The sequence below is a fragment of the Schistocerca gregaria genome, chromosome 3 (assembly GCF_023897955.1).
Source record: "Schistocerca gregaria isolate iqSchGreg1 chromosome 3, iqSchGreg1.2, whole genome shotgun sequence".
Classification (NCBI taxonomy): Eukaryota; Metazoa; Arthropoda; class Insecta; order Orthoptera; family Acrididae; genus Schistocerca; species Schistocerca gregaria.
In genome coordinates this window covers 949,431,761-949,720,118 of record NC_064922.1, presented here as the reverse complement: position 1 = coordinate 949,720,118, position 288,358 = coordinate 949,431,761, and the positions used below count along the sequence as shown (strand labels likewise).

Genomic DNA, 288,358 nt, shown 5'->3' with positions numbered 1-288,358 from the left:
AGGGAGCGAAAGACTATTTACAATTTGTCCAGAAACCAGATGGCATTTATAAGAGTCGAGGGACATGAAAGGGAAGCAGTGGTTGGGAAGGGAGTGAGACAGGGTTGTAGCCTCTCCCCGATGTTATTCAATCTGTATATTGAGCAAGCAGTGAAAGAAACAAAAGAAAAGTTCGGAGTAGGTATTAAAATCCATGGAGAAGAAATAAAAACTTTGAGGTTCGCCGATGACATTGTAATTCTGTCAGAGACAGCAAAGGACTTGGAAGAGCAGTTGAATGGAATGGATAGTGTCTTGAAAGGAGGATATAAGATGAACATCAACAAAAGCAAAACGAGGGTAATCGAATGTAGTCGAATTAAGTCGGGTGATGCTGAGGGAATTAGATTAGGAAATGAGACACTTAAAGTAGTAAAGGAGTTTTGCTATTTGGGGAGCAAAATAACTGATGATGCTCGAAGTAGAGAGGATACAAAATGTAGAATGGCAATGGCAAGGAAAGAGTTTCTGAAGAAGAAAAATTTGTTAACATCGAGTATAGATTTAAGTGCCAGGAAGTCATTTCTGAAAGTATTTGTATGGAGTGTAGCCATGTATGGAAGTGAAACATGGACGATAAATAGTTTTGACAAGAAGAGAATAGAAGCTTTCGAAATGGGGTGTTACAGAAAAATGCTGAAGATTAGATGGGTAGATCACATAACTAATGAGGAAGTATTGAATAGGATTGGGGAGAACAGAAGTTTGTGGCACAACTTGACCAGAAGAAGGGATCGGTTAGTAGGACATGTTCTGAGGCATCAAGGGATCACCAATTTAGTATTGGAGGGGAGCGTGGAGGGTAAAAATCGTAGAGGGAGACCAAGAGATGAATACACTAAGCAGATTCAGAAGGATGTAGGTTGCAGCAGGTACTGGGAGATGAAGAAGCTTGCACAGGATAGGGTAGCATGGAGAGCTGCATCAAACCAGTCTCAGGACAGAAGGCCACAACAGCAACAGGTTCGAGTAGGCTGCGACGCTTAATCTTCACAATTGACAGTATCTGCTGCCTCACGCAACGACAAAATTTTTGACCTGTCTCTACGGCTGTGCACCAGCGAAATTTCTACTAGCAACGACACTCACCGACAACTTACATTTTTTTAGGACATTAGTGTTTAACGTGCCGTCGGACAACTTACAACTAGCATCAAGTAAAACCTTAGTTTCGATACGTGAGCTAAAATTTACTCGGAGTTTCTATATTCATCGACGTAAAAGGTAGTTGTGATATCAGGTGAATTTTTTTGAGACATCTTTTACTAGGTGGGCGAGATAAAACTGGCTCTGAAAATATTTCATGCACCTTAAGACAGATAACCTTACATGCGTCACCTGGAACTGGGTCAGTTGGCTTGTCTGTGTTAAGGTGCAAGAAATGTTTTCCAGGAAAGTTTTTTTTTTTTTTGCCCACCAAGTGCTTTTAAATTCATTTGTATAAATATCTGTAAAAATAAACTGTCAAAACCTGTGTGAAGGACTTTCTTCACTAGCGATCAATCTGAAAGTAAGAAAATAATAATAATAATGGCGTGTGACTAGGGCCTCCCGTCGGGTAGACCGTTCGCCTGGTGCAAGTCTTTCGATTTGACGCCACTTCGGCGACTTGCGCGTCGATGGGGATGAAACGATGATTAGGACAAGACAACACCCAGTCCCTGACCGGAGAAAATCTCCGACCCGGGAATCGAACCCGGGCCCTTAGGATTGACAGTCTGACGCGCTGACCACTCAGCTACCGGGGGCGGAGAAAATAATTAAAAAAAAAAAGAACCCTACACCAGTGAAGTGCCTGTAGTTGCACTACCTCATATATTTGTTGCTGTCAACTGATGTAAGGTGCTGATAATTAGTACATGTGCTTCATCAAAAGCTATATCGGGTGACCATGAAATTGTCTAAGGCCGTTTGCAACGCGAAGGTCCGAAGATAATAGATTCATACAGGTTCTTGCCGCTTTTATTTGTTAGTAGAAGATTGAGGTAGCACCTTTCACCTTGGCGTTAAAGATTTAATATATAATGGTTAAGTTTTCTCCTTCTTTTAGCGTTCTTGTTTATTCTGGTTGCTATGCCTACCGTACATCAACTTTGCCTCTGCGTAGCGTTTAGAATTGACTCATTCAGAATTCGCAGCCAAAATCATGGTTGTAATATTTTATATGCACTTCGCAGAGTGACTGGACGAATTGTATTCAAATATACAGTCAATTCAGAAGCTACGTCTCACCAACGATCTGGCAAATAGCTGCGTATTTTTCCACAACCACAGATAATCAATAAGCCCGAGCACTTGACTTTACGTTCTTTGAACAGAAATTTTCTTTCCGCTGTACCCGTTCAGCTCTTGAACATCTGAGAAAGGAACTGTAACAACAGTGCACGACAGATTACATTCACCCTGTTCTTTCGATCAAGTCTGTTTCACGTTTACTATCTAGTAACAGTTTGCACTCTCTTACCTCACACGCAGTTTCAACAACCAGAGATTACTTTTAGTTTAGATAGTCGTTATGAAATTTATCCCGAAACCGATTACTTTCACTCGACTCACACTTCAACTACTTAAAGCAACTCTTGGACAACGTTACGTTCTTTAAATTATTACGAAAAACCGTCAACAGTAACCACTATGTTAAATTCAACACATTTCAAAAGTTTTTATTTTTCACAGACTATACATCCTCCAGCACTTCATAAAACATTTTCAGAAATCTGATCATACGTAAATTTCGTCAACAATGACTGAAGCAACGCAATACATCAATTTTTATACAGCTAGATCTCAACATGCACTCAGCTTTTTTATTCCTTACAAGGTACAATACAACATATTTTGCTATTATATTTACTCTCTGGTTTTGCTTTTAAAATTCATTGACTCAAGAAGTGAAGTACAATTTTTGGTGTCGTCTTCCTTCATCGGCCTTCGGCTGGTGGGCGACTGTTGCAGGCGACGCCAGCTACTTGCGTCACTGCCGCGACGGGCGAAGACTACCGACCACTGTGCGTCACTTGCCGCGCCGTACGTGAAACATAAGAATCACAACACAAACTTTTTTTATTTGTCTCACCAAAACGCTATTTATGAAATCATCGTTAACTAGCATTCACAACCTTAACACTTCTCTGCATGAATCGTTGTTGCGCGAAATAAGTCGTGTGGTTTCCATATCTTCACATTTCACCGGTGTTGGAACCAATCCATTATGTGACACTTGGTGAAAAAATATCGCGCTTCAAAGATGTTGTTGTTGTTGTTATGGTCTTCAGTCCAGAGACTGATTTGATGCAGCTCTCCATGCTACTCTATCCTGTGCAAGCCTCTTCATCTCCGAGTAACTACTGCACCCTATATCCTCCTAAATCTGCTTAGTGTATTCATCTCTTGGTCTCGCTCTACATCTTTCCCTTCACGCTTGCCTCCAATATTAAACTGGTGATCCCCTGATGGCTCAGAATATATCCTAGCAACCGATCCCTTCTTCTAATCAATTGTACCAAAAATTCCTCTTCTCCCCAATTCTGTTCAGCAAGTCATCATTAGTTACGTGTTATACCAATCTAATATTCAGCATTCTTCTGTAGCATCATATTTTAAAAGCTTCTATTCTCTTCTTGTCTAAACTATTTATCGTACATGTTTCATTTCCATACATGGCTACATTCCAGACAAACACTTTGAGAAAAGACTTCCTGACACATAAATCTATACTCGATGTTAATAAATTTCTTTTCTTCAGAAACGCTTTCCTTGCTATCGCCAGTCACATCCTCTCTACTTCGACCATCATCAGTTTTTTTGCTGCCCAAATAGCAAAACTCATGTACCACTTCAAGTATCTTATTTCGTAATCTAATTCCGTCAGCATCACCTGATTTAATTCGAGTACATTCCATTATCTTCGGTTTCTTTTTGTTGATGTTCATCTTACATCCTCCTTTCAAGACACTGTCCATTACATCCAATTGTTGTGCCATGTCCTCTGCTGACTCTGACGGAATTACAATGTCATGCTGGATATTAATTCCTACTCGAAATTTTTCTCTTGTTTCCTTCACTGCTTGCTCAATATACAGAGTGAACAACATCAGGGATAGGCTACAAGCCCGTCTCACTCGTATGCCAACCACTGCTTCCCTTTCACCCCCCCCCCCCCCCAATTATTATAACATCGACACCTACATTTATACTCCGCAAGGCACACAACGGTGTGTGGCGGAGAGCACTTTACGTGCCACTGTCATTAGTACCCTTTTCTGTTACAGTCGCGTATGGTTCGCGGGAAGAACGACTGTCTGAAAGTCTCCGTGCGCGCTCGAATCTCTCTAATTTTACATTCGTGATCTCCTCGGGAAGTATAAGTAGGGGAAAGCAATATGTTCGATACCTCATCCAGAAACGCACCCTCTCGATACCTGGCGAGCAAGCTACACGGCGATGCACAGCGCCTCTCTTGAAGAGTCTGCCATTTGAGTTTGCTAAACATATCCGTATCGCTATCACGGTTACTAAATAACCCTGTGACGAAACGCGCCGCTCTTCTTTGGATGTTCTCTATCTCCTCCGTCAACCCGACCTGGTAAATATCCCACACTGATGAGCAATACTCGAGTATAGGTCGAACAAGTGTTTTGTAAGCCATCTCCTTTGTTGGTGGCCTACATTTTCTAAGGACTCTCCCAATGAATCTCAACCTGGTACCCGCCTTACCAACAATTAATTTTATATTATTATTTTATGTAACTGCCATCTGGTTTCTGTACAAATTCTAAATAGCCTTTCGCTACAAAGGTAGCTGCTGCCAGTTGTGTGCTGTGGATGCCTGAGAGGAGTACAGCCAGGTAAAATGAGTTAGGCCTCATAAGACTCGTGCAGTGTGTAATGGAGAAACAATTTTGGTTCAGATCAACACTGACAATTAAAGGGATAATTCGCAGAGCCGCAATGTTCTGTGTGCTGTGGCTGGTCAGCTGGAAAGCAAACATTCGCAGTAAGCTGCAAGTGAGGTTAGATCTCGAATCAACACAGTTTAATGTGTCGTAAAGAACCTAGAAGCGTTTTATTGCATCAGTGTAAAGGTCCGAGATAAACCAAATGCCCCGTGCCGTGCCTCCAGAATGTTGGAAAGCGCACGCAGGTACCTGATCGTGTCCGACCGCGGGACCAGACAGTCGGCAGCGACCACCGACCAGCCGGCTGTGGTCAGCTGTGTGGTGACCCGGCTGAGCTGTCGCAGCCAGAGTTCCTAACAAGCAAAGAGCCGCGCTCCCGTCAGACGCGCTGGTGCGAGAAGTGCCTTCCCCGCGCGGGCCGTGGCCGATGGCGGATATGCTAATGGCGGCCGAAATAAAGGACACGCGTCAGGAGATAGCCGGCGCTGGCCAGCGGCAGCCGCTCTGCCAGTCTGGTCCACTAACGAGCGCGCTGAGGGCTGACCGCGGCGCTCCGGGGCCGCCGCTTTCGGCCGGACCGCCGGCGGAATGACGCGACACACGACTAACGAAACGGGCAGGGCGCGTTACGAAACGCGAGAAACTCTGATGTCGCGGCCGGTGACTCGTCGATGGCTCCCACGTCCAGTTAGGAAAATAAACATAACTCACATCGCATGCGAGACAGCGACCGCTAAAGTCAATTTGTGTGAAGTGGCTGCGTACACCACTCAGTTCACCATCCGGCCGTTGTAGCCGAGCGATTCTAGGCGCTTCAGGCCGGAACCTGTAACCCCCGTGACACAGCACTCGTTAAAGGCTGTGCTATGGTAAGTGAGCGGGATTCACCATATGACATAGGATTTTCGCATAGATATCGACCGAGTGTACCTGAATGGTGGCAAATCAGACTTACATCCACTCTCTAATAACAATGACCCGTCAAGTAAGTTCGAAATGCAATCACACGTCAGGATGGATCAAAAACAATCCAGAAGGAGCTATTAATGTGATAATAATACTGTCGCCAGTCTAATTAGGCATTAACTGAGTTTCTTCCCTGTACAAGTTGGTATATATCCATGCAAAACAAGAAGTTGTATCACTGCATAATACAGTAGAATTTTAGAACCAGAAAATCTATTGAACTGACAGTTTCACATTCTGTACTGATATGGAATATCACGAACACATAACACTACACTATAGTGTTCAAAAGTTTATAGTGTCTATTAATCTGATTAAAATCGGGCATAGGTTGCCCTAGAAAGTGTACTTTCATGTCACACACAAAATGTCAATTTTGATAAAGACAAAACACTGATAAATTTTGACTTTTATATTGACTATAACTGTTACTGGTCAATCCAATTTAGAACACTTCAGAATTCGAATGAATGAGGGGGGACCCTGAAACTGTTATGATCGCTATATTTAAAAAATTGATTACTGAGTTTATTATGCGTTCAAGATTTCCAGTATATAAGTTACTCCTCTTTTTATCTTATTTACTGCTCATTTAAATGCCTTTAAATCTGTCTCGAAATAATAAAAATATATCAATACTAAAGTTATCTTTCAACTTCGTTACACCTTCGTTATTCATTTACTGGTCATTAACAAAACATTTCTTTAAACACCATTCTAACATAGCTAGTTCTGCAAATAATTATTATTAACACAATTTTTTAATTTTGATTTCGGGACACTCGGATTGCACAACGTTTGGAAAGGACCCTGTCTAGGTTAGTTGTGAGCATAATTAAATGATGGAAAACTTCTGGTAAAATTTAGGTTATTATTGCACCAAACAAACACAGTTCTCTCTCTGATCCATACGAATACAGTACTAAAAGTTTCAACCTGTTAGTATCGATGCGGCGGTTGGTGGGCGGCGAGGTGGCGAGGCACAGAGCACACATACAACCACAGCTATGGCTCTTGATGTATCGGCGCTTTAATTCTTCTTGGCGTCGCAATACTTCTCCATTTAGTGCCTATGGAATTTTGCCATGCTGTGTGGGCGTTGGAACAGCATACCCGAGGCTGAGTGAAGCTATGTCTTCCAGGAGAGCCTCCTCGCTCCAGAAAGTGTTGCTGAAACCAGTGCCAAACTCCAACTACTACTGAGGCCGTTGTGCCGTGCAGTGTCCGGGTGCATTTTCCTACGCCCGCCTGCCATCCACCTTTTACCGCTGCTTACAGACCGGGTATTCACCCGAGGTTTTGCATTCTACATATCCTAATACATTGCCTACGTATGGACCAGACGCACAATTACAATTTTAAACATCTTACTACAGTTTCAACATCTGTTACACTTCAGTTATATTACAATATTACTAGACATTTGACGTAAACATTAATATTCACATTGCAACTTGTTTACAGTTTTCTTAACACAATGGCATGAAACAAAAAGAAATGAAATCAGAACATCAATTACACAAGTTGATCGTAAATCAGAAGAAAGGAAGTGCTTCTGCGTACAATAGTACAGAGTCGTTGTTGTTACAAACCGCGCTGCTGGTGCGGTCTAAGTTCGAGTCCTGCATCGGTCATGGATGTGTGTGATGTTCTTACGTTAGTTAGGTTTGAGTAGTTCTAAGTCTAGGGGACTGATGACTTCAGATGTTAAGTCCCATAGTGCTTAGAGCCATTTGAACCATCGTTGTTAAAATCAGCCATTTGCCATCCAATGCTGGATGTAGGCTTTTCCAGACCTTTCTATAAATTTACAGTCTTCAACTTCCGGATCCAAATTTTTTCTCCTCTTTCCTTTATGTCGCCTACGCACACTACACTGTACGCTGAAGGGCCAAAGAAACTGCTAGACATCGTGTAGGGTCCCTGCGCGCACGTAGAAGTGCCGCAACACGGCGTGGCGTGGACTCGACAAATGTCTGAAGCAGTGCTGGAAGGAACTGTCACCATGAATTCTGCAGGGCTCTCCATAAATACATAAAGTACGATGTGGTGGAGATCTCTTCTGAATAGCATGTTGCAAGGCGTTCCAGATACGTGGGGAGGGGGGGGGGGGGGGCAAAAGAAACCGGACTCCGAGAGCGCTGCAACTCGTAGACGTAGTGCAGGGTTGTCACGCTAGATGGTGTTAGTAGAGACCTTCATGAAACAGCTGTGCACACGGCGTCAGTGTAGAGCTGAACGTGCGAGTGTAGTATTGTGTTTCTCCGACCGTTGGCGGGTTACCTCTGCGAAGTCGTTACGACAACTTTAAAAGAGCAAAGAGTGTGTGTGAATTTTTGTTTCCTGCTTAAAAAAAAACTGCAACCGAGACACACCAAATGCTTCAGGAAGCTTTACAGGAGGACGCTATCGGCCGCACACAGGTTTTCGAGAGGTTTGGGCGCTTTAAACGTGGTGAGATGTGTGTTGAAGACCAACATCGCCCTGGACGCCCTTCAGCACTGAGAAATGAGCAGAACATTGAAAAGGTCCACAAAAAGATCAGCGTGGATCGTCGCCAAACAATCGACCAAATTTCAGCAGAGACACGAAGTTGGAGCTCGTGCCAGCGGATTTTGGATGAGGATTTGCTCATGAGACGTGTTGCTGCTAAATCTGTTGCGCACCTTCTCACACAGGAGCAAAAAACCATCTGCATGAATGTGTGTCAGGACTTGAAAACAGAGACTGCACGTGATGCAAACTTCTTGAACAAAGTCATTACAGTGGATGAGAGTAGGTGTTATGAGTATGACCCAGAAATCAAGCATACGTTGAGCCAGTGGAGGACTCCCAACTCTCCCAAAAAAAGCAAGGCAAGTGAGGTCAAATGTGAAGACGATGATCATTGTCTTTTTTTTATGTTCGTGGAATTGTGCATTGGGTATTCGTACCCCCTGGCCAGACTGTTAACCAGCACTTTTACTTGGGTGTTTTAAGGCGTCTGCGAGAGGATGTGAGGAGGAAACGCCCGGAACTTTGGCGATCAGGTGACTGGTTTCTGCATCACGACAACGCTCCAGCACACACGGCCTTACGAGTGACTCACTATTTGGCATCTCAGAGGTGGTCTGTCGTTTCCCACGCCCCATATTCGCCGGACCTAGCCCCGTGCGACTTTTTCCTATATCCACGAACGAATAAAACGCTGAAAGGGGAGCGTTATGACGACATGGAGGCGGTAAAAACAGCTTTGCAGAGGGCACTGGGCAACATCAAACTTGGAGAGTTCCAAGCATGCTTCCAACAGTGGGAAAAGAGACTTGACAAGTGCATCGCATGTAATGGAGAGTATTTTGAAGGTGACTGAAGTAATTTTGTAAAAAGGTTCATCAATAAATTTTTTATGACAACAATCCGGTTTGTTTTGGGTCCTCCCTCGTATGCTCAATAATGTTCATGTCTGGGCAGTTTGGTGGCCTGTGGGAGTGTTTAAATACAGAAGAGTGTTCCTGGAGTGTTCCTGTAGGAATTCTGGACGTGTGGGGTGTCGCATTGTTCTGTTGGAATTGTCCAAGTCTGTCTGAATGCACAATGGACATCTACGGATACAGGTGATCAGACAGGATGCTTAAGTACGTGTCAGCTGTCAGAGTCGTATCTAGACGTATCACAGGTCCCATATCACTCCAACTGCATACACCCCAGCCGGCCGCGGTGGTCTCGCGTTCTATGCGCTCAGTCCGGAACCGTGCGACTGCTACGGTCGCAGGTTCGAATCGTGCCTCAGGCATGGATGTGTGTGATGTCCTTAGGTTAGTTAGGTTTAAATAGTTTTAAGTTCTAGGGGACTAATGACCACAGCAGTTGAGTCCCATTGTGCTCAGAGCCATGTGAACCATTTTTTTTGCATACACCCCACACCATTACAGATCGTCCACCAGCTTGAACAGTCACCTGCTGCTATGCAAGGTCCATGAATTTATGAGGTTGTCTCCATACCTGTACACACCCATGCGTTCGATACAATTTGAAACGAGACTCGTCCGAGCAGGTAACATGTTTCCAGTTATCGACAGCGCAATGTCATTGTTGACGGGCCCAGGCGAGGCGTAAAGCTTTGTGCAGTGCAGCCAACAAGGTTACACCAGTGGGCCTCTCCGAAAGCCCATGTAGATCATCATTCAATGAATGGTTCGCACGGTGACACCTGCTCATGGTCCAGCAATGAAATCTGCAGCTATTTGCGAAAGGGTTGCACTTCTGTCAAGTTGAACGGTTCTGTTCAGTCGTCGTTGGTTCCGTTCTTGCAGGATCATTTTCCAGCCGCAGCGATGTCGGAGATTTGATGTTTTACCGGATTCCTGATATTCAAGGTACACTCGTTAAATGGGCACACTAGAAAATCCCCACTTTACCGCTACGTCGGACATGCTGTGTCCCATCGCTCGTGCGCTGACTATAACACGACATTCAAACTCACTTAAATCTTGATAACATGCCATTGTAGCAGCAGTAACCTATCTAACAACTGTGTCAGGCACTTGTTGTCCTATATAGGCGTTGCCGACTGCAGTGCAGTTTTCTGCCTGTTTACATACGAGGGTCGGTCAAAAAGTAATGCCTCCCATTTTTTTTCTACTTAAAAAATTAAGTTAAGTGAAAACCTCAATTTGGCGCCATTCCTCAAACCTTCTTCTGCAATCCACTGCAGTAGTAACTTTCTGTGTCAACAGGTGGCAGCACAGCAGAAGTTTGTAAGATGGCCGACATCGATGTTCGTTTGAGACAGCGTTGTGTGATTGAATTCTTGAACGCAGAAGGTGAAACGCCCATACGCATTCATGAAAGACTGAAGAAGGTGTATGGTGTTGTGACAGTGGATGTCAGCACTGTTAGACGATGGGTTCGTCGTTGTAAGGAAGCTGAAGGGCAAACACCGTTGAGTGACGAAAAGCGGAGCGGCAGGCCGGTGAGTGCAGTGCCTCCACACAACATTCAGCAAGTTGATGACATCATTCGTGGTGACCGTCGGGTGATTGCAGATGAAGTGTGTCGCATTATTTCTCTTAGTAAAGGCAGTGTGATCACGATTATTAAACAATTGGGGTACTCAAAAGTTTGTGCACGGTGGGTTCCAAGAATGTTAACCAATCAGAATAAAGAGGCAAGGAAAACAATAGCCTCCCAACACTTGCAGCGCTTCCGTTTGGAGGGAGATGAGTTTCTGAAAAAAATTGTGACCGGGGTCGAAACATGGGTGCATTTTTTTGAACTCGAATCAAAGAGGCAGTCAATGGAGTGGCGTCACACAAGCTCGCCGAGGAAGAAAAAATTCAAAACTGTGCGATCGGCAGGGAAAGTTATGGCAACAGTTTTCTGGGATACAGAGGGTGTGATTCTGGTTGATTTTTTGGAGCAGGGATGCACAATAAATTCTGTTCAATACGTCACAACCCTCAAAAAACTTAAAGCACGTCTTCAGCGAGTTCGCCCAACAAAATCAATGGCAGATGTTCTCCTTTTGCATGACAATGCAAGACCACACACCAGTCGTCACACCTCTGACGAGATTGTCAAAATTGGATGGGAAGTTTTGCCTCATCCCCCATACAGCCCTGACCTGGCACCATCAGACTTCCATTTGTTCGGGCCACTAAAAGAAGCTCATCGTGGGATTCATTTTGAAGATGAGGAGGCCGTCAAAACATCCGTGCGTCAATGGCTTAGGAAGCAGAGCTGTGATTTTTACCGTGCTGGGATACATGCCCTTGTTCAAAGATGGACCAAAACTGTAGAGATGGGCGGAGATTACATTGAAAAATGACAAAATGATCCTCAATGTTGTGGTTTTCAACCTATGTAATTGCATTTAAATTTCCTGACAATTAAACGTAGAAAAAAAAATAGGAGGCATTACTTTTTGACTGACCCTCGTATCTCTGTATTCGAATACGCATGCCCATACCAATTTCTTTGGCGCTTCAGCGTAGGTCGGCCTCTAGATCTATTCATATCACGAGGAACCCAACACAGAAGCTCGTTCATTCCACCTTTTATAAATTCTTCTCATTTTATGCCCAGCCCATTTTCATGTGTGTTTCGTAAAGTCAGTATCTCTTCTTCAACAACCGCCTTGTCTTTTAAGCGTTTCCTTGCTTTTTTGTTGTTGCGCCTCACGCACATCCATCAATCACTCGATGGACAACCTCCAATTTTTGAACAGTTTCTGCATGTAACGTCCACGTTCGACTTTGATACAAGAAAAAACCAGGCTGTGCCAACCGGCCAGCGCTTCTGACTATTGTGAAAGGTAGCACCGGTTCTCCGGTTTTCGCAGCGCGAGGACTGTTCTCCTGCCTGGAGAGGAGCCCGTTTTCCTTTCGTCTGGCTAAATGGGGGCGAACTGCACCGACCAGGCTGCTTTCAAAGGCGACTGATTTCGACAGGGTGGCTGATGTTTGCTAACACGTTTTGGGAACGAACTTTCGAAAGTGTTAGCCGCCAACAACACCCTGCAGCAGAACAGCAGCGCGAACGTCTGCACGAGATGGCCACTCAAAGTGTCTACACTCAGCTCTGTAGCGCAACTGGACCAAAATCGAGGATATTAAAATAACTTCCTAGAACGACTATTGATCTTTAGTTATCATGATAGTGTACCTGTAGCACCGGATAAAAATAATACAGATCTGGGAGGAAAGGTTTTGGAGGAAGGCTTCTGAGCGATACGCTGTGTGATCTTTCTGGTGCAGTGCACGTTCCTAAGAGTCCGTTGACTCTGACCACGTTCGCGTTTGAAGCCCCACCAAATGCTACAGAAGCTTCGCAGGCAGAACGAGGAGGAAGGTTTCAACTTCTGTGATCTAGTACTGGCAATACACACTCGCTACAGACTTTCAGGTCAAAGCATGTTGCATATTTACTTTTGAATGTAGTATTCAGTTCCTTGTTACAGACTTTCCTTGTTACAGACTTTCAGGTTAAAGCATCTTGGGTATTTACTCTTTAATATAGCATTCAGTTCCCCAATTGAGTTCCAAGTCATTTTTACCAATATCTTTATGCCCTTGAGTTTTCATTCGCTTGTTGCTTTCTCTTGTCTAAAGTATACCAGCTCGTTAACTATTTCTACACCTTTATCGTTAATCTTCACTATTTTTTTGTATCGGCATTCAGATTGTACATTACTTTGGTCTCACTGTTGTTAATCTACAAGCCTATTGTCGTACTTGCTCTGTTTGCTCCACAGTCCATCCTCTAAGCAGTATTTTTAAGTTTGAATTTGATAATACTGTTTAGGTGAGCTTATTCCAACAATTTATTGAAACGTGAGCTAGGGTTTCAGTTCATCTTTGGGTGTATTGTGTAATAAGTCAGCGGCAGCATGTCCACGCCGCGGACCTTTACGGGCCACACTGCCCAGCTACACGATATAACTGTGCCAGTGGCGGTGAAGGAACTCTTTACGAAGCGCACCCGGATCAAGACTACGTACTAATGCATTACGAAAATAGTTTTTAGTTAGTCACCGGCCACACGTAGATCCAAGAGATTACTCAAAGACAACTCATGACTCTCTTGCGGCTGTCATCTAGCACATGTTCCGTCCACTGTAAGCCGGCCGTTGTGACCGAGCGGTTCTAGGCGCATCAGTCCGGAACCGCGCTGCTGCTACGGTCGCAGGATCGAATCCTGCCTCGGGCATGAATGTGTGTGATGTCCTTGGGTTAGTTAGGTTTAAGTAATTCTAGGGGACTGATGACCTCAGACGTTAAGTCCCATTGTCCTTAGAGCCATTTGAACCATTTGATAATGGAAGACAGGAAGTGGTTCAAAATGGTTCAAATGGCTGCGAGCAGTATGGGACTTAACTTCTGAGGTCATCAGTCCCCTAGAACTTAGAACTACTTAAACCTAACTAACCTAAGGACATCACACACATCCATGCCCCAGGCAGGAATCGAACCTACGACCGTAGCGGTCGCGCACTTCTAGACTGTAGCGCCTAGAACCGCTCGGCCACCTCGGCCGGCAAGACAGGAAGTACCTCTAAGGTTTCAGCAGCACTCTCTGGAGATGAAACACGACCGTAGCCGCGGAACATTATTCAAGTCGTCAGATATGATGACGTCAGTCTGTTAAAACCTGTTATTATGAGAAATAAAGTTCACCTACGCAGAAAACAATTTTGCATATAAAACGCGATGACTTATAGTGGGTGATGTCGGAGCTATATTCAGGGTTTCAGAAGATGATTGCGAAAACTACAAGAGGTATAGGAAACCGGCAGACAGCACTGGACCAAGCATATCTGTCAGAGTCTTTACCTCGCATTACATGTGCTCAATACGGCCACCGTTTGTAACGTGGCAAACGAAAATACGTCTATGGAATCCGTTGAAGTCGTTGTCGTGAATTGCTCTGGAAGGCGCAGCTGCAGCTCGTTTTGCAGACTCTTCATTTCCTTTCCGATCTCCAGTTGCGAATTAATCCGGTTCAAAGTATATAGTGGATGATTTGTCTGTATGTTCTGATACACCTGCTCCCTAGTGCAACGACGACAGAGCGAATGTTGCGAATCGGAACATGGAGAGGTAGTCTACCCAATGACGTGTCCTTTTTTTTGGTATGTATCGTAGTTTTCGCAGTATCTCCTTCCAAAACCCTGGAAATATAGTGAGTAACCGCATATTTAGTGATCGCTGGTGTGAAATATTTGCCAATTCTTGTGTTAGTTTACCTGAGAAAAATGTGTCAATTTCACTCCCAGCAGACAGTACACTATAGTAACTTTTCTGTTATATGAGTTAAATCGTAATGTCGTGCCTAATAAGATGCAGGAAATCCGTCAACATTAAAAAGGGTAACTCCTGATCCTGTATGGTTATCAAGGATATCTTACACCAATCTTCCTGAAAAATAGTGGCACGTTAAGGAAAGAATAATGGTGGTGGACATCGATCACGCTCCCTTCTCTCCAAAGCAGACCTAGACAACAAAGCCCCAACAATACTGAGATCTGGTGACTGTGGAGGCAGGCGGCAGTTTGTCCCCGTGCTCACAAAATCTCTCCTGTTTTCTGAATAAAGCGCCCTGTTTTCTTGGAAGGCAGCATTGCCACTAGTGTACAAACATTGCACCCGATGAGCCAAAATGGTGACATAATCTTTGGCAGTAATGCGACACTACATAGAAACCATGGGCTACTTGGCCTAACACGGTACGCCTGCCAAAATTCTGACCCGAACTGCTGCCACGTTTGACGCTTCGGACGTAAACTCGGCGTCAATTTGGAAACACGGCTCGTCCGTCGAAACGACATTCCTCCAGTGCTTCACAGTCCAAGTTTGACGGCCTTAGCATCATGTTTTTCTGTTACTGAGATTTGCGTCACTGCTTATTGGTTTTGGAATTCCCGTTAGCCCTGCAGTTGCCAGCTTACAGAGTTTCCTCCAAGGTATTTTGGTGGCGGCAGGTTTCGTGAGTGCCACATTCTGTTCTGCAGTGATTTTTGCAGCTGTCGACATATTTTTCGTTACAATCATTCAACTTTCGTCCACATTGTGATTTATCGGATAACGTCTTTCTGCTTTCTCCGACAGGGAGTATAAATATTCGGTATGGGGCTCTTAAAACACCATGCACTTCAGCTATCTTGGTTACCCAAGCACCCACCAATTCAGCGCCAACAGTTTGCTCTCCTTCGAATTTTCCTGGCTCAGGCATTATCCACTCCCAACTACATAGAACGATTTTCTAACCACGACTGACGCTTGCAACGTATTGAGGGCAATGCACAGGTGGTATTCGTGTTCAGATACAGCACCACACCTGTAGGCTTGTCTAGCGTCTACATTAATGTTCAAGCAAGCACTTCCCGTGGTGCTTCCGTAGTTTTGTCCAATCACTGTACCTGGCGCACTAAATAGCCCTAATTTGATTTGAGGGGTAGTTTGAGGCCAATCCCAGATTGTTCTCAGATCTCCGCCTCGGACGTACAACGTATAAAGTATTGTATCAAGAAATCACACGGACCATTAATATTCATACTCCAACAGGCGGAACAAAACGCATTCTACTCACACGTTATGATGTCAGGAAGGCTTATTGGTAAATAGAAGCAAACACCGATTTCGTGATATGCAGTAACTCATTAAGTGGCTATGCTAGAAATGGGGATAACACCGAGGGAGATACAAGTCATACAGGTGCAATTTGATAGTGCGTAGTAAGCGTCTTTTGTTCGTGCTTGCCTGTGCTGCTTGATTGCTTGTTTGATGCTCATTCACTAGTACGGCACTGCATCCTTATTTACATTTCTCCTCTGCTGGATGCTGTGGTTGAGTGTATGTGAGAATTTCGTTGTGTCATTACCAACAACGACCCTCATTTTTAATTATTGAGGACACAGTAGTACTCGCAATGGATAACGCGACACACATAGAACATACACAAACACACACACACACACACACACACACACAAACAAAGCACTCAGTAACGGGGTGGCAACTGCTAGTATTATGGAGGGCTACGCTCATCATCCAAGTGGGTTATCATGGGGGGGGAGAAGCCTTGTTGATTTGCCACTATCTAACAAAACAATAATGGGGTTCTTACTCTTTTACATTATGAATCTGAGCTTAACAATAATCAAGTGGGATACGAGAGGTAACTGTCTGAAAACTCCATTTCACCTGACTGGAAATTTATTCCAAATTAAGCTGGCATTATTGAAAATAATCTGTAATTACTGGTGCACACTATTATCTAAGCTGACAAGTAGTGAAATATCTAGTAGGTCTGGTACCATCAACCTACCAATTGTCACAACATAGGAAAGCCAAAGGGAATTCGTTATCACACGCTAGGGCACAACCATTCCATGCGCCGACACGTTGAGGCACACCGCAAAGCACTACGCCAAATGCCGCTGGTATATAAATTAACACAAAAGCGTGGTCGCACAGAGCTGGGAAGCTACTCAGGGATGCCTGAGCACCTAATTTTCAACTGCGCTCGTTGGGCTCGCCAAGCAGGGGTCGTTGGTTCGGGGACTGTACCTACTATGACATACTGCATTTCACTTCCTACCTTCCACCTTCCAGACGGAGCGTCACCAACCTGCGTTCCCTCCTCAGCACGTTCCGGCTACCTGTCCACGAGCCACGCTACCGACCGGCCACCCCGGTCCTCATTCGATCTGCCATGTTCCTACTGGCTGAAGGCCAACCTGCGCCCTGTGAACTCCTCAGAACCGATCCTTCGCAACTCTCTCACGCAATCCTTGTGTTTAGTTTCCCTAGTTTCTCTTTTGAGATGGATACTGCATCCACTGACAACTTTTGAAATAGCCCTTCACCTTTCTAGTCCCACAACATGGCTCTGAGCACCATGGGACTCGACATCTGAGGTCATCAGTTCCCTAGAACTTAGAAATACTTAAACCTAACTAATCTAAGGACGTCACACACATCCATGCCCGAGGCAGGATTCGAACCTGGGACCGTAGCGGTCGAGCGGTTCCAGACTGAAGCGCCTAGAACCGCTCGGCCACGCCGGCCGGCTATTTGCTTTACTAGCGATATATACACTATGTGATCAAAAGTATCCGGGCAACTGGCTGAAAATGACTTTCAAGTTCACACTCAAAAAGCAGTTGCCTCTCTGCATGTCCATCAATTGGGTTATTGACTTGACAAGTGAGAATCATATGTCAGTGCTGCAATGAGCCGATCAAGTTCTGACGTCCCTCAAATGAGATTTATTCAACTGACAAGGGAACCTCCGCATCGCGACCCCCTCAGATTTAGTTGTAAGTTGGCACAGTGGATAGGCCTTGAATAACTGAACACAGATCAATCGAGAAAACAGGAAGAAGTTGTGTGGAAGAATGAAAAAAAAAATCTACAAACTGAGTAGTCCATGCGCAAGGTAAACAACATCAAGGACAGTATGTGTTCAGGAGCGCCGAGGTCCCGTGGTTAGCGTGAGCAGGTGCGGAACGAAAGGTCCTTGGTTGAAGTCTTCCCTCGAGTGAAAAGTTTAATTTTTATTTTCAGACAGTTATTATCTGTCCGTTCGTTCCCTGACGTCTCTGTTCACTGTAATAAATTTAGTGTCTGTGTTTTGCGACCGCACCGCTAAACCGTGCGATTAGTAGACGAAAGGACGTGCCTATCCAATGGTAACCGAAAGAGTTTGATCGCAAGGTCATAGCTCAACCGATTCCTCCACAGGAAAATAGTCTGATATATTCTGTACGACACTCGTGACGGCATGTGCGTCACATGACAGGAATATGTTGTCGACCCACCTAACTTGTAGACTTACCGAATGGGTAAAAAGATTCTTCTACCTTACCCGATTTAGATTTTCTTGTGGATGTGATAATCACTCCCAAAAAAGTGATCGCATCGGACGGACAGATAATAAGTGTCTGAAAATAGAAAATTAAACTTTTCACTCGAGGGAAGACTTGAACCAAGGACCTCTCGTACTGCAGCTGCTCACGCTAACCACGGGACCACGGCGCTTTTTTTTAATCATATTTTGTTCGCCTTTGTTCTTTGCATCTGCTCGGGGCGGACGTCGTAAGATATCCGTTTAAGTTCGTTATAGATCCATTAACTCAGTTTTTTTATTACAGAGGACAACTAACCCTCTGACCGAACAGACTGAGCTACCGTACCGACAAACGCTCGTGAGGTCACACATTCCTTGATGTTGCCTATCTTGCACATGGTCTACTCAGTTGGTATACGATTTGCGTTCATGAAACTTACTCAGAGTACCGCTTCGATATTAATCGCAAATACTCTTGACTTGACCCTACGTCCCTGCGTGAGTGATTACGTAACTCTTTCCAAATGCGACCGTTATTCTCTTGCCGGATGCATTGCGCTATTGCTGCTTCTGTAGCGCTATTGCTGTCGGTGCGGTCCAGATTGCTGTTCTGGGAACTGCTGCCTGCAGGTGGCAGCAGGCGCGGGATCCTCGCCATTGCGCGCCGCCGCCATAAGCGGGTGCGGCCGTCAGCCGGGCGGCGCACGCAATATTTCACAGCCCGCGGTGTATGCAAAGCGCTGCAGAAACCTGTCCGTCCGGCGGCGCCGCTGACGCTCCACTGCTCCCGTGCGCTGCCGCCGATGTTCAAACACCCCTCGGCAGCTGCAAATGATTTCTCTGACAGCAGGCGGGCCGCTTCCGCTAATGCAGTAGCGCCGCCCCACTGCCGTTAGCGGCTTACTGTCGGCTAAGCGGAACTGACGCTCGACGTTTCATTTCTCAGCCCAACTGGTTTCCGTCGTGCTAGTTGCTTACTCTTAATACACTACTGGCCATTAAAATTGCTACACCAAGAAGAAATGAGGATGATAAACGTATGTTCATTGAATAAATATAGTATAATGGAACTTACACGTCATTACAATTTCCAGCAATTTGGGTGCATAGATCCTGAGAAACCAGTACCCAGAACAACCACCTGTGGCCGTAATAACGGCCTTGATACGGCTGGGCATTGAGTCGAACAGAGGCTGGATGGCGTGTACAGGTACAGCAGCCCATGCAGCTTCAATACGATACGAAAGTTCACGAAGAGTAGTGACTGGCGTATTGTGACGAGCCAGTTACTCTGCCACCATTGACCAGACGTTTTCAGTTGGCGAGAGATCTGGAGAATGTGCTGGCCAGGGCAGCAGTCGAACATTTTCTGTATCCAGAAAGACGCGCACAGGACCTGCAACATGCGGTCGTGCATTATCCTGCTGAAATATATGGTTCCGCACGGATCGAATGAAAGGTAGTGTCATGGGTCGTAACACATCTCAAATGTAACGTCCACTGTTGAAAGCGCCGTCAATGCGAGCAAGAGGTGACCGAGACGTGTAACCAATGGCACCCTATACCATCATGCCGGGTGATACGCCAGAACGGCGATAACGAATACACGCTTCCAATGCGAGTTCACCGCCATGTCGCCAAACACGGATGCGACCATCATGATGCTGTAAACAGAAGCTGGATTCATCCGAAAAAATGACGTTTTGCCATTCGTGCACCCAGCTTCGTCGTTGAGTACACCATCGCAGGCGCTCCTGTCTGTGATGCAGCGTCAAGGGTAACCGCAGCCATGGTCTCCGAGCTGATAGTCCATGCTGCTGCAAATGCCTCGAACTGTCCGTGCAGATGGTTGTCGTCTTGCATACGTCCCCATGTGTTGACTGAGGGATCGAGACGTGGCTACACGATCCGTTACAGCCATGCGGATAAGATGCCTGTCATCTCGACTGCTAGTGATACGAGGCCGTCGGGATCCAGCGCGGCGTTTCGTATTGTTCTCCTGAACCAATCGATTCCATATTCTGCTAACAGTCATTGGATCTCGACAACGCTAGCAGAAATGTCGCGATACGATAAACCGCAATCGCGATAGGCTACAATCCGACCTTTATCAAAGACGGAAACGTGATGGTACGCATTTCTCCTCCCTACACGAGGCATCACAACAACGTTTCACCAAGCAACGCCGGTCAACTGCTGTTTGTGTATGAGAAATCGGTTGCAAACTTTCCTCATGTCAGCACGTTGTAGGTATCGCTACCGGCGCCAATATTGTGCGAATGCTCTGAAAAGCTAGTCATTTGCATATCGCAGCATCTTCTTCCTGTCGGCTAAATTTCGCGTCTGTAGCACGTCATCTTCGTGATGTAGCAATTTTAATGGTCAGTATTGTAGATTAGACTCTCTCTAACATCAGACCACGTTGTATAAATTATAGAGCTCATCGATCAGTCGTCCTTCTTTTGTAGGTTGAAACGTCCCCTTAGAAAAATTATACATGACTCTGCATAAACTGACACACAATATTTTTAGCGCAACGCAATCTGACTTTCAACAATCCCTACAAGAGGATGGCCCTGACTAACAATAACCTATACCTTTCATGAATCTCTTACCTCACAAAAATCTCCCTTACTCGAACTACTGCAATACAGCGAGCGCCAATACTGCCAGCTAAATAAAAGATTCAAACTACTGAAGGCACTAACTACTGGTAGGCATAGTTAGCAAATGAAAGATTTTAATAGAGAACAAACAATGTATTTACCTTAATAGTGGTCAAACGTCATAATATATACAGCAGTTCATGACATCCAATAATACAAATTTACTCTTTCTGATGGACACACGTCCAGATCGTCCGCTCTCAGAATTCTGCCATCTCCCTCCCCACATCCACCACTGCTGGCGGCTCACCTCCAACTGCGCAACGCTACGCTCTGTTAACAGCCAACTGCCCAACGCTACAATAGCAAATTCCAACAATGCAAACCAGCCACAGACTGCACACAGCACTGCCAGTGATTTTCATACAGAGCGCTACGTGGCTGTGACGTTACCAATATAAGAACCTAAACAGACTACTTACAAGGTTTCATTACGCAAATCCAGATTTCGGCTAGTGCCAAGCCATTATCAACGCAACATTTTCTAATCTCGATGGGTGTTAGTTCCCTGCTGATCTGGCGCCAGTCGCAGTTCTTTGAATACTACTCAGTAGTGCGTGCATGGAGATTAGAAAATTTTGCATTGATAATAGCTAGGCACTAGCCGGCATCTGGATTTGCGTAATAAAACCTACAAAATAAAGGACGAGTGATTGCTCCGGTGTATAATTTATAAATCACGTAACAGTCGCTCAGTGCACGCACGTTCCTAATGGAAGGCAACCTGATCAGACCACATGCTAGCGTACACCTTCGCCAGCACACCGGTCGGCACTACGAAACACTGTATAGCAGGTGCTGAACTGGGCGCGCCTATGACAAGCGGAGATCGAGACGCGCCCTCTGGGCAGTGTGCACTACACGCCCCCGCCGCCGACCGAGCTGCTTCAATCCCTCAGTCTCTGTCAGTACCTCACTGTCCGCAGCTCGTGGCCTTGCGGTAGCGTTCTCGCACCCCGCTCACGGGGTCCAGGTTTCGATTTCCGGCGGGGTCAGGGATTTTCTCTGCCTCGAGAAGACTGGGTGTTGTGTATCTTTCATCATCGTTGACTCGCAAGTGGCGTCAGCTAAAAAGGACTTGCAATTTCGGCGGCCGAACACCCCGCATGGGGTCTACCGGCCAACAATGCCGTACGATGGTTTCATTTCATTTCGGTACGTCACTACGTCGCATCGGGACCCAGTTGGCACCGCGGCTCAGTACGTAACACTGTGCCTAGTCGTCCACAGTGATACTCGTAGCCTTGCACCTTAGCAAGCTGTGAGGGAACGTTAGTCATTGTATATACTTGTGATATCGACACGGACAAGATTCAAGATGCACATGTTAGTAGATTGCTGTTAACCACAGAACTTCACACTGGACATCACTGTACTCAACTGGTTCCTCTAATGAAGTGTATTTTAACCACGTGTGCATTTCGTGCAGTAGTGAAAGGAAACCGCACACCCACATTTCATACAACCCTCTCCTCATCCAGCCAGGAAACACGAAGTATTGCAAGAGTGAACAGCCACAGGAAGTGGAGACGAGTCTGATGAAAAAGTTTTGTTTGCTTTTCATGTATTCTAGGTTGCTGCAAAGGAGCCGTCGTTACAGTGATTCTACTTGCTCATTTGTTCTGGTTGTTGCATGTATTACAGCAAGCGAGCTGCAGAACTAATCTATTTCTCTTTTCAGAAGTTTTCCATAATGCTTTTCTATTTGTATTTTCGTTTTTTGCAGTAATTTGTTAGCGTTTGAATGGCTACCCCGCCGTCTGTACCCCCTGCCCCTGCTCTGGACCTATATGAGATACTTCAGTTTCAGACCGAGCAAATCGCCACATAGCTGCCTACTGTACAGCAATTGCTTGCTGTACAAGCCGCGTCGGCTGCCAAACAGACCAACCAACCGATCCAACAAGTGCCACCAAACAAGATTCCACCGTTTGGGCACTTGGATGAAAAAGAGATGGGAATGGCTCGAATATCTCAGCCAGTTGTCGAGTCCATCGACTTCAAGGTACTGTGAAGTCTCGTTGCTTCCTGTCCGTCGGCTGAGCCCCTGTGGTAAATCATGAACTCTTCGCCACGTCGTCCCCCAACGCGCTATCCTATGATGGAGTTGTAGGGGCGCTAAGTCAGTATTACGAACTGCAGACTCAGGTCGCGGCAGTCCTATTTCATTTCTTTCGCCTTAAGGAGAAAACGGAACAGACGTAGCATCAGTGATATACCGATTTACAGGTTCTCACCAGCAAGTGTAAATTCAAGTTGTAAGCTCCCCCTTACTAAACGGCGTATCCTGCTTACAATATAAAATATGAAGGTGGACCACCTGTATGCCTAATGGATTTTTACTTATTGATTAAGACTATCTTTCCCGAAGAAATAATACCGATAAGTAGGAGGAGAGTGTACAACCGACCATACTAAAAATAAAAAATAATTAAACCGAACAGGGTTATAATTTGGAAAAATGAAAGTTATTTTGTGCATTCACTCACTAACAACACTGGACAGAAAGGGGTACCACTGATAATTAATCCAAAAGTTACACTAATGAGCGAAAAGGAAGTAATTCACTGTCGCCAGCCCACTAGGGCAACTTACAGCCAAAATCCTTTACAACTTGATGGGAAAGAAAAGCATGTATTATTAAACAGTGACGTGGCAACTGAAGGTTGTCACTTTTTTGACACTAATTTTAAGTGAGTATGTAATTATAAAGAAAACTGAGATGTCACTTTTAAATTATGTTTGTCGTTAAATTTTGAAAAGGGCAATCGAGTAATGATTTGAAAATATGCTATTAAAGTATATGTTAGTATTGAACTTCGTTACGTGAACAATGACTTTCAGTGATCTCAACATAACGTCACCAAAGAAATTTAGAAAAAAAGCAGCCACTTTTACTTTTCAGTTACTTATTTTGCAAGTTGGATTTCAAATTATTGTCTGAACAACTGAGCCTTTTTTACTGACTTGGACACAAATAAACAAAGGAATACATACCAAACCATACAGCCATGTGCTCCAAGCTATATGTAAAATAAATAAAACTTCCGTACTCTTAATTTGTGCATTTCTTTAGATTTGGAATTGGATTTTTCTCAGGGACTGAGTCTCAAATTTGAAAAATGAAATTGCTGTACTTTACTCATTTGCTCAAGCCTCTGTTGCACAACAGTTAATTGAAAGTAGACCGAGGCTAAAATTCTTAAAAGTGAAATTATTCATTAATAAATTGGCTGTAACTAATCAATTTGTTTCTTATGACACTCGGTTAGAATATAAGGGAAGAAAAGGAACAAGGACCCAGCTTGGTAACAACGTTTGAGGACAATGAGAACACAATCGTCCTGAGTGTAGCTGGTTATTATTTAAATAAATTATATCAATCAAATCACTTTCAGCTGTGCTGCTGGGTTAGCCGTTAATACTTTCTACCAATGCACAGTATTGCTTCACTGCTATGCGTGCGACGAAACTCGAAGCCGACGACGAAACTGTGTTGCTGGAACTGCTGCTGTTGTTGAAGACGGTAGCATCTTGTGGAGCCACGGCTAATTACAATTAATGCAGCCTCTTCCGCCCGTCCACTGTCTTTCCTCCTGCTACCAGTCATCTGGCCGGCGTGCGTACATGATGGCGCCGCGCCGAAATGGTACTCTGTACTGTGAGGGCGTTAACACCACTCACCGCGCACCACAAGCGCTGGAACCCATCTCCCGCTCTCTCCCGCTCTGCGCCACAACCCCCTACCCAAAGATTTTACAACGCACAACCACTGTTATTATCGTTGCTAGTCGATGCAAATAACAATTCCATTCGATTTTTCCCAGCGCTTAAAAGTTTCGCACTAAAACAGAGATTAATACAATGAAATGTCAACAGACTTTACCTAAATTCACACACAGAGTGAAGCAATGTCCTTACTTATTAAAAGAAAGCATTTAAATTACAAATATTTACATACAATTCAACAAAAAAAAGTTATCCATCGGTAGCAGGTGCCATGCATCCTGCGTTTTCGGTGTTACAAAGTATAGTTGTGGTAAGTTTTACAGTGACATGATGATGCGTGGTGTGGTCACATACAGTGTTCGTGATAGCAAAAGTAGACAACGGATTGTCAAGTACTCAGATGATAATATTCTTCTCGGGTGTGCAGCCGGACCATAACATCATCTTGACACAATATTTCCGCGGTCCAGCTGGCCACCATCTTCAGGTGAGAGTGCTGGTACCCGATCTCGCCGGAACTGACTTCTCAGCGCAAGCGGCGGCCCCTATATAGGCCGCAGAAGCCCCACAACGCGTGCGCGAGAAGGTGCCGTAACTGCCCTCTAGCGCAAGCAAACATACCGCACCGCCAGTGGTGGAAGCAGGCGAAATCGAGATATCGCTATCAAAAATTAAAAATTTATTCCGACGATCAAAACACAGACCGTTGTTTTTTAAAGTCTGATAACAGACTTCCAAGTCTTACTTAAAAAATAACCCTTGTCTCTATTAATAAGATTGTCAGATAACCGAATCTATATGGATTCTTTTAAAACACAGTCCCAATAGTGAGATGCAGGAGCAACCATTTCTGTCTCATCATGCAGCATTCTGTGTCCCTCGGTGAGACAGTGTTCCGCCCCTACAGACTTCTCAGGATGGAGCAGCCGTGTGTGCCGCTGGTGCTCAACACATCCGTCCTGTATGGCCGATATAAGCCTTCCCACAGTGGCAAGGGATCTTGTACACACCGGGCTTCCTGAAACACAAGTCATTCTTAACCGAGCCAAGCAGCGCTCTAATCTTGGCTTGCGGACGAAAAATGCTTTTGATATGGTATGTTTTTAGAATTCTTCCTATCTTCGAGGAAATCCTTCCAGCAAAAGTACTCAGATCCTTCACTCCATCAAGTATTGCAAATATTGGAAACAATTCGATTCCGGCGCCATGGCCGCCGATGCAACTGATCAGGCCCCGATTTGACGTGTCCGTGTAGAGTCGCCCCACTCAGCAACCAAGACGAGCGAGCACAGAGACGGGAAGACGGCCTAGTAAACACGTGGCCAGTCCTGTAAATCTAGTGTACTCTCGGCCTCGCTGTTTTGTTCGCCGTAAGCGGTAAGATTGCCCGTCGCGACGTGCTACTCATGTGGAAAGAAAGACCTTGTTAAGGCAGTTTGCTTGCAACGGCCAAAGAACGTCAATTCTGCCCGCTCTCGCAACAACACATCCCGTGTACATTCTGTGAATGCAGTGTTTTCAAAACCGACTACAGGTTCTGCCAGTAACTCAAGTAACTTTGTGCGCTCGTCTCGCCGCAGCGCAGTGCGACGCCATTCCAACAAACTATTTGTAACGCTACAAATTGCTGGCCGTCGCGTTGACTTTAAATTGAACGCAGGTGCCTCTGTAACTTTGCTTAGTCGTGCTACTTATGAACAGTTACACTCACGACGCCTGTCAAAATCTAGCACGCGCCTCGCTGCATGCAACGGACAGGAAATCTTACTACTTTACTTGGACAGTGTAGTTTGCCAGCTGCTCACAAATCTCTCACTAGGCCAGTGAAATTGACTGCGTTTCAATCAAGAGACAGTGAAAATAGTTTTGACTTAGATCCGTTTGACTTGTTTAGCCTTAGAATCTGAGACAATGTAGTTTCAGTGAATGCTTTTGTAAGCAGGCTGCTTCGGTTTTCATGTTGTTAACGCCACGTAGTCCTCTGCATGAAAATCGCTGACTGTGCAGCGTGCAGTCTGTGGCTGGTTGGACTCATTGTTGAAATATTCGCTAGTGTAGTGTTGGGAAGTTGGATGTGAACAGCGTGTAGCGTTTGCAGTTGGAGGTGGGGGATGTGGAGGGAGAGGTGCCAGAGTTTTGAGAGGTTACTGTAAGCGGACGATGTGGACGTCTGTCCGCCAGAAAAAGGAAATTTGTAAAGATGGATGTGATGAATTGATAGACATATATATGATGACTTTTGAACACTATGAAGGTGAATACATTGTTTGTTCTCTATCAAAAACTTTCATTTGCTAACTATGCCTATCAGTAGTTAGTGCTTTCAGTAGTTAGAACCTTTTATTCAGCTGGCAGTATTGGCGCTCGCTTTATTGCAGTAGTTCGAGTAACGAAGATTTTTGTAAGTGATTCATGAAAGGTATAGGTTATTGTTAGTCAAGGACATTCTTTTGTAGGGACTATTGAAGGTCAGATTGCGTTGCGCTAAAAAAAGTATTGTGTTAGTTTAGTGTTGATCAGAATAAGTAAAGAGAGAAATGTCTGAGTACGTTCAGTTCTGCTCAGCTGTTTAAAAAATCAAATAACGTAGTTGACCAGCGCAGTAATTCTTAATTTTTCAAAGGGGACGTTCACTTTTAATCCAAAAGACAGTGTAACTAGTTTGCTTAAGGGATTTCATGACCTGTTATCTGATGTACTTGGAAAAGCTAATAATTTTGTAGCGCACATTACCGTGAAACACAGTGCACAGCCTACGTTTTTCCGGGCTCGGACGCTCCCATCGCTTTACGAGACAAAGTAACCAGTGACTTAAAAGAACTGTAAGACAATGGTGTGATGGCTCCAGTACAAGCTAGTCAGCGGGCAAGTTCATCGGTTGTGACGCCCAAGCCTTCTGGTCGCATTCGCATTTGTGTTCACTTCAAAGCTGCAGTCAGTTCACAGACAATAACTGACACTTACCCATAGCCTCGCCCTGAGGAACTTACGGACAGGCTTGGCGCAGGGTGTTATTTTTGTAAGGCTGATGTGCGTGATGCTCATTCGCAAATACCAGTAGATGAAGGAAGTGTGCCGGCCGCGGTGGTCTCGCAGTTCTAGGCGCGCAGTCCGGAACCGTGCGACTGCCACGGTCGCAGGTTCGAATCCTGCCTCGGGCTTGGATATGTGTGATGTCCTTAGATTAGTTAGGTTTAAGTAGTTCTAAGTTCTAGGGGACTGATGACCACAGCAGTTGAGTCCCATAGTGCTCAGAGCCATTTGAACCATTTTTGAAGAAAGTGTTTGTTGTTAACACACACACAGGCCTGTTCAAGTATTTGAGGCTGGTCCCGGGGGAGGTTCGAGTCCTCCCTCTGGCATGGGTGTGTGTGGTTGTCCTTAGGATAATTTAGGTTAAGTAGTGTGTAAGCTTAGGGACTGATGACCTTAGCAGTTAAGTCCCATAAGATTTCACACACATTCCAACAAGTATTTGTGTTTGCCCTTTGGCAGCGCCTCCGCACGCGGCAGCTTTCAGTGATACTTGGAACAGCTGACTGCTGAAGTGCCATTCTGTTCGGACTTCCTAGACGGTATTGTCATCTCAGTTCGCACGCCAGAGGGACACACTGCCAATATGCGTACTCTTTTTTCGAGTGTTGTCAACCAACACCTTAGGCACGTCATTCTGGCCGTTACGCCGGTTATTATTAATGTACTAGCATTTCATATTTGCAGTGGCTTATCTCGCACTTAAATCATTTAAATATGTTACCTAGACGAAGATATTCCCGAAATTTCATTACTCTACATTAATTATTTTCTGATGTTGCCATTCGTTTCCGTCAGCGATTTAATAAATGCAGTACATCCTCTTCATTCTTCTCCCATTGGCACTGTCTCCTTCACTCTCTTCCTAGCACTGTTCTCTCTCACTGTCTACTATGTTCCGCTGCCACGTGTCCTCATACTGCCATTGTTTCCGTCACGCTTTCTGCAAAACACAACCGCTGTTCACTATCATCCGGTGTTTAGTGCTTCTCCGCCTCTTTCCCACTGTCACTGAGTCCATCTGTCGGCATAAAAAAGCGCAAATATATTTTATGTCAGTATTTTACATGCACAAGTAGTGCAGCTTTGAACTTGTGTACCTGGGAAAGGATGAAGATACCTAGGAAATTTTCAGGGTTGTTCAGGACCAAAATCTTAGGAACATATCGCAAAAATTATAATTACTTGCCGTTAATAGCCGTCTTGGAATCCGAAACTGGTATTTGTTCATTGCTGACGGCGGAAAAATGGTGAGAAACTCTTTTTTGGGGGCTTGCTCAGTAACCATCCACGAATTTGTGGAAATGCGTCATCCATTCATTATTGATTCATTCATTTACGGGTATAGCCGTCAGTTAAATTAAATCAGGAGTTTAACACAGGTAAACCCTTTATTAATCAGTTTATTTAATTCTGACATAGACATTTTACGTTTGCTGGTTGGGTGACTTTGAACCTATACATCTGGAAAGGCGATGTGGATATCAAGAAAGGTTTCAAGACTCCTCGAGATCGGTATCTTATGAATATTTCGTGAGACGTTAAGCCATTTGCTATTCATCACCGCCTTGGAATCCGACGCTGGGATTTGGTACCAAAAAAATCATGTTTTCTACAATTTTTTAAGCCTAGAGTTAATACTGTTTTGGCGAATTGTACCCGCAGAATTTACGCAAATGTATCATTCATTCATTCATTCAATCGTCATAGGGATGATTGTCAACTTAAAACCGGGGATATCACGGATTTATCGTCAATAACCAATCAATTTAAATGATAATTTTTACGTGCGTATTTTACTTATAAAAGTAGTATAACTCAGAACTTCTGTGTCTTGGAAACAGAGAAGGACATCAAGAAAATTTCCAAGGTGGTTCGAAATCGGGATTTTAGGTATAGATCGTAAAAATTTTAGTCGTTTGCTCTGCGTAGCCGTATTGAAATCCGCAGGTTTTTGGCCCGCTGCTGACGGAGAAAAAAACTGAAAAACGCTTTTTCTGGGTTTTTGCAGGAACAGTCCATGAATTTATGCAGATGCTTCATTCATTCATTCATTCGTGTTTATCACGGGTACGCCAGTCATCAATCAGACTAATATTTACGTGTACGAGCACGGTAACTTTGAACCTCTGTAGCTAGGAAAGGGATAAAGATACCAAGAAAATTTTGCAGTTTGTTCGAGATCGTGATTTTAGGAATATACTGTGAAAACTTTAGCCACTTGTTGTGCATAGCCACCTTGGAATTTTTGGCTGGGTTTTGGTCCGCTGGTGACACCGAAAATATAGTAAAAAAACCTTTTTTTGGGGTTTTCCGAGGAACCGCTCATGCGACAATTATGTCTCCATAGGTCCTATCAAATGCAAAAAGAATCAACCGATTTGCTCCATTTACCTAAGCAGGAGGGCTTCTGTAATATTCATATTTTGAGGCTGGACTGAAGGGCTGTGACGCTAAAACGATCTTTTTGTTGGGTATACAAATGCTGCCTAGCCCATGAGCTATCAGAAGCACTGGAGTCTGTTTTTTGTCACTAATGTAAACCGTGGTTGAGCACCGGAAAATCCCCTTTTTCTGCGCAGCCTTTTCGAACATATTGTTAACCATGTTGTCGCATGCGTACCTCACGTTCGTTTATTGAAAATCTTAAACCTCCAAAAGTTCTTCACCATTTTTTTTTTTTGACACAACGTTGCATTCGAATATGCGTATAGTTTTGTATGCCTACTGCAGCGACATATGATTGTATATATAGTCACGTAGAAGTCGGTGTAATTAGGTGAATGACGAACACTAACGTCACTTAGCGAAGGTTTATTCAGCACTTGCACATACAATAGTGCGGAGCGAACTGCCTCCGGCTAGAACACACACAGTATATATACAGCTACAGAACATTCCAGTACAATGATTCTTGACATTTTTGCATACTTTAAGAATGTACTCGAACCGAATATAGAAATTAAAATTTTTGCTAACAACGTGTCCCCTATGAGTGGTGCTGAACAGGGAGGGGCAGGGGAGATGCAGAGAGAGATAGGGGAAGTGAAGATGGGCAGAGAGAGGGGAGGAGGAGATGACCAGAGATAAGGAAGAAGGAGATTAGGACGCGTATCCAATTCCCATACATATTAGAAACAATCCTGCTTAGCTTGTGCTCTTCTGTCTGCCTTGACGAGGCAGCGTGAGTGCTGTGCGGTGACCTTGGCCCCACGACGTGACAGAACGGGGGTTGTGTGTTGTCAGCCGCGCGACCTGGCCTGTGGTCTCTACTCCTGTGCTGTCGTTCTGGGCAGAGCTTCACAAGTAGGCCGATACTGGAACGACCTCACTGCAAGAATAGTCGGCTCTACCTGGCCAACAATTTCTTGGTTCACTCTCGTCATTCCGCTTGTGTGGACTTGAAGTCCTGTAGAAGTTTTCCTTTCAAGTGCTAAGTGCTGCTCGCCCGTTCTGTCTCATTCCGCCCACGTTATGTACTGACAATGAGCGGTGATACTCTATGGTTTATTATTATTATTATTATTATTATTATTATTATTATTATTATTCTATAGTGGATCCAAGATAGCAGAAGTAGTGCCATCTAGTGTGATATTCGGCTTTGTGTTAGCACCCTGAACCATAATTACGGTCTTACTGCTGTTTACACTCATAGAGAATAGAATCAAACGTGTCTGTTGACAAGAAAATTGAATCTCGCATTGTAAGAGCTGCGACAACTTTTGGCAAACTCTCTACATGTGTTTGGAAAAACAACGAACTCTCTTTGGCCACTAAAATTCTTGTATATCAAACTTGCGTCCTCAGCATCCTATTCTCTGCATCGGACACATGGACTACCTGTGCCAAACAAGAACGTTGCCTTAATGCTTTCCACATACTAAGATCCATCCTCGGAGTAACGTGGAAGGACCGAGTGACCAACGAAGCAGTGCTATCTAAAACAAACAGCAACAGTATTTCAGCTATCTTGAAGCAGAGACGACTCCGCTAGCTAGGACACATCCACCGTATTGATCCTGACAGATTTCCGCGTGAGGTGATGCTCGGAGAGACCTGTAGGACGTCCTGTATTGAGGTTCAAGGACTCCTCTAAACGAGATATGGAGAGATTGGGAATCGACACAAACAGATGGGAGGCACGGGGTAGCATGAGACCAGAGTGGCGTGATGATATATCATCTGGAATGTCGAAGCATGATGAAGGTTCGTTAGACAGATTAAGGCAGAAAAAGCTTCGCAATGCTACCACTGCTCCTGCCTCAGCAACCAGATACACTTGTGACAATTGCGGCAGGAGATGCCGTGCTCCCATTGGCTTGATAAGTCATATGAAAAAATGCAACCCATAAACACACAGACACTGCATATATATATATATATATATATATATATATATATATATATATATATATATATATTGTTATTGGTGGAATACCTTCAAGCATAATCCTTCTCGGTGTATTCAGCTGCAGCTTTGCAAGAGAGATTAGCTTATTTAAATTTTCGTTTGCCTCTCTCCGTTATTTTTTGAAGGAATGATTTTCTTTTTAATTTTTCATGTGTGATAAAAGTTACTGTAAATTTCTGTGATTCAGACCCACTTGTTTTGTAACTGTGTTTTATAATGATTAGTGGAACCTACTGAGTCGTTGCTGGTAAATTAGCCTGTTGTACTGAGCTCAGCAAATACAACTCGTACCAGCATGTAATTCGTCCATCCTCAGAAGGTATACTAAAACTGCAAGATAATTTTTCCTATGTCTTCTCACTGCTGTCGTATGTCAGTCTTAAGCAAATTTAATGATCTTACATTAGTGTATAAGAAAAAAAGGAATAATGTTTGTGGCCCGCTAATTAAACTGTCATGTCACTTGAACCGTTTTCTGTATTAAAAATTCTGACCAGGTTATAAATTTCAAGTTCCATTCGTTAAATATTTTCAGAACTGCTTTAAGTCTCGCCTCGGCCTAATGGTCACATAATTACATTATCAGGTGTGTCAGTAAGGCTGCCTTAGAAATCGAGACTGCATCTTTCGCAACCATGAGTATGCACTGTATTTAATGTCACGTGTGGTTGTCTACTAACTTGGCCGGTGGGTCGTTATTGGAAATTATTCTGTGCAAAAGACGGTTAAACGAAAGATAATGAATATTTAAACAGTTGTTGAAATAATAATTTACGAATTGCAGTTTACAGTCAAACTGAAACTGTTGCTTTCTTTCAATGAAAGTTAGTAATTGCGTATTAATTTCAATTACTCGAATAATGTTTTAAAATTTGTTTTCTTTTTATGACCTACTCTATTCTCTATTCTTATCGATCTGGTACATACATTCTATGTTTATTGTCTTGATAAAAGTTATCAGTACTGTTTATTTGATGTATATGCACAGGGACTTCATTCAAAATATAAAGGATCTTTCTTATTATGAAATTTCGAGGCTGTCTACCGTTAGTAAACTTTTGCAGAATACTTCTGAAGAATACGAGTAACATAAATTTGAAGGTGTTGTGGCACCAGCCTCAGGCATACAAATATTAGTTGTTCATTGTAGTTTTAAAGTAAATATGTTTCTGGTACGAGTTTATTACAGATGTAATGATCTTATCTTTTTAATTGAGTGAAAATTGCATTTACTAAAGGTTGTGTGTCTCTCTTTTCAGTTGTATATTTTCTAATTGTGTCCGTGGTACACACTGTATATATAATTTCTGAATAAACGTTACGATTTTTGTGTAATTTTCAGTACGTTCATCTCAAAACCCGCTTCCTGCTGTTTCAGTAACTTTGCAATGACATGTAAGTATATGTTGATCTAAGTATTTTACACAGTAATCTCCCACCATTTTTAATCGACATTTCGATAATAAAATAGAATGTGACTCTTTGATCTTCCACTGATGAATAACCTTTACGGAAGCAGATCTAAAACATGCATGAGTAAATTAACCAGTTGAAAGGTTTGAAAGCGAAAAGAGTTTTGATGGAACACTGCGTAGACATTGCGCAGTTCTCCATTACGCTGTAAGAACACAGTGTGATGGCTGTGAATAAAAGTAGTGATTAGCACTGGTACGCAAGATAAGACGATGCCCCGTCAACAAACCTTTTATACCCTGTACCCTGTGATAGAAGATTGTTCGTACCTCCCGAAACAGAATGCGACATTAAGTTGGCAGTAGGCCACACAGAGGCATCGGAAACTCACACTTAAGTGTAGACTGACAATGGAGTTTTCAAAATACGAATATCGTCGTAAAATAAGGATGCTTACTACAGTTTCGTGGAATTTTTGTCGTTCAGTTCAGTTAATGGAACTATTGTAGCTATCGAGCAGTTATTAAGGGCCAACATTTGTCAGAGAAGGGTATATGGACAGGATTTAGATTGTCATGGTACAGCTGATAAAATTCAGGACGTCTGTAACAATAGTATAAGAGTAAAAAGATCCTGAAGTAAACTGCAGGTGAAGGAGAAGAAATAACGTCCTGAGAGATACACCACCAAGTGTCGCGCCCTTTCTGAACGGCGGTGGGCGAAATTTTAGCAGGCGCGAGGGCTATTTACGATGTGTGCTGGCCATTTTTGGAGACCGGGTCCATACACGTAAATCTTACTCTCGTTTCCATCAGGAGGTATGTAACAGCATGTTAATGTGCGTGTCGGTGTTCGCTCTTCGTTTCACTCTGTATGATTATCATCTATTAATGTCAAGGATGTCACCCGTTTTGGGAGCAGGACCGTCCGACTCTTTTTGTGGTAATTTTATCAGTACAGAGTGATTAATTAAGCTGGCAGCTGGCCTCTCGTTACCGGGCGCAGCGCATTAAATGCTAATGCCACCCGCGAAACTCATTAAGTCAGCGGTCAGATGAATTATATCAAGATGCGCATAAATCGTCTCTCGACGCAGTTGGTAGCAATTGTAAAGATATGCGCCCTGAATGAATACCGGCGATAAGAAAACATTCGTGCTGCATTCCACTGCGAACTTGAAGTACTCTGTGGCCTCGCCTGAGATGTGGGCTGTCCTTTGCCGCAAAAGGATCAATTAGTGGATGAGCGTTTATCCAGTAATCAACGAAGGTGTGCTTCGCTTTCGTTAACCTCTCGAATTTCAATTAGCAAAAAGGTCTGGACATCATTAGCAGTACAATTGGTACAACTCTTCTGCTCTCGTTTCTCGAACTTTCTTTTATTATCAAGATCGGAAGCTTTTGCGAAAGGTTGCAAATGCAACATAGTGAAAATTAATATTTTTTTTGTGCTTTCTCTAACTCATATACATACGTTCTTACAACTAATGAGCGAAGACGACAATCAGTACGAAAGCGTGAAGAGTCGAGATTAGCGGATACGACAGCATAGGTTGCGTCTTTTGTAGCTGTTTTGTCGCACCTAATTGTCCTACAACAACACACATACGAAAAATTTTGCCCAGTAGTTGGAAGAAAGCACGGGTCACAACGGTCTACAAGAAAGGTGGCAGAAATGATGCACAAAATTACCATCCAGTATGCCTGACATCCCTTTGTTGTAAAGTGTTAGAACGTGTTCTGAACTCAAACATAATGAGATATGTAGAAGAGTGATCTCCATGCGAACCAGCATATCGAAAACATTGATTATATAAAACCCAACTTCCACTTTCGTCACACCATCCTCAAATCCATAGATCAAAGCAGCCAGGTAGATGGAGTATTTCTCGATTTATAGAAAGCATTTGACTCAGTTTCACGCCTACGTTTATTACCGAAAGTGTGATCATGTAGTATACCAAACGAAATATGTGACTAGATTGATGATTTTTTGTAGGGAGGTTGTAACAAGTTTATCTTGGATCGAGAGTCACCGACAAACGTAGAAGTAACTTTGGGGTGTACCCCGAGAAGTGTGTAGGGACCCTTGCTATTCATTTCGCATATTAATTACTTCGCGGAGAATATTAAAAGCAACCCCAGACTTTTCGCAAATGATGCAGTTATTTAAAATGAAGAACAGTCCGAAAGAAGCTGCTCAAATATTCAGTCGGACCTCGATAAGATTTCAAAATGTTGCAAAGATTGGCAGCTTGCCTTAAATGTTCAAAAGATTAAAGATTGTGTTCTTCACAGAACGAAAAATCGTAGTATCTTAGAACTGTAATATCACTGAGTCACAGATGGAATAGCATGAAACAGAATGATCGCATAGGCCGATTTGTGGGTAAAGCACGTAGCAGCATTGGCTTTATTGGTAGAAAACTAGAGAAATGAAGCCAGTCTACAAAGGAGATTGCTTACAAATCACTCGTGTGACCCATCCTAGATATTTGCTCAAGTCTCTAGGACGTATTTCAAATAGGACTAACAGGGAATATTCAACACATACAGAGAAGGGCAACACGAATACACGAGGCTTACGACACTGCACTGCCTGTCTTGTTAAGAAGAACGCTGTAATGTTCCTTCAAACGTGCATGCATGTGTGAAGGAATAGGCACTGCGGCTACAGCCGTTATGAAATACGTGAAATATATTTGTAGTTGCGAATGCGAACAACCTTCAAATGTATAGCGGAATGGAGACAGTGAAATTTTTTTTTCATTATCGTCAGTCCCTTATACAGCTGATGGTCATTCGGATTCGCAACTGAAAATAAATTTCGTGTCGGTCACAGGTTTGTTTAGCGCGCGGGAGAGTGTCACGAAGATAGATGTAAACTATCCAGAGAAGATATCCGGAGAAAGCCCACTTACAGAGTTACAAGAACCGGCTATAAATGATGACACTAGAAATATACTACAACCCCTGCACATCGGTCCAACAGGGACCCTGAGGATAAGATTAGGTTAACTTCAGCACGCACATAGTCATTTAAACAGTTATTCTGCCTGCACTTCATATGTGAATTCCACGTACCATCTGCCGTGCACTTCACAGTGGCTTGTGGTCTATAGATATAGATGCACACACATATTAATTAATTTGCTGAAGCCGCACGGGATTAGTCGAGCGGTCTAGGGCGCTGTGGTCATGGACTGTGCGGCTGCTCCCGGCGGAGGTTCGAGTCCTCCCTCTTGCATGGGTGTGTGTGTTTGCCCTTAGGATAATTCAGGTGAAGTAGTGTGTAAGCTTAGGGACTGATGACATTAGCAGTTAAGTCCCATAAGATTTCACGCACATTTGAACGTTTTGAATTTCCTGAATGCCTAGAAATGCTGAATATAATGCTCATTCACAAAATTCATGTAGACGTCATGTAGGCATGATATTTTGATTACTGTTACTTCCCGAAAACGAAGTTTCGATAATTTAACCAGTACTTAAAATTCTAGAATATTAACTGACGTGAAATAAGGAGTATCGATTTTCTTGAAACTACTTACGCTATCAACAGTGCTTTTTCTCTACCAATAAAGGTATAACTGAGTCACTCCCTGTCAGAGTAACACAAAACTGTCGATGTAAATACAAATTTCCCGCCTGCACTTCTTCTCGTGACGGTCCACCACGTCTCTGTGTTTTGTTCTGTCTTCGTCGAGCTACCAATATGAATACCATTTGCACGTAATGCGATGGGCCGGCCCGTGTGGCCGAGCGGTTCTAGGCGCTTCAGTCTGGAACCGCGCGACTGCTACGGTCGCAGGTTCGAATGCTGCCTCTGGCATGGATGTGTGTGGTGTCCTTAGGTTCATTAGGTTTAGGTAGCTCTAAGTTCTAGGGCACTGATGACCTCAGACGTTAAGTCCCATAGTGCTCAGAGCCATTTGAGCCATTTTTAATGTGATAGTTTTTACGATGCTCTTGTGTACTGCGCATTTTACGACAATCCAAGTTTAGGCAGTCAGTCCGTAGCGGCCAACACTGCTTTATTTACTCTTTGTGTTTACTTTGCGACGGGGACATTTGACCTGCTTTATCATCAGCTGGAGGACGTGGCGTATACTGTTCTCAGCTATAGAAGGTGGTAGAGGTACAGGTGCAGATATTATTGTTAGTGACTGAGAACAGTGTTCTGAACAACATTACATCACTATTTACTTCATCTGAAAACTAGTAATCGTAGCTATTAGGAGTAGAAGGTTTCCATGTTGGTGAGTACCTCGAAGACACAAAACTGTTACTTTATACAGGTAGGCGTAGTCAACTTACTTGTGCAGTTACGACTTAGGCCGTCGGGAAGCCTTACCCATCCGACAAGTTAGTCTGCCTGTTTAGATAAAAATAAATGACGCACAAACCTTTTTCTTTTTTACTGGGATGGCAATGAATTTATCCGTTAGTAGGTCAAATAACACGGAACGTCTTTTAGGCGCAGTGTACCCAAAGACAGATTCGAGAGAGAACGAATAAGCGTCTTGCTGACTCGTTACTAAGGGCTGCTCACAGTCACAGAAGTAAACGTAGAGTAAACATGAACATATAAATTGTTATAACTAAGAGTAAACGGCGCGGAGTTTATAGGCAAAAGACAGCGTTCCTGACGGCAGGCACGGAACTAATTTGACAGCGCGAAATCGAACACTCTTGCTACGCCACACGCGCTGAACACTGCACTGTACAGAACTGCTGGCTGCAGTCGCTACATGACCGTGTAGAAAACATCAGGTAGTAAATTAAAATTGTGTGACGTGTCAGTGGCAGATTGTTAGATACAGAGAAAAAGACAACTATCACACTAAAGTGGCTACATATTAAAGTAACAATGGTCGCAATATCAACACTTATACCCTAAAACGCTATATAGTTAGCCGTAAGTGTTTGGATTACCTAAAACTTAAAATGACAACCTGTACCAGAAATTCACCGTTTGCACACCGCATTCATTCTAAAACTCTCTTTTAATTTAGCATAGGGATTCTAGTTCATTTAATACTGAAGCTAGTCATTTGTGTCAAAGTAATTAAAAAGTTAAAGTCAACGACATTTCAAAACATACCGCTAGAGGTGTAGCGGCTACGTAAGATGACAAATGTCCATGTCGCCAAAGCTTTTAAGCGGAGCAGTTATCATAGTTGCGTTAATGCACACCAGACACAGAACAAATACTAACAATGTTCTCTGATGATGAAACTTCCTGACAGATTAAAACTGTGTGGCGGGCCGAGACTCGAACTCGAGACCTTTGCCTTTCGCGGGCAAGTGCTTTACCATCTGAGCTACCCAAGCACGACTCACGCCCCGTCCTCACAGCTTTACTTCTGCCAGTACCTCGTCTCCCACCTCCAAAATTTTTACAGAAGCTCTCCTGCGAACGTTGCAGAACTAGCGCTCTTGAAAGAAAGGATATTGCGGAGACATGGCTTAGCCACAGCCTGGGGGAGTCCCGAGTTCGAGTCTCGGTCCAGCACACAGTTTTAATCTGCCAGGAAGTTTCGTATCAGCGCACACTCCTCTGCAGAGCGAAAATCTCATTCGGTTCTCTGATGATGTCGAATAAAAGTCTAAATGAAAAAGAAAAATTAAGGAGAAAAATTAATTTAGGGTGACGTAACATACGGGTCACAGTATGACAACCAACAAATTGCAGAATTATGACTTTTTTAATAGTTTGGGTTACCTCATTTTGGTAATTTCAATAGGAGCAACCACCAGAGGCGAGTCTACAAGTCGGTGAAGGGCGGTGCTAATGGGGGGGGTGAGGGGGTTTGGGAGAATGGAATATCGCGAGAGTCCTCCACCTACGAACTGGTGAAATTTGGTGTTACTTAAAGTAGTTTTTGGTAGCTGTTTTGGACTTCAGGGTAAAAAAAACTCATTTTAACATGGGCGACTTTATAAATTACATAAACCATGAAAAAGGTCAACTTAGTTTTCATTAATTTTCTGGATACAGGAGATAAGATGAACGTAAAAACTTGAATTTGACATGAAAATTAAAAATGTCTGTAACAAAATTCACTGGTTATTTCCGCCTTCTGCCCAGTTTGTCATTCCCATTCGTCTGTTTCATTTTACTGAATAAGTCACTGATATTTTCAATGTCCATATCTCTTTCTTCATGGACATTTGCAAGAGCCAATCCAGTTAGCCTCACCTGCCCCATTGTGTTAGGCAAATAAGCCTTTATTCGTCTCACAATAGAGAAGCTTCGTTGAGCAGTACTTGTGGTGACGAGTATAGTCCCAAGTATTTGAAGTGAAACATATCCACTTGAGAAAAACTGCTTGCCAGAGTTTTTAAATCTTCAGTTGCTGTTTCAGGTCTTTTACTTTCACCAACCCACTTTTTCTTCCGTAGTTTCAGCTCTCCTTCTGGATCTGTTGAAGTAATATATTCGCTGATTTCTGGTCATTTTATCCATTGTAATATGATACTCCATTGGGATGGGATGGGGGGGGGGGGGGCTATAGCAACCATAGCCCCCCCCCCTCTTACCCCCAACCCTGGCTACCACTATCTTACTTTTCTGTTTGTTTCTATTTGTTGTGTGCGCAGAGCAATCCGGTTCCACATTTTAACCATAATCGTCATAAAGCACATTAATAGATTGTAAAAGAATCCTTAACGTTTGTAGCTGTCCATCCGCTCAGTGGAATTCGTCCCGCATTTAACAGCTGCCGAAAAGCAAGCAATACAATTTCAAAGCTACAGTCGTGACTGAAAATGCAAATCAATGCATTTCGTGAAGAGACAGCATCTGACACTGCGTGTTGGCACTGTTGTTTCGGTAATTATGTAACTTACTCCACTTCCTTACGGGAACTTGAACCCAAGTAAGACATCATGGCGTAATCGAAACGACAAAGACAATACATCAGGTGCAAAGACGACAGAGTGAAAAGAATTCTAGAGGCTCGCATTTTATTTGTGTTTTACCAGAGTCGAAGATAGGATTTCAAAATCCAGAGTGCCAATACATTAAAAAAATAGTTATTTTGGTTTGCAAACATTAGTCATGTCAAGCTTCTGTTTCTTTCCTTCAAACGAAACGAAACAACTTTCAGTTCATGATTTAGAAAACTAACAATTTTTGAGGAAAAAGCTAGGGAAGTCTCAGTTGAGCGATTGTTACAGCCATGCTGAAGAAGGCATAATGATGAGAGTACGTTTGGTCTGCAGGAGAGGTAGAAGGCGCAGATTGTGACAAAAGGAGTGAATAAGGAGAAGGAAAAGAAAAGGTAGCCTAATGATTAAGGCGAGTATCGTAAAGGTCACACAAAATCTCCGTTCATTTCCCGTTTAATGCACATATTTCCGGTTCCCACTATACCAGGCATCTCTTGCTAAGAGCCATTAGGTGCATTTTCTCTGGTGTTGCAGCAGATATTTGCCAATTTGTATTTGCACTGTGCAGCTGGAATCAGCACAAAAACTACTTTTCACCAGTTGTCACGTCCTTCATACGACCCTCAGTGTCAACGAAAAGCGTTAGTTTGTTTCCCATTACAAACCAAATTATTTTGAAAGTGGAATTTTACATGACCAATCGAAAGGGCTATCCCAAATTAGTCTACTGCGATAATCGTTGTATCGATAGGTCTTGACGTAGAAAATAAAAAACGAAGGATGACCAGTACCTCAGCAGCGGCTCGTCTGACAATCGCTCGCTTAATCGCTGTTAGAGCACTCATTATTCTTCGTGTATTACTTGTCTCCATAAACACACATCAACGAAACAAATACACCATTAGACTCATCTGAAACTGCTCTATCGAAAGGGCATGTAAAATGCCGCTTTAAAAACAATTTTGTTCGTAACATGAAAGAAGCCGACTCTTCTCGTTGATACCAGGCCTCACATGGAACGTGCTGAGCAGTATCTGTTTGGACCGACTGCACCTACATACTGAAAAAAAACGAAACTGCAAATATCTGAAGAAACGGAATGCGGCCTGATGACTTAGGACTGACACCCTTCATATATATACACTCCTGGAAATGGAAAAAAGAACACATTGACACCGGCGTGTCAGACCCACCATAATTGCTCCGGACACTGCGAGAGGGCTGTACAAGCAATGATCACACGCACGGCACAGCGGACACACCACGAACCGGGTTGTTGGCCGACGAATGGCGCTAGCTGTGCAGCATTTCTGCACCGCCGCCGTCAGTGTCAGCCAGTTTGCCGTGGCATACGGAGCTCCATCGCAGTCTGTAACACTGGTAGCCTGCCGCGACAGCGTGGACGTGAACCGTATGTGCAGTTGACGAACTTTGAGCGAGGGCGTATAGTGGGCATGCGGGAGGCCGGGTGGACGTACCGCCGAATTGCTCAACACGTGGGGCGTGAGGTCTCCACAGTGCATCGATGTTGTCGCCAGTGGTCGGCGGAAGGTGCACGTGCCCATCGACCTGGGACCGGACCGCAGCGAATCACGGATGCACGCCAAGACCGTAGGATCCTACGCAGTGCCGTAGGGGACCGCACCGCCACTTCCCAGCAATTTAGGGACACTGTTGCTCCTGGGGTATCGGCGAGGACCATTCGCAACCGTCTCCATGAAGCTGGGCTACGGTCCCGCACACCGTTAGGCCGTCTTCCGCTCACGCCCCAACATCGTGCAGCCCGCCTCCAGTGGTGTCGCGACAGGCGTGAATGGAGGGACGAATGGAGACGTGTCGTCTTCAGCGATGAGAGTCGCTTCTGCCTTGGTGCCAATGATGGTCGTATGCGTGTTTGGCGCCGTGCAGGTGAGCGCCACAATCAGGACTGCATAAGACTGAGGCACACAGGGCCAACACCCGGCATCAAGGTGTGGGGAGCGATCTCCTACACTGGCCGTACACCTCTGGTGATCGTCGCGGGGACACTGAATAGTGCACGGTACATCCAAACCGTCATCGAACCCATCGTTCCACCATTCCTAGACCGGCAAGGGAACTTGCTGTTCCAACAGGACAATGCACGTCCGCATGTATCCCGTGCCACCCAACGTGCTCTATAAGGTGTAAGTCAACTACCCTGGCCAGCAAGATCTCCGGATCTGTCCCCCATTGAGCATGTTTGGGACTGGATGAAGCGTCGTCTCACGCGGTCTGCACGTCCAGCACGAACGCTGGTCCAACTGAGGCGCCAGGTGGAAATGGCATGGCAAGCCGTTCCACAGGACTACATCCAGCATCTCTACTATCGTCTCCATCGGAAAATAGCAGCCTGCATTGCTGCGAAACGTGGATATACACTGTACTAGTGCCGACATTGTGCATGCTCTGTTGCCTGTGTCTATGTGCCTGTGGTTCTGTCAGTGTGAACATGTGATGTATCTGACCACAGGAATGTGTCAATAAAGTTTCCCCTTCCTGGGACAATGAATTCACGGTGTTCTTATTTCAATTTCCAGGAGTGTATATATCGTGATACAGCTGCTCCTACACATGGATTTTATGCAACCCGCGATGCCTTCAAACACCACATGCAAAGTTTTCATATTGTCTCACTCATTATGTACAAACTATTTGTCATATATAAAAAATGGACAGGACCTTGTAAGTAGGCTGTTTAGGTTCTTATATGGGTAATGCCACGTAGCGCTCTGTAAGAAAATCACTGGGTGTCATGTGTGCAGTCTGTGGCTGGTTTGCATTGTTGGAATAATATTCGCTATTGTAGTGTTGGGCAGTTGGCTGTTAACAGCGCGTAGCGTTGCGCAGTTGGAGGTGAGCCGCCAGCAGTGGTGTATGTGGGGAGAGAGATGGCGGAGTTTTGAGAGCGGACGATCTGGACGTGTGTCCATCAGAAAGAGAAAATTAGTAATATATATATATATATATATATATATATATATATATATATATATATATATATATATATATATATATGATTACTTTTGAACATTATTAAGGTAAATACATTGTTTGTTCTCTATCAAAATCTTTCATTTGCTGACTATGCCTATCAGTAGTTAGTGCCTTCAGTATTTTGAATCTTTTATTTAGCTGGCAGTAGTGGCGCTCGCTGTATTGCAGTAGTTCGAGTAACGAAGATTTTTGGTGAGGTAAGTGATTCATGAAAGGTATAGGTTATTGTTAGTCAGGGGCACTCTTTTGTAGGGATTATGGAAAGTCAGATTGCGTTGAGCTAAAAATATTGTTTGTCAGAAGTAAAGAGAGAAGTGTCTGAGTACGTTCAGTTCTGTTCAGCTGTTTGAAAATCAAATAACGTAAGAGGTTTACCAGCTCAGTAATTAATAAATTTTTCTAATGAGGCGTTTCAACCGTCATTTAAAAATGTAATGCACTTAAATTTTGTAGCTGTATATTTTTTTTCTCTAGAGGCCACCGTTTTCGAGTGACTCATAAAAAAATTGCAAAAGTGATCTTCAGACGCCTCTTTCCTGATAGTAGCCTCCAGCGAAAATGGATCCCAGTAAAAAATTTAACTACGTTCTATTTCCTAAAAAAAGGTCCTGTTCACTTTTGCCTGTAGCATTGACAGTTTGCGTAGATGAAGCAGGAAAATGTGAAAACCTCACGTGAGGTTTTTTAAGCCATTGCGGGCTGGAAAAAACCTAATGGTAGGGGCAGCTGAATTATCCTGCATTCCATGTAACTTCTGAAATTTTCCCGGCATATTTCTTCTTCAAATAATTTTCGGGTGTGCAGCCGCATCCCGTCGATATTCAGCTACATTGTTTCCGCCCAGAGACGTCCGGCCATCTTCAGGTGAGTGGACTGCAGAGCGAAGGTGCGTTCACGGTATTATGCCGAATCTCGCGCATGCGAAATGTGTATCCTGCATTTACATGTCACGGCCACACACAACTTATTATTTTAAATTGACTACGCTTAGATTTTGCTGACCTACTAACTAAATTGCACACGGAGGATGTGGGCTGTATTCCCAGTACTGCCAGCTATTCTTCCTTGGGGAGAGCACTGGAACGGGTTCATGGATGAAGCTGCTTGAGTGACAATTAGCTGCTCCAAGGTCTGGGAAGCCGACACCGGTCGGAAGAGCGGTGTGCTGACCACACGCCCCTTCATACCGCGTTGAATGATCCCGAAAGCAGAGGATGACACGGCGGCCGGTCGGCTCTGGATTGGCCCGACAGGGTCACTAGACGGAGCTTTTATTTTTTATCTAAATGTACCATTATTATTATTTAGTCTATGGCATTTAAGTACATTTTAGTATTGGATCACGTTATTTTACATTACAACACTACATACATTCACACACAAACATTTAGTCCATGTATATCATCAGTGAATTTTTGGGATGCCATGAGCAATTCTTCAAAGTCACCACTGAACGCTGTGGCACTGTATTCTTCTCTGATGTGCTGGATGATCTGCTTAGGCGCGGCGGCCGTTGTGGCCGAGCGGTTCTAGGCGCTTCAGTCTGGAACCGCGCGACCGGTACGGTCGCAGGTTCGAATCCTGCCTCGGGCATGGATGTGTGTGATGTCCTTAGGTTAGTTCTAGGGGATTGATGACCTCAGATGTTAAGTCCCATAGTGCTCAGAGCCATTTGAACCATTTCTTGCTTAGGCGCGCCGCAGTCACATGCTGGCGAAGCCAGGCGTCCCCATTAGAAGAGTGAGTCAGCACATCTTCCATGCCCAGTTCTTACTCGGTTGAGAGTTGACCAGATCTTGCGAAGCTGATCAAACCCAGAAACTGCCTCAGTAATAGAAGGCATTAGGTGGCAAGTTGTTGGGGCATTTTGGAGCCATTCTCTTCTCCAAGAGTTGATGTCAGCCCCAGAGAGGCTGTCGAGAGCAAGAGGAGGATGTCTTGAACGAAGCCTCTTGGTACTCAGATAGGTGTATCGATGTGTACCGGTAGCTCAGGGTTTGCTTCGATCTCGTTGTATTCCCTGACCGATGCTGCTTCTCGTCCTATTTTTGGCTGTGGTGTATGACTCACGACAGGTAGCCATACGTTAGGTGTAGACCTAACGCTTCCTGAAATAATGCGCATGGTGTTGTTACGTTCAACACCGGTTTTGTTCACGTTGCTACTGTTTAGTCGTCCTGCTGCACTGTACTTCGCCGCAGAGTACACCAGGCTCAGCGGAGACGTCCTCAGAGCTGTTGCTGTTGATCCCCAGGTGGTTCCGCAGAGTTTATGGATGAGGTTGGTTCCTGTTCACACCTTGGCAGCTGCTTTTGTAAGGTGTCATTTATAATCAACCATTAAAAATCGTGACAAAGATAATATCAACTTCTCTCCCTAAGCAAGGAGTCTAGAAGTAACAATAGATGAAAATCTAAACTGGACTGAGCATGTAACTGCAGTGTGCATAAGGCAACAGCATCTCTCCATGCTCTACAAAGTTATGAAAAGCTCTTCGCTCTTGAGCTGAAAAAGAAGCTTGTACAGACACTTACACTTCCAATTATTGATTACAGGGATGTTATCCTACAAAGTCTTTCGCCATAAAACTGGTTACTAGCTCCGGTGTACGACATATCTACTACGTTCGACTCTTCGATCATACATTACCATCATCTGAGCAGCTGTTCCGGTTGCATGCAGACAAGCACAGACACTTCCATAAAATCTGTCTCCTCTACTGCCTTATCAACGTACACCGTCCCCCAATCCTCTGCTCGGCCTTAACGCTATCGTTTGAAAAGAACGGCAGATCACCCGTTCCCCTCAGAGCAAAACCCTTCCTGTCCCACTCCATCACTCAGCCCTTTTCTCAGAGCCCTCCTCAGTAGCAGGGACTCCAGTTACATTAGAGAACTGAATGACGCCACCAGCTTCAGAAGACAGTTAGTAACATACCTACTGAAGCAACAATAATGACTGCCATTGTCCCCGTACTCACTAGTTCCCACTTCGCATCCTTCTTTCCAGCCAGATCGTCTTCATATTCGAGTATTCTTAGCTGGTGCAGTCTTCTTACGCTTCCCTTCCCCAGAACTCGATATATCACAAAATACCTGTTTGGTACACCTAAAAATTATTTTTAAATTTGCCACTAACATTATTATCATTAAATTGTCATTATTATTTTTGTTTCTGGTTTGTTTTCCGTTTAAAGCGAAATCTTACGTGCCCATGCGATAGAACAGTCTCTAATTAGTCCACAGCAGCAGCAGTAGAAGTACTGTTGATATTGACTTTATTAGTTCTTAGTCAGTATTATTTACTCACATTGGCTCTATGGACACTCAAATCATTTTAATACTAACTGTTATATTAAAATAAAATAAATCAGCAACCAATCCCAAATATGAACCATCCAACAACGAGGAACTAAAGACAGACGAAACATCTTTAAAAAATGTGGATAAGCGAAAGAATCTAATAAATGCGCGAAACAGTTGTCTTATATAGGTGTTGAAGACCGCAACACAGTATTGTGCATGTTTACATATCTCTGTATTTGAGTACGCATGCCTATACCAATTTCTTTGGCGCTTCCGTGTAGATTGATTTCTGTTTCTAAATAGATATTCAAACTGTTGCATGTGGTAATCCATAACGATAAACAGTGGTGTGGGAAAAGTAACTGTTCCTATGAAATGATATTTATAGACGAGGATTCCAGAGTGAAGTATGTATTCAAAAAAAGCGAGTAAAACTTCGCGTGATCTCCACACATAATTTTGGTCTGAACAGTACTATGCTTAACAAATTGAACAATGATTAAAACGGTGCAATGTTAACGGGAGAATTTCCTCAAAAATCAAACAGTTTAATCAGTTAATATGGTAATGCAAGACTCAGGGAAGTGGGGCGGTGTTTCTCTCAGCTCTGAGCAAGTTAACTAACTGACAATAGTCATTGCTAGCTGCGCAGTGCTGCAGTCTTTCATCACAATTTCTTTTCTTCAAAAATAATACGTTATTCAAAATATGTATTCTCTTCGTTTTCTCATGTATTCGTCTTACTCATCCTTGCTGACCTTTATGCATCTAACAGATGCCATCACAAGTCAACACAGCGGTACCGAATACGTGCGTCACCTACGAGTCTCAAACTAGGAATGATTCTGACTGTGCAGACGCAAAGACTGTTCCACGGCAAGACCAAAGGTTGTTTAACAGTAACGTACCTTGCGCTCTCTCTGACGTGCACGTCGATGACGTACAAAAATCAAAATGACAAGACCACGCTATAGCGTTGCAACATTCTGAAAGAAGCATACAGCCAGCATTTCATGCAGTGAAGCGTCGAAAACAGTTGAAGGGCTTCCCTTTATGTAGAAGGAGTTAGCGATGTAAGAGCAGATATTGTCACTATTAGTACGTTAATATGTACTTACTTCGGTGTGTTAATAGTCTGACAGTCTTGCCGCAAACACGTTACATTATTTACTGCCTGATGTTTTCTGCGTGGACTAAGCCCGTCAGTACAGAGCAAACATTTTGAGCACACAAATCCACACTTCAGTAACTGGCCTTGCGGCCCAGGAGAAAATAAACAAGTAAAGGCTTGTTTTTGCCACTTGTACTTGGAGGTACTAACCACCCTAAAACATACACCTCATAATACCTACAATTATAATTATTAACCGACAAATGAACTAACTACTGATGTAATGTTGTTCAGTACACTATCCTCAGCAACTAATAAAAATATCTGCAACTATACCGCATCAAAAAAGTTGAATTTCTCTTTTTGTTGCTAATTTGTTTGTTTGTGCAGTGCAAAAGCAGGTCACATTAGCTCGCTTTCGTACATTTTACGGCAAAAGTGCGTCCCGTCTGAACGTTTCAAGCCCAGAAAGATACTGCCGCAAACATTACCAGGCAACAGTTGCCGGCAATGTTGTCGAAGATTTGGCAGCTATTTCTGTGGCCGCAAATGTGCTGGGCAACCCTGCTGGGAAAATGCATTTTTATGGCACCTGTAAACGTACCTTTAGTTCTAAACAATTGATACCACTAAAAGCTAATAATTTATTTCCACCCCTTTTATTAGAGCGTTTCGGTTTTCCTTACCGTCTGTATCTTCTTTGATCCCAGACGTACGGTGTTTCCAGGCCTCGAATTACATCCCTGTGAACAGCTGTTGAAACTTACATATTACCTTTCGTGCAAGCATGCATACAGTGCACATCTTGAAAGTACTACAATGCGCGAAATATAAGTTAATGGTCCTCCTCTAGCGTAATAGTATTTAACAGAATTTTGCTACGGAGAAATAATTTCTGGGACTTTCATCTCACAAAAAACATTGTATTTGGCCATATGGTCGTTCTTATGTATCGATCTTCAGCTGCTTCGGTTAGTCCTACGAACACATACAGCTTGAACAGAAGCACCTTTCATTCTGTACTGCAAGATAGATTTAACCAATTCGTGAAACCAACGGAATCTCCACGAAATATCGCTCTTGTGCAACGCAGCTAGCTCTTTATTCGCACGAAGTAATGGCCGCTATCGACAGGGGATCTCAAGTTGATTCCGTATTTCTAGATTTCCGGCAAGCTTTTGACACCGTTCCTCACAAGCGACTTCTAATCAAGCTGCGGACCTATGGGGTATCGTCTCAGTTGTGCGACTGGATTCGTGATTTCCTGTCAGGAAGGTCGCAGTTCGTAGTAATAGACGGCAAATCATCGAGTAAAACTGAAGTGATATCAGGTGTTCCCCAGGGAAGCGTCCTGGGACCTCTGCTGTTCCTGATCTATATAAATGACCTGGGTGACAATCTCAGCAGTTCTCTTAGATTGTTCGCAGATGATGCTGTAATTTACCGTCTGGTAAGGTCATCCGAAGACCAGTATCAGTTGCAAAGTGATGTAGAAAAGATCGCTGTATGGTGTGTCAGGTGGCAGTTGACGCTAAATAACGAAAAGTGTGAGATGATCCACATGAGTTCCAAAAGAAATCCGTTGGAATTCGATTACTCGATAAATAGTACAATTCTCAAGGCTGTCAATTCAACTAAGTACCTGGGTGTTAAAATTACGAACAACTTCAGTTGGAAGGACCAGATAGATAATATTGTGGGGAAGGCGAGCCAAAGGTTGCGTTTCATTGGCAGGACACTTAGAAGATGCAACAAGTCATTACAGCAAAGACGTTTTTTGTCGCGGCGAGACCTTTTTACGAAATTTCAGTCGCCAACTTTCTCTTCCGAATGCGAAAATATTTTGTTGAGCCCAACCTACATAGGTAGGAATGATCATCAAAATAAAATAAGAGAAATCAGAGCTCGAACAGAAAGGTTTAGGTGTTCGTTTTTCCCGCTCGCTGTTCGGGAGTGGAATAGTAGAGAGATAGTATGATTGTGGTTCGATGAACCCTCTGCCAAGCACTTAAATGTGAATTGCAGAGTAATGTAGATGTAGATGTAGAAAGTAGAAGGCAAGTGAATGTACTACATACATAATAATCGTATATTGTCATCAATTTGCGTGTTACACGGTTGTAAGTTCTTTATTTCGTACTGTTTTCCTGTTCGGTGATACGCCTTTTTTGCTCGAAAAGTTCTGAGGGAGGGGTTCACTGACGACATAGCGAGTATTATTATTATAACAACTGTTCCCCTTTAGGAGAGTGATTGAATTTGAATTCACAATTTCATCACCGGACGATTTTCTTCTTTGCTTTCCAAAAACTCTTTATCCTCTCAGAATGCTCCTTCCGTTCTCCTGTCCATATTTTACCAAGCTGGCGCGATGTTCTTTCCTCAAACTTCACACTTGTGATTTTCTTACGGCAATCAGTGCGGTCCTCGAGACTTTTTATGTTGATCTGCTGCAGACCCCTCTGGAATTTTTTCAGCCATTCTGTCCCGCGCTTCCTCTTTGTTATTTTCTTCTTCTTCTTCTTCGCGGATGGATCACTTAGCACCACGCGAATCAACATTTGTTGGCCTTCCTTTTCGCCCAGTCTTCCTTCATAAACAACGAATGGGCTAGCCTTCGTTGCGTAGACCACCTGTCTCGGTTAGTTTTTATCTCTTCTTCCTCAAAACCCCGTGTGTTTGTGATTTTTCTGATTTCATTTCTATCGTGTAGATTTGGAGACCCTAATTCTCTCAGGTCTTTTTCTGTCTGTATGTGCCAGTTCGGTCTTGTAGTTTTGTTCTTTAAAAACGTATGGATTTTGTGCGATAACCTGTTTGAGTCCATTCTTTCTAAATGCCCCATGAATTGGATTCTTCTCATGCGCATTGTGTCTGATATTTTTATATATTTCTGCATTGGGCTTTGGATAATGCACACCATCTTCAGTTCTTGGTCCTAGGATTTTCCTCATTATTTTACGTTCTTTCACTTGTAATTCCTCTTTTAGTGTTCTGTGTTGAAGGTTTAGTGTCTCAGATGCGTAGAGAGCTTCGGGTTTAATTACTGTTGTGTAGTGTCGTATTTTGCAGTTCCACGAGAGACTCTTTTTGTTGTAAAAGTTTTTTGTTAATTGAAACGCCGTCTCCATTTTCTGCTCTCTTGATCTGACAGGTTTCTTTTCATTACAATTTTCTGCAATCCATTCACCTAAATATTTAAATTTTTTTAATCGATAGATGTAATTATTACCAGTTTTGAGATCAGAAGGTGCATCTTTGACGTCAGTCATAAATTTTGTTTTTTCAAATGAAATTTGTAATCCTAATTTTGCCTCCTGCTCTTGTAATAATTCTATCTCTTTCTGTGCATCGGTAATGTCTTGTGCGATCAGTGCCATGCCATCGGCAAATGCTAAATAGTTTAATTCTGTGCCCTCACTCTTTGTTATACTATCGAAAAGTTTCTATTTCCCTAGTATTTGAATGACCATCAATCGCCATCGATTCAGCTGCGTAAATTGCTTCTGGGAGAATCGCTGTTCTATAGTGCTGTCGAAATGCACTTCTTGTTGTTCTGCGTCCATGTTAGCTTGTAGGCCTTCTGGAGCTTGGTGATTCTTTGTTCATTGGCGATTCCGTTTAAGCCAGAGGACTGTATGGTTTCTCCGAGACTTGTGCAATTTTACCATGTTTTACGATTAAAGGGGATTTATTTTCTGGCTACCTTTCTATATATATTTGCTTTTTTCATAACATATCTGTAGTCCGGTTTTTCGTGAAATTTCATTTAGTTTCTCCACTACGTGAATCGCTTCTATTATTGGTGATAATTGCAATATCGTCAGCGAAAGCAAGGCACTTGATTTTAATTCTCTTTTTTGACACTAATTTGGATGCCCTTTACGTGAGATTCCCATTCCCTGATGATCTTTTCTAGAACAATATTGGATAGGACTGGGGATATTCCGTCCCCCTGTCGGACTCCAGTTTTGATTTCGAATGGTGCTGATATTCCACCCATGAATTTCAATTTGGGTGTTGTTCCTGTAAGTGTCTGTTCTGTAATTGTTCGTGTCTTTTGGTCGATCCCAAATTCTTTCATGATTTTAAACAGGGTTTCGCGGTCCACTGAATCGTTTGCTTCCCTGAAATCGATGAATGTAATTCCTGTGTTTCTTTATTTCCTCATTTGTAATATCGTCTTTAAGCACCAGATCTGTTAGTCACATGATCGTCCTTTTCTGAATCCGGCCCGGTATTCACCAATTAGTGGATCTGCTTGGGATTCTACCCTGTTTAAAAGTGTTTTGGAAAGGATTTTTTAAGCGACTAGGAGCAGGGAAATTCCGCTGTAATTGCTGATGTCTGTCTTGTCGCCCGTTTTGTGTAGCTGGTGAACTAGAGCGCATTTCCAGTCCTCTGGTATATGCTCCGTCATCCATATGTCTGATTTTATATGACGTAGTTTCTGTAAAAGTACAGGATCGTTTAGATTCCAGAATTCAGCAATGATCCAGTCTTCTCATGGTGCTTTGTTATTTTTCAACTGTTTCACTATCTCCATTATTTCTTCGAGATCCGGGGCATGTGAGTCTAGGTGTGTGAATACTGAAGAAGAGAAAACAAGTTTTTCTTGGGGTGGTTCACAGTTGAGAAGGGAAGTGAAATATTGGGCTAAGATTCTGCAGTTATTTTTCGTGTTAGTTTCCAAAGAATAGTGAATAGTCAAATTATTACTCTCCTAAAACGCGGACAGGAAGAGAGACTGAAATTTCTGTGGTGTTTGGTAATGTAAGCTTAGACGTTTTTTGATGGTCTGAATGTTTCAAAATGACTCACTTCCGAAACTTGATGCCCGTGTGTGTACGTAGGGGTACTGCTAAAATTTCAGCAGCACGTCTTCAGACTTGTTTCTGGAAATATACTACAGCTACGTGTTGCGCTTTTTGGTCATAACACACGAAATATTAAAGAAAAATGCGCAACCAGCCGCTAGTTATTGCTTGTGATTAAGTATTCACTTCTATTTTTTTCTTTAAATAATTAAAGTTATTACCGGTTTCGGATAGCTCGTTTGTCTTGATACGGCTTCATTTATAAATCAGGTTGAAACACTGCAGGCATTCAATTTATCGCTGCGTCAAAGATCGATTAATGCCCGTAGCCAGCAAGCCGGTAGACCAAGAAAAACTCGAAACAGCGTGAGAAGGGAAACAAAACTATTGCGAAATGAGAAGAATCTTACCGGTTTCCCAGACAGTATAGCAGTAGCGCAAAAGGCCATGAAACCTCTTACACAGTCATAGATGGAAGAAGGGCAATGAAGAAATATTACGATGTTGAGGATAGCTCATTGTAACACCTTGAACCTGCGTCTGCACCATGTTTATGACGCATGATACATCATTGCAAGATATCAACATAAAACGTATTGTACCGTTGAAAATTGTCAATCTCAGTAAGTTTTTTTAAGGTACCACTTCTTCGTCTAGTTTATTGACAGTGCATTTTTCATATCTTAAGTGATTCTATTATTTCACAAGATGTTACTTTGCAGGTAGAAGATTATTGAATCTTTTGCGCTTCTTCTGTAATTTTTACTTGTCCGTTCTATGCATGTGTCTTTACTTTGTTGCAGTCGGATCGGTTTCTAACCCAATATAGCTTATATATACTCTGTTAAATAAAATATGCTTCACGTTTCTTCATTTTTCATGGCGCCAAAGGTATAAACCATATAGTTGCGTAACGTTGTGACATCTAGTTACATGCTCGACGAATCAAATATTAATAAAAACAGTGTATAGGTATAATTTATGTATTGTTCGACTTAAGGATGGATATAATTATGTGTTTCATAGCTTTCACACAATGGGATTCTGTACAAGTTAAATGTATAGTCGGTTTTATGCCAGACACTATTGCCAAACATATGAAACGTCAAATTACGAGTCACAACGCGACACAAATGCTGCAGTGTATGTGGTCGTTCTGCTCCGTAGTCACTCCGTGCGCACTCTCCCGGATGTTTAATGGATGTGATTGCTTCCAGTGATTGTTCTACAACTGTGTAGCCATGCAATAACACGGCTTTCCTCCTATTTACGCTCAATAAGTTACGTTTGTTTATGTTGAGAGTCAACTTCCAATCCCTGAAAAAAACGTCGATCCTCTAAAATTGTTCCTGTGTATCGCTGCAATTCTGTCTCGTTGCGATGTCTCTCTCTATATATAACAGCATCATCCGCCAATAGCCTCATCGAGTTTCCAAACCAATTAATCTGAGATATTTTGGGAAACAGAAAAACATGAGTGATTTATGTGCATATGAATCCTTGTCATAAAGTGTGTACCTCTTGAAAAAGTTGATAAACCAAGAGAATACTGTGACAGGAAGGGGCTTAAACGTTTACTTAATATCATCAGTCTTGCATTTTATTGTTTAGTAGAACAATATATGAAACACTCTCACAGGCAAATGCACATTCATGCACTGAATTAATGAGAAGAATGTGCTCTTACGTCGTACTCTACACGAAAGGAAATTGGTAAAGAGAAGAAACTCTAATACTAATGATAACTAAAATGTACATATAGGATACAGTTTCTCAGATAAATCAGCAGCAACTCTATGCTGCGGAACGTTTAAAGTAACTGGACCATTAGAGTTTCAAAGTAATAATTGCACCTGTGTCGAACGCACTCAATCAGTTAGAAAAGGCCATGGAGAAAGTACACAATAATAGAAGCAAACATGTGAAGTAAAAAAAAACGGCTCTAAAACGCATACCTTGAGAACTGTGAGATATTCTTGATTTTCAATATTGTAAAACAAATCTCTTCTTCTGCAAGCTCTTTGCTTACCATATTTTTGGAAGTGGTGGTATGGACCAAAACATGTGGTCGAAAATGCATTCCTTAAAAGTTATGAGCACCTGTTCATTTTTGTTCCAAACTACCGAAGATGAACAGATGCTCGTAGCTGTTAACGTATGCATTTTAGAGCACACATTTACTTGACGTTTGTGCTTCTATTATCGCTTACTTTCAGCCGTGTAAGTTTGTGTCATCCTTTTTGATACACCCAGTATACAAAATGTGTGGTTGATGTAAATTAAAATGTGAAATTAATTTCAATTTCCCTTATGTGCTTTTCACGTTTAATAAACAGAGCAATGAACAGACGTTATTACCGTGTGTGATATAATAAAGGAAATTGAAAAGAACAGATGTGCCAGTGTATGAAACAGACATCTTCGTTACACGGTTCAGCTTAGTGACACATTGGCAGCATGTACTGTTGTAGAGCAATGGATGTTTTCTTCTCTGTTTATGTTTCTGCGACGTCCGCCAACAGTAGTCTGTAACAAATAACGTGTTGGACTCGCTTCTTCGCGTACTTAAGTCACTTACTATTGTAATGTTTACTTGCAAATATTCAGCTGTCAGTTTCCTTCAAGTCTTTAAATGCTTCTGTGTGTGTGTGTGTGTGTGTTTCCTATGGAACGTAGTATGGGAACTAAAACTCCAAATCGAGCGCGCTCCAAATGTGCCATAATCATCAGGCGTACGAATGCACAGTACTAACATTTTTTCCTTTTACCCCAGGATTATGGGAATGACAGGAAGGACATTGGGCTACAGAAATAGCGTAAAGATACAGAGCGAACATCCATCAAGTACGATCTGCGTAACAGCAGCAAGAATGATACAACATTGCTGATTACTCGACTCAAATTTCAAACTGATGGGAGCTTTATTTTCACACCACTAGCATCAGGTCGGTTTTATAAGCAAAATGTAACACGGCCTTTGAATCAGTTCTTTTCTTCGTCGTCGGCGATAGTAACTCATCATCGTCCAGACGCTCGCCCAACTTCTTTTAACGGCAAAACTGGAGGTTAATGAAAGGGTTAAAAATTCATTTACTCCCACTTTTACTAGTGAATCCACTCTAGCAGAAAAAAAAAAGCTTTTGCACTGCAGCCAGGACTGACTTATTTCAATCCTTATTAGCTGAGTGCTGTTTACTAAGAAATATTTCACCCACAGACAACATGTCGGATCGCCAACTGAAGGATGAATCTATTCCAATCACATCAATATTTCAACATTACAATAAACATTACGTGTGGAAAACAGGCAAATATATTCTTCCGTTTCATTTGGAAGACAGTCGTGAACGATTAATTAGTTTGTAGCCTGATCAGTTATTTGCACATCACAAACCTAGATCTTATACTTGTCGAGATATAAACATCTTTTTGAGGAGAATGTATCATTTCAGACTCCGATGTAGTGAATATTTATCCTCGGGCAAGTCAGCTACATTGTTTCAACGCGGAAAAGAATCATGAGCTATTATTACGTTATTACTTACTTGGACAGAGTATGAAAACGCAAGAGAGCAACAATTTGATATCATATTCAAGAGAGGCGGAAGTAGAAAGTTTAAAGTCTAACTCCAATTACTCTTTGAGTATAATGTGGCTTGTACTTCGACCTGGTTATTCTTGAGCTACGACGAGATAGAACGCAATCTGTGTTCTCGTGCTGAATAACGAGTCAATCAAATCTTCCAGTAATGGAGTGTGCGGCTGTGAAACGTCCAGGTATTTCCTTATTAACAAGTGAATGGCAACAGCGGGTAAGAAGAAAGCGTGTACCTAGTCCAATAAACCGAGTAGGCCACATTCAGCTCCCTTCTATTGCCAGGGCTCTTCCGGGGGCGACGGGAATCTGTTCGATTTCAAAGGTGAATTCCCTGCTCTTGAGTACATAAAAAAAGTCTGGTGTATCAAGAAGTGACACATGAGAAGCAGAACATATCAGCTAGCCGGGGCAGCTAAAAAGCAACTATTTTGCAGATGCGTTTGTGGTGAGCTTCTGTGTCAAGGTCCTGTGTCAGTTCTTCGCGAACCTCTAAGGCTCAAGAAAGTGTACGGTTGTGCAGTACAGACTTTACGTTGCCGTCTTAAAAGGGCAAGAAGTGTTCCTATTGCTACACAGTCCCTTCTTCCCACGACAGTTATCGGGCTAACGACGGTGCTTTACGGGTAAAGCAATCACGTCAGGTGTTTCCATAAGAGCGTGTAAAATTGTAACAGGACACAGATAATGCTGCGTTGTAGGGTACCTGGTATCAGAGAAGCCAGCTTCAGGAGATACGAAAGTAAACTTTGTAAGTAGGCTCTTTACGTTTTTATATTGGTAACGCCACGTAGCGCTCTGTATGAAAATCGCTGGCCTGTGTGCAGTCTATGGCTGGTTAGCATTGTTGTAATATTCGCTATTGTAGTGTTGGGCAGTTGGCTGTAAACAGCGCGTAGCGTTGCGCAGTTGGAGGTGAGCCGTCAGCAGTGGTGGATGTGGGGAGAGAGATGGCGGAGGTTTGAGAGCGGATGATCTGGACGTGTGTCCATCAGAGACAGTAAATTTGTAATACTGGATATCATGAACTGCTACATATATTATGACTTTTGAACACTATTAAGGTAAATACATTGTTGTTTTGTATCAAAATCTTTCATTTGCTAACTATGCCTATCAGTATTTAGTGCGTTCAGTAGTTAGAATATTTTATTTAGCTGGCAGTATTGGCGCTCGCTGTATTGCAACAGTTTCAGTAACGAAGGTTTTTGTGAGGTAAGTGATTCATGAAAGGTAGAGGTTATTGCTAGTCAGGGCCATTCTTTTGTAGGGATTTCTGAAAGTCAGATTGCGTTGCGCTAAAAATATTGTGTGTCAGTTTAGTGTCGATCAGAATAAGTAAAGAGAGTAATGTCTGAGTACGTTCAGTTCTGCTCAGCTGTTTGAAGAGCAAATAATGTAAGAGGTTTACCAGCACAGTCATTCATTAATTTTTCTAAGGGGACGTTTCAACTTCTCCACCGCTTTGTCTAGCAGTACTGTTTTCCAGTTATGCGTAAAAGTTCACTTATACTTTGCTGTTTATTTACATATACGTTATTTATTTCCTGGTAGGAAAAAAGGAGTAAACCTTGATTACTAGGAAGTCATGGTGCAGGTTACTTGTCCATATGGTGGCTCTGTTGTATCGCATTCACATTACCCGATGACAGCGACAGGCCTATTCATTACTCCGTGCTCTTGAGAGACGTACAGCACAATACGATGGAGCATTACCGGTACAGCATCGCAGAACTCACTGACATGCACCTTGAGTTATGGGGAATAACGTTGCAATGCTCTTGCTGCTGAAAGGCTGTAAAGGGAACGATTTCCCAACAGGCATCATTCGTCACGACGAGTGTTTATTTCTCTTGATTGACGAATGCGGGAGGCCGGTTCACTGGAAAGAAGACACGAGGGGTCTGGCAACATGAGGGCCACTCGTTCACCCGATTTTGAAGAGGAGGTGCTGGAACCTGTTGGAGCGGACGCCACTACAAGTAATCGACAAATTGCACGTGAAATGGGCGCTGCACATGCTAACGTGTGGGGAGTATTCCACGAACAACAATTACAGCCACATCACCCACAACGAGTAATCGCAATGCTTGTGACTGTTACTGCATCAAGGCTAACATTGTGTCAGTGGTTGCTCCAACAGTGGATTGATCGAGCAGATTTCCTCCAAATCTTATTGTTTACTGACGAGGCATCATTTGATCGTGATTGAATTCTTAACAGCAGGAACAGCCATGCGTGAGATGGGGAACACCCTGTCGCTGTAGTTGAGTCACGCCATCAAGTGCCTTTCGCTGTGAACATTCGGTCCGACATTGTAGACGACAATCTCATTCAACAATATCGCCTGCCTGGCCGCCTCGGTGACCATCAGCACTTGCGATTCGTGCAGATAGTTCTTCCTTAGTTGTTGGAGAACGCACCCTCGGCTATAAGTGAGAGGACGTGAATACAACATGAAGGTACACCGGTCACTTCAGTGTGGATGTCCACAACTATCTCAGCGCTGTATTCCCTGGTCGCTTGATGGGAAGCGAAGGTCCTATTCCATGGCCTGCGAGGTCACATGACCTGAATCTCCTTGATTATTTCCTATGGTAATATCTAAAGTCACTTGTGTTTAAGACTCCAGTGGAAACAGAGATTGAATTAGCTCATCAGGTTACCTTCTATTCGGAAAGCGGGTACACACAGCGACTATTATATGATTTATAAATTATAGAGTGCAGAAATCTGTCGCTCTTTATTCAAAGAACTTTGACTGACGTCCGAACAATACGGACTTACATGCATTGAGAATAGAAAATAGTGCATTGAGAATGGATAGCTACCATCCGAAATCTGGATGTGCATAATAAAATCTAAAAAGAGACGACTGATTTCTGCACTCTATAATTTATGAATTGAATTAGCTGCCAGAACTGAAGCTATGTGTCATGTGATTCGAAACACACCAGGGATATTTGTAAGGGTGCGTCAAGCTCTTGTTCGGCTATGTCATACTTGCACTGAGGTTGATGGCCGTCAGTTTCACACATTTTGTAAGATGCAGTACAAATGGTACGTTCATTGTGTCAATTATGGTATTTGCGGTTAAGTGTAGCTAATATAAATAAAAAATGTAATGTCAGTTTATTCCTATTGTCTACTTCAGCTGGCTTCTCCGACCCCAGGTTGCCTACCTCAAGTTGTTGAGTGGGGCGTCCTCAACGTCCCGTTAATTTTTAGCACGCTCTTACAAGTGCCCTTTATATGGATCGAAATGAATTCACAGAGTAGCTATGACACTCGTCTGGCCGGGCGGGATGGCCGAGTGGTTCTAGGCGCTATAGTCTGGAACCGAGCGACCGCTACGGTAGCAGGTTCGAATCCTGCCTCGGGCATGGATGTGTGTGATGTCCTTAGGTTAGTTAGGTTTAAGTAGTTATAAGTTCTAGGGGACTGATGACCTCAGATGTTATTCCCATAGTGCTCAGACCCATTTGAACCATTTTTGAACACTCGTCTGCTGTGAAAACAATGCCGGAAAAAACGCAACAAGGGCAAGGCCATTTCATTAACAAGTGAGATAAGGAGTATTTCATCCTTGTAGGAGAATTGATAACAAATTCAAACCAAATGAAATACAGTTATCACAGCACAGCAAAGGTTGTCCGAACAGTTCCTCAATACACTGTGCTGTGTAACACCCCGTAACGCCCCCCCCCCCCCCCCCTCGCCCTCCGTCACTGGTGGGAAGAAGACGTGTACTCCCGGAAGTAAACGAAAATAAATGTAGCGAATGGCATTCTGCGATAGATTGTCACGAGCTTCTTGTCCGTTTTGTTGCAATTCAACAATGGTTCTCGCAGGCCCTAGAGAACGACTAAGCTCCAGCGCTTCCCATATATGTTCAACTGGCGAGAGCTCTGGTGATCCTGCTGGCCAGAGTGGTTGTAGACCACGAAGAGCGCGTTGCGTGGCAGCAGCCGTATGTAGACGCGTATTGTCCAGCTAAAAATGCACATCACCTTTCTGTCTAAGAAATAGCAGTATTATAGCTACAACAGTCTGTGTAATGTAGCAGGCACTTGACCTCGCTTAAGCATCAGTCGGGACTGTGAATTGTAACTGATGACACATGACCCCACGCCGCACAACCTGAAGTAGCAGTGGCACACGTGTGTTGTGGGCGAATACACTCAGGGATAGGCAACACGCAACACAAGCACACTCATCACTCATATACAGACAGAAGCCACTTCCGTCACGAAAGACAACAACGCACCATTCCACCCACCAGCCAATACCCCCATCGCCACCCGCTCCCTCCCGACACCGGGCCAGCTATGATATGTGGCGTCTTGGTGTCAGTGGCATGGCCAGAGAAATATGCGATCGTAATCCTGCTTTAAGCAGACGGTGCTGGATGACCCCTGACCACACAGAAGGGTGGACTATGTCTCCGGATTTCGTCCCTGGGTGATGCTCGCTCGGATAAAGTTGCTTGAACGATGCGAAAGCGCGAGTGGGACCTGCGTGTCGTGGGTGAATGCACTCAGGAAGAGGCAACTCGCCACACACGCGCACGCCCATCAAATGGACAGAAGCCACTCCTGCCACCGAAACCCCCTCACAACACTGAGACCTCCAAGCTTGGCGGCGCTATGGTGTCAGTGGCAGCCAGAGGGACACGTGATCTTAATCCAGTTTTAAGTAGACAGTTCAGAATGGTCCCTGATGACACAGAAAGGTGGACCATGCGCCGGGATTTCGTCCCTGGATGATACTTGGTCGGCCACCGTTCCTTAGACAATGTGTCCACCCTGACATGTGTCTGCAATACACGGACGTCCAGAACATGGTGCACAGAGCACAGTGTGTAGAGTAGTCCGTTAGTACGTCCATCAAGCTTCCTGCCGACCCACAATGCTACCCCTATCAAGTGGCTAAAGCTGTGTAACAAGAATGTGGCAAACACTGTTCACTTCTGAGCTCAGCACAGTTACTGCTTGCAGAGTCAAAACAAAGGGTGCACAAACAGACCTCCTGAGCGTTATTTGATCGCCGCTGATGACTGTGACAAGCGAGTCACTAACACTAAAATTCTTCAGTATGCACATACGAGTATCGTACCATGGTTTCACTGAGTATAGTCCATGAAGATACTGCATTTTTCTCCGGCAGTAAATGTCAGTGCAGCGCTGGGAACCCTTTCGATTTTGATTAAACGTGCATGTAGAACTACATCTACATATATACTTCCCTATCACTATAATCTATGGAGAAGAAATAAAAACTTGGAGGTTGGCCATTGACATTGTAATTCTGTCAGAGACAGCAAAGGAATTGGAAGAGCAGTTGAACGGATTGGACATGGTCTTAAAAGGAGGATATAAGATGAACATCAACAAAAGCAAAACGAGAATAATGGAATGTAGTCGAATTAAATCGGATGATGCGGCGGGAATTAGATTAGGAATTTGTAAAGTAGTAAATAAGTATTGCTAATTTGAGGAGCAAAATAACTGATGATGGTCGAAGTAGAGAGGATATAAAATGTAGACTGGCACTGGCAAGGAAAGCGTTTCTGAAGAAGAGAAATTTGTTAAGATCGAGCATAGCTTTAAGTGTCAGGAAGTCGTTTCTGAAAGTATTTGTATGGAGTGTAGCCATGTATGGAAGTGAAACATGGACAATAAATAGTTTGGACAAGAAAAGAATAGACTCTTTCGAAATGTGGTGCTATAGAAGAATGCTGAAGATCAGATGGTTTGATCACGTAATTAAGAGGAGGTACAGAACTGAATAGAGGAGAAGAGAAGTTTGTGGCACAACTTGACTAGAAGAAGGGATCGGTTGGTAGGACATGTCCTGAGGCATCAAGGGATCACCAGTTTAGTACTGGAGGGCGGCGTGGAGGGTAAAAATCGTAGAGGGAGAAGAAAGAGATGAATACACTAAGCAGATTCAGAAGGATGTAGGTTGCAGTAGGTACTGGGAGGTGAAGAAGCTTGCGCAGGATAGAGTAGGATGGAGAGCTGCATCAAACCAGTCTCAGGACTGATGACCACAACAACAACAACACTTCGACAATCATTTTTTGGGTTACCTTCTAGTGACTCAAAATTAGATTTATTGTTCTAACGAAAGTTTAAATGCTAGGGAAGTTGTTTGGGATGTTGGCATTTGGGTCACGGAGAGTTCCGTGGCAGACCACAAGCGTTCACCCCTTAGTTTCTATATAGACTACCCACGTACGAGGGTAAAATGTATGTACTGGCGGTAAAGGCAAGGCGCAAGCCTCTTCAGCTGAGATTCGTCCAACGCGGTGAGAATCATTTCGCCAAATTGCTACTCCAGTATAGATACGCCGTAGCCTGTTTAATAAATCCGGATAAGTTAGGCTCGGCCGTGGGTAGGTTCGACCAGTGTGATAGTGCAGTGTAGGTTTTCCAGGAGGTAACCGCTGGCAGAGACCTCCAGGCATGACGACCGATAGATATGTTTAATGCCGACTGACCGAAGACTGTTATAGCGACTTACTTGCATATCTTCTTGATTACTTGCTTGCTTGCTTGCTCTCTAGAAACAGACCGTGACGAGCAAAGGTCTCGTCTCGCTACAAGACGACCAAGTACCATGTGATTCTGTTGCACACTTTTGATGAACTGTGTAGTGCGTTCGATAATTTTCTAGCGACAATTTCTTACGGTTCCTGCAATATTTCTCAAGATAGTAATCGTCGTGAATGCAAAGTAGTAAACGGCAGGTTACTTTGTGTCCTGCAATCCCAGATCGTTAAAGAACGATCCCGAAAAAAGACGGCAAGCAAGATTCTACTTGATTAGTTCGTTATGTTCTTGTGATTACATTTAATTATTTGTTGAATTTTCGCCCGAAGTAGGTTCGGTCGTGAGATATAACGGCAAGTGTCTGTTGACAAAAATTGCGAATCTTCGTTACACGGCTAGAATTACTTCACGGATTGTGAACTGACTGAGGGAGAACGTAATTAGTAGTTCTCATTCGTTCATCGACGCTCAGTGAGACTAAGTGTTGATAATATGTTTGTTTGAGGGGCCGGCAGTGACGGATTTAGCGTTCACACAAGAATTATATGACACAACATGTACGAGTGGATAAAGTGCCAAAAATATTCGAGGTAAGATGATCACGAAACTAAAGTAGCGTAATTTAGCCTCAGCACAGTGAAACCTTCAAATTTGAAGGATACGCTTTAGTATAGACTTAAACCCAAAATTTTGAGCTATGTTGGACGTTGAATAAGTAATGCGACACATTTTGTTTGAAAGCAGGTTGGTTTTATTCAGTATTTCAATAGACCATGTTACTCCCCTAAGCTTTCGGGTGCAAAACTGTATTTTCCGACATAATCTCCGTTCAGGAGGCCTGTATCGCACCATGGCACCACTCAACGATCACGGCACCATTCTACGTCTTGCTGCATCGATAACCTCCCCAACATCCACGTACTGCCCCTGCAGAGAGCACTCTTCTTTGGGGCAGACAGATGGAAGTCGGGGTGTGCGAGATCCGGGCTATAGGATGCATAAGGGCGAACAGTCCAACGAAGTTTTGTGAGCTCTTCTCGGATGTGCAGACTTGCGCGAGGCCTTACGTTGCCATGGAAAAGAAGAGAAGAAGTTCATTTTGCGTTTATGTTTCCTGAGGGTAGGTCGGTACAGTCTGGAGTTGATCCTTGCACTATGAGGCAGGACTTCGAACGGTTTAACCCCTTCATAGTCCCACAAGACTCGTCATGACTTTCCGGTTCAGGGTGCGACTTTGAACTTCATCGTTGGACGAGAAGTGACGTTACACACTCCATGGACTGCCATTTTGTTTCCGGTTCGAAGTGATGAAGTGATGTTTCATCGCCTGTGGCGTTTTTCGACAAGAAATTGTCCACTATCATCCTCGTAACGCGCAAAGCAACTCCGCACGGATGGTCCTTCGTTGCTCTTTGTGATCTTCTGTTAGGCTGCGAGGAAGGCACCGGGCACACACCTTTGAACACCCCAACTTGTGGACGAGTGTGTCGGCACTACCAACATAGAGGACCCCAGGTGCTTGACTGTGACCGGTCGATTTCCTCGAATGAGAGCGTCCACTCGTACCAACATATAATGAGTGACGGCTGTGTCCTGCCGGTCGCCACGCGGAGCTCCAACAGGTTTGCGCGAATGTCTTGCGAAGATTACAGACGCCTTGCCCAACAGCTCACCGTGCTTTTGTTCACCGCAACGTCTCCGCAGAGATTCCGCAAGCGCCTATGAATATCTGCGATGCCCTGGTTTTCTGCCAAAAGAAAATCGGTGACAGCTCTCTACTTGGAGCGTATCTCCGTTACAGATGGCTATGGTTATGTATAGCACGGCCACTGTTGAAACTTAACGAAACTATAGGGGCTTAAGCGAGTACATTCCACGATGTTCCACAACAAATGCCGAATTTTTTCAACCGAAGCTATGCTATCAATAAATAAAATGCGCCCTGTTAAACAGTGGTCCACTGTGATTTCTGCACTACAAGCGTGACAACATCGACGGCAGTTTCGCCGTAGACTTAACTAATTTGTTAATGGACATTTCCCATATGTTTGTTACCCTCCAATCCCAGTCTCTCCTAGTCATACCCACACATGACCGTCTGAATCAACAGATTTAGAACATTCTTTACGGCCACGAAAATCGCAGAATTTAATAGGACCGAAGAAGATTCGGTTTTAAGTTCTAGAAAAATATCTTTGTATCCAGAATGAAATTTTCACTATGCAGCGGAGTGTGCGCTGATGTGAAACTTCCTGGCAGATTAAAACTATGTCCCGGACCCAGACTCGAATTCGAGACTTTCGCCAATGGCGGGCAAGTGTTCTACCAACTGAGCCACGCAAGGACGACTTAGGCACAAATAAAACGAACGAAATGAGATTTTTTTAAAAAAAAGATGGTAGAACACTTGCCCGATAAAGGCAGTGGTCCCGAGTTCGAGTCTCGGTCTGGCACAGAGTTCTAATCTGCCAGGAAGTTTAATATCCTTGCACTATTGTTTGTTCAGTTTGCGCTTCCAACTGTTAGTATAGTTCCACATGTCTCTCTCACGGGAAATCCACAACTATTATTCACTCTCAATGACAAAATCCGCTACAGCTGCAAAAATTATCTATTTCTGAAAAGAAAAGCACTACTCGGATTTGGGATATATATCCCTTTTTCAGGTGCATATTTAAATGTGAGTCGACAAAGGATAGATAACTAAAAATATGTTAAAATAGTGAATCCCTGGGACATGACACGCAAGAGAATATCCTCTTCAATCCAAAATCTTCCAGAAAGCTTCACGCTGAGGTGGACGATGATCCAAGGTCATGGGCGCGCAACACATGGATCCGTTTGATGGCGGTTTTTCGAACATCGGGCAGTGCTTTCCTTGTTAGAAATAATCCATTTTTATAACTGTAGCGGATTTTATCATTGACTGTTAATACAGGGCTATTAAAAAAGAACGAGCAGATTTCAAACACTTCTTCCACACTAAAAAAGATAGAAACACAATTCCAACGTTCCTGGAAAGAGAAAATTTCAAATGTTTATGTATTCAATGTAAGCACCGTGAATTACACGACAAATCAAAACGGTAGCTCATTTCCTGCCACATCGAAGGAGCTGGTCTCTCGCTATCGAATGTACAGCTTCAACAATGCGATGTCGCTAACTTTTAAGTGTGTCAGGTATAGAGGGAAGGGGGGAGGGGGGAAGTACAAACGCAGTCTTTTACAAAAGCCCACAGATAAAAGTCACAGAGTATGAGGTCTGGAGGGGAGTCCACCGGTGATAAAGTTCATCTTCTCCTCCTCGTCTTCCAATCCAACGTCCTGGAATGGTGTCATTCAGGGATCATGGGAAGTGCTTAGAGAAATTCTGTAGTTTGGAAGCAGTAAATATTTAAAATATGTGCCCTCTTTTTGAATAGGTCTTTATGTTACTTCTATATCCTGGAATTTTGTGGCATCACTACTATATTGCTTTTAATATTTATAGTTACGTCCAATTTTTAGTAAGAAACCAAATATGTAGTCGTGAATTGTGTTACGATAAAATATTTTATTGACAATTACTTTGTATTACATAGTTGGTGGTCACAGCACTGCTTTCTCAGAATGTGTTGCCACATAGATATTTCATAGATACAGCTCGATACATTTATGTTGTTGTTGCACACTCACAGAGTACACTTAACTGCTATGTGTAAACAAGGATGAACAAAATTTTCGTGTGGCAACGAGTGTGGTTTTTACCGTTATCACCAAAACTGGAACGCTTTTTGTGAAGTGCGGTTGCGCACTCGGTTCCGACGCTCTCGCCGACGAGGGTGGCGGCGCGGGATGAGAAAGCGGAGAGGCGAAGCCCATCCGGGAATGTAGAGACAGCCGTGGGAGCTGAGCGGGGGCGGGGGGAGGCGGGCGGCGGGGGCGGCGGCGCGGCGCGGGGGCGGCGCCTACTCGCCCGTCATCACCTCCATGAACTCTGCAACATAGCGAAAGTTAACACACCACTGGCGTTAGCTCTGCATCTCAACAGTAAAGCACTGAGATAAAACTCTGCAACAAAGGTGCAACGGGAGGTAAGTACAGCGGTGACATAAACTCTGCAACACAGATACACACGTCGGTACTGTAATTATCTTGTGTGTGCCTGTGTTGCAGAGTGATCGAAGAGTACAGTCCTACATAAACTCTGCGACACAGCTACGCAGCAAAGTAAGTACGGTCTGACACAAATTTCCGCAATACAAGGGCACAGTAACGTAAGTACAGCACCGATATACACTCTGCAACACGGACAAATGGCACAGAGAGCACAACCCTACATGAACTATGCAACATGGTCACATTTCAAGGTAAGTACAGAGCCTGCATGCCCTCTGCAACGCAAGGTAGGTGCAGCACCTACGTAAACTTTGCAACACACGCACCTGGCAGGTTCTGTACAACACGTACATGAAAACTCTGCATCATACACTCATGGCACCAGGTACACACACCCTACTATACAGACACACGATAAGATGATTTCAGCACCTACATAAACTCTGCAACACAGTCACATGTCAAAGTAAGTATAACAGCTACATTACCTCTGAAACACAGACACACAGCTAGGTAAGTACAGCACCTACATACGTTCTGCACCACAGACACATGCAAAGTGAGTACAGTGACTGTGTAGACATCTGTAACACAGATAAGTGGCACAGACAGGTCAACACGTGTTCTTTACAGCGGAGCAAGTGGCAAACAGCAACACAGTGTGTAGGGGCAGTGTCGAACACTGTTGCATGTTACTACCAGTAAGGAAACGTACTTTTATTTCTCACTCGAGTATTATAAATAAGACATATGATAACATGGGCTCAGTTCCTGACGCGAATTCTTAATTATTATTCTGATGGAAATGAAAACTGTTACACCATGAGCTCCTAGACCAAATGATGCCAAACTGATACTCCAGTATTACCATGCCTGTGGGATATACTGATTAAAACGTCATCCTTATCTACTTTGCAGGAATTAGCATGGGTTTCGAAAAAGACGATCTTGTGAAACCCAGCTCGCGATATTCGTCCACGAGACTCAGAGGGCCATAGACACGGGTTCCCAGGTAGAGGCCGTGTTTCTTCCGCAAGGCATTTGATACAGTTCCCCACAGTCGTTTAATTAACAAAGTAAGAGCATACGGACTATCAGACCAATGGTATGATTGGATTGAAGACTTCCTAGATAACAGAATGCAGCATGTCATTCTCAATGGAGAGAAGTCTTCGGAAGTAAGAGTGATTTCAGGAGTGCCGCAGGGGAGTGTCGTAGGGCCGTTGCTATTCACAATATATATAATTGACCTTGTGGATAACATCGGAAGTTCACTGAGGCTTTATGCGGATGATGATGTTGTAGTATATCGAGAGCCTGTAACAATGGAAAATTGTACTGAAATGCAGGAGGATCTGCAGCGAATTGACGCATGGTGCAGGGAATGGCAATTGAATCTCAATGTAGCCAAGTGTGATGTACTGCGAATACATAGAAAGAAAGATCCTTTATCATTTAGCTATAATTTAGCAGGTCAGCAACTGGAAGCATTTAATTCCATAAATTATCTGGGAATAGGCATTAGGAGTAATTTAAAATGTAATGGCCATATAAAACTTATCGTCGGTAAAGCAGATGCCAGACTGAGATTCTTTGAAAGAATCCTAAGGAAATGCAGTGCGAAAACGAAGGAAGTAGGTTACAGTATACTTGTTCGCCCAGTGCTTGAATACTACTCAGTAGCTCCGTACGGGCTTTTGTTGAAGTTTCGAGAACATACCTTGACCGAGGAGTCAAGCAGTATATTGCCCCGTCCTACGTATATCTCGCGAAGAGACCACGAGGATAAAATCAGAGAGATTAGGGCCCACACAGAGGCATACCGACAATCTTTCTTTCCACGAATAATTCGAGACTGGAATAGAAGGGAGAACCGATAGAGGTACTCAAGGTACCCCCGTTCACACACCGTCAGGTGGCTTGCGGAGTATAGATGTAGATCCAGATCCTTATGTATGCCCACTTCGAAAATTTTCACTTCAGAAAAGTAAGCCATTTCTTTACAAGAAGAATTATGTGAGTTCGTGATGGCTATTACGTGTATCTAACGTTGCTGGAACGTTACAAACAAGTGAAGATAACACACACAACCAGAAGACGTGCGCGAGGATGTATCGACATCTTTCATACCTTTGGAAAGGTCAAACCATTGGCATAAGGGGCATAGGAGTATCATACTGACAGATGACACAGATCGTTGACTGTGGTGCAACGATATCGACTCAGGACAGCGTTTGGCAGTCAGAGTAGGGACGGTATTTCCAGGAAGACAACGCCGCCAGAAGATCGTAGGATTGTCGACTGCTTATACGAATAAACGGATGATAACAGCTGAACTGTATTCGCAGCACATTACACCACGTACCCTCTGGAAGAAATTAATGGATGCTGGGTTCAGATCCCGAATTGCCGAGTGTCTTCTTTATTGATGCCCATACCACATGCAAATGGGGTAGAAACAGTGCCAACCTGGACTTTGAGTGACATTCCGTGGTGTTCAGGGAAGAGCCTCGATTCTGTTTGTGGCAGTCAGATCGACGCGAGCGTATAGGTAGGTGGCCTGGCGGAGGGTCACAGGAAGCATAGATGTTCGAAACCCATACCTCTTGAACTCTTGGAATCATATGTGTAGGGAGCTGCTTGATATGACAGAAGGTCTGATTTGATAACTACAGAAGGAAGGCTGAATACTCAGCAGTACGTAGTAAGAATGGCAAATCCTCCTGTAATATCGATCATTACCAGGGTAGACAATGTCATATTTTCACCGGGATAATGCAAGACCCTACTGTGCACTTCACACCACAAATCCTAGAGTATATGGACTTTTGACTGGCCTACCAGGCGTCCTGATTTATCAACCGTGAGGCATGTGTGGGATTTAATGGGAACTTAATAACATGCTTACTTTGACACTCAATAAATCAATTCTCACCAAGAAACCATTTTGGATTTGAAGCAGCAGGATGATATTGACACTTCAGTACATTTTTAACTGGAGCAGGAATCTACATGAACTGATAATGCATGTGATTCAGGAGCGAGAAGAAATTCCTCAAAATTAAATCCAGAAGCTGTTACCTGTCATGTCACAACGAATGCAAAAATGTACACCATTTCTGCTCAGTGGATCATATTGAAAAACCATTAAAATAACTGAATAAAAATTCTCGACAAAATATCAACAGTAAGGCACTCTCGAAAGATCAGACTGAAACTACACATAAGACATAACATGCTACATGAAGACGAACTATATAAACATATATAAATTTTTAAGGAGTTTTAATTGCAGTATCCATTAAAGTCAGTCGATTTCTTCATAGCGTGCAGAGAAGAATATGGTGTGCATCTAGGCAAACAGGCGTTATTGAACCAGTAATTAACCAGCATATCATTATTTCTGTCAGGAATGTGGCAGTATATTGCAACATTTTTTTTTCAGAAAACTAGTAACTAACAAAAAATACTAGATACTCCGTGCAGATCATTGCAAGAACTCACACCATCGATGTGCCTGTGGAAGCATTACAAAGTATTGTTGATGTCTGGATTGTTCCCTTGACCTTAGCAACTCCCAATACCGCCATAGACATATTCGTCGACCACAGTATGATTGCATCTGGGATTGAAGCCGCTTCGGTCGGCTTACCGTGAGTTTTTATCGTGATATTTCACGTGAAACGCTGAAACACTTGGTAGCATCTGCACAACTGTCTTGAAATCTCCCACAGTGCAATGCCCTTTCCTCAGACACAAGTCTACTTGTTTACTGTAACGCTACCGCATGTTTCCGCCTGCGACCATGCGGAGCTAAGTGCCATAATATCGTGGTCGGGTAATATAATTAGCGCAAAATGAACCAAAGCATCTAACCACTCGAAAGACTGACGATGCAGGAAAAAACATCAGACTCGTACTCATTATCCACCCACGACTGCAAAGCATAGCCTGTCTCCCTGTGCTTTATTGATAACAAGAAGGTTATACACTAACGTGGTCAAAAGTACACCACTGACCATTAAAACTGCTACACCACGAAGATGACGTGCTACAGACGCGAAATTGAACCGACAGGAAGAACATGAAGTGATATGCAAATAATTAGCTTTTCAAAGCATTCACACAAGGTTGGCGCCGGTGGCGACACCTACAACGTGCCGACACGAGGAAAGTTTCCAACCGATTTCTCATACACAAACAGCACTTGACCGGCGTTGCCTGGTGAAACGTTATTGTGTTGCCTCGTGTAAGGAGGAGAAATGCGTACCATCCCGTTTCCGACTTTGATAAAGGTCGGATTGTAGCCCATCGCGATTTCGGTTTATCGTATCGCGACATTGCTGCTCGTGTTGGTTGAGATCCAGTGACTGTTAGCAGAATATGAAGTCGGTGGGTTCAGGAGCGTAATACGGAACGCCGTGCTGGATCCCAACGGCCTCGAATTACTAGCATTCGAGCTGACAGGCATCTTATCCGCATGGCTGTAACGGATCATGCAGCCACGTCTCGATCCCTGAGTCAATAGATGGGGACGTTTGCAAGACAACAACCATCTGTACGAACAGTTCGACGACGTTTGCAGCAGAATGGACTATCAGCTCGGAGACCGTGGCTGCGATTACAGATAGAAGCGCCTGCGATGATGTACTCAACGACGAACCTGCGTGCACGAATGGCAAAACGTCATTTTTTCGGATGAATCCAGGTTCTGTTTACAGCATCATGATGTTCGCATCCATGTCTGGCGACATCGCGGTGAACTCACATTGGAAGCGTGTATCCGTCATCGCCATACTGGCGTATCACCCGGCGTGATGGTATGGGGTGCCATTGGTTACACGTCTCGGTCACCTGTTGTTCGCATTGACGGCACATTGAACAGTCGACGTTACATTTCAGTTGTGTTACGACCCGTGGCTCCCTTTATTCGATCCCTGCGAAACCCTACATTTCAGCAGGATAATGCACGACCGCATGTTGCAGGTCCTGTACCGGCCTTTCTGAATACAAAAAATGTTCGACTGCTGCCCTGGCCAGCACATTCTCGAAATCTCTCACAAATTGAAAACGTCTGGTCAATGGTGGCGGAGCAACTGGCTCGTCACCATACGCCAGTCACTACTCTTGATGAACTGTGGTAACGTGTTGAAGCTGCATGGGCAGCTGTACCTGTACACGCCATCCAAGCTCTGTTTGACTCAATGCCCAGGCGTATCAAGGCCGTTATTGGTTGTTCTGGGTACTGATTTCTCAGGATGTATGCACCCAAATTGAGTGAAAATGTAATCACATGTCAGTTCTAGTATAATATATTTGTCCAATGAATACCCGTTTATCAACTGCATTTCTTCTTGGTGTAGCAATTTTAATGGCCAGTAGTGTTTATGGACGTCTCTACACAATGCGGAATTGACCACTACATGTCACGAGAAGTGGTCCCGTTAGTACAAAAGGAGGCACAGAGTATTGTGTTTCAGTAGAGAAGAAATAACAGAGGAGAAGGTCAATCAGCAGAGCTCAGCCACTTAGAACTTGTACTATTCATTGAATGTAAGCTGAATGAGGAATTCATCATGGACATTTCAACCCTTCGAAAGCGGCCCATGTCGGCTGTGACTGTGAAGTGGAAAAGCGCATGAATCAGCGAAAGAAATTACTCATGAGTTCCAAAGTGCTACCAGTAAAGTAGCTATCACAGTGGCCGTATGTAGGGAGTTAAATCGAATTGTGTACAACGTTTCTCACGAGTCACATACTTCCGCAGAGAATGGAAAGCGACGCTTGAAGTGGAGTAAAGAGAGACTCCACTGGAGTGTGGATGACCGGTAACGAGCGATTTGATGAATCACGCTGTACCTTCTGTCAATCTATGGAAGAGTACGAATTTTAAGAATGGCTGGAGAACGTCACCTGCCATCGTGTGTTGCGCCAACAGTGAAGTGTAGGGGAGGTGGTATTACGGTGTGGGGGCGGTTTTCGTGGTTCGGGTGAGGTCCGCTTATTCCGCTTAGTGAAACGCTAAATGTGCCAGGATATCAACATATTATACGGCATTTTACACTGAGTACAATAGAGGAACAGTTCAGAGACGATGGCCAGCAAGACAATACATCCTGTGGTAAAGCGCCATCTGTGAAGCAGCGGTTTCTTGGCCTCAATTCGACTGCGCTGTCCGGAGTCCCTACTTGAGCCCAGTGGAACACCTTTGGAATCAGAACGTTGACTTCCCTCCATACCCCAGCATCCAAAGTCACTGTCACCTTTGGATTCGGCTCTTAATTTCCACTAACAGGTGTCCTGATACTTTTGATTAGAACGTGTATAACTTTATACAGCGTGAAGAAATGTTACTGGGAGTAGTTGAAGTTCGTAACGTAAGACTACGGAAGCATGTGCTGTACTCATCCAACAATCCCACCTCTATTACAGTCACTTGTATCCTCATGATTTTAAGTGCCTGCTGGTGCAATGAGGTGCTAATATTCCTTCGAAACGATGCCAGTAACTGTTGTGAGGCGTCACAGGTGATTTGAGACCAGTCGGCTTACACTAAAGAAAGAAACGCTCTCAGATCACAGGGTTCTTGAGCACATTTTATTCAACTAGCAAATGTATCACTCGATACTGTTAAACTATACGTCAGACAATAATGAGGGAGAAGCGTGCACGCGCCTGCACGGTGATCGATGTTTCTACAGCTAAGTACGTGTCCCACACCTGCGCTTAGCCCTGGACGTCTTGCATTGTATGCAAATATAACACAACGACGCAGACATCACACTTCAGTACCTGTGGCAGTTCTCTGGGGTAGCGATCATTTAGTTTAAACGGACGGTCTTAAAAGATCCATAAGGTCACGGTTACACTGTTTAAAAACATGGAGGCACTTCATAGTAATTTCTCCCTGGACAAGTCAAAAGCGTTTCGAGTCGGGATCACTTCACCTACTCTTAGCTTTTGCATATACTTTTCATGTCATTTCCTACATTCTGTTGTTTTATGTAACTGCAAAATTCTCAGAGCATGGGACACAGAATAACTTCAGTCCGAACTGCAAGGGGAAAATTTACTGTCACGCGTCATGCTGCCAGGCAGGAAGTGGCACTGAGAAATCTGGTCCCCAACATATCACTAGTATTGTCGCTAGTTGTATTTATGTATGCTACAAAAGGAGCTGAACAGATACCAGGAGAAGATTGCGAAAAATTTGGGGTCAGCACGAGCACTCCAGCAGGTTAGTGGAAGACTGGATACATAGGAGAAAAATGGCTCTGAGGATTATGGGACTTACCTTCTGAGGTCATCAGTCCCCTAGAACGTAGGACTACGTAAACCTAACTAACCTAAGGACATCACACACATCCATGCCCAAGGCGGGATTCGAACCTGTGACCGTAATGGTCGCGCGGTTCCAGACTGAAGCGCCTAGAACCGCTCGGTCACACCTGCCTGCGATAGGTAGGAGAGCTAGAGCATAACGTGTACCTAGTGACGGAGACATCGATGTATCTCCTGTTCAGTAAATCGGGTGTAAGATTTCCATGATGATGTTATAGCATACAAAATATCAATACTTTCGATGTACTGGCTTACTGCTATATCAAAATGACTGAATCCTCCTTCTTTTTTTTAAAAAAAAGTAGTTAAGTTCGAAACAGGAAATAGTTATTATTTAAATTTGGTCTCTGACAGGTGCGCCAAGAAATTTGTTTAAAGTTCATAAGGAAACCGTATTTAATTACATTAACCTAATAATTTGCAGAACACTCAGAACGAAAAAAAGAAAGGAAACTCTACTTAAATTCTACAAAACGAAGTCAGTATCAACCGAGGCATATGGTAGTGAGTCATGGAGCGTAACAAAAAGAAGTGAACAAAGAGTACAAGCACAGGGGATGCGATTCCTTAGAAGAGTAGCTCAGTGCACAGTACTGGGTAGAAAAAGAAATACTGACATCAAGTCTACACTGTGAGCGAAAAGCTTAGATGAGCAGAGTAAGGAGTACAGAATAACTGGAAGAAGCATGTCACAAGAATGGAAGAAGACAGAATATCAAAGTCAATGATGAATGATTACGCACTCGATAGAAGGTTATTACGAAAATCGAGGGAAAGGTAGAAAGTCAAGAGAGCGTAACAGGCAAATGCCTCATACGTGCAGGAAGAAGGAAAGGAAGAAGTAATTACAATACGATTAACCTATATCAACAGATATCAGAGAGAGGACAATTCACAGAACTTGACTAAAAGAACGGGTAAGCCGGCAACGAAAAACAGTTGCTTTGGTAATGGTGGGTAGTGCGGAAAGGGAGAGAGGCGACAAGAATTGTAAACTACAGTAAGTAGACTGAAATGGATTAGCTATGCTAAGACATGGAGACTTGAATAGGCAAGACTAACGTGAAGAATTACATCAGACGAGTCCTCGAACTGAACACTACGACAACGACGTTTGACAGAATGTGTGAGAACAATGATTACTTATTTCCAACACGTAGTGTAAGCATACAGAAAACAGAGTTAGGTGATCCAAGTATCTTGGGTAAATGCATAGATATTGTCAATATAACGACAATACATCATCTGTTTTTGATACCTACATTATTTCGACATAGTATCGATACTTTCTACGGGTCGAGATATGGTGCAGCTCGCCTACCATCAAAGTCGACGGTCCCGGAGCCGTCCGAGTCGATCTCCTCGATCATCATATCGAGCTCCTCCTCGGTGATCTTGTCGTCCAGCTCTCGCAGGATCTCCCTCAGGACTCCAGTCGTGATGTACCCGTTACCTGGAACAAGGTATTTTCCGCATGTTGACATTCGTAGAAGTCTAGTACATATTATGAGAACATCTACTTATATCTCGACTTAATTGTCACACTACTTTATGCTCCTCAGTGAATATGCGGTAGCCTTCCTAACTAGAATTAGTGCAGGAGATAGAGAAGACCCAACGAAGAGCGACGAGTTAAGTGAAAGGTTCGTTCAGTAAGCACGAGAGCGTCAAACGCCAGTGTTAACTTTGCAACAAAGACGTTGTGCACCGCGAGAGATTTACTGTTACAATAGACCCTAGAACTATCTAGACTTACACTGTACCCTGCCACAAATACCTCTCGAAATGACTTTTATTGTAAAACGAGAGGAATCCGAGTTCGCACGGGACCTTACTGCCAGGTATACGTAACTCGCAAAAGTCATGGATGGAAGTTGGAAGGAGTGAGTGATATTGGAATCGGAAGTACTCCTCGCTACACAAAATCATTTCGAAGTCATATAGAGCGAAGTAAGAGTGGCGCATCGAACAATTTACAGGTGACATTTTAATTATCATTACATTTGAGATAAGTGTCAGGGTGTTTCATACCCTTATTAGTTCAAAAATGTTCAAATGTGTGTGAAATCTTATGGGACTTAACTGCTAAGGTCATCAGTCCCTAAGCTTAGACATTACTTAACCTAAATTACCCTAACGACAAACACACACACCCATGCCCGAGGGAGGACTCGAACCTCCGCCGGGACCAGCCGCACAGTCCATGACTGCAGCGCCCTAGACCGCTCGGCTAATCCCAAGCGTCCCTTATTAGTATACTGAATATTATAGCAGTCAGCGGAATAGGTGACGAGAACAGAGGGGATCTGAAAGACAGAGTGGTATTAGCAACAAAAAATTTCTGGAAATCTGTTACCGTCGAATATAAATTTAGGTAGTAGTAAGTCTGTTCTGAAAGTAAGCCCCCAACCACAGCTGGGTAACGTTATTCAAAAAGTGAAATTCGCTAATCGTCAGTCAGTTTCTAAAAAAGTTAACTTTGGCAAACGTTAAAGCGTTACTTTACAAGAAAAAAAATGGAGACTTGTGGTAAGGTCTTATGGGACCAAACTGCTGACGTCATCTGTCCCTAAGCTTACTCACTACTTAATGTAACTTATGCCAAGGACAACACACACACCCATGTCGGAGGGAGAACTCGAACCTCCGACGATGGGAACCGACTTTAAAAGAGATTTGTCAGAAGTTAACGTCAGTCAATAACTCGTAATAGTAAACTATATGTTGTGGATGTAGTGAAATGAGCAAGTGAATCAAATGCAATACCGTTAATTAAATAGTAATGTCTTGGTAGTGGAAGTTTAGGTAGGACATTGAGATAAATAAAAAAGAACTGTTGAAAAGATTTAATCATTTAGTTTCATACTTATTTGGTTGCCAATGTCAAATCATGGGAGAACCAAAATACTGTACAGGAGCGTCAGATAATATCTGACATAAGGTGCATATTTCCGTTCATGAATATCAATATGTTAAAGTTTGCATCCCAGAGCGAGGCTCGTTTAGGAGACAAAAGGCTTTGGGCACAAATAACAGTCGTTCGACTGCAGCATCTGATGGTGTTGTGCTATTATGTTTAATAAAGAAATTTGCTAAAACCTGTTCCACAAGAACAAATGAATGTGCTACGCCAGATCAGTTTTCTCGAAATTGGTGACGGATAGAGACCTCTAGCCAAGTATAGAGAAAAAATCAATATGTTAACTAAATGTCATAGGTTGCAACACATTATGTAATACGCACCAAACGAAAACTCTTAGCGACTTCTACTTTTCATTGCACACTTCTTCGAATTTCACACAGTCTCTTACTTCCACATAAATATCACAATCACAATGACCATTAACAAAATGATGGGCACATTATCATGTACCTGACGTATAAAGCTATAAGTAAAGCAAATAAATTTTCTATCGAATAGTTTCTGCAAAATCGTTTGAGAAAGATTGAAGGGAGTGCGCTTCGATTCTGTCATCCCCGACTGGTCGAAAGGTTTCAGGGGTGACGGCCTCCCCTCCCGAACAAACGAGTCAACTTGTCCAGCGCTTTGGACGGAAATTGGTCACTGTGCATCGACTGCTGTACCCTGCGCGGACTATACTTAACGCGAACTCGTTAAAGAAACAACAGCAGACAGCCATTTCCTAGTTATTCTCTCTCGCACTCGATTGCTTCCATCCATCTCGCGCACCCTGGCGTAGCCACACACCTATATGACCCGCACTTGTCACAGCATGGTTTTCGCGGGCGGTGCGGCCTCATGTCATAAATAGCAGGTACCTAATTGTCGAATAGCAGTCTCAAAGAAACTTAAAATAGGTTACAGAGTCCGTTAATGTTTTTAAAAGTTAATTTAAAGTTAATCTGTTACTCGAAAAGTTAACTTCGTTAATTCACGATTAACGGATTAATGGTGTCGTATTCAGCTATACGCATCCAACCCTCGATTCTTTAAAGAATAGAACACCCATGTACAAAACTATTTGTAGCGTCTGATTACGTTACAAATGGCTTAATGTGTTAAGTGTTTGAGGCTAAGCATGTAAAACCATTACGTTGAAGACACAGATCTGTAATTATGTTGGCTTTAATTAACTTCGTTTAGCCACCCATAAACTAGCAGAAAAGTTTACAAAAGTTTCAGTTATATTTGAGGTTTGCTGAAAGGCGCTAAGTGTTCTCATTGTCACACACTGGATGGGTAACGTGAGGGCGATTTGCGTTCCATTTCAAGAAAAGCTAGTTTTCCACCCATATCAACGTATATGACGTCCTACCCCCTGAAGTATGTGTCGTACAATGATATAATTGTGCAGGAAAATTCAGTGGTATATGAAGATACTATCTACAAAAGTGTTACGAACTGAAATAATAATGAAGAATTAACAACTTAAGACATCTCGCTTGGTACTGAAATTCTACTACATGAAAAGCGAAAGTGCAGTAATTGATAATTTTTTTCATTATTTTGTACGTATGTGTGTGTAGGAGGGGAGAGGGGGGGGCGGGGAAGTGTCAGCGAAATACAATTTCGCAGAGGTCTCAGAGTTTGTGTAAAAGTATTTTGTAAGCCGCTGTATGCTCTCTTTCTCAAATGCTGGATGAGTAAAAATTGGTTCAAATGGCTCTGAGCACTATGGGACTTAACTACTCTGGTCATCAGTCCCCTAGAACTTAGAACTACTTAAACCTAACTAACCTAAGGACATCACACACATCCATGCCCGAGGCAGGATTCGAACCTGCAACCGTAGCAGTCGCGCGGTTCCGGACTGCGCGCCTAGAACCGCTAGACCACCGCGGCCGGCCTGGATGAGTAATTTGTGTGCCTTGAGGTACATTACCTCAAGACATACATGTACACTATTCCTAACTTTAACACTTTTCTTATTGTGTAAAACCGTTAGTATAAGAATATACCTTTTATTGAGTAAATTATGACAACAATTTAAATTCTGAAATTCATTTGATAATTGTTGTATGAAATTCTGAAAATCATATGTTTGTTGCACCTGGAATCCGTAGATATGCAACCTGGAACTGGGACTGTTCAATGTTATAGGCTTTCAGTGCTTTATTAGGTTGGTGCATAACTTAGCAGCGTTTTTGTTTTGCATGTTGGTATTCCAGTTGCTATGGGTTTATATTTTTGTTTATAGTTCACTGTTGCTACAAGAATTTACATATTGTCATTTTGCCATTTGCAGACAGTAAGTGGAGCTGTGAACGCTAGAAAATGGGGTGCCAAATAGAGAAATCCGAATTTGTCTGACATATTCTTCTGTTTAAGTTCAGTAGAGGGGTGACAGCAGGGGAGCTAGCGAGAAACATTTACGCCGTGTACGGAGATAGCGCCATTCGACAGAGCAGGGCAAGCGAATGGTTTTCTCGTTTAAAGGAGGATAGTTTTGTTATTAGTGGCTCTCCACGTTCAGGAAAACATCCATGATGAACCACGTGAGTGCACGCGAGAACTGACAAATGTGACGAACAGTGATCGCTTCACTATCATGTGACATTTGCATGCAATAGAGACGTTCAAAAACCGTGCCTATGGCTGCTGCATGCTCTTAGACCAAATTCACAAAATTCAGCGGGCAGACTATATGTGAATCTCTGCTCGCTGGTCATCAAATGGCTCATGAACAACACCGACCATTCCTATCCCGTGTCGCTACCGGTGACGAGAAACAGTCTTTATAAGACAAGGGAAAAAAATGAATAGTCGAGTCCAAACAAAGCAGCAACTCCCCGTCCAAAAACCTGCGTGCGTCACCAAAAGATAGTCTTATGCATCTATTCGAATAGCGACGTTGTGGTGTACTACGAATTGCTCCCCCGAGGTGTAACCATCACTGCTGACGGTTATTGTCAACAACTGAGACGTCTTGCAGACGCAGTCCATGAACAACGACCAACAAGACCACGTGATTGGATGTTACTCCACGATAGCGCTCGCCCGCTTTCTGCTAGACTGGCAAAACACACTATACAGCATTTCGGTTGGGAAGTCGTCCCGCACCCACCCTATCTTGCGCTCTCAGATTTTCATGTTTTCCGCTCTCTACCGGACAATCTTAAAGGAACTTCCTTTCCGGATGAAAATGCGCTCCGAACATGGCTCAACGAGTTCTCCGCCTCAAAACCACGTGATTTCTACAGTCGCTCAATCGAAAACTCACTCCAGCAGTGTCAAACTGCTTTAAATGGTGTAAGAGAATATATTATTCATGACTGAAGTCTCTGTAACTTGTATGTGTCGTGTTTGTTAAATTTATGTAAAAATGCTACGGTCTTATGCACCAACCCAATAGATTTGTCCGTAGCCTAGTCTTGTACGGAAATGAAATGTTGACGATAAGCAGTGCAGACAAAAGGAGAATCGAACTGTTTGAAATGTGATACTACAGAAATATGCCGAAGATTATATGGGTCGAGTAACTAATGAAGAAGTAATAAATTAAATTGGAGAGAAAAGAAACGTATGGTACCACTTTATTAAAGAAAGGAAGTTGTTGACAGGACACATGTTGGGGCGTCAAGGAATCGTCAGTTTGCTAATGGAGATAAATGAAGCTGGAGGGGGGGGGGGGAGGGGTTACAAATTCTAAAGAAGAACCAATGTTTGTCTACGGTAAACAAGTTGAGAGTAATCTAAGCTGTAGTAATTATGAAGATATGAAGGTATTGTACAGGATATTCTAGCATGAAGAGTTGCATGAAATCAGTCTTCGGACTGGAAACAAATAAAAATAAAAATTTTGGAGGACGTATCTAGTCATTAAATACCAGAAGCTTCGATCATCTTCATTGGTTTTCGTGAGACATACTGAAACACTCTTCTAGCGTCCCTCTTCTTTCGTCCGGATACTGCAGCACGTTCTATTGTTTCCCGTCGATTGACGCGATGACTGTAGTTCCGGAATTTTATTATAGATGATTATACTTGTGAAAAGAAGTGAGTCAGCGAGACCGCAGCTGGGACATAGCTTTCTCCTCGTTAAAACCACGAATATATCACCGATCTGAGACCAAAGGGCCGCAAGCGTGTCACGTTCTCTTAATCCGTGAGTAACTGGGGAAGAGATTTTGGATTTAGCTCGTGTCATTGGAGAGCAGCCTAGCGACGATGAACTCTACGGCACTACCTCTGCTCCATGTGTTTGTGAAGTACTGGTGATTCGAACCGGCCTCCTCTTCAAAAGCGGAAGCATTAGCTATCCGGGTGAGCACTAGGTTTCAGTTACAGATTATTTATTTTCCCATATTTCTTGAAATATGAATCGTTTCGGACAGACAACACGGGCATAGTATGAGTCACTCCATACATAATTCAGACCATAATAAAAGCGATAACAGCTATTTTGGAATAACACATACGAATACTGAAAAACTGTTGAAAAAGAACACTGTTCAGAAATGTTAAAGAAACTCATCTGTAAGAACTGTCAAGGGCTGGTCATGAAATAAAACTTTATTTACTATCAGTTTCAAGCCACGGACCGTCATTAGGTAATATAAAATTGTTTACATCAGCATGTAATGTGTCATTCTTATTGTGCATAAATAAATAAAATAAAGAAACCACCCTGTGTCACTGAAACTGCCCTCAGCAGTAAAACACACCTAACAGTGAAGTTCATTAATGCAGTTATCTTACTAAGGCCGTATACCCAACGATTTGTCGTCTAGTATCACAGTACCTACTTCTAAAGGGAAAGGTTACCCTGCTAAATGTATGAATTCTGCACCTCTCCCGCACTACAAAAATATTCGAGCGTATCACTGACAACAGAATGCGAAATTCAGTCTAGTTCCCAATAAATCAATGTGGGCTTGAGGAAGGATGTGGCACTATAGTAACAATTCTTGCCACCTGATGGAAAAACTTCTCGAGAAAATGAGGTAACTACATTCTGCCTTTCTTGACGTTGAAAAGACATTCGATCGGGTACCACATCAGATGATTTGGTATGCTCTTCGCGATCATCAAGTTCCATTAACTTGCATACGGTAGCTAAAAATGTTCTTCAAAAGCACCAGCAGAGCTGACTGATAGCTTTCCTGTGGCAGTTGGCGATCATCGTGACTCAGCTATGACTCCACCGCTCTTCGTTACTGTAATGAATATCACAGTGAGCAGCCTACGGAAGTCCGTAACGTGACAATGCTGTACACTGATGGTATTATGCTAGCGGCGAATACCAAGAAGGATCTTCAAAATCAAGTCAAAAGATGGTACGATTATCAGTAAAGATTAGGCACCCGTTTAAATTGTCCTCGAATTATATAAATTAATGGAAACCCTCACAAAGGTGGATACATTCCAATACCTAGGTTCTCGATCGCAGAGTAACGGCTATGTGAATGATGATGAGCGCAAAAGAATCGAAGCTAACAGAATGCGATTCAGAGACGGTACTGATGTTCTTCGTGATAATAAGATGACTGTAGGCCTAAAATCAAAAATATGCTGCACAATGTTGACAGCAGCAGGCATTATATGGTATCAAATGTTGGTCCGCCCAAGGAAATGCTGAGAGTCACTACATACGGGTACCATCCTTTTTTGTGACGTGTACTCTTGATCGAATGGAGTATGCGTACACAGGCGGACGGAGCTTGAATATGGACGCTGTACGAAAGTTATTTAACTATGTCAATTCATTTTACTGTCGATTGTATTAATGAACTTCTCTTCTGACGACACTGGCAGCGATTCAAGATGTTCTTTTTATTGCATATTCTCTTACGCCAATGTAGGAATGACGCCATTGAGGATCAAACAAATAATTTTATGGTACCTGATGAAAGTCAGTTAGTCTGAATTGGCAGTAGCTGCTGTTATAAGGGTCTTAGGAATGCCTTCGCTCTAATATTTACGTGCTATTGGGCACCAGGTACAATCCGTCCAAAATATATTGATTTCATAAATTTAGTCGTGAAATTGGAAGTCATTCTATGTAAAGGTTTTTTTTTAAATTACCGCTACTAGTCACAAACTTTGTCAACTATTGTATTACTTAGTTTGTTAGCGAAATGTTTCGAGGGAATACCTCATCTCCAGGCTCAATGACATTAAAAAAACAGCTTTACAATAAGGTCATACTGATGTTACATAGTCTTTTCGTATATGCTGTGGCCGTCTTTGTTCTTCTGTCGCGGCAGTCTCGTTGTGATGAGCTGTGGTGTTTCCATTTCCGTGGCTCTCTTGGTCACTATTCACAAATTGTCACTAACATAGCAGTAACTTGGAAACACGATCACAAACAATTTGTGGCACGGAAACGGAAACACCTCAGCGCATCACAACGAGACTGCCACGCCAGAAGAACAAAGATGACCACAGCATTTACGAAAAGACTATGTAACATCAGTATGACCTTATTGTAAAGACAGGTTAACTTCCATTGAGAAGGCCGTTGCACTCAGCGACTGTTATATTGATTTGTAAATAATAGATTTCAGCTATCAGTCGTCCTTTTGAAGTTTTATTGGCAGATCTAGATTTCAGCTACAAACCAGCCACTGTCAGGGCACTATCATTTTTGATCAATGCATGTAATGCCTGTGAGTCGGGCTTCATCCACAGTTCACTGAATACTTAAAAAGGGCGACTGATAGCTGAAATCTACTGTTTTCATGTTATTTTTAAGTTGTTTTTGTAATGCCATTTAGCCTGAAGAGAAGGTGTTCCCTCGAAACATGCCGCTAAATAAATAAGTAATACAATAGTTGACAAAGTTTGTAAATGGTAGCGGTAATTTAAAAAAACTTTACATATTTATTGAGACAGTTACGGCCAACAAATAGTCAAACTGGCTTCAAATTCAGAACTTCATTCTTCTGTCTAATGTTTGCTGTGCGAATGTTGCAGTCGCTTTAGAAAGAGTGCTTTTGGAGAGAGGGGGGCGGGAGGGGTTGCAGAGGAGGGGGATATTCTGTGCCAACCTCCTCATCTCATAGTAGCACTTACTTACATCAAATGTTCTCGATAATTTTTTGGTAGAATTCCAGTGCTATGGAAGTTATTCACTTATGTCTTAGCATTCTTCCTATCATTCTGTCCTTTGGTAGAGTCAATGTTTTGCACAAGTCCTCTTCTTGTCAATTCCGCGGAGACCGTCGTCCTTTCTTACGTCATCAGTGCCCTTAATTTTCAGTATCCTTCGGTTGCACCACACTTCAACGGCTTCGATTGTTTTCTTTTTAGGTTTCGAATTCATATTATTGGCCACAAATGCCTAGCATTAGTCTGTGTTACTTACAACAAATGCCGCAAAAACTGTTTGAACAGGGTTGGCAGAGTAGACACTACGAAAATACTTGAACAGCAATGTGCACATAATTTGCTAAGTGACGTCGCAGATCGTTCTGACCGCCCTATCTTGTAGTAACAGTATTCTTAGTGAATGTCTAGAACAATGTGCGTGTCTCAGCAGTGGAGCTGGTCTTGGATGCTGAACTGGCAGCGCGCTGCCGACTCACCCTCCTTGTCGTACAGCCTGAACGCCTCCCTGAGCTCCTGCTGCATCGCCTCGGCGTCCTCCTCCACCAGGAACCTGGCCGCCAGCTGCACGAACTCGTCGAACTCCAGCTGCCCAGAGCCTGCAAGTTGAGCAAGTGTAAGTGTGTAGGAAAAGCGCAAATTCTCAATCTTCAAAGCCGAATTACCATCCAACGTTTTGAGATTTCAGAACTGTTAAGTATATAGTCAGATGCCTCTTTGTGCAGTCAGTTATTGAAATATTGACTGCGGCCAGACAAAAAGAGAAATTAAGCACCCAGACGATAGGGTCGGGTGTCACACACTATCAGAGGGTACGATTAGAATTGTAATTATCTGTGGCAGGTAGCACGACGCCCATAGTGCATTAGTGCTGTACGTCTTTAGTGTTGCTACAAGGCCTGGCACAGTAATTAATATGAGGGTCTTGAACAATGTCGCATGTTCAGTGATCACAGTGAAAAACAAACCGTTCCCGTGTACTCGTTTGAGACAGCGCTATCAGCACCTGACAGAGCTTGAAAAGGGCCTGATTATCGGTCTCCATTTGGCCTGATTATCAAATCGTGCAATATCCAGATTTGTGGGACATTCGGATATGACAGTGGGCCGATACTGGACTACATAGGTGCGTGAGGGCAGGCTGGCCAGCGACTCTATCGTGAGGCCATTTTTCAGCAAAATAATGCTCTTCCACGTCTTCAGAAACGCTTCCCTTGCCATTGCCAGTCTACATTTTATATCCTCTCTATTTCGACCATTATCCATTATTTTGCTCCCCAAATAGCAAAACTGTTCTACTACTTTAAGTATCTCGTTTCCTAATCTAATTTCCTCGGCATCACCTGATTTACTTCGACCACAATCCATTATCCTCTTTTTGGTTTTGTTGATGTTCATCTTATGTCCTCCTTTCAAGACACTGTCCATTCAGTTCACTGCTCTTGCAGGTCCTTTGCTGTCTCTCACAGAATTACAATATCATCAGAAAACCTTAAAGTTTTTATTTCTTCTCCATGGATTTTAATTCCTGCTCCTAGCTTCCTATAATCTAATTTTCTGAAATTTTCTTTAGTTTCACTACCATAGATTTCTGACGTAATTAACAGTACTTTGGAAAATTATTACTTCACCGTGTTTTGGTTGTGCGAGAGTTTTGGAAGGACTGATGGTATAAATGGAGGACATGCGTAAAGTGAGATTGTGATATTTTCTTAAAACTATGTAAATGTATGCGTGAGGAAGTTGTGCAATAGGGGAATTTGTGATGCATGTCCGAGTGAGCTTGACTTTGTAAAAGGCAGACAGAAGGCGCGTGGAGTAATAAATTTATTAGTAATTAATTTTGTGGAAATGAATTATGCTTTGTTTTCATTAAATTTTATTTAGTTTCTGAATCACGAGATTTCTATTCAAAATTCCTTGTGGTAATTTGGTTAGCTGACATTAGAAATACCACTTTGTATCGAAATGCTCGACATCGCGTGATTGGCTGCTTAACATAGTAGCCAATAGGAACTCAGCAGTTCCCGCGCGCCTGAGCAGGACTTTGTGCCTCTGATCTATGAATCGATATAGTCGCTCGGTAGCCGTCTTCTGATAAACACCAACGTTAAGCCGCGCTGATCCGATTTGTACCAAAATAAAGAAATTGGCGCGTTTGATCGGGTCCCGTGTCGTTGACGAAAAGTGACTCCAGTATTGACTGTTCTGTGAAACTTTGAGTCTTGTGAGTGGTTTATTTTAAGAGATATCACGTGTGAACATTTGATGTCGGACATGAACTCCACGTGGGATGTTTCGAGCAGATTACGAGACGTTATGGTGAGCACTTACTTACAAGAAGCCTACTGAACGACTGAATGTGCTAACTCGCAAGTTGTCGTGGATCAGTGACTGCTTCGGACGTTCAAAATTTCACGTCGGACTAAATATCTTCTGGCTTAAATTGTGACAGGGACAGTCAGTAACATTGCATACGTAATTGATGTCGGAATATTAAATACGGGCTTGATAGCCTTTTTAGGTGTTTTAAACAGAATAAATCAGATTAAAGGATATTTTAGACATTTTTTTCTAACAAATCATGCAAGAATCCTGAACGCTCGATAGTTACGTGTTTTGCGTGGTAGGTATTTAGTCGAATATTTACCATCGCAGAGTGAAGGGACAGACAGCCTGAAACCTTTCCAGGTAGGTGCTCTGATTGTTTAAAGGATAGTGAGAGAACAACCAGCCCTACCGTACTCTGAAATTTCGTTTCGTTTCCTCATACACTTCTGCTGGTTGCTTCCATTGTCTAGTGTCGTGTACAATTCGTTAACTGAGATTTCAGAGAATGTTTCCTAGCGAATAACTTTTTCAAACGTTTTATAAGTAAGTGTGCGTGGTACGGTAGAGCAGCTCGCTCAATTACACGCGTGTGTCATAGAAAACACGTGTGACAACGTGGTTGATGTTCTTGAAGAGAAGTTACTGGGTGAAATTCGCATATGCCTCATAGAGTACAACCTTGTGTACGCTAGACGTTTTAGCAGCTTAACACTGAGGGAAAACTAGGGAACAGTGTAGTCACTCTCTAGAAATCTGTGGAATACTAATACGTGTCACTACATCGTATTGGTAGAGGCCATAGCGCATGGAAATGGTCTAGAGGATGATAATGATCATGATGATAATGATATGGCGATGATTTAGACTTCAGCGTTCACATAGAAAAGCAGAACAAAGATGATCCAAGCTTTTCAGTAGGGCGTTCATGTGAATTTAGAGTGGTGTGGCTACGAACGGAAAAAGATGTTTGCATACACTATGCGATTGTGAAAGTATGTTACTCCTCGTATCTAGCATAATTCGCTAAACTGAATAGAAGAAACTTTAATGGCCATGTGAAACAAAAACAACCCATGCTAGAAGTTGGTACCGCCCAATGCTGGACATAGGACTGTTAATACAAATATTTCACTCACCAGTCACATGAAGTGATGATGAAGCTGATGCCATGGGGAGATGTAATGAAAACTAATGGGAAACAGACAAGGTTACTACAGGGACAGACCGCTGTTCGGAAACTTCTTCCTTTAACAGTACTTTTATTATGGATGACCACTAAACATACTCTTCCTGGCTGTTTAATTACCCGCAGTGCCGGTCTTTTCCTCTTTCAGCCCAGAAATTGCCGCTTATTTTACGATAATCATATTGGCAGGCCAAAATAACATAAGCAGACATGTTTTTGAAGCACGTGCCTAACCCAGGGAAAATTAATATATCTAGGCAAAGCAACACTGAAAATTTCGTGTAGCACGATTAATTCCATCACTTGTTAAAGCACTTCAGATCATTTTTTCGAAAGTCGGTATACTGTCTCCGTCTAGATTGCATTCAGTTCTATTTTTTTTCTTCGTAGTCGGGTTCACAGATGTCATGAATTTCTAAAATGATTCGGAACTGTCTGCCACTGCAGACATTTCGTTTATTTACGTGCTGCAGCATGATTTCGCCCTTAGGCCAGTAATGGCCAAGCATCCAACGAACGGTACATGAAAATGGCCTACTGCCGAAATTGTACAATAATGCGAAAGAAACTAAAGGTCAGCAATGCCAGGCGACAGTATTTAAGAGACTCTAAATACACTTCCATCTTCCATTTCCGTCGAATGTTCCTGTTTCTTCTTTTAGTGTTCAACCCTGAGGTTGGTTTGCAGCAGAGTGCCATTCCTCTCTTCTGTCTGCTTTCCTCTTCATTTCCACGTTTGTGTTACATGCAACGCCATTCATGATCTGTTGTATCTATGATTTCCTTGGTCGCCCCCGCCGATTCCTTCCCTCAATAGCTCCTTCTGCTATTGTTCCAAACATATTGTGCCGTAGGATGTGCCCTGCAAGTTTGTCTCTTCTTGTTTGGATGTGCCTCCACAGAGATCTGGTTTCCTGTACTCTTCTAAGCACCTCTTAATTTGTTACTTTGTCTCTCCAGCTGATCTTCATCATCCTTCTACAGCAACAAATATCCAGGACCTCTAGCCATCTTCTCTCTTCTCTTCCAATTGTCCAAGTTTCACAACCGTATAGGGCCACACTCCAAACGAAACCTTTCATGATACGTTTCCTTATTTAAAAAAAAAATGGTTCAAATGGCTCTGAGCACTATGGGACTTAACATCTAACTAACCTAAGGACATCACACACATCCATGCCCGAGACAGGATTCGAACCTGCGATCGTAGCGGTCACACGGTTCCGGACTGAAACGCCTACAACCACACGGCCACACCGGCCGGCCATTATTTGCAGACTGATGTTGTTGCTGGTGAGTAAGTTCCTACGCAGATTAAATGCAATTGTGGCCTTTTTTGTTATGCTCGCAATTTCTTTCGAGCTTCTACCATCCATTGTGGTTTTGTTTCCCAGGTAAGTACTCTATCACTTCCAGCTCCTCCTTTCCAATTCTCATTCGCAGAGGTTCATATTTTTCTCCTGTACCGCATATCATCACTTTAGTCTTTTTCTTGTTTATTCTCATTCCATACTGATTGTATCCCCATATGAACCATGGACCTTGCCGTTGGAGGGGAGGCTTGCGTGCCTCAGCGATACGGATGGCCGTACCGTAGGTGCAACCACAACGGAGGGGTATCTGTTGAGAGGCCAGACAAACATGTGGTTCCTGAAGAGGTGCAGCAGCCTTTTCAGTAGTTGCAGGGGCAACTGTCTGGATGATTGACTGATCTGGCCTTGCAGCACTAACCAAAACGGCCTCGCTGTGCTGGTACTGCGATCGCCTGAAAGCAAGGGGAAACTACAGCCGTAATTTTTCCCAAGGACATGCAGCTTTACTGTATGGTTAAATGATGATGGCGTCCCCTTGGGTAAAATATTCCGGAGGTAAAATAGTCCCCCATTCGGATCTCCGGGCGGGGACTACTCAGGAGGACGTCGTTATCAGGAGAAAGAAAACTGGCGTTCTACGGATCGGAGCGTGGAATGTCAGATCCCTTAATCGGGCAGGTAGGTTAGAAAATTTAAAAAGGGAAATGGATAGGTTAAAGTTAGATATAGTGGTAATTAGTGAAGTTCGGTGGCAGGAGGAACAAGACTTTTGGTCAGGTGAATACAGGGTTATAAATACAAAATGAAATAGGGGTAATGCAGGAGTAGGTTTAATAATGAATAAAAAAATAGGAGTGCGGGTAAGCTACTACAAACAGCATAGTGAACGCATTATTGTGGCCAAGATAGACACAAAGTCCATGCCTACTACAGTAGTACAAGTTTATATGCCAACTAGCTCTGCAGATGATGAAGACATTGATGAAATGTATGATGAGATAAAAGAAATTTTCAGGTAGTGAAGGGAGACGAAAATTTAATAGTCATGGGTGACTGGAATTCGTCAGTAGGAAAAGGGAGAGAAGGAAACATAATAGGTGATTATGGATTGGGGGTAAGAAATGAAAGAGGAAGCCGTCTAGTAGAATTTTGCACAGAGCACAACATATTCATAGCTAACTCTTGGTTCAAGAATCATAAAAGAAGGTTGTATACATGGAAGAATCCTGGAGATACTAAAAGGTATCAGATAGATTATATAATGGTAAGATTTAGGAATCAGGTTTTAAATTGTAGGACATTTCCAGGGGCAGATGTGGACCCTGACCACAATCTATTGGTTATGACCTGTAGGTTAAAACTGAAGAAAATGCAAAAAGGTGGGAATTTAAGGACATGGGATCTGGATAAATCGAAAGAACCAGAGGTTGTACAGAGTTTCAAGGAGAGAATGAGGGAACAATTGACAGGAATGGGGGAAAGAAATACAGTAGAAGAAGAATGGGTAGCTCTGAGGGATGAAGTAGTGAAGGCAGCAGAGGATAAAGTACGTAAAAAGACGAGGGCTATCCCAAAGAAAGCAGGTGCTGACAGATGTGAAAATTACCGAACTATCAGTTTAATAAGTCACAGCTGCAAAATACTAACGCGAATTCTTTACAGACGAATGGAAAAACTGGTAGATGCGGACCTCGGGGAGGATCAGTTTGGATTCAGTAGAAATGTTGGAACACGTGAGGCAATACTGACCTTACGAAAAGGCAAACCTACGTTTCTAGCATTTGTAAACTTAGAGAAAGCTTTTGACTATGTTGACTGGAATACTCTCTTTCAAATTCCGAAAGTGGCAGGGGTAAAATACAGGGAGCGAAAGGCTATTTACAATTTGTACAGAAACCAGATGGCAGTTATTAAAGTCGAGGGGCATGAAAGGGAAGCAGTGGTTGGGAAAGGAGTGAGACAGGGTTGCAGCCTCTCCCCGATGTTATTCAGTCTGTATACTGAGCAAGCAGTAAAGGAAACAAAAGAAAAATTTGGAGTAGGATTAAAATTCATGGAGAAGAAGGAAAACTTTTGAGGCTCGCCGATGACATTGTAATGAAGTCAGAGACGGCAAAGGACTTGGAAGAGCAGTTGAACGGAATGGACAGTGTCTTGAAATGAGGATATAAGATGAACATCAACAAAAGCCAAACGAGGATAATGGAATGCAATCAAATTAAATCGGGTGATGCTGAAGGAATTAGATTAGGAAATGAGACACTTAAAGCAGTAAAGGAGTTCTGCTATTTGGGGAGCAAAATAATTGATGATGGTCGAAGTAGAGAGGATATAAAATATAGACTGGCAATGGCTAGGAAAGCGTTTCTGAAGAAGAGAAATTTGTTAACATCGAATATAGATTTATGTATCAGGATGTCGTTTCTGAAAGTATTTGTTTGGAGTGTAGCCATGTATGGAAGTGAAACATGGACGAAAACTAGTTTGGACAAGAAGAGAATAGAAGCTTTCGACATGTGGTGCTACAGAAGAATGCTGAAGATTCGATGGGTAGAGCACATAACTAATGAGCAGGTACTGAACAGGATTGGGGAGAAGAGCAATTTGTGGCACAACTTGACTGGAAGAAGGGATCGGTTGGTAGGAGATATTCTGAGGCATCAAGGAATCACCAATATAGTTTTGGAGGGCAGTGTGGAGGGTAAAAATCGTAGAGGTAGACCAAGAGATGAATACACTAAGCAGATTCAGAAGGATGTAGGTTGCAGTAGGTACTGGGAGATGAAGAAGCTTGCACAGGATAGAGTAGCATGGAGAGCTGCATCAAACCAGTCTCAGGACTGAAGACAACAACAACAACTGATTGTATAGAGGACTTCCCCTATATCTTCTTTTGTTTCCATGACTATAGCAATTACATCTGCATAACGTAGCATATCTATCTTCTGCCCATTAATTTTGATCCCCACCTCAGTAGTTTCTCGAACTTGGTCTATAGCTTTCTGGATGTAAGCATTGGATGTAAGAGGAGAGAGAGCACATCTTCGCCTTACCCCTTTTCTAATACTTGTTTCTTGTTCCTGGTGACAGTTCCTAATCACTGCCAGCTCATTCTGATAGAAACTGAGTATCACACGGATGTCTTTGTACTTTATTCCACTTTTCCTCGGCGCTCTGATCATCTCTTGCCGGAAAACGTTATCAGATGCTTTTTCCATGTCTACAAAAGCAATGTAAGTTGGTATATTTTTCTGTAATTGCTTTTCGATAACGAGTCTTAGTGCCAGAATCGCCTCTGTTGTTTCCAATCCCCTTCTGAAACCAAACTGATCTTTACTCAGCATATCATCCACCTTCTCTTCAGTTCTCTTCAGAACTATTTGAGACTTTTTATGCATATGATATTAGGCTTAGGGTTTGGTACTGTTCTCATTTTGTAGCTGTTTTCTTCTTTGGTATAGGAACAATTATACATTTATGGAAGTCTGTCGATATCTCTCCTGTGTTATGGATGGACCTAGTAGAAGTTATTGGGTGAAATTCGCATATGCTTCATAGAGTATAAAGTTATGTACCCAGACGTTTTAGCAGCTTAGCACTGAGGAAAAACTAGGAGACAGAGTGTAGTCACTCTCTAGAAATCTGTGGAATGTTAATACCTGTCACTACATCGTATTGTTAGAGACCATACCGCATGGAAATAGTCTAGAGGACGATGATGATCATGATGATAATGATATGGCGATGATTTAGATTTCACCGTTCACATGGAAAAGCAAAACCTAGGAGATGATCCAAGCATTTCAGTAGGGCGTTCATGTGAATCTCGATTGGTGTGGCTACGAAGGGAAAATGAGACATTTGCATATAATCAGGGATCGTGAAAGTACGTTACCCCTCGTATTTACTAACAAGTATAATTCGCTAAATCTAATACAAGAAACTTTAATGGTCCTGTGTAACAAAAACAAACCATGCTAGCAGTTGGTACCGCCCACTGCTGGACATGGGACTGTTAAAACAAATACTTCACTCATCAGCCATGGGCAGATGTGCTGACAACTAATGGGACACAGACAAGATTACTACAGGGACATACCGCTGTTCGGAAACTTCTTCCTTTAGCGTACATTTATTATGTACGATGGCTATACATACTCTCCCTGGCTGTTTAATTTCCCGTAGTACCGCTCTTCTCCTCTTGCAGCCCAGAAATTGCAGTTAATTTTATGATAATCATATTGGCAGACAAAAATTATTTAAAGAGACATGTTTCTGAAGCACGTGCCTAACCCAGGAAAAATTAATGTATCTAGGCAAAGCGGCACTGAAAATTTCGTGTAGCACGAGTAATTCCATCACTTGTTAAAGCACTTTAAATCATTTTTTCGAAAGCCGACATACTGTATCCGTCTAGATTGCATTCAGTGGCCAGTGATGGCCAAGCAGCCAATGAACGGTAGATGAAAATGGCCTACTGCCGAAATTGTACAATAGTGCGAAAGAAACTAAAGGTCAGCAATGCTTGGCGACAGTATTTAAGAGACTCTAAATACACTTCCATTTCCGTTGCATGATCCTAAACGATGTTTAATTGCTGTGTACTGGGCAGTTCGTTTTCAGTCTAACTCAAATGAAACATGACACTAAGTTAATACTGCCAATAGACAGAACAAACGTCACAGTAAAACTTGTTGTTGACAGGTGTACGTTTCCATGCCTTGCAGTAGTCAGACCTAACGGCATTTCTGTATTTAATTTCATCTGCACCACTTCGACAAATACTTTCAGTAAAACTGAATTGAACACGTGTAAATTCTGCTGTGAATATATTGAAAACTAAGACTATGGATATTTGCTATTAAAAACAGTCTTGATCACGATTTATTTATCAAGGTGACCGGTTTCGACCACTACTAAAGTAGTGATTCTCGAACAGAAAGAGGTTCCTACTCTGGTCTGAAGATGACCGCAGTAGTGGTCGAAACCAGTCACCTTGATAAATAAATAGTGATCAAGACTGTTTTTAATAGTAAATATTTGTAACACTTTGATCACTGTCACTTCCATAATGTATTCAAAAGGAAGACTATGGAATTGATCACACTAAGAAAGTGTGTTTAGCTTATCGTTCCGAATCATGTTACATGCATAACTACTAATCTACAATACGATATGGAAATGAAGTTTCTAACTAAATATTTCTTTTATGCCTATAGACTACGCAACAAGAGGAGGAAGGGTTAGGGGCGCGCACCGTCTGCGTCCACCTCGTCGATGATGTCCTGGAGCTGCTTCTCGTCCAGCTTGAGGCCCAGCATCTCCAGGATGGTCCGCACCATGTCCGTGCCGATGGAGCCCTTCTTCTGCTGGTCGAAGGCATCGAACGCCTTCTTCAGCACTGCAAAACACAGGAGAACAGGTTGTGAAACTGAACCATCCGCGAGTCTGTACTCTGATGTAATGAGAGGTACAGGACCAAGCTGTTTGGTCTGCCATCGAAAGTCTGCAAAACACGTGATTTACCATCAGATTACGAGGCACGCATTGTCACCAAACTAAAGACGAAAACCTCAGACGTCTAACTGACCAGCATAATATGCAAAAGATCACAGGGAAAAAATTAAGACACACTGGATACCTGTTTGGAAGAATGTCAAATCAAACACGTCTCAGCCGTTCAATTTCCAAACTGTTTCTTTATTGGGCTACGATTTCCGGAGATCTCTTACGCCATCTTCAGGCCCACTGACTGACCTGTATGAGGAGTCCATCCTCGGTTCCAGTGGAAACAGGCCCAGCATTCAAAGACTGGTGTCTGAAGTGACCACTGTATCAAAAATCTACAGACACCAGCTTTGAATGCTGGCACCTGTTTTGACCGGAACAGAGTTTGGAATCTTCCTACTCGTCGGTCAGGGGACCTGAAGATGGCGTAACTGGTAGCCCAATAAAGTAACAGTTTGGCAGTTGGACGGCTGAAACGTGTTTGATTTGACTTTCTGTACTGAACAACCGAGGTCCCGCAACCATCTCTGAAAAGATCTGCATACAGACACTAGATACTTGCTTGGTTTCAGAAAACGTATACTTACGAGATCGGGGTTCTGACTTTGAGCTAATGGAAGGAAAAATAAAGAAACCTGGAAGCACCTTTACTATGTTTGTGGGCCTACAGGCACCTTTCTGTAACGTGGGTTGAGATAACGTTTTGGGAACTCCAAGATAAATGGGGACCAAGTGTAGTGATATGTGGTATTCCGCAGTAAGCACAGAAACCAAGTGGCAATGAGAATAGTCGAAGATCAAGAGAGGCAAGATGTAGATGTCATGCAGAGTTGTTGCTCCTTAGTATTGATTTTAAGTGAAAGTCGAAAAAACAACAAAGAAACTGAAAGCAGATTTCAGAGGAGAAATTAAAAGCAACAGATACCAATGGGCAGGTTCGCGGACGCTGCAGTTCACAAAACGAACAAGTGGAATAACTAAGAAGGTCTGCTGCATGAAACAAACGGCAGAGGAGGTGCGCCAAGGATAAAGAAGGCTAAGAAGAAAGCAATTAAGAACTGTAAGTGACTTGTTACGAATCAAAATTTGGAAAGATACAATCGTATAAGTGAAAAAGAGTCTTCTAGCTAAGAAGCCAGATTATATAGGACGATCAACTCAAGGAAGCTATGTGAGTTAGGTGCACATAGAGAGGACGAAAGCTTTCTTCGAAAAAAGAGATTAGCTGGTATGAAATATTGATATGAATTTGTGGAAAAAGAAGCCAAGAAGTAGTCGTCTGTAGGAAGGTATTACATGGAAGTGAAACGTGGACCAAGTTAATGTAGATAAGAAGAAACTTTAACACCTGAAATACTATGACAGCGAGACATGTTAAAAATTAAGGAGAAAAATAAATGCTATAAGGTGGAGTGCCAGAAACAACACGAGAAGAAAGAATCTGACCTAAAACCCTTACCACACGAGGAGACAAGTTAATGAAACATCTACTACTACACCTAAGAGAAGTTAAACTTGTCGCTGAATGAGGGAGTAGAAGAGCAAATTTATATTGTCGCAGAGAGATTGGAGTATGACAAACAGATTACGGACTATCTTGAGTGTGTCAGCCCTGCCAACTACCGCTGCAGTGCCCGAGAAAATAACGAGACAATAGCTTTACTTTTTGTTAAATATTTTTCGATAACAACTACGCTTAACTGGAAACTTAACAACAGGTCGGAATATAGAATTACTCGGATCAAAGATAATTTTTCGTATTTGCGTGTACTGGGAGACTCAGAAACCGCTGACAGTAGCGGCAAGGTGTATGGTATAGTTAACTACGTTTCTCATTTGTTTTCAAGTGTAGCAGTATTTTCAACACTGAGACGACGTAGAAATATATTCAAGAGAGGCTGTAACTGTCATTTACAAACTTTTTAATTCCCTGTTTCTCTCGGGCAATTACTAAGCATCATTTTACAGCTTGTGACCTCATTTCTTCTTTCGTATCTTGTGCCATAAAATACTATTTTCTTAGAAAAGAACGCTGAGCGTCCATGATAGTGACATGCATTGACGACATAAGGATCTTTCTTACATAGGATAATTTAAAACCTCATCAGTGTTCGAAAGAAAGACAAGAAAAGTCAAATAAACATCACCTATAACTACTGAATTACTTGCAGTAAAGCGTTTGAAAGACTGAGACATAGGCACTAACAGACTGAAGCTATAAATAGAGCCGTGTGGCGTTCTCGGGCGGCTTCTTCGATAAGAGTGGAACATTGACATGTTACGAACCAAAACTGAATAAGATAAGTTAAACATTAATCAGTTTTGATTATTTGCCTGGTAATCAGACAGTATTAAACTGCCACTTAACATAACTGTTACAAGGTGATTTTTAAATCATTACTTCTTATCATTCTGTGAAAGAAAGATTGTTACAGCACCGCATATAGGGAATCACATTTATAAAGATTATAATTTACTGCTTTACATCAAGTGTTGGTACTTACGTTGGATCTGTTCTGGTGGGAGATCCTCCTGAAACAAAAATGAAAAAGTACTTTTAGAAATACGTGTAAGCGCACATAAAGTCGTTAAATGTACATTACAGTAACGCTAATAATCATGAACGATAGTAACTACTCAGAGCGAAACGTTTCTTTCTCTTCTGTCATAATGTTTAGTCAAGATCTCGAATATTTTTATAAAGAGTGAACATTATCAGAGATGTGACAAAAACTATCGCCACCTGTCATTCCAATTTAATGTTTTATTATAAAAGTTCATTCAGTCGTAAATTAGCTCGTGCTATAAAATTTGTAATATGACCGCTGAGTCATGTAGACTTTTCCCAAGTATACCACTGGTAAAAAGCTTACTCATTTTCAAACAGGTGGCAGTGTTGAGATACTGAGACGTTTCGACGAGTGTCTTACGTACTCATGAAACAAAGTGATGAGTATGATACCGATAATGAATATGACACTCGTTGAAACGTCGAAGTATCTTAACACTGTATCCGTCCGGAAACACGAGAGTTTTCCATCAGTACTGTGTCTGTTTCCACGTTCCTTCATTTTTCTATGATAGGCACCGCTACCACATTTTAGAGTCTTAATATAAATATTCCCGCAATTCCAGAATGAGATTTTCACTTTACAGCAGAGTGTGCGCTGATTGGAAGGTAGGAGACGAGGTACTGGCAGAAGTGAAGCTGTGAGGACGGGGCGTCTGTTGTGCTTGGGTAGCTCAGATAGTAGAGCAGTGTGCTTATACAATAACCTTACCCGTTTGTTCTCTCGAATCTACAAGATACACTACTGGCCATTAAAATTGCTACACCAAGAAGAAGCCGGCCGGAGTGGCCGTGCGCTTCTAGGCGCTACAGTCTGGAGCCGAGCGATCGCTCCGGTCGCAGGTTCGAATCCTGCCTCGGGCATGGATGTGTGTGATGTCCATAAGCTAGTTAGGTTTAATTAGTTCTAAGTTCTAGGCGATTGATGACCTCAGAAGTTAAGTCGCATAGTGCTCAGAGCCATTTGAACCAATTTTTTTTAACTGTAAGATGTTATACCATGAAACACCAGCCTGATATTTAAATGATTAAACTTTCATTCCATTCGGTACTAATGTCCACTAGTAACATCAGTATGAGGTTTCACCCCTAAGGACACGAATACACTCTTTTCTTCGTTGTGGTATGGAAGCGAACACTCTCTGAATGCCATCTACAGGATTCTTCTTGGACTGTCTGAAGCAAACGCTGCATTTCTTCATGCAGGTTGCTGGTTTTACCATTCTTGCCGCTTAGTCTGAATTCATTCTTCCTGTTCTTTCCGTGAAATTGCACAGGAGACAGGAGCTTTAATGCCTTCTTTTCCAAAAAGCGCAACCATACAACTATCATTAACTAATGATTGTCGGCCGCTGTGGCCGAGCGGTTCTAGGCGCTTCAGTCCGGAACCACGCGGCTGCTACGGTCACAGGTTCGAATCCGGCCTCGGGCATGGATGTGTGTCATTTCCTTAGGTTAGTTAGGTTTAAGTAGTTAAGTTTATGGTACTGATGACCTCAGATGTTAAGTCCCGTAGCCCATAGAGCCATTTGAACTAGTTTTTGAACTAATGATTAATCAACTGTCACTGAATTCATCAAGTCTGGTGAAAATAGTCTAATGATAAGTACACAATCCAAAGTGGATATTATTAATGCGCCATGGAAAATAGATGATTAGTGGCTCGAGGAGTAGAGGCAGTATTTTACTGCAATACAGATTCGTCAGAAGTGAAAGTTAGAAACCCTGAAAGGAGAAAACTTCTTTCTTTCTTTAGTAATAACATAAATCATGTCAATAACAATGGTAATCAAACTGGTGTTTTTTACAGATTATTGCTGCGAATGGCTCAAGAGCAAGTTCACGGTCCTCATGTTTTGAAATGTACATCAAAATGTCAAGTCTGAAACTAAGCAGATCTTGTAGAAAGTGAAATATTTCAGTCGTACGCTTTTGGGCTCCCTCCTCGCCATTCAGGAATACATTAGTACATACATGGGCGTACATACAGTGGATTGTACGGGAACTATGTTTTCCTGGTGAGTTCTTGTAACTGTGTGTTGTCGTGGTTGCTGAGGCATGTTTACTGAGAAGAACATACCACATACGGCGGCCATGTATTATATATGGCTTGTAATTCGTTCGCTTAATGCGCCACACATAGTAATACCAGACATTCGCGGTAGTATGGTTCAAATGGCTCTGAACACTATGGGACTTAACATCTGAGGTCATCAGTCCCCTAGATCTTAGAACTACTTAAACCTAACTAACCTAAGGACATCACACACATCCATGCCCGAGGCAGGAATCGAACCTGCGACCGTAGCAGGAGCGCGGTTCCGGACTGAAGGACTAGAACCGCTCGTCCACCGCGGCCGGCCGCGGTAGTATACGTGAGACTTACAGTGCCAACGTTAACATGTGATGAGAATATACGGTATCAGATGAAAAGTATCCTGACACTTCTTAGAGGATATTCATGTAGGGTGTGTCCATCCTTCGCCTTATGAAGGCTTGAACTCTGCTCGATACACTGTGATGAAGCAAGATGGGATATTTTTTACTTCCCCTCTTGTTTTGCCATCTGCCTCCTTAAAATTCAGTTTTTCATTTTTGAACTAACTGCTATTAACATAGATTAGTGTAATCTGCATTTTCATACAAGTTAAAGTTTGCCGCTTAGTTTTAAAGAATATAACAATAGATCTGTAGATGACATTCAGAAAGTGTTCGCTTCCACACCACAACGAAGAAAAGAGTTTATTCGTGTGGTGGTGGTGGTTAGTGTTTAACGTCCCGTCGACAACGAGGTCATTAGAGACGGAGCGCAAGATCAGGTTAGGGAAGGATTGGGAAGGAAATCTGCCGCGCCCTTTCAAAGGAAAGTTTGCCGCTTAGTTTTAAAGAATATAACAATAGATCTGTAGATGACATTCAGAAAGTGTTCGCTTCCACACCACAACGAAGAAAAGAGTTTATTCGTGTGGTGGTGGTGGTTAGTGTTTAACGTCCCGTCGACAACGAGGTCATTAGAGACGGAGCGCAAGATCAGGTTAGGGAAGGATTGGGAAGGAAATCTGCCGCGCCCTTTCAAAGGAACCATGCAAACATCCGCCTGAAACGATTTAGGGAAATCACGGAAAACCTAAATCAAGATGGCTGGAGACGGGATTGAACCGTCGTCCTCCTGAATGCGAGTCCAGTGTGCTAACCACTGCGCCACTTCGCTCTGTGTATTCGTGTCCTAGGGGGTGAAACCTCGTACTGATGCTATTAGTGGACATTAGTACCGAATGAAATGAAAGTTTAATCATTTAAATATCAGGCTGGTGTTTCATGGTATAACATCTTACAGTTAAAAAAAATTGGTTCAAATGGCTCTGAGCGCTATGCGACTTACCTTCTGAGGTCATTAGTCGCCTAGAACTTAGAACTAACTAAACCTAACTAACCTAAGGACATCACACACATCCATGCCCGAGGCAGGATTCGAACCTGCGACCGGAGCGGTCGCTCGGCTCCAGACTGTAGCGCCTAGAATCTCACTGGCACTCCGGCCGGCCTCTTACAGTTCATTTAGTGCATAAAAGAGTTATTATGATGTTCGCAAGTAGACAGTTTAGGGAGAGCTACATCGCAACTACAAGAACAGTATTTGATCCCTCTTGGTTCCTGTTACACACCAGCGCTTGATGTCTTTAACACCTTGCTCGGCTACTCGTGTAGTTGCCATCGTAGCTCGTACGCACCGTCATCTGATCTTAAGAGCTCTTTCGACGAACCGTTCTTATTTCAGTTCTGCCCGGCGGCACGAGCAGACACAGATTGAAGGGGCGCAGCGAGTGCCAGCACAGTTGGCGCGGCGGGCACCCTCTGAGCGACGCGACAGGTGCTGTCCCGCCTAAAAGGTCGCCCCACTGGCTGGCACTGCAGAGAGGCATGTCTGGCGTCCGATGTCGAGTGACACCGAGTCCTGGGTGTGTGGCCTCGTGTTAACTATTAGCACCACGCAAGGCTGTCAGAAGCTACGGCAGCGACTGTTGCAACCATTGCGATGAAAGTTGAAGGGACTGAATGCTCGAATTACTAGAAGGAAGTGAAAGTACCCTCGGAAAACTGCACCTGCCTGCTACGTGTTAGACTGACGGAGCCACGAAATATGTACACTACTGGCCATTAAAATTGCTACACCACGAAGATGTGCTACAGACGCGAAATTTAACAAACAGGAAGAAGATGTTGTGATAAGCAAATGATTAGCTTTTCAGAGCATTCACACAAGGTTGGCGCCGATGGCGACACTTACAACGTGCTGACATGAGGAAAGTTTCCAACCGATTTCTCATACACAAACGGCACTTGACCGGCGTTGCCTGGTGAAACGTTGTTGTGATGCCTCGTGTAAGGAGGACAAATGCGTACCATCACGTTTCCGACTTTCATAGAGGACGGATTGTAGCCTATCGCGATTGCGGTTTATCGTATCGCGGCATTGCTGCTCGCGTTGGTCGAGATCCAATGACTGTTAGCAGAATATGGAATCGGTGGGCTCAGGAGGGTAATAAGGAACGCCGTGCTGGATCCAGCAGCCTCGTATCACTAGCAGTCGAGATGACAGGCATCTTATCCGCATGGCTGTAACGGATCGTGCAGCCACGTCTCGATCCCTGAGTCAACAGATGGGCACTTTTGCAAGACAACAACCATCTGCACGAACAGTTCGATGACGTTTGCAGCAGCGTGGACTATCACCTTGGAGACCGTGGCTGCGGTTACCCTTGACGCTGCATCACAGACAGGAGCGCCTGCTACAGTGTACTCAACGACGAACCTGGGTGCACGAGTGGCAAAACGTCATTTTTTCGGATGAACCCGGGTTCAGAATCATGATGGTCGTATCCCCATTTGGCGTCATCGCGGTGAACGCAAACTGCAAGCGTGTATTCGTCACCGCCAAACTGCCGTATCAACGGCGTGATGGTATGGGTTGCCATTGGTTACACTTCTCGGTCACCTCTTGTTCGCATTGACGGCACATTGAACAGTGGACGTTACATTTCAGATGTGTTACGACACGTGGCTCAAACCTTCATTCGATCTCTGCGAAACCCTACATTTCAGCAGGATAATGAACGACCGCACGTTGCAGGTCCTGTACGGGCCTTTCTGGATACAGAAAATGTTCGACTGCTGCTCTGGCCAGCACATTCCCCGTATCTCCCACCAACTGAAAAGTCTGGTCAACGGTGGCCGAGCAACAGGCCCGTCACAATACGCCAGTCACTACTCCTGATGAACTGTGGTATCGTGTTGAAGCTGTATGGGCAGCTGTACCTCTACACGCCATCCAAGCTCTGTTTGATTCAATGCCCAGGCGTATCAAGGTCTTTATTACGGCCAGAGGTGGTTGTTCTGGGCACTGATTTCTCAGAATCTATGCACCCAAACTGCGTGAAAACGTAATCACATGTTAGTTCTAGTGTAATATATTTGTCCAATGAATACCCGTTTATTATCAGCGTTTCTTGTTGGTGTAGCAATTTTAACGGCCAGTAGTGCAGATTCTTATTCCCTTCAAATACGTATGCCGAGACGTTTGTTCATAGATTCTGCAACGTATTGTCCATGCTTCTGACAAAATCGGCCCTGTGAACAACTCGAAAGGGAGTGGGCCAGTGCATCTTTTTATTGTAACACTTATCACCGTTTACTTTTCGTTCCATTCACTGTTAGAGTGAGGGGTAACTCACCACTTGAATGCTTCTCAGCGAGTTGTTATCTTTTCAGTTTAGGTTTCACATTTCCTACGGGAACGACGCCTAAGATTCTGAAAGCAACTATTAGGAAGGTGGACATGCCATATTGAATTTTGAATGTGACCGATGTGCATGTCAGAGAGAGAGAGCAAGTTATGTTACTGTTAAACAATCTATGATCTGAAATTACAATGACGTGAATACCCCTAGGCGCATACAGGCATTGATGTAAGTCAACGGGGACAGTTGAAAACGTGTGCCCCGACCGGGACTCGAACCCTTGATATCCTGCTTACAGGGCAGACGCTCTGTTCATCTGAGCCACCGAGGACACAGAGAATAGTGCGACTGCAGGGACTTATCTCTGGCACGCATCCCGTGAGACCCACATTCCCACCTTACTGTCCCGTACTATATTCATAGTGCCCCTGTCCATTATATTCATTATTCGCGGCTTTTTGCCGATTCCCGTTAGAGTTCGGGCACTGTTTGTCCATCCGCACAGAAGAAGCTAGTGATACGAGGCCGTTGAGATCCATCACACCGTTACGTGTTACCCTCTTGAGCCCACCGATTCAATAGTCTGCTAACAGTCATTGGATCTCGACCAACGCGAGCAGCAATGTCGCGGTACGATAAACCGCAATTGCGATAGGGTACAATACGACCTTTATCAAAGCCGGAAACGTAATGGCACGCATTTCTCCTTCTTATACGAGGCATCATAACAACGTTTCACCGGGAAATGCCGGTCAACTGCTGTTTGTGTATGAGAAATCAGTTGGAAACTTTCCTCATGTCAGCACGTTGTAGGTGTCACCAACGGCGCCAACCTTGTGTGAATGCTCTGAAAAGCTAATTATTTGCATACCACAGCTCCTTCTACCTGTCGGTTAAATTTCACTTCAGTCCGCATCTCGTGGTCGTGCGGTAGCGTTCTCGCTTCCCGCGCCCGGGTTCCCGGGTTCGATTCCCGGCGGGGTCAGGGATTTTCTCTGCTTCGTGATGACTGGGTGTTGTGTGATGTCCTTAGGTTAGTTAGGTTTAAGAAGTTCTAAGTCCTAGGGGACTGATGACTTTCGATGGCGTGAGAATGGAGTATAGTCAGATGCTATGAAAGAGTGCGAAGGCAACGGTTTCAATCACCGCCATCAGAAAGGAGCAGGGGATCCAGAGAGACCTAATGTCGAAAGAGGACATTTTAAAAAACTAAAAGCAAATTGTAAATACTTTCAGATAGCGGTGCAAGGCTCAAAGCCTTATATAAAAAGATACGGGCATGTTGATTTAAAGAGAAAGAAGTGGCTTTGCAAGAATGTGGCAAATTTCTGTTCTACGTTTGTGTAATAAGCACTTAATCACTGAAAAACTATATTTCCAGTGGAGAATAAAAATCGAGTGATATTTAATCTTTATTTTCAATAGACATGTATATACTATTCACCGTGCCAAGCAAACTTAAATATTTGATACGATTTCCCTCTACCAAGTGATCTGAATAGCAGTCCGATAAATAATCGTAAATACGATTTACATACAAAACAATGACTCTGAGCACTATGAGACTTAACATCTGAGGTCATCAGTCCCCCAGAACATAGAACTACTTAAACCTCACTAACCTAAGGACATTAATCACATCCATGGCCGAGGCAGGATACGAACCTGCGACCGTAGCGGTCGCGCGGTTCCAGATGAACCGCCTAGAACCGCTCGGCCACACCGGCCGGCCCGATTTACTTAACAGCCACATACAATACGTACATGGGCTTCGTGATCGCATACATAGAGTAACATCTAGGGCGGCTGCGATTCTTTTACATTTCTGTTGCCGTCAGGGACAATGTTGATTAGAACTACACGTAATTGCGAGAGGAAGGTTTCAAAATCATCTAACCAATCTTTGCGCCCAGAATTTCTCTAATTACATCGTCGTGGCCAATACGTGAAAAGCTTATTGTAGGAAATGATACATTTGCTGACTCATTTTGTGACGTGGGCACTCGGGATATTGTGTGTGCCTTGGCGACACATACCGCCTTCCTTGTAACGTCTGCAGATTAACTGGCATTTCTGTGATTCTGTCATGCTGACTAAACAAAATTGAAAAAGAGAACAGCTCTTCTTTGTGTAAATCCAACCTAGCCAGGGCCCCAGACTGACAAATAAAACTCACGAATTGATCGAACGAGTGTCTTCTAAGCGATATCTTTGGTGTGGAGATTACATGTGTGAAGTATCTGACATAATCATCTGCTTTCTCTATCACTGGATCAATAAAATATTTTTTTCCTTTCCTTAATTTGTGAAAAAGGTATAGTCGAGGTAGCCCACCGGTGTAAGTATTTTTTTCCTTTTATCATTTTGTTTTACTCCATACGTTAAGTAATTAACGTCAGTACATTAAAATTATAAGAACGTTTGCTAGCACAGTGAAATATGGCGTCTGGATAACAATTGATCCGGTTTCTGATTCAGTCAACATAATCGTTATTTCTCTTCACTTAAATGTCACAGCTGCACAGTTTCATGATCAGTCTAATATTTCTGCTTCTCCTTCACTATACAATAAGTCCTTACTTACAGAATATTCTGAAAACAACACGTAACTTGACACACCAATTACGTTTCAAAACCAGTTGCGTTTTCATGGAAGCGAAAATCGATAGCCGAATTGGGAAACCGGTGACTAGAAGCGGATTTCCAAAATCGATTCTTAAGTGTTTACATGTCCAACTAAAACCGGTATTGGGAAATCGGCTTACGAAATCCGATTTTGGGAGCCCGATGTAAACGGGGTGAATATATCTCTGCTGTAAGAGAGCTTGTTCTCGATTATCGAAACTGGACAATCGAGTAGTAGAACGGCGACGAAGAACAACACTGATTGTTGAAGTACGACACTGGTGTGGTGGTTTCCATGGATATATACGCGGATAAAACATTTGAATCAATATGTGCAGCATATCGTGTGAGCAGCAGAGGGGTAGTGATTAATACCGAGTAAACCTTGAACTGCACTCTGCTTTATGCGTAAATGAACTATGACAGCTTTCGCGTGTGCTATGGACGAAAATCGGTGGTCACTGGTGAAACAGTTCGTGTCCACGATACCAGGTTTGCACATTTCGAGGACTGTCCTTCGATACGAATTATGTCATATAAATCACAGAACTGTAACTGTTTCGCAGGTGCCACGTAGTAGACACTGTATAGACAAATATGTCAGTGTCTTGTATTTGAAATTGTGCACTCTCTGGAACTGAAATTAAACGACATCAAGCCCATAACGATGGCTGTGACAGCGCAGAAGTGTAACATTATCTGAAGCAGATGAAAAACTGACCTGGAGACCTTGTTTTCACCGTAGAATGGTGAAATCGCATGTCATCGTTACCACTCAAAATTCTGCAATGAGGTAAGGTGCAGCCAACGCGTACTTTTTAAAAAAGACTTTTAAATGCAATCAGCCTGTTAGCTACAAAAGTAGTGTATTACCTGTTTTCTCTTTAAAACAAAACGTTGTTCCAGTCGTAATTTTGTAATTAGTCTACGAACCATTGTAACGATACCAATATTTAAATGTGGTATATGTTGCACATTCCTCCGTACAATATTTCTGCTATTTCATCAAATAATAATCACGCCTGCTCCCATTCATTCGTTGTATGTGCCAAGTTTGGCAGGTTCTGCTTTCTCACATAAAAAATTAGAAATTTTAATAAATGAACTATTTTCAACCCGCCGTTGTAGCGTCTGCGCGAGAGTTTATCGTAACTGAGGTTTATTCTGATTGGCCGAGAACAGCAGCTAGCGCATTATTCGAATTTGACAGCTGGTGTGAATGTGTTTGGTGTTTTTTTTTTATTTTTTATTTTTTTTTTCAACGCTAAGCTATTTGTATGGATGGGTTCGGTGCGTCAGAGAGTTTCGAGTAACAGTATATTTTTCATTGCATGCATACATATTATGAAACTACATTAACACTATATTCTTGTCGTAACTATAGTGCCAGAGAATGGTGTTTATTTAATTTTCTTTATCCTCGTTCTTGCATGTTTCAGTGAAGATACAGGGCGAGTACATGATTATAGTTTTATTGCTTTTGGGTTCCACAGTAGATTTAATTTCATTATTTTCTCCTCATAATTTCACAAATGGAATCAGCTACAGTTTATTAACTCATTTATTCAGTGCGACGTAACGAGATTAGGGCGCCTCTTGATTACATGATAATTTACATTATTTAAATTTAGGTTTACCATTGCTGTTGCATTATATCGCATAGAAATTCCTAGAAACTTAAAGATTGTGACTGATTCCAATGACTAATTTCTGGCGATCGCCTAGTCAAAAGTTATCGGATCTATTTATTTATGAGCATTACTGTGAAGCACTAAATGCTTAGCATGTAATACCAATCTTCTAAGGGATGTCACTTCCTTGTACACTACTGCGTCGTGGACAGACAATTTCAGAGCTATAGGTGTGGTAATGAAACTCTAACGTGAAGTAGAAGCACGAGAAAAGTACACTGCTAGGTCAGTTCAGTACTGTGTTACAGAACTTTTCTAAACTAGCACAAGTAGCTAGGATTTAGGTATGTGCAACACTGTAGCTGGGAATAACATGTTCATAAACTGAGAAACACATTACGATTTCCTTTCTAAAACCTGCAGACACTTAACGTATTTGTTTAGAGGTACTGGCGTATTCAACCGTAAGCTGTAGAAGGCAAGCGTTTCACATCACATAAACAGCTGTAATTCTTAATCTGCTTCACCAGTTCTTTGGCAAATGGACAGAAGAGTAATCTCAGACACGAAGTCGCAGGCGAAATGTCACTACAAAATAGAGTTGGAGCAACTGTTACTATCTGTCACGATCAGCTCAACATGCCAACTGTTCCCTTCACGTTCTTACTATTCGTGAGAATCATACTGTCAAACTTCCTGATTTATGATTCCATGCATTTATTACCGAAAATATGTCAATTTTAGTCACTTTTTTCAGATCTATATATTAATGATGCTGTGCACTAGAAAACACTTTGGAGTCTCTTGTAGCAAGACAGGACCATATATCTGACACATTTGCTCAATATATGTTTTAAGACAATTACGATACAAAATAGAGTAAGATATTTTTAAGAAGTGCTTCGAATTTTCTCATTTTGAGAGCACTGAAGGACGATCTGTTTAACTGTTAAAAACCCTTCAACAGCCAACATCACAGTAAAATATTTTGTACAGACACTGTACACAACAGATTTTAAAGTGGATTCGCACTATTTGGAATATGTCCAGCATATGTAAATAGCTGTGCTATTGTGTACGGTGTTTGTGTGAAGCAGCAAGCAACTGTGAGCAATATGTATATGGACACAGCCTGTTGCACAAGGTGCTTTAAGTTTTTAAATAGCCTATTTTAGCGTTGACAAACATTTTATAATGTGTTATTTTTATTCACTTGACATGTAGTAAAATGAACATTTTTTACAACAAAAATATTTTAAGACTTGAAGATGGCAGCTTAGTCTGTTGAAACCGGTAGTCTTAAATAAAAAAAAAATGTTTCATGCGATCTTTGCTGTTGAATGGTTTTTAGCAATTTACGAAGTACGGATTTGTAATTGTATAGAGCCTGCTGTGAGTGCTACAATGGTCAGTTTTTATTTATGTATTTCGCTATATGATCACATTTATCTTCTTCCATGGTCGACTTCAACCCGGCTAATCGTGCGTGGTAGCACGACGATTCCGGGGTGCGGGGATGCACGCCAGTCACGTGTCGACTCCACACGGTGGAGTAACGAAGACGGCCGGTGTGCCGGCCAGTCTGGACGTGGACTTTAGGCGGTTTCACACGTCTGAGAAGGTGAACACTGGACTCGTGCCTACATCCTGCCTCAGTTACACGATTCGCGAACATTTAGGCAAATTCTGTCCCCGGGGGAAATATCACTGGAGGCAGGAGGGACATCCGGACCTTGTACCACTGACACTGGGAAATCCACCAATTAACATGTCGGTCACATGAAGGAACGGGATACAGGCCTGAAGAAACAAGAAGAAAACCGATTTAGGCCGAATCAAACGGCCGTCTCAAGGTCAACTTGCATCCTCGTAGTCCTTGCATTGATAATGACCACACACTGCTTCGTAACAGTAAATGAACCTAAGTAAACTTATGAGACAATCCTAAATAATGTAGTCAGTGTAACTGATCGCTCTCTTGTACTCACAGAGGAACCATCTTTCTGGAAAGTCGATTGCCGGCCGGAGTGGCCGTGCGGTTCTAGGCGCTACAGTCTGGAGCCGAGCGTCCGCTACGATCGCAGGTTCGAATCCTGCCTCGGGCGTGGTTGTGTGAGATGTCCTTAGGTTAGTTAGGTTTAATTAGTTCTAAGTTCTAGGCGACTGATGACCTCAGAAGTTAAGTCGCATAGTGCTCAGAGCCATTTGAACCATTGGAAAGTCGATTCAAACGTAATTTGCCCCTCGAATATTCTTTAGGGTACGGTAAACATTTTGTAACACCTTAAAATGCTTATTAACGATTCTGTCACCAATTGCGGTAAGCCCTATTTATAATAGTTTCGAACTTTAGAGGTTCACTTTCTAGCCTGACCTGCTGTGGGTGCACTCACAGTGCCTGACCTGAATAATAAACAACAAAGTGGCAGCACATGCTTTATACATTATTTACAGAATTAACTTGATTTTCACTTAGCAACAGGCACGCGTGGATCGTCGCATTCATTCTGCGAACAATTTATAAAGCATGTGTTGCCACTTTGATGTTTATTGTTAAGATCAGGCATTCTTAGTGCAATCTCAGTAGGACAGACTTGAAAATGAACCTGTAAGGCTTGAAACTAGTCGCCTAATATAAATACTGCAATTGTTGACAGAATCGTTAATAAACGACTTAAAGAATGTAATCAAGTTACAGGTTGCCTGTCAGTACAGTGTTGAAACTGAAGAATTATGTAATATACGCAAAATTTCATTTTCTATATACCAGAGTAACTTCACACACACACACACACACACACACACACACACACACACACACACACACACACACACACGGAGAGAGACAGAGAGAGAGAGAGAGAGAGAGAGAGAGAGACGAGAGAGAGAGAGAGAGAGAGAGAGAGAGAGACAGGGAGGGAGGGGAGAGAGATGCCTATCGTGTATTGGATGGCGGCCTCACCAGAAATCTCAAGGAGGTACCTGGTGAGGTGAGTTAGTAATGAAAAGAAACCCTGATCGGCAAAACCAATCCCGTGTCAAGTTGGCCTTGACCTTAAGAACATCGTGCAACACCTGAGTTAAAAGTAGCCCTGTAATCAAATGTATGTACTGATCAATGATCACTGACGAAAGATGCTGCACTCAAGACTACCCAAGAGCGATTAAGCAAGGAGGCCTGAAAAAATGTTTCGTCTCGTAAATCTTTCAGGTAAACAATCTATTTACAAACTGACACAAAATGTTAGTCGCTATTTTACCTAACTATTCCGAACAGCGATTTTTTTTCTAGAGGCAGAATGCATGCATTCATTAGATGCAAATTCAACTATTCTAAATGTAGATCCTATGCAAATCTGGGAGACTGTAGGGATGTCTGACGGACTATATAACTGTTTTCGGAAGCTGGTCTGTCATTTTCAATGCGTGGTGTGAGTGTTGTGAAACCTGTCGCATTAAATGGTACAGCTTGTCATCCAACATGACGGAACGCGACAGAATGTTACTGTCGTTGTTTCACAACATATGACGAATATCTGTGTGGAGTCGAGATACGTGAGAGACAAGTCTCATAGGTTGAACGAAGTCAGGCTTGATTGTGAGAATCTCGTACCTTCTTGGAGTAACATCGCTCTCCGTACCAACATGATATAAAGCTCGAGGCTAGTGTTAAATGCTACCAAACTTTATCCGTTTAATGTGAGAGTTTTATTTTTTTCCACTCAACGTTACCATATGGATATGCACTGTACCAGTTCTCCATATGATTTCACAGCAGTTCTCATTGTAGAAAAATCAATGAATTTAACCTTGTTTCCTACGAAACCTGGAACTATAAGTCGCTGTGACGTCGTAGATGGTATCAAGTCAAATCAGTTTCAAGTGTGATAGCCCTTTTTTGTTGTTAGAGTGTAATTTTACTTGCAGAAATAACGATACGAAATGTACAGCATTAACCGCACCTTACGTATATGAGATCGCGGCGGGTCAAATCACCATGTTTTAATTGAATATAATATTCGGAACCGTATGCAAAATTTGGAAACAAAGATGTGAGATGTATCTCACACTACATAAATTACTAATTGTTCTGTAATTCTCCCATTTTATTTTCTAGCTTGAATACGATGTGTTACAATTGTGAGTAAACTTCCTCGTCTTTCATTTTCGTAATATCTTTGACATGTAAACTATTAGTTTATTACAGCATAACGAGTCTCGGAGGAATTCTTTCTTGTTCGCAGCCTGTTACAGTGAGGTCTCGTACATTGTAGGTAAATAGTGCTCTACAATTGCCATAATATGCTTATGAACTTCCTGACAGTGTGTGCCGAACCAGTACTCTAAACCGGGATTTTTGACTTTCGTGGGCATCTAGTCAACCAACTGAGGTTCTCAATCGCGATTCACGACCCGCCCTCACAGCTTCACCTCCGCTGGTACCACTTCTCCCACCTTACAAACTTCACAGAAGTTCTGCATACCATGCGCCTCCCAAGTTCGAATCCCACTCTGCCATACAGTTTTAAGCTGGCATGAACTTTCAAATCAGCACACTCTCCGCTTAGTGATGCAAATGCCTGAGCATTTATAAGTTAGAGCAAATGCGCCAGGATAAATGCCTGGGCAAGTGCCCATAATTATAATTTTGTATTAGAAAAGGTGTTTTGCAACACTGCTTCTGTAGTGGTTGGTTAACCAAGTTGGAAAAGATGATTAAGCGTTAGGAAAGAGGGGGAAATAAACAGGACCGTAAACGTAATTATACCTTTTTAGTCAGGTCAGTTCTTGAGATAGTATTAAAAAAACGAATCTCAGGTTTAAAAGTAATTCTTGAAATAAAGTATAGTTTATATTAAGTAAATAGGCAGTAGATAGTATTTTTACTTACACTATGATACTGCAAAAATATTAGAATATAAAAAGTTTATCCATAATGATTTTAATGAGGGATGACTCATGCGCTGATTCCGATTACACGAGTTCAAGAATCGCCGATTCTCTAGGAATCGACTAGTATCGGAATCAAACGATTCCAGCGTCTTCGGCATCGATTCTTTGTTATGAAATCTCTTTGCTGTTACTGCTCTCATTTTATCTTCACGGCATCACAGTCATACGAAAGTAGATAAAGAAAGGAGCAGAATAGAAAACTATAGTCTGCTCAAATGTCACTCCATCTGACAGTAAAGCCTTTTTTCTCCAATGAAAACAGTTTAACACTTAAGAATACATTTATTATCAACAAAGAAATGCCAGTAGTTTAATATATTCCGTAATAATTTTGTTATCAATAATCATTCTTCAGCAGCATTCAGAGATTTGATACGGGTTATGAAGTGTGCAACATTACAAAGCGATGAAAATGTGTGTGAAATCTTATGGTACTTAACTGCTAAGGTCATCAGTCCCTAAGCTTACACACTACTTAACCTAAATTATCCTAAGGACAAACACACACACCCATGCCCGAGGGAGGACTCGAAACTCCGCCCGGACTGGCCACAAAGCGATGACCTAAGGACAATTTTTATTTATACCAGCTTATCACTACATGGCTGTTCAACGCGGTATGTATGTATGTGTAGTGTGTGTGTGTGTGTGTGTGTGTGTGTGTGTGTGTGTGTGTGTGTGTGTGTGTGTGTGTTTGTGTGCGTGCGCACGCGAAAGAGAGAGAGTTGAAGAGTAGGAATGGTAAATGACAAGGAGCTATCAGTAAGACGCGCCCTTCCGTGGTACAAGTTGAAATGCTAATAAAAAATTTAAAAAAAAAACAATACATGCTTCTCTCTTCTTTCCATTCGTTTTTAGTAATAAAGGCAATAAATCACATACATATGTTTAAATGGAAACAATTAGTCACTTCTAATACCAGGAGTATCGTCCCATTCCTTATTTTAACTGGTAAATTTTGAATTCTAGTAGTAAAAAGTGTAAAAAGTACTTATTTTATGAATCCTCAGATTTCGGGCACTTAAAACTGCTTTGGGCAAATTCCCGGGCAAATACTCATTTATAAATGTTGTGCCTCTGGACACTTGCCCGGCCCATGTCACCAACTCGGCTGCAGAGTGAAAATTAGGTGTGAATAAAAGGTCGGCACTGTAATAAAGGAGTCAAGCGATACGGCGGTTGAAAAACTGGATTCGTTAGCAACAGGGTTTACCTTCCAGTCTGATACAGGTTTTATATAGTTTCCCTAAACCCACTAGAAGCGAGTATCATTACGGCTCCTAAAACAAGGCTAACCTCGAAACTCCAAAAAATCGTCAATTGGTCTGAGCTGCTGCCTAACCCATGCCTAACCCCTAATGAAATATTAGCGCTTGTAGAATCGTAGCACAGCATGGCGTAGCGTGGAGACTTGTCTGCTTCCTTGAAATTCGAGTACAGGTCCTTATCTGGGGTACTCAGTATTCTTATTAGCTGAAATATCTAGACATTCTAAATTACAGACAAAAAGGCCTCAGTATGCCATCATCTCTAAGCACCAAAAACATTTGGGATACCATCTCGAGAACTTGTAAAGTACAATGGAGGTGCTGTCAGAATGAAGGTTTGCGTCAGGCCATCGGACGTGTTCTGAGACCTCAAATGGTAAGACTAACGGTTCGTGAAATTCGGTGGTGCAGCGAAGTAACTGCAGTCGGAGGAAATTCCACCACAGCGCACTCTTCACTAGAGAGTGCACAATTCTGTTCAGAACTTGTTGCTTAGTTGTCCATTGATACTAAATGGTTGTGTAACAGCGAAAAACGTCAACGTACCAAAACTTCTCCAAGTTTTGCACTAAAAGAGAATGGTGTAGTTGACCCGAAAACTGACATTTTGAGACCGTTAATATGTGCAAAGTATGACTTTTTAAAATAAGAAAACAGCAACCAACCACTGCTAATCACGTTCTTTATTTACAAAAATAGCCTCATCAGCGGCTTTGAACCACAGGTTCTTCACCAGACGGCTGTTCAAGTTTAGATTACAGTTGTGTCCGTTTACGTTACTTATTGTCTGTTTTTTACCCTTTTCAGTGAAAGGTCCTTGGTTTGATAGTGCCCTACACCAAAAAACGATATGAGAAAGGGCTTGTTATTAGATACAGTTACAGTTAAATTTAAATAGTTCAGTTGGCTCTAAGCACTATGGGACTTAACATCTAAGGTCATCAGTCCCCTAGACTTAGAACTACGTAAACCTAAGTAACCTAAGGACATCACACACATCCATGGCCGACGTAGGATTCGAACCTGCGACCGTAGCAGCAGTGTGGTTCCGGACTGAAGCGCCTAGAACCACTCGATCACAGCGGCCGGCAGTTAAATTTCTCATATGGTTTTCTGTGTAGGACACTATCACCCTTGTGGTTGTTTACAGCAGTTATTGTCTGTTTTTTCCTCCTTTCTCCACAAGGAGGAAAAAAACAGCCAATAACTACTGTAAGCAACCACAAATATAAGTAACCCTGAACAGCCGTTTTAAGATGAGCTGCCGGCCGGTGTGGACTTGCGGTTCTAGGCGCTTCAGTCTGGAACCGAGTGACTGCTACGGTCGCAGGTTCCTTAGGTTAGGTTAGGTTGAAGTAGTTCTAAGTTCTAGGGGACTGATGACCACAGACGTTAAGTCCCATAGCGCTCAGAGCCATTTAAACCATTTAAGATGAACTTGTCGGTTCGAATCGAGTAACGGCGCTATTTGTGTCAATAAGTACGATTATTTGCAGTGGCTTATCGCTATTTTCTTCTTTTCAAGAATCAGCTTGTAGGATATTACGTTCCAATACTCAAGTACGCATCAGAAACGAGGGTAATGGAAGAAACTAAAGGTAAGCAGTATACAGGATTGCGAGATGAAATTTCAAAGATGCAGTATAAGATGGTGGAATGGATGGAGTAAGGAATGAGACGATGAGAGAAATAGTGAAAGAGAAGCTGATGTAAGAGATAATACAAAAGACAACGTTAAGGTGGTATGAGCATGTTAAAAGCATGTGAGTTGGTAGGAGACAAGCTCACGAGACGAGAATAGAAGGCAAGAGCCCCACAGGAAGGTTGAAAGGCTGACGGACAGATGGATCCTTGGAGTGAGGGACTGTGTGATGAAGAAAGAAGACTGGGAAAACATGGAGAGGCTAACGTGACTAGAGGGCAGGAAAAGATGAAGAGGCCAAGTTAGACCCAGACTGGAAACTGTTGATGATGACAATGAAAATTATGTTGATGAAGTTATAGCTGTGGAACTTCTACAGATTGTAAAATGCAACTGTTTATAACGTACCACAGTGGTGTTGGAGAAGTCGAGACGAACAAATTGGTATAAGACACTTGCGCTCGCCCTCTTACAGCTTCGGTTTAATCAGTCATAACCGTTTGAAGTTTATTTCTTTTCCTTACCAAAATTGTAACAGAGTGAACTTAATAGTTAAATCATTTTGATTCTCTGGCCTTCTCACTACAAGAGTAATGTGCTTGTAAGCGTCAAGTTCAGACCGAATTATAAAAGTGATTAGTTTTTGCATAATTTTCGCAAACGTATCTTTTTTTTCGTTGCCATCACGGGAAAATTTAAATTACTAACGTTAATCTGACCTAGAGATGGGAACAATCTGACGGTTAAACATATACCAGTATTTCAGTTCCGACTAACCGGTATTTATTTAGTCACAGTTATAACAGGTTTTTCTAGTTTTCTGCTAATAACTGGGTAAAGAAGCCGGCATATTAATGTGCTGTTGCAGCAATGCTAAAATGTATAGTGGTTGCTAACAAGAAATGTTTATCCGAAAAATTTCCATTGCTTTGAAGTATTGGGTTATTATCGAAAACAGGAAAAGCGATCAGTGTTATTTTAATAACAACTCCGACAGAAACATGAAACAAACATAAAAGACACAAGAATCGGTCAGCACTGCAGACAGTAGAGTTCCTGTTGCCTTGTGTGGTGACCTATTAGGCGGCGCGCATGTGCGTGCAGTCTGTCCCGTAGTTTCTCGCTGTCGTACTCGCACATAGGTTGTATTGCAGAATGGCACCGTCCCTGATTCCAAAGTATTTTACGAAGTGTGGTAACAATGAAGTAAAATGCTCCATTTGCTTAAAAAGATTAAAAATGGGAAGAGGCACAACAAACATGTGATATCACACAAGAAGAAAATGTCCGTGCTTGCTTCAGGCAAGCACCATCCAAAAGCAATGATGCAAGAAAATCATCAACTTGTGACCTCTGGCTCTCTCTACTTGACCTGTGCCATGTTTGCTGGAGGCATTGTCAATTTCTGCCCCATGTCGATCCAGATCTGCTTCTCCTTAACTTTCATCAGAATTTTTCAATTTTTGTTAGAAATTTACGTCAATTGCCGCAAGTAACAGCAGTAAAAACAGAAACAAAAATTAGTTATACCTTTGACCGGCTTTAACAGGTTACATTTGAAGCGATAAAAACCGGTATGAGCGGAAACCAGTTGTTCCAGCTATAACCGTCTTCCCTATTCTGACTGATTAACCCAGTAGCACCGTGCATTGCCATATGGCGATGCTTGTAACACTTTTTTAAAATCGTTGATTCCACGACATCAACGAAGAAAGAATGTTGGCAGCATTGGATTCCGTTCCGCAAGACTGAAAGATCACTACAATGCAACGTTTTTAGCAATACATTTAAATTCTGCGGCGTAAGCAGTGTTGGAAGTCGTTGTTTGCTGAATGACGAAGAAAAATGGAGTATGAGTTCGAGTAAGTATGTTTTACACAGTAACTTACGATATATAATTTGGTTTTTTAGTATGGTTTGCTTTAAATACTCAAATATATATTCTTTGGAGGTTACTGCTTGCTGTGAAATAAATTTCATTCATTTAGGCCGTTTGAACGTCGGTGTTGCCATATGGCAACGCTAGGCGCTTGTACTCAGTAAAAGGACGAATTTTCTCTTTCTTGTTTTAGAAGAGGTTTCTCGCTTGCTGAGGCGCTGGAGATTCCTTATAATGACGATACTGAAGGTGATGTGTTTGTTGAGTCCCCAGATCCGAATAGAGAAGAATGATGGATTATTGTATGTGCAGTGGCTGAACAACTTACTTGTCGCAATGATCTCTTCTTCATGTGGTGCACAAGAAGTTGGCCAAGTCAAGAGATTCTCGCAACTAAAAAGCGAAATATAATGACTCCCAGACCAAAACTGGTAGACAAATATAATACATATATGGGAGGTAGTGACCAGATGGATCAGAATCTCGCATACTATCGCATTGCAATAAGAAGCAAGAAATGGTACTGGTGTCTCTTTACGTGGATTTTAGATGTCGCCATACAAAACAGTTGGATTTTGTATAATAAAGCAAGAAACCAAACTATTTCTCAGCTTGATTTCAAGAGAGAAGTAGCAACAGTGTACTTGCAAAGGCACCAAGCTTTACCAAAAGGATGTGGGAGACCATCTGCATGAAGGGCATGTTCCGACAGCCGCATGTCAGATTCAGTTACGTTTGATAACACTGACCACCTCGTCCAGCACACAGAAGGAAAGAAGAAGAAAAGGTGTGCACACAAGGACTGTAAATGTACTGTGAGAACAATGTGTTCAAAGTGTAATGTGGGTTGTGTATTGACTGTTTTATTCCATTTCATGTAAAATAATGTTGAGTTCAGGATTTGACTTTTGATTATGAATTGTACTGTGTTATAAAGTATCAGATGTATGATGAAGACTGAATAACAAATCTGCACAAAACTTGTATATGTAATAAGAAATTTCAATAACCAACTTATTTTAGTTGAAGTTGTAATCCATATAAATTTAGGTAGTGAAAGCGCCTAGAGTTGCCATATGGCTACTTCAAATAATTCACTAATGGCGGTAATGGCTTTTGTCTAAACAACTCTGTTGTGTAATTTATGCCTTTTACAGACATAATAACACATTTTTTTAAAATCACGAAAAAATTAATTCCGGCGCTAATGGGTTAAGCTTGTGGCATAAGATAACGAGAGAATGTTCATAATCTATAGCTTAGGTGGTGAACTACAAGCGTCCTATACCAAATTGTTTGCCTCGACTTCCCCTACACCACTGTGCACATGGTAAACAGTTATTGTTTACACTGTGTATTCCCAGAGGAAACGGGTAGTGTAGTTAGGGCACAGAGGGTGACACGCCGACGAGCGAAGTTCAGTAGTTGTGACGGAGTACCCTGACTTCTATCGAGAGAGAGCTCGCTGACGCACCGAGGCAGCGTAGTGGGCTCGTGTGAGCAGACAGCTGACAGACGGGTGCAGCGTAGGGCGCTCGTGTGAGCAGACAGTTGACAGACGGGTGCAGCGTAGGGCGCTCGTGTGAGCAGACAGTTGACAGACGGGTGCAGCGTAGGGCGCTCGTGTGAGCAGACAGTTGACAGACGGGTGCAGCGTAGGGCGCTCGTGTGAGGAGACAGTTGACAGACGGGTGCAGCGTAGGGCGCTCGTGTGAGCAGACAGTTGACAGACGGGTGCAGCGTAGAGCGCTCGTGTGAGCAGACAGTTGACAGACGGGTCGCGTAACGTGCGCGGCGTGTGCTCTAGGTAGGGAGGCGGCGAGTTGACGGGTCTCAGTGGGCGGCGGTAGGGCGGCGCGCAGCAGCAGTGGCAGAGAGGAGCGCAGGCCGCCTACCATGGCTACTGAGGTGTGCTGAGCTGAGCTGAGGTGCTGCGCTGCCGGCCGGGTACGGACTGCTCTCCGCGGACTCGCGGTCGGCCGGCGCTCCGCTATATTTACCCGCGCAACGACGCCGTGAAATGGGCTATAGGGGCCGCACCCGCTATTCTCCGTGGCGGGAAAATGCCCCGCGTATCAAAATATAGCTGGCGGCGGGCCTTTACAGCGCGTTTCCACTGTCTCGGCCGACCCGCGGCTGCGGGTTTATTTATAATACCGCGGGCAGGCGAGGTGAGGCGAGGCGAGGCGCGTGCCCCGGCGGGCCGGGAAGCCGCTGAGTCCTCTGAGCTGCGGCGCCGCTTATTAGCATAACTTGACAGACGTCCCAGTGGCTATGCTAATTCGATGGCTTCTGTCGCCGCAGAAATATCCCGTTGCGTTCACTAGGAGTGCTGCTCTGTCCAGTAGCGTTATTACGACCACCTGCTAGTACCCGGAATTGTAGTTGTGTGTAGTAGACAACTTTTTACAAGTCAGTCAGTCCGGTGCTGCTACTGGTAGAGGAGATAGGGCCACCTGCAGTGCTTGCCGTACATGCTGAGTGGGACGTCACGAAAAAGAACGTTCAAATGGCTCTGACCACTATTGGACTTAACTTCTGCCGAGCGGTCTAAGGCGGTGCAGTCATGGACTGTGCGTCTAGTCCCGGCGGAGGTTCGAGTCCTCCCTCGAGCATGGATGTGTGTGTTTGTCCTTAGGATAATTTAGATTAAGTAGTGTGTAAGCTTAGGGACTGATGACCTTAGCAGTTAAGTCCCATAAGATTTCGCACACATGTGAAAATTTTTTAAACTTAACTTCTGAGGTCATCAGTCCCCTAGAACTTAAAGCTACTTAAACCTAACTAACCTAAGGACATCACACACATCCATGCCCGAGGCAGGATTCGAACCTGCTACCGTATCAGCAGCGCGGTTCCAGACTGTAGCGCCTAGAACCGCTCGGCCACCACGGCCGGCGATGTCACGAAAGGCTCACACAGAATATGCGATGGTCGTGGTCGTACAACATAAGTTCGACTGGATTAATGCCATTTGTCCGAGACCGCCTGGAAAAATACATACAATTTTTACTCGGCTCTGACTAAACGGTGTGAAGTCTTAGTCGGATGAAAATTATTGAACTATAGGAACTGTTTCTCCCTGAACATTTTGATATACAATTCATAACATTAGTTGTCATGTACATTTTACTACAGTTCTTACTACAGTTCTTTGTGAACATCAGTAAATTACATTTTGACATGCTGCTCCTTCCTTGGAATCTATTCACTGACTAACTCTCTTACGTGTTCCTGAAACTTCAAGTACGTATTAACTAAGTGTTATCAAAAAAGTAGACTACAATCATGCCGTGTTAAGAGTTGGAGACATGCAGTTTGAAAAAGTGAACACATTTACGTATTTAGGCGTGGACATGACTTCGAGAAATGAGATTGAATGCGAGCAGAAGAAGAGATTACGGGCGGGAAATGCGTGCTGCTTCTCACTGAATAGGTTACTTTCGTCACGGATATTGTCTAGGGATATAAAGATTACAATATACAAAATTATTGTTCTACCAGAATGAGATTTTCACTCTGCATCGGAGTGTGTGCTGATATGAAACTTCATGGCCGGACCGAGACTCGAACTCGGGACCTTTGCCTTTCGCGGGCAAGTGCTCTACCAACTGAGCTACCCAAGTACGACTCACGGCCCGTCCACACAGCTTTACTTCTGCCAGTACCTCGTCTCCTACCTTCCAAACTTTACAGAAGCTCTCCTGCAAATCTTGCAGAACTAGCACTCCTGAAAGAAAGTTTCATATCAGCGCACACTCTGCTGCAGAGTGAAAATCTCATTCTGGAAACATCCCCCAGGCTGTGGCTAAGCCGTGTCTCCGCAAGGAGACGAGGTACTGGCAAAAGTAAAGCTGTGCTTGGGTAGGTCACTTGGCAGTCGGCACGGTAGCTCAGCGTGTTCGGTCAGAGGACTAGCTGCCCTCTTTAAGAAAAAAAAACTGAGTTAATGGATCAACAATGAACTGAAACGGGTGCCTTTCAACGTCCGCCCAGAGTAAATACAACGAAGGAAAACGAACAAAATGAGTTTTAAAAAAATCTGGTAGAGCACTTGCCGCGAAAGGCGAAGGTCCCGAGTTCGAGTCTCGGTCCGTCACACAGTTTTAATCTGCCAGGGAGTTTTATTATTCTACCAGTTATGCTGTACGGGTGTGAGACTTGGTCTCTCACTGTGCAAAATGTAAAGCCGTTTCGAATATTTGAAAACAATTTTGAGGAAAATTTTCGGAGCAAAAAGGGATGACATTAGCGGAGAGTGGCGAAAACTGCATAACGAAGAGGTTCACGAACTCTATTCAAGCCCTGACATAATGAGTATTACTAAATCACATAGGCTGCGATGGGTGGGTCACGTAGCTCGAATGGATGAGGGCAGGGCAGCGCGCAGAGTACTGGTAGGGCACCTAGAGGGAGAACGTCCTGTGGGGAGACCGAGGCGTAGAGGGCAGGACAATGTGAAGGCTGATTTGAGGGGCCTAGGTACTGAAGGCGAATGGAAGGAAATAGCCCAAGACGGGGACAGATGGCGAAAATACGTTGCTGCGGTAATGGACTCTCGAGTCCGGTATGGCCAGTGAGACAATCATGTCATTGCAGCTACCAGTTTTTATTCTAGAAATATTTACATCTGGTAATCACAATTGAGGTCACTTTTTTATAATTACTCGGTACGTATTTTATTTCCTATTAATACTTCGATAGTGTCTGCAGTCTACATTCCTCCAAATAGTACCCTGAAGCATCTCAGAAATTTCAGATCTCTAGGTCAGATTCTTCGTGCGTAAAGTATACATCCCAGGTAATTCTATTCTCGCTCAGTTCAAAGTAATATTTGATATCACTCACCTCTGTTGTTCATAAAACATTCCAGTCGCCTAGTTTTCTTGGTTTACATGTTCCTCATCTTCCCTCTTCCTTTTCTTGTTTTTCTTCGCTATTCTGGCGCCTTTACTTGCATCAAGCAGCGGCACCAGTTCCCTTGAGATAACCGAAGTTGAGCGCTCTCGGGCCTGGTCGGCACTTGGATGGGTGACCATCCACGCCGCCATGCGCTGTTGCCATTTTTCGGGGTACCCTCAGCCTCGTGATGCCAAGTGAGGAGCTACGCGACCGAACAGTAGCGGCATCTGTCAAGAGTACCATCATAACGACCGGGAGAGCGGTGTGCTGACCCCACGCCCCTCCTATCCACATCCTCCACTGAGAATGACACGGCGGTCGGATGGTACCGGTAGGCCACTCGTGAGCTGAAGACGGAGTGCTTCAGTTGTATCAGCGACCCAGTTTCCAGCTTCCACCACTCTGGTGTACTCAGTTGCTAACAGTGATGGTCTCATATTAAACGCAGCGTATATTCCTAAGAACTCTAGAACTTAGCTCCTTCTAACTGTCCCACATTAAAACAAATTACGGGCATAATAACTGTGGAGAATGACAAAATAGCAGCAACTCGAACAACAGAAAAGTTAATGAGGCAAACAACGCTCGAAAGCGAAATATATGTAATACGAGCATCGCAAAGCGATTCTCCTAACGGGGCTGTAAGCTTGAACAAAAGTCATATACTATATGTTTCTCGAACAGGAGTTTAATGATAATAGTGACGTGTGAAAGCAGGGCAAGAACGGATGTGGGCGCACACCGAGAGATTTTTAAGTTGATTTCTAAACAAATTGCGGATGTCCGATTGAGTTCTTTTAAGGACCATTTTCTTGAAAAGACCCTAAACATCGATTTAAGATGGAAAACAGAATATCGATTTTTTGAAGCGGATTCGCAGGTAAGTTATCTTAAGTTCCAAGAAATCCTCACGTCATGCAACTGCTTTAAAAGTCCTAACACAGCAATCCTGGACACTTCTATATCTATGGCTAGCTGTAAAATTATATTATCCCAGCGAACACAGTTGTCTAGTACAGGTTGAAACGATCTCTTATAAGATCTGTACAGAGTGTATCATAATTAATGGCGTAAACGCGTACAATTGAAATGATACAAGAAGAAAAAAAGTCTCGGTTAACACGGGTCTGTAAACGAACAGTTTGCGAGACAAGTGCGACTTCGTTGTTACCAGTTACTATTGGTGTGATTATGTGTAAACACCTCATTCTGGTCCGTGGCCGGTGGTCTTCGTTTACATTTTCGAGACGTGGTGTTATAAACAGAAGGGATATGACAGTACCGTACACAGTTAAGAGCTGTTTGCGTAGCGTTCGTTGTACTGTACGAGTAATGGTGGTAAGTTGGAATATTGCAGTAAAGAGGAATATGCGAACATGCATTTCATGTATGATAGGCCTAACAACAATGTACGAGAGGTCCCGCGCTTGCACCAAGAAGCGCGTCATCCCTGAAGGCACCACAAGAGACGAACATTTACAAGGGTGCATTAACGCCTCCGAGAAACTAGGCGCTTTGCGCATGCTCTGTGAGTGGCTAGGTCTGTACGAAATACGCACGTGTTCGAAGATGTGGTTCTGGAAATAGTCGAACACTCTCCAGAAATCTCGACATGGAGATTTGCCACACAAGTTCCTGGAATGACCAACAGCAGTGCTTGGAGAGCAATACGTCGCAAAGCAATGCACCTGTACCACCTCCCACGATTTCAGTGCCGTGAGATGGATTTTTGTCCTACACTATCGTTCTATCAGTAGACGCAACAACAAGCTGAAAGAAACCCTGTGTTTCAAAACAACATTTCATTTACAGAGGAAGCACGGTTCATCCGTGATTATTACAGTTCTCGTGTTTGGAGTTACCCATATGTTTATGTTCTCTACATCCGCGGCGTTTGTCATTGAATGTGTGGTTAGGGTTGCTTGATGATCGTCTTAGCGTGCAGTACGTGTTACCCAACAGACTCAACGGACGGAATTAGCTTCGATTTCTGCGGCATCATCTTGCAGGATTGCTTGAGAATGTGACCTTAGAGCAATGCCAGAGATTGTGGTGTACGCGTGATAGAGCACGGCACAGTTTGCTGCTATGGTAACATGAGGTCTAACGTGCCGATATGGCCGAAGATGGAATGGGCAAGAAGGACGCGTATTGTGGCTTTCAAGATATTCTGATCTGAACCCTAGGGCCTTCTGCATTTGAGACCACCTTAAAGGTGGTGTCCACCCTCCGGTTAACACAGTAGAAGAATTGGAGCGGAGACATCTCAGTCCTTGTCAAGAATTTATAGACAATCAAGGCGTGTCTCAAATGATTCGAAACCCATTGCGCTGACGGGTACAAGCCTGCATCTGAGTACATGGACGGCGCTTTGGACACCTCCTTCAACTATTGGTACACTACTGTAACTATTTTGTTCGTTCAAATCACTTACACTTCTACAATTTTTCTTAAAGATGTACAGAATTGTTATCCTTTCCTAACTGGGATGACGTGTACACAGAATTAAGTCAGTTGCAGCTGGCAATCACAGAATCGTAGTTATCTACCTGAGACTTTTTTGTATCTACTATTGTGTACTTTCCACTGAATACATTTACGTCATTAATTATTATACACCCTGTATATACTTTTCTTTGCACTCTGTTTTAAGAGTACTTTGCGGGGTAGCGAAAAAGTACATCTCTCTGTCATTAGGTCACAAAACATCAAGCCTGACAATAACCGTAAGTACCAATAAATTGCTATATCATATGCAGACAGCTACTCTGAATTTACCTCCTAAAATTTACTTCTACAAATAAGGAGACATTTTGTACTAATGCAAATAAGGAAAGAGTTAAACATTCTCTGCGCTGTATGAAAGTGTAGTGTACCTAAACTGGGATACCTGAAGGACTGTAAATTTTTTAATTGTTTGTCACTCTTCGTCATAAGTTATAGGTAGATAGACCTAACAGGGTAATCAATGTTATCTCAGTAATTTCAACTTTTCTAGTGTTCATTTGTTAACAGTTTTCTTTTATTAATCACTATTGTTTCCGACGCCTCCATTTTAGGATCTTTCATGGGGACGCACGGTCTTTTTTGTGAAGTAAAAAGTGTAAACTTGTATCAGAAAGTAGTGCGTGTGGCTCATCTGAACGAGAACTTCAGTAACACGTGCAAGAATAGCAACAACTTGTTAGCACTATCCAGTACACGCTTAACAACTAGCAAACAACGACTCTCTATATACATTGTAACGTCCTGTTGTTAAAAGGAACATTACTAAAACCACACACGTTCCGACAGTTCCCGAACCTGTACGGAAAATTGGTATAGAGATCAACATAGACATCATTTCCGCCCTTTTTATTGCTCATGAAAATCACACATTGCATGACGTAGCACTATACAGCGAGACCTTCAGAGGTGCTGATCCAAATTGCTGTACGCACCGTTACTTCTAATACCCAGTAGCACGTCCTCTTGCATTGATGCATGCCTGTATTCGTCGTGGCACACTACCCACAAGTTCATCAAGGTACTGTTGGTCCAGATTGTCCCACTCCTCAACGGTGATTCGGCGTAGATTCCTCAGACTGGTTGGTGTGTCACGTCGTCCATAAACACCTCTTTTCAATCTGTCCCAGGCATGTTCGATAGAGTTCATGTCTCGAGAACATGCTGGCCACTCTAGTCGAGCGATGTCGTTATCCTGAAGGAAGTCATTCAAAAGATGTGCACGATGGGGCCGCGAATTGTCGTCCATGAAGACGTATGCCTCGCCAGTATGCTGCCGATATCGTTGCACTATCGGTCGGAGGATGGCAATCACGTATCGTATAGCCGTTACGCCGCCTTCCATGGTAACGAGCGGTGTACGTTAGTCCCACATAATGCCACTCCAAAACAGCAGGGAACCTCCAACTTGCAGCACTCGCTGGACAGTGTGTCTAAGGCTCCAAACACGTCTCCGATGATTGTCTGGTTGAAGGCATATGCGACAGTCATTGGAGAAGAGAAGGTGGTGCCAATCCAGAGCGTTCCATTTGGCATGTTGTTGGGCCCATCTGTCCCGCGCTGAATGGTGTCGTGGTTGCAAAGATGGACCTCGCCATGGACGTCGGGAGTGAAGTGGTGTATCATGCAGCCTATTGCGCACAGTTTGAGTCGTAACACGATTTCCTGTGGCTTCACGAAAAGCACTATTCAAGCGCTCTCAGGGTTCCTCCGAGCCATAATCCATAGGTAGTGGTCATCCACTGCAGTATTAGCTCGTGGGTGGCCTGAGCGAGGCATGTCATCGACAGTTCCTTTCTCTCTGTATCTCCATCCTGTCCGAACACATCGCTTGGTTCACTCCGAGACGCCTTGACACTTCCCTTGTTGAGAGCTGTTCCTAGCACAAAGTAACGATGCACACGCGATCTAATCGCGGATTTGGCCGTCTAGGCATGGTTGAACCACAGACGAGCTGTTTGCGTCCTTCCTGGTGGAATGTCTGGAATTGATCGGTTGTCGGACGCCCTCCGTCTAATAGGAGTTGCTAATGCATGGTTGTTTACATCTTTGTGTGGGTGTAGTGACATCTCTGAATAGTCAAAGGGACTGTGTCTGTGATACAATATCCACAATATCTGGGAACCGGGGCGATGGAAAAAAATTTTTGTTGTGTGTATTTGAGTGGTGGTGTGATATATTACGCTACAATTTCAGCAGCTAATTTACGTTAATCACGGCTATTACTGATAATCAATGCAATAACAGTGGCAAGCCGGCCGCGGTGGTCTAGCGGTTCTAGGCGCGCAGTCGGGAACCGCGCGACTGCTACGGTCGCAGGTTCGAATCCTGCCTCGGGCATGGATGTGTGTGATGTCCTTAGGTTAATTAGGTTTAAGTAGTAGTAAGTTCTAGGGGACTGATGACCACAGATGTTAAGTCCCATAGTGCTCAGAGCCATTTGAACCATTTTTAACAGTGGCAAATAGCAAGCAGAGTAGCAAATTAGAGTGATGCATTTAAATGTGGTATTTATAAGAGATATGATTACAGAATTCTGTTTACCGTGTGTAGGAATATAACTAAAGCAGATAATAACTGTTTATACACTCCTGGAAATTGAAATAAGAACACCGTGAATTCATTGTCCCAGGAAGGGGAAACTTTATTGACACATTCCTGGGGTCAGATACATCACATGATCACACTGACAGAACCACAGGCACATAGACACAGGCAACAGAGCATGCACAATGTCGGCACTAGTACAGTGTATATCCACCTTTCGCAGCAATGCAGGCTGCTATTCTCCCATGGAGAAGATCGTATAGATGCTGGATGTAGTCCTGTGGAACGGCTTGCCATGCCATTTCCACCTGGCGCCTCAGTTGGACCAGCGTTCGTGCTGGACGTGCAGACCGCGTGAGACGACGCTTCATCCAGTCCCAAACATGCTCAATGGGGGACAGATCCGGAGATCTTGCTGGCCAGGGTAGTTGACTTACACCTTCTAGAGCACGTTGGGTGGCATGGGATACATGCGGACGTGCATTGTCCTGTTGGAACAGCAAGTTCCCTTGCCGGTCTAGGAATGGTAGAACGATGGGTTCGATGACGGTTTGGATGTACCGTGCACTATTCAGTGTCCCCTCGACGATCACCAGAGGTGTACGGCCAGTGTAGGAGATCGCTCCCCACACCATGATGCCGGGTGTTGGCCCTGTGTGCCTCGGTCGTATGCAGTCCTGATTGTGGCGCTCACCTGCACGGCGCCAAACAGGCATACGACCATCATTGGCACCAAGGCAGAAGCGACTCTCATCGCTGAAGACGACACGTCTCCATTCGTCCCTCCATTCACGCCTGTCGCGACACCACTGGAGGCGGGCTGCACGATGTTGGGGCGTGAGCGGAAGACGGCCTAACGGTGTGCGGGACCATAGCCCAGCTTCATGGAGACGGTTGCGAATGGTCCTCGCCGATACTCCAGGACCAACAGTGTCCCTAATTTGCTGGGAAGTGGCTGTGCGGTCCCCTACGGCACTGTGTAGGATCCTACGGTCTTGGCGTGCATCCGTCCGTTGCTGCGGTCCGGTCCCAGGTCGACGAGCACGTGCACCTTCCGCCGACCACTGGCGACAACATCGATGTACTGTGGCGACCTCACGCCCCACGTGTTGAGCAATTCGGCGGTTCGTCCACCCAGCCTCCCGCATGCCCACTATACTCCCTCGCTCAAAGTCCGTCAACTGCACATACGGGTCACGTCCACGCTGTCGCGGCATGCTACCAGTGTTAAAGAGTGCGATGGAGCTCCGTATGCCACGGCAAACTGGCTGACACTGACGGCGGCGGTGCACAAATGCTACGCAGCTAACGCCATTCGACGGCCAACACCGCGGTTCCTGATGTGTCCGCTGTGCCTTGCGTGTGATCATTGCTTGTACAGCCCTCTCGCAGTGTCCGGAGCAAGTATGGTGGGTCTGATACTCCGGTGTCAATGTGTTCTTTTTTCCATTTCCAGGAGTGTATTTCTGCTTAAACAATACTTCTGGACCACAGCTAGATTGGTGGGATTTATGCTTTGCAAAGTTACTTATTACCTTACTATGAAAAGCTGAGGTGTTTAAGCCAAAATTAACGTCTTTTAATCAAAACATAATTTAAAAACACTGTTGTTGTTGTTGTCTTCAGTCCTGAGACTGGTTTGATGCAGCTCTCCATGCTACTCTATCCTGGGCAAAGCTTCTTCATCTCCCAGTACCTACTGCAACCTACATCCTTCTGAATCTGGTTAGTGTATTCATCTCTTCGTCTCCCTCTACGATTTTTACCCTCCACGCTGCCCTCGAACGCTAAATTTGTGATCCCTTGATACCTCAAAACATGTCCTACCAACCGATCCCTTCTTCTAGTCAAGTGGTGCCACAAACTTTTCTTCTCACCAATCCTATTCAATACCTCCTCATTAGTTACGTGATCTATCCACCTTATCTTCAGCATTCTTCTGCAGCACCACATTTCGAAAGCTTCTTTTCTCTTCTTGTCCAAACTAGTTATCGTCCATGTTTCACTTCCATACATGGCTACACTCTAAACAAATAAAACACTAGCACGCTAATCCTATAAATGAAAGCCTGTGGTCGCTTTTCCTGGTTTTTAAAAACTCTTACACGGGTTGCGTGGTCTATTAGAGAGCCGTAATGCACGTCGTTACTGAGTAATGATATGGGCATTCAGATGTCATGTTATTTTCACATTATTGACGTGGGACGGAAACAAGTTGTGTACAGTTTCGGCTGGACTGAATTTCACCAGGCGTTTAGCGATTTCAGCTGTCATCGTTGCTTAACTTCACAAGTAAAGCGTTGCGCGACATTGAAGATAGTTGCCCTCCCTGACGTTCTGCAAGATTCACTCTTGATTTGACCTTACTTTTGATTGATCAACCTCGGTTTTGATGCCAGTAAAATTATTTTTTATCCACCTTCGTTGTGCCTGAATAAAATAATCTTTTACCTACTCTAAAAACTACACACGAAAAAATGTCCTCCCGTCAAAAAAATAAAAAAATAAAGCATTTCAGAGTAATGCCTAGTTTGCTGGTATCTCTCTCAGGATGCACAAACTCCTTATTGAGTCATGCAACAAACTGTCTGTATCGTGGAAAGTGCACTGCTTCATCCACTGTAGATCGTCGCTCAGCAAGCAGAGGTCCCTACTGCAGCTACAGTGGTTCTCGTGGACGGTATCTGTGGAGCTGACGTCCGGCGAGATCACTTCTTACCTTGTCTTCTGTATCCTCTTGTACAGACGTAACGTAACAGGTTGATGCTTCACTGTGGAGCTGATACATTGTTAACGGGACAATTTAGGCTGCGTAAGAAAATATTTTATTTATTTTCAGCTCTCAGTTAATTCAATGGACAACTTTATTGACACAGTAGTATAGTTAATCATAATAGATCTTAAGGCTGTCTTACGTTGCATTGTAGATGTTTTCAGTAATTTTGTAATGAATTACCCATGAGTCTTTGTAGGAATATTGTTTCTGAAATATGACGGAAAGTAGCTACGCATAGGTAATATGTAAGTCTGCAGGCTTTCGTCGCCGTTGGCATTGAAGTTAAAATCTTCTGGGTTATTAGATCGCGTCATGTTTCTTCTAAAATGTTCGACGTTCGATCCCTCTAATTTCAATAGAGGACGGCTATAGGCTTCCGGCATCGTGGCTCCCCGCCATCAAGGAAGTAAACACGCGGCCGCCGTGTGTGAGCGGCATGAACAACGCGCTGCAAGTCACCTCGGCGGACAATAATATTTCGGGTAAACATTCCCCCTCTCTTGCTCTGTCTGTTTGGAATCTAGCCACTGATGACGACCAACCAATAGCGGTAGCAGGCATTGCAACCAATACCCCTTCTCCAGCATAAGTGTGGAACAGTGCCTTTCTATCCAATGACGATGGACCACCAATGGTATCCACAGGAGATGAGCTACCAACGCCCCTTCTTCTGCAGCAGAGTGGGATTCTTAGCCTGAGACTATGGCCCACCAATGGCAGCCATATGAATTTTGACCAATACTATCACTTCTCTAGCACGAACGCCAGAAAACTCCCCCTTTATAAGTGGGCGCGACACTCGTCTCTGACAGTGTTTTAGCCGAACATTTTAGAAGAAACATGACGCGGCCTAATAATCGAGAAGATTTTAACTTCAGGCATCGATATTGTTTGTGTGCACACACCAGTATTGTTAATGTAAGAGACGCACAGTATTGTAGAATAAGTGTACTGTATCTGTGACTAAAAGTCAGATGCAGCTGCGTCAGACGTGCCCGCTGGTATATCCGTAGCGGCTAGCTTCTTAATAATATGAGAGCTACTTTTTTTTTTTTCGAGATCCGATCTATCGCGAAATGGAAACGATAGTGAGAATAAAAAATGTTTTATTTCTAACATTTGGCTACACCTTTCAGCAACTTGTGTACATAGTCGCCGCTCTGACATTGACATCTAACGTAGCGTTATACGAATTTTCTAATACTCTCGACATGGAATGAGCCACTAGTACTTACCTACGATTCTCTACGCTTACCTGCAACTCGTTGTCTCTGCCAAAATGCTATCCTCATAGCCAGCGGTTCATTTGAGCAAAGAGCTGAAAATCTGAAGGAGCCGAGTCAGAGCTATGTGGTGGGTGATCAAATATTTCCCATTGTAAACGGTACAGGAGCGTCTGTGTAACACCCGCAGATTGTGGCTGAGCATTTTCGTGAATAAAGATGACTGGATTCCTCTTACGTTGTACTGAATTGCCACTCGCAGACAATGTTCTAGCAAAACCTCATCTACTCACTAAACAAGATCCTCAGTTGACAGTCGCTTCCTTTCCTGTCCACCTGCGTAATCAGCGTCTGTATCTCCTGCTTCAGAATTCCTGTACCGTTGCCGCTGTTTGCTGTCAAACACGACAGTTACGTTATGTAAGCCGCCTGCAGTCAGGTGTTTTCCCTCAGCTTAAAGAACACTAACGACAACACGCACTTCACACTTGGCGGGAGAGTCTGTTGTTCTAGACTTCTTTAGGTGCTCAATGTTAGACGCGAACTGAAAAGTGTGACATGACGCGATCGATGGGTATACTAAAGACACTGTGCAACTCATCTGCGCAAATCTTAATCTGATTTTCACTTTGGTATTACATTGAAGCGCCAAAGAAATTTGTATAGGCAAGCGTATTCAAATACAGAGATATGTAAACACGCACAAAACGGCGCTGCGGTCGGCATCGTCTATGTAAGTCAATAACTGCCTGGGGCTGTCGTTAGATCGGTTACTGCCGCTACAATGTCAGGTTATCAAGACTTAAGTGAGTTTCAACGTGGCGTTATGGTCGGCGCACGACCGATGAGGCGCAGTATCTCCCAGATAGCGATGAAGTGGAGATTTTTCCCTTACGACGATTTGACGAGTGTACCGTGAATATAAGGAATTCGGTAAAACATCAAATCTCCGACATCGTTGCTGTCGGAAAAAGACCCTGCAAGATCGGAACCAACGACGACTGAAGAGAATCGTTCAACGTTACAGAAGTGTAACGCTTCCAGAAACTGCTGCAGATTTGTGAATGCTGGGACATCAACAAGTGCATGCGAACCATTCAACGGAACATCATCGATATGGGCTTTCAAAACCGAAGGCCCACTCGTGTACCCTTGATAACTGCACGACACAAAGCTTTACGCCTCGCCTGGGCCCATCAACACCAACATTGGACTGTTGATGACTGGAAAGATGATGCGTGGTCGGACGAGCTGGTTTCAATACGTGTATGGGGACAACCTTGATGCTCCTGTACTAAGGGGCTATACGTCATATCGCAAAGATGACCTGACTGGAGAAAGGGCCAAAGGCGGAGTCGCTGTGTTTGTCCATAATGACCACCACTCATCTGCTCTACCCCTGGATACTGACCTGCAAGCAGTTGCAGTTGAAATTCATTCACCTCGGAGGCTTACCGTTTGCTCCCTTTATTTACCCCCTCTGGATGCAATGACCTTAGACGCTCTCACAGATCTTATCGACCAACTCCCCCTGTGAGATTTCAATGCCCATCATGTCCTGTGGGGCTCCACTTCTCTTTGCGCTCGAGGTCGAATTTTGGAGAGCTTCCTAACATCTCAAATGTTGTGCATCCTCAACACAGGTACTCCGACTCATTTCTCTCCTGCTACAGGGTCATTCTCAGCCATTGACCTATCTTTCTGCTCTCCAACCCTCACCGACTCTGTTCACTGGAAGGTCATTGACGACCTTCATTCCATCGATCGCTTCCCTATCCGCATTCATCTCCTGGATGGTGTATTGCTGGAGCAGCGGCCACCATCGTGGATGATTGGCAGGGCTAACTGGCCACTGTTCACTCGGTTGGCTGTCTTTGACCGCCACAACATCGTACAGGAATGGGTGGATCACATCACGCATGTGATCCATCATGCTGCTGACCTGTCCATACCACAGTCTACTGGCACTCTTAAGCGGCGCCTTGTGCCTTGGTGGACAGAAGAGTGCCGTTCAGCCATCCGGGACAGGCGTACGGCTCTTCGCCGATTTCAATGCCGCCCAACAGCGGTCAATCTTACCGCCTTTCGAATCGCGAGAGCCAGGGCACGCCGTGTCATTAAAGAGAGCAAGAAAAGGTCATGGCAGGAGTTCCTGGACTCCATCAACGTTCCACGTGTTCCACAAAAGTATGGGAAGCCATCCGGAGGATTTCCGGCAAACATAGCCGTTTACCAATAGCTGCTGTCCTGAACCAGGGATGCCTCCAAACGACAGCCAGAGCCATTGCTCAGACGCTGGCAGAGCATTTTGCACAAAGTACTGCCACTGCAAATCAGGATCCAGCGTTTCGTCGCTACCGTGCGACTGTCGAAAGAGCGACCTTGGACTTTCGGTCGAACAGTTCTGAGGCCTACAATTCCCCTTTTTCCATGTGGGAACTTGAATCGGCACTTACTGAGACTTCTGACACTGCACCTGGTTACGACCGCATCCGGTACTCCATGCTTCGACATCTGCCAGCTGCGTCAAAGGAAATCCTCCTCGAATGTTTTCATCTCATATGACAGACAGGAGTGTTCCCCACCTCCTCATCCCTCTCCTCAAACCAGGAAAGGACCGCACATGTCCCGGCAGTTACCGTAGTATCACCTTGACAAACTGTGTCGAAAAGACCCTGGAACGGATGGTTAACCGGCGTCTGGTCTGGCTGTTAGAGACCAGACAGCTCCTTAGCCGCTTTCAGTGTGGATTCCGAAAATTTCGGTCCACGGTCGACAACCCGACCCTCCTAGAGGCGGCTATTCAGCAGGCTTTCCTCCGTCAGCATCACTGTATCGGTATCTTCTTTGATATCAGTAAGGCATATGATACTACTTGGAGACACTGTATTCTTGCACAACTGCATCAATGGGGCTTTCGTGGCCGCCTCCCGATTTTCATTCGGTCTTTCCTGTCTCAGCGGTTTTTTCGGACCCGCGTTGGTAACACACTGTCTGATCGCTTTGAGCAAGAGAACGGTGACCCCCAGGGCAGCGTTTTTAAGCGTTACCCTCTTTGCCATAGCCATCAACAGTATAACGTCTACAGTGAGGAGTCCAGTACAGTGCTCCTTATTTGTGGACGACTTTGCTGTTTTCTGTTCCTCCTCCAGTGTTGCAACCGAGAGCCGTCAGTTGCAGCTAACAGTGTGGCGGTTACAGGAGTGGGCTGCAAAGACGGGTTTTCGGTTTTCTGCCAATAAGTGTGTTTGTGTTCATTTCAATCATTCTCGTCGTCTTTTTACTTTGCCTGCCTTGCATATGTGGGATACTGCCCTACATTTTAGAGACACAGTGCGGTTTCTGGGCCCAATTTTTGACTCCAGGTTGTCATGGCTGCCACACCTACATGACTTGAAAGCCAGAACCCTGAAGCCACTGAACATTCTCAAGCGCCTCAGCCACAGGTCTTGGGGAGCGGACAGGGCGCGTCTCCTTCAGTTTTACCGAGCTTTCGAGCGTTCACGGCTGGACTATGGGTGCACAGCGTATGGGTCAGCGAGGCCTTCTTATTTGCAGATCCTTGACGCTATTCACCATGCTGGGACTCGACTGGCCACGGGTGCTTATCGAACCAGTCCCATAGATTAGATTAGATTAGATTAATACTTGTTCCATAGATCATGAATACGACACTTCGTAATGATGTGGAACGTGTCAGGTTAATGAAAGATGTCTGTACAAGATATTACATTACACAAAATATTGCATGACACCAAATTTTAAGTTAGTTTTTTCCCTCCCTTAATTTATATCTAAAAATTCAGCCAATGAGTAGAAGTAGTTGTCATCTAGAAATTCTTTTAATTTATTTTTAAATGTTGGTTGACTATCTGTCAGGCTTTTGATGCTGTTTGGTAGGTGACCAAAGACGTTTGTGGCAGCATAATTTACCCCCTTCTGTGCCAAAGTCAGATTTAACCCTGCATAGTGAAGATCATCCTTTCTCCTGGTGTTATAGCTGTGCACACTACTATTACTTTTGAACTGGGCTGGATTATTAACAACAAATTTCATAAGTGAATATATATACTGTGAGGTTACTGTGAGGATCCCTAGATCCTTAAATAGATGTCTGCAAGATGACCGTGGATGGGCTCCAGCAATTATTCTGATTACACGTTTTTGAGCAATGAATACTTTTCTACTCAACGATGAATTACCCCAGAATATGATACCATACGAAAGCAGTGAATGAAAGTAGGCATAGTAAGCTAATTTACTGAGATTCTTATCACCAAAATTTGCAGTAACCCTAATAGCATACGTAGCCGAACTCAGACGTTTCAGCAGACCATCAATGTGTTGCTTCCAGTTTAACCTCTCATCAATGGACACACCTAAAAATTTTGAAAATTCTACCTTAGCTACAGACTTCTGTTCAAAGTCTATATTTATTACTGGAGTTGTGCCATTTACTGTGCGGAACTGTATATACTGTGTTTTATCAAAATTTAAAGAGAGTCTGTTTGCTGAGAACCACTTAATAATTTTGTGAAAAACATCATTTAAAATTACATCACTTAGTTCTTGGTTTTTGGATGTTATTACTATACTTGTATCATCAGCAAAAAGAACTAACTTTGCATCCTCATCAATATGGAATGGTAAGTCATTAATGTATATCAAGAACAGTAAAGGACCTAAGACCGAACCCTGTGGGACCCCGTGCTTGATAGACCCCCAGTTTGAGGAATCAGCTGTTGTATTAACATTACATGAACCACTTATTTCAACTTTCTGCATTCTTCCAGTTAAGTATGAATTAAACCATTTGTGCACTGCCCCCCTCAAACCATAATGATTTAGCTTATCTAAAAGAATTCCATGATTTACACAGTCAAAGGCCTTTGAGAGATCACAAAAAATACCAATGGGTGATGTCCGGTTATTCAGAGCATTTAATATTTGATCAGTGAAAGCGTATATAGCATTTTATGTTGAAAAGCCTTTCTGAAAACTAAACTGACATTTTGTTAGTACTTTATTTTTACATATATGGGAGGCTACTCTTGAATACATTACTTTCAAAAAAAATTTTGATAGAGCTGTCAGAAGAGAGATTGGGCGATAGTTGTTGACATCCGACGTATCCCCCTTTTTATGCAGTGGTTTTACAATGGCATATTTCAGTCTATCGGGGAAAACACCCTGCTCCAAAGAGGTATTACATACGTGGCTGAGAATCCTACTTATCTGTGGGGAACAAGCTTTAAGTATCTTGCTGGAAATGCCATCAATTCTGTAAGAGCTTTTACTTTTTAGTGAGTTTATTATTTTACTGATTTCAGAGGGAGAGGTTCGGGGAAATACAGTTGTTTCAAACTGCACAGGTATGGCCTCTTCTATTAGAAGTCTTGCCTCTTCTAGTGAAGATCTAGATCCTACTTTCTCCACAACATTTAAAAAATGATTATTGAAAATATTTCCAATTTCAGATTGTTTGTTAGTACACTTGTCATTCAGTTTTATGGCACCAAAGTCTTCCTGTACTCTTGGTTGCCCTGTTTCCCTTTCAATAATATTCCAAATTGCTTTAATTTTATTATTAGAGTTACTGATCTCAGACATGATACACATGCTTCTGGAGTTTTTAATAACTTTTCTTAGTACCGCACAATAGTTTTTATAATATTGAACAATTTCGGGGTCAGTACTCCCTCTTGCTGTTAGATACAGTTCTCTTTTAGGGTTGCAAGATATTCTTATTCCTTTAGTTAGCCAAGGTTTTTTATATGTTTTCTTGGAATTATGTTTCACTGTTTTCTTGGGAAAATAATTTTCAAATACCCTTAAAATGTATCGTGAAATAAGTTCTATTTCAAGTTTGCATCGGGTTCCATATACACTTCATCCCAGTCTAGCTCCTGTAGTCTTTCCCTAAAGTTTGCAGTATTTATATTGTTAATTGAACGCACAGCTTTGAAAGTCTGATTTGATATACTGCATGGGGCTATGCCATGTACTGTAACTAGCTGTGCACCATGATCTGAAAGACCATTCTCAACAGGATAAGCATTTATGTCCTTAAACTTATCTTGGTCTATAAAAAAGTTATCTATCAATGTCCTGCTGTTCTTTGTTATCCGAGTAGGAAAATCAATGACGGAGCTCAAATTGAAAGAAATGAGTAATACTACAAGGTCATTCTTCCTATCACACTCTTTCAGGAAATCAACATTGAAATCCCCACAAATGATAATTTGCTTCCCCCTGTCTGACAGATAGCACAACAAAGCATCCAAGTTTTCTAGAAATGCCTGGAAATTCCCTGAGGGGGACCTATACACTGTTACAATTTTGAAAGTGCCATCATTTAGTTTTAGTTCAGTGGCTCATGCTTCCATATGTTGCTCTACACATTTTTTTTTATTTTCTAAATGTTTTGCGCTGTGGAAGCTTTTGACATATATGGCAACTCCTCCTCTCATCATATTATCTCTACTTACATGTGCAGCTAATTTGTACCCATTGATGCTAACCTGTTGCATATCAGTGACAATGTGATGCTCAGACAGGCATAATACATCTATTACATTCTCAGTTTCTATATCTTCTAAACAAAGCAGAAGCTCATCAATTTTATTCTTCAATCTCCCAATATTTTGATGAAATATACTAACATTTTTCATTTTACTTTTGTGAGTATCTTGAACTTTTTTAACATCTTTAGTACTTGCCTGGCTGAGTTTCCCACTGGACACTGATCTTACACTAAAAAAGAGTTTCCACCATGAGATGTAGTTCCTCCCTCCTTTAAATTTCCTGCTATCAGCCCAGCCAGTTTACCCTTCCCCTTCTTGTTGAGGTGTAAGCCATGCCTAGTATAGTCCCACCTACAGAGTGAATCAACAGGAACCACACCAATGTGTGACCCCGCATCAGATCCAAGTAGCCGTTCCAACTCCAAATTAACTCTCCTGACAGAAGAGCTCAATTGAGGCTGGTCGTGGCGCTCCAGAACCGACACAAACCCAACACTGGTATGATTCGATGCCGATGCAATCTTTGCCAGGTCACACACTATGCTGTACCCCGGATCTCTGTCAATACTGTTGCCCGGCCCTCCCACAACAACCACGGTGTCTTCCTTAGTAAAGCCTCTACATAGTGAACCTAAATCCTCTGTAACCTGCCCCAGTCGAGCACTAGGTTTGAAAAAACTTGTGGCCTGGTATTCTGACCCTGATTCATCCTGCAGAAGTTGGCCCACACCCCTAGCATGCGAACTACCTAGCAACAAGACTTTCTTTCTCTTTGCACACTTCCCTACCTTCTTATTCAATTTGCTGCTGAAAGCTTGTTGAGCCCTGTCTAGATCTACTTCTGTGAGAGACTCATCAGTTTCCGACTGAGGCAACAGATCAAACCTATTTTGTACATTAATAACAAAGCTGTCAGAAGAATTTCTTGGCCTGTTCCTTATGCCTGTTGCCACTTCCCAGCCTCTGTGCTGAGGCTGGAGACCCGCCACTTACCATCCGGCGGCAGCTCCTGCTGGTGCGCCAGGCTTGTAAGTTTCTTGCAGCTCCCAGCTTGCCTGCTCACCATCTTGTTGCCCATCCACCTCTGGACCACCTTTTTTCCCGCCGTCCCCGGGCTACGTTGCCGTTTGGGATCCGTGTGCAACGTGTACTAGAGTCCCTCCGTGTGGAGTCTGTACAACCCCAAATCCAGGGTTTTAACCGCCTCCCACCCTGGTTACTGAAGAGGCCCGGAGTGGATTTAGATTTATTGCACTACAAGAGAGATTGCACTCCTGCCACCGTTTTTAATGCAGCATTTTCTGCCAGTTTATCTGAGCACCACGACTATGTAGCTGTTTTTACGGATGGGTCGAAACAAGGGGATTCTGTTGGTTGCTCAGTTGTTTTTCCGGATCGTGTCCTCAAGGTCCGACTGCCTCCGACTTTTACTGTCTTTGATGCAGAATTGTCTGCGATCTTGCGGGCACTGGAGCACATGAGACATTCTTCCTCTCCTAAATTTCTTGTCTGTTCCGATTCACTCAGTGCCCTTCACTTATTGCAACGTTTGTATCCGGCAGACAAACAGACAAAATTGTGCAGACCATCCAGGATGCCCTCCTCCGACTACAGCTACTGGGGGAGGTTGTAGCTTTCTGCTGGGTTCCGGGGCATGTCGGCATTGCTGGGAATGAAAGGGCAGATCTCGCAGCCAAGGAGGCGTGTCTCGCCCCACAAGTATCTCAGTGTGCTATCCCCTTGCACGCACTCACCTCGCTGTTGAGCTCACGGGTCATGCGTCTGTGGGAGGATGAGTGGGTGGAAGTGACCGACAATAAGCTCCGAGTAGTCAAGCCCCCAACGCGTGTGTGGTGTACTTCCTTTCAGCCCCATCGACGGGACGAGGTTCTCCTCACTCGGCTTCGTATAGGCCACAGCTCTATGACGCATGGCTTCCTGCTCCGGCGAGAGGACCCTCCAATGTGTGGTGCTTGCGGCGTCCAGGTCACTGCGCGCCACGTTTTATTGGATTGCGTTTTATTTTCTGACCAGCGGGCCGCGGCTGACTTGCCAGCGGACCTGCCATCTCTTTCAGGCAACACTCGGACGAATGTGGTTAAAGTTCTGTGCCATGTCAAATATTTTTACGAAGATTTTAGGGAGAGGATTTTAATTTGCTCACTGTGTGACAAGCCCGCCCATATTTTATGTAAGTGGCCAGCCAATAACAATTTCCTGTGACATTCCTGTTGCTATGTTTCCCCTTTGCTTAGGTTTTACTTTCTTACGTAGCATTTTCCTTCTTTTCCTGCTTTCTTTGAGTGTGTGCTTTAGTTTTCTTAGGTCTGTCCACATTCGTTCCTTTTAATGTGTGTCAGGGCGCTGATGACCTCGATGTTGAGCGCCCATAAGCCCCAACACACCACCACCAAGGACGGTGCATGTCAGCTTGTGGAGACACTGTAATGGTGTGGGGCGTGTGAAATTGGAGTGATATGGGACCCCTCACACTTATAGATACAACTCTGACAGGTGACACTTACGTAAGTATCCTTTCTGATCACCTGCATCCATTCATATCCATTGTGCATTTTGATGGACTTGGACAATTCCAATAGGACAATGCGACACCCTACACGTCAAGAATTACTATAGAGTGGCTCCAGGAACACTCTTCTGAGTTTAAACACTTCTGCTGCCCATCAGGCTCCGCAGACATCAACATTATTGTGCATATCGGGGATGCCTTGCAACGTGATGTTCAGAAGAGATCTCGACCCCCTCATACTCTTACGAATTTATGCATAGCTCTGCAGGATTCACTGTGACAGTTTTGTCCATCACTACTTCAGACATTAGTGGAGTCCATGGCACGTCGTGTTGCGGCACTTCTGCGTGCACGCAGGGGCTCTACACGGTATTAGGCAGGTGTGCCAGTTTCTTTGACTGTTTAGTATATAAAAGTGACATATATAAAAATTCCTTTTTTTCATATTTGACGCTATCCAGGCACGACTCAAGAATAGTCTTCACAATTTCAATTCTGCCGCTGCCTCCCTCCTGCTTTCCGAATTTTACAGAAGCTGTCTTGCACTCGTAATTCGCTGTAGTGGTACTCGTGCAAGTTGAATTCCCGCCCCGCAAACAGTTTTAATCTGGCAGGACTTTTCAGCCTGCGAATGTATTTTTGTTCGTCCAGCAAACAGAGGAAGAAGCAGCACTGACACTGTGATGGCCGGCCGCCAGCCGTGTATACACTGAGCAGCACCATTAAAAGGCACGCGCAAGTTGAAGTTCCGTGCCTTAAGTGAAAATGGCGGGCTCCGTACGGAAGGCATTCTGCGTGTTAAAAATTTAGCAACTGTTGTTCTGTCATCACAAGTCGAGAAGTTTTTCAGTAACTTTGACCAATCCCACGTTATGGTATGGAGGTTCGCACTTTCTTTTTTTTTAATTAACGTCTTCCAAATCATAGGATGGCTCGTATTGGTCATGACGATGCAGTGTTTTGGTCTTCGTCATCTATACCTACGTACCTGACAGTGACGGCGTTTTATGGAGTCGTGTGAGACCTTGCGTGTAGGCCTCCTTTGCCAGAAACCGTTGCAGGACTCAGTTTGCGCATTTCTTAATCGTTCCGCTCGGTAACTACATGTATGCTTCAGAACGCATGATGTCAAATAGATTATCAGTTAATGTTGCGTGTATGACCAAGGGGAGTCATCAGAGCCCTTATAACTTGGTAAAGCTACTTTTTTAACTTTCTTTTAAATTCTCTGTAATTATTATTGCTGTACTGACATGCGTTAAATAGTTATAGCCGTTTTTAGCTGTTATTCCATTTGACTGTGCTGCTTTTCATAGTTAAAGCGTAAAGTCGGAGAACACCAACGACAAACCACCTGCACCAGCGCAAAGAAGGGAAATATCACAAGAAGCTCATTTATTTATGTAGACGTAACTAGTCACATCAACATTTGTAATTTGAGATGTGGGTTCTGTAGTAGCTAGTTACTGAAATATGTTTAGTTAAATTCGGAATAGTGTTTTCATTTTCAATAAATAAGAATTCGATAAATACGTGTTCCTGTAAACATTTATTAACGATTTTTTTATTGATGTACACGGACAGGCCAACAGAGGACTTGCGGTGGTTGATGTTGCCTTCTGGGGAAAAGGCAGCAGCGAAGCTCCAGTGATCGAGGAGGCCGCCTTCTCTAGTCATCGCCACCCGTCATTACCTCCATGAACTCTGCAACGAGACAGGCACAAGTACAGAACACACATTTACCAAAGCTCACACTGCTCATTGTATCAACAGTGCATGCACAACCTTACTTTGTCGAAAATAAGTCTCGTCAAATTCATAGATATCAAGTTCATAGAGCCAGCTTGTAAAATGTGAAGGTATTCCGGATAGATATGCTATTTCAGAGAATATCACAAAGGGAAGTCACAAACTTACGTATCTTACTGAAGTGACTTTCTTAAGTGACTTGCTTAAGTGAACCACTTAAATGACTTACCTAGGCGACTTACCGAAGGGACTTATTTACGTGACGTAAGTGACTGACATAAGTGACTTATTTAAGTCGCTTTGTCAAGTGACTCAACTAACTTGCTTAAAGGACTTGAATAAGTGACATACTTAAGAGACTTAAACAAATCTTTTAAGTAACAGATTCGAGTAACTTCAGTGACTGATTTAAGTCACTGAGTTACACTTGGGTGTACGTTATATTACTATAATGTCGGAAACGTGAAGATCATCTCTATAGATCAGTTGCGTAGCCATTTTTAAAATAGATGTTTCAATTACGTTTTTGCTTTATCACTTTAGAAAAAGTCTTAGGTTATCTCACAACGCAGCAGACTAACTTTAAGACAAAAGTTGTGGCCTGGTGGCTACCAATGGCTCTATAACTGTGGGTGCACCTGTCTAACGTTTCATTTTTATGATTTATTCAAGTGCTGACTGCCGTGTTTAGTTTCTCCTTAAACTTGTATCCAGTAGGCTGCCACTAAGCGTTGCCCTTTGATTAACATTGGGAGGCCGTAACTGGTGCATCAGAGGATGTGATCGAACTGAATGCCAGGAGCTATGTGGAATCTCACACATTATCTACACGTTATGAGCTGTTCGCAAAAATCGTGAGGAATATGGGAACTACTTGCCGGCAACTCATGCGGTCGTTTGAAAGTTCTTCAATCCAACATTTGTTGTCATCGACTTCTTCCAATGTCGAACTGACTTGAAAAGAATGTTACGCCTGTGTAGCGGTATAGTTAATATTACTACTGAAACACGCTGTGCATTTAACCAGCTTTTGATGACTGCCAAAAGCTACGAAGGTACAGGAAACTACATGAAACCGCGTGCTACCTTCACCAAGTGTATCTGGTACAGGTTTTAATTCGTCCAGCTGTTTATGTCATACCCTGTATAGGGTCGTTGTATAGCAGTTTCTTATCTAGTTCATTTGGTTGAATTCAGCACTCAGAATGATGATGGAGTAGATTGACTCGTTGTACCAGACACTTTTATCACACATGTAGTTAAGTGTGAAATTAGGCCGCTCAGATGTAGTGTATAGGCTGACCAGTCAGTGGTAATTCTCAATATTAGCTCAGCTACTTAACTGTGAATACTTTCTGTTCAACTCGTACAGAATGGCGCTGCTTTGTGGCTGAGTAATGGATTTGAAATGTGGAAGGATGTGCTTTGAACCAACTGCCATCTTGATTTCTTTTTTTTTCGTTGTTTCCTCATATACTTAAAAACATTGTTCTACGAGATTCGCACATTGTTGAATACAACCGGCGTTCTGTGTGAGGAAAATCAAACCTGCCATGGTTTTCGTAGTATAACAAAGATATTAAACTGTAAGCAAGTGGAATGTTAACATTGTGTTATTAACCAAGATCTGGAATCTTGCAGCAGCCGGAAATCTATGTCTTCGCGGTGCTTTCTTCCCATAGGCGTGTTTGTTTAAGTGACCTTCATTAGCGTATTCTGTGTAAAAAAAGAAAAATAATAACAAATGAGAATGTCTGAAGATTACATTGAACCATAGCTGATGACGCAGGGGATACTTGGGAAATACCGGCACATTAACAGATTTTTCGTTTTGTGTCTGCCATGGAAAAATTGGTGGCAGTCTGTGTGAGCCAGGTAGATTTGTAGCTGTACCAGAGAAATAGAAAGATGAATACTTTCGGAACAATATAAACATTGTCTTAAGTCTGCGACCTGTTGATATCACCCCGATTATCTGGGTAATATCGACGTCCTTATAGGGTAATGCCGACAGTATGAAATACAGTGAAAATAAAATTTCTGTTCTAATCATTTTATTACCTTAACCTGTTTCAAAGTACGTTCGCAGAACGTTTTTCGAGAGGGGTGCTCGAAGAGGGAAAAAAAATCTACTTCACTTGTATTGAAACTTAGAATTCTGCTGATAGGTGTTGCTGATGGCTTTTGTAAGCTTAATTTTGGGATTTCTCTTTTCAAAACTATAAATTCATTCGCCAGCAATTTTTGCTAATTTTACTGAAATTTTGCTTAAGGCCTAGCTTTCTGACAGGGTCATAGGCATTTTGCTGTAAGTCAACCAGAGTATTGTCATAGAATAATTGTGCCAGTGTAGGCAAATGGTTGACTAATTCTTGTTCTTATTCGGAGGTGAAAACAGATCATCTCGTCAAGAAATGTTTCTTCTCTGAATGTGATTTTAATCGATCATAAAGTGTAATTCTCGGTATGTTTATGTCGTTTGACACGCTGTTCAGTGAACTTCCTGACTACAGTTACCTTACTGCCTTATTTTAAGGGTTTCGTCAGTTCATTTAGCTCTCTATGGTTTTTTACTTTATCTTAGCCATCTGAAATTTGGTGTTATACCGTGACGTTGTTGTGTTGTACTGTAAGGCCTCACGTATACCATTTGTGTATGTATACGTGTATGTCGTCGTTGTCGTCTCTTCTTTCCCTCGTCGATATCAGAGCATGACAAATGTTTATGTTAGTGTATACCTATTTGTTGTTGACAACACACAACTATACGACAACGGTACCTGATTCCAGGATAGCTAGCTTAATGAAGTATAAAGATAGTGGGTAGCGATGCAGCGTTATTTAAGTATGGTTTTATTCTTTAATTAATCTTTTACACCCTAAGAACTAGCTACTCTTATTCAGGCCCAAAACTCGTCTTGTAACGAGAGCACTTGCGACCAGTCTGTCACAATATCAATAATACGTAAGTCTCTACATCACTATAAGAAAATATCACTGTTCATGAAATAACAAAATATACTAATAAACTTCTTTATATCTTTCCTTTTATTCACTCAAATGCTTTCAAATGTTTATTTAGCACCCACAGATCATTCACACCTCGATGTAGAGTGTAAATGCGTGCATGAAAAGTAGTACTCTGTTTCTGCTGATAACCACGTTTGAGCTTTTGGGTTGCTAGGCTACTTCGATCAACAGGATTTATATTGGATTTTGACATTGATCTTTCTATCCAAACTTACGTCCTATCAACAGTGGGATAACCATCAAATATTCTATCCTTTCGCAATAATTAAGAATTCGCGTAAATTGTATTTTCGCGATTTTAAAGCAAACCATCGGCGGCGCGAAACCAATCTTGATACCGCCTCACAGTCGCGACGCGTACTACCGCGTTACGAAATTGACCTGCATACATCTATAATCAATTCCAAGGTCATAATTCGCCCCACGCGATTGCGTGCAATTGAACTTCGTCAAATCTACTATTTCTCGAATCGTAATCACTGATCCCGACACTGACCGTTAATCTACATCTACATCTACATCCATACTCCGCAAGCCACCTGACGGTGTGTGGCGGAGGGTACCCTGAGTACCTCTATCGGTTCTCCCTTCTATTCCAGTCTCGTATTGTACGTGGAAAGAAGGATTGTCGGTATGCTTCTGTGTGGGCTCTAATGTCTCTGATTTTATCGTCATGGTCTCTTCGCGAGATATACGCAGGAGGGAACAATATACTGCTTGACTCTTCGGTGAAGGTATGTTCTCGAAACCTTAACAAAAGCCCGTACCGAGCTACTGAGCGTCTCTCCTGCAGAGTCTTCCACTGGAGTTTATCTATCATCTCCGTAACGCTTTCGCAATTACTAAATGATCCTGTAACGAAGCGCGCTGCTCTCCGTTGGATCTTCTCTGTCTCTTCTATCAACCCTACCTGGTGCGGATCCCACACTGCTGAGCAGTATTCAAGCATTGGGCGAACAAGCGTACTGTAACCTACTTCCTTTGTTGTCGGATTGCATTTCCTTAGGATTCTTCCAATGAATCTCAGTCTGGCATCTGCTTTACCGACGATCAACTTTATATGATCATTCCATTTTAAATCACTCTTAATGAGTACTCCCAGATAATTTATGGAATTAACTGCTTCCAGTTGCTGACCTGCTATTTTGTAGCTAAATGATAAGGGACCTATCTTTCTATGTATTCGCATCACATTACACTTTTCTACATTGAGATTCAATTGCCATTCCGTGCACCATGCGTCAATTCGCTGCAGATCCTCCTGCATTTCAGTACAATTTTCCATTGTTGCAACCTCTCGATACACCACAGCATCATCTGCAAAAAGCCTCAGTGAACTTCCGATGTCATCCACCAGGTCATTTATGTATATTGTGAATAGCAACGGTCCTATGACACTCCCCTGCGGCACACCTGAAATTACTCTTACTTCGGAAGACTTCTCTCCATTGAGAATGACATGCTGCGTTCTGTTATCTAGGAACTCCTCAATCTAATCACACAATTGATCTGATAGTCCGTATGCTCTTACTTTGTTCATTAAACGACTGTGGGGAACTGTGTCAAACGCCTTGCGGAAGTCAAGAAACACGGCATCTACCTGTGAACCCGTGTCTAAGGCCCTCTGAGTCTCGTGGACGAATAGCGCGAGCTGGGTTTCACACGACCGTCTTTTTCGAAACCCATGCTGATTCCTACAGAGTAGATTTCTAGTCTCCAGAAAAGACATTATATTCGAACATAATACGTGTTCCAAAATTCTACAACTGATCGACGTTAGAGATATAGGTCTATAGTTCTGCACATCTGTTCGACGTCCCTTCTTGAAAACGGGGATGACCTGTGCCCTTTTCCAATCCTTTGGAACGCTTCGCGCTTCTAGAGACCTACGGTACACCGCTGCAAGAAGGGGGGCAAGTTCCTTCGCGTACTCTGTGTAAAATCGAACTGGTATTCCATCAGGACCAGCGGCCTTTCCTCTTTTGAGCGATTTTAGTTGTTTCTCTATCCCTCTGTCGTCTACTTCGATATCTACCATTTTGTCAACTGTGCGACAATCTAGAGAAGGAAGCACAGTGCAGTCTTCCTCTGTGAAACAGCTTTGGAAGAACACATTTAGTAATTCGGCCTTTAGTCTGTCATCCTCTGTTTCAGTACCATTTTGGTCACAGAGTGTCTGGACATTTTGTTTTGATCCACCTACCGCTTTGATATAAGACCAAAATTTCTTAGTATTTTCTGCCAAGTCAGTACATAGAACTTTACTTTCGAATTCATTGAAAGCCCTCCTCACACTGCATTTCGCTTCAAGTAATTTTTGTTTGTCTGCAAGGCTTTGGCTATGTTTATGTTTGCTGTGAAGTTCCCTTTGCTTCCGCAGCAGTTTTCTAACTCGGTTGTTGTACCACGGTGGCTCTTTCCCATCTCTTACGATCTTGCTTGGCACATACTCATCTAACGTATATTGTACCATGGTTTTGAACTTTGTCCACTGATCCTCAACACTGTCTGTACTTGAGACAAAACTTTTGTGTTGAGCCACCAAGTACTCTGAAATCTGCTTTTTGTCACTTTTGCCAAACAGAAAAATCTTCCTACCTTTTTTAATATTTCTATTTACGGCTGAAATCATCGATGCAGTAACCGCTTTATGATCGCTGATTCCCTGTTCTGCATTAACTGATTCAAATAGTTCGGGTCTGTTTGTCACCAGAAGGTCTAATATGTTATCGCCACGAGTCGGTTTTCTGTTTAACTGCTCAAGGTAGTTTTCAGATAAAGCACTTAAAAATATTTCACTGGATTCTTTGTCGCTGCCACCCGTTATGAACGTTTGAGTCTCCCAGTCTATATCCGGCAAATTAAAATCTCCACCCAGAACTATAACATGGTGGGGAAATCTACTCGAAATATTTTCCAAATTATTCTTCAGGTGCTGAGCCACAACAGCTGCTGAGCCCGGGGGCCTATAGAGACATCCAATTACCATGTCTGAGCCTGCTTTAACCGTGACCTTCACCCAAATCATTTCACAATTCGAATCTCCGTCAATTTCCTTCGATACTATTGCACTTCTTATCGCTATAAACACGCCTCCCCTTTCACTGTCCAGCCTATCTCTGCGGTATACATTCCAATCCGAGTTTAGGATTTCATTACTGTTTACGTCTGGTTTCAGCCAACTTTCTGTTCCTAGTACTATGTGGGCGTTGTGACCGTTTATTAATGGGAGCAGTTCTGGGACCTTTCTATAGACGCTCCTGCAGTTTACTATAAGCACATTAATATTGTTATTCCTTGTTGCATTTTGCCTACTCTTGCCTTGCCGCGTCTCAGGAGGCGTCTTGCCGGGCCTAGGGAGGGAATTCTCTAACCTAAAAAAAAACCCATGTGCACTCCACACGTACTCCGCTACCCTCGTAGCCGCTTCCGGCGTGTAGTGCACGCCTGACCTATTCAGGGGGACCCTACATTTTTCCACCTGATAGCGGAGGTCGAGAAATTTGCACCCCAGCTCTCCGCAGAATCGTCTGAGCCTTTGGTTTAAGCCTTCCACTCGGCTCCAAACCAGAGGACCGCGATCGGTTCTGGGAACGATACTACAAATAGTTAGCTCTGATTCCACCCCGCGAGCGAGGCTTTCCGCCTTCACCAACTCCGCCAACCGCCTGTACGAACTGAGGATGACCTCTGAACCCAGACGGCAGGAGTCATTGGTGCCGACATGAGCAACAATTTGCAGTCGGGTGCACCCAGTGCTCTCTATCGCCGCCGGTAGGGCCTCCTCCACATCTCGAATGAGACCCCCCGGCAAGCAGACAGAGTTAACACTGGCCTTTCCGCTATTTAACGCACAATTAACACACTTTCTTTCTAAGAGTAAAAGAATGACATCACGGTATCTACATAGTTATTAAAATATTATTTCAAATGACTTCAAAGATTTATGGTCATTATATTTTATCGGTAATCAGAAAATCGCAAATCGCACGCAACTAAATGACAGCTTTGCATAGCCTCGGGACACAAAACTATATAAAGAGATGGCAGAAATCTCAATTTCTCCATACCAACTGACCGATACAAATAAGATATTCAAGACCTCATAGATAAATCCCGACATGTAATGTTATAATGTGAAACCGTAATTAAGTGCAAACAACTTTTTCCTTAAGTTTAAAGCATGGGGAAATTAGATATAAGAATTTACTTATGCATGAACACCTTTCTTTCTGAAGTTTCGAGTATTTATTGTTTCGTTTTCTTCTGTCAACAGCACTTCATTCAGACATCACGGCGGTGATCAGACTTAAATTGCTTTGTTAATACTCGAAAAGTTACAAAATACATACTCAAAGACAAACTAGAAAATTGACAATCTACGTATATTTTAGTTATTACCGTTACAACGTTTTGAAACGTTTACAATTAATTTAAATTTACATAAAAATAAGATCAACATTCAGTAAAACTAATTTTTATCGTCACAATAAGACTCTCGCTTACATGAGCTTGCCTCTGCTCCCTACTTCTGGGACTGCCCGTCTCTCACTGACTACAGCTGTTCATCTGTAAAAACGTTGGTGTCTGCATTGCGTGGTATGTCGGCGTCGGTCTCCACTACTTGGAAACTATGAACTATCGACCAAACTCCAGGGCGTAAAGCATCCAAAAGTACGTGTGTACATTTATATCCTAGTTTAGCACTATGTGGCTCGAAATCAGAACGCATTCAACAGGAGACTAAACGTTTCATTTCATCCCTAGCATAGCTTCCCTGTCGGTATAAACTCTACGAGGAAGAGCTGTTGATTGTGATGTATTAGTGCGCGATTCTTTCCGACCGTGCGTTACTTCCTCACTTTATGATAAGTTTTTTGAAAATATGTAAAAATCTGCCAACCGGTTGGCAGAATTTTAAATATTTTTCAAATTTGTGTATACGGTTGCTGCGAACGTCAGCCATGTTCAAAGTTGTATGATAAGTTTATTCAAAATGGATCAGCTCAGAAGGGAAACAGCGGAGAAACTCTTGAGCAACCTCCACGTAGTGGGAGGACAGACTGTGTAAGTATGTCTGCTGAAACTGGCGCTACTGTGAAGATGATAGCCACTAATATTTCGAATGTTGACGCATTGGCATCATCTGTCTAGTCCTTCTGTATCTAGCGTCGTGTCCGACCTTTCCTGGTAGGGAGGCGTCGCATACCAATAATTCCTCAGGAATGAAAGCTGTCATTCTTTACTGTCAGGCCTCGTGTACCAAACTATCTTTCACATGTCCGACAGCAGATCTATATCGGTGTTCCAATGTCAATACTCTTCCAGCTTTCCCCATCTTTATATCTTTTTCATTTATTCCTGCTCATTTTACCTTATTCATCTCTTCTTCTAACTCTTCTGTAGTATTTTTCACTCTCCCCAGACCAAATAACAGCTCCAGATTTTGTTATTTTGATACTGCTGCCAGTTCTTTCTGTTAGTGCACTGTGTCCATAATTAAAGATCCAAATTCAAAATTTTGTAGAAAGGGAACTGTTGCTCAGAATGACGTCAAATTTCATCAGCATGTTATTGATGCGGGGGGAAGCATCAGGGAACAAAAAACATGTAGCGAAGCTTTTACCAGTAGTAAGCGTCAGAATATGCGCGCCAACAGATGCGTCGTAGACGCCCAACATGTCTCAAAAAAGGGTTCAAATGGCTCTGAGCACTATGGGGCCTTATTTCTGAGGTCGGCAGTCCACTAGAACTTAGAACTATTTAAACCTAACTAACCTAAGGACATCACACACATCCACGCCCGAGGAAGGATTCGAACCTGCGACCGTAGCGGTCACGCGGTTCCAGACTGAAGCGCCTGGAACCGCTCGGCCACACCGGCCGGCCAACATGTCTCCACTGCTGGTAAAGCACTCATGCAAAATAGTGACTGGGCGCCAGTAGAACTACAGTAATTACGGGCGCTCAAGCGTTGATCAGATGTCTGCTAAGGGTCTGGAGAAAATTATTACAAAATTTGAAACGACCGGTTGCTTTGAACAGCATTGTGGTGGAGGGAGGAAAGCAGTTGATCCGACATCTGTCGAAGATGTTGCCACAGCGCTGGAGGAGGGGTGGAGCGGCGCTGTGCGAACATGCAGTGCAAGAGAGAATTGCCGGAAACTTGTACATGCGTCCGCAGCTCGTGGTCATGCGGTAGCATTAAGAACCATATTCAGTTTGCTTTTTATACGGTTTTTGGCCTGTGGACAGTTAAAAATCGTTTTTCGCATCCGATGTGCTACAACCCGGCCGTGGTGGATGGACCTGTCTAATAGTTCCACAACTGTTGTCTGCCGAGCTTGTGCAGCCATGCGCATTGAACAGAACGGATGTTGTAATGTGCAACTCAAATCACAACCTTCGTATTGCCATTCATCTATTATTTGTAGCCGACCCCATTTACGTTAAGAATTTTACAGCACCATCTGTCGGTAAAATTTTCGTTAATTATCTTTTTCTTTTTGTTCCCGTACGTGTGCCCTCTGAGTCAATAACACGCTGTAAAAATTTGATGTCATTTGAGCAGTGGTTCTCATTCTGCCGCGTTTCCAAACAGGAACACTGTGCATATAATCATTTCTATTCAACAATATCTTTGTGTTATGAGAAATGCCCTCGTGCGGTTTTAATAGGGCCGATATTGCGGTAGTAAAAATGTCCACTGGTATTAAATAAATTTATAATTATTATCATGTCAAACTCATTTCATATACACATCAGAAAAAGAAGAAAATCTCGATGTATTCATTGTCAAGTGTGAGAGGAGATCTGAATTCCCTTTCGGGGTAAAATAAATACATAAGTAAATACATTAGTAGTTCCGAACAGTAAATAAACTTTTTTAAAACAAGATAGAGCATCGTACAAGATAGTGGGTTCCTGATATCTTGAGAAAGACTCACAGAAAATTGCATTATTCCATACTAATTACTCTTAAGCAAAATATATACGATGTTTTTAATAGCTGTAGAAAATAGTTCACAAGAAATATGTACAACAAAGGTAGAATTTAAACAAGAAAACTACGCTTTACTCAAGATATTCTACAGTGCTCTGTAGCTTCTACAACGTTGCAGTCAGCATAATATTCAAGCAGTTTCAGTCAGGGCATCGGCAAAAGAACGTGGAAAAAAATCACACGAACAGTTGACGGGAAGCACGGAGTAATATGTCAAGACTGAGAAGTAAAATACAGATATGTTAATCGACGAATCTGTCAGTTAATTTCATGTTCCACACATGGAAGTAATTGTCTAGGAGTAATGAATTTAGTTTTAATTTGAAGCTAGATTTCCTACCTGTTGGACATTTTATGGTATTGGGAAACTGGTCAATAATTTTTGCTAGTGCATATTTAATTCCTTTGTAAATCAGTGACGGCTCTAGTAGCGGATAGTAAAGGTAATTTTTTCCTCTTCTGCTGTAGGTATGAGTATCACTATTCATCTCAAATACTGATGGATCATTTATGATGGAGCGCATTCCAAGAGGTGCCTACATGACGACAATAGGTGAACAGTACATATTATTCTTACTGCTTGCTTTTGTACATTCAAAACTTTCTAAGTAATGAAGTACGCTGGAAAATTATTCCATTAAACATTATTGAGTGGAAATATGCAAACCAAGTCAGAAGGCTGATTCGTTTGTTTCTGAGACTAGCAACTATGCGAAGAGCAAAAGTACTTGAACGTAATTATTTGAGCAGATCAGTAAAATGCTTCTTCAAGTCCAAGATTTTATCAATACAAACACCCAAACGTTTGTGCATTATACCTTGTTTACTGACTCCTCATCATGTGCTACACCAGTTGTTGTTGTGGTTGTGTTTAATGAACGGAACTGAGTATAGTGTGTTTTCTCAAAATTGAGGGCGCATCCACTTTCCGACAACTACTTAATAATTCTTAGAAAAACATCATTAGCCGCTTCTTTTGTTGCTTTCTCTCAAATGAGATTGATTGTAATAGTAGTATCGTCTCCAAAAAGTACCATTACTGCTTGATGAATGTTAAGTGGAAAGTCATTCCATATATAAGGAATAGGAATTGACCCATTATTAAGCCTTGCGGGACTTCCTTCCTAATTTCTCGTCGCTGAAATTTTGTCTCCTTTCACCAATTTTCAAACATTAAAGCGCAGCTTTTTTGCATTCTATTTGTTAAGCAGGCTTCAAATCAGTTGTGTGGAAAGTCATCAATCCCATAAAGCTTTTTTTGTTCAAATGGCTCTGAGCACTATGGGACCTAACAGCTGAGGTCATCAGTCCCCTAGAACTTAGAACTACTTAAACCTAACTAAGCTAAGGACATCACACACATCCATGCCCGAGGCAGGATGCGAACCTGCGACCGTAGCGGTCGCGCGATTCCAGACTGAAGCGCCTACAACCGCTCAGCCACTCCGGCCGGCAAGCTTTTTTCTCAGAGAGTAACATGATCTTTGCAACCTTCGAAAGACCACTTAAAATACAAACTGGCAGTATTTTTTTCTTGTCACTTTTCTTATAAAGAGGTCTGATAATTCCATGTATTAATCTATGTGGGAAAATTCCCTGTTCCAATGACGCATAACATGTATTACTAAGGATATTACTTATTAAGGTAGAACAACTTTTTCTGAGTTTTGTTTGAAATGCCATCAGCTGTTAATGTCAGTGATAGATGTTGGTGCCACTTCTACTTGCTGAAAGTTTTGTGGAACGATATTTTTAATTTATTCTCTTGCTTCTGCGGCTGAACCATTTAATTCTGTTTTGCCGTTACCTTTCTAAAGCTACTGTTACGAATACATGCAACGTGTGAATTACAAGACACAACATTGTCTTTTAGCATAATTGTTGTGGTTTTTTGTACACTGACTGGTTGTTCTGTCTCCTGTTTTACAATATCGCACATAGTTTTAATCTTATTATTTGCATTATTAATTTCTGTCGAGATGTGCATGTTTGTGGACATTTTAATGACTTTCCTTAATATATGACAGTATTTTTTTTGTAGAATGCAAGTAACGTCGAATCTTGACTTATTCAGGTCACTATATAAATTGCCCTTTTCCTCTTACGTCAAATTTTAATCTTTTTAGTTATCCAATCCTTACTTCCTTTCTTAATGTACTTTCTGGATAACTTTTTAGCAAAATTACTTTCAAATACTGATACGAATTTACTATAGAATTTATTGAATTTCACATATATCTCATCCTACACTACCTCTTTTAACTTATACTTAAAATATTGTACTAATTTATCAAAAATAGCTACACTTCTTTGTATAAACATCCTCATAAGTGTAATGTACTACTTTTTGTTGTTTTCTTTTCCTTTGTTCCACATCTACGCAAGGTCGGCATGTTTATTTCGGAACTGGCGCGGTTTATTTAATGGATGGCCGGATGCCCTTTCTGTCACCACCCGATACACCTATCTCCTCCCCCCCCCCCCCCCCCCTCACACACACACAGGAGGGAATTTGTGTACCTCAAATGTCTACATCTAGTGTTATCCATGTGAAAATCTGCGAAACTTTTCTCAATTTTCCGTGTAACTGAGGTGGCACTTGGGTACCAGCCTGGTATTTACCTAGTGGGATGCGGCAAACTACCTCAAAACCACGTCCACGTTGGCTAGCACACCGATTCTCGTCGTTAATTCACCAGGTGACTTCGATTCGTTTCCGGCGCGCCTGACCGAATCCCGGATGCATCGAGCTATCCAGGTAAGTAAGGTGGTCGATTGTTTATTTTCATTTATTGTGATCAGGTAGTCATTAACAATTGGGTACAAGTTAATTGTTCCAGCCTGGACACTGTCTATAAAAATGTTATCAATCATGTTCCTGCTATCTTCCTGCACGCGAGTTAGGAAATTTACCACTGTAATCAGATTGTAACACTCAATGATTCGAGTTCATTTTTCGTCTAAGAAACTTAAGAAATCCACAATGAAATCTTCTTGTCTGACAGGTAGGTCGGTAGTGATTTGTCATAAATAGCTGAAAGTTTCCTGGAGAGGACCTGTAATCTGCTCCAATCAAAAGATGAGTATTTTTCAACAACAGCTCACATGCACAGGGTTCTAGGTAGAGATAGACGCAAAACTGCTTATATCAATATTTTTTACTTTGTGTCCAACTTTCACATATTTGCAATTCCTTCTTTTCCCATGTTCACTCTACACGAAAATGATGCTAGTCTATAATCCCTTATTTTAACTTCTCTATCCTTGTGGTTACATGATGCTCAGAGAGGCTGAGAGTGTTCCACGTCTTCTAGGCATACAAGAAGCTCATCCACTTTGTTTTTCAGCTCCTTAACGTTCTGACGAAAAACTGATTTTACGTTTCTGGAAACTGCTACATGTGTTATGGTCAATTTCTGTTCTAAACTTGAAGCTGTCCCCCTGCCACTCTGGTATCAGAGGGATTTTGGTTTGTATCCTCGTGGTCTCCCCTTATGCCTTCTGCTACATGCTCATCAAATCTGTCTTTCTCTCTCCCATTCTGGTGCAGGGCATGGTTTGTACATCACCATCTGCCGATTCCAGTTACAGCTTAGATAAGACACTTTGTTTCAGGCAAAAGCAATCTACTAAGATCTTTATGTGGCTGACAGCTGTGTATGGGCAGGAAATCTCAGTTAAGTGCAGAAGGATAGACACGGGTTACAATAATACAAGGTGTTAGAAAAATATTCATGCAATGTCACAAGGCTGTATCATCCTTCTTTCACCTCAAAATTTTGCACTCGCTTTAACGTCCAAATTCGAACACGGCATCTTTGGCGATGGGATCTGGATGATACAAGCACGTCGCCACACGTTTAAACGTTTGGGCAGACTGCTGTCGTGACTCAGCGGCGCTATAGGAGCCGCCTTCTAAGATCACATCCAACCAGATTCCTCGGGCTTCCACTGCAAAGTTCACTCAAGAATTTCCACGGGAACTCATCCAGTGGCACGCGTTTTTACCTAAGCCAGCATTCATTCGATCCAGCGATTATCCATGTTTAGGATAAGTGACTACAGGTGCATAGTTAGATGTAACACTAAGAATGAAACACATTTATTGTCTGTTCCCATTGTGCTATTCCTCCCTAGCAGGTATAATATGAGAAAACGCAGGCAGAGAAAAGATACTCCACCGACATGATTGTTGTTGTTGTTGTCTTCAGTCGCGACACTGGTTTGATGCAGCTCTCCATGCTACTCTATCCTGTCCAAGGTTCTTCACCTCCCAGCACCTACTGCAACCTACATCATTCTGAATCTGTTTAGTTTTCTCATCTCTTGGTCTTCCTCTACGATTTTTACCCTCCACGCTGCCCTCCAATACTAAATTGGTGATCGCTTGATGCCTCAGAATATGCCCTACCAACCGATCCCTTCTTTTATTCAAGTTGTGCCACAAATTTCTTTTCTCTCCAATTCTGTTCAATACCTCCTCATTAATTATGTGATCTACCCATCTAATCTTCAGCAATCTTCTGTAGCACCACATTTTGAAAGCTACTATTCTCTTGTTGTCCAAACTATTTATTGTGCATGTTTCACTTCCATACGTGGCTACACTCCATACAAATACTTTCAGAAACGACTTCCTGACACTTAAATCTATAAACGATGTTATCAAATTTCTCTTCTTCAGAAACGCTTTCCTTGCCATTGCCAGTCTACATTTTATATCCTCTCTACTTCGACCATCATCAGTTATTTTGCTCCCCAAATAACAAAACTCCTTTACTATTTTAAGTGTCTCATTTCCTAATCTAATTCGTGCAGCATCACCCGATTTAATTCGACTACATTCCAGTATACTCGTTTTGCTTTTGTTGATGTTCATCTTATGTCCTTTCAAGACACTGCCCATTCCGTTCAGCTGCTCTTCCAGGTCCATTGCTGTCTCTGACAGAATTACAACGTCATCGCCAAATCTCAAAGTTTTTATTTCTTCTGCATGGATTTCAATTCCAAATCCGATTTTTTCTTTTTTTCCTTTACTGCTTGCTCAATAAACAGATTGAATAGCATCGGGAATAGGCTACAACCTCTGTCTCACTCCCTTCCCAACCACTGCTTCCCTTTCATGCCATCTGGTTTCCGAACAAATCATAAATAGCCTTTCGCTCCCTGTATTTTAACCCTACCACCTTCAGAATTTGAAAGAGAGTATTCCAGTCAACATTTTCAAAAGCTTTTTCTAAGTCTACAAATGCTAGAAACGTCGGTTTGCCTTTCCTTAATCTAGCTTCTAAGATAAGTCGTAGGGTCAGTATTGCCTCACGTGTTCCATTATTTCTACGGAATCCAAACTGATCTTCCCCGAGGTCGGCTTTTATTAGTTTTTCCATTCGCCTGTAAAGAATGTGTTAGTATTTTGCAGCCGTGGCTTATTAAACTTATGGTTCGTTAATTTTCACATATGTCAACACCTGCTTTCTTTGGGATTGGAATTATTATATTCTTCTTGAAGTCTGAGGGTATTTCGCCTGTCTCATACATACTCACCTTAATGATAGAGTTTTGTTAGGCCTTGCTCTCCCAAGGCTGTCAGTAGTTTTAATGGAATGTTGTCTACTCCCGGGGCCTTGTTTCGACTTAGGTCTTTCAGTGCTCTGCCAAAGTCTTCACGCTGTATCATATCTCCTATTTCATCTTCGTCTACATTCTCTTCCATTTCTATAATGTTGTCCTCAAGAACCGACCTGATTAGAAAGACGAATTTAGAAAACCACGAAAAATTTGAAAATTGGACGGATTAACGCCTTTCGATAACGTCTTCTGAAATCGGATGATCCTTTTGAAATGCCCGTACATCTCGGTGCTGTCAGAGATGTACCTCGTAAAAATGTCCGTAGAATAGCCAGAAGACCTGACTCTGGTTTTCTTTACTTTTCCGCGATATTGAGAGGTATCAGATTAACAGCTGGTAACAACTCTGGTCGTGGTAGACCTGTCACAATTATTTGCTACCCAGAGCTGTACTCCGCTAGTTTTGAGCCAGAGAGGTGTGCGTACGTACCGTCAAAGTCTACGGTTCCAGAACCATCTGAGTCGATCTCCTCGATCATCATGTCGAGCTCCTCCTCGGTGATCTTGTCGTCCAGCTCTCGCAGGATCTCCCGCAGGGTCTGCGTCGTTATGTAACCGTTGCCTGCAAAGAAAAGAAAAAAAGTCGGTTTAGAATGCTTCACTGGACAAGAATTTATTTGTAAAAGACCGTCAAGACAGTTACTCTCATTTAACTTAACTATGGTCGACGGTGTGCGATCGCTTAAGTTCAGCCTCCGAAGCAAGAAATAATTTCGCGTATTTCATCGGTGAATTTGATACAGAAGTGGAAATAGAATGAGATTTTCACTCTGGAGAGGAGTGTGCGCTGATATGAAACTTCCTGGCAGATTAAAACTACACTCCTGGAAATTGAAATAAGAACACCGTGAATTCATTGTCCCAGGAAGGGGAAACTTTATTGACACATTCCTGGGGTCAGATACATCACATGATCACACTGACAGAACCACAGGCACATAGACACAGACAGCAGAGCATGCACAATGTCGGCACTAGTACAGTGTATATCCACCTTTTCAGCAATGCAGGCTGCTATTCTCCCATGGAGACGATCGTAGAGATGCTGGATGTAGTCCTGTGGAACGGCTTGCCATGCCATTTCCACCTGGCGCCTCAGTTGGACCAGCGTTCGTGCTGGACGTGCAGACCGCGTGAGACGACGCTTCATCCAGTCCCAAACATGCTCAATGGGGGACAGATCCGGAGATCTTGCTGGCCACGGTAGTTGACTTACACCTTCTAGAGCACGTTGGGTGGCATGGGATACATGCGGACGTGCATTGTCCTGTTGGAACAGCAAGTTCCCTTGCCGGTCTAGGAATGGTAGAACGATGGGTTCGATGACGGTTTGGATGTACCGTGCACTATTCAGTGTCCCCTCGACGATCACCAGAGGTGTACGGCCAGTGTAGGAGATCGCTCCCCACACTATGATGCCGGGTGTTGGCCCTGTGTGCCTCGGTCGTATGCAGTCCTGATTGTGGCGCTCACCTGCACGGCGCCCAACACGTATACGACCATCATTGGCACCAAGGCAGAAGCGACTCTCATCGCTGAAGACGACACGTCTCCATTCGTCCCTCCATTCACGCCTGTCGCGACACCACTGGAGGCGGGCTGCACGATGTTGGGGCGTGAGCGGAAGACGGCCTAACGGTGTGCGGGACCGTAGCCCAGCTTCATGGAGACGGTTGCGAATGGTCCTCGCCGATACCCCAGGAGCAACAGTATCCCTAATTTGCTGGGAAGTGGCGGTGCGGTCCCCTACGGCACTGCGTAGGATCCTACGGTCTTGGCGTGCATCCGTGCGTCGCTGCGGTCCGGTCCCAGGTCGACGGGCACGTGCACCTTTCGCCGACCACTGGCGACAACATCGATGTACTGTGGAGACCTCACGCCCCACGTGTTGAGCGATTCGGCGGTACGTCCACCCAGCCTCCCGCATGCCTACTATACGCCCCCGCTCAGAGTCCGTCAACTGCACATACGGTTCACGTCCACGCTGTCGCGGCATGCTACCAGTGTTAAAGACTGCGATGGAGCTCCGTATGCCACGGCAAACTGGCTGACACTGACGGCGGTGGTGCACAAATGCTGCGCAGCTAGCGCCATTCGACGGCCAACACCGCGGTTCCTGGTGTGTCCGCTGTGCCGTGCGTGTGATCATTGCTTGTACAGCCCTCTCACAGTGTCCGGAGCAAGTATGGTGGGTCTGACACACCGGTGTCAATGTGTTCTTTTTTCCATTTCCAGGAGTGTATGTGCCGGACCGAGACTCGAAGTCGGGACCTTTGCCTTTCGCGGGTAAGTCTCGGTCCGGCACACAGTTTTCTCTGCCAGCAAGAAGCGTAGCAGCGCACACTCCGCTGCAGAGTGAAAATCTCATTCTGGAAACATTCCCCAGGCTGTGGCTAAGGTCTCCGCAATATCTTTTCTTTCAGGAGTGCTAGTTCTGCAAGATTCGCAGGATACCTGTAAAGTTTGGAAGGTAGGAGACGAGGTACTGGCGGAATTAAACCTGTGAGAACGGTGCGTGAGTCGTGCTTGGGTAGCTCAGTTGGTAGAGCACTTGCCCGCGAAAGGCAAAGGTCCCGACTTCGAGTCTCGGTGCGGCACACAGTTCGGAAGTGGAAATCATTTTGTGATGGACTTTTGAATATGTCAGTTAATGGTGCTTCAGTTTGGGAAGTATAATTAGTCCACATGCAAGTTTGAATCTCTCCCGTTCCACATAAGAAATGGTTCAAATGGCTCTGAGCACTATGGGACTTAACGTCTGTGGTCATCAGTCCCCTAGAACGTAGAACTACTTAAACCTAACTAACCTAAGGACATCACACACACCCATGCCCGAGGCAGGATTCGAACCTGCGACCGTAGCAGTCGCGCGGTTCCAGACTGAGCGCCTAGAACCGCGAGCCACCGCGGCCGGCTCCACATAAGATATCGTTTGCGTTTCAGTTTGTGAAGCATAAAAAGTGTAGTGATTTGATAAGACAAGAAACGAGGGGGCCTGGTGAGTGAGGGGTTCCTCTGCAGAACTGGCGCGAAGCTATGTATGGTGTAACAAAAAGTTTTGACCAAACTTTCAGGAAACATTCCTCACGCATATAGGAATAAATGTGTTGTATGAACGTGGATCTGGAACCCCTCTTTTCTGTGTTAGAGCTCATTTCCTAGTTCTCTTCTTAATCACACTAATTATGGGAAACACAGAACCATAACGTATCAGCATTACAAGAAACATTTCCTTACATTAAATTTTCAAAATTCCCTCTTGATTACGTTTGGTTTGAATGTACAGTGGGTTGCAATTGTTAGCTTCAAGGCCATTGTTTTTACGGTCGAATGAAGTTAATGTTGACATGTGACTCATTTCATTGTTTGTGTGACGTGGGACTAACTTCATTGCTCTGCTAGCATCAAGCACATAGCATCAGCTGCTTGGTGTTCATTACGAACTATACAGGCATGTAGCATCAAGTGCTTCGTGTTCATCACAGACTACACAAGCATGTAGCATCAACTGTTTGGTGTTCATCACGGACTTGGTCTTCGGTACAGTGCAATAGAAGAGTACTCAAATGCGGATCTAGCATATGCCCATTATCTTTACGTATTACTAGATGGTAGTGGTCGTGGCGCTCAACGTTCGAAGAATTTGTAGAGATTTCCAGAGCGACGGTACCCCGGCGAGAGAACTTTCAAGCAGTTGATTGTCGTCTTACGGAGGAAGTCGCATTTAAGCCTACTGTTCGGGACTGGGGGACGCCTAGATGAACGAGAACGCCTCTACTGGAGGGGGAACTTCTTCGCACAGTTTGCGACATACCCCACTGTCAGTTAGCTTCAACAAGCAACGTCGACCACACGACTCTCTGGAGAGTTCTAAATGGGCACCTGTTGTATCCGTGCCATATACAACGTGTTCAGGCGTTATCAGCAGCTGATTTTGCTGCACGGGTACACGTCAACAGTGCGTCAATTCTTACTTTAGAGAGAGTGTGCTGTTCACGGATGAGCTTTCGTTTCAACTGGTTGTAAAATTCCACATCCAGCGCGTGTCAGCTGTAGAGAATATTCATGAAATTGTGCCAGCATGTTATCAGCACAGATTGTCTGTCATCGTTTGCGCCGACATTGTTGATGACTATTGTGTTTCTATGTTCTTGCAGCCAGGCTCAGTGGGGAAACTTACCGTGCCTCCTTAAATAATCCTCACCTGTTCTGCTAGATCATGTGCCTTGACAGGTTTGAAAAAACTTGAACTTGATGTACTATTGAGGTCCTTCTCATTTCACTCTTGATTTTCGTAGTTAAATTACTCGAAAGAGAGGAGTAAGAGTAATATGTTGTGTTCACCCGCAGTCATCAAGTTTTGAAGGAGTTAGGCGTTTTAATTGCACCATCGCAATACATACAGTCCCCAACGAAATTCCTCATAAATAATTATTCAGTATTTGAAAAGATTTGTGGTGCTGATACCTACAACAGTAGAGGAACATGACGTGTATTATTCATTATTATTCATTATAGTGGCTCACGAACAAGTTCAAATGCAGGACCAAGATTTTTTCTTCTTGGCCCAATAACTTAAAATGTTTGACTGGCAGCAAAGCAAGTATATTATCTAATCTAAATTTATGCATCCAGGACAACTCCATTTACTCCATGAACAAATTTTTATTTAGAAACTGGTAACCTGCGATATCTTTTAAGTGTAGTTGCATGAGTAGGTCTAAAATGTCAATGTTAATACTAATCATGCTTAATATGTTGCAAAGTGACTCGTTCCGTCTCACTTCAGAAAATAATCGTTCGTCTAACAGGCAACTAACATACTAAAGCAAGAGAATCAAGGTTTATATTAGCAAGATGCTCTTAACACAGGGACTTAGTGGAAGCTAGGGGGAATATGGCTACATGTTGTTATTAACTGATTATTGTATCAATTAATCCTGCATTAACAGCGGACGGTATGGACGATTTTGTTTCAATATTCTTTGCTCCTTTGTGATTAAACATAAATTTAATTAAGAACAATGAAATTTTCTTTCTATAATAATATATAATTAGGTATATCAGTAGTCACTCCAGATTAAAAACGAAGTCTTACAAGATGTTCAATAAAATATTTAATGCGAAGATTCTTCAGTCCTCAAAGGGTTGCATATCAATTGCCCATGGGTGAAGGTCACAAACCACCCCCAGTCTGCACTTTACTGAAAGAAAGACACTTACAATGCTCTAGTGATTCTTGAAATGAAACGGTAACATACTATAGCTACACTGGGAATTCTATTTCGTTTCAGACCAACGACAGACAACGTCAAGATAACTTACCTCTCTTTTCCTTCGTCCTTTCCCAAAGTTTTTCCATTTTCTCAGACTGATCTCTTTTTCTCTCACCTATTATTTGACTCCAGTAGTTTTTCTGCTTGTTTTATCTTCCCGGAAAACTTTGAATTTCTTGACTTCTAGTCAGAATTGGTTTCTGTTGAGTAGAGTCTCCTGATCAGTCTGCATTTCTTCTATGTTCCATTTTCTCTTCTGCCTCCTCACTTTCTTTATCTGTTTTGGAATAATATGCAAATCTTCTTTGTTAACATGTCTTCCTTCTTCTCTCTAGATGTCCATAGAGCGTAACACGACTTTTCCTGGTCTCAGTTGTTATTTTAAGGGAGAATAAGTATGTTTCCTTACTTTGTCTCAAAAACTCAATTGCCATCTATTTCCTTGAGAAGACAATATTTTTTTTGCAAAATTCTGTTTTCTTTCTTCTCCAAATCTTCTGATACTATTTTTTCCAGATAAAAGTACTGTTTCCGACGCAGAAACCACTTCTAATCTTAGAATTCTATTATAATGCCTTAATTTTCTGTTGTAGAGATTTCTCACATTCATGTATGCTCTTCCACAGGTTGTTGTACACAGTGATTCAGCTACGGCTATCTATTGGTATTATGCAACCTGCAACGCCTTCAAAAACTGCAAGAGAGATTTTCATATTCACTTGCTAGCTAGTGTAAACAGCTAGTAAACAGGACTTCCTATAAGAAATTTAGTGTAGTTAAATTAGAACTGGGATGCGTTTTCGATAGAGACTGAAGTTTTCGAATTATTAAAAAAAAAGTACAAAAGTGGCCTTGAAATGTGATTTTTCTGGAATAAGTGGAAATCTGTGGTCTCCAGCGAAAACGTATTCCAGTACAATATTTTAACGACGTTACTGGTTCAGCTCCTACAAAAAGGCCCCGTTCATTTTTGTGTAGGACTAACAGTTTGCTCTTAGTAACCGAGAGAATATGAAGATCTCGCATGTGGTATTTGAAGGCATTGTGGGTTGCATAAAGCCCATAGGCAGGGGCAGCTGAGTCACTCTGTATGAGAAAATCAAAATCATGTGACGTTGGAAACGCACAAATGTCAGCCAGAGCTAATAAAACATCGAGTGGTGCTAAGATACCTGTTACTGTGAAGAGAAAGTTCCTGTTCGTACAGGAAGTATTTTGAAGACGTTTTAGTCGTCAAATAGCAAGACGAATTATCTCCTGTTAAAATATGTGATGTAAAACAGAAGCGGGCGCACGGTTCGTAGTCTGATGTGGATCCCCTGTCGCCCCGGGGGAGCTGCAAGAAGCACTTGTTGCCACACGCCTCCCGCTGACAGCTGGGAGTGCCGCGCCGCTTGCTTGCTGGCCGCTGGCACCGACGTCGCAAGTCATATAGCGTTTCCTGCCTGGCGCTGTAGCGAGGGTCGGGGAAGCTGCTGTCCATAGCCAACAGAAAAAGCGGGCATGTAGGCGTTTGCGATGCAGCGTGTCAAAAGACCACGCAGTTGACTGGGCTACTTGCTGTTCTGCTACACCTTCAACGTAATCTGCTGATCTTGATGCACGTCATAGTGTAAATACTCCCCTCAGTTAGATCTTCTCGACAGATAACAAACAATAACGTTTATCTCAGGCGTCTAATCAAACACGCAATCGTCAGTCTGTTTTCATCCATTAAACCGTCAATTTGTTAGCAGTTGCGTCTGGCGGGTTAGTAATTTACTATGATTATACGAAACTTCACCCGGGCGAGGTGGCCGAGCGGTTCTAGGCGCTACAGTCTGGAACAGCGCGACTGATACAGTCGCAGGTTCGAATCCTGCCTCGCGCATGGGTGTGTGTGATCTCCTTAGGTTAGTTAGGTTTAAGTAGTTCTAACTTCTAGGCAACTGATGGCCTCAGAAGTTGAGTCCAATAGTGCTCAGAGCCATTTGAACCATTTTTGAACAAAACTTCACAGCCACCTTCGATAAAAGCTAGTTGGTTCACTTTTGGAACATAATACAGCAACGATTCTGCTTGGCGTGGATTGAAGACTTTCTTGCAGGATTTCCTGATTTATGTGGCACCAGATGCTCACGCAAAGGTTACAGAGTCCTCGTAAACAGTGGGTCGGTGTCTAGTGGGTACACAGCTGCCTCCAGAGAGCGTCTCAGATGTGTTCCACCTTGTTAAAATCAGTCTCTGGTCCATCATAGACATGGGACACCGGCTGGTTAAGTAACTGTCATTCTCAATGAAACTGACGCACTGCCATGTTTGTTAAGATATTATTTTATTTTATTTTTAAGGGTACCAGTTCCAGCATTTCACCATGCCATCTTGAGACTCCATATGTATCTCTCCATATAAACGAAAATGTCATGCAGAGCCATAAATCTCTGGACGTGGTGAATTCTATCGTTACACTAGTGCTGCATTCGAAGACTTGGCCGGCCAGAGTGGCCGAGCGGTTCTTGCTCTTCAGTCTGGAACCGCTCGACTGCTACGGTCGCAGGTTCGAATCCTGTCTCGGGCATGGATGTGTGTGATGTCCTTAGGTTAGTTAGGTTTAAGTAGTTCTAAGTTATAGAGGACTGATGACCTCCGCTGTTAAGGCCCATAGCGCTCAGAGCCATTTGAACCATTCGAAGACTTGATAGCAGCCCTCAGGTCTTCGAATGAAGTAGTAGTGTAACGATTGAATTCACGACATCGAGAGATTTATGGCTCTACATGACATTTTCGTTTATTTGGAGAGATGTATATGGCGCCTAGATATTAGAAAAAGTGGGGCACTGTTTTTTATAGGGAGTTTGGTCGCCGCGGCCGGCAGTGCATGCTCCACATTGTGCTCTCCGTGCTGGGCACAGGGTTGGTTAGGAGTTGTTGTGGTAGACCGTTGCATTTCTCCACCAGCGCGATTGACAAGGGCTGGATGGTCGTTGATCCATATGGACGTACGTCTCCCCATCCTATCCCACACGTGCTCGATGGGATTTGAGTCGAGGGAACGGGCAGGCCAGTCCAATGGCCGAATGTGCTCCGTCTGCGCAGTTCGATGCTGTCTGCATTGTCATCCAGAAACATGAAGTCAGAGCCACGTGGGGAAGAGGTACAGTGTCACAATATTGTTGACAGGTGAGTGTATCGTCTTCAGTGGTCTGGAGGTCAGTACGATCATCCAGTTTTGATGTTATGATGGGGAGGTGAGAGATTGGAACATGTAATACACCCAGGAGTAGTCTCGGGCATTATCGTTTTGCTGGTCCAAGTGTTGTGGTGTGTGGTGTCGATGGGGGGGGGGGGGGGGGGGAGGTAAGAGAGTATGGTGTTGCAGGGGCGTACTGACCTTCAAATCTTTCATCACAGTGGACATATTGGTCAAAGATATTGTGACGCTACACCATTCCAATATGTGACTCTTCAGGAGTGCATTCTGTACTGACTCAATTTCACGTGGATGACAATCTGCGACCTCGACACGTGGAGAAACTCTCGGAACTGAAGGATATGGGCGGATTGACTGGCCTGCTCTTTCCCCCGATTAAAACCTGTGCAGTGGGATACATATTGCAGCATGTCTGCATGTACCGCCAGCTATCCAGCAGTTATCAATCGTGATGGTGGGAGAATCTATGCACTACCACAAGACCTCCTTACCAACCTTGTCGCCAGCAGCATGGGAGAACGTTACAGAGGAAGCGTTGCCGTCAGTGGTGATCACACACCTTATTAAGAACCATGTCCCGCCTTTATGGGACCACCTTGAATCGCGGTGACTTCTATGTCATTATTATCTTTAAATGAAAGTGTAATTTCTGTTCGTCTCATTGCGTATTTCTTTCAGTTACCTTCTGTGTATCGTTCAGATTTCATTGACCTTTGTTTCTTGGGAGCGACACATCATACAAAAATTACTTGCGCCCTTAAATTTTGCACCGGCGGCGTTGCCACGGGGGGAACACCGCTTCCCATCACATCACCAGACATCAGCGCTGTCGGACCGAGAGAGGTGGCGCAGTGGTTAGACGCTGCACTCGCATTCGGGAGGACGACGGTTGAATCCCGAGTCCGGCCATCTTGATTCAGGTTTTCCATGATTTTCCTAAATCGCTCCAGGAAAATGCCGGGATGGTTCCTTTGAAAGGGCACGGCCGACTTCCTTCCCCATCCTTCCCTAATCCGATGAGACCGATGACCTCGCTGTCTGGTCTCCTTCCCCAAACAACCCAACCCAACTTGAGCGCTGTCGGGCTTGGCCAGCAATTGGATGGGTGACCGTCCGAGTCTGCCAAGTGCTGTTCGCAAGTGGCGAGCACTCCGGCTGTGTGAGGGCAGTTGAGGAGCTACTTGACTGACCACATGCCCCTGCATATCCGCATCCACTGACGGCTGTGGGCTGAAGATGACATGGCGGTCGGTCGGTGCCATTGGGCCTTGTGGGAAACTTCAACGTTCGGCACCGAATTAATATATAAGAATGTCATCATTCTGTTCAACAGCAATCAGCTTGCCTAAAACCTGAGGAATGGACACTCAATTTATTTGATAGCGAACTTCATAGTGAGCGATGTACGACGTGTGTAGTAAAATTAATGAGACTAATTGTTTATCTATAATTTTTTTTGTAACTACAGTATTCTTCCCTTCAAAGCAGTTTCTTTTGCCATCTACAGGGTGTATCCGAGAGGATGGCGCTAACTTACACGACTGAAAGTAGATGATAACAGACGCACAAATGTCAAGTAAACAAGGGCTCTAAAACGCATACCTTAAGGGCTATGACATATTGTCGATTTTCAATATTGTGAAACAAATCTCTTCTACTGCAAGCTCTTTGCTTTCCATACTTTGGGAAGTGGTAGTATGGACGAAAACAAGAAAAAAATGTCCACTAAACATGTGCTCTGAAATGCATACGTTAAAAGTTGTGAGCACTTTCTCATTAGACGAGTTGTATCCCAAAGTACCGAAGATGAACAGGTGCTCATAGATGTTGAGGTATGCATTTTAGAGCAAATGTTTACTCGACATTTTTTTCTTGTTTTGGCCCATACTACTACTTCTCAAAATATGGAAAGCAAAGACCTTGCAGTATTGTTTCACAATACTGAAAATCAAGATTATGTCATAGCTCTTAAGGTATGTGTTTTAGAGCCCATGGTTACTGGGACATTTGTGCGCCATCCTCTCTGATACACCCTGTATACACCGGCGGAGACGTTGTTACCAGTCTTGGTAGCAGCGCTGAAGGGATTCTGATGATAGTCCTTTAACCAGTCAGTCACATTCTTTTTAATGTTCTCCAGAGTCCCAAAGTGACGTCCTATCACGACCTTTTCAATTTTGGGAAAACAAAGAAGTCACAAGAACTTCGATCAGGTGCATAGGAATGATTTTTGAGGTCAAAAGTTCCGTTACGGAAGTGGCCGTGTGACCTGGGGCCTGTCATTATGCAGCATCCACTTCTCTGCAATGTCGTGTTGCACTCGATTCACCCTTTTTGTGACCCTTTCGTGGACGTCTTTGTAAAACACTTGTTGATAGTGTATCCTGGATGGACAAATTCTATATGCTCAGTAGCCATGCTGGTCTTTGCTGTGCTCATTCTAGCTTTTTTCCGTTGAGGAAATGTCTCAGTGTGCCAATCCTTACTTCGCCACTTTGCCTCGCGTCCACTCAAAAACCCGTGGTGGTCACACGGCTGATCCATTCGTGGTCAGTGGCAGTCCTATCAAGAAGATCAATAAAATAGTTTAAAAAACCGCTTTCTGAGAATCAGATGAAGAAGTGGTTACTGTCAGCAGTATGGCACTCGGCTTACGTATCGGTGGTCACGCTTGTATTATTTCATGACCGAACTCCCCAGTTCTGTTCTAAAATCGTGATGATCGTAAATTAAATCTGTCACAGCCCTTTGGAGGATATCATTTTATTTCCTTTTTAGGATTACAGTCAGAGAATTTGTGATTCTAGGCCTAGGATAATGTTATTAGTGTATCTTAGTTTTATTGTATATCGACCTTGCAAATAGAAGAAGCGGAATCATGGAGGTCACAGGACGATTGTGCTCTCTGTAAGTGTGCGTACCGCAGCTACAGCCACACTGAAGCGCCAAAGAAGCTGGCATAGGCGTGCGTATTCAAATACAGAGATACACTGGGTGTTACAAAAAGGTACGGCCAAACTTTCAGGAAATATTCCTCACACACAAGTGCAGAAAAGATGTTATGAGGACATGTGTCCGAAAACGCTTAATTCCCATGTTAGAGCTCATTTTAGTTTCATCAGTCTGTACTGTACTTCCTCGATTCACCGCCAGTTGGCCCAATTGAAGGAAGGTAATGTTGACTTCGGTGCCTTTACAAGTACGACACAACATGTGGTTCATGCACGATGGAGCTCCTGCACATTTCAGTCGAAGTATTCGTACGATTCTCAACAACAGATTCGGTGACCGATGGATCGGTAGAGGCGGGCCAATTCCATGGCCTCCACGCTCTCCTGACCTCAACCCTCTTGACTTTCATTTATGGGGGCATTTGAAAGCTCTTGTCTACGCAACCCCGGTACCAAATGTAGAGACTCTTCGTGCTCGTATTGTGGACGGCTGTGATACAATACGCCATTCTTCAGGGCTGCATCAGCGCATCAGGGATTCCATGCGACGGAGGGTGGATGCATGTATCCTCGCTAACGGAGGACATTTTGAACATTTGTAAGGTGTCAGACAAATCCAACACCTTCCATGAAAACCCTGACATAATAAGCAAATCTAGTAGTATGTCACATAGCTCCGAATAAATCGTGACATTAAATTAACCAAAGTAATACGAGTAACGAGTGAGCAAATGGAATACCACAGACTAATACAAGAATGCCTAAATGCATGTCATACCTTCCCACCGTGAGGCAACGCAGTTCCGAGGGGAGAAACGAGGACAGAAGCCGAGAGCAGAACCGTGTTAAGCTAGAAGGCCCTACGATAAGGGAAGGACTGGACACCCACGTCGGCAGCCTCCCTCTAAGACTACCACCCGCACGTTTTAGCGTGAGACTTTTTCGCGCCCCTGTTACGTCAAGGACCACCCCCCAGCCCATGTTAAACGTTAGAGCCCTCCAGAAAAACAGTATAGATCTTACGATAACACAAAAAAGGCCACTACCAACCGCAAGTTTTTCCGTGACACTTTTTCGCGTCTCAGGTATGTCAAGGACCACCCCCCCCCCCGCCCGTGTTAAAAGATAGAGCCCTCCAGAAGAACAGTATATATCTTACGATAACGCTAAAAGGACCACACCAGCTGCAAGTTTTAGCGTGAGACTTTTTAGCGTCTCTGTTGCGTTGCAAACTTTAAAAACATTGCCCCACTACCAAAAGTATAACGTTTCTCATTGGATAGACAGAATTTTTGTAGGCGGTGCTTAAGGTTAACATTGAGACCCTGATTGGTCACATGAAAACACAGCCAGATAGTTTTTTTAAACCAACTTCGGTAAATTGTAGTAAGGAGAAGTTAGGAGAGAGTTAGTTCCGAGACGGCGAGCTGGATGGCTGGTGCGCCGGCCGCTGTCGCCCTGACGCTGCCTAAACACCGACAAGGTAATGAACGCACGCGATGCCGCATTTTTGAGCGCATAAGGCTTCACTCAGAACTGCAGAAGACTCATCTGTTACACCCCTTTTTTGCGTAATACTAGTGTCGATCGTTAATTAAAACTCATGGTGTTCACATTTGCCACTTGAAGAACAGATCTGAAACGCGATGATTTTTCTTTTATATAGTTATTGAGAAGCCACATCAGCCACTGTAATTTACGACAAGTTAGATAAGTAATTAAAGATAACTGAGGGTCACTGTAGACCATTTTGATAGTTTTTCTTTTGTGAAACTTAAATTTAACCTAGATTATAGATGTGATATGGCATAGGTCATCCTTCGATCGATTGTAGATCTTGGAAACCCATTCAGGGAATGTTCGTTCACATTTTTGTTGAACGCAGTTGGTTTTTACCATCCTGTATTAAAACATTTCCTTTTATCAATAGTGCAATTTATAAATGATGTTTTGTGAGTAGAATAAAATTTCCAATGGTAAACTTAACTGCTTTTTCGACGTTATTTTACCAGCTAACTAAAAATAGGAAAGCCTTGAACCCTTTCCACTAAATTTAGTTAGTATTAAGATTCTTTTACAGGGAGTGCAGTGGAGCTGACGCTGAGATCATTTAGTATTTGGTTATATCATCGCTAGTCTCACTGAACTCTTCTGAATTCTACATGTCATGTGTGGTCTGGCGTCTCCTTACCAGCAATAGGTCCCAGGTTCAAACTAGTTAATTCCCTAAAAAACACGCTCAGAGCGTCGTTGCGCGAATGTGGTAGGGAGACACGATATAGAACAATCAGACACCACCATGAATGTTTAGAAATTTCCTGTAACACAGTGTTTGAAGTCACGCTGGTACGTTCTGTTGCTGTGTGTATCCATTCCATGATAAATGTGTTTTTAAAAGAAGTAATAAAATGAGTTCTAACATAGAAAAGAAGCGTTTCCGAACACATGTCCACATAACATCTTTTCTTTATTTGTATATGAGGAATGTTTCCTGAAAGTTTGGCCGTACATTTTTGTAACACCCTGTATAAACAGGCAGACTACTGCGTTGAGGTCGGGAACGCCTGTATAAGACAACAACTGTCTGCCGCAGTTGTTAGACCGGTTACTGCTGCTACAATCGCAGATTATCAATATTTAAGCGAGTTTGAACGTGATGCTATAGTCGACGCACGAGCGATGGGAAGAGCATCTCCGAGGTAGGGAGGAAGTGAGGATTTTCCCGTACGGCCATTTCACTGGAGAAGATAAGGAATCCGGTAAAACATCAAATCTCCGATGTGAAACTTCCTGGCAGATTAAAACCGTATGCCGGACCGAGACTCCAGCTCGGCATCTTTGTCTTTCGCAGACAAGTGCTCTACCATCTGAGCTACCAAAGCACGACTCACGCCCCGTCCTCACAGCTTTACTTCCGCCAATACCTCGTCTCCTACCTTCCAGACTTCACAGGAGCTCTTCTGCGAACCTTGCAGAACTAGCACTCCTGGAAGAAATAATATTGCGGAGACATGGCGTAGCCACAGCCTGGGGGATGTTTCCGGAGACGAGTTACTGGCAGAAGTAAAAATGACATTCAGATTGATAAAACAAGCAGACAGAAAGTAAATTTTAATGTATAGAATTCATGCAGACAGCCTCTAATTGAATCTACAGATACAGGAAAATTAGGTTCACCCACTTGTAATTCAGTCAGTGCACGAATCAGTTATCTTTATTGCATAAGAATATATAGGACTAAGAGGTAACGTAATGAGTTGCTTCTTTGTGAGTTGGGCAAACCAGTTACAATCTGCCTCTCTGAACATCATGTGACCACTGGAATAGATGTGTTAAAAGTTACAGGATTCAAGTTAGCTTCTTACTTCTGTAGAGAAATAAGGAGAAAAGAAGGGTTATCACATTTGTCAGAAACTGTTTTGATTTCACGAATATTCATATTAATAAATTTTGCTCAGAGCAGCACTTTGAAGCTCGTGCAACAAAAGTAGTATTTCATAATAGGTCCTTTATAATGGTATGTATATACAGACCACCTTCAGCAAATTCTAACCTCTTCATAAAAATCTAGCGACGCGGGGTAGTCGCGCGGTCTAGGGCGTCTTGCCACGGTCCGTGCTGCTCCCCTCATTGGAGGTTCGACTCCTCCTCTGGGCATGGGTGTCTGTGTTGTCCATAGCGTAAGTTAGTTTAAGTTAGATTACGTAGTGTGTAGGCTTAGGGACCGATTACCTAAGCAGTTTGGTCCCATAAGACCTCACCACAAATTTTCCAATTTCCATAAAAACTTGGAAGCTCTGTTGTCCCATCTCATGGTAAAAAAAAAAAACAAGGATATAGTGGTTGCTGGTTATTTTAATATGGATTTATTGAAAAGCTCTGTCAGTTAACAATAATTGCAGTCAGTAACAAAATCATTCAATTTAGTTCCTACTGTGGACTTTTGCAACTGGCTATGTAGACGCTCTGAGACTGCTATTAATAATTTCTATGTAGACAAATCCAGGGAAAAAAGTAATATCAAAAACCCAATAGCAGATGGTCTGTTTCATCATGACATACAGAATCTTGTGTTAAATGTTGAAAGAAGTCAGGATAAAAAAAATCTATTAAATCTGTGTACATGGGGGTAATAAATAAGTTGAAATTGAGAAATTACTGAAATTTTTTAAATACATCAACTGGATAGCTGTTTACAACACTACTGACTCAAATGGAAAATACAAAGCATTCAGTAGTAAAGTTACCTCCTCTTTTGAAAATATAGGTAACTCAAATCACACAGAAGTTAAAAAGTAATCTGTGGATTACACAAGGAATAAAGATATCATGTAAGACAAAAAGGAGACTCTATCTACTACATAGGAACAGCTCTAATGTTAGAACTGTAATGCATTACAGAGAATACTGGAAAAGATTGAAGCAAGTAATCCAGATCGAAGCAGCTTTGTTATGAGAAAAAGATAATTACATTAGGCCACAAAACTGTATGGAATATAGTGAAGGCAGAGACAGGTGGGGCCAAAATAAAGAAGAACAGATAGCTCTAAAAATTAATGAGATTTTGGTAACAAATCCATGTAGTGTTGGAAATCTCTTAAACAGGTACTTCATTTCTGTTACTGACAGGTTGATGTTATCAAGCTAAGTGAACAGTGCATTGGAGTATCTGCAATCAGTCTTTAAAAATAACTTCAGTAAAATGGAAATGATACTCATGTCTTCCAAAGAAGTAGCATCCATCATAAAATCCTTAAAATCTAAGTATACCAGTGGGTATGATAACTAATCAACGAAGGTAACCAAAGAATGTGAGTTCAGTTTTATCCTAAGTTGTTTGTGTATTCAGTCTCTTGTCAGCGGAACATTTCCAAACTCACTAAGACATGCTGAAATTAAGCCTCTTTACAAGAGAGCTATCATCAAACTATCGACCAATTTCGCTTTTACTGGCTTTCCCAAAAATATTTGAAAAGGTTGTGTTCAAGTGTGTCCTTAAGCATCTGACTGCAAATAATATATTATCCAAGTCAGAGTCTGTATTTTTTAAGGCTCTGATACAAGGAAAGCTATTTACACTAGCAGTCAGAATGTCCTTAATTCATTAGATAATAAATTAGAGGCACTGGCATTTCCTGTGACCCGCCAAAAGCTTTTGACTTTGTGAACGACGGCATTCTCTTAACTAGGGCTAAATTAGAATATTACGGTGTCACCGCAAACGCTGCGAAATGGTATGAGTCTTACCTATCTAACAGGAAACAAAGGATGTCGCTGCAAAATACCTGTGCAGTAAGCAGTCAGTCTTCATCTGAGTGGGAAGTAATTGCATGTGGTGTTCCTCAAGGTTCTATCATGGGTCTATTGCTTTTTTCGTGTACATTAGTGACCTCTAGTCTGTCACATTGCTAGATGCTAAGTTTGTTTTGTTTGCAGACGCTGCAAACATTGCAATAAGTAGCAAGTCAAGTACAGATTTAGAAATAACTGCTAATCAAATTTTCACTGACGTTAATAAGTGGTTTAAAGCTAATTCATTATCATTAAACTTTGAGAATTGTCACTGTATGCAGTGCAGAACCTGTAAGAGATTTCCTTCTGACATGCATATAACATATGAAGATATGCAGATCGGAGAGGTTAACAGTGTTAAATATCTGGGATTACAACTTGATAGTAAATTCAGTTGGGAAGGACATACCACAGATTTGCTTAAGCGCCTAAACAAGTCTGTATTTGCACTGAGAATGTTATCAATTTGTAGGAGATATAAATATAAGAAACTTGCATATTTTGCTTACTATCATTCTGTTATGTCATACGAGATCATATTCTGGGGTAACTCATCCAACCAAGTAAAAGCTTTTAGGGTGCAAAAGAGTGTGATAAGAATCATTTGTGGTGTAAAATCAAGACCATCATGTAGAAACCTGTTCAAAGAACTTTGTATTCCAACCACTGCATCTCAATATATTTATTCCTTAATGAAATTTGTTGCACGTAATATACGTATATCTATTTCCAACCAATAGCTCAATACATAGTGTCAGTACCAGGAATAAGAACAATCTATATAAAGACATAAAATCAATTACTTTGATCCAAAAAGGAATCCAGTATTCAGGAATACACATTTTTAGCAACCATTAAAAACTTGGTTTCAGATGAAGCACTGTGTAAACAGAATTTGAAAGACTTTTTGATAGGCAACTCATTCTGATCTGTAGGTGAATATCTTAAAAGAGACTGTTAAGCCAGCTTAAGCAAAAATGTCTGTTAGATTTCAATTTTTACAGCACTTGGTCTCAACATTCAAGAATAGATGTTATGTGTACGATAAATTGCATAGTGCATAACATGTTTCATTCTGAGACCCTCTTAATTCTGTAAATATTAGCTGTTCCAATTTACCGCTTTATATTCACCTGTTTCGAAAATATCCCGAAAAATGATCAGGTAGTAAGTATTATATTCAAATGTTTCATGTTTTATGCTATATTTGTTGACATGTTCCATACCCACGAGAATCATCTAATTTTTTGGGTCTATGAAACGAAAACTGAACGTAAACTAATCTAATCTCTTTGGTGCCATTCGAGAGAAGTAGGCTGTGTGACTAAAGAAGATTTCACACTCTCGCCTCTCCTCTCATCATACAACGGAAGTTTGACACCACACTACACATACATTTGTTACAATCACCTGTACCAGACACTCTTACGTCGCAGCTCTCACACACCGCGAACAAAAGGACCTCAGCACTCGAGGAACGGAAACCTTTTTCGGTTAATTTGCTGAACCTGCCCTCGGTGTCATCCAGCGAACAATGCTGTACGATTGTTTCTTGCTTTACTGTTGCCTACAAAGTGTGTTCTAGATCTAACAGACTCTATACGTAAGTATGTAAAATATTGGTTTTGCTGAGTCTTCAGCGAGATATTTGTTATGTTGTAGGCCGCTTTATTACGAACACTTGCTTTGCTTGCTTGGGTTTATTGAACCACTAGTTGACAAACCTGGCATGGCCCGGGTACTTATTTTACCGATTTTCTGTTACAAAAGAAAAAAATGGATTGTTTCTGTAGTGGAACATCCAGAACAGTTTCTGTACGCTATGCGTAGCATCATCGCATGTCTACACTCTTCATAGCTCTATATATGCCAGTTGCTTTCGCCTACAGCCGTTTGCGCTTGGCAGTTGAAAGCCGTCAAAAGCGGTGCCAGCTGTCAGGGATTTCCTTCAGTTGACTCTACTGTAGGGATGTCTCAGTGCTAAACTTCACGCGTGATGTGACATCTTCTCACCTATCTCATTGCTTATGACGTCATGTCTGTTAAACTATGTGTCGTACAGTTATATATCTATATGAATGCATGAGGACTGTTCTTCTGGACGTGTCCGAAAGAACAGACCTCATGCATTCATATAACAGATTCGCTTCGGTGGACAGTGACTTCACCACTTTCATTGCGGATGCACAATAACGTTCGATTTCGTGCGGGAATCTCAAAGTAGCGAGCATGGAAGACACAGACGGCGACTGCGGATGTGTGGGACTAAGTGGGTGTGTGGGTCGTCCGGAAGGCGCACTGAGATGGTCCCCGCAACGACGGTAAACACTGTGTGAAGATGGCACTGCGTAACAAGAAGAGCCCGGCTTCGAATCCTGGTGTGGCGCACATGTTCACTCATCAGCGCTGATTCCACATGAAGTCCTGATCCACTTGGCTTCAGCAGTTCCTTTCCTTTCCTTTTTTCCCCTCCACCTTCAATTTACATATTAGTATATTTGTCTACGTACATTCAGCGACATTTTTGTATACTCCAGCATGAGATTTTCACTCTGCAGCGGAGTGTGCGCTGATTTGAAACTTCCTGGCAGATTAAAACGCTGTGCTGGACCGAGACTCTAACTCGCGACCTTTTCCTTTCGCGGGCAAGTGCTCTACCATCTGAGCTACCCAAGCACGACTCGGGTAGCCGAGATGGTAGAGGATTTGCCCGCGAAACGCAAAGGTCCTGAGTTCGAGTCTCGGTCCAGCACACACACACACAGTTTTAATCCGACAGGAAGTTTCATATTTGTATACCGTCTGCAAAACGTGTTACGAATAGCTGTAGTACCAAAGAAGTAATAAATTTAAGTGTCATTCACAATGAGGAAGTTTTTCTGGTATATCACTGTTTATGGTGTCATATTTCAATAACTACTTTTGGACACTGTGATATGATTTTGTTGGTGCATTTAGCTGCATATGTGGATGCTGCCTACGAAATTCATCGCGAATAGAGTTAGTGGTACGCAAATAATTGCCGCGCGGGATTAGCCGAGCGGTCTAAGGCGCTGCAGTCATGGACTGTGCGGCTGGTCCCGGCGGAGGCTCGAGTCCTCCCCCGGCATGGATGTGTGTTTGTCCTTAGGATAATTTAGGTTAAGTAGTGTGTAAGCTTAGGGATGATGACCTTAGCAGTTAAGTCCCATAAGATTTCACATACATGTGAACATTCATTTCATGTAAATAATAAATTTAAATGTAATACATATTGTAGCAGTTTTTCACGTATGTTATTATTTATGACGTCATATCTCTTGAACTATGATACGGAGGTGGATCTTACACTGACAGTGATTGTTGACAGACAGTAAAGGAAATGTGTACCAAATTTGGTAGAAATCGCTGCAGTGTTTTAGGAAGAGATGTGACACACACACACACACACACACACACACACACACACACACACATTGTGTGTGTGTGTGTGTGTGTGTGTGTGTGTGTGTGTGTGTGTGTGTGTGTGCGCTTCCAACAGCTCAGTAAAAATTTCAAAAATATGTATATCACAGTAGAAATAATGTGAATCATGATTTTAAACTGTCTTGTAATTTCCACATTGGTTCAAGACTCGTAGCTATGGTGTCTTGACACATCAGTCTTGGAGAAAGGAGAACATAAAAAAGAGAACTCAACCGAGATTGGGAAGCATGTACTTGGAGATTGGAGAATTTATGTATACACACGTTACAACCTGATAAGAAAACAAAGAAAGAGATTAGTATATTTGAGGATCTACATAACACAAGAATGTAGAAGCACCTGGTGGAAGGGACACTCAATTTCACAAGGATTCGCAGTACTTTGCTACTGCTGTGGATCAAAGAAACTGCAGAAAAACGGAACGTTGTTGACAGTTGCATTGAAAGGTCATGGACGATTCCCTTCCCCATCACTGAGACAATCCGAGCTTGTGCTCCATCTCTAATTACCTCGATGTCAACGGGACCTTAAATCCTAACCTTCCTTCCTTGCTTCTTTCCTTCCTTCCACATCTTTATTTTTGCTTCTGAAACTCGCTGAAAGGATTATCCTTGATGCCTATGCGATATAGGTGGGAAGCAGTCGGAACGTGATTGGTACGGATTCATTTCACTGTAGTTACCAGCTTCCTGCTCGCCTGAAATTTTCGAAAATTGTTGGATTGCAGCATTTTGACCTACATGACAGACTGGAAGGCTCCAATCCTCTGCACACTCCTTCTTGGTCAGTTACTGCCACAGTAACTTCAAGTCGGAGGACGGTAGACGGACATTTATTGCATGGCCAGAAACACTGGCCACCTTCGACCGCTGACCAACCATGTCACTGTAGACAATCTTGCCTGAGCTGGGACCCGCAGAAGGGAGATTCCCACACCTCTGGGTTTATTTAACTATGATACTCGTAGATTCATACAGTTAATCAAGGCCTCAGTCGGCTTGTTGTGCCAAGTTCGGAGCGGGGAATAACAAGTACAGTAATACATTTCTTCCACGTCCACATGACGGCCTATATCACAACTCCCAAAATCCTCTACATGAATGCTGCAGTTCTGCGACTAAAGTAATGCAGTTGATAGACATAAGTCTCAGGAATCGATCGGCGTCGAGTGACAACGTGTGGACTTGTGTGTGTGTGTGTGTGTGTGTGTGTGTGTGTGTGTGTGTGTGTGTGTGTGGGTGGGTGGGTGTGTGTGAAAGCAGGAAGGCAGTTCGGGGCCGGGGTGGCCGAACTGAGTGGCTTGTTTGGGCAGCGCGTGGGTGACGTCGATAAATGGAACCTGACCACCGGACCGTCAGGAAGTCGTGGCCAACCAGTCCGAAAACTGGCCGCCATCAGGTCATGCTAATGCGGCCGCAGCAAAGGGGCGGACGCACTCAGGCGGCGACGGCGAAGCCGGCTGGTATGGCCCGCGGGAGAAAAAGTGGGGAGATGGGAAACGACAAGAGCAGACTCACGAAATAGATTTCCTTCATTACTAACACCTGCTATCCCTAAGTGAGTTCGTCCTCATTAATGACCTGTCTTCATTCGTTCCAGACACTTTGTTCATGCCATGATCAATCACAAAGTACAGGAACGTGACGTGATCGATCATAGTTTACAGGAACTTTGTGTATTTCCTTGTCAAGCTAGAGGTCTCTTTCTGGGACGGGGTGCGTCATCGGTCTTCGGATTGCTTTGAAACTGTACGCCAAGACTTCCTGTCCTGTGCGAACGCCTTTTTCTCAGAGCAGTACTTACATCCAGCTTTCTCGAGGACTTGTTGAATACATTCTAAAGCAGTGGTTGTCACCCTGGGGATAATTACGCCCCTGTCGGTAAATGTAATTTTGTGAGAAATAAAACACATGCATTGAACTGTTCAAATGGTGCAAATGGCTCTGGGCACTATGGAAGTTAACTTCTGAGGTCATCAGTCCCGTATAACTCAGAACTACTTAAACCTAACTAACCTAAGGACATCACACACATCCATGCCCGAGGCAGGATTCGAAGCTGCGACCGTAGCTGTCGCGCGTTTCCAGACTGAGGCGCCTAGAACCGCTCGGCCACTCCGACCGGCCGCTGAACAGTGTTTTGGGCACTAAATTATATTATTTTTACGAGATCATTACTATTATCACTATTTCCAGATACCGTGATGCTGATTAAATAACTTACCAACAATTAATTTTTTTAAGAAAACTAAATTTAGCATGTGACGCAATGAGCTGGAGGTTATGGCTTGCGGAACGAATGTATAAACATCTTCCTCATGTATTCCACCAACTAGACACACGCTTTTTTCTTTGTAGCATACATCAATAACATTAAACTGAACGTATATATCACATATTCTTAAATGTCTCATGAAAATGTTTCCTCAGAGATTAAGGTAATTGCTTCACTTTTCACTTCGTAACAGTAAACGCACTAATTGACAGCACAACACGGCAGAAACTACATGATGATTACAGTACCATTGTAGGACCTACACTGTAATATTATTAATAGTGAAAGGATTTTAAGTAACAAATTATGGTCAGAAAAGGGAGTATAACGGTTCTGAAAGAACACACATAAAGGTGCATATGAAAGAATTTTACCAGCTACATTAATTTTCTTTGCCCCATTTACACTGTTCTGTAGTACTGCATTACACACGTCATTTCCAAGTTTTTGACACTTAAGTCGCTGGCGCTTTGAGCTCAGTAGCTGCCTATGTGCTAATAAACTCTTCTCAGCATTTACGGAAACCAATGGAATATATCTTGTGAGCATCGGTAAAGGAAGTTCATTCAGAGTTGCAAAGATTTCCATATCTGAATTATTCTTCAGATTTAATACGAATGTCTTTTGATGACCTATCAAGGAAGTCCCTGACACTCATCATCTTCTTCTACTTTTCTTCCTCCTCCGTATCTTCTTCTTCTTCCAAACTCTTAATCACATCAGGCAAATACTTGTAGCCATACATTGCAAAAAGTTCCATCCCTATGTCTTTATTCTTGACTTATTCTTGGGCCGGCTTGGTGGCTGCTGCGTTCATTTAATATAGGGGACATGTGAAGTGTTTGATTTTATCAAACTTTTCGCACTAGAAAATTGCACATCTTATCCAAGTAACGCACCTTGTGCAACGTTTACTTCGCGGAGGTACACCCCAGAATGCATTTACCCTGCAGTAATTCTCCCTCATACTTCCGCAAACGCGGTGCAGAGCATGTGCAGCACATGTCACATGGTTCAGGTCGGGCTACATGCCCTTCAGTTGCTGGAAAGCCGAAAACCTTTAGCGTGCTTGATCAGACACCACAAGCCTGATTTTTTTTTCTTATTGTATGCGCCTAGGCGATAGGTTCATAGATGAGTCGTTGATTGATGGCAATATCGTACACGCATTTGTCTTCTCGAGTTGCTACATTTTAAAAAGCTTAGGTTTTACGTTTTCACCAGATAATGGCAAAATCAACAAAATTCAAAATGTATCTTTGCATCTTAAATCAGTAGTTTCATCTGAGACGAACCCTCTCTTATTTTCTCTAAAACGTTCTCATAAATTGGCTCCAGAGTGCTCTCACCTGGTATTGGAGTTTGTGTGTAAATCTCAAGAAATGAATTGAATGAACGATTGTTTACCTTTTGGATTGAAATTCCTGACTGGATTAATGCCATGGTAACATCCGCAATAAACTCATTCAATGACCTCTGCTTTTCAGATCCTGAAGCGAAGGCGTGTGTTAGAGTAGTTTCCTTAGTTTTCGACTTGTGAAGTTCGATGCTCTTTAAGTGTTTGTTGCTCTGGATGTGCTGGTTAATTTTGCATCTTCGATGCTTGTCGTTGATTACAATATTTACTTCTCGGAGGTACATCCCAAAACGATGCCGTCGGTTTCGACAAACTGGGTCTTCAATTCTTCTGAAAGTGCACACAGCTTCTCCTTCTTAACTTTCGGCATGATTTTGTTGAGAAAAGTCAATTCCGGTAAAACACTAACACGGCCAGCAAGACATTACACAGTCGTTAGATAGGCATCATTAAATTCATGCCAGCCCTAACTGAATTTAGATTTCAATGGTTGCAGCATTATTCCTTAAATGTTATTTACTATCACAGCTGCAGCTTGACCATTGTTACTGAGGTCGACTGTTGTTTCTAAGGTTGGCGGATATGAATAATTACTGGTGTTTTACATAAATTAATTAATATTTATTTTCCGCTGTTGAGTTCTGATCAGAAAATATTAAAATTCTGTTCAAAAAGGAGAAAAATTCTGTGTTATGTATTAAAAATTAAGATAAAAGTGGTGGGCTATGGGAAGGTGTTTAAGCTTGGAATAGAAGATAAAAGATGCAATATGTAATCTCACAGAAAGGTGCAACAAACTACACTTATTTTTCATTTTTTCATGTCCCCAAATGCATATATCGACCTGTATGTGTGAAAACAGCCTTGTTTTTGGGACGTTGCTGCACCTTTAATTGTTCTCTTTAATTATGAATAATATAATTCAATGCTGTGATCAGACACCCTGAATTCTGCCACTTTCTGCCAGTTGGAGCCCAGCAGTCAAGTGATTCTGAAGTAGTAGATCCGACTACAGTTGAACGCATTGTAGTTTGGTTGATTTTAAATTGTGGTGCAGCGTGGAGTAAAGCGAGTATCACTAGGCAGAGAAGTGGTGAAGGGGAAGAATATTTAGCAACAAATGTTCACTGTGATCGTGTATAGTTAGCTGTATTTCCAGAGAAGGAGTTGTAGTTAGCACTCGTGATACGCTGAGAACTGCTACATTTTCCTAGAAATAAGCAGCATCCGTTGTCTCATTCAGTGGCGTAATAAAACACCTACAGAAACTAAATATCCTTATGTTCTGTCATTTGAAAAATGAAACTGTAAAAAAAATTATTTTGCATTCATTAGGCGCTAATAATGTTCATGATGGTGGGAGGGACTGGGGAGGGAGAGCACTAGCCAATGAGGTACTTTGTTCAATGGTAGTTCGTAGTACGGAATGTTCCAAAAGTCTCTCCGCTGTGCCATATGATTGTTAGCGGCGCGTGCCGTATGCCGCTGTGAATATACCGAAATAAAACTCATTGCAGTACCGTTGTGCTTTTATTGTTTCGTTAAAAAATATGGGACCCACAATCCGATGTCTAGAAATTGCAATCCAAACACCTATTTTTACAGAGTGAAGTGGTTCCTCATGAATACACAATGGATTTGCAGTACTTCACATACGAGAATTTTGCGAGTTCACGTACCCGGGTGAATGAAACCACGCCTCATAAGTGATAAACGTTTCATTAAGAATATCCCTTCAATTTTGTTGGACGAAATCTTTCAACCATTGACAATAATGCAGTTTCTTGCCATGATCAGTATTCTTCAGTTCTTGCACGACTGTGACTTTGTATGGGAAAAGTTCTCATTTTTTCCTTACAGCTGTGTGGGTCGTTCCGACCCTAACATCGATTTCCTGACTTGTTCGGGCTAATGGACATTTTATAGGAAATATCGAGCAGTTTATCCTCAGACAAAACGCTGGGACTACAACTTCTCCGTGCATCTGTCACTGAACCGGTACTTCAAAATTTGTTGATCATATCTCGCACAGTATCGCGATGTGGGAGTGTTGTCTCCGGGAAAACTGAATTAAATGTTTGACGAACTTAAACTCTGTATTTACAGCCAGCTTTGAACACTTGTTCGACTAAAAACACACGTTCTCCAGTGGTTACCATTTTAACAGTGACAAATCGAAACAAACGAACAAAGGAACCAAACTTAAACGTTCACGTCAACACGTAACGACACACACCAACAATACTACTGACACTGGCTGAGATAAAGGACACAGTGGAATGTTGGGAGAGTCCACCTGAAGGGAAGTAACCCAGGCAGGCGAACAATCATACGGCACACACAGCTAACAATCATACGGCACTGCGGAGAGACTTTCTGAACACCCCGTATTTCCAAAGAAAGAGTATCTGAACAATGCAACTAGGTTAGGTGTCCGAATAATATGGGCAAATATAATATCGTATTTATCCGCCGACACCACCAGGTAAGCAACTTTCGAGTAAAATGTCTCTCCTGTATGGGAATATACATAATGAACGTACGAGTACGGGTTGTAGCACGTGGCTAGCGACATATGGAAGTTTGGGTCTAGCCCTGAGTCTTGCTCGGGTAGCCAAATCGTAAGGCGAACGATGGCGGTAAGCGGCAATCTGGGATCGAGTCCCGGTCGGGACAAATTTTCAATGTCGCGTGTGGATATACGCGCTACTGCGAAATTTAATATGCGCAAACGTGGCATCATCAGTTGGACTGGAGACCTGAAAACCTACTATCAAATCATCATGGGGGAAAAAAAGTTTCAGAAATAATGCAATTTGTTCGTTATTATGTAAAAGCGGTAATTAGCGATAACCGATTGTTTTCTGTCCCAAACAACTGGAGGATTGTTGCTGGAATGACTCTTCACTCCGCAGCAGCGTGTGCTCTGATATGAAACATCCTGGCATATTAAAACAGTATACCGGACGAGAATTCGAACTCATGACCATTGCCTTTTACAGGCTGTGGCTGAGACGTATCTCGACAATATCCTACTCGGAAATCGGACTTTCTGAAAGTACTCTAAAAAGTTATTGAAACGACCGTTTTGTAGTATTTCTGCGAGTCAACGAGTGTTCGGCTACCACTTATTCCTTTGGCAGTGCGGATAAAATCAAGATAAGAGAAGCAGTTTTATTTATTCTTGCAACTCGCTGTTGCTGTTTCTCACTAGCCTCGTATGCTCACATCGATATTCCGAAGAGTTGTCAGAACAGTAACCTTACAACCTCTTCTCTCATGCCCATTGTTGGTACCGTTGATACCTTAAATGTACCTGCCTATGGTTTGTCTTTATTGTGGTACTTCTCATGAACGAATGCAAACTGTGTTTTTGTTCTGCAGAAATTTCTAAATGTTGGATTTTTTTTCTTGATAGCTCTTTCTACTCCGTATAAGAACTTCTATTATTGTGCTGTGTAAAATGTGATGGATAGGAATTACTAACTCACATCCGTGAATTTAATAATAACGAAAACTAAAAATATAAATGTTCGACATGTAGCCATATTTAAAAATTAATTTGCGCTGTGTGTACGACATCGTTCCACATCATCACGATTTATCGTACAAATGATCTATGGACGTGAAACTAACTGTTACAGGCAACTTATAACATGCTCATGTTAAAGATTGTAGTATAAAATGTTGTGGTTGGCAGGAGAGCCAACACCGTGTTACTAGAGGAGGCCGAAAGGCTCGCGTTTTAGCTCACACAGGCTGGCGTGAGGTCTGGAACAGGACAAGGAAATTAGACTTCAGAAACAACGGACGTAGCTGGTGGAATACTTAACTTTAATCCATTAATGGTGAACGTCGGTCTTTATGGTACATGATTCACAATATCAATAGTAACTGGATATGGCGCCTTGCTAGGTCGTAGCAAATGACGTAGCTGAAGGCTATGCTAACTATCGTCTCGGCAAATGAGAGCGTAGAAGACAGTTCGGCCGCGGTGGTCTCGCGGTTCTAGGCGCGCAGTCCGGAGCCGTGCGACTGCTGCGGTCGCAGGTTCGAATCCTGCCTCGGGCATGGATGTGTGTGATGTCCTTAGGTTAGTTAGGTTTAAGTAGTTCTAAGTTCTAGGGGACTAATGACCACAGCAGTTGAGTCCCATAGTGCTCAGAGCCATTTGAACCCGTAGAAGACAGTGAACCATCGGTAGCAAAGTCGGCTGTACCACTGGGGCGAGTGCTAGGGAGTCTCTCTAGACCTGCCGTGTGGCGGCGCTCGGTCTGCAATGACTGATAGTGGCGACACGCGGGTCCGACGTATACTACCGGACCGCGGCCGATTTAAAGGCTACCACCTAGCAAGTGTGGTGTCTGGCGGTGACACCACATAAAATATGTAGAATGACTGGTTAGATGTAAAACAGGGCATTAAAGTTATCGGGACAAATAAATGAATAAATGAAAACAAATAAATAATTATGCAGCAGCTCTGCGAATCACAGTACTGAAAGTAATGCGTTATTAGATTAGTATCATGCCTATCTTTATATTTCAACCACGACTATAAAAAAAATTTAAAAAATAAATAAAAAAATATTGTTTTGTAAGTAGCTTATCCCGATTATCACTGCAAAACCGAAAATATTTCTCTGATTTGCAATTATTTTCAGTCAAAGCTGCTCACTCTGAATAGCTTCTGAATAATAGGCGAATGTTGGACTTACTGTATTCTTCTTAAAGTCAGGAATATTTCGCTTGTCTCTTACATCTTGCACACCAGATGGAATACTTTTGTCCTGGCTGTCTGTCCCTAAGATGTAAATAATTCTCGGAGAAAGTCATCTACTAACTCGCAGAATGTCTATCAAAACAACCAAAATGCGGATTTCCGTTCTTGTGCTGTATTTCGGGTAACGGCAGTCGCTTCGGTGTCGACCTTCGGGAACGTTGCGACAAGCGGGACGAAAACATCCCGAAAAGTAGACTCCCTCAAGAATGTGAGTCTGAACGAGCTCTTTGTTCGTCTATTTAAACATTCCCCTAAAATAAATATGAGAGCGCAGGTCTGTGCGGCGGCTGCCAGCATATAGCTGTTGTCTTGTTCCTGGCACGGAAACCCGTGTCCCCTCCTCTGCGCGCGCGATTATATTCAGAGCCCGCTGTTGGAAACGACTAAGGTGGATGAATATCCGAGCAGGCGGTATCCCGAAACGTTACAGTGTACCAGTTTCACGGAAAAGTACCTGGACTATGAAATACTAAACAGTGAAATATAGTAGCCATGCCGTTACTAACAGGGGACGTTTCTCGGCTCGAGTAGGAAGTTGTATTTAAATATTTAAACATTTGTTCACAGATGCACCTCTCACTCCTAACCACGCCTGCTGCGCCGTGTGATTTTATTGCTCTTGGTTTGTACACAAAAACACTTGCAATCTTCGAGGAGGAGGGTTAACACGCCAACTGATCTGTTACCTCAGCAAGTTCTTGACATGTTTAGTATACGTGTGTCAGTATTGCCATACGTACACAGAAAAAATGAACGAAACCGTTAGCTTTCCGAACATTTTAAATTTTGCAGCATCCAAGTTACGAAGGTGTTATCCAACGGACGAAGGTGTAGGACAAATGGTTTCACGCATGTTGTTGCCACTCTGGCATGTGTTTTTGGTGGCCCAAATTATTCAGAAACATTAATATTAATTTGACTCCTCAGCTGAAATTGCACTGGATAGGATAGGTTAGTGGATGAAGAAAATGGCTCTACGGACGATAGAGCGATCAATAGTGTTGAAGGTTGTAGCGCTAGTGGTAGTGGCCGAAACAGTGTTCGTCAGAGAGAAGCTAACAGTCCTGGTGACCATTAACCTTCACCAGAAAAGAAATCCAGGACTGTCAGATTTTAACGAAATTTTCGAAAGAACGTCCTGAATGTGATTATCATGCGCCGCCACGTAAAGCTGCACTCCACAGCTCGCTGATGAAAAGACTTCCATCTACAGAAAGCACATCGAACGTCAAAGTAATATTTGATTATATGGAGAAAAGAAGAAAATGTAATGAACATTCGTTCCGAGGAAACAAGGCAATCAAAGAACTGGAGATAAAACAACAAAATGGTTCAAATGGCTCTGAGCACTATTTGGATTTAAGATCTGAAGTCATCAGCCCCCTAGAACTTAGAACTGTTTAAACCTAACTAACCTAAGGACATCACACACATCCATGCCCAAGTTAGGATTCGAACCTGCAACGATAGTGGTCGCGCGGTTCGTCTGAAGCGCCTAGAACCACTCGGTCACAACGGCCGGCACGATAAAACAACACATTCTGTTCCAATCTGACTAGAAATGAAGGAAAATATGTCCATTACTGGCACCTGAAATTTTGGGCACTCCAAAAATCAAGAGATATTCAACACACGACGTTAAATGCTTTGCAGTTCTCATAGCACGTTTCAAAAAATAATACAGTGTGGCGTAGGCAAATCACTGCTTTCATGACATCCAGAGATATACAGGAAGGCCAAGATATTCACCAGTCTAGGACCCCTTTTGTCGAAGAAGAAAAACCAGGAAACTGCAGTTTCCTGGTACAGCCACACTGCATTTAGAACATTGATCAAATTGGATCTAATTATAAACTAACTTCTGGTGCGACAGTATATGAAAAAGGGGAAAAATCGACGGTTGCCTTCGTGCAGTCTCAACACAATACAGCTCATAGTTATACAATAGATGTTGGGTTCTACGTGAGTGGACACCTAACAAAAAGCTGTATATTTGTCTTCATGAAAAAACTTTGGGCCCGAAAGTTAAAAAGGCTACTGAAAATAGTATTCCACCAAACATACATTTGGAGGCTAGTAAAAGTGATAAAATGTCCAAAGACCATTTAAAATACATTTTTTGTCAATGTCGTTATTGAAAATGGCACAAAAGTGAATATTACTTTGCGATTACTGGAGTGCTCACAAGGACACAACAATAGTAAATGTTTCATTTACGGATAAAGACGTTGAAAGCATGATCATTCCGCCAAAAGCAACAAAATACGTACAGCCTATAGATGTATATTCTTTCTGGCAATATAAAACATCTGCTCCAAGGTATCAGCCAATGCTTTAATGTTCCTGGAAAGCGGCTGGATACAATACTGCCGGACATATTGCTGAATTCAAGAATGTGATTCAGTTGTCATTCGATTTTGCAGCTCAAGAAGGTGATTTTGAAGACTGTTTTCGCCGGATGTGCCTATTGTGGTTCTGCATATTGTTTCATGCATTGTGTTGAGGAACCTCACGTACAGTTTTAATGTCCGATAATTGGCAAACTAAGAATAGCGTACCCCCACCACAGTGGCACCTAAAGCTTTTGAGTACAGCTGGAACATCGAATTCCCTTTCGAACCGAGAGGCTTGCCTTGTAAGAAATAGACTGGACGGCTAGCATACACACGCAGAAATTTAGTTCCTTTTCACTCTACCACATCTGGGGACGTTGGCACAGCAGTTGCTCTTAACGTCTCTTAATTTCTTATCACAAAGGCAGGTTAACTGATGCATGTTCACTCATTTGTTCGCATGAAACTATTCATGTCTGATTAGAGGTTCCCGCTGCGGACTTTTATTGGGCATACCACTATGCACGGGCGTTAAAAAGTGCAAATCCTAGACTACTACTGTCCTCAAAGTATTCTAACGTGGTCACACTGGCCAAAGCCGGCCAATCCTCGCAGACATGTACGGTAACAGCTGCAGGCAACACAAAGAACGTCTAAAGTGGGTCCTTCGCCACTCAGCGACTTTCGGGGCTTCTGTCAACCAGTATATGCGCATTTATTTTTTAAACTTATTACTTTATTTCCATATAACATTTGGAGGTAACGTCTAATAAAATACTGTTTCGCTAATTTAAGTACTAACTTCATTTTCGGGTCTTTGGTATCCGGGGAACAAATAGAATAGCATTACTCACGTCACTAAAACCACATGTAATAGTCAATTATTTATACCTCCACTCACATATTAGGAAACAATCACTGTTTGTGAATCATGACTCTCTGCATCGTAAAACTGAAATAAATTTTTGAGCCACTATCTGTTTAGGCTGAGTACACACTAACATGTGACCATGTGGCATAATCTTCTTTCATTAAGTAGAAGAGTCAGGTAATCACCGTTCCATATTTTTACTGTCGCTCGAATTAAAGGCAACATGTGTGAGAGTTGCTAGCCGTTGTAGGTGTAGACTGCTCCCGAACTGATTATGAATTACTACGGCTCACACTACAAAGAAAAATACGTCGTTTTATACAGTTGTAAAGTTTAGGCTCATGGATGCAATAAAATATCGCGATTCGCTACATACGACTATGATGTACAGCAGAAGGGGTCACGTCACAACAATTAAGGGAAAAAAATATACGGTGCGCTCAGTGGTGGAAGCTGAAGGCTTAACACTGCGACCTTACGTGGAGAACACGAGGACACTCATGCATCTGAACGTGTTAAACATTAAATCAGTCGTGAAAACGTTACATAAATGCGTTGAAACATGGTAAACGAACAAATTGTATAACAACTTTGTGGCTGAACTCAAAATTAGTGAAATGAAAGGAAATGAGCGTCGGAAACCGAAAGTAAGTGAGCTAGATTATCACTAACGTTAATTCAAACGAATAGCTGTCACTTTATGGGACTATTCTTTTTGTTCGACTGGTTCGCAGAACGGTATAGGTTATATGCTGCGAACGTTTGTACACAAACGATTTTTCGGCCAACATTGTCAACAGCATACACATAACACTATGTAACCGTAGGGCTAGAGAAGTGAAATATCAGGGATTGCAGACGAGCATAATTTTCGTGTTGAGTTAACGTAGGAAAAGGAGGGGCTGCAACACGTTTAAAAGGTGGGTAAAAGGCAGAATTATTGAACCAAGCAGTTTTCGTGTACATTGGATCCTTGAAGCATGTGCTTGTAACTTTGCACAGCAGGATACTTTTCACGCATTTCTAACTGTAGACGGATCTCTAGGAACCTGTCGGTTATTTATGAGAAATCTAGATGCATTATTCAGCTATTTGTCAAAGAAGAAACAGTAAGTTATGGCGATTTGAATGTGTATTTCGTAAAATATTTGGACAGAAACAATGAAGTGGGATCATTATTTGGCCACTCCAGTCTGATTTCAGGAGTGAATTCTCCAACTCATGTGCTGCAGGGAAGTAGGACTATGGTAACATTTTTATAGACAGTGCTCTCTCTGAAACAATTAGAGTGCACCCAGATGTGATGAACTGTCGGATTACTTGCATAATTAATGGAGATACACTATATGGCGCGTTCATACAAAACAGTGATGCTTATTGGTGACACCAGGGTACAATGTTTTAGGAAGTAAGTTAAAGGGGAGGTATACATAGAAAGAGATGCTGATGTGAATTTCAGTATATTCCACGGTAAATGTGTGTAACTATTTGAAAGTAGCTTTCTCAAAATGTTATTCAGAAAGACTATTAAATAACAAGTGCCCACATGGATAACGAAAGGGATTAAAATTTCATGTAACAGCAGATGGGAAATTTATATAAAGACCAGAAGAAGTCAAGACCAGACGTTGCTTATGTTCTACGAAAAATGCTATGATATTTTAAAGAAAATCAGTAAAGTATTCAGAAATACGCTCTTCCTGTCAGAAATTAATTATGCAAATATTAAGATTATAAATACATGGTGCACTGTTGAACGACAGACAGAACAATGTCAGTACAAAGGTACCGCAATAATTAAACTAAATTAAAATGTTGTGACTAATAATTCACAATACGATATTGCAGTGCCTGTGTTATTCCGAATTACGCTCCAATGTTCCTTCAGACGTGCATGCAGGTCCGAAGGAAGAGGCACTGCGGCCACTACAGCCGTTATGAAATACAGTAAACTTATTCGCAGATGCGAATGTGGACAATGATTGGCTGTATAACGGAGTGACAGCAAAGAAAATGTGTGCCGAACCGGGATTCAAACCCGTATATGTTGAATGTGTGCTTCAGTCGCACGAAAATAGAATCAGATTTATGACAGTTATCTATTTTTCCAGTGGTTTAAAAATATTGCGCACTCTTGCGTACGTAATCCTAATCCGTCTCATATATTAATTTCAAACTTTCTCACCGAGCGAGGTGGCGCAGTGAGTAGCACACCGGACTCGCATTCGGGAGGACGACGGTTCAATCCCGCGTCCGGCCATCCTGATTTAGGTTATCCGTGATTTCCCTAAATCTCTCCAGGCAAATGCCGGGATGGTTCCTTTGAAAGGGCACGGCCGACTTTCTTCCCCGTCCTTCCCTTATCCGACGAGACCGTTGACCTCGCAGTTTGGTCTCTTCCCACAAAAACAACAACCCCAACAAACTTTCTAATAGTTAATTTTCACAAAATAAATTGAAAGCGCGGAGCCCGTAATTTTTGTTTTAATCTCATTTTGTTCGCATTTGTACCTTGCGTCTGGTCGGGGCGGACGTCGTAAGACATCCGTTTAAATTCCTCGTTGATCGATTAACTCAGTTTTTTTGTTACAGGGGACAGCTAACCCGCTGACCTAACACGCTGAGCTACCGTACCGGCATCCCGTGCTCCACCTGCTATGCAATACACATAAACCGCCTATGGGTAGCACGTATGCCTTCTCAGTGAAACCTGCCTTGTTAGCGGAACATGACAACGCCGACGGTGATAGACGGAGTTCGAACTTATCTGTTTTGAGCGACCAGTTTGATTGGCGGGTCAGAGGGTCTACCTCTACGCCGTGTGATGGATTTCGAAAAACCTACAGGAAATCTGCGGAATCTAAGGAAAATGCTTCGAAAGTTTTAGTTGGATCACTCATTTCCTGGAAACCACAAATGAAAAAATATTTATATCTTATAGCATAAACAGATTTAGAAACATTTCATGTATCTTAATTCAGTAATAATTAATTTTGAGACAATACTTCAAACTAAGATGTAATACTTTTGGCTTAGAAAGTTGTTTTTTTTTATTTTTTATATATAAGTGTCCCACGTATGTGATATAATCTTCATGGTAGTCAACTGAATTGTTGTGTACTTGCTTTTCATACATTAACGTAATCGTCTTTGTTGTGTTGACTACCGTTACCATCTACTAATAGATCGATAAGTATTCCTTCTTTTTTGATTAAGATATCGTGCGATAAGCAAGCTAATCTTTCAGCAGTATCAATGTGTCGTGCATATAATCGTAGATCCATCTTGAGGTACCTCACTTTACAGTCTGCCTTTCCACTCCTTGTCTATCGCCAGAAGGGTGGTAGTTGAAAATTTCCCTTTGCCGGTAACATACGTCTCACTACCTTGAGATTCTGTGAGCACCTTTGATCGTCCGGAAACAAGTGAAGTGCCCAGCTGCTAAAACATTGGAGCGCAAAACTTATGGATGAATGCAATTTTCGCGTAATTTGTCACTGCCAGGTAACAGAGCTGAAAAACACTTGTATCATTCGAAAAAGAATTGCTACAGTACAATACAGAATGTAACTGAAAGAAATACGCAGTGAGACGAACAGAAATGACAGTTTTAAAATGGTTAAAATGGCTCTGAGCACTACGGGACTTAACATCTGAGGTCATCAGTCCCCTAGACTTACAATTATTTAAACCTATCTAACCTAAGGACATGAACAACATTCATTGCCGAAGCAGAATTCGAACCTGCGACCGTAGCAGCAGCGCGGTTCCGGACTGAAGCGCCTAGAAGCGCTCGGCCACAGCAACGACAGTTTTATGCAAAGACAATAATTACAGTGAAGTCAGAGCGAATTTCGATGGTCCGTTGCACATTACAAATGGTTGGATATGGTCTTCAGTAGGGTGTGTGATCACCACGGACGTGTTCCCATGCTCGCCACGAAGTTGGTAAAGACATCTTGCAGCAGGGCGTTCGATTCCTCCACCAACGCGGTTGACAGCGGAAGGATGATCTTGTATTTAAATGTTTCCCTGAGACATTTAAGTCTCTTTTCATTATCTACGATAATGGTCGAAGGAGACGAAATGAATTAAAATTTGTACTGTGGCTGGGACTCGAACCCGCGTCGTCTTGCTTGCTAAGCAGAATTGCTAACCATCACCACAGCACAATGGCAAACACAGCTGCACGAACTACCTAAGCTGTGTTGCGACCACAACACAAACTTCAATTCATTTTCCCTTATATATAGTCACTATTGCGAGGGCTCTCCGATATTGGCAAGCACCCCAGCATTGGACGTAATGCGTCGTCCTTGTATCATTGGTGATCTTATAGATCTTATAATTACGCAAAATTCTGAGGTGCTCAGTCCACCTTTAGCCGCGGAGCAGCTCGGACTTGTTTACGTCCCGGCTGCGAACGTTCGCGGAAGAAGCGGTGTTCACACCGTCGTCAATCGAGTGTGTTACTGTTTGAATCGAACGCCATGGCACATAATTTCCGAAAAAACCACGATACAGTTCACGTTCTGTAACGAGTATGCACGACCGAAGGCTTTCGAAATCGAACGTTTCTTGAGGGACGAAGTGCAACTTAATTACACGGAGATCATTGGAATTCATTTATCAATCGCGAGCAGCACTCTTTACGTAAAGATGATTGACGACGCAGCATGCGATAGGATCATTGAAGCCGCCAAACGAGGATTCCAGTTCCGACACTCCGATGGTCATACGAGTATTGGCGAAGTTTTAGTCGCTCATTCGGGCCTGGGCGTGCGTACGATTCGAGTCTTCGAGCTGCCTTTCGAGGTACCAGAATCATTGATCACTGAATCGCTCCAGCCATATGGCAGAGTTATCAGTCATACGGCCGAACGTTGGGCAAGTTTTAGCACGTATCCAGTGCTCAATGGTGTCCGACAGGTGCGAATTGCTCTTACGAAACATGTGCCATCGTACACCAACATCGGCGGCTGTCGAGCTATTGTCATCTATGATGGACAGCCCCGGACATGCTCCGGGTGTGGTGGTGAAGGACATCTTCGATCTGCGTGTATGCAGAGGAGACTCGTACAACTCCCTAGCGGAGACCTCCAGAATCCGACTACACCAACGTCACTGCCGATGACTTACGTGGCGGCGCTTCGCGGGGAGGTGACGCCGAGGTCGGAACGCACTATCGAACCGACGCCGCAGTTGATTGAGGCGCCTTCGGACCCCAGTGACGAAGGAATGGCTCCGACAAACCTCCAATCCCAGACATTACAGGTGGTGCAAAAAGAGGTTGACAGCGTCACAACAGGCATAGAGGCAGAAGTGGAACGGCCCCAGGGCGTTGTGGCGACGGCGAGACTGCAGGATTTACAAGATTCACCGACACCAGAGGCCGAGGTGAGGGCCCGCAAACAACGCTCGCCAAAGCGCCGCAAGGAGCGCCGACTATTCGGAGACGCTATCTTCTCTTCTTGGAAGCCCAGAGGAGACTAACACTATGGACCTGTCTGACTTGGAACCACAAGCTTCCGATGTCGCAGACCATATTAATTCGGACAGTGAAAAGATGTCATGTCGCTCAGACGACGCATCCGCTCAGGGGCCTGCTACCCCTTCTGCGGTGGAGTCTAAAGATGCGAAAGAACAACAGCTCTCACTCATCAATGCTGCACAGGAAAATTTGGAGCACCACAATGATATCAGCTGGTATGAGCAGGACGATGAAATCACCGATGCGGACCATTCTACTGGTGGGGACTCGCATCCGCCCGCATCTCAAGACACCTAATGCCGCAGGGACACGTCCGTCGGGCGACCCTCTGCGGACGTGCAAAGGGACTGTCGATACGGTGCAACTTTGTCATTTTAACATCATGTGGAGATGACAGCTACTCGACCCCAGGCATACAGAATAGGGACAGTGAATGTAAATACCATTAGATCGCCCGTTAAACAGCAGTTGTTTAGGGACATGATATACGCGTCGGATGTGGATATACTGATGGTGCAGGAACTCTACATTCCTGAGTTCCAGGAAGTCCATGGCTACATCTCCTACACCTCGCCGCACTCGAACAACGACAGTGGAACGGCAATATTGGTCCGGGACGGGATTCCGGTTCGCGACCTGGCTTATCTACCTTCGGCACGAGGACTGGCGATAACTGTTAATGGAATTCGCATTCTCAATGTTTATGCCCCTTCCGGCACCGACAACAGACGGGCGCGTGCGAGCTATTATTCGGAAGAGATTGTGCCCTTATTTACCGGCAGATTCGTTCATTTCATTATAGGTGGTGACTTCAATTGTGTTTTAGCCCAAAAAGACCAGACTCCACATTACAATACCTGTCGTGAATTACATGTGCTATGCCGGGATCTGGAGTTAAGCGACACCTGGGACATGATTCATAGGAACCGTGAGGGATATACTTTTTATACCAGTCACTCAACGAGCGACTCGATCGAATATATGTTTCGGTTGGCCTACAGGATAAGGTGATCGACGGGGAACGATGGCCTGCGGCATTTACTGATTATCTGGCTTACATTTGTACCATATCACTCCCTAGGCAAAGTGTGTGGAGAAGCCGCGGGACATTGAAGCTCAGTTCGTCACTTTTGGCAGACACCGAATGTCGTCAGAGAGTCGAGGAGGTATGGGCCACATGTCAACGCCGTCTACCAACATATACCTCCGTGCTTCAATGGTGGCTCGAGTGTACTAAGCCGGCAATAAGAAGAGCGCTCATACAGTATGGTCGGGATAAGACGAGATGGTAAAGAGACACTCTTGATTATTATTACACCATGCTTCGTGAGCTGTCCTTCCAGGTGCCGTCTCCAGAACATCAAGCGGAAGTTCATCGTGTCAAGGCACAAATCCTATCGATCACGCGACGACGACTGGGTGGCATCCCAATACGGGCACGATGTCTCGACACCATCACTGGGGAACGTACCTCGATGCACCATGTGTCGCGGGAACATAAACGTTACCGCCGGGCATTGGTAACAGTGCTCCACGGTTTAGATGGCCGTCAACTGACAACACAACAGGACATTGCAAATGAATTTTTAGAGCATTTCCGCCACCTCTATGCCGGTACACCGACGGACCGTCTCGTGGGGGAAGAGATACTGCAACATCTGCAAACGACACTGACAGAGACGGATAAGGCAGCGCTTATGGAGCCACTCACAGGAGACGATATAAAGGTGGCACTCAAAAAAGGAGCGGCCCATAAATCACCAGGGCCAGATGGGATTACGCTAGAGTTTTATCGAGAATTCGTGGACATGATGATACCACAGTTGGTGTCGATGTACAATGAGGCGATGCGTCCGGACATGCGCCTACCGTCGGATTTTGTGACGGGCTTTCTTCTTCCCATCCCGAAGATTGCGGGGAGTCGCAATGTTAATCAATATCGGCCTCTCACTATGCTAAACACCGATTATAAAATCTTTGCAAGACTACTAGCGTCTCGTCTCAAGCTGGCGATATCCAGGACAATATCCCCTGATCAGGCTTGCCTAGGGGTGCGAAGCAACATCTCCTCGGCGTTAAGTGAATACCGTGACGTTATCGCCCTTGCGGAAACGTGTAAAATGCGAGCAGCGATGATATCTGTGGACTTCGATCGTGCGTTCGATAGGGTAAACCATGACTTCTTGTCGTCTGTCATGAGCCGAATGGCGATTCCACCTGTTTTCATCTCCATCGTTATGAGGCTAATACGAGGGGCTACATCGAAGGTGATTGTAAACGGCCGGGAAGCGGGCTCGATTCCCATTAACAGCTCAGTCCGACAAGGGTGCCCACTCTCCATGATGCTGTTTGCGGTAGTGCTTGAGCCGCTGATGTGTGTTATGAGGCGCTCACTTACTGGGATAGTGCTTAATGAGAACTCTTTCGTTTGCCGCGCATATGCGGACGACATGATCCTCCTTGTCAGATCAGGACATGAAGTGCGTCAGGCTGTTGAACATCTAGACTCTTACGGGACGGCGGCAGGCAGTGTCGTTAACATGACGAAATCCAAAATTATGCACATTGGACGGGGTCTGGAAGACGTATCGGGACCGTTTCAGACGGTGGAATCGCTGAGATGTCTGGGGATTACATTTACCCGTTCACTACGGCGGTCGGCGTCGGCGAGTTCTCGGCGGCTTCTGCAGAATGTTCGTCTGACGATACGCAACAGCTCACTGAGTGCCTTTGACATGATCCGACGTGTGGCATACACCAACGTTCACATAGCGTCACGACTGCCCCATTTAGCGCAGATTCTACCAATACCGAAGGGTATTGCAGATCGCCTCATGGCTGCCTTTGGTTACTATTTTAGTACTGGGATGTTATTTAAGATCAAATATGATACGTTAACGCTACAGTTCCGGAACGGTGGCCTCAACCTCACAAACGTGAGAAACAAAGCTCTGGCGCTATACATGCGAGCGATGATACGAAATTGGCTACAAAGAAGGCATACCAAAACGTCAGCTCTGATAGAAGTACTTGTTCCGCCTTCGTACGAACCCCCTATTGCGATGGGCAATATTTCGCCTTCTCTTGCACACATTGCCTCATTTCTTGTTGATTACAGTTATGTTCGTCTGAAAGTACCTTCGACGAGAATACCCACGACTCGGGAGATCTATAGATGCTTGATGGATCACCATGGCCGCAATATAATGGAATTCAAATACCCGTCGAGAACGTGGAACCACATATGGTGTGCAGTGCATACTCCATTACTGTCAACAGCAGCGATATCGATGTGGTATATTCTTATAAACCGTAAACTTGTGACCAGGAGTCGATTACATATAATTCACATGGTCGATTCTCCTCTTTGCACCAACTGTGGACTGTTAGCAACGGAAGAACATGGTTTAATGTGTGGCGCAGCGAGGGACGTCTGGATGCTGACGCGTCGAATACTGGCCTTCCTTCAACGCACTAACTACACAGAAATCACATCGGATGTACTTTTTCTACCGGACAAGACCCTTTTTCCCAAACAAAAGACATATGCGGTCAATTGGATCGCTGGACATGCGACGAAATATTTGTTTTCGTACGATATTAAGTCCGTGATGGATTATTGGATGTATTTACAAGAACAACACGAGCTCATATGGAGTCATACGAAATACAGGACTTACTTTTCCAATTTTTTAGGAAGTGTTTTTCACAATCCTCCCGATAGCTAGGGGGTCCGCCCGTGACTAGGATTGTCATTTACTTTATTGCTGTTACAAAAAAAAAAAAAAAAAAAAAAAAAAAAAAAAAAAAAAAAAAAAAAAAATTGTGCGTCCTTTGTGTTGATTTTTTTGTTTCTAAATTGTTTTTGCTGTCTCGATACTTTTCTTATCCCTCGTACAGCACAATTGTACGAATAAAGAATGTCCGTTGGACATTACAAAGGGTTGGATATGGTTTTCAGTAGGGTGTGTGATCACCACGGACGTGTTCCCATGCTCGCCACGAAGTTGGTAAAGACATCTTGCAGCAGGGCGTTCGATTTCTCCACCAACGCGGTTGACAGCGGAAGGATGATTTTGTATTTAAATGTTTCCCTGAGACATTTAAGTCTCTTTTCATTATCTACGATAATGGTCGAAGGAGACGAAATGAATTAAAATTTGTACTGTGGCTGGGACTCGAACACGCGTCGTCTTGCTTGCTAAGCAGAATTGCTAACCATCACCACAGCACAATGGCGAACACAGCTGCACGAACTACCTAAGCTGTGTTGCGACCACAACACAAACTTCAATTCATTTTCCCTTATATATAGTCACTACTGCGAGGGCTCTCCGATATTGCCAAACACCTCAGCATTGGACGTAATGCGTCGTCCTTGTATCGTTGGTGATCTTAAAGATCTTATAATTACGCCAAATTCTGAGGTGCTTGCCAATATCGGAGAACCCTGGCAGTAGTGACAATATATAAGGGAAAATGAATTGAAGTTTGTGTTGGGGAGGGCTCTCAGCTTAGGTAGTTCGTGCAGCAATGTCGACCCTTGTGCTGTGGAAGTGCAGTGGTTAGCATTTCTGCCTAGCAAGCAAGCAGACCCAGGTTCGAGTCCCGGCCGCAACACACGTCTGCTTCTATCATTATGGTGGATGATCATTCGTGCATGCGGACGCGCTGCATAATGTCCCCCCAACGTATCCCACACGTGCCCAATGGGATTTAAATCGGAGAAATGGACAGGCCAGTCCATTCGCCGAATATCTTCTCTTTCTAAGAACTCGTCCACCTGCTCAGTGCGATGCGATCACGCATTGTGAGCCATGAAAATGTAATCATGGCCGCATCCTTATCCTAAAAGAAGCACATGAGGAACGAGTATACTGTCACTATAAAGTTGACAGGTCAGTGCACCGTGTTTAATATTAACTATCAGGCAATTGAAGCGCTGATAAAATTCTCGGGCTTCCAGTTGAGTCGAGTGGTGTAAAATCCACGAGCTTTCGGCCGAGCACTCCTCGGCCATCGTCAAGTGGTGACTGTCTTTTGGTTGCTGCTAGCGCCTTCACATCGCCGCACTGCCTTCTCTGACGCCACAGGTGTCTGCTCCAGCGATACAAGGTAATGTTTTCGTTGCGCGCCCTCAGCGCCAGTTTCAACCTAACGACGGCCGGATCCTAAGCCGCGTGCTGAGCTGTAGACGACCGTCTTTATTGTGGGCGAGCGACGGAAACATTACCTTGTCTAGCGTTGGAGCGGGCACCAATGACGTCACAGAAGGCAGCGGGGCTATATAAGGACGGTAGCAGCAAATGAAAAACAGTGACCACTGTACAAAGGCAGAGCAGTAGTCGGCCAAAAGCTCCTGGATTTTAAAACCACTTGATGCGACTGGAAGCGAGGGAGAATTTTGTCAGCACATATCGCTGAGAAACCACGCATTCATATAACTGAAGTGACAACTGTCACAGAGTCGCCTAATCGTAAATCGGCTTTTGTATGTAGTGGGTGCCAGTGCCATGTGTGTGATCTAAGACCAACATTATTCTTTTTGAGAGGTCTTCTGCGCCACAGTGACATTTCATTCGACACTGATGGGTTTTGATATCTCAGTAGGGTCCAACAGAAGACTCATTGTTGGTTTAATGTAAACTGTAAACAAAGAAACGAGACGGAGTTGTTTAGATTTCCTATCAGAATATAATTTCTCTTCTTAGAAAACATTTTCGAGGAAAATGATGCCACGACCAGATACGACCACTTGGTTGAATCCACAGTACATTTAGTTTCGTCTGCAAGTTAATCATGGGTAATATCATTGGGCTGAGTAGCGAACAGCCAGTTTCCATTGGGAGTGCGATTAACACATAGTTTGGGAATTTAATGAAATGTAATAGAATTAAACGTTTAATTGCGTTCATGAAGAAATTTGAGTCACTGTGGCTGGGAAGCATCGTAAGGGCATAGACAAGAGGAACAACTGGAATTTGGGACATATGTTCCGAAACACTGCAGTTTGAGCTAATTTAAAGAGCTCAGTGGACATTTGTAGGTGGCGTCCTCACACTTCTCTTTTCTCACGTTCTGAGCTCTGCTGGGAGCACTTCCAGTGAGGTGACTCAATGTCTGTGGAGCAATAACAGAGCTCCTCAAAAGCCCAATCTAGAGAAGGTAATTATATTGGACGCTGGATTCTTGACAGAATTCGACGTTGCAGCTCATCCCAAAACTGTCTCATTGGATTAAGGTCGAGACTCTGGACAGGCCATTTCAGAAGCGATATTGTACAGAAACCGTTGCCTCTTCAGTATGGCTTTGTGTGAGAGTGCTTTGTCATGCAGGTACACACAGTGCTGCTCTCCGAACTATTCATGTACTGTACGCAGTACATAGAGCTGAAAAATGTGTTCATATCTCTGTGCATTAGGCTTTTCTGAAACATAATAACGGTACCACGCCGTAACAACGATGAACACCCCCAGCCCCATACCACAACACCACTTCCACAGTACTGCACTGTAGGCGCCACACAAGATGGCAGGCAACGTTCTCCAGGCATTTACCAAATCCAAAACTTCCGTGGGATTGCCACAGGGTACAGAGTGATTCATCAGTCCAAATCATTCGTTTCCAGCCATCCACTGTCCAGTCTCGTCACTCTTTATGCCACCTCAAGCACCGCTCTGCATTGCCTACAGAGAAGTTGACTTGCGAGGATGTGCGCAACCATTGTAACATCGATTTGGAAGTCATGAGTGTTTTTTCACAACCATCGTACGCAGTGCTCGGGCGTCCCTGTTCGTAGAGCTGGCTGTCTGGTCTTGGTTTAGCTGTAGCTGTTCTTTCACGTCTCCACTTAACAGCCACGTCACTAACAGTCGAGTTGGGCCGCTTCAGAAGGGTTCAGATGTCACATATATCTGTTACTCAGGTGACGTTTAATGAGTAGTACGCTTTCGGAGTCACTGAGCTCTCGTGACCGACCCAATCTGCAGTTACAGTTTCTCTACCGATAGCATTCTCCGCCACCCTTTCTACTGGCGGGGCTCTCGTAACATCTAGTCGCCAGTTCCGCATTACGTCGTGCTGTCCGGATACTTTTCATCAGATGGTGTACAGGGTGGTCCATTGATCGTGACCGGGCCAAATATCTCACGAAATAAGCGTCAATCGAAAAACAACAAAGAACGAAACTTGTCTAGCTTGAAGGGGGAAACGAGATGGCGCTATGGTTGGCCCGCTGGGTGGCGCTGCCATACGTCAAAGGGTATCAACTACCTTTTTTTAAATAGGAACCCCGATTTTTTATTACATATTCGTTTACTACGTAAAGAAATATGAATGTTTTAGTTGGACCACTTTTTTCGCTTTGTGATAATGGCTCTGTAATAGTCACAAACATATGACTCATAATTTTACGCGAACACTCGGTAACAGATAGGTTTTTAGAATTAAAACACAGAACGTAGGTATGTTTGTACATTTTATCTCGGTTGTTCCAATGTGATACATGAACCTTTGTGAGCTTATCATTTCTGAGAACGCATCGCATGCTGTTACAGCGTGATTACCTGTAAATACCACACTAATGCAATAAATGCTCAAAATGATGTCCGTCAACCTCAATGCATTTCGCAATACGTGTAACGACATTGCTCTCAACAGCGAGTAGTTCGCCTTACGTAATGTTCGCACATGCACTGACAATGCGCTGACGGATGTTGTCAGGCGTTGTCGGTGGATCACAATGGCAAATATCCTTCAACTTTCCCCACAGAAAGAAATCCGGGGACGTCAGATCCCGTGATCGTGAGGGCCATGGTATGGTGCTTCGACAACCAATCCACCTGTCATGAAATATCCTATTCAGTACCGTTTCAACCGCACGAGGGCTATGTGCCGGACATCCATCATGTTGGAAGAACATCGCCATTCTGTCATGCAGTGAAACTTCTTGTAGTAACATCGGTAGAACATTACGTAGGAAATCAGCATACATTGCACCATTTAGATTGCCATCCATAAAATGGGGACCAACTATCCTTCCTCCCTTAATGCCGCACCATACATTAACCCGCCAAGGTCGCTGATGTTCCACTTGTCGCAGCCATCGTGGATTTTGCGTTTCCCAATAGTGCATATTATGCCGGTTTACGTTACCGCTGTTGGTGAATGATGCTTCGTCGCTAAATAGAACGCGTGCAAAAAATCTGTCATCGTCCCGTAATTTCTCTTGTGCCCAGTGGCAGAACTGTACACGACGTTCAAATTCGTCGCCATACAATTCCTGTTGCATAGAAATATGGTACGGGTGCAATCGATGTTGATGTAGCACTCTCAACACCGACGTTTTTGAGATTCCCGATTCTCGCACAGTTTGTCTGCTACTGATGTGCGGATTAGCCGCGACAGCAGCTAAAACACCTACTTTGGCATCATCATTTGTTGCAGGTCGTGGTTGACGTTTAACATGTATCTGAAACACTTCCTGTTTCCTTAAATAACGTAACTATCCGGCGAACGGTCTGGACACTTGGATGATGTCGTCCAGGCTACCGAGCAGCACACATAGCACACCCCTTGGGCATTTTGATCACAATAGCCATACATCAACACGATATAGACCTTTCTCCCGCAATTTGTAAACGGTCCATTTTAGCACGGGTAATGTAACACGAAGCAAATACCGTCCACACTGGTGGAATGCTACGTGATACTACGTGTTTACACGTTTGTGACTATTAGAGCGCCATCTGTCACAAAGCGAAGAAAGTGGCCCAACTAAAACATTCATATTTCTTTATGTACTACACGAATATGTAATAAAAATGGGGACTACTATTTAAAAAAACGCAGTAGATATCCGTTTGATCTATGGCAGCGTCATCTAGCGGACCAACCATAGCGCCGTCTGGTTTCACCCTTCAAGCTAGACGAAATTCGTTCTTTGTAGTTTTTTGGTTTGATGCTTATTGCTTGAGATATTTGGCCAGGTCACTATCAATGGACCACCATCTGTAGTATCAGTTGAATATTTTTGCTAGACCTGAATACGAAACTGGACTTTCAATTACCACTACACGTTCGTTTCCCTGGAGGTTCTCTGGTTCAGCATACCTGGACCATTTGTACTGAGATAGCTTCATGTCACTTCACCTTCACTGATTTCATCTCCATAGAGCCATTCATTTCATTTCTTTGCGTCTAATTTATTTCATATCGATACGTTGTGTCAGAATAGTGAACAGCCCACACCAACTTCGTTTCCTCTGTGATGCTGTTTGTACATACACAGGGAAAGAATATCGGTTTGCAGTTGTATAGTATTCGGAAACCATAGCTGGAAATATCAGCGACAGCGAAATTTTGAGTGAGGCCTCGATGAGTTCTCACCTAGGCTAATGGCTGACGCGACTGCCATTAGTAAGTGAGCCATTCGGATTTGCTATTACGCGTTCCCAGTTTCCGTCTTTATTGGCACCGACACCTTTCCTTAGTGTGAGTATTTTGTATCCACAGGCATTCTTAGTGGTACATGGCTGCAATGAGTGCTGGTGTGGCTTAAGAGTTGTTGATGGCGATGGGACAAAAAGGCTGTGCTTAAATCATCTTCTCTCGAATAAGATTAAGGGATAGACGAGCTTAACACTCCTTGCTATTTGACAGACTACGAAGGAACATGGGAATTCGCTGAAAGATGTTACTGTATAGTTCCGTGGTGGAGAACTGCGTACCACCCAACATTTTTTCTGCACTTCCCTCTCACTTTTTGCTGATAAGCGTTTCTTTCACCACCCTCTTAGAAACACTGAACTGTGGCACGACCACAGGAGTACGCCCTAGTTACCGCAGATAGGGAGGTGGATCGGCATTCCGTAACTAATTATGGGTAAAATTATTTTGTGTATACTACAAGAACAAGTATTCTGGACTAAGAGTCTTCGTTGGGCTCAATGCCGCTTTGATTACTTTTGGTAAAATTGTTTTCTATGTATTAAGGTCTACGACCTACTGTCGACATTATCACGCTAACTTTCTTTATTTTCCATTATCTAGGGCCATTATAACGTAGCCACAACATCATGGCAAATGACACAACGTTAAACTAATAATCATGAAATGCATCAAATGTATAATAATAATAATAATGTGTTCACATGAAACGTTAGTTTCCAGTTATTAATAATCTCCAGCCTTCCTCCTTATTCTTTAGGACATCGATCTGATGTATAAAACAGCTCTATTTTAAGAAAAGTCAGTTTTCCCCATGTTCAATGTTAGTTAATGTTCAATTTTATAATTTTACACGTAGATGCAGTGTAAACTTTGTCTCGAATAGAGTTAATAGTAAAGAAGTAATAAATTAAATGTCATGGCTAACGCTGAACTTTTATTGCAAGAACAGCGAAAATGCAGTAAGGGATAAACTTTCTTCCTGTAATCATTTTGTAGGTGCTGATAAATAGGAGAAGTTACAATAGGTTTCAAATTCTACATCTACATCTACATCCATACTCCGCAAGCCACCTGACGGTGTGTGGCGGAGGGTACCCTGAGTACCTCTATCGGTTGTCCCTTCTATTCCAGTCTCGTATTGTACGTGGAAAGAAGGATTGTCGGTATGCTTCTGTGTGGGCTCTAATCTATCTGATTTTATCCTCATGGTCTCTTCGCGAGATGTACGTAGGAGGGAGCAATATACTGCTTGACTCTTCGGTGAAGGTATGTTCTCGAAACTTTAACAAAAGCCCGTACCGAGCTACTGAGCGTCTCTCCTGCAGAGTCTTCCACTGGAGTTTATCTATCATCTCCGTAACGCTTTCGCAATTACTAAATGATCCTGTAACGAAGCGCGCTGCTCTCCGTTGGATCTTCTCTACCTCTTCTATCAACCCTACCTGGTGCGGATCCCACACTGCTGAGCAGTATTCAAGCATTGGGCGAACAAGCGTAGTGTAACCTACTTCCTTTGTTGTCGGATTGCATTTCCTTAGGATTCTTCCAATGAATCTCAGTCTGCCATCTGCTTTACCGACGATCAACTTTATATGATCATTCCATTTTAAATCACTCCTAATGAGTACTCCCAGATAATTTATGGAATTAACTGCTTCCAGTTGCTGACCTGCTATTTTGTAGCTAAATGATAAGGGACCTATCTTTCTATGTATTCGCATCACATTACACTTGTCTACATTGGGATTCAATTGCCATTCCCTGCACCATGCGTCAATTCGCTGCAGATCCTCCTGCATTTCAGTACAATTTTCCATTGTTGCAACCTCTCGATACACCACAGCATCATCTGCAAAAAGCCTCAGTGAACTCCCGATGTCATCCACCAGGTCATTTATGTATATTGTGAATAGCAACGGTCCTATGACACTCCCCTGCGGCACACCTGAAATCACTCTTACTTCGGAAGCCTTCTCTCCATTGAGAATGACATGCTGCGTTCTGTTATCTAGGAACTCCTCAATCCAATCACACAATTGATCTGATAGTGTAAAGTATATTGGGAGTCGCTACGTCCTCTAATTTCGTTACTCTGGATGAATAACGTCGGTATTTGGGACTCCAGCCGTTACGCTGCCTCAGGATGTATACCCTGTTTCTAACTTTAATATTTGTCTTACTGTGTTGAGTCTTTTTCGTAAGATTGCATCTCTTGATGAGTAGATGATGATAGCAGAAATACAGAGAATCAGCTTTGTTACCCCTGGACGACTTTAGGTAAGTAACGTTGAACTGGGATCTTGTGAGCGCGTAGCATGTAAAATTTAAAAGAAAGCAAAATCGCCAATATTGGTGATCTTTTACTGGAGCTCGAAACTTATTGCTAGAGCGGATTGCAATGCGAGATGCTTTTAATAGTTTCCACAACGTAACTCTATCCCTAAATCTGGTATAAAACCCAAAGAGATCGTGGTCACATGTAAAGTCCACCAGCAGCAAGACGCAGTCAACATCTACACTGCGCCATAACAATGATGTCACTGATGACAGTGCCACTAAAGCAGAGTTACTAAACACGGTGTTACCGAAACTCCTTCACCGAGGAAGACAAAGTAAATATTCCAGAACAAGAATTTAGAACGACTGCCAACAACGAGTAACTTAGAAGTACATATCCTCGATGCAGCGAGGAAGCTTAAATCACATAAAAAAGGCAAGGCCTCCTGCTTAGATTGAATACCAGTCAGTTCCTTTCAGAGTACGCTTATACAGTAGCTCCATAGTCAGCGATCATATCCAACCGCTCGATCGAAGAATCCTTTCTTGAAGACTGGAAGGTTGCACAAGTGACACTAATACGCAAGAAAGAAAATAGGAGTAATCCGCTGAATTGCAGACCCATATCACTAACGGCGATCTGAAGGATTTTGGAACATATATTGTACTCGAACTTATGAATCAACTCAGAGAAGACAATTTATCGACAAATATCCAACACGGATTTAAAAAATATGGTTCTCGCGAAAAACAAAAAGCTTTTTGTTCTCACGAAGTAACGTGTGCTGTCGACAGGGGATGTCAAATTGATTCCATATTTTTAGATTTCTGGAAGGCTTTCGACACCGTTCCTCATAAATGTTTTCCAATAGACCCTATGCACTATTGCCTCAGTTATGTGACAGGATTCGTGAATTCCTGTCAGAAAGGTCGCAGTTCGTAGTAACTGACGGAAAGTCATCGAGTAAAACAAGTAATATCTGGCGTCCCCCAAGGAAGTGTTGCAGGCCTTCTGCTGTCCCTGAAATACATAAACGACATTGGAGGCAACCGGAGCAGCTCTCTTTTCATATGATACTTCCATTTATCGACTTTTAAAGTCAGCAAATGATAAATAGCAATTGCAAAATGATTTACACATGATGTCGGTATGGTGCGAAAAGTGGCAATTGGCTCTAAGTAATGAAGAGTGTGAAGCCATCTACATGAGTACTGAAAGAAATCCACTAAATTTCGGTTACACGATAAATCACACAAATCTAAAGACTGTGAATTCAGCTAAATTACCGATTGCAGTTACGAATAACTTAAGTTGAAACATGACATAAATAATGTTGTGGATAAAGCAAATCAAAGACTGAGATTTATTTGCAAAAGACTTAGAAAGTGCTACAGGTCTAGTAAAGAGACTGCTTACTCTATAATTGTCCGCCGCCTCCTGGAGTATTGCTGTACGATGTTGATTCCGTAGCAAATGGGCTGACGGAGGACGTCAAAAAGTTCAAAATACGGCAGCACGCTTTGTGCTATCGCGAATAAGGAGAGAGTACCATGGACGTGATACGTGAATTGGGGTGACACTCATTAAAACAAAGGCGTTTATCGTTTCAGCACGATTTTCTCGTGAAATTTCAGTCTCCAACTTTGTCCTCCGATTGCGAAAATTTTCTATTGGCGCCCTCCTACATAGGAAGAAATCACCATCATGACAAAATAAGAGAAATCGGAGCTCGCACGGAAAGATTTAGGTGCTCGTTTTCCCCAGGCGCCAATCGAGATTGAGACGGTAGAGAAAAGAGTTGAAGTTAGCTGGGTGAACGTTCTGCCAGTCACTTAATTGTAAATTCCGTAATAATCATGTAGATGTAAATGGAGTCTTTTGGGTAAATATGTAGAGTAGCAACTGGTGAAGCTCTAAATAATGGTACCATTTTAAATGTTATTGTACTGAAATGTGTATGTCTAGCAAATTAATAACTCCTTTACGAGGGAAAAGACAATCTGTTAGCCAAGGATATCGTTGCTCCATTTGCAACGTAAGGTTTATATTCCATTTAGAGGGATGTTTTGTGATCTACTGCTGTGGAGTAGTTTACATCCTCGGCGAGAGACATGCGAATGCCGGACTGTTGCAGCTGACTGCGTTGAATTTGCGCTCGTAATTTACTGGTGAGCGTTGGCAGGTGCAGTTGTTCCACACTCGTGTTCAGCAAGAGTGTGCAACTAGAGCACAGCAACGCGTCTGCGTTAAACGGTCCACAAACTGCACGCTTGCATTCAGCCAGATGGCCACTCCGGAAACTTTTCAGAGAGACTTACGTACACCTACAAACACACTCTGCAAACCGTAGCGAAGTGCATGGCACACGGAAATCCCCATTATAACTACTATTTGGACTCGTGCCTACTGCGTTCGCGTCCGTAGAGTAGAAACAATGACAGGATAGACCCGTCTGTGCGCGCTGTAATTAGTCTGATATTGTCTGTTTATGTGGCGCGTACGGAAGCGATAACTAGGGGATTGTAGTATACACTAAGGCGACGAATGTCATGGAATGCACACATACAGATGGCCGTGGTATAGGTTGCACGAGGTATCGAAAGGGCACTGCATTGTCGGAGCTGCTATTTGTGCTCAGGTGATTTATGTAAAAAGGTTTCGGACGTGGTTACGGCCGCACAACGGGAATTAAAATTTTTCGAATGCAGAATGGTAGCTGGAGCTCGACGCGTGGGACATTCCATTTCGGAAAGCGTTAGGGATTTCAGTATTCCGAGACCCACATTGTCAAGCGTGTGCCGAGAATGCCAATCTTCAGGCATCGCCTCTCACCACGGCCTTCACTTATCCACTGAGAGCAGCGGCGTCTTCGTCGAGTTGTCGGTGCTCATAGACAAGCAACACTACCTGAAATTACCTTAGAAATCAATGTGGGACGTGCGAGGAACGTATCCATTTGTCCAATGTGGCGAAATTTGGTGTTAGGGAGCCGTGGGATTTGGAAGCAAACGACCAAAGCGAGTGCCTTTGCTAACGGAACGACATCGCCTGTAGTGCCTTTCCTGGGCTTGTGACTGTATCAGTTGGACGCTAGACGACTGGAATACCTTGGACTGGTAAGATGAGTCCAGATTTCGGCTGGTAAGACCTGATGGTCGGGCTCGGGTGTGGCACAGATCACACGAAGCCATGGATCCAGCTAGTCAATAAGGCACTGAGCAAGCTGGTGGTGGCTCCATAATGGTGTGAGCTGTGTTTACGTGGAATGGTCTGGGTTCTCTGGTCCAACTGAACCTACCATTGACTGTAAATGGCTATGTTTGAGTTACTTTAAGACCGTTTGCATCCATTTACGGACGTCATGTTCCCAGACAACGATGTAATTTTTATGGATGACAATGCATCATGTCACCGGCCGAAATTGTTCGCGATTGCTTTGAAGAACATTCTCGACAATTCGAGTGAATGATTTGGCTACCCACATCGCCAGAAATGAGTTCCATCGAACATTTATCAGACTTAATCGAGAAGTCAGTCCGTACACCAAATCCTGCACGGGCAAACCTTTTGCAATTATGGACGGTTGTAGAGGCAACATCGCTTAATATTTATGCAGGGGACTTCCAACCACTTGTTGAGTCCATGCCACATCGCCTAGCTGCACTACCCTGAGCATCCATTCTTCTGTGGGTCGAACGAACCTACTACTCTCTTGTGGGTCAAACAAAGCTTCTACTCTTCCATGGATCAAACAAACCTGCCACTCTTCTGTGGGTCAAACAAAGCTTCTACTCTTCTCTGCGTCAAACAAACCTGACACTTCTGTGGGTCAAACAAAGCTTCTAATCTTCCCTGGGTCAAACAGACCTGCCACTCTTCTATGGGTCAAACAAAGCTTCTGCCCTTGCATGGGTCAAACAAACCTGCCACTCTTCCGTGGATCAAAGGAAGCTTCTATTCTTTCCTGGGTCAAACAAACCTGCCACTCTTCTGTGGGTCAAACAAAGCTTCTCCTCTTCCGTCAGTCAAACAAACCTGCCACTATTCTCTTCTTCGTATAGATTCAGTGCCCCAGTTAGTTCCGTATGGTATGAGCCACACATAATGTAATATTCCATAAGCAGTGTTCCTTGTATACTTACTACAGTTCTCCCATATATTAGCAACATACTGAAGTCTGACACCTGCATTATCTGTAAATGAGACAACGTAAAGGTTCCATTTTATACCGCCACAAATTACTACACCCAGGAGTGTGTTTGAGGTGGCTGATATATTAGCAACATACTGAAGTCTGACACCTGCATTATCTGTAAATGAGACAATGTAATGGTTCCATTTTATACCGCCACAAATTACTACACCCAGGAGTGTGTTTGAGGTGACTCATTTATATTGTGGTCATAGGGTACCTCTTTCCTGCCTTTTGTAATGTGCAAAAATTTACAGTTTTGAGCAGTTAAAGCGAATTTCCAAAGTTTACAGGGTTTTGAAATCTTATTAAGATCTTGCTAAATATTTGTCCAGCCTTCATCTGATAATAATTCATTATAGATAACTGCATCATCAGCAGAAGGCAGGGATTACTATGTATATTGTCTGGTAGGTCGTCAGTGCACCACTGCCCTGTACGCGACTGAAGGGGACGTGGAACGCCCTACATCGACAACGTTAAACTTTTTTAATTGGCTTTCCTGTAATTCAGCAAACACTGTGCTAATGAACATGAAACTTGTACAGGAAATTACACGTTATGTTCTAGGTGTAACGTGCTAAAATAATCGCATTTCAGCCAATGGTTAGGGAAATACAGTTTTTTAACAGTACACTTAAAATGACAATAATTTTTGGAACTTTTGATTAGACAGTTTGAAATAACAATTAATCTTTTTTATTAAAACTTACTTTCCAACTAATTGCCAGTGTTCTGTCTCCGTACCAATTTAACATGTGTTTAGACATTTCCTCGCTACTTATACACTGATGAGCCAAAACCATCTGCTTAATAGCTTTTTTGTCCGTCCTTGTAACGAAATACGTCACTAATTCCGCGTATTAGAGATCCGACAATTTGTTGGTAGGTTTTTGGAGGTATTTGGAGTTAGATGTCTACGAACAGGACATGAAATTCGCTTAAATAACGGGCCGCCGATTCGCGTACGCAGGAATGGAGTCCAAAAGCAAACTCGATGGGTTCTATACGATTTACATCAGGCGACTTTGGTCGCCAAGACATCAAAGTGAGTTGACTATAATGATCTTCAAACCACTGTAGCACGATTCTGGCTCCGAGACGGGGGCAATTATACTGCTGAAAGACGACAGTGGCGATGGGGAAGTCGTCAAGGATTGAAGAATTCTGGGGCGCGAGGGATTAGCCGAGCGGTCTAGGTCTCTGCAGTCATGGACTGTGCGCCTGATCCCTCCCTCCTCCCTCGGGCATGGGTGTGTGTGTTTGTCCTTAGGATGATTTAGGTTAAGTAGTGTGTAAGCATAGGGACTGATGACCTTAGCAGTTAAGTCAGATAAGATTTCACACACATTTGAACATTTTGAAGGAATTCTGGTGACTCGCAGCTTTCAGCGTGTTTTCGATTACTACAACATGTCTCACGCAAGCGTAGGAGAATGTCTGCCATGGTATGAACTGTTGCCACCAACCTGCGTCCGTGGCGCACTGCACGTTTCGAGCCGCAGTTAACCTCGATGATGGCGCTTGTGGAGACGACCAAGGACCTAGAGTAGCAACAGTGTGATTCACCTGCAGAGTCGACACGTTTATATTGATCGACGATCGAATCCTTTACGTCCGACCAGGTAACATGTTTCCAGTCATCGGAAGTCCAATGTCGGTGTTGACGGGCTCAGGCGAGGCACAGAGCTTTGTGTTGTGCCGTCATCAAGGTTACATGAGTAGGCCTTCGGCTCCGAAACCCAATATCGATGATGTTTCGTTGAATGGTTCGCAGGCTGACACTTGTTGATGGCCCAACACTCAAATCTGCTACTATTTGCGGAGGGGTTAGACTTCTGTCACGTTGAACGATTCTCTTCAGTCGTCGTTGGTCTCGTTCTTGCGGGATCTTTCCCCGGCCGCAGCGATGTCGAAGATTTGATGCCTTACCGGGTTCCTGGTATTCACGGTACACTCCTGAAATGATCGTAGGATGAACTCCCCACTTCATAGCTACATAGCAGATGCTGTCTCCCATCGCTCGTGCGCCGACTGTAACACCACGCTCAAACTCACTTAAATTTTGATAAGCTGCCATTGTAGGAGCAACAACCGATCTAACAACTGCGTTAGACCCTTGTTGTCTCATACAGGCGTTGCCGAGCGCAGCGCCGTATTTTGCCTGTTTACGTATCTCTGTATTTGAATACGCATGCCTGTACCAGTTTCTTTGGCGCTTCACTGTAAGTTGCATTCTCCCGCCTGATCCCATGTCATCACACATGTCGAGTAATACCTCGAACATGACCAGTAATCAACTGTGCTACCGCGCATATACTTTCCTACAGTAGCATTACATACCGTTGTGTGGAACATATTGTCCCAGCAACAAATCGAGAACAATACTAGTCTCCTGGATCAGATGAAGTTGTCTTACCGGTTTCACTAGGTTTTAGGGCAAAATGTCGAAAAGACAGGCGCCCTGACGTTTTCACCCTCTATGATGAGCTCCTCTGTACTTCAGATTTATCAGATTTTGACTGGTGCTCAAAACTTAAGGACGAAAGTAACTTTTGAATTAGGCGTCACTGCCAAGTAATATAGCTCGATAAACTTGTACCATACACAAAAACAACTGCTACAGTATAGTACAGAGGGTAACTGAAAGAAATGGACTATGGCAGAAATGATACTTTTATTCATAAACAATAATTACACTGAAGTCACGGCGATTCATGATGGTCATCTGGACATTACAGAAGACCGGTCTACATCTACAAATGTTCTCCGATAGCCACCACGCCGTGTGTGGTGGAGGGCACTTTTCGCTCTAAAGTCATATTTCCCCCTCTGTTTCACTTGCGGAACGCAGGAGGGAGAAACGACTGTCTGAACGCCTCAGTACGAACTCTTATTTCCCTTTGAATAATCTTTGAATGGTGATCATGGCGCGATATGAAAGCTGATGGCTCTAAATCCTCGGCGAAGATAAGATTTTGGAATCTAGTGAGTAGCCCCTTCCGTTTAGCTTGTCGTGTATCTGCAAGTGTGTCCCATTTCAAACTTTCTGTGAGATTTGTAAGGCTCTCGCGATGGCCAAACGTACCAGTAACGAATCTTGCCGCTCTTCTTTGGACCTTCTCAATCTCTTGAATTAGACCGAACTGGTAAGGGTCCCATACTGAGGAACAATACTCTTAAGTCTGGACGAACTAAAGCATTGTAAGCAATTTCCTTTGTTGAAGGACAGCATCGCTCCAGAATTCTACCAATGCACCGCAATCTAGAGTTCGCCTTACCCGTTGCTTGTGTGACCTGATCATTCCATTTGAGATCATTTCGAATAGTCACACCCAGATACTTGACGGATGTTACAGCTTCCAGTTACTGGGCATTTATTCTGTATTCGTACATTAATGAAGATTTTCGCTTTGTTATACGCATTAGGTGAACTTACTAATATTGAGATATGACTGCGGGCCATTACACCACGCATTTATTTTCTGTAAATCCCTATTGATTTGTTCACAACTTTTGTGTGATACTACTTTCCTGGGTGTGTTATTTACGTTTGACTGTATTCCTGGCTGGATTACGTGTTCCCACCTCCCGACGTATGAGGGTAAGTGCAGCATTGTCAAACAAGGTCGTTTTGCTGCTCCGGGTGTCATGACGTGCGTCAGCACAATTTTGCATCGTCGTCCTGACCTCGAAATATTTGAACGTCTGCACTCACTAACTGGTCGAGGTTACTGTGACGCTCTACTCCTCCACATGTGCGTCGTTTCATGGGTGCATCCGCATCTGACTTCATTTTTATGGATGGCAAAGCACGACTGCACCGAACAGCACAGGTGGGGGAGCTCTGGCAACGAGACGATGCTCGGCGAGTGGACTGGCCCGCACGATCCCCCGACTTATGGCGAGTCGGAACTACCTACCTCGCCATCGTTAAATTGCTAACTTCACGTAATTTTTTCTCTGGAACTCATATCTCATACTATGAAATTTTGTCGTCTGTTTTCTGCGTGTATTGTTAGCTCACTGGACTAGTATCAATGTTTCTTTTTTGTTGGTATAAGAGTTATGAATCTTTAAACTTAAGCGTTTTTAATTCCAGAAATTATGTATCTACACTACTGGCCATTAAAATTTCTACAACAAGAAGAAATGCAGATGATAAACGGCTATTCATTGCACAAATATATTATACTAGAACTGACACGTGATTACATTTTCACGCAATTTGGGTGCATAGATCCTGAGAAATCAGTACCCAGAACAACCACCTGTGGCCGTAATAACGGCCTTGATACGCCTGGGCATTGAGTCAAACAGAGCTCGGATGGCGTGTACAGGTACAGCTGCCCATGCAGCTTCAACACGGTACCACAGTTCATCAAGAGTAGTGACTGGCGTGTTGTGACGAGCCAGTTGCTCGGCCACCATTGACCAGTAGTTTTCAATTGGTGAGAGATCTGGAGAATGTGCTAGCCAGGGAAGCAGTCGAACAATTTCTGTGTCCAGAAAGGCCCGCACAGGACCTGCAACATGCGGTCGTGATCGAGACGTGTAACCAATGGCACCCCATACCATCACACCGGGTGATACGCCAGTATGGCGATGACGAATACACGCTTCCAATGTGCGTTCACCGCGATGCCGTCAAACACGGATGCGACCATCATGATGCTGTAAACAGAACCTGGATTCATCCGAAAAAGCCATTCGTGCACCCAGGTTCGTCGTTGAGTACACCATCGCAGGCGCTGCTGTCTGTGATGCAGCGTCAAGGGTAACCGCAGCCATGGTCTCCGAGCTGATAGTCCGTGCTGCTGCAAACGTCGTCGAACTGTTCGTGCAGATGGTTGTTGTCTTGCAAACGTCCCCATCTGTTGACTCGGGGATCGAGACGTGGCTGCACGATCCGTTACAGCCATGCGGATAAGATGCCTGTCATTTCGACTGCTAGTTATGAGGCCGTTGGGATCCAGCATGGCGTTCCGTATTACCCTCCTGAACCCACCGATTCCATATTCTGCTAACAGTCATTGGGTCTCGACCAACGCGAGCAGTAATGTTGCGAAACGATAAACCGCGATCGCGATTGGCTACAATGCGACCTTTATCATAGTCGGAAACGTGATGGTACGCATTTCTCCTCCTTACACGAGGCATCACAACAACGTTTCACCAGGTAACGCCGGTCAACTGCTGTTTCTGTATGAGAAATCTGTTGGAAACTTTCCTCACGTCAGCACGTTGTAGGTGTCGCCACCGGCGCCAACCTTGTGTGAATGCTCTGAAAAGCTAATCATTTGCATATCACAGCATCTTCTTCCTGTTTGTTAAATTTTGCGTCTGTAGCACGTCGTCTTCGTGGTGTAGCAGTTTTAATGGCCAGTAGTGTAGTATTAGGAATCGTGCCTATTGCGTTCCTGTCTGTAGAGTAGAGACAATGACAGGAAAGACCCCTCTGTGTGATGTCTTTAGGTTAGTTAGGTTTAAGTAGTTCTAAGATGTAGGGGACTGATGACCATAGACGTTAAGTCCCAAGGTGCTCAGAGCCATTTGAACCATTTGAATCAGAATCTCCTACGGTTTTTGCACAGGTCGGTTGACACGTCGTGATTTCGAAATCACTGAGCGCTTCTCTCATTGCTCTCCTTACACTCATTGTCGCTTCGTTCAGCTTCTCTTTGTTAGCTAGCTTTTTACCTCTCTTTAATCTGAGATGAAGTTCTCTTTGTTTACGTAGCATTTTTCTGACACGGCTATCAGACCATGGAGGATCTTTCCTATGTCTTAAAACCTTATGCGGAACATACTTGTCTAGGGCATATTGAACGATGTCTTTGAATTTTTTCCATTTGTTCTCCACATCTTCGTCCTCATCACCGAATATTTGATGCTGACTGCTGAGATATTCTGAAATTTTTATCCTGTCACAATTTCTGAGCAAATATATCTTCCTACCTTTCTTAAATTCCTTGTAGGAATGGTGTCACAGCCTCATGTTCACTGATACCTTCCTCTACGTTAACTGATTCGATAAGTTCAGGTATGTTTGCTGCCAGGAGGTCTAAGACCTTACCCTCACGAGTTGTTTCTGTAACTATCTGCTCAATGTAATTTTCGGACCAGACATCCAGAACAACGCCACACGATTCCCTGTCTCTGCCAACAGTTTTGATGGCCTAACACTCTACCTGGCTGTTTGAAGTCACCCCTATTACAACGGCAAGATCAGGAAAATTGCTAACGATATTCTTGAAGCTCTCTCTCTGAAGCGCTCTATAACTACAGATCCTGTACCAGGTGGTCTATAAAAGAATCCGATCACCATTTTTCACCGTTCTTTGATACTCAGTTTCACTCAGATTAATTCACATTCGGAAACTGTGATAACCTCGCTAGATTTTATCGACTTTTTTACTGCAATAAACACACACCACCATTGACGACTAACCTATCCTTACGATAAACGTTCCAGTCTGAACTTAGGATTTCGTTGTCATTGACGTCTGGCTTCAAACAGCTTTCTGTTCCCAATACTAACTGTGCATTATAACCTGCAATAAGCCGACTAAACTATCCTTACGACAAAGATTCCAGTCTGAACTTATGATTTCGTTGTCATTGACGTCTGGCTTCAAACAGCTTTCTGTTCCCAATACTAACTGTGCATTATAACCTTCAATAAGCAATACTAATTCTGGGATCTTTCCTTGGATGCTCCTGCAGTTTACTAAAATCATAGTAATCTTTTCTATCTCTGATCTGTGGGGACCAAGATTCTCTGAGGTCGCTGTGGCTGATTTAACAGGCGGATCGTGTTTGCTCCAAAGGGGGGAGTCCTCTAACATGAAAACGGCCCGTATGCACGCCACACGTACTCCGCTACCCTAGTACTCGTTTCCTGCGTGTAGTGCACGGCTGACCTATTAACTGGAACCTCTGCACCCGATAGTGCAGGTCGAGAAATTCGCATCCGATGCTGTCGCAGAGCCGTCTGGGCCTCTGGTTTAGACCTTCCACTCTGATCCAAACTAGAGGATCGCGATCATCCCTGGGTACGATGCTACAAATAAGAGTGCGTTGCTAGTTACTTTCACCAAATCAGCCAGCTGCCGAAAAGAGCCGAGGATGGCCACAGGACCCAAGCGGCAGGCGTCATTCGTGCCGAGATGTGGCACTACGTGCAGCCGGTTGCAGGACCGACTCCACATCACGGACGAGACCTCCCGGCAAACATACCGATTGCACACTGGAATTCTTTCTCGCCGTGCCTGCTATCTCCCTGAGGGGCTCCATCACCCACCTAACATTGGAGCTCCCAATGACTAGCATACCCACGCTCTGTACTTTCCGGACTGGGCAGGAAAATCGACCGCTGGCCCAACAAGAGAGGCATCCCGTGCTGGCTCACAGTTATCATCGACACTGGGAACCACCTTGTACCTGTTGCTAGGACGCATGGAGCCAGCCGCACGGCCTGCTCCCTCTTTCGCCTTCCGCCCAGTGACACGCGAACCCACCACTGTGTGCCACCCAAATCGAGTGGTGGCTTCAAAGTTGGATATAGTAGGTACCGTTGTTTCCGATTCCTCGTTAGATAGTTTGTCACTAGAGTCGTAAAACTACCATAAACTAACGTTAGTGGGCGTAGACTACAGCAGTTATTCTAGTAGCCTAAGTCAATTAAGGCAACGGCTTTGCTGCAGTGGATACACCGATTCCCGTCAGATCACCTAAGTTAAGTGCTGTCGGGCGTGGTCGGCACTTGGATGGGTGAGCATCTTGGCCGCCTTGCGCTGTTGCCGGTTTTCGGGCTGCACTCAGCCTCGTGATGCCATTTGAGGAGCTACTCGACCGAATAGTAGCGGCTCCGGTCAAAGTGAGGTGCTGACCAAACGCCCCCTCCTATCCCCATCCTCCATAAGAATGACACGGCGGTCGGATGGTCCCGGTAGGACACTCGTGGCCTGAAGACGGAGTGCTATGTCAATTAAGATCGTAACCACGTTACTGTACGTTAAGTGTGTTGCATAGCTATCAGGCGTTATCTCATTTCGATCGCATAGTTCGATGATGCGTTTAGTATCTTACTTTTAATCCCCTAGAAACCGGAACCGGGTAACGGTCTAGAAACTGAATGAGGATATATAAATGCCTGAACTTAGGGACTATTTTTTACGTAGTAATCCTCCTTTCTATTACTTGAAAACAATCAATACTTAAAGCAAAATTAAAATTGTCAATGTTCAATTTATGGTTTATTCGAAAATTTTTGATTTGTAATTTGGAACAGAGGGTAGATGTAGTAAAAATTTCAAAACGATACAGATTTACCACACAGGGCAAGAAAACGCAATTTTCTGAAAAAAGTTAAAATTGAAAGAAAAGCGCCCAAAAATACAACATATCAGACACTGCTTCAGTAATGCGTCAAGCTTATATAAAACATGTATCTGTTACCCATAGGCCGGCCGCGGTGGTCTCGCGGTTAAGGCGCTCAGTCCGGAACCGCGTGACTGCTACGGTCGCAGGTTAGAATCCTGCCTCGGGCATGGTTGTGTGTGATGTCCTCAGGTTAGTTGGGTTTAAGTAGTTCTAAGTTCTAGGGGACTGATCACCACAGATGTTAAGTCCCATAGTGCTCAGAGCCATTTGAACCATTTTTGTTACCCATAAACACCTCTCAATAACGATAGGAACCACTTGCCATTGATTATGGTGAAGAATATTCTGTCGATTACAAAATAACAACAATATTTTGTAGCTTTTTTACGCGTGTGCATGTAAACTGCCCTTGCGTCAAAAGTAATTGCTTTGGTTACATAAAAGCAGAGAGGTTACGCTATCAACTAAATTTTATTATTTTCAAAAATGAATTTATATTTTGTAAAACTATAACACACACAATGGACTAACACTAGACCACATATAGTTCTAGTTATGTTGCACAGTAGAGAAACAAGCAAACAAAAGAATAAAGTGAAGTAATTGGCTATCAGTTTCTCTCCCACACATTCGTTTCTGTTTCTTTCCCTTCCAGTGCTACCAATACTCCTACCACTTACTACGTCATTTATGTACTGTACCGAAACTACGGAACCCTAGTTTTGGTAGAGCGCAACTGTACTTGTAACTGAGAACAACAATGGCACAACAGACGGCCCTCCTTTGCCAGGAGGGGAGACATAAAGATGCGCAACACGAGAGATTCTGCACGCTCACCCTCCTTGTCGTACAGCCTGAACGCCTCCCTGAGCTCCTGCTGCATCGCCTCGGCGTCCTCCTCCACCAGGAACCTGGCCGCCAGCTGCACGAACTCGTCGAACTCCAGCTGCCCAGAGCCTGGAACACACGTCAGTGTGGCAGGGTGACGTCACGTACTTCGTGACTGGTACGAGGCAGAAAATTTGCGCCTTCAGCTTTCCTTTGACTACAAACTAAATATCTCTGACCGATCTGTCGCTCCTACTGGCGTTCACCATGAAAAGTTATCCACACACAACAAACTAGTACGCAAAATTTCCCCATGGCACAAGGGTCGTTCTATAAGTAACGCTCCACTATTTTTTTTTAAAAAAAAAAAGCCACTAAGGGGGGTAGGACATGAAACGGGCCAACTTGGAGCAGGAGAGGCACCACAGGACATTTTAATTTCCACTGTCTATACTTTTACAAATAAATGCATAAAACTTTGTCAGCATGACCAGGAAGGATTCAGGATTCACACTCATAGCAGTGGAAGGTCAAAAACATAACAAAACAAATTTTTTTTACATGTGAAATTTCATCATTTTTTCACTTGGTATTGGCTGCATTTGTTGCTGTAGGTACACTTTTCTTCGTAAGTAAGAGAGATTCTTCGATTAATTTTGCACAGCATACAAACCATACTTACAGGTGTATGAAACTCTAGAATTTCCCAACAGTGGTAAAAATTGAGATAATTAACTATAAAATTAGGTTTTTCTTTAAACACGAATTTTAAAACGTAACAGCCCATTCATTTTTGTATAGATTAAATAAATAACAGCCCATTCATGTTTGCATAGATTAAATAAATTCTACAGTTTCATACACCTGTAAGTATGGTTTCTAAGCTGTGCAAAATTCATCGAAGAATCTCTCTTACTTACGAAGAAAAGTGTACCTACAGCAACAAATGCAGCCAACAGTAAGTGAAAAAATCATGAAATTTCACATTTAAAAAATATTATTTTTTCGTCTGTTTGAACTTCCACTGCTATGAGTGTGAATCCTGAATCCTTCCTGGTCATGCTCACAAAGTTTTATGAATTTATTTGTAAAAGTATAGACAGTGCAAATGAAAATGTCCTGTGGTGCCTCTCCTTCTCGAAGTCGACCCGTTTGACGTCCTACCCCTCTTAATATACATAGACAAAAGTACTTGTTGCTGCTTCACGTTTGAAGTTTCGAACCTTTCTGGCAGATGGCAGAACCGTAGTGCAGCGTCCAAATGGCGTCCACATACGATTCACGTTACAAGCAACGTCCTTTTATTGAATTCTTGTGTGCAGAAAAAGAAGCCGCAGTGAACATTCCTAAACGTTTGTGCGCAGTGTATGGCGATGCTGCAGTTGACAGTACAGTTGGGCAATGGGTAAAGTAAATGAAGAAACACAGCTCCACGATCAGCCACGCTTGGAACGTCCTGTCACAGCCACTGCTCCAGACGTGCTGAATCGTGCGGATCCCATCATTCGTGCCGACCGGCGCATCACAACTCCACAATCGGCTCTAGAGTTGTCGGTCAGCATTGAAAGTGAGTCTGCAATGATCGAGACTCTCGGATATTCAAAGAGGTGCTCATGATGGATTCCACGAATGCTCACAGCGGACCACAAGATAGAAAGAAAGGCCATTTGATCTGAATCGTTGGAGCTTTTTGAGACCGACGGAGAAGCCTTTCTGTCACGGATCGTTAAGGGGGACGAAAGCTGGGTGCACCACTTCGCGCCGGAAACCAAAAGGCAGTCCACGGAGTGGTGTCACCCTCATTCACCACAAAATCAGAAAGTCAACACAACCCCCTCTGCCGGAAAAGCCATGGTGACAGTCATTAGGAATTTTGACGTCGTCATTTTCGTGGATTTTATGCTGGAGGATCAACCATAAATTCAGAGGCATACGTCAAGACTCTGAATAAACCAAGATCCGTTTCCCACGTGACCGATCGGACAATAATCCAGCAGAAATCTTGCTCCAACACGATAATGCACGCCCACACACAAGTCTGAGAACCCGGGAACACATCACCAAATTGCGTTGGACATCATTGCTTCATCCACCCCACAGACCTGGCACCCTCGGACTTCCATCTCTTTGGGTCGCTTAAAGATTCTCAACGGGTAACACACTTTGAAGTTGACTATAGTTTCAGTCATGAGGTGAAAACATGGCTACGCCTACAGGACAAGAGCTCTCACCAGCAGGGAATACATTCTCTTCCACAACGTTGGAGTGCGACCATAGAACGTGATGGCGACTACCTCGAAAAATAGGACGTGGACAAGACATGTTGATGTATATTGTCACCAGATTCTGTCTCTAAAACAGTAAATATGTTCTGAGAAACAAATGGGGGGCATTACTTATTGAACGACCCTTGTACCTTGTTGAGTAGTGATTATTCAGGACACATTCCTCGGTTGCCACAACAAGCTCATACGTTACTATTTCATGATTCGAAGGGCATTTACGCACGAATAAAGGAAATTCTATCGTTACTTTTAGGTTTTTATCTGTGCACTCTATAAACATTGGAAAGCCGAATATCTGCTTTAAACAAAAAGTAATTGTTTATTACAAATATAGCAGCGTCCTCTCTCTCTCTCTCTCTCTCTCTCTCTCTCTCTCTCTCTCTCTTTCTCTCTACATTGTTTAATACAATCCTGCCATTTAAATTTTCACTGCCAAAACCAAATCCTCCTTCTGCTGCTGTGCGATATTATCTTATTCTGCTAGGAGTGGTGGAATATACTAAGATATTGTCTGCCTTTCGTAAACTCATTCACCATTTTGGTCCAGTACCAATAACTAGGTGCTGTAAGCTGAAAAATGTATAGTGCTGGAGAATATGGTTAGAGGAAGAAGTGCAAATGTGGAATTGGGGTAGTAATATGGGATACTAAGATTTCTCGCCTCCTAAGAGCTGTAGTTTGGTTAGCTGCTTGAAAACTACGTTTAGCAACTGTATACTGTTTTGGGTGCATTCATTTTACAGATGGGAGGCTTTGTGAGAGTGTGAAGCTGTTTCTCAGAATTCACTAGGAGGAATAATTGTAGCAGGTTGGTGGTTTTCAGTTTCATTCTTATCGTAATACATGAAATATTAATATATTTTCTGAAGAGACGTTTAGCTAATACACGGAGCCGTAGAATGGTGTATTTGTTGCGTATTTAAACTTAATTTTCGATTTTATTTGCATTTCTGAATTTCAGGACGATTGTGTCACTAATATGGAATACTAGTAGCCTACCCTAGTATTCCATATTTGTACCGTAGTTTCACAACCTGTTTTCCTTCTAGGAATTGCTTCACGAGTTCGAAAGCAGTGGAATGAGTCTGCTGTGCAACTAGCAGTTAAAAATCTTAGAAAAAGGAAAATGGGCCACTCCAGAATGTATATGTTATAAACGCCGCACATGATACCAAGTCAAGCACCTTGCGTCTCACTCCTCATGCGTCGTACAAGATGCAACCGCTGGGTTTAACTTTCATGAGCCCTTTGGAAGCCTGCTATCCCGCGAAGGTACGCATGTGGGTGAGAAAAACTGCAAGTCCAGTAACAAACATGTACACCGCCAAACTCATTGGGGCTTCACGTGCCAAATAAGGGAGATAGCAGTGAATGGATTTAGGATAACAAGAATACACTCGTTAAACCCTCATATCTTCACGGATGCAGGTTTCATTGCTAGCAATGAAGGCATTATAACGGACTCACCAATGGTCCAGTCAATGAAACATCTGTAGGAGGTGCGGCCTCTAAAAGTGGAAAGGCTAATGTTGAAGTCGTGGGAGGAACATCTACTGGCAGATCTGAAATTACACCTTGGCAAATCTTACCCGTTGCATAAATAAAAAATCGGCCAGGCGTGAGGGTAAGAAAAGCAGATCTTTCAGCAGTCTTGTCTCCGTGCAAGAGCTCTCTTGAAGTTTCGACAATAGCAACAAATAAACGGGAGACAATGAAGCAGAGACCACCAAAGCCTAGGAACCAACAATCATCTGATCCTGAAGACAATGTTTTTAGTGTGAGAGATGATTCGTCCACTATCAGTAGTGTTCTGGACGACAGTGTACCCGCTAACGAAGATGGCAATTGTCTCTTTTGCTCAGATAAATTTTCGCGGGACACATCTGGGGAAGAGTGGGTAATGTGTCGAATGTGCGAAGTGTGGGCGCACACTGAATGTGCACGTTACGGTTGAGGACGACATGTGTGTGACTTTGACACAGAAATTACTTAGAGTAAGGAGTTTAGTAACAGAGTATGGAATATTTCGCATGCTTTTCTATTGCGTTTTTACGATGCATTATTATATTTCCCATTATTTGTTTACCATTAACAAACTTGAAACAAATGGACTATCCATATTTGTACCCCATAATCTGAAGTACCAAAAACGTCAATCTTTGTGTTTAGCCTAATTTATAAATTCTCCTGACATATTATTTATTCGAAAATATAGGAACCATTAAAATATACCCCAAAGTATATGCTACAGGTACTTTGTTTGCTTAATGTGAAAAACTGAGAAATTTATGAACGTAAAACGAAGTGGTATTCCATATTTGTACCACTTTCTCAACTGTAATTCAGTTTACGCTGTCACAGTGTGCATCATATTTGTCATCCACAGCGTTATTCCTACATGTAACTGGGATTTCAGAAGATGACTACGTGAAAAGTAGAAGATATACAGGAAAATTACGCCTACCAGTGGATAAAGCAGCTCTGCGAAGTTCTAATCGTAATACGCCCCTTGGAGTAGTTGTGGGACAGGTGTGTCGGAATACGTACACAAATAACCCGCTCCACATTGTCGCATCGACGCACCTGCAGATAGGCAACCCAGTCAACACATTAACAAAGCAGGCTGCCATCGCGCCACCCCAGACTTCAACGAAATACGAGAGCTGTTCAGAAAGTAAGGTCCGACAGAGCGTGAAGTGCAAACCACAGATGAACCAGTGCACAGACTGTCGGGCAGTGTCTCTAGTATGTCCGTCGATCGCGTCACGTCTCTCTTTTCATTTCCGAGAGCGCAGTGAGAAAGTAAGGATGCCTACAAAATAGGGTCTGCCACCAAGGGTGGAGGCCTGGTGTGAGATCTCGCCTGATGCCATGTAGCCCACATGATGTAACTGTCATGCGTTTCATTCTAGATTTTTGATTTCCGCAGTGGTTTCCATTTCGCGAGCGATCGGACGTTAGTTTCCGAATATCGCGCGTACGCGCATGTATTGGCAGCTGCCGGATGACAAACGTTGCTCGTATTGAGTATTTGGCTATTAAAGACTTGGAAAGATGGTCTATCCACTGTCACGTATGTATTTTCGATACGTCTTGTAGTTTTCGTTTAGTCATCTTTCGTAAGGCCTGAATACTAATGAAAAATCGTCTGTTGCTTTCTAACTTCAAAATGACGAGCAAGAATACACCTGATAAAAGACTTAGAGAATCCTCAAGTACGAGACAGGGCCTACGGCTTTGAACCTAGCTATTTGCAATGCAATACTACTCATATTAATCAGTATTCGGTATGGTTAATTTTATAGTTCTGAACTCCAGGTAGAAGCTGGTATCTGCCTATCTTTAGTTTCAGGGATATACATCGAGGTTGCCTTAGTAAAATAATGTTTTATGTGTTTGAGAGGCAGACGAGACATCGAAAACTATTAGCATGTCAAGAAGTAGCGTCTGATTAAATCTTAAGAAAAGACCATTAGTTGCGCTACGTAAAGTCATACTGCCTCCTCTACACATTACGTTATGCCAGAGGAAGAATTTTACAAAGGAGCTCGTTAAACAGGTGAGGCTTTCAACCAGCTGAAAGACGCTCTTCCCAAGATCGATGATGCCAAGATGAAAGACAATTTCTTTATCGGACCACACACCTGACAATTGGCGATGGATGGCACTTTCGACGCTAAACTCACAAATGCTTGGACTTCTTGCAGAGTCATTGTTCTTGGTTCTTTATGCAACAGAATAGGATTAAGTTTCTGTAATGACTGCATTGTTGAAAAGCTACAAAAAAACTGGAGTCTACATCTACATGGTTACTCGCTTATCACAGTAAAGTGTCCGGCAAAGGTTCAATGAACCGCCTTCATCTGTCTCTCTACCGTTCCAATCTAGAACGGCGTGCGGGAAAATGAGCACTTAAATTTTTCTGTGCGAGCCCTGATTCCGCTTATTTTATCGTGATGATCGTTTCTATGTAGATGGGTGCCAACAGAATGTTTTCGCAATCCGAGGAGAAAGCTGGTGATTGAAATTTCATGAGAAGATCCTGTCGCAACGAAAAACGTCTTTATTTTAATGATTGCCACTCCAATTCGCGTATCATGTCTGTGGCACTATCTCTCCTACTTCGCGATAATACAAAACGAGCAGTCCTTCTTTGTACTTTTTCGATGTCATCCGTCAATCCCACACCGTACAGCAGTACTCCAGAATAGGAATCTTCTGGAAATCTAAAAATATGGAGTCAATTTGACATCCCCTGTCGATAGCACTCATTACTTCATGAGGATAAAGAGCTAGTTGTGTTTCGCAAGAACGATATTTTCTGAATCCGTGCATACTATCTATCAATAAATCGTTTTCTTCGAGAGTTCGGTGAGTACCTCCCCAACGCTCCCGCGCCGACTAAGCGATCCCGTAACGAAACCAGCCGCTCTTCCCTGAATTTTCTCTATCTCCTCTGTCAATCCCATCTGGTAAGAATCTGAGACTGATGAACAATACTCAAGAATCGTCTAAAGAAGCGTCGTGTAAGCCACGGCTTTCGTGGATGAGTTTCATTCCCTCAATATTCCTCCTATGAATCTCAGTCTGGCACCTACTTTTCCTACTGCTTGTTTTATCAGGTCGCTCCACTGAAGGTCGTCCTGGATGGTTACTCCTAGATGTTTACTGCCCACTGTTTCCAATAGTTGTCGTGAACAGTGTAGTTGTGCACAGTGGTTGTCTTCTCATATGTATGGGCAATGTGTTACATTCATTTATGTTGAGGGGCAACTGCACCATTCATTAGTCCGCTGCAGATCATTCTGTAAATCGCTACTGTCTTTATTGTGCACAATCTGAACGTGTGCGAACAGTCTTAAAGAGCTTCCGACGCATTCTATCATACTATTTACATAAGTTGTCGACAGTAACGGTCCTGTCACATTTGCTTGTGCAACTTCGGAAATCACCTTTACATCTCTCGATTTTGATTCTTTAGGATCGAGGTATTGAGTTGTGTCGGCAAGAAAGGCTTCAAACCAGTCGCAAACCTGATCCGATAGTCCGTAAGCTCGTATTTTTCCACCAAACGATAGTGCTTGGCGGCATCAAATGCCTTCCTGGACACGACTTTGAATACGGTGCCGTGGACCTCACAGAGGAAAAGAGTATTCTGAGTTTCGCAGCGTCTCTACTTGCGGAATCTGTATTGATTTTAGAAAAGGAGATTTTCGTTCTACGAAAATGTCAATTTTTTTTTAGCGTAGGACATGTTCCATGTCACTTCTAGAGAAGATGATCTCTGTTTTCATTTTTTATGTGTCTGAATAATGTTCGTGCTGTTGCGTCATACTTTGCTTTTATTAATGTGGACGACACATTAATCCTTAACTACATTCGTGGTGTAATTTATTACCTCACCAGTCACTGTATTTTGCAGTTTTGTTGCTGTAGCAGCGTTGCCACTCCCCTTCTATGCGTTCTTCGTACCGGTTGCGCTTGTGCTCCGTGCTAACCAGTGATCATTGTTTCCGTAGGTACGTAAAGGATGGGGCCGTTTTCTACCCTACGAGGTTATAAACGTTGCTTTTCTTACTTGTCATCACAAACTGTTTTCGATGCAATAGAGACACTTCTGAACGATGATCACGTATTGAAGTTACTGTTAACTAGCGCAGACAGTTCACTCATTGGATACACAAGTTTGTTTTCAAGATGCAGCCGTGATTAATGAGAATGAAACAGAAATACCTGATGATAAAATTTAGCCGGCCGGGTGGCCGAGCGGATCTAGGCGCTACAATCTGGAACCACGCGACTGCTACGGTCGCAGGTTCGAATCCTGCTTCGGGCATGGATGTGTGCGATGTCCTTAGGTTAGTTAGGTTTAACTAGTTCTACGTTCTAGGGGACTAATGACCTCGGAAGTTAAGTCACATAGTGCTCAGAGCCATTTGAACTATTTTTTTGATGAAATTTTCAGTGAAATAGGCGACTATGAAGAGGAAGAAGAGAATATCCGCGAATAAAACGCAGGACATAGTAACACAGCTTGGCTATTTTTCTGGAAGAAACCGTTTAGACTAAGAATAGCAAAGTGGGGCATCTAGATTTTGTAAAACAGTCCGGTATGGCACTGATCAAAGCAAATATCAAACACAGGAAAATGAATTGCAGAAATTTTTCTAAGGACTTGCAGACTGCAATAGAAAACATTCTTTACAAAAATCGTGAAAAATGATAGCGGGATCGACGAATCTACAGTGCAAATCCAAGTGGGACTGAGTCAGCCAAAAAAGTCAAAGGTCTCATGACGCCTTGTATATCCATACCTCAAAGACAGAAAAACAACCGAAACGTGCTCTAAATACCAGAAATATTTGTACAAAGTGCGTTCCATTGACAGAAAGGTATGTCTTGACACTGGTGAACGAAATAACTGCTCTGTCTCTGAGCTTTGTTGAAGTAAATTTTCTTTGCTTTTTAAGTTAATACCAAAATCTCTAAGAAGCCAGTGTTAACCCCCTTCTAACAGCCGTGTACCGCAAGTCTTTAGAGGAACGGAAGGTTCCAAATGATTGGAAAAGAGCACAGGTAGTCCCAGTCTTCAAGAAGGGTCGTCGAGCAGATGCGCAACACTATAGACCTATATCTCTGACGTCGATCTGTTGTAGAATTTTAGAACATGTTTTTTGCTTGAGTATCATGTCGTTTTTGGAAACCGAGAATCTACTCTGTAGGAATCAACATGGATTCCGGAAACAGCGATCGTGTGAGACCCAACTCCCTTTATTTCTTCATGAGACCCAGAAAATATTAGATACAGGCTCCCAGGTAGATGCTATTTTTCTTGACTTCCGGAAGGCGTTCGATACAGTTCCGCACTGTCGCCTGATAAACAAAGTAAGAGCCTACGGGATATCAGACCAGCTGTGTGGCTGGATTGAAGAGTTTTTAGCAAACAGAACACAGCATGTTGTTATCAATGGAGAGACGTCTTCAGACGTTAAAGTAACCTCTGGCGTGCCACAGCGGAGTGTTATGGGACCATTGCTTTTCACAATATATATAAATGACCTAGTAGATAGTGTCGGAAGTTCCATGCGGCTTTTCGCTGATGATGCTGTAGTATACAGAGAAGTTGCAGCATTAGAAAACTGTAGCGAAATGCAGGAAGATGTGCAGCGGATTGGCACTTGGTGCAGGGAGTGACAACTGACCCTTAACATAGACAAATGTAATGTATTGCGAATACATAGAAAGAAGGATCCTTTATTGTATGATTATATGATAGCGGAACAGACACTGGTAGCAGTTACTTCTGTAAAATATCTGGGAGTATGTGCGAACGATTTGAAGTGGAACGATCATATAAAATTAATTGTTGGTAAGGCGGGTACCAGGTTGAGATTCATTGGGAGAGTCCTTAGAAAAGGTAGTCCATCAACAAAGGAGTTGGCTTACAAAACACTCGTTCGACCTATACTTGAGTATTGCTCATCAGTGTAGGATCCGTACCAGATCGGATTGGCAGAGGAGATAGAGAAGATCCAAAGAAGAGCGGCGCGTTTCGTCACAGGGTTGTTCGGTGACCGTGATAGCGTTACGGAGATGTTTAGCAAACTCAAGTGGCAGACTCTGAAAAAGAGGTGCTCTGCATCGCGGTGTAGCTTGCTCGCCAGGTTTTGAGAGGGTGCGTTTCTGGATGAGGTATCGAATATATTGCTTCCCCCTGCTTATACCTCCCGAGGAGATCACGAATGTAAAATTAGAGAGATTCGAGCGCGCACGGAGGCTTTCCGGCAGTCGTTCATCGCGCGAACCATACGCGACTGGAACATAAAAGGGAGGTAATGACAGTGGCACGTAAAGTGCCCACCGCCACACACCGTTGGGTGGCTTGCGGAGTATAAATGTAGATGTAGATGTTGACTTAGTTGTTGCTAAGACTGTTTTCTTTTTTAATAACGATAGATTTTTCATAAACAGTAGCCTTTCTTTTACCGATTCTTAGCTTAGAGAAACGTAGAAATTACTAATGTCAGTGTGAATAGTGAGTGTATCTCGGAAATATGATATGCTAGAGATATTTCGGTTGCACCTTTGAATTCACCATCCCAAAACCAGGTATACTCCCACTGAGAAACAAGATGCAAAAGAAGTGCAGTTTTTTCACTTGTATTATCGAAGTAAATCATATTGTACGGTTTAATTTAGAATAAAGATGCAACGAGAAACCACCACGTAGTTTGGATTATCTGGTACACATATGGATAATGGACAGGAAAAGTTTGAAAACAGCCTATTGTAAAATACAATAATGTTGCATCCCGGTTGCGTTATCGTCCCTGCGATTCATTAATAATCTTGATACAGAAGCCAGTCAATTTCGCACAAAATTTCCTGAAGCCAGTCAATTTCGCACAAAATTTCCTGTAAGTCACATTGATAATAAATAGAAACATAATTGTCATATCTTACGTAGCGGTTGCTAGCCACCAAGTCCTGTTGAATGAAGGGATCAGAGTGCAAGGAACAGAAGAGATTACATGACGTTCTAATTTTATTTGAAAATATTTTGTATGTGTTGCTGTTTTACTGCCGAGTTCGGCCGCAACTTGCGACTGCAAGAGGCTGGTAAAGTGGACACACACAAAAAACAATGGTGGGCATTTAGACTGGACGGAAGGACGATTTCATACCTGTGTTACTGATGTGGTAGCACCGCGACGTACCGCTTAATGTCGGGCTGTAGATGCTTATTCTGCTAAGCAGTACCGTAGATTTGTTGGATTGCCAGTAGTTTACGATATTACAGACTTTTACAAAAGGCCAGGCGGTCTATATCTGAGTCATTTGGCTTTTTTGTTGCCACCTGTGCGATTGCGTCAGGAACCTGAAACTGGAATCTGTAACAGCCTCGTCTGTCAGCCTTTACGTACCGGAGCGTCACGTTCTCGATAGTGGAATGGGGTTGAAAGAGCAACAGTGGTACATTATAGCGCTTTTAACATTACACGCGAATACAGTTGTGTAATTAAACAGGGCCATAAGGATACTTAAATTTTCAGACGAGCTGCTTCTCGAGATATCGCCGCCAGTCCAACACAACTCAGAATGTTCCAAAACTTCGTCCTGCGTAATGGGCCCTTGCGAGGTTACCAGCAAGTGTAGGATATTTCATGGAATTTAGTCAGTGACAGGTCACAACAATCTATGCACTTAATGCAATACGACTTGAAAGTTAAATCATTAGCAGTCTGATGTCAAAAGTGTCATTTGAGAATGTCTTCAGTTTAAGCTGTCTACAGAGTTACTACCGTTCACGACATCCCTTCCACTACCACCACTGCACATTGTTGAACACAAGGTATTGTCTCGAAAACTAAACGAAAAGAACATATCGAAGCCAAATACTACACAATCGGCTCTCTTCCTACCCCCACCCCCCCTGTTTTTGTTTTTGTTACTTTGTTCTCTCGCCTGTGATGTGCGAGGGTACCTTGTCAAATGTCGTTCTTCAAGCAACTAATGGTAAAGTACTACCATAACTGAAAAAATTTCTGCTAAAAATTATTGAAAACATTATTTCAAAATGGCTCTGAGCACTATGGAACTTAACATCCGAGGCCATCAGTGCCCTAGAACTACTTAAACCTAACTAACCTAAGGACATCACACACACCCCTGCCCGAGGCAGGATTCGAACCTGCGACCGTAGTGGTCGCGCGGTTCCAGACTGAAGCGCCTAGAACCACTCGGCCACATGGCCGGCCGAAAACATTATTTGCCTCGGTGGTCTGAAAATTACACGCAGTGTGTTCTCCGCTTCTAAAACGAAGATAGAAGCTGTTAAATGACTTAGTTGGTCTGCAGAGGTATCATGTGCGCAGCGATTAGGAATTAAGAGGGTACGAACGTGGGAGTAGATGTAAAGAGCTACGACTGACATGGAAAAATGGGGTAAGGGGAGCATAAAGCTGGTAGGGACGATTCCACTGTGTACTGTAATTGTGAGTCTGTTGTTTCACCGACAGATGATGATGCTGTTTGGTTTGTGGGGCGCTCAACTGCGTGGTCATCAGCGCCCGCACAAAGTCCCAATTTTTACACAGTCCCATTTTTTCACAACGTCGCAATCTAGCCATTGTCACGAATGATGATGAGGATGAAATGATGAGGACAACACAAACACCCACTCCCCGGGCAGAGAAAATCCCCAACCCGGCCGGGAATCGAACCTGGGACCCCGTGATACAGAGGCAACAACGCTAGCCACTAGACCACGAGCTGCGGATCCCGCCGACAGAGGAAATGAGGAATGTGCTGGTGTAGTTCTGCGGAATGTGATGGTATAGGTGTAGCAAAGAATCAAGATTGGAGCTTCTAAAGAAATAACGAAGTTGATAGAACGTAGTTTCCGGGTGAGATACATATAATGTACATCGGTGTTCCATCTGGACGACGTGAGAGCAGAATTTGAAGAGCTTTGAAGGATTCGCCGAGATGAGTATAACCGGACAAGGAATTACAGACAAAAAACTTGGAAAGAAAGATAGGAACGTGAATGACTGGAAATCTAGGTAATAGAGGAAAGGACTAACACGCCGGATGAAGCATACCCGTGTCTCAAATGTAGCGGTAGCATTCGAACTCTTACGTACTGTGGTATCGCAAAAAACAGACGCTTCCTACCTTAGTGCCGCTCCAAGAAAAATTTCCCTAGAGTTTTGTGGTTGTGTCCCTATTCTGAAAGGAAGTTACATTGGAGATATATACCGCCCATACAGGAATCCAAGGTTTCCAGTAATCCATTATGTACCAGAGACATTTGCCATTGATTTTTCGAGCAGAAATTTGTTTGTGTACCCACTTGTATCCGTGTTTCCAGATCCTCCGTTTTTATATAGAAGCGGGAAAGAAACGCCAGTTCGTTTTATTTCCTTTCGGGACGTTTCAGTCAGAATTCCTGAAGCAAGTTACGAATGTCTGATGTATTATGAGAATGTTTATAGTGTCACTGTCCACTACGTAACTAAGGAATATCATCCCGGAAAGAATGGGATGAAATTCTCGTACATGTAATCCAGCGCAGTTTCTTGCTATGCGAATGTGAGACATTAGGAAAGAAATGGACGTGACAGACTGCAACCTAACAAGTAGAAACTTCACGGATTTTCATAGAGCAAGTAAAATTTGAAATACTGTGTGATGGAGGAAGATCAGCTTACTGCACCTGTGGTTTTGCTCAGTCGCGTAGCGGTTGGGACAGCTTCTGTCACTGTTCCGTTCGACCATCAATGACGATGACTTGGTGAGTAGAGAACTCAATTCCTGGGATACTGTGAGAAGATATGCGTATACCACATTGTAAGGAAGAGACTTTTGATTGAAATTTCCCCATTCCTACTCATAGTAACACATATTCACATGGAAGTTTGTTTGTAACTGCTGCAAGCACACTAACAGAAAAAAGCTAAAATAATTAAACAGAAACTGACGTGGCAGATAACTAACAAAAAATAATGAAAAGTTATTAGGCTGTCACCTCAAAATACAGGAAGCCATACCTCGTACACCTCGAAAATTTCTCAAGTGTTAACGATACTGCCAAAGGTTAAGAAGTAGGAGCTACGCTGGCACATTTTATGAATGAATAAAGCACTGACTCTTAAAATACTCAACACTACACATGACAAATTTAAGACTAATTTTAAAAGCGTTTGGCGAAGTCTTCAAACTCGGTGTTTTTTATTGAAGTTAATGAGAATTACACATACGAAAGAATGGTGTTTTATCTACAAACCCTATTTTTCCACGTAATCTCCATTCCCTTCTATGACCTTCCTCCAGCGCGAAACAAGGCCGTGTACGCCCTGTCGGTACGAATCCTTGTCGAGTGCTTCGCTGTGTGAATCACCTCCTCATCGTCCTCAAAATGTCTTCCACCAATGGCCTCCTTTAATGGCCCAAGTAAGTGGAAGTCCGAGGGGGCTAGGTCAGCAGTGTCAGCTGTGACAGCCGTGGATGGTCTCCCCGACCGCTGCAAATCGTGGAGCTCCGCCGAACCGCCTTCTGATGACCTCACCCTTCATGCCCAGCAACTAACTGTACTTCTGTCGATAGCAGGAGCTCCATACACTTTGCACAAGCGATTGTGGATACTCTCCTAAGTTCCTTTCTCTGCAGTGAGAAGTTCAATGACGGCAAGTAGCTTGTAACGTACATCACGTACAGGCGCCATTTTGTAACTGTCCTGCAGCTACGCTATCTGTCGCAAGTGACGAAGATTTCAAATAATACATACCTAACGTTTCGCATTCGTAGCATTGTTTTCACCCGAGAGGAAAAAATGCGGTGCATTACTTTCTGGGTAACCCTCTTAATCTGTAAACATAAGGTAAGATGGCCTCACCGTGGAATGTAACGTTCCGTGCAGGTGACGCTACCGAAGTGTGGAGCTGGGAGTAAGAAATGTCTGTATGAGGATAATTACCGATGCCGCATGTAAATGTCAGTCACAAAGGACAACAGTGCAGGAGCAATGCTATTCTTTAATGTAATGTCAGTTCTGGGGAGCGTACAGCTTACACAAAAACCCAAACACTTCATTCGCGATGTAACCATCAGCTGTTACCTGGAGATCAAGAATATTGCGTGTTTGGCAACAATTCAAACACCACGCAGCGTGTGAATCTGTCGTGAGGGAATACCGAGAAATTAGATCCCGGGACACCGGAGAACCGATGAGACAGTAATGCAACCACGTACGGAGCACTCAGCAGTCCGCGAAGTGCCCTAATTCCGACAGCGACCTTCACGTTGGTGAGGAGTGCTAAGTCAAAAGATCTGGTCGTAGCTCCCGAGGCAGGTTGTCCTGTCCTTTCGTATCGTGTCAGATGTGTGGATGAAGCGACGGAAATACCCGCCGCAGCCCTGAACACAGCTGCGCCAGCGCCACAGGCTGCGCCGTACCGTCTGCGTCGACCTCCTCGATGATCTCCTGCAGCTGCTTCTCGTTGAGGCGCAGCCCCAACATCTCCAGGATGGTGCGCACCATGTCCGTGCCGATGGAGCCCGTCTTCTGGTGGTCGAACACGTCGAAGGCCTTCTTCAGCACTGCGAACGAGCAGGAGCACACATTTGAGACCGAACTATTAGAGTGCATAAAATGGCTAAGAGATTTATTTTCTTTAATGTTACTACACTACTGGCCATTAAAATTGCTACACCAAGAAGAAATGCAGATGATAAACGGGTATTCTTTGGACAAATATTATTGCAGCTTCAACACGATACCACAGTTCATCAAGAGTAGTGACTGGCGTATTGTGGCGAGCCAGTTGCTCGGCCACCATTGACCAGACGTTTTCAATTGGTGAGAGATCTGGAGAATGTGCTGGCCAGGGCAGCAGTCGAACATTTTCTGTATCCAGAAAGGCCCGTAGAGGACCTGCGACTAGCGATCGTGCATTATCCTGCTGGAATGTAGGGTTTCGCAGGGATCGAATGAAGGGTAGACATACGGGTCGTAACATATCTGAAATGTAACCTCCACTATTCAAAGTGCCGTCAATGCGAACAAGAGGTGACCGAGTCGTGTAACCAATAGCACCCCATACGATCACGCCTGGTAATACGCCAGTATGGCGATGACAAACACACGTCGTCGAACTGTTCGTGCAGATGTTTGTTGTCTTGCAAACGTCCGCATCTGTTGACTCAGGGATCGAGACGTGGCTACACGATCCGTTACAGCCACGCGAATAAGATGCCTGTCATCTCGACTGCTAGTGATACGAGGCCGTTGGGATCCAGCACGGCGCTCCGTATTACCCTACTGAACCCACCGATTCCATATTCTGCTAACAGTCATTGGGTCTCGAACAACGCGAGCAGCAATGTCGCGATACGATAAACCGCAATCGCTATAGGCTACAATCCGACCTTTATCAAAGTCGGAAACGTGATGGTACGCATTCTTCCTCCTTACACGAGGCATCGCAACAATGTTTCACCAGGCAACGCCGGTCAAGTGCTGTCGGTGTGTGAGAAATCGGTTGGAAACGTTCCTCATGTCAGCATGTTGTAGGTGTCTCCACCGGCGCCAACCTTGTGTGAATGCTCTGAAAAGCTAACATTTGCATATCATAGCATCTTCTTCCTGTCGGTTAAATTTCGCGTGTGTAGCACATCATCTTGTAGTGTAGCAATTTTAATGGCCAGCAGTGTATTCGTAAATTAGCTGTTAATCTTGTGTTCAATTGTGATGGAACATTTGTTCAAATAAGAGAAAGGAGGAAACATGATTCGCACGTAGCCCCCTCAGAAGGAGGGTCACAGGATTTTTATGGGGTGAACCAGGGAGCAGGTGTAGTTAACGCAGTGATACATAGATAGGAACAGAAACTCTGCTTCTTCCAAGAAGAACAGCGTTTTGACTACAAATCTATCTAGCTACAAGTAATAAACTATTAGCTTATTATTATTACTATGGCTATGATTATTATTTATGGACTCACTCGTAAAAATTGGTATTGTTGTAGCGATAAAGGGTTCAACAAATAGATATCACTAACTTTACTATCATCTCTGAAACCCGCCATTTTGTTCCTCAGGTGTTCAGTTCAACTGCCTTATGCAGCTGCCAGCAGAGCGAATAATGCTTCTATATCTCAGTAGTTGATATCCATAATTCTCATAACTTGCAGCACCTTTTCCAAACAAACACTGAGGAGGCGAAACGTTATGTCCGCTGCCCACAGCGACATTGAAGGCTGCTGCCTGGTGGTAAATATACGACGCGGTAAGTAAAGGCTACATGGTGTACCACCCCCCCCCCCCCCCCCAAATCCCACACCCCCAAAAAAAAATCATCGACAAGCTTTGCCTAGCAAACGAGGGCTGTACAATGCATACCTTAAAAACCATGAGCATTTGTTCATGTTCGTTACTATGAAACACACCTAAATCTACATTTGCGTGATTACTCTGCAAATCACATTTAAGTGCCTGGCAGAGGGTTCATCAAACCACGTTCGCAATAATTCTCTACTACTCCACTCACGAACAGCGCGTGGAATAGACGAACACCTATATCTTTCCTTGCGAGATGCCATTTTTCTTATTTTATTGTGATAATCGCTTACCGCTATGAAGGTCGGCGTCAGTAAATTATTTTCGCATTCGGAGGAAAAAAGTGGTAATTGAAATTTCTTGAGAAGGTCCCACCACAATGAAAAGTGCTTTTGTTTTAATGATGTACACCCCGAGTCCCTTATGGTGTCCGTCACACCTTCACCCATATTTCTCGATAATACAATAAGTGCTGTCCTCCTTTGAACTTTCTCAAGGTACCCCGTTAATCCTGTCTGGTAAGGATTCCACACCGCGCAGCACTACTCCAAAGGAGGACAGACAAGCGTAGTGTAGGCAGTCTCTTCAGTATATGTGTTTCATCTTCTAAGTGTTCTGCCAATACAGTGAAGTCTTTGGTTCGCCTTCCCCACAACATTTTCAATGCGTTATTGACAATTCAAGTTGTTCGTCATTTTAATTCCTAGGTATTGTATTTAGTTGGATTTATGGCCTTATACACTCCTGGAAATGGAAAAAAGAACACATTGACACCGGTGTGTCAGACCCACCATACTTGCTCCGGACACTGCCAGAGGGCTGTACAAGCAATGATCACACGGACGGCACAGCGGACACACCAGGAACCGCGGTGTTGGCCGTCGAATGGCGCTAGCTGCGCAGCATTTGTGCACCGCCGCCGTCAGTGTCAGCCAGTTTGCCGTGGCATACGGAGCTCCATCGCAGTCTTTAACACTGGTAGCATGCCGCGACAGCGTGGACGTGAACCGTATGTGCAGCTGACGGACTTTGAGCGAGGGCGTATAGTGGGCATGCGGGAGGCCGGGTGGACGTACCGCCAAATTGCTCAAGACGTGGGGCGTGAGGTCTCCACAGTGCATCGATGTTGTCGCCAGTGGTCGGCGAAAGGTGCACGTGCCCGTCGACCTGGGACCGGACCGCAGCGACGCACGGATGCACACCAAGACCGTAGGATCCTACGCAGTGCCGTAGGTTACCGCACCGCCACTTCCCAGCAAATTAGGGACACTGTTGCTCCTGGGGTATCGGCGAGGACCATTCGCAACCTTCTCCATGAAGCTGGGCTACGGTCCCGCACACCGTTACGCCGTCTTCCGCTCACGCCCCAACATCGTGCAGCCCGACTCCAGTGGTGTCGCGACAGGCGTGAATGGAGGGACGAATGGAGACGTGTCGTCTTCAGCGATGAGAGGCGCTTCTGCCTTGATGCCAATGATGGTCGTATGCGTGTTTGGCGCCGTGCAGGTGAGCACCACAATCAGGACTGCATACGACCGAGGCACACAGGGCCAACACCCGGCATCATGGTGTGGGGAGCGATCTACTACACTGGCCATACACCTCTGGTGATCGTCGAGGGGACACTGAATAGTGCACGGTACATCCAAACCGTCATCGAACCCATAGTTCTACCATTCCTACACCGGCAAGGGAACTTGCTGTTCCAACAGGACAATGCACGTCCGCATGTATCCCGTGCCACCCAACGTGCTCTAGAAGGTGTAAGTCAACTACCCTGGCCAGCAAGATCTCCGGATATGTCCCCCATTGAGCATGTTTGGGACTGGATGAAGCGTCGTCTCACGCGGTCTGCACGTCCAGCACGAACGCTGGTCCTACTGAGGCGCCAGGTGGAAATGGCATGGCAAGCCGTTCAACAGGACTACATCCAGCATCTCTACGATCGTCTCCATGGGAGAATAGCAGCCTGCATTGCTGCGAAAGGAGGATATACACTGTACTAGTGTCGACATTGTGCATGCTCTGTTGCCTGTGTCTATGTGCCTGTGGTTCTGTCAGTGTGATCATCTGATGTATCTGACCCCAGGAATGTGTCAATAAAGTTTCCCCTTCCTGGGACAATGAATTCACGGTGTTCTTATTTCAATTTCCAGGAGTGTATTTGATTGATTTATCGTGTAACGGAAGCTTAACGGATTCCTTTTAGCACTCATATCCATGACCTCACACTTTTGATTATCTAGGGTCAGTTGCCAAACTCGCATCTTTTTGCAGTTTTATCTACTGGTGACTTTACTGGAAGATGAGCGACAGCATCATCTACAGACAACATAAAGTGGCTTCTCAGATTGACTCCTAAATGATTTATATCGCTGAGCAACAGCAGAAGGCCTATAACACTACCTGGAAGAGCGCCAGAAATCAGTTCTGTATTACCCATGACTTTCCGTCAGTTACTACCAACTATGACCTTTCTGACAGGAAATCCAGTAGCATAACTGAGACGATATTCCAATGTTGTTGTTGTGGTCTTCAGTCCTGAGACTGGTTTGATGCAGCTCTCCATGTCACTCTATCCTGTGCAAGCTTCTTCATCTCTCAGTACCTACTTCAACATACATCCTTGTGAATCTGCTTAGTGTATTCATCTCTTGGTCTCCCTCTACGATTTTTACCCTCCACGCTGCCCTCCAATACTAAATTGGTGATCCCACGATGTCTCAGGACATGTCCTACCAACCGATCCCTTCTTCTAGTCAAGTTGTGTCACAAGCTCCTCTTTTCCCCAATTCTATTCAATACCTCCTCATGAGTTAAGTGATCAACCCATCTAATCTTCAGCGTTCTTCTGTAGACCTCATTTCGAAAGCTTCCATTCTCTTCTTGTCCAAACTATTTATCGTCCATGTTTCATTTCCATACACGGCTACACTCCATACAAATACATTCAGAAATGACTTCCTGACATTTAAATCTATACTCGATGTTAACAAATTTCTCTTCTTCAGAAACGCTTTCCTTGCCATTGCCAGTCTACATTTTATATCCTCTCTACTTCGACCATCATCAGTTATTTTGCTCCCCAAATAGCAAAACTCCTTTACTACTTTAAGTGTCTCATTTCCTAATCTAATTCCCTCAGCATCACCCGACTTAATTCGACTACATTCCATTATCCTCGTTTTGCTTTTGCTGATGTTCATCTTATACCCTCCTTTCAAGACACTGTCCATTCCGTTCAGCTGCTCTTTCAAGTCCATTGCTGTCTCTGACAGAATTACAATGTCATCAGCGAACCTCAAAGTTTTTATTTCTTCTCCATGGATTTTAATACCTTCTCCGAACTTTTCTTTTGTTTCCTTTATTTCTTGGTCAATATACAGATTGAATAACGTCGGGGATAGGCTCCAATCCTGTCTCACTCCCTTCCCAACCACTGCTTCCCTTTCATACCCCTCGACTCTTATAACTGCCATCTGCTTTCTGTACAAATTGTAAATAGCCTTTCGCTCTCTGTATTTTACCCTGCCACCTTCAGAATTTGAAAGAGAGTATTCCAATCAACATTGTTAAAAGCTTTCTCTAAGTCTACAAAAGCTAGAACCGTAGGTTTGCCTTTCCTTAATCTTTCTTCTAAGTTAAGTCGTAGGATCAGTATTGCCTCACGTGTTCCAACCTTTCTACGTAATCCAAACTGATCTTCCCCGAGGTCGGCTTCTATCAGTTTTTCCATTCGCGTTAGTATTCTGCAGCTGTGACATATTAAACTGATAGTTCGGTAATTTTCACATGTGTCAACACCTGCTTTCTTTGGGATTGGGATTATTATATTCTTCTTGAAGTCTGAGAGTATTTCGTCTGTCTCATACATCTTGCTCACCAGATGGTAGAGTTTTGTCAGGACTGGCTCTCCCAAGGCCGTAAGTAGTTTTAGTGGAATGTTGTCTACTCCAGGGGCCTTGTTTCGACTCAGGTCTTTCAGTGCTGTGTCAAATTCTTCATGCAGTATCGTATCTCCCATATCATCTTCATCTACATCCTCTTCCATTTCCATAATATTGTCCTCAAGTACATCGCCCTTGTATAGGCCCTCTATATACCCCTCCCACCTTTCTGCTTTCCCTTCTTTGCTTAGAACAGGGTTTCCATCAAAGCTCTTGATATTCATGCAAGTGGTTCTCCTTTCTCCAAAGGTGTCTTTAATTTTCCTGTAGACAGTATCTATCTTACCCCTAGTGAGGTAAGCCTCTACATCCTTACATTTGTCCTCTAGCTATCCGTGCTTAGCCATTTTGCACTTCCTGTCGATATTCCATAAGAAAGCGATTTGTTTACAAGCCGCATGTGATTATGGTGTCAAAAGTTCTTCTACTTCAAGCTCTCTGCTATACACATTTTGGGAGGAGGTAATATGGACCAAAACAAAAAAAAAATGTCCAGTTAATTTGGGCTCTAAAATAGACATGAGTTGTTGTCCAGTAGAAGAGATGTCTTTTACATTTGCGAAGGCGAGCGAGTGCTCGTAGTTCTGAAGTATCCATTTCAGATCCATAATTTATCAGACAGTTTTTTCTTGGGTTGATCGCCCTTTTCGGACACCCTGATAAGAAGAGCAGATACGAACAGGGAACAATTGTAGCGACGATACGTGCTGCAATGAAATAAGCTACTCTGACAAACAGCGCCTGGGATTGGGCATCTCGGAATCGGTGAAGCCACTTGGCCTTTCTCGTGCTGCTGTCATGATCATCGTGTAAAGTGACTGAGGGGAACGAAAGCATGAGTTGGTGTCAGGTGTTGACCTCCATTCGTTGTCAAAGAAAGCGCAAACAGGAGACAAGTCCGATCTGTAAAGCAGGATAGCTGACGATCTTTCGGAGCTCTGATGACGAGGTGAAAAGCTGGTGCAGGCTCAATTGCTTCGGAGCACACTGTTTGGCGTGGGATGCTACAGTAAATAAGCCCTAAGTGTTCCCAAGTTGACCCAATGACATCGCCAGTCACATTTAGAATGGGCACATGATCATTGAGCCTAGACAGCAGATCCATGGGACTATTTACCCGGTCAGCTTCACAGTTCTTATTGCACCAGGTCGACAGTCGTGTCCACAAATGCCATTATCCAGGTGAACAGCTCCTCATAACATGCACTGCACCGTGGACAGATCTGGCGAGTGCAGTATCAGCTACAAGGCACATTCGTCTTCACTTGCATTGGGACCTGTAGTAGTAATCAAACGCACCATGACTATGTGAACGTTATTGCGAACCACCTGCATCCATTTATGCTTGATGTCTTGCCCGACGGTGATGGCATCTACCAGCAGGATAACTTTCCTTGTCATGGGGCAGAATCATGCTACGGGGGTTCCGTAATAAACTCACGATGATGCCCTGGCCACCAAATTCGGTTGATCGGATCCAAATGGTACAACTCGGACGCTGTTGAGAAGCAACTCTACATCCACATACTACCGCGTAACTGCATAGGCATCCGGTGCGACGTTCCTCTGGAAACCTACGTGTAATTTTTCGGATCAACTTCGCCCAGAACTGCTGCTGCATTGTGTTCCAAAGATGAACCAGTATGTTAAGCAGGTGGTCATAATGTTTTGGCTCATGATCGTCTTCTCTATGTGACCACCTACGAAGGTATCATTGTGTTTCTGTTTTTACTAACACTACTACTCCTTCCATATTGTTTGGATTTCTTGGAAAATTATTGTGAAAAGTTTTTACGTACAAATGAACAGTTCCAGTAACATACTATTGGCAGCACTGTATCCGTTACAATCTCCCTAATAACTTCATCGTATGGCATTTTGTATCTGATCGATTGAAATTTGAAGGAAATGTCATACAACTTTTGTGGCACTTTTCTGATTTTGAGAGAAACATTGAGACGTAATTTTTTCTGTAAAAATAAAGAAAACATTTTTGAAATCGCTTGCACTTCCCAATTCAAAACGAGAGGCTGAGGTCAAACCCATAGTCTTCGTTTTTATATATAATGTAAGGGGTGGTCAAATGAAAACCGACCAGCCTCCACAGCGGGACGATGGACTGTTTCCAAGGAAAAATAACCACCACATGCGTTGAGACGTTTATCCCACTGGGAGGCGAGATGATCAATTCCTTTGTCGTAGAACGAGGGCTGCTGCTGACGGATCCACAACCGCACCGCACCGCACTTCCTCGTCCAACCAAAACCGATGTCCACACATGTTTTTCTTCAGATCGCCAAAGACGTACTGTGAAAGATACCGGCTGTATGGAAGATACCGCAGTGTTTCCCAACCAAATTGCTGAAGTGAAACACTTGTTCAATTAGCAGTGTGGGGGTGGGCATTACTGTCCAAGAAGATGATTCCGTACAACAGCATTACGATAGTCCGAGGACAAATGGTAAAGCCAACAGTGGAAACTTGCCACCCCTTCCCTGCCAAAGAAATCCAAAGCCTTTCACACAAATCGCGCTAAGGCCATGATGGAATTCTTCTTGGACTTCTTGGGCTCTCTACTCGTCGAGCTGAGTGTTGTAAAGACACTTCGCAGAAACTGCGAGCAAACATGAAATCAAATCACCCAAGAATGATGTCAGACGGAATTATCCTGTTGCAGGACAACCTGCGCCCCTGCATTGTCAATCGCACAAAGGCTGCGCTTCAGTGATTTGGTTGGTAAACACTGCAGTACCCATCGCACAATCCGAATCTTTCACTATGTGATTTTCACATCTTTGACGACCTGAAGAAGGACACGCGTGGACATCGGTTGTGGTCTAGCGAGGAAGTGCAAGAGTGGGGGTGGTTGTGCATCCGCCAACAGCCGACGAAACAGGAACTGACTGTCTCACTCCCAGTGGGAAGCATTTGCTGACTACCTTTGAATGGAACCATTCCATGGTCCCGTTTTGGGTCGTGTTCTGTTTTCCTTTGACTGCCGCTTACAGTATACAGGGTGGTCGGAAATTCCCGTTACAGACTTCTCTTACTTGTAGAGGGGAGTGAGTACATCATATTTTGAACAGGAACCCATGTCGGGAAACGTCATCCAACGAGACTACAGAGCGTCAAAGTTATAGGCGCGGGCGTCTGTAGATGTGCCTATACACAGGGTGATTCAGTGATGATGTTACAGACTTACTAAGATGATGGGGAACGATAAATGTATTAATTTGAAGCAAGAATCCATGTGCCGGAAACGAACGAGTCGAAAGTTATAAACGAAAACGGTTCGGATACCTCTGACAGTTTTGTTGCGAAGAGTGTAGGGCTGCTAACATTCAGTGATGGTAGTGTGGATAGAAACGAGAAAAAATGTCCAATAAACGTGGGCTCTAAAGTGCGTTCCTTAACAGCTATGAACACTTACTCAGTAGAGGAGATGTGTGTCACATTAGCGTAGATGAACGAATGGTCGTAGCTCCTCAGGTATGCAATTTAGAGCCCACTTTTATTCGACATTCTTTTTTTTTTTTTGTTTTGTTCACGCTACCACCACTGAAAGTTACCTACCGTACACTCTTCGCAACACAAGAACCGGTACATGTATTTAACTGTCAGAGGTATCAGAACGGTTTTCGTTTATAACTTTCGACCCGTTCGTTTCCAGTACAGGGATCCTTATTTCAGATTAATACATGTATCGTTCTTCATCATCCTAGAAAGTCTGTAACGTGAACACGGAATCAACCCGTGTATACGTACATTTACAGACGCCCGCGCCTGTAACGTTGACGCTCTGTAGTCTCGTTGGATGAGGTTTCCGGACATGGGTTCCTGTTCAAAATACGATGTACTCATTCCCCTCTACAAGTCCTAGAAGTCTGCAACGGGAGTTTCCGATCAGCCTGTGTGTATAAAAACGAAGAGTACACGTTTGCCCTCAACCTCTCGATTTCATTCAATGACTTCGTTTAAGACAGTTCTTCTGCTTTTAGGTGCTGTTTTAGTTTCGTTTTCAGTCAGCCCCGCTGCCACAACCTGTGCTATGCGGGAGCTGTTACTTCCTGTGCTGCTTGGAGCGCAAATGGGTTGCTTGATGTAGAAATGAACCACAAGACTTTCGAGTAGTGGTTTAACACTCAATTTGCCGTTCGAGAGACAAGATTATGAAACGTTTTTCATTACTTTCTTCAGCGTTACCTCTCGCACAGAACAGTTAATTAATTTTTATAAATAACAGTGCAGCACTTACCTGCGATTTGTTCTGGAGGTAACTCTTCCTGAAACAAAACGAAAAAAAATACTGATAAGAATACACTCACACTAACATCTACGAATATTACATTAAGAGGCATTTGAATGCAATGAAATAAAGCTAATCTAAATTAGTTATATCATCTCTGGTGGAGTGAGCGAAATCATGAACACAGCACAAATGGAACACTTTCAATAACTTAATGTTGGTAGCGAAGTGGGAATGTATAAGATTTTCATTCCTCAGCTCGGATTTTTTCTGTCACTTTTCACTTCTCTCCCGTCAGGAAATGATTTGTTAGTGGATAAAATGTCGAGTTGCACCGTGGTTTGTAGACCACGTCAAACAGTAAGCGCCCCTATAAATTCTCTGGATAAATAACTCACAAAGTTGGTTGATGGCACTGGGATGCCCGCTGCTGTAGCGCCTCTCCAGGTAAAGCACTGCGGTGAAGAAACCCATTGCTTCATATTTCAAAATCGAAGTGTTGTGCCATTGAAGACAATTTATTCCGTACCTACACTTTGGAACGGGTTGACAACAAAATCACTGACTGCTTAGGCAAACTTAACTTATTTAACAAATACCAGTCACCGAGTGACGTGGCGTAGTGGTTAGCACACTAGATTCGCTATTCGGGAGGACGACGCTTCAAACCCGCGCCCGGCCATCCCCGTTTTCAAGAAGGGACGTCGAACAGATGTGTAGAACTATAGACCTATATCTCTAACGTCGATCAGTTGTAGAATTTTGGAACACGTATTATGTTCGAGTATAATGACTTTTCTGGACACTAGAAATCTACTCTGTAGGAATCAGCATGGGTTTCGAAAAAGACGGCCGTGTGAAGCCTAGCTCGCGCTATTCGTCGACGAGACTCAGAAGGCCATAGACACGGGTTCACAGGTAGATGCCGTGTTTCTTGACTTCCGCAAGGCGTTCGATACAGTTCCCCACAGTCGTTTAATGAACAAAGTAAGAGCATACGGACTATCAGATCAATTGTGTGATTGGATTGAGGAGTTCCTAGATAACAGAACGCAGCATGTCATTCTCAATGGAGAGAAGTCTTCCGAAGTAAGAGTGATTTCAGGTGTGCCGCAGGGGAGTGTCATAGGACAGTTGCTATTCACAATATACATAAATGACCTGGTGGATGACATCGGAAGTTCACTGAGGCTTTTTGCAGATGATGCTGTGGTATATCGAGAGGTTGTAACAATGGAAAATTGTACTGGAATGCAGGAGGATCTGCAGCGAATTGACGCATGGTGCAGGGAATGGCAATTGAATCCCAATGTAGACAAGTGTAATTTGCTGCGAATACATAGAAAGAAAGATCTATTATCATTTAGCTACAATATAGCAGGTCAGCAACTGAGCAGTTAATTCCATAAATTATCTGGGAGTACGCATTAGGAGTGATTTAAAATAGAAGCCCAGCTTCTATAAAGTTGATCGTCGGTAAAGCAGATACCAGACTGAGATTCATTGGAAGAATCCTAAGGAAAAGCAATCCGAAAACGAAGTAGGTTACAGTATGCTTGTTCGCCCACTGCTCAGCAGTGTGGGATCCGTACCAGATAGGGTTGATAGAAGAGATAGAGAAGGTCCAACGGAGAGCACCGTGCTTCGTTACAGGATCATTTAGGAATCGCGAAAGCGTTACGGAGATGATGGATAAACTCCAGTGGAAGACTCTGCAAGAGAGACGCTTAGTAGCTCGGTACGGGCTTTTGTTGAAGTTTCGAGAACATACCTTCACCGAAGAGTCAAGCAGTATATTGCTCCCTCCTACGTATATCTCGCGAACAGACCATGAGGATAAAATCAGAGAGATTACAGCCCACACAGAGGCATACCGACAATCTTTCTTTCCACGAACAATACGAGACTGGAACAGAAGGGAGAAACGATAGAGGCACTCGAAGTACGCTCCGCCACACACCGTCAGGTGGCTTGCGGAGTATGGATGTAGATGTAGATGTATATTTTCCGTTATTTCCCTAAATCGTTTCAGGCAAATGCCGGGATGATTCCTTTGAAAGGAGACAGCCCATTTCCTTCCCCATCCTTCCCTAATCCGATGGGAAGCTGTTTGGTCCCTTCCCCCCAAACCAATCAACCAACCAAACACCATCTGGCTTTTGTGAACCAAATATAACGAAAACTTCACGAATTCACGTAACTGGTAACGTGAAATACACCATAGATCAGCATAAAGCGATAACATTGACACTACGATACTTCACAGAAGCTTCGATGCCGTCAATTTTTACAATCTGCTCCAAAAATACGGCATTTAAGATTGTTAGATAGTGTGCTGAAGGGATTTGAAAGTACTTCAAAAATAGACAGCCGCTTTCTGTCTGTGGGAATAAAAAGTCGTCGTGGGAGCGTGTTCTCTCAGGAGTGCCATAGCACTCAGTCTTTGACTCACTTCTGTTCTCCCTGTATCTAAATCATAGTATAAATTAATATTTTGTGAATTCCGCGAACAGTTACCGCTGTTTTCCTCAAACGTATTCGGATACCGCATCAGAAAATAACTTCGGCGCAACACTTCGAATGAGCTTCTCAGCTGGGCAACATATGCTGTCGCCGCCCGCATCTCGTGGTCGTGCGGTAGCATTCTCGCTTCCCACACCCGGGTTCGCGGGTTAGATTCCCGGCGGGGTCAGGGATTTTCTCTGCGTCGTGATGGCTGGGTGTTGTGTGATGTCCTTAGGTTAGTTAGGTTCAAGTAGTTCTAAGTTCTAGGGGACTGATGACCATAGATGTTAAGTCCCATAGTGCTCAGAGCCATTTGAACCATTTTTTTATACTGTCGCCACAATACAGCAACAATCCTGCTTGCCTCTCTGCTCTTGAGAATTTTCGCAATATATTTAGAAATAATGTAAAGCGCACACTTACGCAGTCGCTTGTTCCGTTCAACCTCCATTGTTGCAATGCAATCCAACACGGAACGAGTAGTGAAATCTCCAGACGCTTAAAGTTACCCACGAGTGCTTGTGTGCATTCCATCTGCAATATCCGTCTCTTTGACCATACTTGTACTTCACACGGCATTAATACGTTTGCCGCCCTACGGGTTAAGTAACTAAATGGGCTTCCCATTGTGCATTAACCCCAGTTCGTACGATGAGAGATCAAGTAACTGCCGTCTCATCATAGCCAGACCACAATGTCTCAGATATCTGGTACCCTAACTGTGTTCAGCCGTAAACAAATACATTCGAAAATTCCTTCTCCGTTGGTGCTGCCTGCCCCTTGTTACGAGCTACTGTGTACTTTGTGCACAATTCAGTGCACTATTGCATTTAAGAAATAGCTAAAGCACCTTCTTTTGTGAATCTTACCATTTTTATCCAAAAAATTAACACGCGTGTCTAACATCTCTTTGTCAAAAACTAAAGCGAATGGTTCCAGTTGTACTTTGATTTCTTTTTTCATTTCTCAATCGGTCACGTAAATTACTCTCCCTTTCTCCTCCTTCCTCCTGAAATATCCCTTCAGTAATAATATTTGTTCTCATTCCTCTGTCTCTGCCAGTACCCTCAATTTAAATCTCTTGGACGGTAATAATTCTGTGTTGTCCTACTTCCCATTAACTAATATAAACTCTGTTTTTTTCTAATATCCTAGTACTGTTTTCCAATACGTACGTTGCAGTTATTTCTAAGGGCTGCATTCCATGTTGTATGAAAATGTAATGAACACAGCGTGACCTATTCAGAATGGGAGAAGGGCTCTAAAGGCCGTATCTTGCCAGAATAAATAAATGAAACATTCGTTGCACACAATAATTTGTTTAATAAACTGTCCAGGTAAGAGAGGGTTAGAGGTGACTTCCTTCAGAGCTACTAGTGACGAAATGAGTAAATAATGCTCACGAGTCGATAAACTCCTCCCAAACTCCATGCATTTAATATAAAGATGAGTTCATACATTCACTCGTAATTAGTGCGCCAAGTTGACGGAAGACTCTGATGAATTTCTGATGTGGTTACACATCTGACTCCCGTTTCATTTAGTGCTAGTAATGTATCATTATTTGAAGATACTCTCTATAAATGGTTACTCCCACTGGAGTCATCTTGCTGCTTACACAAGAAGTGCTGAGTCCGAAGCTCGATGGAACGATGTGCCTAGCTACGCGTTGTCCGGGGCAAACTAAGAAAAGGAGGTCCGTGTGATTCTGTCGCATAGTCAGCATGGAGTTTGTGAAATTATTGCAGCGCCAAGAGGTTCTACACCTAGCGCCCATACTCTTTGAACCACTGTAAGTATCATGGCAAAGGGCCATTCCCATTGTACCAGTTGTTAGATATTCTTCTCATTCCATTTCCGTATACAGAGAGGGAAAATAGATTGTTTAATAGCTCCCTACGCGCTGGAATCGCTCCCACGTTAAAGTCGTAATCGATACGGAGGAGGTTGTGGTATATCTCAAGAGTCGTCATTTTAAGCTGGTTCTTGAAACTTTGCAAGTAGGCCATCTCGGGATAATGTCTGCTTCAAGTGTATGCCAGTTCAGTTTCTACTGTGATATTTTATTTTCGTATGTGTCCCACATACTTGTCTAATTTTTTAGGATGCGTCGCACGAGTGATATGTAAGCAATCTTCTTAGTAGGAAGACAATGTGTGTTCCGGCACACTGTTTATGTTTACATCACATGAGCGGGGCAGTGTCCCCCTCATGACATCACGACATCACCTATGACATCATAATCATCATTACGTCACAGAGAATGCCTTTTTTCCAATGATGTCACATTGGTTCGAAATTTAAAATACAAGATGGCGAATTTTTTTTTTAATCCAAGATGGTGTAACTAACTCCGTTGTGCTACGAGGGCTATGCCAAAAGTTTTTAGCAGAATGAGTGAAAAAACAAATTATTTGCAAAAAGCGTTTACAACTTTTCAAAATACTCTCCATTAGCATGTATAGATTTTTCCATTCTCTGAAACCACTTAGAAAATTTGTCAGTCCAAGCTTCTTCTGGGATGTCACTTAGTGTGCTATCGCACACTGCAATAGCCTCTTCATGTGATGAAAACCGCTGCCCTCGAATTTTTTCCGTAGTCTTAGGGAACAGAAAGAAGTCACAGTGGTCCAGGTCAGGTGAATAGGGGGGATGGGGCAACACTCGCAATTTTTCCTTCCTCAGGAAGTCCATCGTTCTGGCAGCCCTGTGTGCAGATGCATTGTCCTGATGCAGCAGAAGGTGCCCACTCTTGGACTTTGGATGCTGTGACTTCCATGCAGCGATGACTTTTGGAAGTACCATTCAGCATTGACTGTGCGACGTGTGTCCAAGGTCACAGAGGTGAGATGCCCGATCTTTGTGGAAAAAGTTACCACCATCTTTTTTCCAGTGCTCCGACTTCGAAATTTTGTGGGTGGTTCCTCCCCTGGAAAGCACCACACAGAAGACTGTCTCTTCGTTTCAGGTTCGTAATGGTAGACCCACGTTTCATCACCTGTGACGATATTGTTGGTGTCTCGGGACTTCCCTCCTCTGAATTTTTCGAGCACGAAACGACACCAGTCCACTCTCGCCTCCTTTTGGCTTTCCGTCAGGGAATGTGGCACCCGACCGGCACATCTCTTAGTAACGCCTAAGTGACTATGAACTGTGCTGCTGTTTATCCAATATTTAGGGTCCCTTCAATGTCACAAGATGTAAGATGTGGATCTTCTTTGATCATTTTCCTCACAGCATCAGTGCTTTCAGGAGTCACAGCTGTTGCTAGCCGACCGGGATGAGGTTCATCTTCAATTGACTGCCGACGTCTCGAAAACTCGCGAACCCAATTTCCAACTGTGGCCCTAGAAGGGGAAGCTTCGCCAAAAACACGCAGCAGAGAAGAATGTCATTCTTCGGCACTTAAACCCTTTTTATAACCGTAAAAAGCCATGACGCGGAAGACGCGGAGCGACAGCTCCATCCTGCACCGTCTCTGACTCAGCACTGCCTGTGCTTTCTTACCGTGCTGTGGGGGGATCACCGCTAGCCAGGGGCTGCGAGCGCACGTCTCGAGGTCGACAAACCTCGCTCTTTCGAATGGAACTAACCCCATTGTCCTCCGCCTTATGGTTGGCAGGCTGCTAAAAACTTTCGGCATAGCCCTCGTATGTAACAGCTCTCTGTCTCTCTCCTTCCCTCTCCTCCAATCGTAGCCTAATATTTTACAGACCATTAAAATGAAACAATCAATAACCGTGCAGCCATATTGGTGCTCAAAAGTATGATACGAATTCTTTTTTTGTACCATTTTCAAAAGTATTTATAGAAGAAATTACGCAAAGGGTCATAGTGTAGCTATGCTCCAAAGTATATGAATGTTCAAAACTATTCATCGAAAAAGTTATGTAAAGCAACTCTTACATGTGTGAACACGTTTTATAGTAGCTAAGATGAAGAAGAGCACATAGTTCTTAAGGTATGCATTTTAGATCCCAAGTTTATTAGCCTTTTTTTCTTGTTTTAGTCCATACTACCACCTTCGAAAGTTGTCTGCCTTAAAGTCTTAGCAACAACTCTAGCCGTACATGTATGCCACCGTCATAGGTACCAGAACGATTTTCAGTTATAACTTTCAACTCGGTCATTTCTGGACTAGGACCCCTCACCTGAAAATAAATTTTCCCTTGTCCATGGTCCCTGTAAGTTTATAATATCATCCAGCATTTCCATTATAAGTGATCTTCAGAACAATCAGAGCTAGATTATTAACAGAGAATGCATTTAGCAATGTTTGTCTGGCCGTCATGTCACATTCACAACTGCCAAAACCGTTATTTTCCGAGCTGACTGTTGAGCGATTACGGCTACCTCTGATGGCAGTGCCACTAAAGCAGAATTACTAAACACTGTTTACAGAAATTACTTCACAATACAAGACGAAGTAAATATTCCAGAATTCGAAGCAAGATCAACTGCCGACACGAGTAACTTACAAGTAGATATCGTCGGTGTAACGAAACAGCTTAAAACACTTAAGTAAGGCAAGGATTTAGGTCCAGATTGTACACCAGTCAGGTTCATTTCAGAGTATAATCATAGAAATGCGCCATATTCAGTAATCACGCACAACTGCTCGCTCGTAGAAAAGATCCGTATCCAAAGCTGGACAAGTCACATCAATACCCAAGAAAGGAAATCGGAGTAAACCGCTGAATTACAGCCCTTATCACTAACATCGATTTGCAGAAGGATTTTGGAACATATACTGAACTCGAACGTTATAAATCACCTAGCAGAAAACGATTTATTGGCAAATACCCAACATGGATTCAAAAAATATCTTCCTCGTGAAACACAACTAGCTCTTTATTTTCACGCACTAATCAGTTCTATCGTCAGGGGACGTCAAATTGATTCCATATTTTTAGATATCCAGAAGGCTTTTGACATCGTTCCTCACTAGCGACTTCTAATTAAATTGCATGCCTGTGAAGTATCGCCTCAGCTGCGTGACTAGATTGGTTATTTCCCTTCATAAAGGTCACAGTAGTAACTGACGGAAAAGTTATGGAGTAAAACAGAAGTAATGTCTGACCTTCCCCAAGGAAATGGGACAGGCGCTTTGTTGTTTCTGATTTACATAAACGATTTAGGAGGCAATCCGAGCAGCTCTCTCTCTGACTGTTTTCAGATTATGCTGTCATTTACCGTCATGCAAAGTCTTCATATGATCAAAATGAATTGGAAAATGATTTAGACAGAATATCTGTATGGTACAAAAAGAGGAAGTTGACTCTAAATCACGAAAAGTGTGAAGTCATCCACATGAGCTCTAAAAAGAATCCTTTAAATTTCAGTTATACGATAAACCACACAAATCTAAAGGCTGCGAACTCCACTGAATACCTAGCGATTACAGTGACAAATAATTTAAACTGTGACGATCACGAAGATAATGTGGAGAAAGCAAACGAAAGACTGCGATTTATTGGCAGAACACTTAGAAAATGTAACAGGTCTACACTACGCTTGTCAACTCACTTCTGGAGTATTGCTGTACAGTGAGGGATCCGTATCAGACAGGACGGACGGAGGACATCGAAAAAGTTCAAAGGAGGGCAGCACATTTTGTATTATCGCGGAAATAAGGGAGAGAGAAATGATACGCGAATTGAAGTGGCTGTTATCAAAACTAAAGCGTTATTTGCTGCGGCAGGATGAAATTTCAATCACGAACTTGGTCCTCAGAGTGTGGAAACATTTTGTTGGCGCCCACGTACATAAGGAGAAATAATCATCATGATGAAATAATAGAATGCAGAGCTCCCACGGAAAGATTTAAGTGCTCGTCTTTCCCGCGCGCTGTTCGAAAGTGCAACGGTAGAGAAATAGCTTGAAGGTGGTTCGATGAGTTCTGTGACACGCCCTTTATTGTAAATCGCAGAGTAATGATGTAGACGTACATGTAGAGGTAAACAGTGTGACTGGGGAACTTGTTTGCTAGTGAACTGATGTTGTGAAACGTATGTACTCGGCAAAGGATAGAACCAGCCACCTGCAATTCACAGGCAACATTTGTATCAAGTGAGTTTTAAGGGTACAACATTAGGTTCGTTCTAACAGCTTAGGTCCTGTCAGAACATTTTCCCTAATTTCTACACATCACAGAAGCTCTCTTCCATATCTCCTGGAAAACAGATACCGAGTATAAGTTTCTTTGGTAGCACTAGTCATTCATAGAGCACTGGGGCTGTGCGTTGATTGGTGGGTATCAGCACGACATCAAAGATAAGGAAACAACCACAGTCTTGTGACAAATCTGATTTAATTGCAAGTTTGTTTGTGTGGCCATCCTCCGCAGAAAGCATATAAATACTTGTTTTGCAAATAAAACTGCCTTTTCCTGCTGCTAGTTACTTTATTTATCCCACACGCGTTTCGCCTTTTCCTGTCCTAAGGCATCATCAGTGAGATCCTGATGTTGCCTTACAACAGGAGAAGGCGAAAGGTGTATGGGATAAATAAAGTAACTAGCAGATTTAATTGTTTTATTTGCAATTCGGACGAACACCGGTTACTCTCCTCCACTCCGAATTTCTTAAAGAATCGAGCTCCTGTGTATCAAACCTCTGATGCCTTACAAATGAGTTAACGAACAACGAAAATGTAGGTCTTCTGCTTTCTACGCAGGAACGTTAGCCACTAAGCCGCTTTGGCACAGCGGTTCACACCCCTACACGAATTCCCCTGACACGGCCCCCTCCTTGATCCAAATTCCCCCCTTATACACGAACAGAACTGGTAAGGATCTTCATGTTCTGCAACAGCACGTCAGCATCGAACGTGAAATAGGGGCTCCATCCTGAAACCCATGTGCAGGTACTTATACAAATGAAATGACAAAATTTCAGATACTTTACTGGTCTCATACAGGTATGATGTTGTGTATACAGACTAAGCGGCGAGTGAAAATTTCTATTAAGGCCAGGAATGGAACCCAAGTTTCTCGGTTACTAAGGCAGATGCGTTAGCCACTAAGCCAACTTGGCAGCCGGTCCACACAAGTCCACGGATATCGGAGCAGTGTCCATTTCAAAGGAACCACCCTGGCGCTTGGGATATCACGGGAAATGTAAATCTGTTTGTTCGGGGAGAAGTTATAACCGTCGTCCTCTTGAATGCGAGTCCAGTGTGCTAACCACTGCGCCACCTCGGCCGGTATAGTTTGTTAGGAGTCGTTAGCTTCTCTCATTCTCAAATACTGGATGAAAATAGTGTTAGTATTTTTGGCACCATATGGGAACGGTGCGTGAACACAGAGTTGTAACTTTGATTCGAGACTCATTGTGTTAAACGGTTAACTTAATATTGTACCTCATAATGAGAAACTATGACACTCCGCCTTCAGGCCACGAGTGGCCTACCGGGACCATCCGACCGCCGTGTCATCCTCAGGGGAGGATGCGGATAGGAGGGGCGTGGGGTCAGCACACCGCTCAACCCAGTCGTTACGATGGTATTCTTTGACCGGAGCCGCTACTATTCGGTCGAGTAGCTCCTCAATTGGCATTACGAGGCTGAGTGCGCCCCGAAAAACGGCAGCAGCGCATGGCGGCCTGGATGGTCACCCATTCAAGTGCCGACCACGCCCGACAGCGCATAACTTCGGTGATCTCACGGGAACCGGTGTAGCCACTGCGGCAAGGTCGTTGCCTGAGAAATTATAACAGCATTTTAAATTTTTAAATTCTGTCTATAACTTTGTGGCTAATTCTGAAAATCGAAGTTTCGTCGGCCCTGGGAACCGTTAGATTGACAACCGGAAAGTGTGACTTGGTCTTTTCAGCCATATGATTATACAGAGTGTCCATCAATGTAAAATAACACATAATTAACTTTATAGTTCAGTTTTGTATAGAGACTGCTGTGCTGTAATATAAAAACCCTCTAAGACCGTAAATAAGGGAAAAAAAACGACGCACCTCGCAGGAATTAATCGAATGGGACGGAAATCCGAATCACTAAGTGAGATGTACATGTACAGACAAACAAATTGTTACCGTTTCAGAAGAAATTGTTCATTTATTCAAGAGAAAGAGCTTCTCAAATTGAGCAAGTCAATAACGCATTCTAGGCGCTTTAGTCCGGAACCGCGCTGCTGCCACGGTCGCAGGTTCGAATCCTGCCTCGGGCATGGATTTGTGTGCTGTCCTTTGGTTAGTTTGGTTTGAGTAGTTCCAAGTCTAGGGGACTGAGGGCCTCAGACGTTAAGTCTCATAGTGCTTAGAGCCATTTCAACCAATAACGCCTTGGTCCACCTCTGGCCCTCATAAATCAAATATTCGTCTTGGCATTGACTGACAATCTGTTGGATGTCCTCGTAGGGATACTTTGTCAAATTCTGTTTAATTGGCTTGTTGGAAGGCCCTGCCTATAATGCTACAAATGTTCTCAGTTGGTGAGAAATCCGGCGGCTCTAAATGGTTCAAATGGCTCTGAGCACAATGCGACTTAACTTCTGAGGTCATCAGTCGCCTAGAACTTAGAACTAATTAAACCTAACTAACCTAAGGACATCACACACATTCATGCCCGAGGCAGGATTCGAACCTGCGACCGTAGCACTTGCTCGGTTCCAGTCTGTAGCGCCTAGAACCGCACGGCCACTCCGGCCGGCCCGGCGACTCTGCAGGCCAAGGTTGGGTTTGATAAGCACGAAGATGAGCAGTAAAAGTTTTGCTCAAATGTAATGCCAGGATGGGTTGCCACGAAGGGCAGCAGAACGGGAATTATCGTCATCATACCACTTTGCTGTAAGAGCGCCGCGGATGACAACCAAAGGGATCTTGCCATGAAAAGGAATGGCACCCCAGACCTTTACTCCTGGTTGTCCGGCCGTATGTCGGGCGACGGTCAGGTTGGTATCCCGGTGTTCCCCGGGGCGTCTGCATGCACGGTTCGGCCTGGCGTCTCATTGACTGGAGTAGAATTGTCTTCAGTGAAGCAGTTCTGCTTCGAACTGAGCCCAGATGACCAGCGAAGAAATCCCACCTTTGGATTTTGTTGATCTAACGCTGTAATTGTACAGAATTTGGCACAGTATCCCTAGGAGGACGTCCAACAACTTTGTCAATCGATGCCAAGCCGAATAATTGTCTGTATAATGGCCAGAGGTAGACCAACGCGTTATTGACTTGCTCAATTTGAGAAGCTCTTTCTCTTTAATAAATCACCCATTTTTTTCTGAAACTGTAACAGTTTGTTTGTCTGTACATGTACATAACATTTAGTGATATCCGATTTTCGTTCAATTCGAATAATTCCTTCGTAGTGCATCCCCCCCTCTCTCTCTTTTATTATTATAGTTATCCTAAGATGCATGCATACCAAACTCCACAGAAGCATGAACCAAACGTATGAAGTTTGAAACTTTTTTAAGAAAGTGGCACGATGGCAAATGAAATATTAAGAAGAATGGTTTTCCTGTACGAGACAGTTTTGAATGATAGAAGAAACGGCACAACAGTCGCTTTAGTTGTCACAAACAGTAAAAAACGAGAGAACTGGCCATTGACGTACGTGCAGCACAAATGTGGCATCAATCTTTATAGGGGCATTTCTCTTTGTAGGGAAATGTTATCTGTGGCAATTATCTGTACATACCACGTCAATTCTGAAACAATACTGTCAAGCTGTTTTCCAGCGTTGTAGCGCAACGCGACACAAGTTTTGATTTCTATCATATCGAATTCCAAATCTCCCGTTACAACGTCGAGTTTCTTTCTAAGACCATGTAATTTACATGGTTTACATTATGCAAAATTCACTGAAGAGCCAAATATCGTGTAGGGCCGCCGCGAGCACGCAGAAGTGCCACAACACGAAGTGACATGGACTCGACTAATGTCTGAAGCAGTGCTGGAGGGAACTGACGCCATGAGTGCAGCAGGGCTCTCCATAGATCCGTAAGAGTACGTAACAAGGCGTCCCAGATATGCTCAATAATGGTCATTTCTGGGGAGTTTGGGGGCCAGCAGAAGTGTTCAGACTCAGAAGAGTGTTCCTGGAGCCACTCTATAGCAATTATGGGCGTGTCCTGCTGGAATTGCCCAAGTCCGTCGGAACGCACAATGGACATGAATTAATACAGGTGATCAGACAGGATTCTTACGTACGTTTCACGGGTCAGAGTCGTGTCTAGACGTATCAGGGGTCCCACATCACTCCAACTGCACACGCCCCACACCATTACAGAGCCTCCGCCAGCTTGAACAGTCCCCTACTGATATGCAGGGTCCATTGATTCATGAGGCTCTCTCCATGCTCGCGCATGTCCATCCGCTCAATACAATTTGAAACGAGACTTGTCCAACCAGGGAACATGTTACCAGTCAACAGTCCAATGTCGTTGTTGACGGGCCCAGACGAGGCGTAAGGCTTTGTACCGTGTGGTCATCAAGGGTACACGAGTGGGCCTTTGTCTCCGAAAGTCTATATCGATGATGTTTCGTTGAATGGTTTGCACGCCGGCACTTGTTGATGGCCCAGCATTGAAATCTGCAGGAATTTGCGGAAGGGTTGCACTTCCGTCACGCCGAACGATTCTCTTCATTCGTCGTTGCTCCCGTTCTTGCAGGATCCTTTTCCGGCCGCACCGATGTCGGAGGTTTGATGTTTTACCGGGTTCCTGATAATCACGGTACACCTATGAAATGGCCGTACGCCAACTTCATCGACACCTCGGAGATGCTGTGTTCCATCACTCGTTCGCCGACTATAATATCACGTTGAAACTGGGTTATATCTTGGTAACCTGCCACTGAAGGAGCAGTAATCGATCTAACAACGGCGCCCGACACTTGTCTTACATAGGCGTTGCCGACCGCAGCTCCGTATCTGCCTGCTTACAGATATCTGTATCTGAATATGCATGCTTATACCAGTTTCTTTGGCGCTTCATTGCAGTTTGAATAATTTTCGTGAAACATTAGTGGAATCTGGAGCTCTGCTAACTCCAAGCTCGGTTCAAATCAGTGAGTGCGTTAGACATGTACCGACATGCTGGTCACGATAATATCCAGGTTTATGAAAAAATTTAACAAAGTTTTAATATTGTAATAACTTAGGTCTTGTCTATGGAACTGCGCTCTCCACCGATTCTCCCGCGTCTCCACGCACCCCGCCTCCCAATCCCAAACCCCCCCCCCCCCCCCCCCCCCGCCCACACGTGTGGCCTATCACTGGAGAAAATGCGTAACTGTGGCGCCAGTCTTTCGCCGGCAGTAGAGGAAGGATTTATTACGCTTCGCAAACATTCTCCGCGCTCAGCTGAACACAAAAGCACGTTGCCGGACTGAAATATCTTTACCGGCGGCCAATACGGGAACGAGAGCTGCCAGGGAACAAGGAGTGGGGGGAACACGTGCTCTGCCGCCGTAGAGGCGTGGGTGTTAACGAAGTGTGTGGCGCAGCTGTCGATCGAGTGCGCTCCAGAACGCCTTACTTACAGTACTTTGCTATATATGTAGAAAGGAAACAACATCAAAGACGCCGTCGTCAGTGGTTTGCCTCACTATGCTAGTGCAATGAGCTTATGAGGTAAACAGTAAAAACTCCTTTGTTTTATAGGAACAACAGTAGACACAGGCGCCTAGTAGATGCCGTGTTTCCTATCTTCCGGAAGGCGTTGGATATAGTTCCGCACTGCCGCCTAGTGAACAAAATACGAGCGTGCGTAATATCAGATCAACTGTGTGACTAGATTGAAGATTTCTAGCAAACAGAACACAACATGTCATTCTGAACGGAGGGAAGTCCTCGGACTTTGAAATAACTTCGGGCGTCTTCTAGGACCATTACTTTTCACAGTATATCTAAATGATCTCGTAGATAATATCGGAAATTTCACTAGGCTTTTCGCGGTTGATGCTGTTGTATACAGAGAAGTCCCAACGCTAGAAAATTGTAGCGAAACGCAGGAAGATCGACGCTTTGTGCGAGGAGAGGCAAACGATCCTCAACAAATGAAGAGATAAAAGTATAATCGTCCTCATTGGTGAGCTTTTAAAGAAAAATCTTTTACACGTTGTTGACTCGAATTGTTTCGTGTCACTGCATCTCCTAAATTTCCGGCCTGTTTCCTTTGTACACTCCCTCAATGGTGCCGGCGGATCGCTAACCGAAAGGCCCCGCGTTCGCTTCCCAGCTGGGTCGGAGATTTTCTGCACTCGGTGATTATGTGTTGTGCTGTCCTTACATTCGTATCGTTATAACTGACATTCCACTGTTCAGACGGTTGTATGGGCACATCCCGAAAGCTGCGAATACATAGAGAGACCCATTATCGTTTGATTACATAATTACAGAGCAGTCGCTGGAAGCAGTTACTTCCCTAAAACATCTAGGAGCGATCTGAAACGCAAAGATCACCTAAGATTAATTGCAAGTAAGGCAGACGCCGAACAGAGATTCGTTAGAACAATCCTCATGAAATCAACAAAAGAAGGAAGTTACAAAAGACTAGTTCGAGCAACACTTCCCTATTTCTCATCAGTATAGGATCCGTCCCAGATAGGGCTCATAGAGGAAATAGAGAAGATCCAAAGAAGAGCAGCGCGTTTCGTTACAGGTTCGTTTAGCAAGCACAAAAGCGTCACAGAGTGATCAACCAACTCCGATGAGAGACGCGAAGAGAGGCGTTCCACATCGCGGTTCGGTTTATTATTACAGTATGTTCCTAGAAGGGGTCCCTCACAAGTATTCTCACGAAAAGGCCACGAAGAAAATCTAGAGAGATTCGAATGCACACGCAGGCTACCCGGCGATGTTTCTTCTCGCGGACTATACGCAATGGGAAGACGATAGATAGGGTGAAGCTGACGATGCTATAAAAAGTTCTCTCCGCCACACACCGCAAGGTAGCTTGCGGAGCATAGTGTAGGTGTAGCTTATCTTAGTGGCACAAGAGAGAACAGCATGACGTTGCTAAGACGAGTAAACCTAAGCCTTTGAACGTCGTGTAAGGAAACACAAGAAAACGGTTCTATAACTACCTCCATATCACGGCGACCTAAATCCAGTCGGAACGATTTGGACCATAATGTAATAAAAATATCTAAAAATGTTTCTTTGAACATTTTGAAGCACTCTACACAAAGCCTCTTAATAAAACAAGCAACTGTAGAAGATCGGCAAAAGCTTGAGCACGCGTTAAAAATATTTAAAGTGGACGTTGACGGTGCAGTGCTGTAATGTAGCAGGCTGAACACAGTGACAAAGAAAGAAAGAGTTCAGGACTGCAACTTGGCCCTATCAAACTCACCGAAGGTGAATCCTACCGATACGGAAATGGATGACTGACGAAATCGCAATTTAAAGACTTAAGATTTATTTCAGCGTTTCAAACAGCGTCCGTTAACAAGCAGTGTCCGTAATCAGTTCGTTTGTTCTTGCGATTTGCTAGCATCCGACGTCTGTATTACTAAACGGCTAACATCATCGAATCACTGAAACCTAATTCCACGTTGCCTATATAACAGCTTCCAGGAGCAACAAAAATTTAATTTTCGTTATTTCATTGACCGAATCTGTGAACTTCAAATTCTGACACAGGCTATTCATTAACAGGTATAATCTTACGTTGTAAGTTTAATACAGTAAATCACGTATTATAGTTAGAAACCATGTACATGTCTTCAAAGAATGGCTCTGAGCACTATGGGACTTAACATCTGAGGTCATCAGTCCCCTAGAACGTAAACTACTTAAACCTAACCAACCTAAGGACATCACACGCATCCATGCCCAAGGCAGGATTCGAACCTGCGACCGTAACAGTCACTCGGTTACCACTGAATGTACCTGTAAAATTATACTGTTGTGCAAAACATAGATTAGAAGGTACTACGTCGTAAGCAATGAGATGCATGAAAAACTAGTTTAACCGAACTGTACTAACAGAGTGAATCTACGAAATAAATGCGATTAAGTCAGCGTACATACAACTACTAGCGAATAAAGCTGCAGAGACTGACAGTATTTCTCTCGAACTGGGTAACGCAGTCCTCAAAGAAGTAAGGAATTACAAATTCTGGGGTGTCATTGTTGATAAGCATGTGGCATGGGAAGAACATATCAGCAAAGAATGCTCAGAAGTAAGCACCTACGTATTCTTAATGAGAAAGATTTCTAGGACAGTGAACAGACACGTTATTAACAATGTATTATGGTGTAGTCTACCCGCCCTCCTCCCTCTCCTTATCATACTGCATTTTAGTCTGGGAAGTATTGCACATATGCATATCTATAGGTTAGTGTTGCTTCAAAAGAAGATTGTTAGATGCATTCCAAATCTGGCCCAAATAAATCCAGGGAACATAATATTTTGACAGTCCGTTCACCACATATATTTGAAACAATTGTGCACGTGAAAGAAACAACACTGTCCAATAGAATTGAGATATACACAATTACAACACGAGAAATTGGGGTGGTTGTAATCTACACAGGAAGCGGCTCAAGGTATCCTAAAAAGAGCCTATGACAGCTGGGAGCATTTTATACTATAGAATACCACCCAGAATAAAAAGCGTTGGAAAGAAATCTGTTTTCAGAAACAAATTAAAAGGTTATTTAGTCTCCTTATCCCTGTATAGTTTAACTGAATACCTAGAAGCCAAACAGTAGAGAGGATCTTGGCCAAACAGGGAGGCCATCATAAAATGTGTATACATAAAGCAGTAAGCGCAAATGTGTAATATCTTATTACATAAGAATGATCTTGCTGCTGCTTAAACTTTGTTGTTTTTTTCAGAGGCCTTGAAAGACATGCCGTATTAAATGAGACTGCCAGACTGTAAGATGGCAGAGATTATGTGGTGCACAGTGTACACTGCTGAAGTGTGATGGTGAAAGCATAATCTTGTGATAGTGAGTATGTGATTATAGGGTGGTCGGAAAATGTCTGAAACGCTCGTAGGGGTGTTGCAGAGCAGGTTGCACCGTGATATAAATGTTAAGAAAGAAATTCGACACGTTGTGCCGTTTCCGAGTTATTAAGCACTGGATGTAGCCAATCGGGGCGCCGCGCGCTCGCATTCAAGCGGCCTGCCAGGGGCGGTGTTGCCCAACGCGTGCTGTTTCTCCTTAGCTGGAACTTGAATGTACGCGCGCGACGCCCAGATTGGCTAACTTCAATGCTAAATAACTCGGAACGGCGCAACGTATGGCATTTTTCTCTTAACATTTATGTCTCAGTACAATCTGCCCTGCAACATCACGACAAGCGTTTCAGACTTTTTCTGACCACCCTGTATATACATATACGAGGGTTGGAACTTAAACAGTGGCAACTATTTATTCATAACCGATACAAAAGAGTTACATGATAGCTTGTTACTGTCCTTCAAAGTAGTCACCAGCATTGTGTAGCACACGTTGCCAGCGAAGTGGAAGGCGTAGCATACCATTAGTATACCTGTTCTGTTGATGGTGCGAATGGAGCGGTCTACTGCCTGTCAAATCTCTGGAACAGTTCTGAAGCGAATACCACGAAGTGGTTCCTTCATCTTCGAACAAATCTTTAAAGAATCGGCAATGGTAAGATTACTGGTGTCCTCTTATAGTCTAGCCCTACGACACGCATTTAGTACTGTATAACAGTCACTGGTCACCGTAACAACCATCTGTGATATGGAAGTCTTGTTTGGTGCGCCACTGTTGCGTGATGCTCCTACATCGCTCGTTGAGTTGCTCTTTTATCGGGACTTATGAAACGCACCTTACGGGGGGTGGACAAAAATTTGGGAACCACCACAAACACGCCACGTTATCATGCCTAATGTGGTTCAGGAATCTCGCTGCCGTCCAAAACATATTCCCAGTTGTCTCTGAATGGGCAAACACTCTGTGGCTTCCAAGAGAATATATACCGTCGCTCCTGCCAAATACTGGAACTTCAGGTCACGATGGTGGATATGGATCACGATCAGGCACCCTTCAGTCCAAAGCAGACCACAGAGGCTCAACAGTATTCAGATCTGGTATCTTTGGAGATCAGGTGAGATGCGAGAATTCATCATCGCGCTCACAAAACGAGTACTGGACTATGCGAGCTGTGTGAACACAGTGCCTGTCTCCAAACAAAGCATCGCAATTGGGAAAGAAATCCTGTACCATGGGATGAGCCTGACCGGTCAACATGGTAATATAATCCTTGGCAATAATGCGACTTGCAGAGTAACAATGGGACTCACGGAATACTACACTCCTGGAACTGGAAGAAAGAACACATTGACACCGGTGTGTCAGACCCACCATACTTGCTCCGGACACTGCGAGAGGGCTGTACAAGCAATGATCACAGGCACGGCACAGCGGACACACCAGGAACCGCGGTGTTGACCGTCGAATGGCGCTAGCTGCGCAGCATTTGTGCACCGCCGCCGTCAGTGTCAGCCAGTTTGCCCTGGCATACGGAGCTCCATCGCAGTCTTTAACACTGGTAGCATGCCGCGACAGCGTGGACGTGAACCGTATGTGCAGTTGACGGACTTTGAGCGAGGGCGTATAGTGGGCATGCGGGAGGCCGGGTGGACGTACCGCCGAATTGTTCAACACGTGGGGCTTGAGGTCTCCACAGTACATCGATGTTGTCGCCAGTGGTCGGCGGAAGGTGCACGTGCCCGTCGACCTGGGACCGGACCGCAGCGACGCACGGATGCACGCCAAGACCGTAGGATCCTACGCAGTGCCGTAGGGGACCGCACCGCCACTTCCCAGCAAAATAGGGACACTGTTGCTCCTGGAGTATCGGCGAGGACCATTCGCAACCGTCTCCATGAAGCTGGGCTACGGTCCCGCACACCGTTAGGCCGTCTTCCGCTCACGCCCCAACATCGTGCAGCCCGCCTCCAGTGGTGTCGCGACAGGCGTGAATGGAGGGACGAATGGAGACGTGTCGTCTTCAGCGATGAGAGTCGCTTCTGCCTTGGTGCCAATTACGGTCGTATGCGTGTTTGGCGCCGTGCAGGTGAGCGCCAGGTGGAAATGGCATGGCAAGCCGTTCCACAGGACTACATCCAGCATCTCTACGATCGTCTCCATGGGAGAATAGCAGCCTGCATTGCTGCGAAAGGTGGATATACACTGTACTAGTGCCGACATTGTGCATGCTCTGTTGCCTGTGTCTATGTGCCTGTGGTTCTGTCAGTGTGATCATGTTATGTATCTGACCCCAGGAATGTGTCAATAAAGTTTCCCCTTCCTGGGACAATGAATTCACGGTGTTCTTATTTCAATTTCCAGGAGTGTATAATATGGCTGCCTAAATCATCACCGAATCCCAACCATGTTTCACTTTTGGAACGTAAACTGTGCCAGGAGTTGTAAACAGTGTAAAACGACGCTCATCCGTCTAGACCAGATGTTATGGCTTCGACACCACGTTTCCCTGGCACGGACATTTTCATCACTGATTGGTTGTGGAATCCAGCTCGCCCTGCAATTTACTGCTTACGGAGCTCCAGTCGTGTTGTTTTGGTTCTAACAGCACTCGCGAGTGCGACATTCATCACTGCAGCGACTGTTGCAGCGATCATCCTTTTATTTTCCATCACGATTCTCGTCAATCATGATCACTCAACTCATACTTTCTTTCCCGTTGTATCTTAGCGGATGAGCTTTTATCCGCTTTCCTCGTATGCCGGCTCTTGAAACAACGAACACTTCGGCTCCCTTGTTTACGGTAGTACTAGCCGTACGAACACCAAAAGTCTGCCAACTTTGCAATCACTTAGCTCCGGCACTCACAACAACACAGAACACTGTTCTGATCATTAATGACACTTGCAACGTACTGAGGACATTCCGTAGGTGCCGTTCGATACACAATCCTTGTGTATCACTTGTGTTGTATTGTATGTCAACCGGGGGCCTAGAAGCGACGGAGAGGCTCCGTCCCCGCCGCAGCCGCAGTGGTCCACAACCCCAGGGTTACTGTGCGGTTTGGCCCCCGGTTGACCCCCTAGTGAACGTCTCACACCAGACGAGTGTAACCCCTATGTTTACGTGGTAGAGTAATGGTGGTGTACGCTTACGTGGAGAAATTGTTCGCGCAGCAATCGCCGACATAGTGTAACTGGGACGGAATGAGGGGAACCAGCCCGCATTCATCGAGGCAGATGGAAAACCGCCTAAAAACCATCCACAGACTGGCCGGCTCACCCGACCTCGACACAAGTCCACCGGGCGGATTCGTGCCGGGGACGAGGCGCTCCTTCCCACTCCGGAAAACCGTACGTTAGACCGCACGGCCAAGAGGGCGAGCTTGTGTATCACTTACTAGCAGATTCTGCTAGCTGTAAGATATCCTCTGGCCGAATTAGGCATAAGCAGTAAATATCTTCACATTGTTGTATATGCAAGCTATGATAACAGATGATTTCAGTCTGTCGCTTAGGGGAACGTTGGTATGTCTTGTTTAATAAATTGATTTCATAGTAGTGTATTCTCAAGTTGAGTGATATACTTCATGTGACCTCAAGCCATAATGACGTTGTTTCACTAAAGCTTGCAGGCGACTGAACTGTTCACTTTTTGGTTCCCGACGCCACAAGACTTACATTAGAGATCTTCGTTGCAAACACGAAGGCTCGCGCCATACATGTTTGCCTCGTAGTAATACAGTATCGTTATTACAGGCTCAGGGCAATGTAACACAAGTTTCGGCGATACGAAGTCAATGGGAAAATAGACACACATATAACCCAAGATAAGTTATTTTCTATGTTAGGTGAACTGTATTAGGTGACCGCGTGGAGAGTATCTGGATGCTGAAAGAAGAAATATTCCAGAATATGATGTTTACTGCACTTGTTCAAAAAAAGGCTCTGAGCACTTTGCGACTAAACTTCTTAGGTCATCAGTCGCCTATAACTTTGAACTACTTAAACCTAACCTAAGGACTTCACACACATCCATGCCCGAGGCAGGATTCGAACCTGCGACCGTAGCGGTCGCTTGGTTCCAGACTGTAGCGCCTAGAACCGCACGGCCACTACGGCCGGGTTACTGCACTTGTCTGGTCAGTGAGCACCTCACTGCTATCCGAAACTGCTACTAAATAATGTAAGGCGTCGTACGTCACATGGACTTTGCACATGCGTTTAATACAGACAGACAAAATCACAAGTGAACGTAGCGGCATAAGAGCTTCACCATAGTAGAACTTGAGTTTTTACGGTGAGCTCTCGCTCACAGCCCATAATATCGCTCTTAAAACGAGACAGTTGCTTTGTTAAAAACAGCTGAGAATTATAAACATGAGTGCTACGTATGGACTTCAGAAAGTACCATGTAAATTAGAGTTCGCTCCATTCTAAGACCATTTTGCAATAAATGTGGCGCATCGTCAGAAGAGAGTATGAGTTACGGATTCACGGCGAAATTCTGGTGCTTTGTGGACCAGATGCGATGACTCGTCCTGTGGTAGTGAAATGATGACAACAATTTGACCAGAACACAAAGGAATTAATGCTATATATCTTGTTCCGGTAAAAGTATATAGGAATAATCCAATTAAATTATTAAATAGTATTATAATAAGAATTGAGATAAAGACGAATGACACTTAGCTGCTAGTGGGAATGCTGAAAAGTTGTGGCGAACGGGGATTCCAACCTGGATCTGCTGCTCCCAAGACAGATGCTCTGTCAACAAAGGAATCCGCACCACCCTGGAACGCTTGCCCGTCAGACCCGAATCCTCGACTGATCCACACACACTGCTACGTACTGCCCTTACCCATTAGGCTCATTACTCGCGGCGTTTCGCCGATTCCCGTGAGTCATGTCCGAAAGAACAGACACCACATATATAATAAAGGTGAGGCCTGCCATTGATCCTTTCACTGCAGACGCACAACACGGACAGAAATCGCCGAAACGCTGTTAGTAAAGTGAGTAATTGGCAGGAGTACTACGTCAGTAGCGTGTGGATAAAAAAATGGTTCAAATGGCTCTGAGCACTATAGGACTTAACGTCTGAGGTAATAAGTCCCTTAGAACTTAGAACTACTTAAACCTAACTAAGCTAAGGACATCACACACAACCATGCCCGAGGCAGGATTCGAACCTGCGACGGTAGCAGCCCCGCGGTTCCGGACTGCAGCGCCAGAACCGCACGGCCACCGCGGCCGGCGTGAGGCGAAGAACTCGTCGCTCCATGTTCGTAGTACATTTGCATCCGGAAAGGAAGTTCCTTGAAGGTTTTTTGATAGAGAGCGGAAAAGATGAAAATCTGAGGGCTCAAGATTAGGTTAACAAGGGGCTGCCGAACTACTTCCTAACCTAACTGCTATATAGTCTTTTCTGTCAGAATGGGAGCGGCCGTTATTGCTGAGTAACATCGCTTCACGCAGTCTTCCTCGTCGTTGTTCTTGGACTGCGTCTGCAAGACGACTCAGTTATTGACAATAAATGTCGGCAGTGATGGTTACACCTCCAGGAAGCAGTTCATAGAACAGTATACAGTAGCTGATCCGCCAGATGCATAACATATCAGTTTTCGACAAAGTAGTGCATAGCATTATCTTTAATGTATGCCCGCTGGTCTTTGTACGAGGAAAAAAAGGCTACGATCTTATGCACCAACCTAACAGAATACGTAGTTGCAGTTAATTTTTGTTTCCAATTTGCTGATGATTTTCACTAATTTTGTTTCATATGAGCACAGGTAGGTAGCGTAATTTTTAAGTATTTTTCCCGTACTCACAAAGATTAGAAATTATACCGTCAGTATGGACAAAACTCTCAAAGGGTAGCACAAAACGTATTAGCAATATACGCTCATATGAAACTCATGATATGTAAGCCATGTAAGTATGCGTGAAAGAAAATTTGATCATTGTAAGAAACAAGCGACTCGCCCCGGCTTTGACCGGTCTACAGCCAGACTGTTTATTGCGTTGGTACTAAATCACATACAAAGCCTGCCTCATGAGTCTGTCTGCCTGTTAGTTAAAACCGTATCAAAATCCGTACAGTACTTCTTGAAATCAGTCTTCACATACAGAGAGAAAACCGCAGCGGGAGACTTTCATTCATGATAGTTTTGTCAGTTTGCACAAAATATTTGTAAATTATACACACATACCTTCCTCATGAATCAATCTGTCTGATAGTGAAAACTCTATCACACAAAGACAGAAAAACGAGCTGGTAGACTTTAATTTGCATAGATGATTTCATAAAACAAGAAGTCTTGCAGCCGTATGGAATACTCACTGGATACTCTGTTTAGAAAAAAAAGCAAAGGGAACCTGGGTTAAAATTATTTACTATATAGTTTAGTACAAAAAGGGAGGAAAATTATAGTTCCGTTGATGACGCAGTCTGACTGTGAGGAGCGAAATGGAATGTCCTTTTCGTACTAACCATAGCGGCATTTGCCTCGAACCACATAATGGATCCACAGGAAACGTAAATCCGAGTGGCCCGATGGGGATCTGAACCGTTGTCCTCCGTAATATTTGTTTTCATCGGTAGCCACTGGGCCATTTCAATCGCTTCCTCGTGTACATAGGTGGTTGTTCCCTTACAAACTGAGATACAGTTCACAAAGCTTCCGCCGAAAGTGTCCTTGCAGATGGTCTTGTCTTTTTGTATCTGTACCAGGTGGATGCAAGCTGACAGTTGCAAACAATACCCTACAGAGTGCAGCAGTCGGCGACCGTGGTTTCTGGAAGTACCAAGGCGCGAAGACGGGCTGACCGCTGCGACACGTACCATCTTCGCTGAGGCGCGTCCTCTGCTGCGTCTGGATGTGGACTGAAAGCGCGGTACATCCAGTCGTGCACACCTCACGCCTAAATTTATCTCTGGGCACGTATTTTGTGTGATGTATGGCTGGCACGAGAAAACACCATCCGCAGACAATTATGGAAGTGACACATGGCGCAAGCCACGTGGGCCGTGTTGCGCGATATCTGACGTTTTTCCTGCGGGCCTCCCAGCTTTACCACACCCCGGCAACACGCCAACACACACACACAAAGGCACACAGTTTCGTCACTCGCTTAGTCTCCGCTTTTACGACACTCCTTAGTCACTAGCAAATTGTCTTTCCACGTGACGACAACAAATGAATAACTTACACAGGCTAGGAAAACTGTTTTAGTGGAAGACGTAACCTTCTTATATAGCAAATGATTTTATTATATCGTTCAGCCTGGAATCATAACCGGTTTCGACTTCTTAGAAAGACATCATCTATTAAATAGAGAGAATGTAAAAGAAGATAGTTAAATAGTAGAAAACTATATTACGAACTGAAAGTAGCTCTTGTACAAAGCTAAAATCACGAGTAAGCTGTACAGAAACTTGTCAATTGAGCAAGCCCGGGGAACCGTTCACAAAGTAAAAACACCTGCACGCTGGTTGTTGGAACTCAACACTAAAGTTATCTACTATAATGGATCTTTTAGACTGGGATAAATTTATTTTATTTTTTGTTAGATGTTTTCGTTAAGTAGCTGAATAAACTGTAATTAGGAATAATTTAACTAAGCAGAGTAGAAAAGATATAGTCAAAGAGATGTTCATTGGGCGGACATTGTCGTAATGTAACGTCATTGCGTTGTTCGGTTGTTACAACAAGTCGTTTGTGTTCCTTTCTGCTGTTCCGTCGTGCGCGTATCTGAAAGGAATTAATTCGGGGACTATAATAAACTTTCACATAATAGTTAAGATTCGATGTTCCGACAAAAGGAGTTAACGTCAGTGTTAATTTGAATTGTGGGCGACAGGATTTGTTTTGACAGATACGTGAAAACGGACGTAACGAAAGTTGTTCATATATCATACTTGAAAGTGACTTTTTATTTAATTAACGCACGTAGAATACATAACCCCCGGCAATCGATCCCACGTAAAAATTTCGGCCATTGTTCTGATAGTGCGCAGGTTTGATCTTCTGAAGGTACAGCTTTTAAATCCGCACGCACTTCGCTTGTCTATCACACCCTCTCCCACACGGCGGCAATTTGATGCCCGAGAGCGAAGTACTATACATCAAAGTGGCAACCGATGCCGTCCTGTTGAAGAATAGCGCAATTGCTCCAAATATTGTTCACTTCATCAGTGCCAGCTTTCCAACTCAAAGAAAATAATACTCACCACTAATGTTAATAATTAAATACCGTTACGCTACTTCTTTAATGACACGCACTCTCACAGAATTTGTGAATTTCAGAATAAAAATGTTCAAAACAAAGACATCGCTGACACCAGCTACAAGTTAGAAACAGTTCAATTTGACACAATGAACAAAGCACGTTACTATTGTGAAACTTGAAGCTGCCTGGCATATTAAAACTGTGTTCCGGACCGAGACTCGAACTCAGGAGCTTTGCCTTTCGCGGGCAAGCACTCTACCGACTGAGCCACCCATGCAGGTTCGATTCTGCCAGTACCTCGTCTCCTACTTTCCAAACTTCACAGAAGCTCTTCTGCGAACCTTGCAGAAGTAGCACTTCTCAATCTGTAGAGCATTAGCCCGCGAAAAGGCAAAGGTCCCCAGTTCGAGCCTGGGTCTTACACGCGGCTTTAATCTGCCAGGAAGTTTCGTATCAGCGCACACTCCGCAGCAGAGTGAAAATTTCATTCTGGAGTATTTCACTTGTTGAAAACGATCTGGCCGGCCGCTAGGGTAGCATCTTCAATAAAAGGCGTACTGCAGGACAAGCTGAAACAATGGTGCACAGAACTGCCTGTAAAGATGAGACTGCATTTGAAAGCCGTTGACAGAAGCTGACGTCGGTGTCTAGAACCCGTGTCGAGTTTGTTCCATCTGGTGGTATCGCCAGTATAGAAATTGCAATGTCTTCTTCTCCGTTCTCTTCATACATTGACAAATATTTGTGGTTGGTTGGAAAATGAATCAACAATTTAAACTATTCTGCTTGCATCTTCCACTATTTTAGAAAACACCTTCCGTTGCCACATCCGCAAATGTTCCGTGTTGACATTTCCAGAAGGTGAAACGAAAGATACAATAATGTTCGCATTAAAGAAACTTTGTTTGACTGTCGCGAGAAACGTCCCGGTCGGCCCTTTTAAAACAACAAACAGAGGTGGCAGTAAGAGTCCATCTTCAGACACTGCTGGCATTATTGTATAGCTGTGCGTCGTGTTACTGATGGATTGCACCACTGTGTCAACGCCTTTCGTTGCTTCTTTTGGCAAGAGACCGACAGGACGTGACTTCTAGATGAAAATCGACCTGAGCCGTGTTGTACACATTCTGTCTATCGACCATTTCCATAACAGGTCAGGTGTTAGCAAAAACTCTATAAGTGGCTTAAGTATGGCTGTCTCACTACGCGGCTTTTTGTTGGTAACACGGGCTATTTTTCACCGCACAGTACCATGTTTCTTCTCCAAAGCGTACTCCCATCTGGCAGAAGCTTTAAACTATTTTAGTCACACCTCCATTTTGGCTTGAACGTCCCACAGCCGTACATTAACTTCGTGGGCCATTAACTTTTCCTGAAGGTGTTGTTAAATTTGTGTAGACATATTGTGTTCACCTTGGAAAGCTTTTGTTGATGTGTACCCTGGTTTTCAAGGTATCTACACCAGGTGTACAGATATCTTTTTTGTTTTAATACTTTAAAGTTCCTCTTGACGGCCCTGAAAGATTCCCCTTCTTTCCACTTTTGCAAATGGTGACAGCTCCAATGCTGCTCCAGTGCTTCACGCTGGAGCGTTAAGCGGGTGCAGCGGAGGGGAGCGAGTGACAAACAAGCGGTGCGCTCGCGTTTACGAAAGCTATAGATTCAGCGGGTCAGTACAAAGACAAAAAGTTTCGAACGTCATCGATTTTTCGGGCTCATATCTTGGACGTGTGCTTTTTTCTCCTTAAAATACGAAGTTGATTTTTTGATGTTTTCTCGCAAGACAGTTTGCCTAGCCGGTGTTGTCAGGCGGAAGGGTATTTTTTTTCCAGTGACTGTGGACTGTCACATAAGCGCAGAAAAAGTGAGTGAAGAAACTGTGCGGCGTCTTGCTATTGCGAAGTTAAGTACAGAAGTTGGTTCCAACAATCAGAGCGCAGACAGTGATGACCCAAAATGCTATGATCGCCACTCAACGCCAGAATGAATCCAGGTGACCGGCAGGCAACGCCGTATTGAAAGTGTACAACGGAAAACAGACATATGTGGAATCATTCGGATGACCATACGTGCAGCAAGTGGAGCAAATACTGACATAACCGGCTTTGACAATGAGTGGATTGTGTTGACGGACTTGGGAACGAGCATCTCGTAAAGGGCAGGCTAGTCGGCTGTTTGCACGCTGTTGTTGTGACCAACTATGGGAAGTGGTTAAAGGAGGGTTAAACCAAAAGCAGATGACAGTGTGTTGCATGTCCACGCCTCACCACAGAACGTGGAGGTCGGAAGGACGCTTTTATTTCTTTCATTTATTTATTTTGGCATTGGGCAGCAAAGACCATACAGCCAATAGTACTTACAAAAGTGTCATACAGACAAATAAACTGATACACCTGCCTAATATCGTGTAGGGCATCCGCGAAGACGCACAAGAGCCACAATAAGACGTGTCATCGATTCGACTAACGTCGAAGTGGTGCTCGAGGGAATTGGCACCATGAATCTTGCAGGGCTGTCGATAAATGCGTAAGAGTACGAGGGGGTGGGAATCTCTTCTGAACAGCACGTTGCAAGGCACCCCAGATATGCTCAATAACGTTCATGTCTGGGGAGTTTGGTGGCCAGTGGAAGTGCTTAAACTTAGAGAGTGTTCTTGGAGCCTCTGTAGCAATACTGGACGTGTGGGGTGTCGCACTTTCCGGCTGACATTGCCCAAGTCTGTCGGAATGTACAATGGACATGAATGTATGCAGGTGATCAGACAGGATGCTTACGTACGTGTCACGTATCATAGTCGTATCTAGACGTATCAAGGAGCCCTTATCACTCCAACTGCACATGGCCCTCACCATTACAGAGCGTGAACCAGCTTGAATAGCCCATTGCTGACATGCAGGGTCCACGGATTCACGAGGTTCTCTCCACACCCGTGCACGTCGATCCATGTGATACAATTCGAAACGAGACTCGTCCGACCGGGCAACATGTTTCCACTCAACAGTCCGATGTCGGTGTTGACGGGCCCAGGCGAGGCGTAAAGCTTTGCATAGTGCAGTCAATGGTACACGAGTGAACCTTCGGCTCCGAAAGCCCATATCGATGATGTCTCGTTGAATGGTTTGCAAGTTGACGCTTGTTGATATCCCAGCATTGAAATCTACAGCGATCTGCGGAAGGGGTGCACTTCTGTCACCTTGAACGATTCTCTTTAGTCGTCGTTGGTCCCGTTCTTGCAGGATCTTTTTACGGCCGCAGCGATGCCGGAAATTTGATGTTTTAGCGGATTCCTGATACTGACGGTACGCTCGTGAAATGGTCATACAGGAAAATCCTCAATTAATCGCTACACTGTAGCACCACGTTCAAACTCACTTAAATCTTGATAACCTGCCATTGTGGCAGCAGTAACCAATCTAACAACTGCTCCAGACACTTGTTGTCTTATATAGGCGTTGCTACCGCAGCGCCATATTCTACCTGTATGTATATAAAAAGTGGTTGAATTTGCTCTAAGCACTATGCAATTAACAGCTGAGGTCATCAGTCTCCTAGACGTAGAACTACTTAAACCTAACTAACCTAAGGACATCCCACACATTCATGCCCGAAGCAGGATTCGAACCTGCGACCGTAGCAGCAGCGCGGTTCCGAACTAAAGCGCCTAGAACCTTTCGGCCACAGCGGCCGGCTTTGGTTCATCGGTATATACATTCGCAGGATGGCTTGCCTTGAAGAGCAACAAACGGGTTGTAGAACATTGTCGACGTACCGCTGTCCTATGAAGGTGCCGCGTCTGACAACGAAAGGGTCCTGCTGTGAAAAGATATGCCACACCAGACCGTAGCTCCCTGCTGTCAGGCCAAATGGCGGGCTACGGTCAGGTTGGTATCCCAAAGCTGTGTGGGGCGTCTGCAGAAACGTCTACGGTCTGGAATCTCGTTGACTGAAGTAGAACTGTCTTCAGCTTCGTGTTGAGCACTGATGACAGGGGAAGACGTGTCTAGAGACGCCCGAACAGCGGTGGAATATCAACGTGACTGTCGCCCACCATGACAACCAGGAGACATCGTCTGGAGTGTCATTTCTTTTCAAAGCAGGACCCCTTTCCTTATCATTCGCGGCACCTTTACAGCGCAGCAGTACGTCGACGGTGCTCCAGGCACCATTTTGTTGCGCTGCATGGCATCCCATTCTCAGCATGATAATGCCCGCTCGCTCAAGGCGAGAGTTTCTACTGCTTATCTTCATGCTGGCCAAACCCTACCGTGGCTAGCAAGATCGCCGGATCTCTCCCCAGTGGAAACTCTTGGAACATTATGGGCAGGGCCCTCCAACCATCCTGGGATTTTAACGATCTAACGTTCCAGTTGGACAGAGTTACTCACGACATACCTCAGGAGGCCCACCCAACAACTCTGACAGTCAGTGAATGTCAAGCAGAACATCTGATTGCATAAAGACCACACTTCATCCAACGTGTTATTGACTTGCTCAATTTGTCAAGCTCTTCTCTAGAATAAACCATCAATTTTTCTGAAATTGTAATCATCACATTTTCCGATTTCTATCCCAATTGGATAATTCCTTCGTCGTTGGTCGATTCTATTTTCTTAGAGTGTAATTCATTTATTGATAAACTTATCAAATTCATCTGTGTGGCTGCTTTCCGTGTTAGATCTGTTATATAGAATAACTTCCCCCATGAACCATGGACCTTGCCGTTGGTAGGGAGGCTTGCGTGCCTCAACGTTACTGATAGCCGTACCGTAGGTACAACCACAACGGAGGGGTATCTGTTGAGAGGCCAGACAAACGTGTGGTTCCTGAAGAGGGGCAGCAGCCTTTTCAGTAGTGGCAGGGGCAACAGTCTGTATGATTAAATGATGATATAGAATAAACATGTGGCGGATTCCGTCTAACTATACTATGAAATTGGGAATATGCCCTGAGAATATACACTACATTAAATTTGCTAAACCACGGACCACACGCGATATTTAACCGACAGGAAGAAGATGTTGTGATATGCAAATGATTAGCCTTTCAGAGCATTCACACAAGGTTGGCGCCAGTGGCGACGCCTACAACGTGCTGGCATGAGGAAAGTTTCCAACCGATTTCTCATACACAAACAGCAGTTGACAGGCGTTGCCTGGAGAAACGTTGTTGTGATGCCTCGTGTAAGGAGGAGAAATGCGTACCATCACGTTTCCGACTTTGATAAAGGCCGTGCGGGATTAGCCGAGCGGTCTTAGGCGCTGCAGACATGGACTGCGCAGCTGATCCCGGCGGAATTTCGAGTCCTCCCTCGGGCATGGGTGTGTGTTTGTCCTTAGGATAATTTAAGTTAAGTAGTGTGTAAGCTTAGGGACTTCGTGTAATGTTCTGGTGGTGGAAGGATCTGCCACTGGAATTATTGCTATACAAATCTGCCATAAACAAAATAAATTAATGGAGACATTATATTCACCAGGTTAGGAAGTATACTCTAATGCTTGGATCTTAGAAGATCTTACCAGTATCAATAGTGTGAATTTCACACTCTAGACTGCTCGTTAGCAACTACTTACTCCTACTGCTACACAGTTCCTACTGCAGTCAACACTGCTCTTTGGTCTCAGATTCTCTTATAGCTTACATACCGCAGGCAGCGCGTGAGCAGTCCATCGAAATTACATCTGCTCGAGTGCGCTAAGAACAAATTCCTTAATCATGGACCTCTTAGATAACCCTCCACTGGGGGGGGGGGGGGGGGGGAGGGGGGTGTCAAAAATTTGGCAGCGATGGTGAGTCAATTGGACTTGCCATGAGCAACAAATTTTTCTATAATCTATTTAGTTTACTAAGGCTACAGCACAGAGTATATACATTATTGATAAGTGCAGAACTTATTAAGAAAAGACAAAATGTATACGCAATGAGTACAAAATATATTAACAAATATCATAAAGTGCACATGTACTGTATAACTCTTTAGCATTTTTACATGATTTAGACATATGAAGGAGTGAAATAATGTGCACACGCACTCTCTAAGTCTTTAGCATTTTTTGGACAACTGATCTTATTAACAAATGAAATGAAGTGCACACGCACTGTATATGTCACTATCGTTGTACAAGAATTTAAATGCACTGTATAAGTCTTTACCATTTTATAAGAATTGGGAAAGGAATGGGAGGAATTGCATCATGGTTGTAGCAGAGTGGGTTGCACGTAGCTGCACTGAAAGTCCATATCTTTCTGCAGAAGCGCGACACCAAGTGAGAAACTCCGAAGTTCTCTTCCCTGAAGTATTTATCAGTGTAGCCAAGACACTGAAATGTTGTATTAATATTCAATGTTATCATTTGGGTAGTACATTAGGTACACCAGACAGTAGGACCATAATGACATCCCCATCGTTCAAGGTGGTGGACAGCTTGATATGTCCACACTACATTCTTGTAGAATCCGTACTCTTACATCAACGTAGAATTAGTGCAAAAACCAAATATAGTGCTGGATGATCATGAGGATGGAGAGGACATACGGATATTGCAGTAACTGCTGGTAATTGGGTCAGAAGGTGAAGGACATTAAGTCTTATGCTAGTCATCATTGAGAATTAGATTAGTGTATCAACCGATTTGAATAATTATTGGCACGCATTCGTTAGTTACTAAACATTTCTGTACTATATATGGAGTATTACAGAACATTATTCATAAGACATCTCGTTACAGTAATTATTACAGAACATTATTCATAAGTCATCTAATTACAGTAATTAGTGGCATCATCAGTCTTCTCATTACAGGAATCATTGGCATAACATTTATAGAGTACAACAAAATATTATTTATAGAAATGATTGACATAGCATTTATCCATAAGTCATCTCATTACAGTAATCATTGGCATCATAAGTCATCTCATTACAGTAATCATTGGCATAATAAGTCATCTCATTACAGTAATTATTGGCACTCATTGGCCAGTTACTGAACATGTAGCAAGTATTGAGTATTACAAAACACTAATCATAACTCATATGACTGTAGTAATTATCTGTACTCATTGGCCACTTACAAATTATTCATGTACTTTTACAAAACATTATTCAGTATTATTCACAAGTCATCATTCAAAACAGGAGTTGTTGAGTGTAGCATCAAGCTACTGGTGTTTATATATGATATCATGTAAGTGACATAAGATATATTGAAAATATAATACATTGGAACTACTACTCAAAGTCCACTAATACATAGATATAATGGATTCAATACATCTGAGAAATTTGCATTATATTTTGGACTAGAAATATATCTTCAATTGGTAGCATTATTTAGTTGTATACCGGTAATAGTTGGGACTGGTAATAAGTGTTTTTTTGTTTTTGTTTATTTTTTTTTTTTTGCTAGCAATGCATTGCGTTGGGATCGATAATTAATTGCTGGGGCATGAAAATATTTGCTTTTGACTTATTGCTGGAAATAAGGATTAATAACGTCATTCGTCATGAGTCAGTTGTAGCAAGGTTATGAAATAAGTAGACAAGTAGAGTATATGTGATCACATTCATAAATGATAGACACAACTGGGTAAAAAAATATAAGTACTAGAACAGATTTCATAATTTAGTGTTTATAGCATATAAATATCATGAAAAGCTTCTCCTGGGAAAAATACGAAATGGATTATTGACCTGAAAGAAAACATGTGTATTATGCTGAAAAGAAGTAAACTTCGAATTAACAGGTAATGAAACGTGTACTTAATATGTATGTACTCTAGCTGTCTTTTCCAAAACATTCAGTCATTATACTATGCGACATAAGACATACTGTCAACAGTAACTGCAACAAATACTTAAATAACTACATAGCATCTCTTAACTAATAGAAAATATATAAACTTCATCATTATTCTCATCTCCAAAGAAAAACTTTATTATTCATATTATCATAACTTCATCACTATTATCACCTGCAAAGAAAAACTTCATTATTCATATTAGCATATTCTTCATATAACTATTCATCATCATTTATTATCATCTGCAAAATACAGACACTTAATTATTCACATTCATATTACCATTTACTTCATACAACTATTCATAGTATAGAGTTTCTTATTTCTAGCATATTTCATCACTAAAATTAACATGCGTAGTTCTGTCTGACAGCCTGCAATAATCGCCTCGTATTCTGAAAGAAAAATAATTAGTTCAGACTGCTATTATACGGTGTGTGTAGTATATTCTGGTTAATGCTTGTTAATTCTGATCCATTTACTCTTCATGACAAGGTACTGCATTTTATTTCGTTCATTCCGAAAGTGAAATTCCCATTTCATAGCAAACCACTGTGGTTTGTTTAATTTATTTCTTTTACACGTCATTGCTTTCTGAAAATGATAAATAAGGATTAATATCTTGCATTTAAATCACATACTCATTAAAAGAAAACGTGTTATTAGTGATATAATTAAGCATACAGCATAGCATGACAGAAAACGTATTAGGCCATAATCATAGACAGTTTTCAAGTGCATAAAATGTACACACAGTATCATAATGGAGTAGAAAAAAAATGTAGAATAGTCAAGATATTGAGCTACCATAAGGAAAAATGTCAAAGTCAACTTGTGTTTGTTATATCTCAAAGATTCCGTAGTGCATACAGACAAAACAGGAAAACACTCATACATACACGAAAAAATGAAAAAAATGTGCATGGTCTGATGACTAACGACAAGATTAGTGATCTGCTAACCTTACCTTACCAGGCACTAGCCAGAAAAAATTATGATAATCATCAGTAAGTGTTCATACAAATATCTGCAAATGGCATTACAGTGTGATAAATCATAAAGTATGTTCATTCAATAAATGGTTTACTATTGGAGACATGGTGATAGCCCTTGCTTTTTCTGGTTCTCAAAGTTTCGACGTGCACTACATTAGGGTGAGGAATGCTTCGTATTCTATATGGACTTCGTATAGAAGTTCAAATTTAGTGCATCTACTCTTTCCTCTGTTGGATAAATAATGCGTGCGTACTATCTTCTATCCAATGTGAAAGTCACGGCGTGTACAAACCTGTTTTTGCTGTCTCCTACGGCGCTCTGCGGCAAGTTTGATGTTGTTCAGCGCAATATCAATTATTTCATGGTGGCGTAGTCGACGAGATGTAGGAAAGGATACCGATTCTTTAATTTTGTTGGGTGGTTCAATATTTTTCAGTATAACAATCGGAGATAGCATGGTAGATTCATTTGGTATGGAGTTAATTACATTCTGGAATGAGAGTATGTGTATATCCCAATCAATATGTTTTTTATGGAAGTATATTCTACATAGTTTACCAATTTCTTTCATTAGTCGTTCACAAGGGTTCGAAGAAGCGTGATACTTGGATATATACACTCCTGCAAATGGAAAAAAGAACACATTGACACCGGTGTGTCAGACCCACCATACTTGCTCCGGACACTACGAGAGGGCTGTACAAGCAATGATCACACGCACGACACAGCTGACACACCAGGAACCGCGGTGTTGGCCGTCGAATGGCGCTAGCCGCGCAGCATTTGTGCACCGCCGCCGTCAGTGTCAGCCAGTTTGCCGTGGCATACGGAGCTCCATCGCAGTCTTTAACACTGGTAGCATGCCGCGACAGCGTGGACGTGGACCGTATGTGTAGTTGACGGACTTTGAGCGAGGGCGTATAGTGGGCATGCGGGAGGCCGGGCGGACGTACCGCCGAATTGCTCAACACGTGGGGCGTGAGGTCTCCACAGTACATCAATGTTGTCGTCAGTGGTCGGCGGAAGGTGCACGTGCCCGTCGACCTGAGACCGGACCGCAGCGACGCACGGATGCACGCCAAGACCGTAGGATCCTACGCAGTGCCGTAGGGGACCGCACCGCCACTTCCCAGCAAATTAGAGACACTGTTGCTCCTGGGGTATCGGCGAGGACCATTCGCAAACGTCTCCATGAAGCTGGGCTACGGTCCCGCACACCGTTAGGCCGTCTTCCGCTCACGCCCCAACATCGTGCAGCCCGCCTCCAGTGGTGTCGCGACAGGCGTGAATGGAGGGACGAATGGAGACGTGTCGTCTTCAGCGATGAGAGTCGCTTCTGCCTTGGTGCCAATGATGGTCGTATGCGTGTTTGGCGCCGTGCAGGTGAGCGCCACAATCAGGACTGCATACGACCGAGGCACACAGGGCCAACACCCGGCATCATGGTGTGGGGAGCGATCTCCTACACTGGCCTTACACCTCTGGTGATCGTCGAGGGGACACTGAATAGTGCACGGTACATCCAAACCGTCATCGAATCCATCGTTCTACCATTCCTAGACCGGCAAGGGAACTTGCTGTTCCAACAGGACAATGCTCGTCCGCATGTATCCCGTGCCACCCAACGTGCTCTAGAAGGTGTACGTCAACTACCCTGGCCAGCAAGATCTCCGGATCTGTCCCCCATTGAGCATGTTTGGGACTGGATGAAGCGTTGTCTCACGCGGTCTGCACGTCCAGCACGAACGCTGGTCCAACTGAGGCGCCAGGTGGAAATGGCATGGCAATCCGTTCCACAGGACTACATCCAGCATCTCTACGATCGTCTCCATGGGAGAATAGCAGCCTGCATTGCTGCGAAAGGTGGATATACACTGTACTAGTGCCGACATTCTGCATGCTCTGTTACCTGTGTCTATGTGCCTGTGGTTCTGTCAGTATGGTCATGTGATATATCTGACCCTAGGAATGTGTCAATAAAGTTTCCCCTTCATGGGGCAATGAATTCACGGTGTTCTTATTTCAATTTCCAGGAGTGTAGATCGGAGAAATGTTTCTAGCTCGTAACATACGGGTCCATATCGCAGATCGAAATTGTGGTCCATTGTCGGAAATTACTTTCAATAGATGCCCTACATGAAATAGAAAATATTTTACAAATGCATCCGAAACAGATTTAGCAGTAGCTTTGCGCAACATGAGTGAAGGTAACAAATTTCGAAGTGAGTTCAACAGCGACAAAGATGTAACAAAAACCTCTATTAGTTCTGGGAATTGGACCAAAAATGTCTAGAGCGGCCACGTGTCTCAATTTAACGGGTACAATAGGATGTAACGGAGGCATATGTGAAGTCGTGTCTGATTTAGCTTTCTGGCAGATTTTACATGAGGCTAAAACTCGTCGAATACGTTTCACCATGCTGGCAACGTAACAGTTCTGTCTCAGTATAAGAAAACATTTCCTGGCTCCATAATGTGCGTAACTTAAATGAGTATACCAACTTAATTTGTTAACAAGCTCGTCAGGAATACATAATAAACAACTGTTGCTGTCAGGGTGAGAGCGGCGAAACAGAATGAATGTTATTGCGTACAGTGTAATGGTTTCTAATGGTAACATTATTCCTATCTTGCCAAAGGTGTTTAATTTCTTTCTATACGTTGTCTTTACTCTGCTCTTGTGATATGTCTCGTAATGACGACGAAATGAAATTTTCAAATGCGACTTGTTGAATATACATGACGCTAGAATTTGCTTGGCAGGAGTTGGTTGCAATGTCTTGCTGATTGTTGCTGAGAGAACTGGATAGTACGCCTGCTACAACATTTTGTGTACCGGGAATGTGAACAATTGTAAAATTAATTTCCTGTAAATACAGTTTCCATCTACTTAATCTGTCATGTGTAAATTTAGCGGAAAGTAAAAACTGGATAGCTCTATGGTCTGTGTAAACGGTAGTATGTCTTCCATAAAGAAAGTGCCTAAATCTCGTAAATGCACATACAAGACATAATGTTTCAAGTTCTGTAACAGAATAATTGCGTTCAGCAGGTGACAGAATGCGACTTGCAAAAGCGATGTTTTTAATTACTGTATTACCGTCTTCTTCAATTTCCTGAAAAATGTGTACGCCTAAAGCTGTGTTAGAACTGTGTCGGTGGCAATGGAAAAATTTCTAGTGAGATCTGGGTGTGATAATTGTGGTGCATTCAACAAAGCTTGTTTCAGATTGACAAATTCAGACTGCGCTTGGCTGTCGCACGACCAAATAGTGTTTTTACCCGTCAGTTGGCACAATCTAGGGGTGTCTAAAGCAGAGTAATGAATAAATTTACGGAAAAAGTTAATTAAACCCAAAAAGCTGCGTAGTTGTTTCTTTGTCGTTGGAACAGTAATGTCACGTAAAGCTTTTCCGGGTCAGGCGCAATGCCTTCTGCTGAAATTACATGTCCCAGAAATTTTATAGAAGTTTTGCCAAAGCGTGATTTGCTAAGAATAACTGTGAGTCCTTGTGCACGAAAAGTTTGCAACAATTGTTCAAGATTCAGATTGCGTTCAGACCAGTTAGCTTCTGCAATAAGAATGTCGTCTACAAACGTTGTGATTCTGTCTTTAAGTTCTGTCGGAAGTATAGTGTTCAAACCGCGAATAAATCTGAAGAAACTGTTAAACCGAACGGTAATTTGCAAAATTGATAACAGTCACCAAAACAGAGAAATGCTGTATACTTTCTGCTGTTCGGGTGGAGCTGAATTTGCCAAAATCCCGATTTCAAATCTAATGTGGAATAAATAGCAGTACCATGAAATTTCTGTAGAAGTTCTTCTAGTGTTTGTGGGCGATCTGTTTCATTAATAATAATGTCATTGATGTGACGCGAATCAAGTACGAGGCGAAGTGATCCATCCTTTTTCTTAACAATATGGAACAGGTTTATGTACGGACTAACTGCCTGTTCAATAATTCCTTGGTCAAGCATAGCTTCCAATTCTTTCCTAACTTGTTCTCTGTCAATATATGGAATGGGATAATGTTTGGCTTTAAACGTGTCGTGCTGTTTAACTTGAAATCCATACATAAAACTGGACATAGTACCAGGGATGTTGTCAAAAACTGGAGCTTGCTGTAAAAGAATTTTGCGTCGCTCTGTACGCTCGTCGTCTGTATTTGCACTGCTCTGTTTAACTTTATCAGAAATCACTTGCATAACGTCACAGTCGGCTTCGTCTGGTGTATTGTAGTTGTGAACATACGTATCTGTGAACAATGTGGAATGTTACGTGATGCAGAAATGACCTCTGTCCGATTAATTGTTTGTTCTTCTGCGGATAAAGAGTGCTGAAATTCTAATGCCAGTTGTACGTTTTCATCCTCTAACATTAAATAGGAATTTTGAAAGTCAATAATTGCGTCGTGTTGTACCAAAAAAATCGTACCTAAAATAACGTCTGTTGTCAATAAGGGAACAATCCAAAAATTTGAGTGGAACGTATGACCTGCAATACAAAGCTATAAGTGTGTCTGTGATTTTACATCTATTCCTTTACCAGATACTGCTCCTTTTACTTTAGTTTTGCCTAATGGTAATGTAGGATAAGTATTCTCTTTGTTACAAGCGTTGAAAGTTTCTTCATTTATAACTGACATAGGTGATCCCGAGTCGATTACTGCCGAAAATGTGGATGATCCAATCTTTACTTCAATGACAGGGTGGGAAATGGTTTTTTGAATAACTGGTTTTTCATGCAAAAGAGTGTCTCGGATGTCGTCAAAAGTAATAACAGTTTCGTGAACAAGAGTCTGTGTGTCAAAAGTATTGCTTACATCGCTGGAAGGTTCAACCTGTACTGTATCTAGTCAATTTCTTTCTGACGTGCTGTTATTTGCGGGAGGATGCTGTGGCATTTCAACTATTTGTACTGTTCTCTTATTTCTTCCTGACGTATTAGGTTCGGGATGATACCGACTGTCTGGTTCATTCATGATAATCTGTTGTTGCGGATGATTCTGCTGCTGGTAAGACCGACTGTTACGCTGAAAACTGTGCTCATTACTTTTACGTCTGTCATAATAATCATTGCTATACGGCGCATTGCGATACGAGTTGAAATGGTGTGTTTTCTGTACGTAGTGATTTCCTGGTTGCTGGGCGTTACTATTTGGTGGAGCCGACGCTATACGTGTAGGCGGCGAAACATTAAAGCTTGGTTGGCCTTGCACATTATTTTCGATAGCGTCAATACGACTGGCCAATTCATTAAATTTTTCAGTCAGTGATTTTACCTTATCGTCATGTTTAGTGTCACAAACATTAATTTGTTTGTGTATTTAACGTGTGGTTTTGTTCACTTTCTGAACGTCTGCTTTGATGGCATCGGGATCCTGTATTAGTTCCAACTTTTCAAGTCTGTTGGTCATTGTCTGAAAGTCTAATGTGTGTGTGTGTGTTTTTGTTTTAAGATCATAGATTTCATCATGCAATTCGGTGTTCAACTGTTTGATTTCGTCTAATACTGTAGCAATATTGTTGTCTACGTATGTTTTTGCCTTCGTAAACATTTTACGCTTATCTTCCTGTCTCTGTGCAGTAATGGTTTCCATGACTTGTTTCTTTACTTTATTCTGTTCCTGTATAAATTTTCGGTAACGTGTTTCACTGTTTTGCAGGTGGTGATTAAAACGTTCGTTAATTTGGCTGTTCTGTTGGTCAAATTTCGTGTCTACTTTCGCATCCAGTGTGCGTGAAAGCTCTGCTGACATTAACTTAAACTCGTCGCCTAACTGTATTGCGTTTTCTGAACATTGTTTTAGCAACTGCACTAATTTCATCTCTAAGTAATTTTGTTGTGGCTGTTGCGTATTACTTAATTCTTGTGCAACTGATCTAATTTCTTCACTACTGTTCCTAGCACAAGCCTTAATTTCCTCGCGTAATTGTTCTTTAGTATCATGACATTGCACGGCAACGGCTGTAAGCTGTACACTAAGCTGTTTGAGATTGTTGTCTTGTATTTCATTAAGTTGTTTGTTCGATTCATTAATTTGAAGCAATAATGACATAACTTGATCCATGCCGAAATCAGCTACTCTATTCTCTGTGCTGTGTGATGGTGTATCTGCTTGTGTCACGTTTTGTGTAATCATTTGGTCACTGTCTGATTCTTGAAAAGGTTTGCTAATTGGATGTGCACTGTTGGTCACTACATCGGAATAAAAAAAAATCTAACCTATTTTGACTACAATGTTCATTTTCGTTAGAAACATTTATCTGTTCACAGTGTAAATTTTCCAAATCAGATGTGTCAAACTGGGCAGCATTCATTGTAACGGAACGTGCCGCGTCATCAATTGCCGTTAAATTAAGTGTGGACATAACTGAATGTGTTTGTTCATCATCTGGAATAAAATCATTACTAGTAATCGGCACGCGCTGATTATCTGTAATTAGAGGATTATCACTATTACACTGACAGTCTCTAGTATTATCGGTCAAATTATTCGAGTCAGCTTTTTCACTCATTGCACATCGCGATGTACTGTTAGCAGTTTTGCGCGGAATCTTCACAAATCAAAGTTAAGCACAAAATGAAACAAAGACAAAGCAAAAATGGAACAAATACAATTACAAGAAAGAGCAATAAATTGCCGATGATCTGTGAAAGAAAGAGTGACAAATTAGTAAATGCGTTGCGCCAGATGCAAACTACATTTAAGTAAATAAGAGCAGATATATAACTGACTAGCTCTCATAAATTCACAAAAATACGATCCTGGCCGCTTGTCGACAAGTGTAACCTCCCCACTATAAAAATATATAATTGTCTTTCACATTCAGCGTAACCTTCCAAAAAATAAATTGCGTAACCTATCGATAGTAAAATGCGACTAATCTGTCAATAAAATTGCGACTCACTTATACCTTTCAATAATGACCGTGAATTTAAACTGGTAAATTTTGGACGCCAGCAGTGCTGCGTCATGTCCCTGAAAATTCATTCTGAATAAACTGAAAAAACTTACCTTATTTAGGTCGCCGGATAACGCGTATATATCTGCTCTTATAAGAAATTTTTCTGGCGCAACTAAGTGCAATGCTGGTCGATAGATTTTTCATGTATAAAAAGAAACAACTGATTTTTCGTTTCAATAATCGGGATGACCAAGGATTGGAGAAATTAGTGAATTCTTTAAATTGAGATGAGTGTCAAAAGTTACCTTTTATGAGAAAGATTATTATTAACATATTTTTTTAAACATTTACATTGGGACTTGATATAACAATACTAGATATGCGCGACGCAGCTTTTACCTTATACTATAACGCTCAGGCTCCGCCATCGCTCCACACGACCGCCCCGCCAACACGATACACCAGACTGCTCGCTAGCAACTACTTACTCCTACTGCTACACAGTTCCTACTACAGTCAACACTGCTCTTTGGTCTCAGATTCTCTTATAGCTTACATATCGCAGGCAGCGCGTGAGCAATCCATCGAAATTACATCTGCTTGAGTGCTCTAACAACAAATTCCTCAATCATGGACCTATTACAGCCTGTGAACAGAAATTTGTGCCATTATTTTCAGAAGTATTGCCTAAAATTATTAGGGCTCTTGCCCATCGCGACACAAGGCGGCGAACGGCCGTCTCCTAAATTTCCTAGGACTCTTTGTGAACCTGTTTCGAACGGACTGCTTGACGTCCAAGTCCGAGGTGAATCGTTTGCCATCTAGAGAACACCAAAAATGACACAAAAGCTGGGAGACTGGTCCGAACTGTATTGAGTGAGGAACTGCCATTTTAATGTTTGCAAGAGCTCCTTGACTGCGTTGGCTATATGGGGCCTTGCGCTGTGGTGGAGCCACCTGACCACGCGGATGACCTGCACTTGGCCATTTCTGTTTGATCGCTTTGGTTGGTCAATGTGGAGTATAAATGGATCAGACCACAGAGTCAGTCGCAAGCCGGCTTGATCGATTTGCTATTGGTGATCAAGGTTTTGCGAGTATCACTGCGCATTCACTATTTTCCCATACTTTTCATCAGAGTAGAAGGTGAGTATAACTTTACTCGCAGTTGCTTGAATATATTACCCTATTTTCATCCTCCGATATCGTAATGATATGTAAATCTGCCGGCCGGGGTGGCCGAGTGGTTCTAGGCGCTTCAGCGTCGAACCACGCGACCGCTACGGTCGCAGCTTCGAATCCTACCTCGGGCATGGATGTGTGTGATGTCCTTAGGTTAGTTAGGTTTAAGTAGTTCTAAGTCCTAGGGAACTGATGACCTCAGATGTTAAGTCGCATAGTGATCAGAGCCATGTCAACCATTTTTATCTATAATATAATGTTCTGAAGTTCGCAGAAAAAGGCATCAATTCAGAAGAACAAATTTGACGGAAAGACTGCCAGCTAGATTATGTAATGAATTATTTACGTGTAGTCAGCGAAGCCTGTAATTAATTACGCTACCGAGACTGACTAAAATATTAATTATGGAATGATAAGATACAATCGCTAGTTACGAAATTAAGAATGTTTAGTTGCAAATGACATTACCTAACAATTACTGAAATTCGTTTAGATGGCAATGGTAAATACATACATAGAAGCTCAAATGAAAATTGAACGATAATGGCATGATTGAAAGTTAACTATCACTGCATTGAAAGCTTTAGAGTCGTGAGAAATCAGTACGGATTTGTTACGAGCAACACGTAATGTTATTTACAGAGTGAGTCACTAACTATTGCCACCAAGAATAACTCCGAAAGTATGATAGGAGCTGAAGAGTTTATGGGACAAAAGTTGCATGGGACAACGGGGGCCATAATACGACGTTCGTTTTTTGTTGCTAGATAGGGTCGCTTCAGAGATATGAAGGTT

General features: G+C 43.3%; 2 protein-coding genes across 2 annotated transcripts; both read right to left on the bottom strand.

Annotated features, from left to right (window-relative positions):
- Positions 1–66,307: 66,307 nt before the first annotated feature.
- On the bottom strand, positions 66,308–118,940 carry LOC126355892 (troponin C, isoallergen Bla g 6.0101). The gene is made up of 6 exons (XM_050006397.1): positions 118,761–118,940; positions 97,065–97,092; positions 94,310–94,453; positions 84,702–84,821; positions 75,535–75,666; positions 66,308–66,750 (listed from the first exon to the last, which is right to left on the bottom strand). Exons 1-6 carry the CDS (start codon positions 118,761–118,763, stop codon positions 66,722–66,724), a joined length of 456 nt encoding a protein of 151 aa, XP_049862354.1. The 5' UTR covers positions 118,764–118,940; the 3' UTR covers positions 66,308–66,721.
- Positions 118,941–141,402: 22,462 nt separating this feature from the next.
- Positions 141,403–269,377, bottom strand: LOC126355889 (troponin C, isoallergen Bla g 6.0101-like). The gene is made up of 6 exons (XM_050006394.1): positions 269,287–269,377; positions 245,023–245,050; positions 234,940–235,083; positions 219,707–219,826; positions 157,713–157,844; positions 141,403–141,576 (listed from the first exon to the last, which is right to left on the bottom strand). Exons 1-6 carry the CDS (start codon positions 269,287–269,289, stop codon positions 141,542–141,544), a joined length of 462 nt encoding a protein of 153 aa, XP_049862351.1. The 5' UTR covers positions 269,290–269,377; the 3' UTR covers positions 141,403–141,541.
- Positions 269,378–288,358: the final 18,981 nt, after the last annotated feature.

Bases quoted from the DNA above. Each gene is read 5' to 3' on its own strand.
- LOC126355889 (XM_050006394.1), bottom strand. The intron at 235,084-245,022 runs GTAAGTGCTGCA...GCTCGTTCGCAG, and splicing joins ACCTCCAGAACAAATCGCAG to TGCTGAAGAAGGCCTTCGAC. The intron at 157,845-219,706 runs GTGAGCGTGCAG...TTTTCTTTGCAG, and splicing joins CAGGCTGTACGACAAGGAGG to GCAACGGTTACATAACGACG.
- LOC126355892 (XM_050006397.1), bottom strand. The intron at 75,667-84,701 runs GTGAGTCGGCAG...ACCTTGTTCCAG, and splicing joins CAGGCTGTACGACAAGGAGG to GTAACGGGTACATCACGACT. The intron at 66,751-75,534 runs GTAGGCGAGCTG...GCTATGTTGCAG, and splicing joins CGGGACCGTCGACTTTGATG to AGTTCATGGAGGTGATGACG.